General features: G+C 45.5%; 3 protein-coding genes and 1 long non-coding RNA gene across 9 annotated transcripts; 1 reads left to right on the top strand and 3 right to left on the bottom strand.

The window, feature by feature from the left end:
• Window positions 1-13886: 13886 nt before the first annotated feature.
• Window positions 13887-27510, bottom strand: RLIM (ring finger protein, LIM domain interacting). 5 transcript variants are annotated; one of them, XM_014256501.2, is made up of 4 exons: window positions 27411-27510; window positions 17790-17978; window positions 16891-16974; window positions 13887-16060 (listed from the first exon to the last, which is right to left on the bottom strand). In XM_014256501.2, exons 2-4 carry the CDS (start codon window positions 17956-17958, stop codon window positions 14526-14528), a joined length of 1788 nt encoding a protein of 595 aa, XP_014111976.1. In that variant the 5' UTR covers window positions 17959-17978; window positions 27411-27510; the 3' UTR covers window positions 13887-14525. The 5 variants fall into 5 exon arrangements, with proteins under 5 accessions (XP_014111976.1, XP_014111975.1, XP_014111974.1 ...); XM_014256500.2 differs by having other exon boundaries at window positions 27353-27503; XM_014256499.2 differs by lacking the exon at window positions 27411-27510 and adding an exon at window positions 26774-26916.
• A 20763-nt stretch (window positions 27511-48273) lies between these two features.
• On the bottom strand, window positions 48274-200573 carry NEXMIF (neurite extension and migration factor). 2 transcript variants are annotated; one of them, XM_088062667.1, is made up of 4 exons: window positions 200241-200573; window positions 95672-95806; window positions 56654-56778; window positions 48274-53323 (listed from the first exon to the last, which is right to left on the bottom strand). In XM_088062667.1, exons 3-4 carry the CDS (start codon window positions 56727-56729, stop codon window positions 49026-49028), a joined length of 4374 nt encoding a protein of 1457 aa, XP_087918793.1. In that variant the 5' UTR covers window positions 56730-56778; window positions 95672-95806; window positions 200241-200573; the 3' UTR covers window positions 48274-49025. The 2 variants fall into 2 exon arrangements, with proteins under 2 accessions (XP_087918793.1, XP_087918794.1); XM_088062668.1 differs by lacking the exon at window positions 200241-200573 and adding an exon at window positions 199442-199560.
• Window positions 150776-152609, top strand: LOC148183105 (uncharacterized). Its single transcript, XR_015773835.1, has 2 exons — window positions 150776-150910; window positions 152365-152609. It is a non-coding gene; the product is annotated as an uncharacterized LOC148183105 (long non-coding RNA).
• Window positions 200574-216197: 15624 nt separating the features above from the next.
• Window positions 216198-251748, bottom strand: ABCB7 (ATP binding cassette subfamily B member 7). Its single transcript, XM_005527396.3, has 16 exons — window positions 251567-251748; window positions 245772-245849; window positions 244157-244243; window positions 239319-239438; window positions 231929-232061; window positions 230819-231087; window positions 229552-229640; window positions 228946-229033; window positions 228157-228331; window positions 226599-226756; window positions 225898-226061; window positions 225607-225736; window positions 224935-225106; window positions 221281-221384; window positions 219641-219748; window positions 216198-217178 (listed from the first exon to the last, which is right to left on the bottom strand). Exons 1-16 carry the CDS (start codon window positions 251738-251740, stop codon window positions 216960-216962), a joined length of 2268 nt encoding a protein of 755 aa, XP_005527453.2. The 5' UTR covers window positions 251741-251748; the 3' UTR covers window positions 216198-216959.
• Window positions 251749-251995: the final 247 nt, after the last annotated feature.

Raw genomic sequence — 251995 nt, 5'->3', positions numbered from 1 at the left:
CCTGAAAGTTTTGGGGCATTAATTCACATTGGAGCTTGATGAAGTTCATGAAATCATATTTTGGACCTTAATACCCGCCAAAGGAGAGATTAGGAGAGATTTAAATTCCAAGAGTAGTTTCTTCAGAGCAAGCAGAGCACAAGCAGAGCTGTCTCCAAGCCCCATCTGGGCTGAGGGAGCAGCTGCACAGCAGAGCCCACTGATGGCTGCACCCAGACTTTGTGGGGCAAAGCCTCCCTGGCTCCTAAGGGGATTTATGGTTCAAATCCCAAATTTCTACAGAATTCCACTTGCCTTAACTGCTCCATATGCCTGCAAAGGTCTTTGCCCTGGGAGGAGCCTGCAAGGGGTGCATAGCCCTGCAGTGGCATCAGAGCAGCTGTGTCAGCCCAGGAGGGGTGCTGGTACCCACATCTGCCCCCCCTAAATTTTGATCTTTCCCCATGGTTTTTATTATTGACACTCCAGGAGATCCTATCCCATACCAGCCTTCCAAAACCACACTCAGTGTCTTTGTCCGGTCGAAATCCTGCCCTTGGTGGACACAAGGACAAATTCTGCAGCGGGGAAGGCAGGTTTGGAAAACAGCCATGAAAGGTCTCCTCATCAACAAACACAGATGGGAATGGGAAGGGCAAAGGTTGGAGCAGTGTCAACATACAGGGAGTATTTGAGGCTTGTTTGTCAGATTGCTGCCGCTGCTGCTGTGGGTCTAGTTTGGTTTTTTTTTTGAATACCAGGCAGTTTGCAAGAATTCCTGCATGTGAGAGGTGGGATTTTGTGATTGGAGCTCCCATGAAACAGGGAGGGGTTGCGCTGTTCCCCAAAAGGTCCCTTCAGCCTGTGGTGGTCTGGTGGTGACGCCAAATGTGTCCCCAAGTGCTGCAAAAAGCTTCATCCCAAAGGCCCTCCTGTTCCATCAGGGTCATTTTGTCCTAGCCCAGCACATCCACATCCCCTCTGGGGCTGCCTTTTACTCACTTTTCTAATTAAGAACCCAACCTTCTCCCTGCCCTGCGAGTGCCAGGCTGTGATTCCTGCCCCTCTCCCTTGCTCTGGGAAGGGAAGGGGGAGCCCAGCACTCCAGACTCGGCCAGTTTTGGGAGCCAGCAAGGGAAGAGGAGCAGGCTGAGCCCCTTGGGTGGGAAAGGGGTGAAAGGGAGAGGGGAGAGCCCCACTTCACCCCGTGGTCGGGGTGTCTGCAGAGCTGCAGAGCCTTATGTAAGTGTGCAGTGAGTACAGGACATGTCCCAGCAGCGCCTGCTCGGGGCTGGGCTGGGGCTGCCTCTTAAATCTTTACCTTAAGGGTGTTCAAAACCAACTTGTTTTCTTTTTTTCTTTGTTTCTTTTTTTTTTTTTGCTCTTCTACTGCAGGGTGAGGCCTCAGGTTTAACTCCTCTCACTCTGGCTGAGGGGATGGAAGGGGACAGCTGAGCTGGAAGGGCTCCAGGGATGGTTGTGTTTGTGATGGAAAGGGTAGCAGGGCTTTGGGAGCTGCCTGGGAAGTGCCATGATTCATGGCTTAGAGCTTTTTTCAGTTTTGAAACAATATGCAGGAGCTGCTCCACTGTAGCTTGCCCTGCCCTGAGGTCCTGCAGCCAGGCAAACACAAGTTTCAAAGTCACAGAGCTTAAATTTATCAAATTCTGGCCTCTCTCCGGCTGGGGTTGAGGTTTCCTAACATTTCTCTGCTGTGGGAGCTGTGGGAAGGCCAGCTCCTAATTGCCAGCCAAGCACAGAGCTTTTGCAGGTCTGCTGTGGTACCCTGGGGTTTGGGAACCCCCAATTTCAGGAGGTTTTGGCTCTGCCTCCCACTGTGGTGGTGCTTTGGGGCTGCCACTCGAGGAGTTTCATCACCCCCTGGGCTGAGCTGCCTGGAGGAGCTGGCAGGGAGGTGGCCAGCAGCTGGGCAAGGGCATTCCTGCCTTTCCCTGGCAGTGCCATGGGAATGTTCTGCGTGGCAGCAGAGGCTCCCTTTGGTACGTGGGTGCCAAGAGCAATTTGCTCTGGGCAGCCTGATTTGGTGCTGAGGGTCTCAGCTGCTCTGCATTTGAACCCTGGCAGACACTTGCATCTATAAGTGGCCATTTAATCCTCACCTGGATCAAGGTGAACAGGGATCAAATCCTCTGAATGCAGGGGGAGAGATCCAGCTGAGACTTTTGCTGTCTCCCCGTTCTTCACTGCAAACCTGGCTTTTGTGTGCTCCTGCACCCCACACTTTTGTGTGGGGTCACCTTGATTATTTTAGCTTCAATTATTTCCATGCTGGCAGAGTTTGCTTCTCCTTTTCCAGCTGGGAGCAGAAAATTGGGATGACTTTGAAAGCCAAGGCAAGCAGAGCAGCCCCTCCCCTCCACCTTTGTGCCACCGAACGTGGACTTGAGCAGCTCTTTTGGTGCTTACCCTCGTACCCTCTGGGGACAATGATTGACAAGTGCTCCTTAAATCCTCCTCCAAGGTGCTCTGAGTAACTCCAGACATGGAACTGGCACAGAGAGGGGCTCCTTGGGCAAGTAACAAACCCAAATAAAGCTGTTTCCTTTCTTTTTGAGAGCCCTTGGCAGGAAAGCAAAAGCAGAGGTGGATGGAGCTCTGAGAGGCCTTGGGTCTGCGGGGGTGACCCCGTGTGATTGCTTTGGGTTCTTTATCTGCCTGGCACGGCCACTGTGTGGACTTGAGCCCTGCTGACAGGGAGGTTATCACTGGCCTTTGGTGGAACCACAGCCCCTGTCGGGGGGGGCTTTGTAGTTTTATTTCTGTAAATATTTTGCTGTGCCCTCAGCGCTCCCCTCAAGGCCAGACCCCGCGGTTGTCCCCGCGTCCCCTCTTCCCATAAACCTCTGTGGTGAAACCCTGCAGGTGCAGGGCTGGGATCCACCTTCCCAGCCGAGAGGAAAGGCACAAAATCCCTCCTGTTTTCTGCAAAACATGGCTTTGGAGGGGGCTCTGTACCTCCAAGCTTCCTCCTCTTTTTGTACCCTTCTCCCCAAGACTCACCCTGCACCCTCCTGTGCCTGGCCCAGCAAGCACAGCCCCTCCTGCAGCATTAGAGACAAGACCTGGGAGCTGTTTTACCAAGAAATTCAGCTCTTTTTTAGTCCCTTTTGTAGATTTTTAACCGTGGTGTGTCAGATGAGTTGTTTACTGGAGTTTCTGCACTGAGGTGATGCTCCCCTTCTGGTGGGCCATGGCCAAATTGCCTAAACCCTGTTGGGATTTGGCTCCCGAGCGCGCTCAACCCAATCCTTTCGGGAAAGAACACGACTTCTCCAGGCCTGAACTTTCCCAGCATATCCTGTTTCATCCATTTCAACCCGTTAGAGCCAGAGGCAGGATTTTTCTGGGGAGGCTGAGGGCAATTAGGAAATTACCCTGCTCCCCCCTCCCCTGCCCTGAAATCCAGCAGGATGAAGCCAAATATTTGCTTTTGGATGGGTGGATTTTGGAGCTGGCTCCACATAAGAGCACCGGGGTGGAGGTTTGAATTTTGGCCGTTTTGGGTAATTGTTTTTTGAAGCAGGACCTCCAAGCTTGCTGCCATCACCCCACTCAGCAGATTCCAAAGTCACAGCTGGCATTTGCTCCCTTCTTGATGGAAAACATTCTGCCCGTGGCTTTTTTGGGGTGGGATGAACCCTCTCCATGTCTGTACCCACTAGAAAGACTCAATAAAAGGCTGCAGCACCGTTGGTAGCTTTGCAATCCTATTTTTTTCTGCTGTGCTCCAGGCTCTGAAATTTTTTTTTGTGCTGTTTGTGGCTCTGAGATTGGTCCTGGGAGGTGCCCAGGCCTGCTGGGCACCCTGGGCAGAGCAGCAGAGCCAGTGGTCCAAAAGCAGCTGCTCAATTCAATGCTGAAATCAGATCCTGAAGCTTAAAATTATTCCTTTTTCCTTTTTTTTTTTTTTTTTTTCTTTTTAAATCTGCTCCTTGTAAGTGATTTATAACTCCTCAAAATTTATTTTGTATCTGGAAGTAAAGTGAATGTGTCTCTTAAAAGTATGCCTATCCTTTCAAAATGTGAATTTCTGATTGTTGGAATAAAAAAAAAATAAAAAAAATAAAAAGAAAGAAACCCACCCCATATTAGCACATTTTTTGTAATTAATGTTTTATGAATGTTGTTTAAAAGATTTACGTAGAATAAACCAGTTTAAAAAGAAAAGGGATTTGCTCCTGTGTTTTGCCAGGTCTCTCCTCATGGCTGCTCATGGTTCTCAGCAGCTTTCCCAGATGCTGCCAACTCTCCAGAGGGGCTGGAGAGGCAAGGGTTTATAATGGGAATTATTTTTATTAAGTGTTTGCTGCACCTTGAGGAAAGGCTGAGTCCTGGAACCTAACAGGGGAGATATTCCCATGAGCTGGTGATGGGTCACAGCTGCTCCTTGTCCCGCCGAGGCATTTAGGAATAAAAATGATTTTAAAATCCACCCCTGAGAGCATCTGGGTACCCAGAGGGTGCTCAGGATGAGCCTGGAGCCTCCTGGATGTTTCCCATTCCCCTGGGGGCAGCTTTGGGTGTAGATTTTATCACCCAACATCTCCAGGAGCTGCAGCATCTTCACTCCACGGGGGCTTTCACAAAGCCACGGCACCAGGGCTATTTTTAATCATCATTAATGTGATTAATGACACAACGACACATGTGATTAATGACACAATGGCACAACGAGACCTTCCAGGTACCTCCTGGTCACGGGAGAATTGATCATTTTTATCAACAGGAGAAATTATGGGAAGGTTGGGAAAGATCAGGGGTGATAATTCATGAGTGAGGTTACAGAGGCTGTGAGACACTGAAAACACAGCTTTCATCAGGGTTTTCTATTAATGATTTGTTTATATGAGGTGCTTTAATTGCCATTAGATGAAAGCTGGCACGTGCATTAATTTTACATAACTCAGGTTTGTTTTTAGTTTTCTTTTTTTTTAATGTGCACCTCAACCCTTTTTCAAGTTGGGAATATTTACTGCAAATAGTGTTTAAAAAAAAAACCCATCAGGAGATAAGAGATGGTAAACAGAGATGGAAAGGGAATGAGGGCACAGCAGCGAGCTCCTGCAGAGGACTGTGCTGAGCATGCAGGGACAGAGCAAGGAGAGGGAATTCTGCATCCCATTCCTGGGAGAGGGGAGCACTTCACTTACAGGCACCAGAAAAAGCAGCAATTTTAGCTTGATATCAACATAATCTTCTTGGGATGGCTGGAAAATTAGGGGGGAGTTGGGAGGGTGCTGGGGTAAAAGTGGGATGTGCATCCATAGGGACACCCTGCCCTGCTGCTCCATCAGCTCATTACAGCTCATCACCACAAATTCTGTATAAATAAATATATATACATACACATGGATGCATATGTATAGATGTAAATTAATTGAAAAATCAAAATTTAAAAATTATCTATAAATAATATTATATTATTTGATTTATTGTTTAATTATTTAATCTATATATAAAATATTTTTATTATTTAATATTTATTTTATTATGTATATATTTTATATATATGTGTGTATATATAGATATAAACACACACATATATGTGTGTATGTGTGTGTGTAAATATATATAATATGTGTGTGTGTGTAAATATATATATATATATATATATGTATATCTCCAAAGGTGTGTTTGTGCATGGGCCCACTGCAATTCCCCTCTCAGCCTGGCTGAGCACAGCTCAGGGAGCAGCAGCCACCTCCTCCTGCTCTGCCAGGCTGCTGCATCTGGCCCACATTTAAGGAAAAAAATGGGAGAAAAAGAATTTTGCATCAGACAAAACTCTGAGTTCTTCCACAAAAAGGCTGCGAATGAGAAAAACCCAAAGCACAGCAAAATAAAAGGATGTTTTCGTGACCACAACACAGTGGTTCAGTATTTAGATATCTGAACATTAACATTGAAATATCATGGATTAAACAAAATTAATTAGATAGCTGCTATTTGTGCTCTGAAACACATGTGTGTTTTAGATATTGAATGTATATAATGACAAGTATGTTTTATATATCAAATATCAGCCACATGTCAATGTTTGGTATGCATTTAATAGCTTTAAATGACATACGGTTTAGACCAATATGTGCAAACAGCATTTATCTATTTATTGATTTTTTAAAGTTTACACATAGATTCAGACACAAATATATTTCTCTATGGATGTGTGGTGTGTACACTGCCCTGCCCACCACTGCTCCTCTCCCCTCGGGCTCTGGGCTGGGTTTGTTTTCTTTCATTGTCTTCTTCTCCATCTGTTTTCTTTTTGCAGGATTTAAGTGTTATAATCCTTCAAGGGAGGAGAAAAAATAATTACTAAACTCAAAAACAAACCCCCAAAAAAACCATTTCAAGCTCCTTTGAAGGACGTGAAGGATGCACTGAGGAGCGGCAGGAGATTTTTGAATGGTTGAAATGCAAATCTTTCTTAGAGCTGTTGTTTCTCTGTCGTTATTCAATGCAACAATTTGGGGAAGATCCCTTCCCCAGGATGTTCCAGCCGCATCCAGGGTGGATGGGCTGGGGGGTCCGGGGTACCCAACCCCAAAATCATCGCCCCGGGGGAAGGAGGATGCTCCGCTGGGCTCGGGATGCTCCGCTTCCCTTCGCCTTGGCATTTGGGGTTTTAAAAACGCTTCGTGCTGGGGCAAAGCGAGGAAAAGCAGACACGGGGTGAGATGTAAAGGGAACGCGGCACAGGGAATGGGAAAAAGGAGGGGGAATTGAGAGCGAGGAAGCATCAGCACCCGGGAGCAGAAATCCGTGGGGATGCGGGATCGCTCTGCTGTGCCGGCCGGGGCTCGGGGCTGCGCTGCCTCTGTGCTCGGTGTTTTGGCACTAAACGGGTCCCTCGCAATCACTTGCAGCCCGCCCTGGAAACACGAGGAGATTTTGGGGCAGGGTGGTGCAGGAAGCCCCTCCCGGACCCCCCTGTCCCCCCCTCGGCCCTGGCAGGCTCCAGCTATTGTTCTGGCACGATCATCTTCCTCCCAGCATCGGCATTTGGTGCTTATAAATCTGTTCTCGTCTCATCTGGAGCATCTGTCAGTAGGTGGCCAGCAGCTCCTGGCTGCTCCTGCTCGGCCCCCGAGCCTCTCCTGGCCCTGCTCTGCATCCTCACAACCACCGGCATCTCCGTGGCTTGGCTCTCCCTCGCTCTCTTCCACCTGTGTTGATGTTTAATCCCACTCAGATGAGCAAGTTTCTAAAGGGTTTTTTCCACTCTTTCGTTTTCCTTCTGTTAAATCCCCCTCCTTTTTCCTTCCCATCCTGTGTCCTTCATGCCTTTCCATCTTTTCCACCCTCACCTTTCCCTCCTGGCCATGTCACACTTTTGGGGAAGATGGACAAGCAGCACTGCAGGATGCAGAGAGAGAGGCTCTCAGGGCACTTCCCAGCCTCTTCCATCCCATAAACGTTTCAATTTATTTAGCTGCATCTTCATAAATTAACACACAACCATCCCAAAGGTGCCAGCAGCAAAGGCTGAGTCATTTCCAAGTTTATTTAGGATTCATTTAGTTTAGATTAGCAGTACCCAGAGAGATTAACCTATTTCTTCCACTGCATCTTTTCCAGCCCTTCACCTGCATGCTGAGCAGTGAATGATGCTCAGGGCAGGTTCCACCTCCATTCCATAAATCCCTTATGGGCTCCTGAAATGAAGTTATTTCAAGTTTTTACCCCTAGAAATACCCACTGGAACCTCCAAACCCACTGGCCAGTCTGGCCCTGCAGACACAAGGCAAACTCTGTGTCTGGAGAGGTTCCAGGGCCATTTCACTGCTGTGAAAAGAAAGATTAAAGAAAGTACTAAAGCCAAGAAACCAAGCCAGGCACTTTGTCCTTCATGGCGTTTTTGTTAGGAAACAACAAGCAAAGCTGATACTCCAGAGCTAAAATCCACTGACCTCAAACTTTCAGCCTGGAGAAATCACATTCTGCAAATGCATGCTGAGAAATCAAACCGGTTTAAAATCCCTGCTGGGCACCAGGAGCTGGGCTGGCTCCTCTCCTGGCTGTGCACACCAGCACAAGGGTACCTCCTCACAACCCTTTTCCCTGAAATCCCAGATCCCTGCTGGTGTGGGGTGCCAGAGTTCAAGGAACCTTCCATAAATGTGGGATGAAGTAATCATTGTTGAGGGGACCTGATGCCTGGATTTTCACATGCTCGGCTTAGCAGGGGATTTATTCAGGGGAACAGTTGGAGCATGTGGCAGCAGCATCTCATTAGTGTCGCAGACAATGCCCAGCTAGTCTAAGACTAAAAAGTAGGGTTCATTTTCCCTATATACATTTACTGGAAGGGTTTAGGAAGCCACAACACAGCTGAGTTTAGATTTATGATGTTAAAAGCTCCAGGTTCAATCACACTTTAAAAAGCTGGGAAGGGCAAGGAGCAGCAGCTAGCCTGTGCTGTTCTCCCTCTTTCTCTTTCCAAACACTCCATCCCACTGAGGAGGGGTCAGAAAAGGGGAGAAGCCCCCAAAAGGATGGTTATTCCTGCTCCCCCATCACTCTGGGATGCACAAGGTCACCAAACACAACCTTTCTCCTCCCACCCAGCAGCAGGAGCAGCAAAGCAGCCAAACACATTCCCCCGAGAAGCTCTGGTTGTGCCATGGAAATAGATCCTGAAGGGAGGAGTGAGACGATGTAAAAGGTTACAGAGTTTAAGCACCAAGAGGGAGGATCAAGGTTATATAAAGTTTTACAGGTCAGGACAAAGACCTCAAATATATTAAAGAAAATAAACAGAGGGATGAAGTCAGCCACACACGAGTGCCAAGGTTGGCTTGGGCTCTTTAAGCAATTCAGGGGTTGATCAAGAGTTTTTGAGGAACAAATCCAGGGTTACCCAAACTGAAGGAGATCCTACAGGGAGGCGAGGGGCTGGAAACAGCCACCAGGCAAAGAGCTCCTGATACACAAAGTGTGGGAGTCACTTCATGAATAAAATCACTGAAATCAAAGCTAACACCTGCGTTAATCACACAGTTTCAGACTCCAAGAGCAAGAAGCACGTGGGAATGAGAAAAAAATACCTTTATCCAAGAGCTCTCCCTATGGAGTGTGAAGCTGGAGCATATGGATGCTAACTATGAAGCAGGGAGCACAGTGCCTGTGGAATAGCAGGCCGCATAACTTTCTCAGTCTCGCCTGAGAAAGTGGCCTGGGAAATCTTAAGGAGGAATTAAAACAATCCTCAGAGATAGAAGACAGCCTTGCAGGTGCTGTTTGTCTGTTCCTTGTTTTCTTGCAAGAGAAGGTCAAGACCAATGATGGTGATGTGTTAGTTTACTAACCAATAAGAGTTTTACTTTTCTGTACTTTCATGTATCAGTCTATAAAAAAGATCTGAGGCAATAAACCAGAGAGAAATTCTCCTGTTCAACTCCCAGAAGAGTCTGTGTTGTTCTTCTTGCCATTCCCAATAGAGCGACGGGAGCAGAATCCCAGCTCCGTGCGCCCCACAGCTTCTCCTTGCTGGAGAAGAGCATCACTGGCAGTGCTGAGGAGCATCAGCCCAGCTGTGACACTGAACCCATCCCCTGGTACCCAAAACTCCGTTTTTCAGGGACCCAACACCTTCCTGCCCCTTCTTCTGCACCAATGTCACCGCGCTGCTCTCGGCGAGTGGCTCCCACCTCCTACCCGAGCTACGGGACTGAGGTGAGGGAAGCACGGGTAATAAATAGAGCTTCCCACACCCTAAAAAACTTCCTTCCCACTCCAGGAAGCGTTTGCATGTACCTCAGCTGCTAATTTTAGGATGGAGTTTGAAGCCACTGTGAGATTCTCCCGGAATCCTGGTTGGATTTGCAGGGAGACTCAGCCCTGATGGATACCTGGAGTCACTGCTTTTCCTTGGAAGACAACTTGGAGATGCTGCTTTTGTATCCTACGTTATCCACTGCCAGATTTACAAAGTCTGGGATTTATTTCTTCAGTTTTATGTCCTAAGTTAATTCTGTAGCATTCCAACTCTTTCCTTTCTGCCTCAAGGGGAAAGGTGAATGGAGGAAATAAATTCCTGCCACTGCGTACTCCAGTGCATTCCCAACGTAAGAATAAACCCAAGGAGTGATGATCCAGCACAAAATGAACGCTTCATGCATTTTATTGAGTGTATTTAAATCTGCATTATAACATCTTACATAGGGAACAAACTCCTCCTAAGTGTTAGCTGGTAAATCTGGTCAAACTGTCCAAAAACCTCTGAGTACCAGTTTGTATTAAACAAAAAAAACCACAAATGTAAAGCACTGTACCAAAGAAAAAGGGAAAAAATAAAGAAAAGTGTCACAGTGGAATTCAGGGCTTCCCAACCAACAGCCTTCCCAGCAGAGTGAAATTCAGAAAGGGTCTCAAATATTGTAGCTAAAGGGAATAAAACCAGATAGAAATCAAATAAATTTGATGGTATGTTTCCCCATAAGAAAAAGGAGACACAGTCCGTCTGAGAGGTTGGGAAGCCCTGGTGTAACAGATGCAAACCTCTTTTTTCTACCACACCACCACTTCTTTGTACTTTGGGTACGTTACCATTAATTGTGTCTCTTCAGCCTCCTGCTTCCCCCCCTCCAGTTGAGGGTAAACAAAAAGCCTACTGTACATAAGGGCAGGAAATATTTCTGAAGTTGTTATAAATTCCCTCCATGTGGCTCCAAGCCAACCTTCATCCAAAGCTCCTCCTTCTGGGAAAAGGCAGAGGAGCAGGAAGACATTTCCGACAGCGCCGGGCTCCTCCTCGCCTGCTCACTCAAGAGCCTTTCCCAAACCAGGACATCGCTTTTGTGGGCACAAAAATCCCAAATTAAGGGTGAGATGGAGCGATGGAGATTTGTTTAGAACCCCCCTCATCCTTACCTGCACCTCTTGTGACCCTCACCTTGTCCATTTTTAGGAGGAAACCGCTGGATTGTGGTTATCCCACTGGGAAAAGGGCCTTTGGAGTCCCACATTTGCATAACCCAGACAAGTGACAGGAAACTGGGATGCCACTCATTATGTGCCATTGTGCCAGCTCTGGTGGGAAATCCTTGGTCTGCAAGTGCACACAATGGACAATTAGAGCTCCTTCAGACCCCTGGGTGTCTGTCCTGCAGCTGCTGTGCTTCCTACAAAAGGCCTTTAAAACTCCCTGATTTCTATGCATGAAGTACCTAAATAATCAAATGGCTTTTAAAACAACTCGACTGCCTTCAAGTTCTCTGCAAAAAATTTGACTTGTTAGAAGAAATAAAAAATATGCACGTGAAAGGGAAATTGAACCAGCACCAGGAATTCAGGTTTTCCACAGAGAGCCCCAAATAAAATAAAAAATAACACAAAAAAAAAAAAAATCAATGTGAGCACCCACACGTCTGTGTTGGTTCACAATGTGAATTAAAATATGAACTTACAGCAACCCATAACTGATGTAATTATTAAAAACTGTGTTTGTCACAAGGCTTTGGCCTGGTGATCATTGCTGTGGGCAGGGTCTGTCCTGCCAGAAAGGAAGGAAGCTCACACACCAGGTACTCCCAGCAGGAGTTTGGACATTTGGGAAAAAAACCCCGTGGGAACCAGTGAGTGGGGTAATGATAAAGAGGATCCTTCCAAACCAAAATAGAAGCTGCTGATGCTGAGGAATCCCGCTGGTGCTGAAGGCAGATCCCACACGGTGGCACTGTGACCCAGGCTCCAAAACCATCCTTCCTACAAATCAGCAACGTGACAAAACTCGCCCTTTTAACCCTTCATACCCCTCCAGCACGACTGAAGATGCTGTGCCTCCCTCCAGAAATACAAAAAAAAAAAAGGAAGGAAAAGCTAAATACACATGTTCCCTATCAAAATAATTCATGAAATGTAAATTAGTCTAATTATGAAAGTGTTTCACTTCAGTTTTGCAAGCAACTGAAATGTTAATATTGGCTTTTCCTAACTCCTATCTAAATTTAGATAAATAGAAATTTAATTACCCTAATTAACTGAGCTACATAAAGAAGTTTTTGCTGCAGACAATGAGCCCCCAGCCCCTTTAGCACACTCAGCGCTGCGAAAGGCAGAGAAACGACAGAGAAAATTCAACATCTCCCAAATGGAGATTAAATTATTTGCTCTTGGTACTGATTGGGAAACCTCCAAGATTTTATTAATTGCTCTTGTTACAGAAAGATAAAATGTTAAGACATGCTATTAGCTAATAAAACTGTAAGGGCAGTTCTACCAAGGTGGAAATTCCATGGAAAAGGTGGGGTGAGAGGTACCACAGCCATGCTTTGTGTGGGTTTGGGATAACTGGGATAACTGGGCTCCCTTCCTGGTGGTCACCAGCTCCGATTTGAGCATCTCTGACCTTCAACATCTAACACAGTACCCATGTAAAGAGGGATTTATTTTTCTTTTCCTTCTAATTCTGCGCTCTGTAAGTCTGGAAACCGTGACTGAGAGCGAGTATTTGCTCTGTGAAATTCAGAAGTGTTATTTTGCTGTGAAATTTTGGCACGGAGAACCCAGCACCCAGAATCAACAGCCAACTTTTAATTTTCCAGTGATGGGTGCCCAAGGAAGAACCAAACCCGTGAGCTGATTGCTTGTTCTGTTCCCAAAGAACCCTCGTGTTCTCTCTGCCGTGATGGTGTGTCCCACCAGGAGGAAAGCGAGCTCAACAACCAGTCAGGGTTTCCCACTGAAACAGCACAAAATGCACATGGAGGGGAAAAAAAAAAAGGAATTTTGGGATGATGTGGAATACTGAACTAGCTGAGATGTTAAAATGGTTTAGAGCAGCGATTATAGTTTATGCACCCACCACTATAAAACACCAAGAATGTGTTTTAATTAGGAAAAAAGAGATAGGCCACCTTTGGTTTTGTCATCTGAGGAAAAAGCAACATTTCCCATCCAGCCACCAAGAGCAGCTCATATCCCTTCAGAACTACTGCCCTGGAGTGGAAATAAATAAAAACCACTTTCCCATTGCACATGTAAGCCAGGAAAAACCCAAAACCTTAGAGAATAAAAAGAAGAAGGGGGTCACTGAGAGTGAAGGGTGCCCCCCCACATACACACACTGATGAGAGTTTAGGTACATTCTCCAATTCTCAACTGCAACACATCACATACCTAATTTAAAAAAAAAAAAAAATAATTTTCATTCTGTCCAGTAGAAATAAAAAGAGCTTGTCGGGTTTTTACTGTTATTCTCAAGAATCTGCTACACATTTAAGTGCACTCATTTTTAAATGTAACCCAATACCAAGGATGTGCTTTCCAGTTATTCCCTGTGGCACTTGCATCACAGGCTCCCAACACCAGATCACTCAACACATCCAGGGGTTACCAATACAGCTGAAGCTCATGAAGAACTAAAAAAACCAACCTGTACATACTTGTTTGCTGAAGTTACATTGCCTCAAAAATTGAGAGCAAAAGCTGATAAAAAAAATTGGGCACAAACCTCAGTGAACAAGCCAGTACACATGGGTTTGTATTATTCCATATTTGCAACCATACCAAGAAATAACCAGCCATTAGAACAGTTTCTAATTTTTATCTTTTTTTTTTTTTGGTGGCATTACTGAGCCAAAAACACCGCAATTATAACATTTAATTTCTGTTTTTTAAAATGCAATTAAATGTCTAATCCAACTGTTTTTATGTTACAGTAGCTGTTCACATAAATAGTACAGATATGCACTGCTCTTGACAGGTACACAGTCACAAAAGCAGCTCTCTCGTGTTCACTTTGCTCTCTGTGTGGTGGGGTCTGTATGAAAAGCATTCTTGATTTCTAAGCATGGTACAATTTTAATTCTTAATGCGTTAGAGTACAACAGTGCGTTGGAAAAGTACTGAGCTTCTACAAAAAAGCTTTACAATTTTAAAACAGATTTGTTGGGTTTTTTTTCCTTTATTTAAACAAGCATAGGCAATTCTTATATTTCCACAACAAGATAAATATCCCAATTACGCTAACAGCTCATCCTACAGCGTGCCATAGTGATGGGGAAAGGGCTAACATTAGTGTTATTTACACAGATATGTCCAATATTAACCCAGGAGGAAAATTAAAAGTATGTTCACATGTGCAATTAAATTAATATTATTTTTTCAGAGAGTTGGATTTCTTGCAAAAATTCCTCTATGACTCATGGACACTGAGCTGGGATAACTTCTCAAAGAACTCCTCAGAAGCACAATCTTGAGGACAAACTGTTTATTGGACTGGGATAGCAAGGGCTGGACAGAAGAACTTAATACTCTTCACAAAGAAAAAAATATTTTGAATTGGGGAGATGTCTTTGGACAAGTGAAATTGAACACCCAAACCGACTAGAACTCGAAAAACCTAATTAAAGAAATTTTCCAATTCCCAATGCTTGAATCCAGAGAAAATGCTTCAATGAGGGAAGATTCACTCCGAGTCATTACTATACATTGAGGTACCACTCAAAAAGTGGCCATAAAGGAAGTGACTTCTTTGCCCATCACTATCACACCAGCTGCCTGGCCATCGACTCAGCTCTCCTTTAGACAACGCTCTCCCTGTTCCCAGAAGCTAAGACTGCTCTGCGGCAGATGGGGCAGGTGGAGTTCTCCGACAGCCAGCGGTCGATGCAGTGCACGTGGTACTCGTGCGAGCACGGCAGCTTGCGGAGCTTGTTGCCCTCCGTGTACTCTGTGATGCACACGCTGCAGGTTTTCAGAGCGTCGCTCTCACCAAAATTCCTCATGGCTAGGTTGTCAATTTGTTCTTTGGTGAGTCCTCTTGGTTGGTCATCGTCATCTTCGTTGAGTAGGAAAAATTGTGCAAGGCTAAGGAATGGTAGAGAACCGCTTTCTTCAAAAGTGACCGACCCCCTCATATTGCGGCCTTCCCTCCTGGCACCAGATGTCGAGCTAGCCTCGTGCCCACCCTCGTACACCTCCCCTGAGCTGACATCTGCATTCTCGCTGCCCGAGGTGCCCCCGCCTCCGCTCTGCGCCTCAGAAGTCTCCACGTTCTGATTGGGAGCCGGCGCACTGGGATCTGCATCGCTATCACTGTACATGAAGTAGCTGAGCTCCCCGAAGCCTGTCATGATCTGCCTCAGCATGGTCTGGATGGCCACTGACGTGGTCTCGCTCAGGCCCGTGTTTAAGATCCGACGGATGGGAATCCTAATGGTGCTGACGTAAGTTCTCACTCCGGCTCGCTCCGAGCGGGAGAACGTGCGCCGGAATCCTCCGCGCTCGCTCTCGTAGGTGACTGTGTTGTTGGGGGTCTGGGAGCGGGAGCGGGTCCTGTTGGCTATGCTGTCCCTCTGCCGGTACTCGCCCGGGCGAACTCTTCTCACCTGCAGGTCAAGCACTATGGTGGGAGGCCTCTGCCCAGGAGCCGTGGACTCGCTGGAGCCGGTGGTTTCTGAAGAACCCGCTGCTTGAGGAGCAGACCTCGTTTCAGGGGGGGAAAACAGAACTGCGTTTTCACTTGGCACCTCAGTCCCCACTGTGTGCTGCCTTAAGGTCACGTGCTGCCTGGTTCTAGAGCTGCCCTCAGCCTCGCTCGCTGAGGAGTGCTCGAGCGTTTGAGATGATGTGTTATGGTGAGACCTGCGAGGGGCCTCACTCACTGCATTAATAGGTGACCTACTTCTATCAGTCCTAGCCCGCGTCCGCCGCTGTTCTGGACTCCTACTCCTGGCTCTCCTCTGCCCTCTAGGAGGGGAAGCCTCCTCAGCTGTCAGCTCCTCCGCGCTGCTCCTTTCTGATCCAGGCTGCCTTACAGACGGTGATTCAGACCTTGGAATTTCAGAGTCACTTTGGCTGTTTTCCAAATCCTCCCCATTGGAAGGCTCTACAGATGGCTCATTCTCAGTTTCTGGATTCGTGTTCCCATTATTACGGTTGACATTTATTTCCAAACTGAATCTGAAGTCGCCACTATTTGGGTTAGTCCGGCTCACTGCTCTCCAGGACTGGTTTCCGCGCTGCCCACTTCGTGTTGTATTTCCAGTCTGTCGGACTGAATTAAGCCAGTCTATTATAGAATCTCCATTTGAAACATCTTCTGCGGACTCTGCACCTGTGAAAAAGACAGGGAACTACCAAAATTAGAGTACTGAGCTAATTTTGGAGCCATCTTTTCCAAGAACATAATTGCTTAGCTTAACAAGTGACAATTTAGAAGTGCCGAATCCTACCAAGTGCTACTGTGGTTTCATAGGCAGAGTGACAAGCCTGTAACTACCAGAGCCCTTCTAAGGGAGCAGGAGTGGACATTGCTCTAATATGGACAGATAGGCTGCAGCCATCACAGAGCAAACAAGTCAGCAAAAGAACATGTATTTTCTATCTTAAGTAAATGGAAAGTCACATGTCAGGTGTCATAACACATCAATATTCTGTGTTTTCCTTTCCAAACAATTAAGTGATCTATCGACTGTGAAACAGAGAATTAAGTTTGTCCTGAGCCTCAACCTGCAGAGCTTTATAGCTAATCTGTCTCACTGAAGAAATGAACCCCAGTGGTCATCCCTGAGGATCCCCCACCAATCTCTACAGAAGGGTGACAACACAAGCAGTGCAGCATCTTTGGAAGGGAAGAATGGTGAATTAAAAAGAGGGATTGCCAAAAAGCATCCCAGAAGGGAGCAGACAGAAAGGCAATCTTTAAAGAAATAAAAAAATTAATAAACCTTAACAAAACTTTATTTTGATAGAAGTAAGAGATGTGTTACGAATGAAATCTGTCCCAAACTGACCTCTGCAGCAGATACCAGACATAAGGTTCACTGAGTTTTGAAACAAAGCTCACCTTGCACCTGCCTAGGCTTAACTTTTTCCACTCCTGCACTCAAGTTTAGGTCCGTACGGGGTGCTAAAGTTAAGAGTTTTCACAAACACTGTATATACCTCTATTCTCATCACTGTTTTGCTGTGGCGGACCTTCTTTAACTTGGTGTAGCCTTCTCAGCAACTCTTCTTCAGTAATTTCACCTTAGAAAATAAGCAAAATTTTCCAAAAATATTTCCAAATCATATACGTATGGCAAGCATTATCAAAAGCTTCTAAAGAAGGTACAAGCCACTGCTTATGTTCTGTCTAATTAAATCCTGCCATAATGGCACTGCCAAGCACGTTGCTAAGGGGAAGTTCAGACACTTTAGCACTGTTGTCCCAATTAAGTTTTCTTGAAGCTGAAATATCCAACAGTTCCGTCCTATTCAAGAGAGATGTGCTCTCTGGTTCTGTAACCTCTACAACTGAGCAGCAATTTTTGTCATCCTACACCCACTAGGGTGCCCAGAGTGAAATAGTTGAGGTTAACACTTCCACAAGCAGGAAAAGAAGGTTTAAGTTACTTGAGTCGTGGTTTGAATTAGATTTTAACCTATAAAAAGGAAATCTAGCAAGTTGATTGAGAGCTGACATCAAAATGCCCATGCAAAATCTCATACCAGACTACTTACCCTGGTTACAAACTTCTAACCTCACCAGCACAAAATCTGCACACAGATGCTTAAAGGAGACTTTTTGTCCATTTAAGGGCTCATAACTGGAACTGGATCAAATCTGGGTGCTCCTGCCAAGTTGTGCGAACACCAGATCTGGTGAATCCACACCATCCTATGTCTCCACAAGTCAAGGGACAATGTGAATTTAAACACGTGCAAATTAGCGAGAAGCTACTTCCTACCACGGAGCACGGCTGCAGCACACAGACGGGTGAAAGGGCTTCAGGAGAAGACAAAATGACACAAATTGCCTACAAGCAACTCTAGCAGGATGGACACAGGCAAGCATTACCTACCTGGTGTTCCTAGCAAATTGTTGTCTCTCATAAGCCTGTAGTCCTCTTCACTCAGGTTGTTCACAAACTGATAGAAAGCTTCCTCTCGATCTAACCGATCCAGCTGGCTCTGACGTTGGGCTTCTGATTGATCAATACTTCCTTTATCACTAGAATCTGAGCTTTCCATCTTGATGAGTAGAAGAGTACCTAAAAAAGGAGAGAACAAAGCCTTCATCGAGAGCAGTGAAATACAGCCTGGAATTTAGGCATGTTTGCAATAGAGAGTGAAGTACAGGTTAAAGCAGTTTGTTAATGAAGCTTTAGTTAAGATCAGGTTCATCACCACAGGGATCAAAAACAAAGCAGAAACCTCCTCAAGAAGTACAAACAAAACTGATGCCCATCATTACCAAATACTCAACAAAGCAGCAAGCTGAACACAGAATATCATCTGTCATAAGCCTTAGCCCATCTTTCCATTCACATAGTAGGTGACCATGATTATGTGCTTTTTGCATAAAATATTCCAAATATCACAACTGCCTGTCCAAGCCGCCTTACAGAAGTGTAGTACAAGGCATAAGCCATCCTTGATCATGCTCTCTGAGCACAGGATTACATGTTCCTTGCTTTTTCCTGCCTGCTACAGAAACACCCTCTTCACCATACAAGTGAATTTTAACACAACAAAGTGGTTATGAAGAACTCAGAGTGTTTGTTTTTGTGTCTGTGCACAAAACCAGGTTCTCATTCCCTCAAAAAACAAAAAGAGTTTGTAAAATCACCTTTACAGTTTTACATCAAGAGAGGAATTTGCTTTCAAGTTTCAGCTTTTACTGAACATCAACTGACGCTGATGAGCAAATTTCCAAGACAAAACTCCAGCATACACCAGGTATCACTGCTTTAAAGAGCTGTCTTCTAGGCTGCATATTTTTAAATATAACTTTCTCATATTGTTTTTCATTTGGATAAAATACCTGACAATGTCTCTCTTTCAAGGAAAATAATCGATGAATGCCGTGTCTGTATCTGATAAATATTATAAGGAACACATGCAAATGCAGGAGACATTCTGGCACTGGCTGTGCCATGCAAATACATCAAATGAAGATAAAATAACCAGTTTCCTTGATCACTCTGCCTCAATATTCACAGCACCAAGAATTTTCCTGTACAACTGGTAGAATCTAGTTACTCGGAGAGGTGATTAACAAGCTAATCCTCTGCATGCTAAAAAGCTCTGCAATAACATTCCCCATCAGAAAACATTCCTTTCATTTAAACCATACTTCATGTGACATGGAAATACTGGAAGAATAAAGCTTTTCTGCTTCTCACTGGAAAATTTCCAACACTTAGACATCTGTCTAGTGCAAAAAGCATCTTTTTTTGGTTTGTCAGCACAGCTGTCAAGTCAAGACTGCCCACAGTTTACATTAGTGCTTCTCCAGAAGAGCAGCACTGCATGATCTCCATGGGCACTTTATTTCAGCTGCTATGGTGAAAATTAAAGTGCACCTCCGACCTCGGTGTGTAGCACCAGAAAAATTCCACAGGACAGGACATCCCATTATTGCAGACTTGCAAATTATGAAACTGCTGTTCTGACCCTCTTTGTCTCCAGTTCTGATAGAACTTGATTTTAAGTTAGTGCTATTAACTTATTGCCACTCTGGGCTACTGGTGCCATTTGGTTCTGTGAAGTTCTGCCCTTTTACCAAAGCAATTACACTCTTTTTTTCAGCAATCAGGGAACAGCAGCAATTACCAGGGTTACTCCTGAGTCAGATGGGAGCCTCTCAGCTTTCTCTGCATTTCTAAACCCCTGGTGCAATCTGAAGACTGCAGACTGGCATGTGAGTGTTGTGTTCTGGTGCTGATAAATGACCCCATTCACAGGACAGTTGAGCAATAGTTTCTGCAGGTGTGTTCAGCTCTGACTGAGCTCACTCAGGAAATCTCTGTGCCCTTCAGAGGCCAGGCACATATTTCTAATGAGAACACAGCTTCAATAAACTTTTTTTACAAGCTTTTTGTAGAAGAATTATTACTTCAAGTAGCATTACTTAAAGACATGTCAGAGAAAATACTTTTAAAAGCAGCTCTCTCTCATTCTGGTATGATCTGAATTAAAGTCTCAAGTAGAATGAGAAAGTTGTATCCAAAATAAAACCCTGAAAGATGCATCAATTCATTGGGAATACACATCAAACTCTAACCAGCATTCCCTTTTTTGGGATAACTATGACACAAAGTCAACAACAAGACTAAGAAAATAAAGACAAGTAATAAGATGCTAAGGGCCAGGAGCAGCACCAAGTTTTGTAAAATATTTTACTCCAAATGACTGCCATGGGATTTACTGACTTGGAAACACGTGAAATGTCTTCAGAAAGATGGCAATATTAACACCTTTGTAAGCATTACACTAATTCTTCAAGAGCTTTTAAAAAAGAAAGATGCACTATGCATACAAAACATAAGATTTGTTTAGTAATTATTTACTACTTTCCTTTTAACTGAAAATTCCAGTGCTTGCAGGCACCTTGGCTATCTAATGCCTACATGATTCAAAGACATTTGCCTATTCCATTTCAGAAAATGAAGGAGTACCATTCTTAGTAAGGAAAAAAGGGAGAGTCAAAACAAGTCAAATGGGGTTTGAAAAATTTAAATACCTCTTCTTTACAAACTGGCTGATGTACAGCTCAATAGGTGGTTCTTTAGGAAATGCTTGGAATAAGTCAGTACTACTTATTTCCAGGTTTGCTCCTTTTTTCTCCTCCATCACATCTTATCTTCCCATGAAATCAGCTAATGGTCAAGGCTGAATAGAGTTTACTGCTAAGAAAAAAGCCTCAGAGGCGGGATCTTGAATGAAGAATTTAATTTACATGAATACTATTTCTGCTAGTGACAAATTGCTGTATTTTCCTATTGCAAGCTACTAACAAGTTACACCAATCCCCCATATCCCAATTTCATGATCCCAGAAAAGCTGTGAACCTCTATGATGGAAATAAAGATGGCACAGAAACAGCAATAACACATTCTCCCTACCTGACTGCTGATAGCAAATGGGATGGTACTCTTCAAACCACAGCTCTGGTATTAAAACCAGTAAATAAAAGCAGGACTTCTACCCCAAGGCTGCTGCTGTTTTCTATCTCCTCCCTGTGCACTCAGCTTATTGTGCACATTGTCCAACATAAGCCTCACCTCCCAGCCTGCTGCAGAGCTCTCCATGGCCAGACTGAACTTACTGGAATGTTTAGAGCGCTCCTGCCTCAGCACAGCTCCACAGAGCCCATCTAGCTGGACAGCAGGATTTCCCTGGTGGGAGTTACTCTCTCTGCACAGAGAGGCAGAAATAACTTGAAAATCTGCCCCTCAGGATGCTGCTGTCAGCTCACACCCTGCAGACAATTAAGACTGGCTGAAGGAAGCCAGTAATACAGGGAAGCCCGATGAGGGAAAACCAACAGGTGTACTATTAGCTTACAACAAAATAACCAACATTTGGCTATCTAATAAGCAGGTACAGTTCAACTATGCTTTTCTATCTTCCACTGTAAGACTTCGTTCTTATCCAAGCTAAAAGATCCAGAATTTCCTCCTTTAGTGTCCTTCCTTGTCAGCACTGAGTTGACACAGGGTGGGGAAGATCACAACTACAAGCAGGAAGTTCAGATCTGCTGGTTATTGCCAACTTCAGCTGAGATACCCAGATAGGAAAATCTCTTTATGGGGAAGTGAGGGGGTGACCGCCTAAAGCCTGAAGCCTGCACAAAGCAAGAGAATCAGAGATAGGATAAACAGTTTTTCTCCTTTAAAAAAAAAAATTTCAGCAGCTGAATATCTAGACAGTAACTACAGTGAATTCTTAATTGGTGTTCCCATCCTGCCACAAATCAGAAAAGTATCTTCCCTGCAGTTACGCTTCAACAAGCTCAGAGATCTCCAAGCACAAATGACTGCCTGTCTCCCCACTGCTGCTCCAGACTGCAGTAAGCCCTCAAAAGCTATTGTTTGTTACATTCTTTTATTCAAGAGGAAGTAATACTGTGTTATTTTGGACTGGGACAATTTAAGAGTACTGCATGTTCCCTCAATAACACAAAGTTATCATTCTTACAGCATAAGAAATACTTTGTTTTCTTTCATGCCAGGTTGTGCATAAACTAAATCCAGTCAGGAATGAGCTTCTGCCTCAAATCTAGTGGAACAGCAAGCAGGGATAACATGTGAGTGTCACCCATTTACCTTCAACAGTAACACAGCCTATCTCCATACTGCATAGCACTCGTGGACTACAGGATTCTTCCCAGAAAAAGTACTAATGGACCATAATGCACAGTAATGAATCTCTTCCTCCTTCAAGAATGTGCAGTATCTCCTGACATTAGTTATCTGTATTGAATACCAAGACACTACCTACCTTAGCCTGCATTCCTGGTGCTTTTAGGTTTAAAGAAATCCCATAAAACATTAGAACTCTCATTAAACCATCTAGGCAGAACTTAAAAATTCTGACTAACCCTGAAATCACTCATTGGCAGGGTTAAATAAAAAAGCACTACCTTAAAACTAAAATCTTCGTTAAGATTTATGGGGCAAGCCTCAAATTTTAACAGGACAAGGCATGGAATTTAATTAAACTGAAGAAACAACTCAGCTGCTCATGAGTCAGGTGTGCAAGAAGTTCCTCTAGAACTCCCCCATGTCGGTGTTACCGGTATTTCAACCTCACCTGAGAATCTCTCGTGCCCTGTATGGCAGGAATGTTTCCTGAGTTACCTCACGTCCCAGCAACACAGTTAATACCTCTGGATAAACAAAAAGGAGGATGGCAGTGTGGGTGTTCCAGAGGTGTCCTCAGCAGAAGGCAAACTTCTCATTTATGATTCATACCTTCATCTTAATTAGCTACTTCAACCTGTAGAGCACCTTGCTTACCTGCAGTCTGCAGAACTGATCAAACTCTTGGACTACAAGAGTGACTCAGGATGGAAGTCAGAAACACTGATTTGTTTGCTTTGGGTCGTTAGAGGCTTTTTTCCCTGCCCAGCTTGCAGTGAACATGCCTCAAAGACACTTCAGCTCCAGAGAAGCACAGCACAGCTGCGTGTCCAAGCGCTTTCCACGAACTGTGACTTCAGCAGCTCTGACGTGCCATGGCAGCACGGCCCCAGCCAGCCCTTGCTCCAATTCCATGTCTCAAATGACACAGGAACAGCAGCTAGAACAGGCAGTCCTCTTACCCCAGCTCCTTCAAGCACAAACAGAACCCACTCCACACACAGCACTCGTCCAACCCACCCCACCTCTTTTTCCTAGAAGAATTCAAAGTTAAAAAACAGTTTCCATGCCAGTCAGTATCCAATTTCTCAATACTCAAAACTAGCTGGAAGTAAGACATAACAGAAACTACATTTTCATCTTAAATATTTCATCACTCAAGTCTACAAGCTCAAAAGCAGAAGCAAAAACTGTCAGTGAATCCCATCATTAAAGGAAAAAGACACCCTAAGACAGTGAAATGAAAGTCATCTATTTGCATTATACATGGAGCTTCATTATGTCAAGTTTGTTTGGCTTTCTCTTTTTGTGCAGGTGCACAAGCTTCCTTTTGTCATCACACCAAAGGCTTTGATACCACAGGTCCAATACACTCATCTCCATCTTAGAAACAGTAAAAAGGAACAAACTTTTCTGGTTTTCAAAGTGGCATCATGAATTTTCGTATTTTTTTTCCCCCACAGCTATTCTGGCTTTTTATTTCCACTGGGATGAACAGCAAATTCAGGTTCTTATCAGATTTTTAATAAAACTACCACAAGTTTTAAAATCAAGAACTCCCTATGTCCTCTTTAATTCAAAAATTTTCATGAAACATGCATCACTCTTGGAAAGCTGGAAGAGTTTTGTGTTCTAGGGAAGTGTTCTGTGAAAAGTGCAGTAAAATTTAAATGCCACTTTAACAAGTAGTGTTAAACATCAATTCAGCTTTTTCACTACCACAGTGTGTTTCAAAGCAAAGGCCCTCAAACAAGATCTCATTCTGAACACACATTTCAAACAATAGAAAGCAAATGAATACTTTTGCAGAACAGTGGCAGAAAGTTCCACAGAATAAAAAAGCCCCAACAAACCAGAGAGGAAAAACACTTCAGCTGAACCAACTGTTGAGATAAAGAAGAGAAACACTAACAACTCCTGATAAGTCAGAAAGAAGTGAGGAAATCAGGGCAGAGCTTAGCAATTCCAGAACACTTGAGAGCATGTGGAACCAAGCTGGAGCTCTGAAAATAAAATGTGGTAACAACTGCCAAAATGCTGGGCTTTGCCTTTTATCATCTGCACTTACTAAAACAACACTTTTCACATACAAGTAGAAAATAAAATTACGATAACGCTGCCTTTTGCCATCAAATTCAGATAGCACAGAAGAGAAAGCTTGGTGTATATGAGGTGCAGCAAGTTTGCAGCACTGCAGGCTCATGAAATGATGCTCTTTCTGCCCAGAAATGAGCTTCCTGCTGGGTCAGCAGCAGAAGGCCCACTCTGAACTCCAAAGAAGAAGTAAAGCTGCACACAAATAACCAGTGTTCACACTGAGGGACAGCACCAGAACAGGACTGACATCCAAGGACAAGTAGAGGTTTGATTTCTGAAGAAACACAAGTTATGGTTAGTGAAAACCCTAAGCCAATCAACCCTCACTGACTTTCAACTAAAAAAGAAAAACACATCTTTAAATTCACTGCTGAATCTTGCAGTCTCCACACAACTGCTGCTAATGCAAGCACTGCTAATAGTAAAAAGGCAACAACCAGAGAATCACTGAGACCACAACCCACAGAGGAATTCCAATACGTGCGTTCCTGCTCTTGTTGGCATCTAGTGCCCAACAAACACAGAAGTGAGAAATAAAATGAAGGCAAATTTATTTGAATTTAAGTAGGCATCTGTACCATGAGAATTCCATTTCTGACGCCATCCCAAGGGAGGGAAGCTCCAGCACTTTAACAGGACTACGTGCACATACACCTTGCACATCGAAAGCCAGAGTGCTCTGAGCACAAGATGATTTTAAATTACTGAACTAAGATAAAATGTGTGCTGGCTTTTCCTACGTCCCATAATCATCAGGTGGTTTTACGAGACCATCCAACCCTGCAAACCTCCCTGAGTCAAAAGCTGAGCCACAACACTGCACAGCAGCCAAAAGTTCCTAACAAGTACCTCGTTAATACAAACCTGAGTAGTCTGAAGGAGACTCAGGCTTGTGCTTATGATCTTACCTGCAGCCAGAGCCTGTGCAAAGGCAAAACCAGTCCCTGGGATGCTCCTGGCTATCCCTACTCAGCACACAAAGCTCCTGACTAAGTTATGACACTGCTACGCTCTTTAGAAGTTTTGGTTTTGAGAAGCACAAGACTCTCATAAAAATATCTTGAAGATGGAAATGTTCACATTTGGTTTTATCCCTTCAGGAATAATTTTTGCAAGCTCAGCAGCTGATAAATTTTCACCACGACTGAGATTAAACCACAAAACCTTGGATAAACACCCAACAATCATGTCTGGATTCAAGTGTTTTAACACATGGAAACTGAAGTTCTCTATAAAAAAAACCACTTAGGACACTCCAGTAGTGTGTTAAGCTACATTAAGCTGGATTTAAATGCAATCTTTATACTCATCAAGTATATGGAGTCATAACATTATGCTATATTATGCTATGATTGTTTAAAAAAAAGTGCAACATCTCTACTGCAACTGGAATCTTTCTACTAAGATCAAGGGATTTATTTTGATAAATTCCTTCTTCCACAGGGAAGAAGAATAAAGGAACAAGCAACAATACTGATCTAGAGGAGTTTTGAAAACATTTCCATCACACTCCCCATTCCACTAAAAAAACCCAAATACACATACTGGAGATGAGACACTTGCAACACTCTTGTCCAGGAATTCAGTAATATATGGAATTCAAAAGAAATATGATAGTTGACAACCACTACAGGCTTGAAAAATACTGGTGTGTGGTTATTTCAGTGACAAACATTTACCCAGTGAGAGCTGCTGATGAAGGGAACACTGCAGCTGCTGTGCCTCAGTGGTCTAACATAACAAGAAACCCTTAATTTTATAATGTGTGGTGTGTTTTCCCTTCCCAGGACATAATTCCAAGCTGTCATTATTTTAACTCCAAAATGGTAAACCTGTAGAGGGAACAGAGTCAGTTTAAGTGCTAGGTGACCACTACAACAAAACTAAATATCTGACCCTCAATTAAGATAATTAACTGCCCAAGAAGCAGCCAACTGTTTACTTGTTTTAGAAAGATATGACAAGTCACTGCAATTAAAATTCAGGGACAAATTAGTGCCAGAACTTCTCCTGAACATTTGACAACTATTTTCAAGTCAAAATTGCCCAAGACTGCCAATGTGGACAGGAAAATAAATGTGATGTGTGATGATACTATTGGGTATTATCAAGTTTGTATTCTTGTTTAGGAGCTTCTCTGTATGAAAGCTCCACCTTCCTGAGAAACAGCAAAATAATACTACTATTATTTTTAAAATTCAGGGGGTTTTTTTTGCTTTGAAACCTTTTGTCAGGCTTCTACACCACACTAAAATCGAGACACATAACAAAATTAAAAAACAAACCTCAATCATCACTATATTATATATATATATACACACACATACATATATGTAGATATATACACAAGCTGATATTGCTCCTCAATCAAAGCAGATCATTCAAGATAAACACATACATCCAGCCGAACTTGAAAAAGGTTTTGAAACAGAGAGACAGAAACCTTAAAAGCCAACAAACAGCATTAAAAGGGGCAGGGAAAAACCTGTACAGGAAGCTCAGGTGACAGAGCAAAGATGACGTGATTAACTGGGGAGAAACTCAGCACAGGAATAGCAAACACCACAGGTCTGAACAGGTCACAAGCTGATCCAGAGCCTTACACAGCGGGATAGGAAGAATTGTTCTCGCCTGTCTTCCACAACAAGGCTTCTTGCCTCGACTCACGGGAAGTACGGCCTGAAAATACGGCCCTGAAAAGCTGCGATTCCTTCAGCAGGCACTGAACTGTGGACGAGGCCCAGGACAGCAGCTCTAACCACCCCCCTCCCTCCACCCCTCCCAAAAGGAGCTTGTTCCAATTCCTCCCCCAGCCCAGCCGGACATCCCGAGGGTGCCGGGCCCGCCTGCCCTCCTCGGGGGCAGCGCAAACCCAGCTTCAGCCCCCAGTGGAGGATCAGGGTGGCGGCGGGAGGCCCCGCCAGGAGAATCCCCGGGGTGACGGAGCGCGGCCCATCCGGGCACACCCGCGCTCGGACCGCCATCACCGGCCCCCGCTCCCTCACGGCACCGCGGATGGAGCTTCCCGCCCTCCGCAAAGCCGCCCCGCTGCCCCCGAGCGGGGACTGAGGGGCCCCGCTGCCGCCCTCCGCTCCGGGCGGAGGCCGCCGCCGCCTCCCCCGGGCCTGGGCCTCTCCCTTCCCCGGGCCATTTTGAGAGCCCGCCCCCGCCCCGGTGCTCACCGCCCGCCGCCGCCGCCCGCCGCCGCCCCCCCGGCTGTGGGTGCACCGCTGCCCGCACCGCTCGGGGCTGGGTGCCGGCTGTCCGCGCTCCTTCCGTGCCCGCTCCGCCGCCGCGCCGCCTCCTGCCCGCTCAGGCCGCCATTTTCTGCTCCATTGTTACCAAGGAACGGGGGGCCGGAAGCGGCCGCCGGCAGCCGGAAGTAGCGGCGCGCGCGGCCCCGCGCAGGCGCGGCCCGGGAGGGCAGCCCCGCCCAGCGCGCGCGGCCCCGGCCCTCAGGGGCCGCCGCCATTTTGGTGCGGGGCAAGGGCTGAGGGTGCGGCAGGGTGGGGTCGTGGGTGTTATCGCTGCTCCTCGGCTCACGGGCCCAGGGAATGTGGAGGCGACCGGGCGTCAGCGGTGCCTTCTCCTGGTGCAGCGCGGGAGGAGGGTCCGTGTCCCCGCGGTCCGTTAAGTGTGGGGCCGTTTCATGTCACCACAGGTGTGCGCACGCTGGGCAGAGGTGGCTCCGTGCAAGGCCGATGGTGGCCGACAGTGCGAAAATAATAAATATTGGCAGTACTGGCGACTGGCGGTGAGGACATTCCTCCACGTCTAACCGTGGCAGGGTTTCCCCTCTCACCTGGCGTTTTGTACTACATACAGCTGGCATGCCCTATGAAAACGAAGATATTCCTGTTTTCCGATGTCAGCCTTAATTAATTGAATGCCAGACTTCCCATCTTAGGTAGGGTTAAGCACATGTGAAGTTTTCCCCCTCACCACTGAAATTATCAAAGGCAGCTGAGTTTTGAGAGATCACATTTTAATGCCCAAAGTCATATCTTGAGATGGTCTTGCAAGGAAGTCATCTTTGTAATATTTGATACATAGAGAAAAAAACATATTCCTGAGGATTTACACCATTTCAGGAAGCCCACGAGACACCTTTGTTTCTCCTTTTGGTGGTTCATTATAAAAATAGCACTGTCAAGTTGAGGGGGATGTTGCATTTAAAGGTTGTGGTAACTGTTGAGTTTCTACTCAACAATACAAGCACAACTTCTAATGTAAATGAAGTGTTTTTATATATTCACACTTTAAATTTCCTGTCAGACTTGAGAACTCAAAGGCAGCCACAATGTCTGGGCAAGAGAAAAAAGAAAGGACAGGTACATGTACATATTTTTCATCAGCTTTACTTGCCACAGGCTGTGACCAGGAAAGGAAGATGCCACAATCCTCAGTAATGGAGAGCAGGAAGGAGTCCCACTTTCATCTGGAGCAGGTGTGTTTTCCCAATTATATTTTTGTTCAAATAACCAGTACATGAAGTGATTGAGTTTCTTACAGCGGCAGGACAGGTGATACTTGATACACCTCATAGCAGGAGTGATGGAGAGGTGATACCTAATATAGAATAAAACTTGCTTGCAGAATGTTCACCTTTTATGTTTTTAAAAGTAAATTTGGGTTGAGAGAGTGACTTTAAATCAGACCAGTCCTTTGCATCATTGCTGAAATTACAGTTAGATTTACTGCAGGGTCAAACCATGACTTAACAGCTCTGCTTTGACTGTTAAAATGTGAATAAAATTGAAAAAAAAAAACAAACCCAAAACTAAGAAGAGTAAATTCAATGTCACAAAGCAATTTTGTGGTTTTAATGCACCAAAATATTTGTCATTGGGAAAAGCTGTCTTGCTCTTGACCCACAACAAATGAATTTTTTTTTTTACTTGGGCAGTGCTCCAACCCCTACAAATTGCAGTGGCTGGAGAAACTGTATCCCCCAAAGAGAGACCCTGTGGCTGAGTGTGTGAGCACACCTTTATATTTGACAGGCACCTCTGAAGCTGGCAAAAAATCCATTGCATTGTTAAATGTGGATAATTCAGGGAGCAGGTGATGGGCACACAATTGATCCAGTTTATCATGAAAAGCCTTGTGCCCACGATTGATAAGGCAGCCACCAGTGTGAGTATTGGCAATTAGCACAGCAGCAGGACATTCCTCAGTGTCACCTCAAAGGAAATCGGAGGTGAGGGGACTGCCAGAGGCTGATCATGCATGAAAGTGAATCCTTCCTTTCCTCCCCACCTTTTCTGTATACCAGGTAAGATCAGAGCAGGATAAAAGTGGCTTTGTTTAGACACCAGTAACCTAAGCAGCAAAATATTAGGGATTATGGAGCAAATGGGAGGTGGAGCATATTCTGTTTAGATGGAGGGATAAGACAATGGTTTATGCTCCTGGAACAGCCTCCTGATGTCTGACAGGTCATTTTGTTTGTCTCTTTCCCCTTCAACAAAATGCATTTACTTGATTAACCTTACCAAAAGTCTTGAAAACCATCAAATGGCAAAGCAACAGAGGAATAAAACATTCTTCTTCATGTCTGTGGGTGAGCTCTGACTCTTGAGGCAGACATTTGCCAGTTTGCTGGGAGATGAATACCCGTGAGCAGCAGAGATGGCAGCTGGATCCTGCTGCTTCACACCTTCCTGAGCGCTAAAAACCCGGGGCTGAGCTCCAGGACACACAGCCGAGGAAAAGCCTCTCCCTCGGTGTGATTTGGTGGATTTATTTGCAAATGCCCTCACAGAGTCGATCAGGTACAGAAAAAGCTCTGATTTTTCAAAATCACTTAATGGATTTCAGTATCCACTTGACATTAATAACAATTAATGACCTGTGCACACACATCTCCTTAACAGCTTTGATAAAATTAGGATCGGTGTAGCAGCATTTTTCAAAAAGCTTGGAGGGGAAAATATATCTGCATAGAGAACTTTGCAGTATAGGGAAAAATCCAAAATCTACAGCAAAAGCATGGTGTAATTCCTATTTAAGTGTTTTCAATTTGCTACTGTATGTATAGCAAAAGAGAATTGCAACACTTTTCCATGGTTAGTTCAATGTAGTTTCCTTCAATGAGGGTAAATAAATTTGCTTTAAATTCCCCAGGGTTTTAAAAAGAACTTGTTAGGTATGCAGTGATAGATGAAAAAAATAAAATTTGTTTTTTCTTTTTCTAAAAATATATTAAAATAACTTATTCATGATATAGCTAAGTAATAATCCAAATGCAGTGAGGTGAGGAAATCTGAATCTCTTGGGAGCTTCTAAACCTGAGCAAAAAAATTTAAAATAAAAGACCCACCAAACTCAGACCCTTGTACACTCAAAGTAGAGACAGAGCCAGGAGCTGAGTGGGCAGCTGAAGCCAGCTGGGTGGTGTAAATGCAGGAATTCTGATTTTTTCCAGCTACCTGGCCTTAAAGCTGGGCTGCTGTTTACTTTTTAAATTGACTTTGTCTTCCTGTAGCTTCTGACAGAAAGTTACATACAAAGTCTGTGATAAATGCAGAATGTGTGAACTTCTGCTGAATACGCTTAATCCCAAAGGATTTCTCTGGTGTTTACTGTCAGTACCTAGTTAGGTGCTATAAATCCAGTTGCACCTGAGAAATTCAGGCTGCAGAAGATGAAGTAGTTGAGGCAAAGTGTGGCCATTTATACAGTTTCAGCATGGAGATGCTTGTTCATGTCCCCAGAGTGCTTTGTCACTGCACCTGAGCCCTGCTCAGGCCAGAACTAACCAAAGTGGGAAAAAGTGAGGTTTTATTTTTCCTCCTAGTTGACAAAATTGTCCTAGGCCCTCCAAGAATCATGTGCAATTGAATGATGATTTTGTCCTTTCTTTATAGAAAACTCACCTCCGCAGGTATTAATTCAAGAAAACTTGTCTCCTGATGAAGGAACTTCATCTCTATTCTGAAAAAGCCAACTCTGCCAGGTTTTAAGCACAGAAGTGGGTGAATTTTATTAAAACCCTGAGGCAAGAAAGCTCATCTAAAATAGTCAAATGGAAATTAAAAGCTCCATAGGTAGGACAGAATAAAATCCTAGACTGGAAAAGTTACCTCATCTTGATGAACTCATTACCATGCTTACCAGATTAATTTTATTTTGGTTAGCATTAACTTTATTTAATTTTAAAGGAATTTGTTTCTAGGATTATAACATTACTCAAAAAGCATCTTGTAGTACTGTGAGAAAAACACTGTTTGAGTCTTTTCTCATGCCAAAAGTTAAAAAATCAAATTTATATCAAGTCTTAATCTCAGCCTTTCTCCCAAAAGCAGCCATGCCCAAACGATTTGCTCTGCATTCACACTGGTGCAGCTGAGTAATGCGTGTCCTGGCACAGCCTGATCCATTCCCTCCTCTGTCACCTAAACCAAGCAGAAAACCCAATCAAAGCCCCTGAAATGTGGAAATTTCCTTCCAGTGCCGGCACTCGGCGTTCAGAGGGGTCTGTCTGTCCGTGCTGGCGGCAGACACTCACTCAGGATCGGGTACATGAGCAGCACTTTCCTCCTGTAGATGTCTGGGGGGAACTTGGCGTAGTACACCTTGGCTCGCTGGGTCTCCTCGTCGCTCTGGATCAGGATTTTCCCGATGCGGATGGATCTGCAGCAATCCCGCAGGCCCTGCTCCATCGCCTCCCCTGCAAGGGGCAGCACAAACACAGCAGCAGATGCTGACACTGACAAAGGGCTCGGGACAAGGGGCTGCAGGGAAAGGGACAGTCCCAAAGGGACAGTCCCCAAAGGGACAGTCCCACCCCTGTGCTGGTGAACAGCTCAAAGCATTCAAACACTTGAAGCTCTTTCCCTTTTTCCCCATTTAAAGCAAACCGAATCTCCTCGGTGTTGCCGAGCCCCTGGGTTTGATGTTCCCACCTCTCCCAGGAGAGAGCTGGAAAGGGCAGAAGGCATGGGTGGGGTTTGGGGACATCCCAGTGACAGAGGGTGGGGCAGAGTGTGGGGCTGCTGGCTGTGACAGCTCCTCAGATCCAAAGGTTTGCCCAGCACTGGGCAATACCAGGGACTCTGCCCCCACGAGCGTGGCTGGGGTGGGGCCCTGGCTCTGGGCACAGGTGGGAAACAGGGGAGGGCACCTGGCCCCTCACAGGGAGCGGCTGCCAGGGAAGAGGCCACAGGAGATCTGTTCCAGACATTTGTCTCCTTAAAGGTTAATGGGAGATATTCCTGGACATCTTGTTATCAAGGATACCTGAGAAAAAAGAACAACTTAAAATAAATACTAAACTGATAAATAATTTCAAGGAGATACTGTTACATTATGAAAAGTAGGCTTTGCCATGTTAATTTCCTTAATGTCATAGTTTACAGTAGTAGAGCTGTTAGAAGAAGCCTTCAGCCAGTAAGAGACCAGATCTTGTCTTTCACTGTACTTTGATTGAGAAAGAGGAACAATGTGTCAATATGACAAATATTAATTGGACTGAAAACTGATAGGTCTCCAAGTGTAAGCAGCACACTGAACATGGCAGAGCTTCTTTGCTGCGGGATCTTGACCCCACACCACTTAATGTGTGATTGCTGACCTGAGAGAAAATGCCAAATCATTACTGGTGATCTGCAGCTGCACAGAAGTTGGGGCAGGTCGCCAATACCAAACCTAATCTGGATCACTTAATGAGCTGAATTTAAATAAACAACATGTTTTTCGTGCCACCAGATGTAAAGTCGTTAGCCTAAGAATAGAGCAGCAGCTGGACTAAGGGGTGGGTGACAAAGTCATGGAAAGCAGTGACTCAGAAGAGGAATAATCAGCTGAAGATGAGTTCTTAATGAGATGCTCTGCCAAGAGGAGCTAATGCTTCTAAGGAGTCACAAAGCGAGGCACCAAGAAAGACAAGAGAGCTTTTGTTACCTCTGTGTGGGCTCCAGGAAGTATTCCTTGGGGGCTGGAAAACACATCTCGGTGAGAAAGCACCCAAGGAACACAGTTTACTAAGAAATAAAAGGTGAAGGGATATTTTAAATGCAGTCTCTGGAAGGCATATGACAGATTTAATCCTGAAGGGTGGTGAGGCCCTGGCACAGCCTGAGAAGCTGTGTCTGCTCCATCACTGGAATTGTTCAGGTCCAGATTGGATGGGGCTTGAAGCAACCTGGAATGGTGGAAGGTGTCCCTGCCCTGTGGAATGGGATGATCTTTAAGGTCCCTTCCAACCCAAACCATTCTGTGATTCCATGATTTATTTGGCAGAGGGGTGTTTGATAGCTGGACATCAATACAGGTCACTGTGTATTTTTAGGACTGGGCAAAGCTGTCCACTGTAACAATCCACACACAGTTTGCCGACTGGGGCAGAGTGCCTGCTGCTGAAGAATCACTGGAAATACTTAATGAGATAATTTTTTTTCCAGAGGAAACACTCTGGTTTGAACAAGCCTTAATTCAGGGGAATCCAGCAGCCTTCATTAGGCAGGAATTGGGAGCAGGTTATGAGAACAGCTCCTGCTAGATTTGTTCTGGATAAATACAGAAACCCTGTGGCTGCAGGCAGGGGCGAAGGGAGGGGTGAACCAGGCAGCACAACCTGCGCACAGCTTTGGCTCCCAGGGAGGTGAAAAGGCTATTTTTACCTAACCTATCCCATATTCAACACTTTTTTTTTTGCATTATTAACATTATCAGTGTGAATTCTGGCTGCCCTCAGCAGCACCAACCGCAGGGCAATCAGCGTTTGCAAACAGCCACCAAAACATCCCTCAGACAATTCATTGCCAAGGCTTTTGCTTTAACTCTGGCCTGTAAGAGCACCATCAGCCACTGGGAAACTTAAACCCATTACAGAGTGAGAATACAATCAAGCAGTATCAGCTTTTATTGCAGTCCCTTGGCATTTGGAAAGTGTCGGGTGCCCACTGGGTCTTGTTGTTTACGGGAAGCAAAGACTCTGGGCAGGTTTTATTGCTTCATTCATTTGTGTGGAGAAACCAGAATGGAGTTAAAAGCCTTAAGTGAAAAATTGGGAAGCAGAATGGGGCTGGAGGAAGAGAGAGATTTCCAAGATTTTTTTCTTATTCAGTGTTGATGGTCACCTTCTAACTTACATCTAGAACAGAATTCTGATGGTCACTTACCAATCCTTATCTTGGGCCATGACTTCTGACATCTGTTGTGCAGTCTGAGAGTGTGCCAGTGACTGGGTACTGGTGCCTGGTTAATCCCAGGGATAGCAGGGGGACCAGGAGTGCCTTCTGCCTCTTCTGTTTGGCAGCTGTTTCAACGGCAAATGCTAATTCCTCTCTCAATGTTTTGCTCTTTCTGGGAATTTAAAAATAACTTGCCTAATGAAGCAGTGCTGAGCAGCTCATATGTCCAGACAGATAGGAGTGAAATGCTTCAGTTCAGAAAGCAAAGTCGTCCGTGGTGGCAGTGCCTTTGAACAAGTTCCCCAAGGCCCTTTTTCAAATAATCCCAGGACTGGCTGAAATTAATGCTGGAAGAAATTCAGAGAAAGGGGGGAGAATCATGTCAAAGAGCCTGGGACTTGGGAAGACATTTCTGGGTGAGCTGTAATCAGGCCCATCCTATGACATCCCTTTAGCAGTGCCATTTAATTACTCCTTTACAGACAGGGTTTGATGTATGTGTGCTGTAGCAGGGACAGCCAGAACATGAAAGAAAAACGTGGCATTTACTGAAGGCTTTTCAAAGATCAGTGGAGCTCCTTGTCCCTTGTTAGAGCAACGAGAAGCTGAGCAGAGTGACAAAACTGCCTGTCCAAGGGCAGCCACCAAAGCATGAGCAGAGACAATTACAGGCTATGGCAATTTTCAGCTTCTCTCTCAAAAACACCTTATTTTGTTACACATCTTTGATTTTTCTGTCTCTTGGACCTGGAGATCACCATCCTCATTTAGGTTTACCCTGCAGTGAGCTCATCTGCTTCAATGGGACAGGACACATGAGAACCATGAAGTGTGAACATCCAACAGGAGCTGGAGGAATGGTTACCAAATAGCTGGCCATGATATGCTGGGAGGCAAAATTGCTGTGGAAAAGCAGGCATGGGGGCCAGGGAGATACCTGGCTTCTTCCTTTGGGCCAAGACTGGAGTCAGAAAGTCTCTCCCTGCCCACTTGGAGCAGCCTTAAGCTCTTGCATTGATTTGCTACATTATTGTTTTCTTGTTCTAAAATTAAATTATTTGCAGTGCCATAATACTTATCAGAGTATAAATGCCAGTCTTTCTAATAATTAAGTGATAAAGCCCCATTTTTTCCCCAGCTAGATGAATGATTGTTACATTCTTCAAATCCACTCTTCTTTAATTGCTTCTGATGCCTTTGGTAGTGTTGAGTGACAGGGTCTGCTCTCCATCCTTGGAGGGTGCTGGGGGAACTCAGTAATGTCCTCGTCTCCACAAGAGGAGATAATTGATCCTAAAAAACCTGGTGGTTTTATTTGGGGCAGAAGGAATGAGGAAAGTATCCATCAGAAGAGTTTTCCACGCAGAGATTCACGGTACAACCCTATGTTAACCCTACAAAGACCATAAGATCTGTATCATATTCATCATGTCCATATGTTTTCATTGAATTGTTCTTAGAGTGCAATTCATCATTCCCTTGAGTCCCGCATCAAATATGCCATGCTGCAAAAGGATGAAATGAAGCCAAACCACAGGGATCATGTGTTACTTTGCTCTGTGCTCATGCCAGGGAAATAAAAGACTTCCATCACTGGGATTTAACTGCTAAAACCCAGGAGCTTCTGTCCCTCTGTACAGAATAATGAATTTCAGCATCATCCTTCATCTTTCATCCTTCAACCAAGAACATGGCCTGTGTGATGTCCAGGGCAGTCCAGGAAATGGCACATTTCCTTTTTTGTGCTGGAATCATGACCTGATTCATAACTGTAGCCTTAAAATTAAACTGGTGATTGCTCCCAGCTTGGCCACCCAGCCACTGTTCTCCTTACCCAGCATGAGTCCCCACCTCAGCATGTTCCCTGTAGGATTGCAGACTTCACTCACTTGGCAATAATTGAGAGATCTGCTCCTTGCTGTTCTCAAATCCCAACCTTAATGTCAAACAACCTTGGCCAGAGCTGTGCAGTGGCTGTCTCACTCACACCAGGAGCTCCATGGAGCTCTTGGATTCAGTGACTTTTCAGCTCTTGGTTTCCATCACCTTGGTGTCATAACCCCAGCAGAGACTGGAAGCATCGCAGAGGGGTCCTGCCAGGCACCCACCTTGGAACAGAGCCAGGGCAGAGCAGGTGCCTCTGGATCCAAGCCCAGGATCCAGACCATGTCCTCAAGGGACTTGGGGTGATGCTAAATCCCTCTGGGCACAGGGACAGCTCCAGGCACTGCTGGACAGGTTCCCCTCACTGAACACCACACCAGGGGCTCATTTCAGCAAGAAAGATCCTAAATAGTCTCCACAGCCAATGCCAGCACTTTGCAGCGTTATCAGATGGGAGATGAAGGAGGGATACATTCCTTAAAAATAATCCTCCTGGTGGTAAATAATGTGATTAAGCAGGCTGCCTAATTCTGCCCCTCAGTATTAAACTGCCCTGTTTATCCGCTGTCCCTGCCCTGGCCTGTGTCCCCTCCTCTGCAGCAGGGGCTGGTGTCACATAGCCCTGTTTTAGCAGCTGCCTGCTGTCAAAATGTGCCCTTATCTCTCAGACTGCAGTTTGTGCTCAGTCTCTTTATTTCTCTTCATGTAATCATCAGACATTTCTGCGTTTTGTCGTGATAAATACCAGACTGTTGAATCTCTGGGGCTGCCAAGAATTGCATCTCAACATAGCACAAATAGAGCTGCTATTTTTTTCTTTCATTCCTTCCTTTAGTTTAACATTTACTCCTGCTATTGTTGTCCTTAGAAGGATAAAGAGGGCTGCATCTCACTAGCCAGTTGCTCCAAATACATTAGATTAAAGATTAAATAACAGGATAACCGAAGGCTATGAAGACTATATTAATATATTATATTGAGATAGTCAAGCAAAGATGTGATAATGTGCTATTCATTATACAGGTACACCAGTGCTCACTACAGGATAAAATTAGATTGACTCATCTGCAGGTCATGTACCTTCTACAGCTCAGAACTGGCAGAGCTTTGCTTCTCTCTGTGCTGAGACAGGAGCACGTCAGTCCCAGCCCTGCCTGGGTGTCTGTGCTCACACCACACTGCACAAGCCATGAAGGATCCTGGTCACCACAGCCTCGGCATCACAGCTCAGGACATTATTCCCATTCCCACTCTTTAAATGCCATAGGTTTCTCTTCCCCCTGCCTGAAGGGAAGATGTGCGAAGAGATTCTGGTGCTGGGTATCTCCCTGAAGTGGTGATGCTGAGAGGCAAACTCAGCTCACACAAACAGTCACTGCCAGGCTGAACTTGCAGTGTGGCTCTGTGTTTCCTATTTTCCTGGATATCCCAGCTTCCAGCCACCCTTCTTGAGGCACGACTGCCACACACCTGAGCTGTAAAATGCCTCTTGCTTCTGAGAGTATTAAGTACTTTTCTCTCAGCGAGTGGATTTGCTGTCTGGAACTGCCTTTATCGCCACTCACCCCTATTATTACTTCCATTAAAAGGTTGGAAGCCTAATACTGCATAATCATATAGTCTGAGATCTCAAAATGAAATCTGAGGGTAAAGAAAAAAGAGGTGCAGGTATAGACATAAAGTAGAAGCGTCTCTTGTGCTTCTTGTGGAAAACAAAGAGATGCAAGATGTAAAATTCCACAGAAACTCACCTGTGTTTGTTAAAGAGATCTTTAAGAGCCTGCACTGTCATTTTGGATGCTTGGGTTATCTCCCTGGGTGACTCGTGCAGGAAGTGCTCTCAGATGGGTGCCCTGTAGGTGTATCAGCTGGCTGGTCTCTGGATAACAATCACTTCCCCTTCTGCATTTTAAGATGGCTCAATATATAAATATAAAAAAAATCCAAACAGTTAGAGGAGTTGTGATACCTTAAAGATAAAAACATTTATCCATTTTAGCACTGTCAAGAAAGTGAACTCCATCCTACCCAAAACCAGCACACTGGGATAGGGAAGGCTCTTCAGTGGCAGCAAATGCTACTGGAGAAACAGAAACCCAGACACTTGTTTTGCATTCAACTTGCTGGAGCTTGATATTTTTGGTATCCTCTTTTTTAATTTTTTTTTTTTTCCCTCAATTAGATTAAATTTGTCACAGAGTTCAAAAGTTATGGAAATGGTCCAAAAACCAGGCTGGTGATGCAATTGCAGAAACTCTCTTTTCTTAGCAAATCAACTTAAATCTCCTAATGACTGGAGAAATGATGCCACAGCCCATTAGTTGGTGGCCACTTACATTCCGAGGTCGCTGTCACTGATGAGAGGGAGAGGATGGCTGAATCCTTCCTTTCTCATAATTAAAGCTCATGAGCTGGAGACTCATTTCTAAGGTGCTCCTTTCTATTGATCTGTGATGCCACTTTAGAGATTCTAACTAATAATATTAGATTTTCATCAACTCAGATTTGCCTGTGGATGTTCCTTTCAGCTGAAAGAACCGAGTTAACTGCCTCTTGCCTTTTTCCTATTTATATTTTAACTGCATTGTGTGAGAATAATGTAACACCTTCATTCAGACAGAATTAGTCACTGACTTTATGTCGAAATTTTCAGCTTGTAGTAATCTCACCCACATTCAGCCAAGCAGGTAAGCACATACTGAAGTCTACAATTAAAATCCTTAATTAAATCCTTAAATTAAGCACATACTTAAATGCTTTGCTAAAGAGGGATATAATCTCCAACATGCTCAAGATAAAGTGTATGTTTAAGTGCTTTATCGAACCAGTGCTTTTGCTGCAGCACAAAGTACATTTGCCAAGCAAAAGCTACTCCTATAGGTGTAATTCCATAAAAACTGGGGGATGAAGGAGCCTGTGGGCATTTATCAACATAAACCACATGGCACCTGTCCTGACAGATCCCACCTGGAATGTTGGGAGGTGTGAGAAACCTCAGGGATGGGATGTTGCCAGTGGATCAGCTGAGCTGGAGCCGGACTGTTCTGGAGAAAGGATAGGCCCAGCTTGGATGGCTGCTGGGGTCTGCATGGCTGAGATTTTGGACAGTTTTGGGCTCTGTGCTGACTTTGGGGAAATTAAATATATTTCTAAGTTTGAAATATATTTAAGAGAAGCACTTATGAATACCCCAAAGAAATTCCCATTTTGTCCCCTACTGTCCTCCTTGCAGGAAGAGACACAAATACACCCACAATTTAAGTCATTACCTGACACCTTCTAGAGGCTCCAGCCTGCCAATGCTGCAGGCGATGTTTAAAACTATCCTGTAGAATTATCTGCAAAATTCTGTTGCTGCTTTGGGATGTGGTGAAGGCCACTAACCAACACCAGAGACACTGAGAAAAGGCTGGTATCACCCAGGGCAGGTTTGTCCCTAGCCAAACTCTCCCCAGAGACAGCAGCTCCCGCTGGCAGGATAAAGAAGTGATACTAAATTACATCTCAATTCAAATCTGACTCTGCCTTCGCTCACAAGGAGAAGCCACTGGGCCGTGCACAGACATGGATGATGGTTCATCCAGAAGTTACAAGTGTTTTAATTATATGTGCTTTTCTATAATATAAATACAGTAGATAAACAAAACCCCATTTAACGGGTCCTTTCTGTAGCATTACTCTGGTGGGTGAAGGCACTGCTTGTTTAATTAAATGTGTTTTTGGTACCACTCACACCGAACACGGACCAGCCAGCTTGGGCTTGTGTCAGCACTTGGGAAGATTGAACAGGGTCCCTAAAATGAGTTTTTGAGCAACATAACCCTGATTATGGAGAAAATGTGCAATAACAGCTCAGGGAGACAGCAACCTTCCAATTTCTTCCAAACCCCATCTAACCTGGCCCTGAACACTTCCAGGGATGGGGCATCCACAGCTTTTCTGGGAAAACCTGTGCCAAGGCCTCACCACCCTCAGTATAAAAAAATTCTTCCCTCTATTTAGTCTGAATCTACTTTCTGTCAGTTAAAGCCATTGCCTCAAATCCTGTGGCAAAAGGACCTGCTAAAAAGTCTCTCCTCAGGACTTGCACCAAGAAGCTGGAACTATTTCCAGCCCCTGGGTCACAGGATTGACCCCACCTAGGACAGACCTGATGGTTTTGGTGGCTGTGGGCTTGGCCCAGCCCTCTGTGGGAGCTTCTAGTGCCAGACTGAGCTCAGCCCTTCTCAAAGCTAAGCTGCTGATGGGTTTCCCTGGACCATGGCCCCACTCCAGCCCTGCCCTGCTCTGGCTTCCGGCACCGGGATCCACACAACCACTGGAAGCACTGAAATCCCTCCTGTGCCCCATTTTACTCATTCAAAACCCCTCTGTGAACACAGGCAGCTTGTAAAGCTACCAGCTCTGCTTTTGGGGATTATTTCCCAGTGTCCTGCCATGGGATCCAGTTGCTGAACACAGTGTTCATGTCCTGCTTTCTGCTGGCAGAGCTGGGAATGATCCAGCCCGAATTAATGCCCTCCTCCTTCATTGCTCCTATCAAGTGCTAAATAAAAGGAACTGCAGTTTTAAAACAACTTTTATTCCTTTTCCACAAGAAAATGAAGACAGTGGCATTTCACTGCATTCAGCTGCTCCTTCCCAGGAAAAGGCCAGGCTGGGAATGTGCTGGGACACCATTGGGACACTGCTCAGGGACACCCGGGGGCTGGGAAGAGGCTCCACTCCCTTTGGGCAAGCCCAACCCCAGCTCTGCACCCACCGAAGGCAAAGTCTGAACTCTGAGTTGAAGTTTCCATTTCTCAATTAAAAGCAGCCCCACTTTACAGCAGCAGTGATCCAAACCTTTTTTCCCACTTTTCCCCATCCACAGCCACACCTCCATGCCTGATGTGCTTCACGCTAACGAGCATCAGCCCAATTAGGCAGGGCCTGGAGTGCCCTGGGAGGGCACAGATCCTCATCTGTAGCAGCGATTTGGTTAAAGAAACGATTCCTAATATTCAATAAATGGCAGTTTTAATTTCTTCTTCATACATGATCTTAAAATGAGATTTTAAATTTTTTTATTTATTCCATAAACAATATAACAAAACTCAGCAAGTTAACAATATGACGTTTTCACCATACAGAGTCAGTCACAAATATTTAAAACCTTTGCAACAAGAACAACAAAACCCAAAATATTACAAGAATAATTTACAAGAGGATCTATAAAACAGCAAAGCGCTCACAAATTTTCCAGTTTCCTTTACACAATATCACTACACTCTTTCACAACATTTCTTTTTATTACAAAATTCCCAACAAAAGTTTAATTTTTTTCTTTGTATTTTGGTTTTTAAAACCAGAAACTCTTAAGTATACATCCTTTTATTAACACCCGAAGGTGCAAAAAAAGGGAAACCTCACACATACAAACACTTCACAGCACTTTTCTAAGAAAAATATACACTTACAAAATATTTTACAAATTGGCACACTTAAAAATATACAAGATTTTGTAGGCGTCTTAGAGTGATCCTTAAGAATTATACTTCAATTGACTCTACAGAATATTTATAAAGCTTATTCTAAAAGAAAAAAGGCAAATCATTTCCAAACATGTTAAAATTGCAGTGTAAAATGTGGAACAGAAATGGATATGTTACATTCATAAAAAGGGCCATTTAATAGTTCTTAAATGCTCAAGGGGGGGAATAAAAGTTTTCTTTAGCACCATAAAACAGGAGCAACTTCCTAACGAGGTGCCTCTAGTTCTATGGAAGGGAACTCAAGGAGCAGTACATTCACATCTCTGGAGGCAGCAGTCGAAGCGCCCGGCCGGCGCCGGGGCAGCGGAACAGAGCAGCTCCTTGGATTTCTACCCTGCTTCCCACCGGGAGTAAGAGACAAAAGGAGTTTCACCGGTACCTTGGTTTTGTGTGTGTGTGGTTTAGTCTAGGTTAAAGTCTTCCCTTTGTGCTTTAGAAATGGACGTCTGTCTGTCTGTCTGTCTGTCTAGCTAGCGAAGGGTAGTGAAAAGACCAATTTTATTTCTCGTTTCCTTTTGCACCAAGTGTTTAAAGGCTCAGTAAACGTGTCTGGCAACCCAAGCGTCCTGCGAGATGGAGGGAATCCTCCTGCTTCAGATCCCAATTCCCTTAGATGGCTGTTACTCCACTGTCATTAGTGTCACTTGTTTACCTGAGAAACAGATTTGAAAAGCCTTGCTTCTACCACAGACATTGTACTTGGTTTATTTTATACATTTTTCTTTTTTTTTTTTCTTTTTTTTTTTCTTTTTTTTGCATTATTTCACACGCTGAAGTGATAAAGAGGCACATTCTCCAACAGATGTCAGCGGTTTGAACCATGCAACCTCCACTGGACCCCCTGGGAGCCGCACAGGCAAAGTCCAACACACCGAGTCGAGAAAGTAAAGACTGAGGGCCTGATCCTGCACCAACCCAAGTCCATGCACCTGATCCTCTTCCCACTTACACTGACTTCAAGGGAGTTTTTCTTGGGACTGGCTGGGAAAGCACTTGGGGCACAGGAGCCCCTGGGGAGCGAGCTCTCACCTAAGTGCTTCGCTAGATCGGGAGCTTAGGGAAAGAACATGGTCCAGCAGCTAAAGGATGACTACGCTTAAAACATCTTTATTTTGGTTCCTGGTTTGTTTGAAATGCTGAAAAAATTGACAGCGATCCTGATTTTTTAGAAGAGCAAACAGTGCAGCAATGGTTTCTCCAAGCAATCACCAGCCAGCCTTGGCTTCTCCTCTCTGAGCCAACCCAGCCTCAGCAAGACAGCACAGCGTGGCAAGGACACCCCTGTGGCTGCCTCTGGCCTCCTCCTCCTCCTCCTCCCAAAATGCCTGGCTACCTCTGGTCCACAAGTCATTGTTCTCAAGATGTTTTTCAAAAACATCCACCCTCCTACGCTCAAAAAAAAGAAAAAAAAAAAAAAGAAAAAAGAAGAAAAGCAAGATGTAAACCTGTTAAGATTTATTTTGTAATAAAACCCCTAAAGGTTTTTATTAGATCCCCATCACTGATATTTTTTTATTTACAAAACTCTAAATGCAATCTATGGCCGTGGGCTGGGTTGCTGAAGGATTCCTTCCTGCAAGACATCTCTCCTATTCCTGTGCCATGGGAGACCTGTGCTCCTGTGGCAGAGCAGTGAGTACCACCTTGCCCTGTGTAATTCTCCTCTCAGATGGATTTTACGACCTTTGGAAGTGGCCAGTCCCTGCTTTCTAATGCCAGTGCCAATTCTAAGTCACCCAGACCATGGTGACAGTGTGGCTCAGCAGCACTGCTGGTACCGTCCTCCCATCCTGCACCGGAGTGGGAGTGAAAAGAGATGAAGCGGAAAAGACATTTCAAGGGATGCTGCAGAATAAACATCTTTTATGTGGCTTGGCTTCATCACTCCCAAGAGCCAAACAAGCTCCCGGAGCCCAAGGAGAAGATGCAAGAAGAGGATGGAAGTTGTGTTGGGACTGGGCAAGAGGATGGGCCAAGGTGGGGGCCAGCACAAGCAGGGGCAGGGATGGGTGGGACTCACATCCCACAGCTGTGAACAGTGCCACGAAAAACAAAAATGCAAATGGAGAACAAGAGCTTTTATGGTGAGGGATGAGGCAAAGGTGGGAAGTGAAAACCTTGAGGTAGTGATAGGCAGGTGGAGATGAATCCTAGGAAAGTAAAGTGCCTGCTCTTCAAGGAGTTAATCAATAGGATCCCCTGGGAAACTGCCTCCAGGGACAAGGGAGCAGATCAGAGCTGGCAGATCTTTCAGGATGCTTTTCATAGAGAGCAAGAGCTCTCAATCCCCAGGTGTAAGAAATCAGGCAAGGAAGGCAAGAGATTGGCATGGCTGAGTTGGGACCTGCTGGTCAGGCTGACGGGCAAGAGGAGATGCACAGGCAGCAGGAGCATGGACAGTATCCTGGGAAGATACTGGGATGCTGTCAGGTCATTCAGGGATGGGGTGAGGAAGGCCAAGGTGCAGATGGAGCTGAACATGGCAAGAGACATAAAGAATAACATGGGCCTCTACAAGTGTGGCAGCGTGAAAAGGAAGGGTCAAAGCAGGTGTGACACAATTGCCAGTCTGGTCATAACAAATCAGAAGGTTGAGGCAATCTCTCTTTCCATCTCCCTTGAGTGGTGGAACCACAGGACAGGGATTAGAGGAGCAAAGTCCCTCCCAATGTAAGAGAAAATCAAGTTTGTGACCACCTGAGGAACCTGAACATACCTAAGACTATGGAACCTGATGAGATGCATCCCAGAGCCCAGAGGGAATTGGCTGATGGAGTTGCCAAGTCACTCTCCACAGTATCTGAAAATCCTGGCAGTCAGGTGAAGTCTTGGATGACTGGGAAAACTAAAACATTGAACCACTGCCCTGTCAGCCTCCCTTCTGTGCCTGGACCAGACCCTCACAGAAACGCTGCTGGGGCTCACGGAGGACAGGGAGGTGACTCAGGCCAGCCAGCACAGCTGCACCAAGGGCACGTTCTGCCTGGCCATCCCTGTGGCCTTCTAGGAGGGAGTGACTGCATCCATGGACAAGGGAAGGGCTCCAGGTGCCACTTGTCTGGACTTCTGTAAAGCCTTTGACACAGTCCCCCACAACGCCTTTCTAAACTGAAGAGAGACGGACTTGAAGGACAGACTGTTCAGCAGATGAGGAATTGGTTTGACAGTCAGAGGGTAGTGGTCAACAGACTGTCCAGGAGGACATCAGTGGTGGGTGCTGTCCCTCAAGGGTCAGTACTGGGACCAGGACTGTGGAGTATCTTCACCACTGATGAGGACACTGGAATCGAGTGTCAGCAGGTTTGCAGATGTCACCAAACTCAGAGGTGAGGTTAACACACCTGAGGGACAGAGTGACATCCACAGGGACACGGACAAGCTCGAGAAGTGGGCCCAGGGGAACCTCCTAAGGTTCAACAAGGCCAAATGTGATGTGCTGCACCTGGGATGGGGCCATCCCTGGGATCCACAGGCTGGGGAATGATGGGATTTAGAGCAGCCCTGCGGAGAAGGACTTGAGAAAGAAAATTTTTTATGAGGGTGGTGAAACACTGGCACAGGTTGTCCAGAGAGATGGTGGCTGTCCCATCCCTGGAAACATTCAAGGTCAGGTTGGACAGGGCTCTGAGCAACCTGGTCTAGTAGAAGATGTCCCTGCTTTTTGCAGGAGAATTGGACTAGATGGCCTTCAAAGCTCCCTTCCCACCCAAATACTCTATAAAGATCAAAAGGGAGGAGGGCAAATGGTTGGCTCAAGGCAATTTCTGAATTTTGGGGTCAAGCAGCAGAGCGATGACCTTTTCAGACACAGGGAAAGGCCAGTGCCGCACCATGAGGGGCCCAGGCTCTTTAACATCTCCCCAGCTCTGGATTTTTGGAGGACATGGGATGACCACCAAAGCTTTCAGCAACTGGAATGGTAGAAGGACTGAAGGAGAGCAACAAGGCAGCTGGAATTTGTGATCAACACCGTTCTGAAACACCCAGCTGGGTATTCATGGATAAAACAGTCGATATGTTTTATGCCTGATCTTCATGCCCTATTGCACATTCCTCAAATGCAATAAAGTATTGCTAACCCATCCAGTAGTTTTATTACGAGTCCCATATTCATAATGTTAAGCATAAGGAGCACAGTGCAGGCCAGGTGAAGTGTGCTTTCAAATGATGGTTCTGGGTCAGAAAGAAGGTCTGTGCCACATCCCAGCCCTGGGCCTGACCTGTCTGTGTAAGAGCAGCAGCCAGAACATCCAAAGACGGGAGCTGCCAGCCCCTCTCCTGCAGCACGTGGGGGGAATGTTGAAAAACTGGGATATGCCAACACCACAGCAGTGGTTGGAGCTTGTAGTATCTGATGAGCCTATGAAGAGAAAAGAGAGCTGCTGGGGAAGTGGAGAGAGTGTGGTGGCTACAGGGCAGCCCAGAGCCCAGGGATGGAGCCCTACCACAGCTCTTGCCTCCAGAGTAAATCCTGAGCATCTTCTGGATCTCTCTCCTGGAGCCAGAGCTGGGGTGGGACGCTGCATGCCATGGGGCACCAGGGACCACTCTCATCCAGAGCAACTCACTCGGGGCAATGCCAGCTTTTATTCCATGAAAAAATGAACTTACAGCATGTTTTTTATAATTACTTTTTTTTTTTTTTTTTCAGAGTTTGTCCTTTCATCTGTTAAATAAAACACAACGCAACTACCGAGCTGTTCTCTCTGGGATCGCAGAGCTGAGCTAAGCTGCACCCCAAGATCTGTAAGAGCTGAAAACACGATTCTAAACTAACACTCTGCATCTCCACTTTGATTTTAAGTGATCGCTCTGCTTTTCTGCTGAATTAACTTAAACCAATTCTGCTGCTTTGCCTGGAGCGTGGGTGGAAAAAAACTGACTTGGGAGGAAACCTGAGCCCAGTCCTGCCCTCTGTGTGACACCACGTCTACGCCTGTGGCCGTATCAGCAATGTGATCTGTCCACTGCTAGAAAGGCTCCTCTTCCTCACCGCCTGCTATTGCATAAGGTGTCTGAGCCTCGCATCCCTCTGCTCCCAATCGCTCCCAGGGCTCTTGCATATCAAGGTTTTTCATGAGAAATCAGCAGCAAAACGCACAGGCTCTCAGTTGCACAAGGAAAATAGATCTTTGTTGGGTTCGTTATTCTCGTGGAGGGCGAGGGTGTGGTGAGGAGGGTTACAAATAAGGCCTTTTGAGAACACATTTAGCATTCAATACTTAACGCTGTCTTAAAGTCCAGTCATGATCCGGCCCTGATCGGTGAGATCACAAATAGCTCCGTTGGTTGTATTCGTTTCATGAACGGAATCAAACAAAAGGTTCGGAGTTGTATTTTAAATGAATGACTCTGCTTTTGAAAGTTCAAACTATATTGGCATCGCAAGGTTAGACACGGAGGAAACACCAAAGCTATGATGGGAGAGCGCTTCTGACAGGCTCTGCATCGAAAATGTTTAAGAAACTATTCAAAGGAAAAGTAAATAGCACTCAATGTATGAAATGTATTAGTTCTGTTTTTATACCTATTTCAGAATTTATCCCAGGTTCTTATAAAATATATAAAACTGAGATACAAAGAATTAGCAATGTAACTTTGCATTTCAAATGATCTTCAGCTACAGGTTTTGCTTTAAGAAAACAGACACTTGAAAAGCAGCTGTTCTGTAGTCTCTAGATGCAGACACTTGAGTTCCTGGCAAACTTACCGTCAGTGGTTTTCTGAACTCCTCCACCATTGCAACTCTCTCCTATAATGAAACTCAACATTTCACTGTTAAGTTTTTCTGCTCGTGGTTTCAAAGAGAGGACGTTACCATTTCCCAGCATCGGTTTCAAAGTTCCTTTTTTTCTTTTTTTTTTTTTCCCCCTTTTTTTTTCCTTTTTCTCTTTTTTTTTTCCTTTTTTTTTTTTTTTTTTCCCTTTATGAGCTTTAAACCACAGGGTGAATCCATGAAATGAGGTAAGTAAATTTGGCACACTTTTAGTCATGTCCATAAAACTTTTGGTAAGTTGTATCAGTGAACAATATTGTTTTTCATCGTGAGTTACAGGTGCTTTCGAAGGGGGGTGGTTAGTACTTAACAACTGGAATGTTTCTAGTAAAACCAAAAGGCATAGCTGCAGAAAACACTCACAACCCAATGTTGATAGAGAAGTAAAAATATATACAATACAGTCACTTGTTCATAGTTTGGCACAATTTTTTGTTGTTGTGGGTAATAGTGCATAAACTACTGTACAACAGTATGACTTTTAAAACAGTCTTTCACAGAGAATACCAGATTAGGTTTGCTTTCAAATAATAAAATTCCCACAATTTCAAACTCTTCATTTCAGCACTTACATTTCAACAGACCACAAGGCAGATTTCGAAAAGGAACCGATGGGGGAAAAAAAAGAAAAAACAACCGAAAAAAAAATAAAAATAAAAAAGGGTAAGAAAAGAACCAAACATCAACCGTCTTTCTAGAAAAGGGAGTCTCTTCTTCAAATACAGGAAAACCCAAAAATGCTGTTTCTGCTTTAAGAAGAATGGAGTCTGATTCCCTGCAGGAAAAAATCAAACATTTGATGCCATCTTAGTTAGCTCGTCTGGAGTCACCACGACGGAGCGAACGCGCTAAAGGCGGGCGGGTAGAGAAGATGCAGCTTTAGATGATGCAGGTTAGGAGACACAACAGCAGAGGGGGCCAGAAAGCACTCAAAAATTGCCACGTGAAGCTCAATTAGGAACGAGTTCTCATTTGCAAAGTAAAGAGCCTTTAAGTTTTGAGATCTTGGCTTTTGGATGCAGAACCTCTTTTTTTTTTTTTTGTGGTTTATTTTTTACAAAATGTTCCAAAAAAAAAAAAAAGTCTTTCCTCGTCAAAATCATTAAAAAGAGTGTGTAATCATGTTTTTTTTCTTTTTTTTTGTATTTTTTTTAGTTTTTGTTTTTGTTTTCCCCCCCAATAAATAAGTAATTAAAAACTGAAGAAGCCAAACAGCAGAAAAGAGTAGCCTTGTTAGTTTTTTTAACCCCAGCCAAGCCAGAAAATTGGTCATTCTTTTAGGTAGCTTGCAAGTCAGAAGTACTTTCATGCATTTAAAAGTAATAATTAAAAAAACCAAACAAACAAAAAAAAAGAAACCAACCCCAAAACCAAAACCAACCAAAACTGTAAAAGGGGAATGTCTTTTTTTTTTTTCTTTTTTTTTTTCATGCAAACTTTTGCTTTCAGGAAGGAAAAACTGAGGAACAGCGGGCCTAGCAGGTGGGAGGGAGGTTAGGGGCATTCCAGCCAGTTTGGTGCAGCATTACCTCAGTTTCTCAAAAGCAGCTGTCACGGGTGGGTCCTTGTGGGGCTGTTCGCGGTCCGTCCGCTTGATTTTACAGTTCTCATCCCTCAGTGATTTCGAACTGGATTTATGACGGTAGAGTTTTTTATGGGTAGGTCCATTATTGCCTAAAGTGCTCAGGTTACTATAGTTTTTATCAAAAAAGGGAGCGTGAATGTCCGTGGTGAACCCGGTGGAGCAGTTGGGGCGACTGGGGTCGCAGGTCACGCCTTTGCTGTTTTTGCTTGAGCCCTTGTTGTTTGACTTGTGGTTCTTTGCCGCCCCCGGCGAGCCACCGTTTGCCTTCTTCTTTGACTCTTGGGACGTCCCTGCCAAAATTTTAAGAGTTTTCAGTTTCAGGCTGTTGGACTCCGGTGACCGGAATATGTCTGGAACGCTGTTGTGACCGACGGGCCCCCACAAGGGCTCAATGGAGGCCATCATAAACCTCTGGACGTCGGCCATTCCCGACGCGATGTTGGACAGGATGTTGGAAGGTTCCTCAAACTCCCTCTGGTCGTCATCCAGGAGGCTGGTGGCATTGCCCAGGCTGGCCTCCGACCAGCCCGTGCCCCCCTCTTTTCCCAGTGCCCACTCTCCAGAGAGCCCATTGTGCTTGCCCAGCTTCACCCCTGCCGGGCTGCAGTGCTGAGTGCCCTCGGCCACGCCCTTGGTGGCCGTGGCCACGGTGCCCAGCTGAGTGACCGCCCTGCCACCAACGGCCAGAGCCTTCTCGCCGTTGACTCCTGCTGCATTTTTCCCTTTCCTGGTGGATTTGGGTGCCTGCCTGGAGTTTTTCCCTTGCGGCTTATCGGTTCCTTTGTTGGTTTTGGGTGATTTTTTCCGGGTGGCTTTCTGGGAAGAGCTTTGGTTTGTACCCACATTCTTGCTGGATGAACTTTTCCTCTTCGATTTTGACACTTTGCTATTGGTGCTAATTTGACCAGATGGCTCATTAAATGTTGACAAGCATGGACTCTTTTCGAGAAGGCTGACAGAATCTTCATCGTTGAACATATGGAACTGGAACTGGTGATTATTTAAAGCAAAGCCATTATCTGCCTGATCCTCGGTCTGCAGGACCCCACAGTTCCACTTGACCTTCTCGGAGCTGTTGAGGGAGGCCTGGGGGCTCTCCTGAAAGCCCTTCAGGGTGCCCAGAGGCTTGGCATCGGAGCCAGCTATCTGCGGGGACAGGTTGGGAGTGTCTGGAGGGGACATCTCAGAAAGCGACGACTGTCGGAACCTATCAGGCGTGAAGTTGGAAATGTCTAAAAGGTCCGTGGACTCCTTCAAAGGGGTGATTTCATCTATGCTCTGCTGGATCACTAGCTTGGGACTGCAGTGGGCCAAGAAATCATCATTAATATCATCCTCGCCGTCCTTTTCACAAGACTTTAAACTTAAAGAACTGTAATTGCTAGAACTAACTGACAATGAACCCACTGAATCAAAACTAATGAGCCTGCCATCATCCGTACTGAGTGTACCTCGTTGGAAATGAAAGCGCCCCTCTCCATTATTGAAATGACATGACTGATAAGAATCATCAGACTGCACTTGTTGGCTATCCGGCATGTAATTTTTTTGGTATAGCAATTTGCCGCTATTCAGATTGACTTGAGTGTATCCAGAGGCGGGGAGGCCGTCCGTGCCCGGGGCAAACTCGCTCGGCATTCCAGCTGCCTCTGGCATGTCCCCGGGGAAGTCCTGGCGCTCACTGCCCTTGCTGGCCGGCCACATGCTGCCGAAGCCGCCCTGCTCCATCTCCAAGTGGCCGGGCGACTGCTGCAGCTCCGACTCGGAGGGCGGGGAGAGCACGCAGCTCTGTGCCGGCTGCAGGGACGGGAAGGGCTTTTCTGGTGGGACGATGCTGGGGAGTGGGTGCTGCTGCTGCTGCTGCTGCTGCTGCTGCTGCTGCTGCTGCTCAGAGGGGTGCTGGGCGAAGTACGGGATACCGGTGTTGCTCGACAGATCCGAAGCATCTAACAACGTCTGCAGATACCCTCCGGGGATCAGGGGTACATTGGTGGTGATATTAGCAGATGGCAGAGGCTTGTCTGAAGAGGAGGTGGATGGTAGGAAAGAATTTTTAGCAACCTTATCCTCGTGGCACTCTGGGAGATGGGAGCTGTCTGAAGCACAGGGGCTGTTTTCGTCCTTCAGACGCGCTGCAGAGTCCTGGTTTTCCAGTGCTGGGGAGTCCTCTGCCGTACTGGTGGCAGCCTTGATCTTCTTGCACTTCAACCTGGCTTCACTTTTGAATTTGATTCTGCGGAGCACTTTCCGCTCCGTCCCCTTGTGCTCCCGCTCCTGCGGTTTGCATTTCACGGCGATGCCCGCGATGTCGTGGACGTGTAATCCGTTGGCACAGCTGGGGGTGGCGATGGCTAACGCCGGCAGCCCTTTCAGGCCCACATCCTCCTTACTGCTGCAAGGCTGCTTGTGATCAGAGGAGCAAGAGCCCAGCTTGTTCACTGATTGCTCGATGGCTTTAATTCTTTGAATCCGGTGCCTGTTTGCTAGCTTGCATTTTCGCTTCCGTGGGTGAGGGAGGAACGAAGCATCTGAGCCGTTAAGATAGAAATTCTGCTTGTGGTAGAGAGACGATCTGAGCAAATCGAGCCGGCTCTGCTGCCTCTCCTGCCAGAAGCCCTTCAGTGGGGCCAGCTTCTTGTATTTGCTGAGCAGCTCCTCGTTCAGAGTAACAGTTGTCTCGTTGGCATCCACTTTGCTGAGCTTCACCAGCATATGCTTCTCCCCTTTAAACCTGTTAATGATGATGTACTTGATGATCACGGGGGGCTCCTTGCGAGAGACTTTTCGCCGTTTCTTGGGGCACCACTCGTCGTCATCCTCCTCCTTGGGCCCATCTGGGAGCCACTCCTTCTTGTCCAGAATCTTCTCGTTCTCAATGGAGTCCACATCATACAGGTAGTCGTCGCTGTATCGCACTTTCCTCTTTGCCCGCAGCCCGTAGTTCTGCTGGATGAAGGAGCCGGAGTGGTCCCGGGCCAGGTACCGGCTGCAGTCCTTGATGTCCCGCAGCACATCGTAGGAGGACTCCGTGCAAGTGCTGTCATCGCTGAACTCCCCGGAGTCCTCTGTGGAATTCACCGAGTCCAAGAAGTGGCTCCTCTTGGAGCCCACGTACTGCACCATCTCTGTGCTGTTGCAAGATTTATTTAAGGCAGCTTTCTCCTCCTCCTCACCGTCCTCTTCCTCACCATCCTCCTCCTCCTCCCCCCAGATGATGCCTTCCTCGGATTTGAATTGAGAAGGGTCGGTACCGCTGGGCCCCCTTTTCAGGGTGCTCCTGCTGTCCCTTTTGGTGCAGTTGCTGAACACGCTGGGGAAGAAGTTGAACTGGGCGTCCTCTTGTAGGGTGGTGGTCTTCTCCCGCACATTGTCCTGGAAGGATTCGTATCTAATCTTTAGGGAGCAGACATCACTTCCCAAGGTGGAATCGTCATCATCGAACATGTAATTGTCCACGTCTTCCTCAGAAAACAGATTTACAGAAAGCTCATTTTTGGAGCAGAGGTCAAGCAGCTCAATTTTACTTTCACTAATGAAAGATTCAAAATAGCCCCATTCCTGGTTGGGATTTGTTAGCAAAGGTTCCTCACCATTGCATTTGTCTAATAGTAATCCCTCGTAATAATTTTTCTGAGTGGGGTCCTCTGAATCACTGTCAGATTTTTCTGCATCTCTTTTGTCCGCTGCCCTCGATTTATGCATAGGGAAGCTTAAAAGCTGGTCTGAAAGCAGTTGATCCCCATATCTCATGGTTTCTCCTGTGCTCATGCAGTGAATCCCTATATCAGAGACCGAACAGGTGTCATAATCCCTATTTATATCCCCCACTTTCAAGCTTATTCCCGGCTCCGCATCAATGCCGTCCTTGGATTCAATAAAGCAGCCCAGACAGGTCCGGCTCGGCTGCATCAGGCAGTCTCCCGTCAGCGCCGACATCCCCCCGGGCTCCATCATGGTGAAAGGAGCCTTCTCACAGTCGCCCGGCAGCGACCAGGAGCTCATGCCCTTGGTCACGCAGGACGTGAGGGAGATGGCGTGGGCGGAGGAGTCGTCCGAGGCGTGCTCGGGGACATCCGTGAGGCGCAGCGGCGACTGGGGGCTCAGCAGGCAGGGCTTCTTGGCCGTCAGGGCACGGTGGCACGCGGGGCCCTCCTTGGGAGCCGCGCTCAGCACCGGGAACGGTGCCGCGGCCTCGGCGGCGCTGCAGGGCCTCTCATCGCCGTCCAGGGCGTGCGACTCTGCGGGGACGGAGGAAAGGAAGAGAAAGAGAGAGGGGTTACCACCCTTGTAGGTCTCAGGCTCGCCACCCTGCCTCCCCTTCTCCCTTGGTGGTGACTTTTCCCAAGTGCTCCTTTGGGAAGCCCTTCCCAGCAATCCTTCCCTCCTGGATCCAGTTAACGTGGTGATGTGCGTGGAAGGCAGAGGAAAACACGCTGCTCCCTGCATCCAGCTGGAAGAGGTACAAGAGCACGTTTAAAACACGCAGCCCATCCGCTCTTCCCTCCTCATATCCATACGGTTACCTGGAAACCGCCTCTCAAACCTCACAACGTTTAGAAAAAAAACAAAACAAGCTTAATAAAAATGTTCTCATTAACACTGAAAAAAATTAACAGGAAAATAAGATTCTTAAAGGAACAAAGCAGCCCCCCTGCAGGGTCTGAGCTTGCACACACCTGAGCTGCTTTACTGCTCCAGAGTCAGGAAGTGACGGCTGATTTTAAAAACCCAGCGGTCTTTTTGTCACTGTCCACACCAAGGGAAGGCAGAAGATAACACAGAGTTTAAAGCAATTATTGTTAGAATTATTGTGGGGTTTGCCATTCTTCCCTAATCGCTAAAAATGCCTTTTTAGTCATGTAAGGATTTTTTAACCTAAGGATTTTTATTTTTTTTTTTTAGTTTTACCTCGTTGCGCTTCTTTTATGGCAGAATAAAGTTATGAATGTACTTTTATCTGACTCCTGGCTCAACGGACGGTATGACCCTTGAAATTTAAATACGATGTCTTTTCATCCATGAACACGCTCTGATATCTCTGTATTAAAAAAAAATATATTCCAATGAGTGCATTCATCCCAGCCAGAGAGCTCTGCCGACTCGGAGCCTGGTGCTTTTGTCATGGCTCAGGTCTTTCCTTTTTGGTGGCTCCACTGAAGGCAGAGGGGCGAGAGCTGAAGCTTTCCAAGGAGGGACAAGGGCTTTAAAACACAACTGGAGCACCAGGATGTGGCATTAAATGGGGCATGCAAAGGGATTTATTTGGCTGCTGTGACCCTCACAAACGCTCTTATTCCAAACTGAGAGGAAAGTGAGTCTCCTGCATCCTTGGGGAGGGGAGATTTGTGCTGGCACAGCTACCAGCAGCACGATGGAAAACCCCCCAGGTGGGAAGGATGGAAAGGAACTGGATTCCATGGAAGGACTGGAATGCCTGCCTGTGCCAAGCAGGAGGTCAAAACCCCCCCTAATTTCATCCCAACCACTCCCATAAGTTTTGTGCTACAGGGGCCTTGGGTGTGGAGCCATCAGTGAAGTCTGAACAAAGCACAAACTGCAGCTGGAGCCTCGCAGCGCTCCCAGGACTTTAAACCTTTTCCCAAAGACTCTCTAGCTCCAGCCAGAAGTGCAATGCAATGCCTGTCATCATCTTCAACATGAACAACTTGGAAAAGGCCAGACTGGCTTGCTTGAAAAGGGTTAAAAATAGGAAATAAATAAAAAAGCTGATTTTTGAGTCCCTCCCACCAGTCTTCAGATCAGAAATGCAGAGGTGGTATCTTTTTCCTTAAGCACCAAAACAAATTAACCAGTGCAGTTCCACTTCAGAAGTAAAATAAAATAAAAATGAGCTTGGAGCTGACAGGAAGCATGGAAAATTTGAGGATAAAAGAAGAATGTCTGTGAATACTGTAAGACTCAAAGAAGGGGGAGGCAGAAAGCTGAAATTCAATCTCAAAAGCTGCATTCAATAGGCAAAGCTGCTATTATATAAAATATACTGTCTCTGGGCGTTTCTTTAGGTTTATACTTGTGTGAGTGAACTTAACTCTTGTGAAATACAAATGCCAAAACCTGATTTTCTGGGGCTCTGTATCAGCCTAAAATCAGGCCTATGTTTAACTGATGCTCCAAGGGAATACACTTCACACAGAAAATGCTGGAGAAGCAAAACCACTTTTCCCAGTTTCACTCAGCATCCACCCAACAACACATGGGCAAGGGGAGGTGGCAGCTCCAGAGCTTCATGCTGGCTCCTGGCCTTGGATTCAGCAGCAACTCCCACACACCAGTGTTCAAACTGAAAGTTTAAACTGACATGGGGAAGGAATTCTTGGCTCTGAGGGTGGGGAGGCCCTGGTCCATGTTGCCCAGAGAAGCTGTGGATCCCTGGCAGTGTCCAAGGTTGAATGGAGCTTGGAGCAACCTGGGATAGGGGAAAGTGTCCGTGCCCGTGGCAGGGGGTGGCACTGGATGGGCTTTAAGGTCTCTTCTAACCTAAAGCACTCTACAGTGTTATGTCTAATTAAAGCACTTTTTAAGCCCTCTTTAATTGAATTCCATAGAAGTGGTATGAGGTTCTAAAAATCCCCTCCTTACTGATCAGGGCAGCACAGATTTATCTGTCTGTCTATCTATCTATCTATCTATCTATCTATCTATCTATCTATCTATCTATCTACCTACCTACCTACCTCAGGATTTATGGGCCAATACAAAATGTAAAAAGCCATGAAATTAAACATGAAACACATTGAAGAATGAAAGCATCAGGCTCTTCCTCCCCTCTGAATTTACTGTGGCCAGAGATTACAGTCCAAATGACCTCAGAAAATGCTCAGAGGCTTATTTATTTCACTCAGGGTTTCAGACAGCTGAGCACTGTTACTCCTAATTAGCTATTCTGAAAGCAAATATAGGATCGATGAAATAGATACAGACAAAGTTGGGCATTTTGGGAAGCAGCTGCAAGGGGCTGATCCTTCCCTGCCCATGTTGGTGGCTCCCAGGAACATGACCTGTGTGCAGAAAAGGGATTACAGGGTAGGGAATCCCATGTGCTGGGTGATGGGACACAGGCAAGAACGAGCTCACAAATCCAACCTTCCCTTCCCACTAATCCTGGTTTCTTCCTCCTACCTAATCTCTAATTTTCCCCCGGTTTGTAGGGACTAAGTATCCTTCAGCCAAATTTTGCTAATATTGGCTAATGGGATCATAATTCTGAGAGAGGGAGAGATTCCAATAGATAGAGGGGCTGCAAAGTCCTGGATGACTTTTTTTTCCCCCAAGAACCAAACAAAAATCTCTAATTCAAGCTGCATGTGCACATAAACATTTCCAGCCATGCCCATGCACAGGTAAAAAAGCAGTTGTTGTTAAGGCCTAAAGAGGTGTAGATTTATGGCTGGAATGATTCCTGTGCAGAAAACACCCATTTACTCCCCTGCTCCACATTGCAGAGATACCCACAAACTGCTGATATTAAATGCACAAAAGGAATTAGGAAAATAAGTTGGCTTCCAAGTTGTCGCTGCTCCCTCATGTACCATAATTAAGTTCCTTACCATTTTCTTTCACCCCATTAATCAGGATAGTTTCTTGGTCTTCTGAGGCACAATCCTGCTCTTGTTGGTCATCCATCAATTTAACCTCTTTCTGTTCACTCCATGCCCCACTGCATCTGGCCAACCTGCACATTTCCAGAAACACAACCACAGTCAGTGCAATCCCCAGGATCAGCTCAAGGAACCGTGAATAAAAAATAACAACAATAAAACACCCCCACACAGCCTCATGCGCTGCCTGCATCCTCCTTAAGAGGACAAATCCAATTTATTTAGGCTCTCAGCCTGTCACTTTTCCACTCCAAAAGCTATGTCCCCATGTTATTTTCAGCAAGGTGAAAATGTTGTGTATCAGCATTTCCTTCCCCAAAGTCCTGCTTTGGGAGGTGGGGAGGTGCTCAGCACCTCTGCAGGACCCTCCACATCACCCAAAATTGCTGTGCAAAGGCACTTTATTCATGTCCAGCCAGGAAAGATGTGGTGGAGAGATGAAGGAATGGATTCATCCCAGTTCATCAACAGAAACTCTACGATGGAGCTGGAAAAAAATACAGATACTGGAGTGACAGCTGCTCGGCCTCGCTGTCAGCCACTGCCCTCCCAAGCACTGGCAGGTACGAAAAACTTCCCCAAAAAACAGTTTTTTGTGGAAAAATATCTCCAGTCTCACTGTTTACCACGAGAGCCCCATCCTTGGAAGCCTCATTCCCCAGACCCCTGAGACTGTTCCCACTGGGTGAAGCTCCACCTCCAGTGGGTGATGAGCAGCCCAGGCTCGGTGGGGCTTCACCAGCGCAAAGAACCTGAGATGAGGACCCAGCTCAGATCTCCTTTCCTCCACTGAGGTCCCCCCACCCTCCAAAGCCACCACCTGCCCACGGAGAGGGAGCAGGAGCAACAGAGCCATGTGGCTGAGACCCAGGCATGGGCGGCACTGGAGAATCCTCATCAGTGCTCCTGACTGCCAGAATTTCATTTCTTTGACTGCAAATTCAAGTCAAAATCTATTTTATGCCCTTCTGGCAACTCAAACTCAGGTTTTTTTCTCTCTCACAGAACGGGTACTAGATAGCAGCATTGGTTTAGGTGTTTTTCTGGGTCTGGGTTGTTTTTTTTTTTTGTTTGGCTTTTTACTCTTCACATCAACATTTGTCAGTGTCTGCTGTTCCCACAGCACTCACTGCCCTGGGGTTCAGCAGCCAAACTTCATTCATATTCAGATTTGCAGTGGAGTCCTCTTAATTAACGTGAAATCTTTACAACCGCCTCAGTAAGTGAAACCTTCACCCAACTTAAAGATGTTGTGACACCGAGAGGAAGATAAGAATAACAAGCATCAGTAACTCCATTCCTTTGCATATTTAGAGGAATATTTAACTAACCCCGAGAGTTTTCCTTTGATGCAAATCCCCATCTCAGAGCTCTCCAACGCCAGCCGGTTTGCTGTGGTAAGACCCCTCTCCTGCCAGCACCCTCCCCACAGCCTGAGCTCCCTCCGTGGCCTTTCATCGCTGACATGTTGGAGCAGGAGAGACTCCAAAAGCCAGAGCAGAGATCAGAGTTATTTTTCCATGAAGGAGATTAATGTCTGAGTATGGAAGGTGCTCTGCAGCAGCCACTGACAGGCTACAGCTTCGCGCCTCCTTGATGGCATCTCCTGCCTGTTAAATGTGCCTTAATTAATAGAAGTGTTAATAAATTAAGTTTTTTAGAATATCTATTCATGGAAATATTAATAAAATATCATCAGCCTCGGGAGAACCAGAGGGGTCTCAGGAGAGCAGAGAACCACCACTGGCTCCACACAAGGGCCAGTGTGGCTGCTGGGGAGGGGGCTGAGGTGTCACAGAATGGTTTGGGTGGGAAGGGACATTAAGGCCCATCCAGGGCCACCTTCCACTAGCCCAGGTTCCTCCAAACCCTGTCCATGAGGGAGGAGTCCATCTTCCCTCGATTCTCATGGATACTCGAGGGCCAACATCATGGAGAGAGCAGGGAACACACAGGGGGGTGAGCCATGAGCACACAGGCAGCCAAGCAAACAAGCACAAAGGGAGAGTTTACAGACCTTTAATCTCACAGTATTGTGGATTTTTGGGATGTGTGTGCACAAGGGGGAGGGAAGCACACCAGGGATGTTCCCAGTGCATGAGATCCAAATTCTGGAGAAGACAATGAAATGCAACAATAAAGGGGATGTGCTTGGAGACAACTCTTTTCCTCAACTGCAGCGACCCAGAGAGCAGAGCTGAGCTCCAGAAACCAGCTGGAAAGAACTGAGAAGGGTCCAGGTGGCGGATCTTCTCACAGCGTCAGACAGAGATGAAGTACAAATGGGACAGACAATCCAAGTTTGCTGAGACCTGCTGGAGAAGGGGACCTCTGGGACCGGTGTGACCAAGAAAGGTGAGACCCCAGAAGTGATGGGGACAAACAGCAGCAACTGGGAAAGAAAAGCTGAGCAAGGGGCCGGATGTGAGGCAGAAGAGGAAGGAGCAGAAAGCTGGGGGTAACAAAGAGGAGAAGAACAGCTGAGTCCCAGGCAAGAAAAATGAAACCAGGAGAGGTCTGGGGGATAAAGACAGTGCACAGAGAATACACTGGGTACCAGGAGGGCACAGAACACAAGAGTCACCTGCAGACCGAGGTATAAAAGGGAGAGAATAAAGATTTCAGATGGTGTCAGGCCATTGGAGAGAGGCACGGCTGGGCTCATGGTATTATGAAGAGCTGGAAGGAAGAAAATCGGGCACAAGCTTGAAGTTTATGAACTTGACTGGAGCCAGAGTGGATGGAGGAAGAGGATGGCAGGCAGAAGGCGACGGGCAAAGCCATGGATGGGGTCAGATGAACTCCAGGCCTCTGGAGGAGGAGGATGGAGCACAGCGGGGCTGGCTGGGCTTCAAGGACAGGCACAGCACGTTCAGTCACAGGGAGGAATTCAGAAGCATTTTTTGCTGATTGCACCATGGACTTCAGGGCAGCAGCCTGCTAAGATCACAGCTGGCAGCACAGAAAGTCACTGGCTAGCAAAGGGATGGAGGGGAAGAAGCAATAGGAAGCAAGCAGTGGAGCTGAACAATAATCCAGCTAGTTTTAAGCACAAGATGGACAAATTAATGGACAGAAGGACAGGATGCAGAGCTGTGGTAGCAATACACAGGGCTCAGTGACCTGGAGAAGCCCCTTTCAGCCCTATGGCTCAGGTCAGGTGAAAGACTGCAAGTGCCTCTACTAACCCTCAGCATCACAGCTGAGGAAATTCCCCATTCCTCCCAGTTCCTGTCAATTTTCCTATTTCCAGTGCTAACAGGGCCATACAGAACCTGTTAGTGACCAGCCCACGTGCACACAGCTGGGGGGACACAAACACAGCACCACAATGGACCCTCTGCCACAAACCTCCTGCTGCCTTTGAGCAGGTCCTTCAGCCCAGGGGACCAAGAAAACCAAAAGACACTTTTGTTCTCTTTTAAAAACCTTCCGAGACACTCAAGAGGTTTTTTGGGTGTTGGTGTTGCTGGAGTGGAGGAAAAGGTGGTTGGAAAATGTCCCAGCTGAGGCCCCACCAGCTCCCTCTGCTCCCAACACAGAGCAGGATCCTGGTGGAATGTCCCTTCACCAGTTCCTTGGGATAAAACCAGATTATTTCTTGTTCTAGAAACTCACAGAATCCCAGAATGATCAGGGTTGGAAGGAAACATTGAACAGAGAAGGAAACACCCAAATTACAAAGCTAAAAATCCTGGACACATTCCCTCACTCACCTCCAGTCACAAAAATTATGGACCTGCTGTTCACTTAAGCCCACACTAACTTTAGGATTTCTGCACGTTCCTGTTAACACTAATCTTACAAAGAAAAAAGGGGAAATGCCATCGTTTTATACAACCAGAAAAGAAAAAAAAAACCAACAAAAAAAACATCTGCTCAATGGCTGCACTCTACAAAGAGAGCAACAAGTTGCTTTGTTGCTTTGCCAGGCAGAAAATGCCCATTTTCCCCCAGACTGCTGCAGGTTTCCTGAATGGAGGTTTACATCAGAGGTGCCACGGGGAGAAGACAGCCCCCTTCAGCCTCTCCAGCTCCACAGACCCCCAGATGCCAAGCCAAGGAGGAACTGAGCCAAAGGACCTGCTGGAGAGGTTTCCTCCCCCTGAGGACTCCCTGCAGACTCTTGGGGAGCAGCAGGGATTTGGCTCAAGGCGTTTCCCAGCAGAGTCAGGGATGGTCACAGTGATGGCCTGGATGCACTGACAGGGGATAAAGCAAACGAGTTGGTCACAACTGCCACAGAATCCAGGGCTTGGCTATCTCAACCTATGTATCTGTACCTCTATATAATCTATAAATATAAATATTTATCCACTGCTGGTTGAACATCACCTCATTCCTATTTCCTGGGTACCACCATTACACCACAGAGCTCAATACTCCCAGCCCAGGCAAAGGAGGGAGAAAAAAAAATCTGCCAGGTAAAAATAAGAAACATCCCACGAGTGACTGAAAGCCCAGTGGGAATTCTATGAGGTGGACAAGATTCTGAGCTGGTGATGGCTGCTCTGGAATTAAAGTTGCAAGAGTGTTTCATCTTCAAGCTGAACAAACAAAAGGTCACTCGCACCCAGACAAAAACCAACATGCCAGCTCCTATTTACACACAGCTTCCACATCCTGAGTGTTGGAACTCATGAGGGTAGATGGAGAGGGAGTATCCAAAGTGAAGGAGAATCTTTTTACAGATAAGTGGGGGAAGAAAGCAAAGAAGAAGGAGAAGCTGTGGCTTTTTTTCCTGCAGAATTGTGAATAAGTGCAGGTGTTCTATATATGCAGTTGTATCTTTCAAAAAAGGAGCTTTAGAGAAATTAATTACATGTCAGAGCCTCTGACAGGTCTTTTAAGAATTGTGATACTTTTGAATGAAAACATTATATACTTAAAAAGAAATACCATGTAAATGTCTCCGAGATATTTACAGTCAGTGGAGTAATAGTAGGAGAGGATTCAGCTCTCCCCGAGGATGGGGGATGCTGAACACACCATGCTCCTCCTAACCACGTCTCCTGCCCGTGCAGGACCTCAGCAACTGCTGCAGAAGCTCAGAGCAGAGCTCAGGGCCAGGAATTGGCTGGGAACAGAACCCAGGCTCTCCCCAAAATGCTGAGCCACCTCTCTCCCCCCTCCAGGCTCCATCCCTGAGCTCCTCTCAGCAACAAGGACATCACACACCCCTCCTCCTGTGCTGACAAGGGCAGCTGGAGCTCTGTAGAAGACAAGAGCCAGGTGGTTTTCTGCTTGGTTGGTTTTGTCTTGGGTCCTTTTCCCCTATTTATTTTTTTCTCTTCAGTCCCACAGCAGGACACAGGACAGAACTTCCCATGGAGAAACTGTGGTGAGGCAGCACCAGAAGCCACAGCAACCCCAGGCTGGTCCTTCACTGACCTGAAGGATGCTGTTTTCCTACCAGATTCTGAAGTTCCCTGATCCTTTTTATTTCAGGGATGCAATTTGATCCTTGTTTTTTCACTATAAATTCATAACCGGGGGACGAAATGCTCAAAATTTTCACTTGCCAGCAAATGAGGGTGGATTTTAATACTAACAGCACCTCTCTGAGTAAAGCTCTGTTCTCATGAATTTACATTTCTACCTAGGCCAAGGGTGTCTGATTTTTGCCCAAGATGTGGAAAAATAGCTGAGGTTTCCAGATCTGCCAGGGTCAGAAAGGTGAAGTTCCTAAGGAAAGGTACAGTGTGAACCAACCTCCCACTCTGCCCACCATGAAGTGCTGCTCCAGTCCACAAAAGGGATGTTGGACTTGAGGGTTCTGGTTTCAAAGCTATTTTCCCAGGAAAACGTCACGAGGAAATTGCATGTCCCAGCAGTTCCCTGGGCTTTTCCTATTAATGATGGTGAGTACTGTGGAGAAAAGCCCAAGTGAAGGAGAAATAGGAAACAAAGAAGGGTTTTCTTTGGGTCAATCCCAGCAGAGAGACATCAAAAACCCTACATGAAGGTAAGGCCTGACAGAGCCAACATTAGCTGAGAATAGCTTCAGATATAAATACAGATAAAACCCTCCAATTAGGAATAAATCTGGGGGGAGAAATAAAGTTGATTTAAAAAAAATATATAAAAAATGGAGCTTGCAGAGAAAATGGAGAACACAAAAACCATAAAAAGAGGAAACAATTTCAGAACTGGTGTGTTCCCAGAAGGTGTAAAGGATGGATGAGTTGTTAATATTCATAGCAAGCCTCCACTTTTCCTCAGCTGAAAGCAGATGCAACAATTACTGCAAAGCCCAAGCCCCAACTCCAGCAGACCCCAGATATGATATTAGGAACAGGCTATTTAAAGCCAGCTCTCAAATAAATGACAGTTTCTGACCTTACTCTGGGAGGACATAAGGTGTGAGTGTTTCAAGACCTGTCACAAACAACTTTAAGGCAAAAGGAAGGAAGTGAACAAAATTACAGCCTTCCTGACAAAGCACACGTTAAATACCAAAGGAGCTTTCTCTGTAAATGTATTCTCAGACATCAAGAGCAGCAGCGTATCACAAAGGGAAAAAGGTGGCAATTAAAATCCTGGAGGAGCTGAAACGCATGAGGGAACGTCTGAAATGTGGAGGGTTTCAGCATAATACTGTCCCGGGTTAGGGAAGGCAGAGCTGCCAAACCCCAGAGAGGAGAGCTCCAAAAATGCAAAGCAAGAAAGGGAAGATACAGGGAAGAATCACTGGAGAGAAGGGGAAGCTCGTGGGGAAATGGAGAACAGAGAGACTGGGAAAATAGAAGGGAGAAGGATGGTCCAGGACCACAAACAAAGGTTGTTGGCCTCAGATGAGCACAGCTCCACTCCATGTCCCCACAGACAGTGATCAAGAACCTGAGAAAACCTTGATGATTCAAGGAAAGAAGAATTAAATATCCCTTTATACCAAATGTGGGATGAATTTGCACATGGGGCCGGGGTAAATATTCCCCTGGGAATAAGGAGGGTGAGGAAATGCAGGAACCCAGGTGGACCTCATGAGGGTTTCAATGAGTGCTCCCGATTTTGAGGACAAGAAGCATAAATAAAGAGAATTCCTGCCTACCAAGAGCAAGGGAGGATGATTAAGAAGAGTCGCTGGAGTTTTTTTGGTCATCCTCTCATATTTTATAGAAGTGGAAGGAAATGAAGCAATAATTAGTGTCAGCAGCTGCACAGTTTTGAAAAGCACTGGCAAGTGAGGGGGAGATTTTCATCTCCTGAAAATGAGTAAGAACACAAACTTTGGTTTAGCTGTGATGGCCGGAAGTAAAAACATTTCTAATTAATAGAATCACAGAATGGTTATGATTGGAAAGGACCTTAAAGCCCATCCCACCCCTTGCCACAGGCAGGGACACCTTCCACCATCCCAGTTTTCTCCCAGCCCTGTCCAACCTGGTCTTGGACAATTCCAGGGATCCAGGAGCAGCCACAGCTTCTCTGGGCACCTGTGCCAGGGCCTGCCCACCCTCTCAGGGGGAGTTTTTCCTCTTCACTCCTAATCTGAATCTCCCCTCTGGCAGTTTAACCTTCCCTTGTCCTGTCTGCCTGCCTGGAAAGCCTCTCCCCATCTTTTTTCAAAGCTCCCTTTAAGTAGCAAAGATGCCCAAAGACAGCCCGTGATGTTGCTTTTTTGCCTTTCCTCCCTAAAAGCAACTGTATTCCAAACATGTTGTTCTCGCTCCCATCTCTGGATATAAAGTTAAGATAAATCAGAAACGCTAAGGGCCTGGATTTCTGAGGAAATTAGAGTGGAATGATTAAAAACTCCAACTCCCATAAATCTGCAAAGGTTGAAAATTCAGCAGGATCGTGGGGTATTAACCTCACCAAACCACGAGGACTCTCCATAGCTAATTATACATCAGCCTGCTCTAAAATAACAAAAGCCAATAAAGAATAGTTTGGGATGGAGATTTCTTGATGGGCAGAATTGCTTCATTTAAATGGACTTATTACCCAGATTCTCTTTCTGCTGCCGTATTTATGGATCCACTGACAAACCAGTGTCTGAAAAGCTTAACAAACTCTTCCTGTGAACCTCATCAGGAAATGGGAGAGGCCAAGGTCAAGTGCATTAAGATTACAGAAGCTGATGAAGAAAGGGGATGTTTCAGAGTCCCTCACACACTGGGTATTATGAAATAACTCAGCTGAAGAACAGTGTGTAAAATTTTCTTTAGAGATACGGATCAATGCGGAGCCAAAACAGCACAAGGAGTTGGATTGCACTGAAGAAAAGTCTCAGTCCTAAATTTTGCCATTGCCTCTTTCCCTATGAAAAATATTATCTTCTTTTCCCTGTTAAAAAAAGAACACCGGGTTTAAAAAAAGAAGGAGGAAAAGAGGAAATTTTTTTGCTGTATGAATTTGTAATATATTAAAGTTTGGACTAAGGAGGGTAATTAGGCTGGTGCCGGAGGAGGATGTGAAAGCTCATCAGGATATTTGCAGTAACCCTAGTGGGGTAAACATTTCTCTTTTCTAATATCTTCAAATTAGAAATTTTATAGGAGAAAAAGAAATTTTAACAGATCTCGTTCGTCTCTTATTAGCAATTAGCCGACATGGACTGGATAAAAAGCGTTAATTTCTAAAGTACACATAATTTTCATAAAAGCACAGATAGGAAACCAAACAATGGAGTGCTTGGCTTAGGCACAGGAAGGAATTAAGCTGGAGCAAGGGGAGGAAGGGCTCATTCCTCCCATGTTTTACACAAAGAGCTGGTTCAGGGAGCTGCAGTTCCCTTACTATGGGACATGGAATCCCAGAATCCCAAAATTGTTTGGGTTGGAAGGGACTTCAGAGCTCATCTTGCTCCCATGAGCAGGGCCATGCCATGTGCTAAATCCCAGGCCATCAGCTTCAAGAAACTAAAGATTGCCAGACAAGAGGCAACAATGAGAATTCCCCCCAGGAAAGGGTGATGTTCCACAGGGATGTGGAAGACAAAATCCCCTTAGACATTATATCCAAGTTTCTAGCCAGATCCTTCAAATATTCCTGAACAACTCCCAAGCTTCACAAGGATTTTTTCCTTTCTATGTACATAGAAATGACTGCATTGATAGCAGATGGGCCCTTCCATACGATTTCCTTTTTAAACTTCCAACTTCATGCAATTCCTGCATATTCCTTGTGCTTGCAAAGGAATGCCTATGCTTTCAGCTCCGGAGCACAAAGCTGGGGTTACTTCTGCTCATTTTGTTTTGCTTTTAAAAACCTTTAATTACAAAAGCAGGTAGCAACTCTTAAACCCATCATCATCATCATCACCATCATTTTTCATCAGAGCACCTCGGTGCAGTGGCTCTGCCTGGCAAGGCGAGCCTAAAAGTGAGCTACACTCAGGGAAAACATGCAGCACCTACTGACTTGGGTTTATTTTCCTGAGTAGTTTCCTACAGCTGACACAGCTGGACCACAGATTTTACAGGTAAAACAGCTTCCCAGTCTCATCCCATGATGTGCATCCAAAGGAGCGAGTGCTTCTGACTGTAAAGGGAATCAGGGGAGGTAGGAAAAGGAAATGATCAAAACACTTATCGCACCGAGAAAAGAACTTATTAGGCCCGATAAGGAGTTGGAATTGATGACAATTATAAGATACCATCCATTTTTAGCTAATAATTCAGAAAATGGATGAATTATTTGAGGAATAATATGTGATCATTTATTTAAAGACTTATACTAATGTATACGCTGGAGGAAGCGGAGCTGAGGTTGTAGGAACACTTTAACACTTACATTCCTGGCTGGTTCTTCCTTTCCACTCAAATTCAGATTTTTAATAGCACTGGATTTAGTTTTAAGGTTACAGGGCCCCTACAGAAAACCATCAAGCCATTTTCCAAGGCTGTTCTATACACAACCTACTTTTCCTCCACTTTCCTATTCACGCTTAAGAAATCCACCAACATTTTGCCTTTGAGAATTGCTTCATATATTCCAAATTCCCAAACAACCCCATCCCCACTCCACAGGCCCTAGCAGATCACACAATTAGATGGAAACAACAATTAAATCTCAAGCCACGTCTCTTAATTTTCCTTGGAAAGATTTTGGGAGGCGATTTCTGAAGGCAAAATCCCGCATTAAGAGAGATTGCATCTCCTAAGATATCAGTCCAAATCTCCATCCGTATCCAGGTAACAATCTGGAATGCTGATATTTAAGAGGAAAAATATCTGGACAGCTGCCCCAGCTCCCTGGGAAGCAATGTTTAGTTAAAGTCTTGGATATCACTGAAAGAAGATGTGGAGATGTCACACTGAGGCTGAAGCATTTTTTCAAGTGCTGAATTATTCACCCGTGAATCTCAGATGTGAAATCCAAATGCTCCGGTACTGCCCCGGCTTTAGACAATGGCTAATTCCTTTCTGTGCCACTGCAGGGTCTCTTCATCAGCTTTCTTTCATCTATAATCACAGCCAGGTCATGGATTATTAGTCATATTCAGTGCAGAATTCAAACCCTGCTACACCAATCAGTCAGGCCGGGACTCCCCCGGCGTTAACACCGCGGCCGCGCCGGAGGATCCGGCTGCTCCTGGCACGGCCTCACAGGGCACAGAGAGGGACAAATGCAGCAGCCATTTGCCCAAGCCAAGAGGGATGAAGCCCTGAGCTGGGAGAGGACACAGAACAACCTGGGGCTGCCCGGGATCTGCCCCAACATCCCACCTGCAGCATCAGGCACGGCACAGGGGAGCACAAATCAAGGTTTGGGTCAGAAAGGATCGTAAAGATCAGCTCATTCCATGGGCAGAGGGACACCTCCCACTGTCCCAGGCTGCTCCAAGCCCCAGTGTCCAACCTGGCCTTGGGCACTTCCAGGGATCCAGGGGCAGCCCCAGCTGCTCTGGGCACCCTGTGCCAGGGCCTGTCCACCCTCCCAGGGAACAATTCCTGCCCAATATCCCATCCATCCCTGCCCTCTGGCAGTGGGAGCCATTCCCTGTGTCCTAAGACTTGTTCCCAGCCCCTCTCCAGCTCTCCTGGAGCTCCTTTCAGGAAGGGAAGGGACTCTAGGTCTCCCTGGAGCCTTCCCTCCTCCAGCTGAACACTCCCAGCTCTCCCAAGCTGGCTCCAGAGCAGAAGTCAATACATTTCCCCACCATATGAATGTATTAGGAAGAAAAAAAATCATAAAGACAGGCATTTATCAGCCTTTGCTGGAGGTGTTACTTTGCATATCCAGCCATGAGGATGCAATTGTTTCATTAGGACTTCGCTGGTGTTTGTAACATTTAATGAGTCTTGGAGAACAGAGGAAGAAAATACTACAGGCGCTGCCGCAGCCAAGATAAATAGGTAAACATCCCCTGCCTGACATCAGTTAATGCATCACAGCTCTGCTCACTTAGGGCAGCCATGAAATCAATTCTTCAGTGAAAATAAAAAACTCATATCCAAATCTGCGCTCACAACGGGAGCGAGGCAAGGGAAACTTGGGCTTGGCTGGATGCTCCAGGCCCCTCTTTGTCTCCTCCTCATGCCAAGCCCTGCTGAGGGCTTTGCTTTCCACAAAATAAGGGTTTTGTCGTTTTTCCTCAAAATAAACGATCTGGCTTTTTAAAAAACTTTCTCAGGAGTCAGCAGCGATGTGTTCCCAGCCTTTCAAGGACACTTCATTGTCAGTTCCAAAGTACCCCGGATAAATTGAGAGCAATGATGGAACTGCTAAGAAAAAGTAAAACCAAACAAAAAACCCAACTCCCCTTCAGCAAGGCTAAAAAACATTTTGTATCACTTCAAATCCCATCTTATTTCTGGCTGTACTGCTGAGCCTCCCACTCAGAAGAGTAAGATCTCAACAAAGTCAAAACCCAGCCGAAAACAGATTAATAAACGCCAGCTGAAGGATGAATTAATGGTGTTTTACCAATTCCCCTGGAAAACCAAGACCAGAGAACGCTCGGGATGCACTTTGAGGCTTTCCCCTTGGGTGAGCTTTGCTCATGTCCCCTCTGTCACCCACAGGTGTCACCCTGACCCTCAAACACATGCCAAGATTTAAGGGATGACCACCCTTGTGGGGAGGTCCTGGCTAAAAGTTTTCCCCTCAGTGTCCGAGGGAGAGATGGATGTGATGGACGAGCTCTCCAACCTAAAATCCCCTCCCTCCTAACAGAACATTGGCTGATATTCCTCCCAGACCCCTGCAAACAGCAAGAAAAGAGGAAATACAAAGGAAAACGGAGCCCATGGGCTCTGGCTTGGCAGTAGAAACACCATCAGGGAGGAAAAATGTCACGGATGTGGCTGCACAGGGCCATCTGTACCCTGTGGCGCTCCAGCAGCTGCTGCCAACGCTGTTGGCCCGAGCCGGCCAAAATCCAGCAAATCCCACCCTCAAAGTCAACGCCAGCGGATGACCAGGGTGCAAAATTATCATCTAAAAGAGGAGAAAGTCTCTCCTCTTCTAAACCTCACCTCTAAACCTCCTAAATCCAGCCCTGCTGCTGGGATAAAAGGAGGTGGGAAGGACGTGACCTTCGTGTCCCATGGCAGCAGAAGGAGACGCAGCCACCTCCAAGGGATTTAACAAAATCCCTGCAACACCTCCTTCCCTTTTAGCCTCAACAGTCTTCTTCTCCACTCTGCAGTCAGAAGGGGTGCAAGGCAGGAGCTTGGGGATCCTGCACGTCACAGAGGCACCTCGAATCCTGCTCAGACTTTACAAACCATTCAGGGCTTTTTTGGGCAGCAGCCGTCGATTCCACAGCAGCTTCCATCTATTTTGGGCTCAAACTGATTGGCAATTTTGAAGAACGCGCTGCAAATTGCTCTGCTAATCACAGCAACTCCAGCCATGGAACTGTATTAAAATAACATCAGCGCTGAGACACAAAACTGAGATCAGCCAGGGAATGCTGAGCTGAGGTTGCCTGCTCTGGAGCCATCATTTTGCCTGCCTGGAATGCTGCAGCATCCCCAGTTTTCCCCTGCTCCGCAGCGATTCCAGATTCCAGATGGCTGCTCGCATCAATTCAACAATAACAACACTTAGGGTTTCAGTATTTTCAATAAAGCAAGTGGTTTGTGGTGGCCATGGCCTTTCCCAGGCTGCAGGTGCCTTCCCAATGCCACCCACATTGGCACACACGGATCACGCTGCAGCTCTGCATCTCTGACATGCTGAGTGTCCACCACACCTGGGAAAGGCCATTCATCCAGCTGAAAAATAAGGTGGAAATATCGACAGACATAAAAGAAGATTTAAAATTCTTCTTATTCCAAGTCGTCTCTAAATCCTTTTAGTGGAGACAGGGCTTTGTGACAAGTGGGGAAAGGGTCTGCCCCGAGCACGTGGGTGCCACTGTCTGACCTCAAACCCTGCTCAGCTCTGCCTTCTCCCAGCTCTAAACCAACAGAGCCTTAGGGAGCATCCTCTGTGTCCTAACAGCCTGCAAGGAGAGGCTATGCCTCCAACCTCTGAGACTGAAGATAGATGGATCCCTCCCTTCTGCACCACAGGTGAGATCCCAGCACCTCCCACCAGGGTCTGGAGAACTTGGGGCATCAACTCCAAGACAAGGAATCTCCCATCATGGAGAGACACAATGAGACCGTGACACCATGTTGTCTTATTTTCCAACTCATCACTTCAGATTTCTGATGAGATAAAATGAAAATTTTCAGTCGGATAAACCAAAAATCATCCTTCAAACTCAGAGAAGGGACATGCACCCCAGGCCGGTCCTGGTCACTGCCGTGGGTCAACCAAGGCGTGGTTGTTTGGATTCAGTGTGTGGTGCAGAGGGCAGGGTCCTGCCTGGGAAGGGGCTGTGCTGCATCCACGTGGGACAGACACCAGCAAACATGGGGGAAACAGCTCCTCAGGAGATGTGGATTAAAAACCTTCCGGCAGAAAAGCGAGTCTCCCGTGTGCAGAAGGCTGTTCCCACCACTGACTGTCCCAAAAATCCAATAAAAGGGGAAGGGGAACAATTCCCTCTCTGCTGGCTGGCAAACACAAAGGTGGAGATGGAAGGATAAATCACCCAGCTCCCCCTTCCACCGTTTCCCTTCCACTGGTGAAATATCCTGCACAATGGATGGAATCAAAGTCCAACGCCAAGTTCAAGAACACATTTAATGCAAATCTATTCATTTCAAGGAGTGTATGCACAATGGAGAGCTTTCCCCTTCAAAAATTATTCCAAACTGCATGCTTGTTTTTCATTCTTCTGCATCTTAACATTTAAGAAATACAGCGTATTTGTAACGAAGACACACGTATAAACCACAGCCTGCTCTAAAAAGTAGATTTCACAAAGACTTGCCATGGTACAGGGACAAGGACCACTTGCTGATAAATTACTTTCACAACAAGAGTGGAAAAGTCATATTTGTACACATCCTAAGTGGTGCTATTGTTGAGCAATTTGATGGAAGTCCAGCAAAACACGTTGTGCAGGTTTTTATTTAACCTCATTTAAATCAAATTAAGCAACAGGGATGGTGTCTAGGGACAAAGCAGAGTCCTGTACATAAATGAACCAAATGTTCCACTGAGTGCCACATCCAGTCTTTCCTTAAACTGGAATGGCTGGAATGGGGACTCCACCACCTCCCTGAGCAGTCCCTTCCAATTTCTAATTACCCTGACCGTGAATAATTTTTTTCTTAATGTCCAGCCTGAACCAGATGAGCTTGGAGCTTGGAACCACGTAAGCTTTACAGTTCCTCCCAACCCAAATCACTCTGTGATTCCATGACTGGCTGACGGGAAGATTTGGTACCACTGCAAGAGTGACACACGTGCATAAAAAAGGGGAAATAATAACAAAATCCCTCTGACCATAAAGCCAGTGTGGGAAAAAGGCTGAAAGTGAAGACATCCAAACCACACAAGAGGCTTTTAAAATAAAAGTCAGGGTGAAAAGTGCATGGGGTAACTGCTGTCCAGGGAGAAGAGCCTGGGGTTTGCTCTTCCTGGGCCCCAGGGATCTGTGCCAGGGAAATGCCACGTCCACCCCAAAATGAGGAAGTTCATTTGGAAGATTTAGACTCCTGGAAATCAGTGCAGAGCTCCAGATTACAGAGATAACAGGCTGCCTAAAACTGACCTGGGATTTCATTAGAGCTGATAACGGTGGGAAAAAAACCTTCCCAAATGTGCATTACAAATTCAGTCTGTAGAAACACTTTCAAAGGTATCTCAGTTAAAGCAAATGATGTGCAGGAGTTTGATTTGCAGAAAATCAGGGATTCTGCCTCTGGAGCGGCAGGAGCAGCAGCTGGTGGGCATGGAGGCTGCAGGGAAAGTGGGGCTGAGCCTTTGCCAGGAGGAACAGGAAGGAACCAAAATCTTTGTCCTGGTCCTGGACCTCTGGTGAACTTTACCTGCAGAATCCCAAAGTAGAATTATCAAATCTCATCTTTGCTGAAAAAAGTACAGCTGGAAGATGGGAGTTTGTGAACTCCAGCAGGGGGGGTGACCATGGTGGGATGAAGAGTGGTGGGCAGAGGGGAGAGATGTGGTCACATGCAAGAAGACACCGCCACTGCAGCCCTTCTGCTGATGCAATGGAGATATTTTCCTGACTGAGGAATGGGAAAGTGGTCTGGAGATACTGACACAGACTTGTAGAATCATGGAATGGTTTGGGTTGGAAGGGACCTTTAAGATTATCCCATCCCACCCTGTGCCATGGGCAGGGACACCTTCCACCATCCCAGGCTGCTCCAAGCCCCAGTATCCAACCTGGCCTTGGGCACTGCCAGGGATCCAGGGACAGCCCCAACTTCTCTGGGCACCCTGTGCCAGCCCTCCCCACCCTCCCAGGGAACAATTCCTTCCCCATATCCCATCCAGCCCTGCCCTCTGGAAGTGGGAAGCCATTCCCTGCATCCTGTCCCTGCAGTCCCATGTCCCCAATCCCTCTCCAGCTCTCCCAGAGCCCATTTAGGCCCTGGAAGGGGCTTTAAGGTCTCCCTGAGCCTTTCCTCACAGGATAGGAGTTACATCACTTCCATCACCTTTCTGGCCTCCTCTGGACTCGCTCCAGGAGCTCCACGGCCTTCCTGTGCCAGGGACCCCAGAACTGGAGGCAGCTCTGCAGGTGGGGTCTCACATGAGCCACCTCTGTGAAATATCCACCTTTTGTCTTAGCAAGAGAGACCAGAGCAACGACCCACTGAATAAACTCCAGAGCAGTGCATAAATTAAGTCCTAAACCAGTCCTCTAGCTGTGCCCATGGCTCCTGTTTAAGGAAAAGGCATTAGCACAGCATCTTAAAGTCGCTTAGAGGACTCCTGGATGTTACCCTGGTGAGGTGACGCCGCGAATGATACTGCAGGCAGAGTCTGTTTTCCCAGCCTGGATCTTAAAAACGGGGATTGGCACGTCCAAGTATATTTAAAGCGCAGGGGACAGGCTGCTCTCCCAGCAGGACGGGGCCTGCAGCAATCCAAAGCGATGGCTTTTGGCTCGCCACGCTGGAGAGGTTAATGGAGAAGGTGCCGGGTGGCGGCTCCCGGCCTGTTTGCTAAACCCACATGATATCCCTGCTAAAAAGCTCTGAGCAGGAGCTGAGAAATGGGCTGTGCTGAGCTCAGGGCTGCACAGCTCACGCTGCACCCCAAGAAATGTGAGTGGTTTCAAAAAGAGCCAATTTAGGCCGGGCACGGCGAGGTAGAAGCTGTCGCTGCCTGAGTGAGAACGGGAGCTGTCAGCTTGGCCAGGCCCTGGCACCACTTCCAAGGGCTCGGGCTCTGCTCTGAAAGGTTTATCTGCAAGTTTGTTGATATTTTAAAACATTTTGGGGTTGGAGAGAGTCCAGAGAAGGGAAGAGAGCTGGGAAAGGGGCTCAGCCTGGAGCAAAGAAGGCTCAGGGGGAATTTCTGGCTCTGCACAACTCCCTGACAGGAGGGGACAGCCAAGGGATCGGGATTTCTCCCAGGGAACAGGGACAGGACAGGAGGAGAGGGAACGGCCTCAGGCTGGGCCAGGGGAGCCTCAGGGTGGATACTGAGGAAATTCCTTCACTCAAAGGGCTGTCCCCATTCCTGGAGGGATGTAAAAACCATGTGGATCAGGCACCTGGGGACAGGGGTGAGTGGTGGCAGTGCTGGGGGAGTGGCTGGGCCTGATGGTCTCAGAGGGATTTTCCAGCCTGAATGAGCCTGTGATTCCATGGTGTAGGAAAACCAGAGCTCTTCCAGAGGCAAGCAGCAACCTGAGAGCTACAGCTTGCCTCACCCCTGCTTTAAAACAATTTATGGGATGGATTTAAGGCTTCTGCTTTGGGTTCATCCTCACCTGAGAAACACAAAGGTCTTGCCAGAGGAGTGACTTACGCCAGCAAGAATTAAGTGCTGTAGAAAAGAAGCAATTAAACAACTCACAGTGATTCAGTCCATAAAACATTTTCACTGCTATTTGTCTGGGAATAACTTGCTAGAAATGACAGACCCCACTTATGTGTAATGGGTTTTGGAAGAGGTGGGAATCCCCTGGGACAAGACACCCAGGCATCCTGCAGTGCTCTGATTCTGTACCCAACCCCAGCCAGAGCCCACTCCTCCCTGCTGATCTTCCCAAACTCAATGATTCTGTGATTCTGTGAAAAAACCCAGACCCAAGGAAGCAAGGGAGCAATTGAAAAGCACAGCTCAAGGTGGAGACTTCCAAGGCTCACATCAACCGAAGACATCTCAAAAATACGAGAATATTAAACAATTCCTGGCCTTTTTTCTTTAATAGAGAGGCCTGTACCAAGGAGATAAACCTGTCACAAACTGCTCTGGTACCTGAAGTGGCCCAGAGAAGAGGGGTCAGGCTGGGGGTGCAGAGGATGCTCCCCAGCTCCTGGGCTCACTCTACATCCCTGAGCAAGGAGCTGCCACTCTAAGACCTGGACAAAATCAGGGTGGGGAGGAACTGGGCAAAAACATCTCCCAGTGGTGATTTTGGCCCCCCAGCCACCTTTCAGCTCCACACTGTTGCTCCAGGTGCAGCTGGGCTCCCTCAGGAATCCTCCCCACTCCATCAGCCCACGGACAGGCAGGAAATTTCCATGTGCAAGCCCTGCAAGGTTTATCCAGTCCGGTTCCGTGCCTCAGTCTGCCAGATGACAAACGTCCTTGGCTCCCATTTACTTCAAGATGTGCAGAGAGCCTTTCAGAAATTAAACCTCTTTATTCTGAGGAAAATGACGCATGTTTTGCTTCACAATCTTGTTCCCTATTATCCCCCGTGCCCAGCACTGAATGCAGGTGTCACAGATGGTGCAACTCCATCCCACTAAAGGGTTTTTGCCCTCCTTTCTTGAAGCCAGGAATATTTTCTCTCAATAGCAAGCAGATCTCTGGGTTGAATTGGCTCAGTCGTGGTCAGGTCACTGCTGCAACTCCTCTGTCTACCAGCACAGATTTCTCTTACTGTTGCTTCTCCTGGCATGGATCTGCCAATATTTCATTAGCAGATCCCTGATATCTGTTCTCTGGATAGCTGGGGAGGAAAATGACAGCGTTCCTCTCACTCTTTGGGCCTGATTGTGGGAGGGAGGTGAAACAGGAATTTTATGCTCAGATTTAAAAGGATGCCATCAGTTTGGAACTCAAAGCACTTCCATGGTTTTTTCACCTCGGTTAACAACCCAGCAGCGCTGCAGAGGGGAAGGATTTTGAATTATCTAAATTTAGTGCTTCCAGCTCACCCTGTGTGATCAGCTCTGACTGTTTGGTGTCTTTCCCAATGCGTGAGCCCCTGGAGTGGAGACCTGACAGTCTCACCTGAAACAAAGCCTGTGTGTGGCCCACCAAACTGCACAGAAATGCTTGAAAATATGAACCAAGTGTGACTTAGAAGCTCAAAAACCCGTCACACACATAAAAGAAATCAGGATTTACTTTTAAAATCGCATGGTTTAAGCCAGTCTCACAATTTCTGAGCATTTCAGGATTCACCATGTTCCTTATCTTTTACCCTTTATCCAGTCTGTCCATCTTTTCCCCTGAGTCCACCCTTACACATTCACAGTTGCTGCTCTGATTTACCTGCATGATGTCACCATTGCATTAAATTGTGTTGATTTGCTTGGAAATGCAAAGCTACAAGACAGTGCATTGTTCCCCTCTTTTACAGAGGTTCAAAACAAGCAAAACACCAGTTCTGAATGGCAAATTAAATTGGACTTAAAATAGCGTGCAAAGAGCAATTCCCCATCAAAGGTCCTTTTAACAGGCACGAGCACCTTCTCATGTGGCAAAGTAAAGAAAAACCAAAGATGTACAAGAGATTTTTCTTTAAAATCTTTCAACACGTAGATGCATATCCATAAAAATATTCCCCAGCAAGTTACAATCTACTTTTTAAAACCACAGCCCTAAAATGGCTCAATGGATGAAAACCATTTTAGGTTTTCTGTTATTTTTGGGTTTTTTGGTGTTTTTTGTTTTATTTTTTTTTAATTGCATCTGGGCTGACAGCTTGAACACTGAGCTGCAGCCTGTGAGACAGAAATACCAACTCACTCACACCAGCAGTGCTGCTCCCAGTTGCTGGAATGATCTTAATCAAAGAGTATTGTGACAAAAAAAAGGAGATTCTGGTCTGCCTGCCTTTGGCATATCCTAAATATCAGGGTCCACATTCCACACCATGCAGCTGGAAAAGAGAAATTCCCTCTATGGTGACCCACAAAATCACAGAATGGTTTGGACTGGAAGGGACCTTAAAGATCATTTTGTTCCACCCCCTGCCATGGCCAGGGACATCTTCCACTGTCCCAGGTTGCTCCAACCCTGTCCAGTCTGGCCTTGGACACTTCCAGGGATCCAGGGGCAGTCACAGCTTCTGTGGCCTCATTACCACTACCCACACAGGGATGGATTTCTCCCAAATATCCCATCCAGCCCTGCCCTCTGGCACTGGGAGCCACTCCCTGTGTCCTGTCCCTCCATCCCTGGTTCCCAGTCCCTCTGCAGCTCTCCTGGAGCCCCTTTAGGCCCTGGAAAGGGCTGTAAGGCTTCCCTGGAGCCTTCTCCTCTCCAGGCTGGACACTCCCAGCTCTGCCAGCCTGGCTCCAGAGCAGAGGGTCTGTTTGTGGCAGGCTCAGTGCTCCCACAAGCCCAGGCTGTCCCTCTGTGCCCCAAAAGCAGCAGGAAGCCAAGGGGAGAAACGCTGCCTCTTGTCCTTCCCCTCCTGCCACCCCTGCCCCAGAACTGCTGTGGGAAGAAAGGGCTGCCCTGGGCAAAGGAGATGTCAAATATCCATTAACAAAAATATGTCAAATATCCATTAACAAAAATATGTCAAATATCCATTAACCCCCTCGTGTTTTCCACAGGCAGGTGCTGGGTGACCAGGTGGGATTCCTGTGCCGTGTTACACCAAGCACCAGCAACTCCACCAGGAGCACAGGCAAGAGCATGACCCCACCTAAACAGCATTTCAGGAACCAAACTACAACCTTTTGATGCTGCTGATGTTGTTAATTACACAATCTCACCTGTTAATCCAGGTTTAAAAGAACAGCCACCTGTGACCGTCTCAGCTTGCCAGATCCCTGCCATCACCTGCCCTGTGGTCACCCAGGGTTCAAGGATCCAAGGATCCAGCCCTGCAGTGCTCAGAGAGCCCCACAGGAGCCATTTCACCCCTGCTGGGGAAATGTCACGCTCTCATTTGTGGCAGAGCACAACAGGTGCTACAACACAGGCAGGGAAACGTGAGGAGGAGGAGGAGAGTAACACCAACAGGAACAAAAGCCTGGAAAGGCAAGGGAGATGCTCTGTTCAAATCCTGTGTCAGTTCTAAGGGAAGCAAACAAGGTGAGGAAACAAACATCATGCTCCCTCCTCCCACCGACCGCGAGATGCAGAAATAGGTCGTGCGAGTTCAGCTAATGAAAACACCATGTGAAATGCTATTCCTGCCACACACAGCCCCACGTGGCTGGGGAGCTGCTGGATACATGCAGGCTGTGTCTGCAGGAATGTTGGGAAGAGGTTTTCCCTCTGCCAGGTAGGCTGTGGAGGAAGAGTCGGGATGTCGTGTCTCCTGTGGGTGACAGCGCCGTCGCAGAAAATGTTTCAAAACCTTACAAGCCCCTGGGAATCTGTGCCACTGGGAAAAAGCAGGGGGAACAGGGTTCTGAAGGCAGCCCAAGAGTCTGGGATCTGGGGTTGAACCCATGGAGAAACCAGAGGAGAGCCACAGGATCACCAAGGATGGAAAATGACCTCCAAGATCACCAAGTCCAGCCCTCACCTGGACACCACCATGACAAATAAAGAATGCCGTGAAGTGCCACAAACTCTCGGTTTTTGGATGCTTTTAGGGATGGGGACTCCTCCACTGCCCTGGGCAGTGTTCCAATGATGAACCACTCTTCCAGTGAAGAAATTTTCCCCAATATCCAGCCTGAGCCTCCCCTGGCACAACTTGAGGACGTTCCCTCTCCTCCTGTCCCCGTTCCCCAGAGCAAAGCCCGACCACCCCGGCTGGCCCCTCCTGTCAGGGAGTTGTGCAGAGCCAGAAGGTCCCTCCTGAGCCTCCTTTTCTCCAGGCTGAGCCCCTTCCCCAGCTCTGTTCCCTTCCCTCCAGCCCCTCCATGTCCTGAGGAGAGGAGCCGTGGCAGAGGCACTTTGTCCTGAAAACCTGGAACACCGATGCTAATAATAACAATAACATCCTCCAAAAGCCTGACCGTATTTATCCCGGGAAAAACAAAGAGTGAGCATCTGCCACCAGCCCTTGCTTGCCAAGATGCAGTTTCCAAAGTATTCTGTGGAGTCCAGATTGGCAATTCTGGGCAAGCCTGGCCAGAGCAGCTCGAGGATGTGAGCCCCACGCGTGTCACCAGCCTGGGCACGGTCCCCATGTCCCCAACACCTCCTCTGCCAAAGGTGGAGCTTCCCCTCGGGGTCTCCAAACCCCTCAGTGATGAGTCCATGGATGCTGTGGCTGGGATCACAAGTCCCAACTTCAACTGCTTGGGCCTGTTTTTCTAAAATTGTTTTTTCACCAGGAAGAGCCTGTCTTGGCTCCACAAAGACATTCCCAGAGTCCTGCTGGAGAATCCGTGATGAAAAGCAGAGGAAATCACAGAAATTCAGCTCATGGTATCTCTATGCAGTTTAGATCGTAACAACAGCTCTGTGGCTCCTGGGCAGTGTCTGTCACCTGTTCCATGGGCTGGTGACAGAGATGGCTGGGACTGCAATAAATCCACCTTGGATTTCCTCCTTACCAAGTCACAAACTCTCCATCACTTCCCAATTTTCTACTGCTGACACTGACACACTGTACAGACCAAAGGTGTCGTTCCTTCTGGGTGTTATTCCTAAAATAATCACCACTGGCTGCAGCACTACTGGAAACAAAACAACATTTGCATTTCACTCCACAGAAGTGGCTTTGCTAGGCAGGAACATTCCTACCCTTGCACCCTGCCTGTGTTTTGGGGAAGCAGAGCACAAACAGAAATAGGAATAAATGTTCACATGGAAACACAAGTAGATTTAGGTGCAGCTTCAGGCTTAAGAGAAGCACAACACAGATATGAGCAAAATAAACATTTCTTCTTTATTAGCTTCAATTAAAGAGCTATTTTGTTTGAACTTTCCTCTTCTGTGTTTAAGCTGTACCAAATTTGCATCATTGTCTGAAGCCATAAAATCAGGGAATCATGGAATCACTTAGGAAGGAAAAGCCCTCGAAGATCTGAGTCCAACTGTTCCCACAGCACAGCCACAGCCACCACTACCCCCCATGTCCTCAAGTGCCACATCCACACAGCTTTTAAATCCCTGAAGGGACAATGATTCCACCACTGCCCTGGACAGCCTTTTCCACTTAGAAATTTTCCTTAATATCCAATCTAAACTTCCTCTGGCACAACCTGAGGCTGTTCCCTCTCCTCCTGTCCCTGTTCCCTGGGAGCAGATCCCAAATCCCCCCAGCTATCCCCTCCTGGCAGGGAGTTGTGCAGAGCCAGAAATTCCCCCTGAGCCTCCTTTTCTCCAGGCTGAGCCCCTTTCCAGCTCTCTCAGCTGTATGAGTGGCAAAGAAATCACTGGAAAAGTAAGCAAACTTGGAAGTGGGACTGGTGGATATTCACTGTCCCCACCCATCAGCAGCGAAAAAAGAACTGAATTTAAAGTTAATTTTATTTAAATGGTGTGATGGCCCATGCTGAGCAGAGATGGGAAGAGCTGAGAAAATTCCCCCTCAAAATTCCCTCTTTCCACCAGCTGCTGGACAAAGGACAAGGCTCACTGGAGCAATCCCTGTGGATAAAGATGCTGATGTTAAGCCAGGAGGCAGCACTGCCCTGCACTCCCTGACCCCCACAGGGATCACTCCTCACCATCCCAAGGCTCAGCAACACATCTGGGGGAGGTTCTGCCAACAGGGAAACACCAGGAATGGTGGTGATAATGACAATGATGAGGAGGGAAAAGAATAGGGATGATGAGGATAATGGCAATAATAACAGTCATAATAATAATTACCCCATTAATTTCCTTTTGGTGTCATTAATTTTATGTGACTTCTAAATACATAATATAAATAAATTTGTAATGGATATATATTATAAATATATATTTTTATAAAATATAAAAATAAATGTATAATATATTTTAAATAATTTTGAATTTAGAAGCCCCATGCATAATAGAAATAAATTTGTAATGGATATATATATTATATATATATAAAAAAAACATAAAGATAAATGTATAATATATTTTAAATAATTTTAAGTTTAGAAACCCCATGCATAATAGAAATAAATTTGTAATGGATATATATATTATATATATAAAAAAACCATAAAAATAAATGTATAATATATTTTAAATAATTTTAAGTTTAGAAACCCCATGCATAATATAAATAAATTTTAATGGATATATATATATTATATAAATATATATTTATAAAATATAAAAATCTATGTGTAATATAATATTTTAAATAATTTTAAATTTACAAGTCCCATGCACATAACTAACTAACTAAATTTGAAATGGTGCCTCAAAACCTTTTTGGCCAAGAAGGGATGGATGTACCCAGGGGTGAGGTGCTGCAGATGGGTCCAGCGTGTACCAAGAGAGGGATCCAGCAGGGCTGGGTCCAGCAGGCTCTGGCACATCCAGAGCCTCTGCCTCTTGCAGAACTGGAGCCAGGATCCAAACCCATCCCTGTCCTGCTGCCAGCCCCCAGAAACTCTGCTGAGAGTGGAATCACTGAGCTCTCACTGCTAAAGAGCCCCTTTGAACGTGCTGGAGTGTCTTACGTAAGATGGCAATAAACTGGCACCAAAAAAGAAAGCAAGTAATTACACTACTGCCTTGTAAGCTTTGATTCTGTGCTGTTTGGGAACAATCTGAGGATTTTTTTGTTAGGCTTATGAGGATAATGCCGAGAACAGCAAAGGTTTGGAGGTGGGGTGTCCAGCTTTCAAGCTCCCATGTAAAATGCAGGCTTCCTTAGAATTTCACAGCCTGACAGGCACGACCAGAGAGAAGCAGGAGACATTTCTGCCCTCTCCTAGCACCTTATGTATTATTCCTTCAAAAATAAAAAATAAAAAAGGAGAAGAAAAGAAAAACTTTCAGAGAAATGTGGTGCCTTTATTCCCTTGTGTTGTTTAAACCGTTTTTCATGGCACTACACAATGAGCTTTCTTCGGGAAGTAGAACAGTAGCTTTTCCTCAGACCACAGTAAAGCACTTACAGCTTCAGTGCCTTGAGAAGGTGGTGGATAAAATAAAAAAAAAAGAGGGAGAAGAAGCTAAAAGGAAAAGAGAATGAATGGGGAACTTGAATCAGGAAGAAAGAGAGCGAAGGGGGGGAAAAAAGAAGGAACAGGCATCAAATGCAGGGATAATTGCAAAGCACCACCACACTCCTGGCCAGGGAAAAAAAGGAATTGTAGATGAATGGTGAGTATGACAAAGAATCCCTTCAACAAGTTGTCTTTTATCACAACTTTGCTGCTCTACGGCTGCACTGCTACCAGGAGAAATTGCATCATGTCAACAGCAAGTTTATAGAGATAAACTGACTGGAGCAGGGGAAAGATGCTGCAGTCACTTGTGCTTCCCTGCCAGGCTGCAACGACTTCCCTGAGAACAGCACACACAGGGCATGAGAACCAAAACACAGCCCTGGAAGGAGCAGCTCCAAAATATCCCTGGAGGGAACCTCCTAAAAATCATCCCAACCAAACCCCCAGCTCGGTGAGCAGAGCTTTCACTAGATTTCGGGTTACTCAAAGCCATAAACTTTTGTTGAGGTTTAGACTGGATTTTAGGAGAAATTGCTTTGCCTAAAGGGTTGTCCAGGCCTGGCACAGCTGCCCAGGGCAGTGGGGGAGTCCCCATCCCTGAAGGGATTTAACAGTGGATGTGGCACTTGGGGACAGGGATCAGTGGTGGCCGTGGCTGTGCTGAGGGAGCGGCTGGACTCAGTCTGAGAGGGCTTTTCCACCCTGAACAATTCCATGATTCTATTCTGTGATTCCCAGCCTCTGTCTGATCCTTCCCCAGAAGCACTGGAGGGTTTCTCCTGCTTCCTTCCCTCCGTGCCCTCCTCGCCAGCCTCTCCCCTCCGCCGCAGCCCTGAGAACGGCTGCTGGCTCAAATGCAAATAGTGCACATGCAGGCACAGGAGCTTTTTTTAAATTCTGAAAGCTGAGACTTCTAAGTTTATCTCAGAAGGACACTGGAAAGATGAATAGAGAGAAATTATGCAGAGAAAGAGAAAATATTCAAAGAGTGGAATTATGTATGCATAATTGCCTGGCTCCCTGGGGTGCACGGGCGAGTACACCAAGTCACTTTGTGAAATCATTCCCCACAACTCCTGTATCCTAATTATAGTGCAGTAAGTGGGGAGAAGCTAATTTTTAAACAGTCCTGATGGGGTAACTGGAAGAACCATGAGGATGCTGTTTAACCCCTTGCCTACTGAGAGGCTTCAAGCAAAGAAGCCAGCACAGGAGGAATAAATGAAATATAATTCGTAATAAATGAAATGCTATGGTTCTCGATGCATGGTTCTCTGGTGGATTTAAAGGTGGCCAGCAGGAGAACCAAGCAAGCACAAGCCTTCAGGTTAGAGGAAGAAAAAAAAAAAAAAAAGGCCAGACCTGAAGGAATAACCCAAAATTTAAAAAAACACCAGTAAACATGACCTCTGCCCAGACTTCAAAGGAGACTGGAGGCAGCATTACGGTATCTCTGTGTCCCTCTGCCCTGCACAGCAAATTCCCAGCCAAAAGCTTTTTAAGTCCCAAGTATGCCTGTGCAGGAACCTCTTTATCCATGCAGAAAATGCAACCACAGCTGCACATTCCCTAGTGCAGCAGAAAGAGCTCTATTTAATGCTCCCTGGAATCATGGCTGGCATGGGAAGGGCCTGGTTCCAGCAGGGATCTGCTGATCCAATACTTTATGAACCCCTCACAGGTCACAGACATCGATGAGACAGCAAGAAAGGACAAAACTGGGTGGTTTTCCTGCATAATCTGTGCAATGCTCAAACCTGATTTCTTTACAGGAAAATGAAAGGCAGTAGCAGGACATCCCTGCCCTCAAGGTGTGCCAGGGGAGGTTTAGGTTGGGAAACAGGGAAAATTTCTTCCCCCAAAGGTTTGTCCAGCCCTGGCAGAGCTGCCCAGGGCAGTGGTGGAGTCCCCATCCCTGCAGGGATTTAAAGCCATGTGGATGTGGCACTTGGGGACAGGGGTCAGAGGTGGCCTTGGCAGTGCTGGAGCAATGGCTGGATTCAAAGATCTTAAAGGGCTTTTCCAACCAAAATAATTTCACCAAACCATGCCCTTACACTGCCCTGCGAGTTCAGCTAATGCAGAAATCTGCCATCAAAGGTCTTTTATTCTCACCATGCTCACATTTAAGCCAACCAAAACCACTCCTGGAAGTCTTTAAACTCAGATATTTTGACTAAATTCCCTTTAAATTTCTCAGCCTGGTAATGTTTGTTCTCGTTCATTCCAAACCACTTCAAATGTTCCAATTAGCATTGTTTTTCCCCCTATCAGAACAGATGCAGGCACACAGTATTAAAAAAACCCCACAACAACCAACTGAAAAAAAAAACCAAAAAAAGATAAAATACACCATTTACCCATCCTAGATAGACAAAGAATGATTTTGTCCCTCAGCCATGCTTTGCACAATGCCACTAAAAGCATGAAAACACCACTTAGGACTCCCAGGGATGCAGCACGTGCGCAGGGCTGAGGCTGCTGCAGTCCTCTGTGTGCAGAACACCTGGATGCCAACATCTGCTGCCAAGAGAGAGAAGGGGAAAAGAGAAAGCTTTCACTCCAGGTTGCATTATTTTGAACCCCCAGGGTGTTTGGGCTTTTGTATTTCTACCATGGCCTTTTGAGGGGAGGGACCCCTGGAGGTGGATCCCCTTCAGGGAAGCCCTTAGCCTGGGAAAGGCTTGCAGGGCCCCTCTCTGAGAAAAGCCACCAAAATTTCATAGGTATCCACAGGATTTAAGACCAGAAGACCATTTAGGAGAACCTCCTAGAAAAATAAGCAATTAAATCTTCCCCAGTCACCTCTTTGTTGAGGCCAATTCTTTGTTCAGGGGAGAATTTCCAGAAAGTTGTGCTCGATTTTCAACCCTGATCTCAGATCTCAGCACGTGAAGAACTCTCAGTGCAGTCTTAAAAATGATGAACTCTGCCAAGCCCACATTAATACCTAACCCTCATGCTCAGAAAATTATATATTCTACTCAAATTGAATAGTTTTTTTCTTTTTTTTTTTTTTGGCCAAAGTAATAGACACAATTTTGCTACTTAATCCTCTCCTATTGTCTCAAGCTCACTCAAATTACATCCATTTGAACTGTGATCTGAGCTCCCCTGTGCTTAAGGAACTAATTAGACCAAGGACAGTCAAACTTCCCAACTTCCTGAATACTAAATTCCTCGTCTGGCCAAGAGCCACAGGATGGGAGGAGTGGGAAGGAGGGAAGAGCAGAAGCAGGTCCCAGGTGGGTGATGGCTCCAGGGACATCCCAGTGCCTCCCCATCAGCTCCAAGGCAGGGGAACAACCACCAGGAGCTGACAAAAAAATCCCAGACAGTTCATGTTTTCTCTATTTCCTTGGAAAGAAATGTTCTGTTCCATCTGGAAAAAAAAAGAGAAAAACCTGAGAGAGAGCCTCAAAACATTGTTCTTTGAGACACTTGTCCCAGAAGAGGAGATTCTGGTGAATAATCTCATTTTCGGGTGGGATTCCACCTCTCTCCTTTGAAAACCTCAAGGAGGAGCACTCAGTTTGCCCGTGGTCAGAGGTCCCTCAGGTGAGGGGTACCTTGTGTCACTCCCTGTCCTGTCCTGTCCTGTCCTGTCCTGTCCTCCCCAGCAAGAGCAGGGTGACACAACCAAGCAAACCCCAGCAGATCTGGGATGGCATCTGGTTGTGGCACACAAGGTCAGCGCTGTAAAACACGGACACAACGCTGTCCAAGCAAATTTCCTTCTCTTTTTCTTGGGAGAAGAGAGGCAATCAGGCTCTGGGGGTATCAACATTTCAAAACAGACGTAAAGGAAGAGTTTGAGGGTGAGAAGAAGGGCTGGGATCACAACATGATGGCAGCAGCACCTCACCTTCAGCTCCACTCTGGCCCCAGAGCAGGAGTAAACCGAGGATTTGCTGAGAGAAGGTTTATTGCTGAGCCTGGCTTGAGCCTGACATCAGCAGCATGGCCACCTCCTGCCTGACAGGACAACACCAACAACAACACCTAAGCAGAAACTGAAATTGCTGTTTGCACTTGAAGGTGGCCCTGTCTCAACTAAATGTGCAAATAGATTTGCACCACTGCTGTTGGGCTCTCTGGGTGAGCTTCAGGGCTGTCAGTAAGACTCACAGAATTGCTTGGTTTGGCAGGAACCTTGAAGAACATTTTATTCCATCCCTCTGCCATGGGCAGGGACACCTTCCACTATTCCAGGCTGCTCCAAGCCCCATCCAGCCTGGCCTTGGACACTTCCAGGGATCCAGGGGCAGCCACAGCTTCTCTGGGCCAGGGCCTCACCACCATTAACCACACTAATTTCATGTAATCATTATTATATGTGAAATGCCCAAAGAAGGAGCCTGTACAGATGTCATGACACAGAAAAATTTACTGGATGCAACAGCCCCATGTTTGCCATCAGCAGAAAAGGGTGGAGGAGTCACAGCAGACAGAGAAGTCACAGGGTGAGGGCACTGTGAGGCTTCACAAGGCCAGATGTGTCTGCTCTCCTTTCTTACCATCCCCTCCTGCACACAAGATGTCAGAGAAGACTTTAGGGAGGACCTGCAGACACAGAAAATATTCCTGCAGGAGCTTGTTCAAACTGCTTTCAGTGTAACACAAGGGGAAACTTGCAAGTGTTGGGAAGGCCCAGCCGGGATATTGCCCAGGACATGCAAGGGCTGTTCCAGAGACTGCAGGACCGAGAGCCCCTGGGGAAAGACAGGAAGGAGGAATCCCAGGAGAAAACTGAATTCAGGCAGATTTCCACAAGGATTTGCAAAGTGGCTAAGAGGGTGCCAGAGGACTGAGGCTTAGCTGGGTCCTGTCACCTCCTGGAAGAGATGATCACGTTGGGCCAGGCCCTCCATGCTGGGGATGCTCTCATCCCACAAGGAAGATCCAAGGAAGTCCCACCTCGAGGCAGGCTCTCACCAAAGACCAGGCCCAGAGGAACAGAGAGCTCGTGCCACTTTTCCACCCTCAGAGCTTCAACTGGGTGCAGATGATCTTATGACAAGATGGATGGATCCCGATATAGCAGCACTCGAGATAAACGTTGCTGCTGAAGGGCTCTTGTGAGAGGATTGGGAGAGGAGTTTGGAGGGAAGGATGGTGAATGAGGAACAATGGAACATCAGCAGCTGCTGGGAGCTCTGTGCCACCTTTTGTACAGAGACACCTTTTTGGGGTGACACTTCAAACTACCTGCAAAACCATTTCTTACTTCCAAGCCTTCTTTTCACAGTCCTTACTGAAACTTTTTGGCTCCAGCACAGCTGCATTAAGTGGGGTCTGATACAGAGAGTTCCTGTGTCACTGGCTCAGAGTGCTCCTGCAGCCCCAGACAGAGGCATCTGCACCTCTGAGCACATCTCATCTCCAGGGAGGTGAGCATGGGCTCACCTCCTCCCTGCAATCTCCAGGTGCTTTGGAGGGATGTGCTCCAAAATCCCGGGCATCATCAGCATCCTGCTCTGGACGTGCTGAACCCCAGGGTGTTACACCAGTTAAACACCTCCAAAATACCACAACTCCACATCTCCCAGCTGCCTCTGGTCAGATCACAACCACATCAGCAGGAAAACAGTGATCCTGGTGCCTCGAAGCTGCTGGAGCAGAGCCCAGCACGGCAGCACGAGCACCAGAGCTCTCGTCTCAGAGGGGCTGGCGGCACATGGCACGGAAAGAATCCTAATCCCTGCAAAGCCAGGAGGAGCTGAGGCACACCAGGACATCCTTTGAGCAGGATCCACCACCTAGGACACAGATCCACAGAGAGACAACAGCTTCTTCAGGGACCTGATTCCTATAACCACACCAGCTTTAATTTTCACACTGACTTCTAAAAAACATGAAAAAACCACACAAACACACACATAAAAGTGGGAATCTTGCCCCACCCCTTGACCAGGTAAAAATCACATGAAAGCTCCAGCTCTGGCTGGCGCAGTGGCCAGGATCAGGAAGGGGAGGGAATGTTTATGAAATGGTTTTAACCAATTCAATTTTAAGGCAATTTGTGCGCAGCGGCAGAGGCAGCCCTGACTGCAGCAAACAGGGAGCAGGCTGGATCAATGGCAGGGTGGAGGTGGGGGCAGGAAAGCAGGAGCAGCAGACTGTGGCATTGAGGCTAATGGCTTTGGAGAGATTTATTCCATGAGAGGCACAGCTCAGAGCCACGCGGGGTCTGTGCCAGGAGTACGGCACCACCTCGCAGGGACAGTCCCCAACTCCAGGGAGGATCAATACCAAACACTCCAGGAAAAGCAGGAAACTTCTCCTCTTACAACAATAAATAAATAACAATTAATGCATCCAATCAGACTCTGCAAAACCCAAAAATTCTGCTGGAAAAAAAACCCCAAGCCAGCAAGGTAAAAGCTCCAGCGCTGTCCCAGCATTGCTCCTGGGACAGCCATTCCTCACAGCCACACCCTGGCCCTGCCACCTCTCCCCCAGAACAAAACCCTGCTGCCAGAAATAGTGATGGGCTCTTCATTTTCTGTACCAACAAGGGAAAAATTTCCACCCCCTTCCCCAGCTTGGTCCTGCAGCAGCAAAGCTTCACCTGGAGACGCCAATTCCCCTCTCCCTGGTGGCCTTCACCCACGCTTTGGATGAATATTCAAGGAGTGGACAGCGAGAGCTGGTTTGGGGATAGAACAAAGGGAAGTGGCTTTTTGGAGCCTGGCTTTGACAAACGAGGGGAGGAATCGCCTCTGATGGCTCCACGTGCCCTGCGAGGTGGGATCAGCAGCTCTGGATCTCTGCACCGGCAAAATTGCTGGGAATTGCTCCTGATGGTGTTTGCAGCCCAAGGATAATGCGCTGCTCTTTCCACATCCCACTATCTCCATGCCCAAGCACATATGGTCTGGCTAAATAAGAAGCCTTGGAAAGGCTGTCAACAAGACTAGAGGAAGGTGGGCATCTGTGCAGAAACATATGCATGTCCCAGCACACGGAGAGGATGCCCAGAATCCCACCAAAATCAGCCTGGGTCCAGCAGAACTGGACCAGGGACACTGTGGCTGCCACTTCCCTTTGTGCTGTGGGACTGCAAACCCATCATTCTGCTTCCAAGGAGCCTCCTGCCAGGATATCTGAGATGTTCCCTACTCTGGTCCAGCTTTTCAGGGCATTGCTGCTCCAGCCCTCGTTTACAGACCCACTTATGTGTTTGCTTCAAAGTCTTGTGTGTTTGCTTTATGTTCATCTGTAAAAATCTCCCCCACGGTACTAAAGGCAGTGGAATAATCTACTATTTCAACCCGCGTTCCTCAGAGAATTCTGCAGTTAAAAAAAAAAAAAAAGAAAAGAAAAAAGAAAAAGGGGAAAAAAACCTGGTTGAATTTGATTAAACCTTTGGAATCTCTCCAATATTTCCAGTTATTCCATCTGTAGAAACACTCTACTGGCACTTGGCACATTCAGAGCTTTAACTGCCTTCTAAATCAGCAGCAGTTCTGCCTAACAATTTGGCATTTGCACAGTGCCTTGTAAATCACCCACCTTACATCTCTGGGGACGAGGACCAAACCCTCCAAAAAGCCCATTACTGCCTCAGAGAAATTCTTCAGGAAGAAAATACCTTCTTATGGGCTCATCTGTTGACAAAAAGAGGGGGGCACTGCCATTCAGTGGGCACCATACTGACACCAAGACTCCTGGTGTTACTATGGCAGTAAAATGAAACCCAACACAGCCAGCTGGTTGCTACACCGCTATTAGAGCTTCTTTTCTGTTCCTGACCTTTCTAGAACTCTCCAAAAGGCATTAATCTGTACCAAATCCAGCCAGGGTCTAAGGTCGATGCAAGGTGAAGGTGTTGGGGTCCGGCGGGCACCACGGAGGGAATGATTACGGTTCCGTCGGCCGGGATTTGTTGGCTTGTTTGGGTTTTGTTTTTTAATTTTTTTGGAAGTCAGGAACCAGGCTCTGAGTGGCTGCAGCTCCAAATCAAGCCACAAAGCAGCAGGAAAGCACTCAGTAATATCAGCAGCGATTTGTGCATTTCTTGCAAACAAAGAGCGGAGAAGGTCGGCGTTGTTACCTCCCTGCTTCCACCTCTTTTGTCTTCCCAAATGGTTGGAGGCTGAAAACCTCCCCTTCCCAAACTGCTCCTGGCTCCAGGCTCTTCTGAAAACCCCATCCCCTTATCTTTATCCACACCTGACCCTCTTTTATGCCTCCCCATCGATAAAGTGTATAAAAATCATCAATTTGAGCCCTACGCTCATGCCTGTGCCTCAGATGTTGTTTCCTGTGGGTCCTTCCCAGCACGGATTTGGGCTCTGAAGTGTACAGGGGGAGATAACAAAACAAGGAGGAGGACAAGGCAAACAAAAAAAAAGAAGCACATGGAGTTAACTCTTCTCCCCCTGCCCTTTTCTGACTGATTTTCACACGTGCTGTGACCCTGCAGCCCCAGAAACCCAGGGCCACCTGAGGACTTTGAGATGGTCACTGGGCCACGCAGGGTGACCACTTGGAATCTGCCAGCAGGACAGAGTTCAGGGCTTTGGGATTAAAAAGGGCTGACCACCACAGCCAGGGCTGGGAGGGAATTTCTGACTTGTTTTGAAGGTGGAAATCCAACAGAGTTGGGCTCTGGGCCTGTCCCACTGTGAGAGGCAGCGACTCCAACTGGTTTACTCATTAATATTCTTTAGGAATTAGTGGCTTAATTGATGCTTCCCATGCTAACATTTTAAAAAATTGCATTTTGTCCATCCCTTTGTATCCTTTGCTCTGACCCTGCTTGGTGCCTTTCAACTCCAAGGAGGAATAATTTCCCTCCTTGGCTGCACTAAGAGCACCCCCAGTGTGCTTCACCCATTTTTAATCAGTTCATCAAGCAGAGCAAGGTCTCATCCTCCACCCACCAGGTATCAGCAGGATCCTGTGCCACATCCATAAGCCTGGGGTTGGGGTTCTTCAGTAAAAAGTTTAACCCCTCCTCTGCAAGGAGCTGCTGGGGACTGGGTGTCAGTGGGACACACAAGGATGCTGTTCCCTCAGCTTGTCTCCAGCTGCTGCCCTGGATGAGGTGCAGGAACTCCAGCACTGCCCCGGCACGAGGAGCTGGAGCAGGAGAAAGGATCCTCACTGGGAGCTCTGGAGAAGGAGAGCTGAGCTCAGCTGAATGCTCCCCACCAGGGCTGGGAGAGCACCGGATTTGTGGCCACTCAGCTCTTGCAGGCACTCTGCACATGATGAAAATGTCTGTTCCCTCCCAGCCAAAACCCCTAAAAATAATAACTAAGCAGAGCTGTGCCTGCAGCCAGCGATGCATACGAGATGACGGCCTCCTCAACACGAGAGCAAAAGGGCAAATGAATCACATTACACTCCATGAATAAAAACAGAGTCTTAATGCACAGAGACTTAATGATTCCCTTCTGGATGCACGAGACATCGTTTGCAGAGGTGCTGAGCATTCCCAAGTCCCACTCAGCTCCTGGGGACAGCCAGGATTCTGAACTCTCCCTAGACCCATCTGAGGAAATCTCCCCACCTGGCAGGGAGGCTTTCCCTGAGGTCTGTGAAATTAAAAGCTCTCAGCAGCTGGCCTGGGCTAAAGACTTCGTATCTCACCCTGCTGCACCTGAATCTGTCCCTGGGAAGGTGGGATTAGGGGTTGCAGCTCTGTTTGAACTGTGATTTTATGTCATGCAAAGTGAAGAGGAACAAGCCCTGCCCTCGATGGTGTCCCTGGAGCAGAGTCCTGCACTGCCCAGGATGTTCCCACTGGCATCAGGAGGCCACCAAGGTGTTTTCCCAGCCCCGCTCAGCACATTCCCTGTGCTCAAGTGGAAGGGGACGGTGGCATGAGGCACCTGAAATGGAGAAAACAGCATTTCCAAATGACCTCCTTAGCCAGGTGCTCAGGGGGCTGCTATGGAAAAGCAGAGATGGCAGAATAAAACCAAATCCCACTCTTGGGAAGCGGCTCCTGCACAGCACAGCACCCAGGGAGAGAGGGAATCACCTCCACTCAGACCCTGCTGGGTGCTGAACACGCCATCACCCCTTCCTGGGTTTTCTGGGCTTCCTATGGCATTTAAACCCAATCCTGTTCCCATCTTGTTTGGCAAACCTTGCTGTTCTAAACATCCCCCTGCAAAGGTGGGATTTCCTACAGAAGCTCCAGTGTCACATCCCTGCCACATCCAACACGCAGGCAGCGCTGGCAGCGTGAGCTGCACCCCAGCCTGGCACCAGCCTTCCTGGGAGGGACTGAAAATCCTCCATACCTTCACTGTTTTCCTACATCTGCTTGGAAAACACAGCCCAGGACAACCTCCTCCAAACAACACCAGTCCTCTGGCAAACAAAAGGAAGTCAAAGGCAAACTATTTATTGCCAAACCCTCTTCCTTCGTTGTAAAATACTGCTTAATTTTATCCCTCAGGCATCTATTATCTCATAGCCCGTATTATTTTTCCAGCTATTACTGCTTAATTTTCCCCATCCAAAAAGTCCGTACAGACACCAGCCAATTTCCGTCTTGGCATAATTGTTTAGGAGAAACAAGCAGCTGTTTCACTGGGGTCCTAAAGAATTGATGGGGAATCAATGCTTTTCCCTTTCTCCGTCCACAAGAAACCTCGGAGGAAAGTCACATGTCCTCTGCCACCAGCACTGTCACCCTGCCAGGGGACACTCCCTGATCAGGGGGGATCCACCAGACCCCCTCATTTACAACCTCACACTGTGGTGGAAATAAAGGTGAGCATAAATACTCCTTTTTTTTTTTTTTTTTTAACTTTAAATAAAGTTGCTGATTTTAATCAAAGCCTAAAACCAAAAGTAAAGGTAAAACCTGTGGCTAGTGGAATGTGCCTGGACTGCTTCTGTTTCTCCTTCCTGACAGAATTTATTTTACCTCTTGTTGATTTGGTGGTTTTTGTTGGTTTTTTTTTTACCAGCAAAGCTTCTGTGGGGCTCTGAGTATTTCACAAAATGCCAACACTGGCCATGCAGGTAAACACAGGACATTCTCCAGGCACAAAGTCCATAACCTTTGTTTTATGGAGACTTTGGAAAAGCGATCACCAGCATCAGCTGGCACTGGAGGGACCAGCACACACCTGACAGGGGTGGAGGTTTGCAGGAGAGCCCCCAGGAATCCATCTCTGCTTCCCAGACTAGCATGGGGCAGATAAAGGATGGCAAACAAGCTTCGAAACTCCCACCAAACAAAAATGATTGAGGCGATTAAGAAATATGAAAAGTTGCAACATATTGTAAAGGCACACAAGGAATGAGCAAGTTACTGGCAAAATCTGTGAATGTCCAGGTGTGTCTGAGTGGGTGGATGGACAGACAGGCAGGAGCCCAGCTGGCCTGTGGCACTTTCCATGCAGGGGTGTGTCACAGAAACATAGAATATCCTGAGCTGGAAGGGACTAACAAGATCACTGACTCCAACTCCTGGCTCTGCCAGGACACAATCCCGTTCTGTCCCTTGGAGCAGTATCCCAACCCTCCTGGAGCTCTGGCAGCCCATTCCCTGGGGAGCCTGGGCAGTGCCAGCACCCTCTGGGGGAGGAAGCTTTTCCTGATATCCCCCCATAACCTGCCCTGGCCCAGCTCCAGCCCTTCCCTGGGTGCTGTCCCTGGGATAGGGATGTATTTCAGCCTAATTACAATTTGGGTTGAACATTTGCTGAACCACTGCTGACACCCTTTTCCCTTCAGCTGTTTATGGTAGCCTTGGGATTCTGGGTGCTTGTGGAGCTGTCTTTTTGTGTCATGAAGCACCTGCACACCCAAGGGTTTGAGTGGGCAGGAAGGGATTTGTGATAATGGAGGGAATGGGAAAACATTTCTTAGGGACCATGGAAGAGCCTCGATGGGCTCAGCACGTGGCTACAGGACAGAGCATCCCCCACATCCTCCTTCATTTTAACACTTTATTGCTGCTCCTGAAGAAAAGGCATTTTCCTTTCCTGTCCTGGCTTTAGATGTTGAATTAAAAAAGAAGCTCCCAAGGCAATGGGAAGCGTTGGAGCTTTGCTCCAGCCTTGTCCAAGTGGGTGTTCCCAGAGCAAACAGGAACTGCAAGGATGGCAATGAGTCAGGGAGGCAGAAAGGCGTGAAAAAAGGATGAATGGGAAGGCAATAAACCCGCAGTATTTCACTGTGGGACTCGGCTCCTGGATCACCTCCATCCATCAGCATGAGCAGAGCCAGGCAGGGCTGTGCTCACATCAGTGCCACTGGCACAGGAGGGGCTGTGGCCACTCACCAAGCCATGGGCTGAGGCCACTCAACTTCCACCACCTCAAATCCCCCTCCAGAACAAGAGGAAAAACACTCCAGCTTTCACCAGCATCTCACATGAAGCATGGGAGAAAAGTGATGGGGCAAATCCCACAGGCAGGAAAAGAAGCAATCCAGGAAAGGCACTGATGGTGGATGCAGTATTGAAACTGTCCTGCTCAGGGACTCTGGCCAGGAAAGATGAAAAGGGCTCACACATCTTGGGTCTTGGGTCTGATCCAGCAAGAGGGACCTGAGAAATATGTTTAAAAAGGAAAGTTGTTCCCTGCAAAAATCTGGGAAACAATTCAAAGAATCAAATCAGAAAAAGGTCACCCCCAAAACTCCCAGTTGTCCCTTCATCCCCCATTTCTCCTGGAAGCACAAAGCATGGCAGCTTCTTTTTGGGACCAAGATGCAAAACCTCCCCTCTCTCTTTATCTACAAAGAAATCACAAAAACATCACCAGGAAGCAGAGGATGGGAACTACCTCAGTGTTTTATCTTCTGGAGCTGCAGCCCATTTGAGAAAAAGTCACTTCTTTTTCAGAAGGATCACGACAGGTTCCTGCACCTCCTGCCATCGCTGCTCATCTCTTGCTTCAGAGATCCAGCCACAATTCCACAGCAAAAACAACCATGCACAAGCTTTGCCTGCACATCAGGCTATGGCATTTCACAGAGAGCTGGCACCTCCCAAAACACAGAGCTCTGCAGCCTCCTCAGTGACCCACAGCTTGGACACAAGTTGGGGCAACCCACCCCTGTGGGTGTGAATAAACCCCAGCACTCTCTCCCCAAAAAGAAGCAAATTCCCCATTAGAGCTGCAGCAAACTCAGGCAATCAGCAAAAGAAAGCTTTTTAAAGAGATATAACCCAGGATTTCTGTGTTGAAACACACGCCACAGATGGTGGAGCAGACGAGGATTAATTCATGAATCATATTTCTTAAACGATACAATCTCTCTTTTCACTTCCATACTTTCCCTTTTTGACTCAGAAGCAGGGATTTAAGATGCCCTTCCCAGATATGAATTTTGCATGAACAAACATTGCAGGGCTAAAAAAAAAAAAACCAACAAAAAACCCACCAAGAAACCCACAACAGCAATAAAGCAGAAAAGCCAGATGTTTAAAGAGAAGTTCTTGAATGCAAGCGAAGGCGTATCCTGTCCATCTACACGAGAACACGTGTGGAAATACAACGTATGCAAGCACAGAGCTGGGAATGGGGTGGGAAAACGAACTCCCCACCATTTGGAGCTCAATAATGCTTCAGCCAGGGTTCTGAATTTCACAAAAGCTGGTTTTCTATCTCCTCCTATCTCATTCACCACGCTCACAGCAAAAGGAAAGCCTGAAGGCAAACATTTCCAGGGAGAGGCCTCCTCGCTCTGCCAGTCTGTGCCTCCTCCAGCCCCCATCAACGCTTCCCTTCGGAAAATCCCGGCACAGGCACCGCCAGGTCGCTCTCCAGGAAAAGCTCCCGGAGCTGAGGGACTGCAGAGAGCAGGAGCAAGGCAAAACATCCTGCCCCACACACACAGCTCACCACCCCAGCTGAGAGGGGTTTGAAGTGGGGAAGAGAGAAGGAAATGACACGAGAGCTCTTCAGCAGCGGGAGACTCCGATATCCCGGCTCCCTCCCAGCTGGGAAGCTCCTTCACACCAGCCAAAGCCATGCCAACCTGGGCAGAGCCTCTGCTTCCACCCAGGCAGGAGCAGACACGGATCCAGGGCCAGCAGGACCAGCAGCAACACCCCAAACAGCCCCTCCTGGGCAACTTTCTCACCTTTCTTTGATCAGCAAAGCAGCATTTCAGTCATTTATTCCGCTCTGCACACAGAGCTGCTGCGTGTGTGTGCTCAACAGCTTCTTTACACAGTCTTGCACTTCCTATTGTAGCTTTACACACAGAATAAGAGTGGGAAAAAAAAATAAAAATCACTTACCCTTCAATTATTTCAACCTTTCCCTGCTCTGTGCGTGACGTGGGCTTCTCTTTTGGTTACTATTTCCAGATTTGGTCTTTGGGTAGGTGAATGGAAGAGGAGAATGACAGGAGTTGTATTCGATGATGATGGAGACTGTAAAATAAAGAGAAGCATTTTCAGTGCAGAGCAGTCCTCCCCTATAGGTACAGATCAGATTGTATTAAATTAAATTAGTGACACCTACATAAATGCTTCCTACTGTTTTTATGCACACATACAAATATCACAACTGTCAGGGAGAATGCTGCTGTCAGTGATACGGCAGGGGGGAAAAAAGAGCAATTTCTAAAATGGAAGGGAAAAAAGGAAATCTAGGCTAACAAGCAGGGTTTGAGCAGCAGCAGAGGGGCTGCCGCTGGTCTGCAGGAGGGCCAGGAGGCAGCTGGAACTGCCATGGGAGCACTGGGAAGGGCTGGAGCAGAGGATGGCATGGAAGGAGCACAGGTAGAGAAACTGCAACAACAACCCTGACAAAACGCTCCTCTGCTTCCCAAAATACCACATCAGCTTGTGAGGAAGAGAGGGAGAGAGGAAGAGAGGGAGAAGCACACAGGAAACACAATTCCCCCATCCCCTGGAATGATGGAAGGACTCCTAGCACGGGAAGGAATTAATAACGTGGTCATCATAGCAGCAAGTACCCCCCTAAAAACCAGATTAATCTCCCACCATCTGCTTTAATAGCAGAATTTCTGCTAAGTGGTTTTCCCCTCCACAGCCCCACATATCCATGTAAACAGACAAACAAACCATTTGGCTTCCCGCAGTCCCGGGGAACGCAGCTGCTCCGAGCAGGGCTCGCTGCCTTTGACACAGTGCCAGGGTTGAATTCCTGCCATCCCATTTACTCCCACACCTCTCCCCCCACACCAACTCCGTGCCCTTGCTCCTCTGCAGGCTCCTTAAAGCTTGGGGTACCCCCCAAACCACTGCCCATGGAACGTGGCAGCCTGGGGTCCCTAAAATACCGTTTGATTGCAGCTGAGGCAAACAAGGAAGGTGTGGAATGAGAGGAATGGACTTCCATGCTGTTATTTTCCTCATGGCAACTCTCCCATCCTCTGTATGCAACTGGCACCTCCAGCACCACGATTCCCAGCCCAAACACCCAAAACACCCCAAAAAAAGCGCGTTTGCAGAATCACTTCGAAGACGCCGCGGCAGGCAGTGGAAAAAACCAACCCCCCGAGTCAAGAAGATTGTCTGCTTGGTTGGAAAAACACAAAGGTCACCGCAAGGAGTATATAAAAATACATGCTAACATTGAAGAGGTATAAACATAACACTAAATAACGCTTTCTATACCCAGCTCAGCATTTAACTCTTGCCCAGAGGCCTTTGATAAATCCCAGGTGCCTGAACAAAGCAAGGAAGCTTTTTCATTGCTATTTAGCAAAACAGGGAAAGTAAAGCACAAGAGAATAAAACTGTTCAAGACATCAAGGACCGAGTCAGAAAAAACCAGCCAGGTCTCCACATCCAGCTCTTCCATCGCCAAATGCCCTGCCAGGCTTGCTGGATGGAAATAGAAATACTATTGTTAGCCCCAAGCCATGCAGACTCATTAACATTTATTTTAGTGCTATAAAATATATTTTTAAATACTTGAAGAAATAATCTGGAGGAAGTGCTAAAAGCTTGGAGCATATTTTCAATATGTCCCAGCTTTTCCAGGGAGATTTGAGACCTCCTGGAAAGACGGCGAATGTCTCGGAGGCTCTGGGAGCGTGAGGGCACCTCCAGTCACCCAGCACATGCAATTCCCTGCCCTTGCTTCTGCTCCCAGACTGCTCAGTAACAGGGAAATCTAAAAACACCTTTGATTTTAATTACTCATGGACAGCAGGATCCCCAAAGTATCATTTCCCACATGTTTTTAATGTGTGCGGATGTTTATATGCGAGTAACATTTGGAAACAGAGGAACCTGTGGGGTCACCTCTTTGCCAGCAGAAACCCTTCAGCAGGGACAAATCCTGCTGAGCACCTTCCACAGAGCCCCAGGTCCCGACACCTCATCCCAAAAGTTCATGGAGACAAAATTTGTCTGAATTATCAGGAGCATCTCCCCATCCTTGTGAGGAGCAGCAGCCCCATGGATCCTCCAGCTCCTGGGAGAGGGGTTTGGGGTTAGCTGAGAGGAGCAGTGGTTATTCCAGAGGTACCCACAAACACATCCAGAGAAAACTCTGGTGTGGAAGGAAAGTTTCAACGAAGAACAGGATCCAGAGGTGCATGGGGACACACTGAGCACGGTGCCCTGTTTCTGCCACACCCAAATGGATCGAGCACATGGAGGATCCACTTTATCTTAAATAAACACTTCATAACACAACTCCTGCTCTCCATCCGACCCAGCCAGCCTTGGATAAAATAAAAGGGGAGGAGCGAGGGATGGAGAAGAAACAGATCTCTCCCTTTTCCTTGTCCAAATGTTATTGGAAATTTCGTGTTTCACAGGCTCCCCATGATTTTGGTCTTTAATCAGTGTTTTGGAGGGGGAAACAAAGGACCGAGACCATTTTGTGCAGTTCCAGAGCGGGTTCAATAGATGTCCAGTGTGATTTGCCATGCCAAGCTCAAAGACAACACCTTCCCCAGCATCAAGAGGCCGGCCTGGCACAGGGCACTGGCCATGGGATGGCACAACAGAGTTGGAGGAGCCAGTGCTCCGAGATTTCAAGGCACTGGCTTTCCCCCATGCTCTGGAGCTCAGCAGATGGCAGCGGTTCGGGTGCCCGTCCCTCAACAAAATCTGCAAGAGCTGCACCAAGTTCAAAGTCAAAAGGAACATTTGCTCTACGAGAAAACACAATGCAAATGACCCCTAACAAATTGGAGCTGCTGGAAGAGCCAGCTCAGAGCACAGCAGCATTTCTCAGCCCCGTTGTTACCGCAGGCTCCGCGCTGAACGCACGAGTGGCAATGCAGGCACAGCCACACTTTGTGCTTCAGTACAAATTACAGAGCAAGCACCACAGACCTGGAGAGGCAGCTCTGCTCTTCCCTGCATTGCTTCCCTCACATTCTGATGCCCGTTAAATTCCTTCCCATTTAGTTGCTTTATTTCGGCTCCTCGCTGCATAAAATCGCTCCGCGAGCGCCAAAGACGAATAAATAATGGCAAAACTTTCCCTGCAAAAACTCAGAGATCTGTTATGTAAAGCAGGGAGGGGATCAGCAGATAGAGACAACTCGGAGGCAACCTGAGGGTTGGGATTCTGTGTCAGCTCGACACACAGGGGAAATAACCCTTTAATCCAGTGCAGTGTATTTCATTTACTGTAGTGTTATCCAGTTCGAAGATGTTATGAAAGGAATCCCTGGAGAGACTTAAGACTTCAAAACCAGCCTGAGTTTGAACTTAATTCCACTGTTGCAAAAGGCTGGAGCTGTGGAAGATGACCTTTTCCATACCTTGGATGCCAGGAGCCATCCTGCCTCATAATGTCACGCCAAATTAGAATATTCTCTTTTTGTTTTACTCGGGATTTTGTTTTGTCTTTTCTTTTTAATTAAAAGCATCTGTCACTGTTAATGAAACGGGGGGAAAGAGAAGAAAAAATATCAGTAACACAAAAAAATTAAAGCTGGTGGTGTCCAGAGAGATGGAGAGAGTCAAAAAGCTGGATAATTAACAGGGGAACTTTCACCTCCCTGTGGGTTCATCACCAGACCCAGGTCAGGACCAAAGGATCACCAGTGCCATCTCCTTGATGCTCATCACCTGAACAAAACAAAGGGATGCTCCCCACACACATCCCCCAAATCCCACTGGCAGCAGGGCCTTGGGTGGTCTCTTCTCCAACAGGAAATGAGAGGGAAAAATACTTTTGAAGTGCAAATCCCGAAGTTGTTCAGGTCCTGCCAAGGTTATGCTGAATGAAAGTTCAGAAATACTTGAAAAAACCAACCCATAAATCCATGTTAGTGCATCAGAAGCTGCTGGAACCCCAGGGATGAAGGTGTGTGGTCTCATCTTTCACCAGCTGCAGGAGCTTCACTACCCAGGGGTAATTTTTAAGGAACCCTGCAGGAATTCGTTGAACAAGTCATGGAAATCCCAATTAAAGCTGTTCACTACTGTTAACTGCCTCCATGGACTTTCCTATTTGGAGGTGAACCATAAAAGGCCAGTTTTCACTCGCTGCATCTTCCAAGTCAGACTGTGAGTGCAATTAAATGTAAATTTGTATTTTCCAAAAATAGGGTTCCCCCACTAAATACTAAATTAATTACAAAATGTATTCCTAATGTGAAATTATTTAGCCTGTTAAAGCGGTACAAACAGCTTTATTGGATCATTAATGGTTAGAAATGTTCAGTCAGCACAGTTGGAAAAAATGTAAACTAAATATGTCAAGGATACGTTGCTTTCTCCTCTCACTATTTTTTTAATGTCTTATTTCACGGTAGATAAGTGAAAAATCTTTTTACCTGACTTAGTAAGAGGCTCATTTACTCATGCAAATTTAAAATCAAGTGTCATAATACAATGAAATTATAAAAACATATCAAAAAGGAGTTAGTGAGTCACTAAATTTAGCTTCTAATGGAGTTCAAGCTGTCTTATACAGTTGTATGTTAATAGGAAGAGCTCTGGTGGTCTGTAAACATCAGAGCAGAGCTCAGCAACCATCCCACGTGCCCGGGGTTTCTGGAGAAGCCCTCTGGGTTTCCAGCCCTCCACACCTGAGGAAATCTTAGGCAAACTCAGATTTTGATCCCAGCCAAAGTGAGGAATACACCCAGCATTAAATAAATTAAAATCCATCGCTATGAGCCCTGGGCAAGCCCCAGGTTCTGCGGCGCCGCGTCCCAAGCTCCGGTACCAGACCTGGGCTGATTTGCAGGCGTGATCCTCAACATGCACAGGGATTTTCCTAATCCACACAACATATTGGGGATGGCATGGGGAAGCACTGACTTTGTGGGCTGGAAGATAGTGAGCAGCACCAGGGCTTGGCTGGGAATCTGGGGAGATCCAAGTAACAAATTAAAGCGGCAAATTAACAACGGCAGGAGCAGGATCCTGGCTGGGGTTTTATTCACTCACTGACAGCCCAAGGACAGCACTAACATGATGTCTTTGTGCTCTGGAACAATTCATTCCAGGAGTAAGAAAAGATGGTGTAAGAGAAGAAAAAGGGAGGGTCGAGGGTAAGAGATGACCAGTCCACCCAAGAGAGCTCCAATATCCATCAAAACCAAAGCACCGACTGGGCAGGGTGGGAAAAAGAGGCCTCTGCGGAGAAATTGGCTAAAGATACAGGGAGGCAACTTCTTAAAGGTGGAAATGTCCCTGTAACACCTCCCAGTGCCTAAAGGAACTCCAGCAGAGCTGGAGAGGGACTTGGGACATGGGCCTGCAGGGACAGGACACAGGGAATGACTTCCCACTGCCAGAGGAGAGGGATGGATGGGATATTGGGCAGGAATTGTTCCCTGGGAGGGTGGGGAGGGCTGGCACAGGGTGCCCAGAGAAGCCGTGGATGCTCCTGGATCCCTGGAAGTGCCCAAGGCCAGGCTGGACAGGGTTTGGAGCAGGCTGGGATGGTGGGAGGTGCCCCTGCCATGGCAGGGATGGAACTGGATGGGCTTTAGGGTCCCTTTCAAGCCAAACCATTCTGGGATTCTCAGACACCCCAGTGATGGGGCAGGCTTGGGTTTGGGTCCCAGCCCAGCAGGACGAGGTGGCTGCAGCAGAGGGGATGGAGGGAGGGCCTCATGCAGCCCCCTTCAGCTGCTGAAGGGCAAAACTGGGGCCCAGCACACCACAGAAGGAAGAAACAAATATTCCCAGTGCTTCCTGACCCGGCAGAAAATCGTGAAAATACGGAGAAGAGGCGAGGGAACTAATGGAAAAACATCTCCGTGCATTAAGGGCCGTGTTAAAGATTTACAACATCATCTCCAGACAAGTCCACTGATATTCCTGAACCCTCATCGATCCACAGGTCAAACCAGGAACGAAAAATATCAATTTCAGAAAATATCACTGGCTGAGATACAATAAACCTACCCTGTCCCTATGCACAGGTAAATAGAGAGACCTTTCCACGTGAGAGCGAAATCTGCCACAGAGCTTGGCTGTAACTACAAAATCCCTGACCTGTCCCCATCTGCAACTCTCCCAGGCTGATACAAGGAATTAGGGAGATGTCCTACATAACTGCTTTAATTAATTTGTGAAATTTTGCACCCTTCTTGGAGGCGGGCAACGTGGCCCTCTGTGCTCCCTTGGATTGCCACCGCTCTCAATTTTATTTTTATCCCGAGTTCGATATGAATCAGGCTTTGCAAAAGACAAAACAACCCACTGTAATCATCCAGCATGCCAATTAAACTAAAATATACCCTGGAAATTAAAATTAAATGCCATATCTATGAAAAGCAGCAGACAGCTTCCTCAGAAACAACAAAAAAAGCCCATATTATAGGAACACGACCGTGGCAGCCCAAAATCGGCGCCAAAGCACTTATATAACTTACTACCATCCTTCACATCTGCATACTGGAGCTCTTCATCAAACTGGGTATGTTTTTGCACGTTTATCATCAAGATTTATTGAAGTTGATTCCATAAATTTCATTGAGTTGTTCACTGCTGCTATTTGTTTCCAAGGCAACAAATGCACTTTGCCCAAGCTGCACAGTACATCACGACTGTTCAGAATTTGGGGGTCCCTGCCCCTGGTGCTGCACAGCACCAGCACCTCCCAACGTCAGCCTGGCAGTGCTGACAATTAACAAATTTGTGGGGGGAGGGATTTCTGGAAAAAAATAAATCCCTATCAGGGGAGAAAAATGTCAAATGAAGCAGGCAGGGAGCAGGCTGCTGGCGAGAAGGTGGGATTTGTGCAAAGCCCCCGCTCCCATCTCATTTACACCTCGGATGGCTGGAGGTTGAGAAATCCATTTGCAGGTTCAGGAGGAGTTGGAAGGTTCTTTCTGCACAAAATAATGACAGAAAGTCGCCTCCTTGTCATCGTGGTGGAAAAGGGGACAACAGAAGTAGTGAGGGGAATGGAGAGGAGGAGGATTTACAAACACTGCACAAGCGTCTCCCCATCGGCAGCACCCGGGAGCCAGAGCCTGTGGCACTGAAAACTTGCAGGCAACCTTGGAAAAGTTCAGCTTGGGATAAGAAATACCAAGCACCAGCTGAAAAGAAGCATTACTGCCCAGTTTCATTGCTGTCCTGGCCCCATCAGTGTTGGAAAAGCTCAGGGCACCTCCTCCCCCTGCACCACAGCCCTGTGGCACGAGGCACGCTGCTAATCCACACAGGATCACCAGAACAGCTGCAAATAAGTGCCAGTGACAGAGGCAACCCTGGCTCAGGAAGGCAAAATTCAAATGCAGCAGACCAAGGCAAACCAGGTTCTGCTCCTGCAGACTCCTCCGGGAAAAGCCTCTCAAAAAAAGCTGTTCCATCAGCATTTCTAAAAACAGAACCAATCTCGGACACAGCGATGATGTTTCAACAGGACACAGCATTTTTCCAAAGATAATGAAGATATTTTTGTTTATCTGTCACAAGCAAATACCCACGACTGAAAGAAGGGGTGGCTGCCAAACTCAGCACACCAGCGCTGGCCGGTACAGACTGAACTGGAAACTTCATGGTGTGAGTCAGGGAAACCTGAAAACCATTCAGCTTCCAAACCCAGTCACACCAGAGTGCCGTGTAGCTGCAGAGGAGACAGCCCCAATTATCCAGAGCACAGGAAGCTGCAATCCCTTCCCTTTCCCCCCCTTTTTTTTTTTAAACAAAATTGCTCTTTGTTGGGTAGCACATTCCCTTGGATTCCCAGAGCGATCAAGAAAGACAGCATCCCTGATGACAAAAGCCACTCGTTTTTCTGCTTTCAGCCTCACAAACGTTAAAGGATTGTTTGCTCTCTAAGTGCAAGTCCACATTTAAGAGGAATCAAGAATTTCTCTGGCAGGCTGGATCAATGATGCAGCAAGCCAAGCATGCGACCTCCCGCAGGGAGCCTGGGTCCTGCGCTCCTGGAAACAATAAAATAACCTTACACTGCTCCTGATCGACTGCACAATGTGGGAAAAGGGGGGGAAAAACTTACTCCTGACCCTTGACGCAAGGAGCCACCCCGTGCGGCCGGACGAACCGACGGCTTTCGTTAACACCGCTATGATCAGGAATTTCATCCCCTTCTCCCCTTTGTCAGACGGACACCCACGGTGCCAACCTTGCTTCCAGAGCCGTGGCAGTGGCTGCAGCCCATGAATCACCCTCTTCTTCCAGGAATGATGCTGGAAACAGACGGGCCTTGCAGTCGGGCGACGGCTGAAGAACATCCCACGCTGCCGAAAACATCGAATGTAAGGATATTCTCCAGCCAGCAGCACAAAAGCAGGGAAGGGTATAAATAGCCTTTGAGGAGGGTGTATAAATAGCTGTAGGTAACATTTGTATGCTATAAAAACCCTTCATTTTTGGCCCAGCTTGGCAAGAGCGAGTTTCCCTTCGCAGCACTTTGGAGACCGGCATCCCCTTGCCTTGCAGTCAGCACAGCAGGGAGAGGGCAGAGTGCTCTGAATCCACAACTGCACTCCTGGAAGAATGGTGGGAGTGAATTTCCCTTGCTGTTTAAAAAAGATCCTATCATGGCCTATCCTAATATGAGACCAAAAATTGGATATATTGGATCCTTCTGTGGGTGACAGGCGTGGGGCAGCGTGGAGCTGGAGGGGGGTAGTGATTTTCACGTGTCTTCCTTCAACATAAAACCCAAGTGATTACATGGCCACACACACACCTCACGCTCTTCCCTCTCCAAAACAAATCTGACCTGACCCCTGAAGTGGGAATGGGGCGCTGCCAGCTCCAGGCTGGGTGAGCACACCCCGGAGCGTGTGAGCAGTGACAGCAGCATCTGCACACCACGCCACCCCTCTGCCTCCCTCCCACCAGGGACCTTCTTACCAACCAGCAGAGGATAAAAATGCTCTTAAAAAGGCCTTATTTTCCTCCCAGGCTATTTGCTGGCGGTGCACACAGCCAAAGGAGTGAGAATTTCACATGTTGACCGGCTCAGCTCGGCTGTCCCCTCTTGTGTGCCGCAGCGTCAGCACCCCCAAAGATGCTCCAGCCCAACTCCATCGCTCTCACCACTCCCCTTTGCTTCTCCCCCTGACGAAGCAGTGTCCTGGCACATCCACACAGCCACGCTCCCACCCTCACATCCCTCTCTAAATCCCCGCTGGAGAAGCCAGGGAAGGAGCAGCCCCCTCCCGCGCCGCCTCCCCGGGAAGCGGGGCTGGAGAACAAGGCTCGGCGATGAGCGCTGGCACCGCTCGCCTGCCACCCGGTGAGCGGCTCCCCGTGGCGTGCAGGTGGCTCCTTTGATTCCTGATTACTTGTCAGCTTTTCTTTGGGCTGGCACCGTGCCTGGGTCAAACTTTGCAGCGAGCGGGTCACCCCACGGAACAGCCGCTCCAGAGATGCTCGCGGAGCTCCTGCGGGAAGGAGACGTGGAGCCCGCGCAGGGAGGCTCAGCTGTATCCCAGGTCACCCCATGGAGGATGGGACATGTGGTCCCAAATGCCTCTCCAAAACCTGGCACAGCACGAGAGCTGCCGAGCGGAGCTGTTGGAAAAATCCCTGTTGAGTTTGTCCCCCAATTCATCGAGGCCGAAATGTTGTGTCAGGATTTGCCGGTTTTAGCAGAAATCACACCAGGAAATCACAACCGGGAATGGTTGCAAAGCCCAGTGAGCAAAATTACCAGAGCAAAAGCATCCAAGGGTGTGGAGCACCACGAAAAGGCACAAATGTCAGGACAAGCCTCTACAAAGTGAAAAAACCAACCTGTCAAATCCGCAGCTCCATGGGCTGGTAACGGCAACTCTCCCAGTCCCATGCTCTTCAATAAACCTGGGAAGCACAGGACCCCACTGGAGAACCCCAGCATCCTCCAGATCAGGCAGGCAGCTGGGTAGTTTGGCCTTTTTTAACTTTGCCCAAACCCTGCTTTAACTCATTTTGGGCACAGGGTGTTTCCCAAGCTGGATTTGACCCTGCAGCTGAAGCTCTCCGTGTGTTTGAGTGCCTATACCAGCAGGGACCTGTGTATTTGTGGGAGAATGAAGGAGCTAATTCAGGGCTTTGGTGAGATGAAAGGGAAAACCTTAATTAAAATAAGTTTTAAAGCCCATCAAGATTTATATTTTTTTTTATCTTACTGAGATTAGCAGCCATCCTAAAATTCCACTCGGACTCTCAAAGCGCTGCTTCCCTTCTGCCGTTGTGGGCTTTGCATACAAAGCCCTTAAGACTTCACACCCTACACCAACCTCAGAAAACAGAAAAGCACATCTGACAGTAACTAAAATTGCACAGATTTCTCCAAGAATTCAAGTCATGCCCTTATTTTTTAACAAACTTCCTCCTGCCTAACCCAGCTCACGACGAGCGCTGCTGGGAGCACACCACTATTCAAAGAGGGTCCGAGCAGCTTTCCTTCTCCATAGAATCATGGAATGGTTTGGGTGGGAAGGGACCTTCAAGATCATCCAGTGCCACCCTCTGCCATGTCAGAGACACCTTCCACCGTCCCAGGCTGCTCCCAGCCCCAGTGTCCAGTCTGGCCTTGGGCACTTCCAGGGATCCAGGGGCAGCCACAGCTGCTCTGGGCACCCTGTGCCAGGGCCTGCCCACCCTCCCAGGGAAGAAAAGGCTGGTTCACACAAGGATTTGGATGATGAGGACACTCCTTTATCATCCAGTTCCCCTGTGGATTCTCCAGAGCCAGCAGACACCGAGAGGAACAACTTGACTGTGCAACTCCAACCACAAGTTCTCACCTCAGCTTAGGGAACTTTGTCCCACAGCAAAAGCAGAGGTGGGGCAAGGACACATTTCCACAAAAGGCTGGTTTTTAAAGAAAAATTCCAAACCAGAGCCATGGAACCTCTGCATGTTCACAACGCTCACAACTGATCCTGGCAGTGATGGAGCAATGAGTGATCAACAGCACATGAGAAATGCAATTAAACATCGCAGCTCCCCAATCCCTGACTCTGCTTCCACCAGTTCGTGATTCCCAGGCACCCCCAGCACCTCCAGGTGAGAGTTTTTTCAGGAACATCTGCAGAGTTACACCAAAAATCTCACACAAATAATGTTTTACAATGAGGAGCAAGCAGAGAGAGTCTCCCTGCCATAATTCCAACTAACAAAACTGTATCAAAGATAACAAAAAATCCTTTGTGCTCACAGATTTCTCCAGTGACACCAGCCCTGATCTTCCAGTCAGCCAACTGCCCTCCAGCCCCAGAGTACAGGATGGGATTTGGATGCTTGCTGTGATATACAGCAGGGCAGGGGAAGAGGAAAAACAGCATTTCCAGGCAAACCATCTGACAGATTTGTTCTCAACTCCACGGCAGCCCGAGCCAGGGCATCACCTGTACTGCATCCCAGGTACCATCGGTTTGATACCGAGTTTGCTTTAAGAAAAAGAAGAACCAAATTGATTTCTTGGGAGGATAAACTCGCAGCTAAAGGGAAAAACTACAATTACACTTTTCAGCCATGAAAAGTAAATCAGATGGTGCTGAAATCCCAGCAGAAAACACAGATTAATTAAAGTCTGCACTTTCTAAATCTGTTATTCAACTAAACACAGCTGTTAAAAAAATGATGCCTTTGCTGTAATTTCCATGTACATTCATACCACTGAAATACTGCAAAAAACATTATTAAGCATGTTCAGTGGCTGCTGGAGGTGAACAGGGAAAGATAGCACACATATATCTTTTATCATGACAAGGACTGCTTTCTTTAAAAGAAAAAATTTCACTTGGGAGCTCAAACGGTGCCTCCACGGACGGGATGGAATTTATTCCAGCGGGAGGAGAGCAGGGTCGGGACCCTGGGGCAAAGCAGCAGCACCTCAGCAGGGTGGGAGCTCAGGGTGCTCCCTCCTCCTGCATCACCAGCCCATGCCCACGGCACGTGGCATCCGTCAGCCAGACCCCGGCTCTCCTTCTGGTGCAAACCCACTTGTACTTCCAAGAGCTTTTGGCCATCTGTCCGTCACAGGCAGCGCTTCCCAACTGCGCTGATTTCATTAACCCTAATATATTTTAAGATCTTGCACTGATTAAAAAACCAAACCAACCCCAAGCCACCAGCAGTTATTCTGCAGGGCCTCATCTAAAAACCCATCGAGGGCTGGGGACAACGCAACACGCCTCCAACAAAAGCTTCCCTTCTTCTGCCCCTCCTTTCCCACCAAGGCTCAGAACGGAGAGCTCTTCGGAGAAGTTGGGAAATTGCACCTCAAAGGCACTCTGGAATTCAGCCCAGCCAGGAGAAACTTCCTTCCCAGCCCCACCACAGCTGTGCCTCTCCCATGGAGGAGAAAGCAACACTTGAACCTCGCCTCCTCGGCGAGGGGGAGAGGGCATGGGAGAGCCCTCGCTGCCTCCCAACGCCTCTGAAATCATTCCAGCTCGAAATATAATTAGGATGATCTAATACAGTCATATATTAATGCTGGCAAGAGCTCCTTGCATTAATACCAGCCCGGAAAGCCTCCCGTAATCCGGAGCCGCCAGCGCTCCGGGCCTGGCGGGGTGACAGCAGAGCCACCAACGCACACCCACAGGTATTGACACCAGGGGGGACTCATCTGTCACCCTGGAGAGGGGAAAATCCAGCAGCTGGATTGCCAGTGCTGAACCACAGGACCTGTGTGAGACACCAGCCACCCTTGTGCTCATCCAGAAACACACCTGGAGCTGCTGTCACAGCAGTGAGGACACCCAGCCACCGCTGTCCCCAAGTGCAGGGAGTCCTTATTTGCATTTAACCTCCAAAAATAAATAAATTACCGTATTTTTATTCCCCCACCCTCTTTTTGGTTTTTTTTTTTTGTTTGGGTTTTTTTTGTTTTGTTTCATCTTTTTTTTTTCTTTTTTTTTTGAGGAACGCAAAATTGGATGGGGAAAAAAACTAATTCAAATGTAAGGAGGCTGCAAAGAAAATAATTTTTAAGTCCAGGGAGACCCCCTGAGTGTCCCCCCAGTCAGCTGTGTGGGACAAGGCATGTGTTGAATAAACTGGGCTAAGTGACTCCTTCACGACTCTACAGAAAAAAAAACACTTTTCAGAAGGTTTTGCTGGCTTTTTGTTGCTGGTTTTTGCATAAAACACCTCACTGCATCTACTAATTATTACTCCTTTACTCAATCTACCCAACCCCATCAGCTGAGCACCTTCTGAGAGTTCCCAAAATATGATCAACTTGGAGAAAAAAACAATTAAAACCAAGGAAGTATTGGTAAAAAAGAGGAGCTGCATTTTCCAGTGATGAGCAAGATGCACTGGTAGCAAAGTACTTCCTATAATCTTCCATTACAGGGTGAAGGTTTTAATAAAGTGCAATAAAAAAAGCTCACATTTTGATCTTTTCCCAGAGCTAGACATGGTTTAATTAGCTTGATCTCATTATGTAAACTGGAGAGGAAAAAAGAACACCATTAAAGCAATATCCCACTGGCAAATGAGACAACCTTGACATCAACTATGATATTTTCCTGGAGAACTCTTCCCCTGCCTTTGATGCAGCTTCCACACCTCTTCCTCATCACCAGATCTTCATCATCCCACCTTTTCCAGCTGCCCTGCTCAATCCAGTGGCATTTCTTGGTTTCTGCTTTCCCCCAAGCAGCCTGGAAAATGCTATTAGGGGGGGAAAAAATTAAAAAATCCAGCTAGATGCTGTCTTGGTTGTATTTAGCCTGAGATCATTCAGCGTGCTCTTTAGAAAAGATCAACTGGAACTAAACGTTGCCATAATATACTCCATCTGTTAAAGTACATACTTTTGTAATAACACATTCAGAATTCAATAAGAAAAGCCAGAATTACAAACAAGGTGTCCATAATGAGCCTCAATATAATTATTAAAGCAGATAAAGTAAACTAGGGTTTCAATACAAGGAAGTTATTTGGACCTTAATGATAATGAAAAGTAAAAAAGCATCTGTAATTTCCGCTGAAATGTATTTCAGAAAGTCAACTAAGTGCACGTCACTTTGTTAAGACTATTCTTATTATTGTGTTTGCACTGACAGCAAAATGCTTCTTAGTTCCAGCTCCTGGGATATATAAAAATATGATTAGAGCACTATAACAATACAACAATGGATTAATTTGCCCAAGCATTACATTTGGATCTGAAAGACTTTGATAATTTATTTTACCAACTGAAAGGTGGTTATTTTGGGATCCTGGCTCAGAACTAAGTAGTTCAGTGCAGCATTTTGAAATTTTTTTTTTTTTTTTTTTATATTCCAGCACTGGCAACACTGTGAGGTTCCAGTGATTTTCTCCTGTAACCCTGAGCTTTTATGCCAAGCTTTATCCTGGGATTTAGCTTGGGCTGCCTGCTCCAAAGGGCACCACACACCCCTCAGCCAGCAAAATAACCAGGCAGTGCTGATTTATTTGGTAAAACTCCTACCCAAGGAGCAGAAAATGATGGTTTTTGGGGATATTGAATAATCTTACCCACGACAGGCAAGGAGAGCCTAGAGAACTAATCCATGTTGAACAGTGAAGGTAACAAAGATGGACCAAAAGCTGTTGGGAAGTCTGGCCTGGAGGGCAGATGATATAAAGGAAAATAATTAACTCATCTGCTGAGTGTCAAGTAGAGCCATCCTCTACAATGGCAAGATTAGCATGGAATAATCACAGATTATCAGCAAATTCAGGGGCTCCCTCTCAAATTAGAAAGGGATTAGAAAGAAGTTGCCATTTTGGCCCAAAATGGGGACCAGAACCATGATTTTTCAACAAAGTAAAGTCCCCAGGACTCAGTTATGGGGCTGTTCCAGAAGAATTGGGTGTGCAGAAGCAGGAACAGCCCAAGGATCAGGAATAAAAACAAACCAGAAATACCCAACACCATTTGACAGCACAGACAGGACCCCAGGCTCTTAAGCAAGGAATCACAGGATCATTTCAGTTGGAAAATCCCTCTCAGATTATCCAGCCCACCCACGCTCCCAGCACTGCCAAGGCCACCACTCACCCCTGTCCCCAAGTGCCACATCCACATGGCTTTTAAACCCTTCCAGGGTTGGGGACTCCACCTCTGCCCTGGGCAGCTCTGCCAGGGCTGGACAAACCTTCCCATGAAGAGATTTTTCCTGGTATCCAACCTAAACCTCCCCTGGCACAACCTGAGGCTGTTTCCTCTCATCCTGTCCCTTCCTGGCAGGGAGTTGTGCAGAGACAGAAGGTCCCCCCTGAGCCTCTTTTTCTCCAGCTGAGTTCCCCCCCTAGCTCTGGATTATTGTTTCAGGAATATCCCCAACTCTTCAGCAATGAGACTTATCATGTAGCAAATTGCCCAAATCATGCATGACACCTTTTTTTATCCTAAAGGAGATTTTTAGGGAGATTGAAACTTCCCTGCTCTTCATCCTCCTCCCTAACTCTAGTTATTTTGCAGTTAATGTTTGTGCTTGTTTTCTGGTTTTACAAACTTAGATTTGGTCAAGTATAACCTGCCCCTTTTTCCACTTAAGGAACAAAACACACCAAATTTTCTTTTTTTTTTTTTTTTTTTTTCCAGCAGAGAGGAAAACCAATAATGGGGTCAGGGCTCAGTGATGTGGCTCTTTAAAAGTGCCAGTAAAGTCTTCTGGAAGGTCTCATTCTCCAAGTTTTAATTAAACTCATAAAGCTTATAAATGTCCTCTGTCAGATTTTCTTCCCTGGAGAGTTGTGGGCAGAAGCTCCTGGGTGAGGATTACAAACAGGACGTGCAATTGGCCTCTCCAAACAGGCACCAGGCAAGAAGGATGGCTCTGAAAAACCTGGAATTCTGTGAGGAGCCTGAAATACTGTCTGGAATTCATATGTAGTATTTTGTAAAGCGTTTGTCCCCTCCCCAGCCTACAGCAAGACTGATTCACAAGCCGGCTAGTGGGACAGCATGGATCTGGGAAAAGAAGAGGAGGATAAAGGGCAAATGGAGGCCTGTCTGTCTCCACACAGAGTCATCTTAAAAGCTTTCCTGCCCTGCTTTCTGTACAGAACCACGTGAGCTTCCCATTCATTACTATCAGTGCCTTGCCAGATTTGGATGATTGCCCAACTCTGCTGTAGCCAGAAATCCAAAACATGCCAGGGGTGATTCATCTGATGCCTTGACAGCTCTGGAGCTGGGCTGGGGGGAGACCCAAAAACCCAAATGCCAGCAGTGGAGGGGTCTGGAATCCTGCTGGAGCCACAAAGAGCAAAACTCTATTCCACAAGGAGGCAGGCTGAGAAAGCTGGGGCTGGTCAGCCTGGAGAAGGCCCCAGGGAAATCTTACAGACCCTTCCAGTATCTAAAGGGGCTGCAGGAGAGCTGGGGAAGGACTCTGCACCAGGAACTGGAGTGACAGGACAAAGAGTAATGGGTTCAAACTGAAAAAGAGGAAATTTAGGTTAAATATTAGATAGAAACTCTTCCCTTTGAGGGTGGGGAAGTCCTGGCACAGCTTGCCCAGGAAGCTGATGCTGCCCTTGGATCTCTGGAAGTTTTCAAGGACGGGGTTTGGAGCAGCCTGGGATAGTGGAAGGGATGGAACAGGACAAGCTTTAAGGTCCCCTCTGACCCAAACCATTCCATGATTCTATCTTGGCAAAGCCCTTCCCCCTTGACGCCGTTTAAGTCTTGTTTATACAGTGCTCGCTCATCCAAAGAGTTCACAACTGGAGAACAAGGGAGGCTTTGTACCTCCTTGCTCTGCTATGTTAAAAATTGATTTAGCATAATGGTTTCAAAGAGATTTAAATCCAATTTTGTAAATCAAAGCAGGAACTGTACTGACTCATTCCACAGCAGCAGAAAGGAACCTGCTGAATTCTGAAAACGACAGTCGCAGCCCTGAGCCTCTGTTAACACACACACACACACAAAAGTGATGAACCAAACAAACCCACAGCTTAATAAGCTGCTTTTTATTGAGTGCATCTGCTCTCCACATCTCTAAGAAGGGATTTTAGAATACCAGAATGGTTTGGGTTGGAAGGGACCAGAAAGATCTTATAGCTCCAACCCCCCCTGCCATGGGCAGGGACACCTTGCATTAAGACCAGGTAGTTCAATGCCAAATCATCATCATCATCATCATCACCATCATCATTTCCAGATCTTCTCCAGATGTGGCATTTGGGTTGGTCACAGCTGTCCTGCTCATTGTGGGGTACTCATGGCTAAACCAACATGAGATCCTTTCTCCTTCCAAGCATTTGTCATCACTCAGGAGTCAGCTTTGCATTATTCAGTTCTATAAATGGCTTTCAGCTCTAAACCTGATTTACAAGGAAAAAAACAAGCCGTAAACAAACACAAATGGGCAAAATAAGATAAACTGAGATAAAACAAACACGCTCTGCACATGTTCTAAGAACTCCAACATACAAACTACCTCCTTCAAGGAAAACACATTCCCTTTAATATCCTGGATATGCAGAAACAGCTGTAAAGCAAAAAATCCACATGTTCAGAATCATGTGTAGTGAGTATCTTTGATGGTGACGGCATCTCTGGAAGCAAACACAGCCAGAGTTGACAGAGCCTGATTCCAGGCAGGACAAAGATGTTCTGCTGGCTGCAGACAGCCCAGCACTCATTAGATCTCTGAAAAGAATTCTGCCTCATTTCTTACAAGCAGTACAGAAATCCTATCACTAATTCACATACAAACCAGCAATCTGAGCTTTAAAGAGCACCTGAAGCTCTGCACAGGAATTGTGGATATCCCAGCTCAAGAATTTACATAGACAAGGTGGGATTTGGTGGGGTCATTTAATTCTGTTTTCTTTTAGAGAGAAGATATTGACATTTCCCCTGGCTTTTTTTTCAATTAAACACTTAACCTTGTTTATGCTACTGATTTCTCACCTAAATCAAGGTCTCTGTGCTACTACACAGAAATATTTTGTGTTTATCCTCAGTTCCCCAGCTCCAACAAATCTATTCTACAAAATTCCATGGAAAGATAAGGGCTTGTCCCAGGGACACATTTAGGGGGATTTGGAGCCACAGAAAGCAGGAGGTGTGGAGGAAACCCTCATGTCACAGATATTATCCCAGCGAATGTTTTAGAGCTGGGAGCAATGAGGAGGAGGCAATGACAAATTTCCCATTGAGAGGAGTGAGACTAAAGGAATTGGTCCAGAGAATGACACTCCTGGGGCTGGTGGGGAGGAATCAGATCCATGCCCTGCCGGGCCAAGCCCAGATTCCAGACAACAACTCTGAGATGTTGGAGACAAAGTGGGTGAAGCTCTTCACTCATCCCCTTTTCTTCTGCTGTCACTCCAAGCCCCCCACCACAACAGGCACTGCCAGCTCTGCATCCTCCTAATCCAGCTGGGAAAATCCCCCTTCCCCTGGGATGGGGAGCACATCCCAGCACCAGAGCAGGTCTGCTGGCTCAGGCACCCCCAGCCCCCAGGGACAGCCATCCCAAGCACAGCAGCTTTGCCAAATCTGCCCCAGGTGCCACCAGAGTCATCCTCAGGTGCATGGGAGCAGTCCTGGTGTGGCTCAGACAGGGATTAGGCAAGAGGAAAAGGAAGGAAGAAATTGTTCCTTCTTCTCCCACTGACATGTGAACCAAATACAAACATCCATTAATTAGCAACACCCTCCAAATCCTTGGCAGCTGCAGTTCTGATGGGCATTTTCATCTAATCCAGGCAATTCTTTGCATGGAAAACAACCACCTTAGCCCCACCTTGGAGGATTATGGATTTCCATGGATTTCTGTGGGTGCTGAGTTAACTCCCAATGCTTCGAGCACAGCGAGACAGGAACTGCCTCAGCTCCAGCCAGGGCTTCCAACTCCAGAACTCCCTAAGAGGGAGAGATCACACCAGTACAGCCAGAAAAAAAAATAAAAAATCATTTTTTCCCCTTTGAAAAACTGTGAGGAATATTTTGGAAACGCATCCATCTCTCCTCTGCTCTGCCATCATCATCACCATCATCAAGAACCTTCAGCGCACAGCAGCAGCTCTCACCTCGCAGAGGGTTTTGTCCCTTTTTGTTGCTTTTATCTCACGTGAAGTGAGAGGAAAAATGGTGGGCTCTTATTTCAAGGAGAAAATTATCCTTGCCAACTTCCATGCCCGTGGGAAGGCTCCGTGCTGGGAGCTGCCACAGACCCAGGAGAGCTGGAGATCCTGGCCCACTGCTCCTCATGGATGAGGACCCAGGAAAAGGAACTGTACTGAGAGCCGGCCTGCAGCAAGGAATTAATGCAAATGAGGAAAATGAATATTTAAATAAAACATTTATTAAGGACAGATTAACTCTGTCAATCACTCCTCACTTTTGTTTTGCTGCGTGCGCGTTCGGAGCGGCTGCACAAAAACCAGTTTCGCTTTTTCCAGGGTATATTTAGCTCTGTATTTAGAAGTGCAGCATCCTCCAAGATTTTATTTTTTTTTTTCCTTATTAAAAATGAAGTGCATTTCCTTGTGCAAAGGAGTACAAATTGCTACTTAAACTTTCTTCTATTGTCTATTTGCCTGCAATTTCCACCTCATTTACAGCCTTTTTGTGTCTGCCCTTTTGTTTAGTTTTTACCTTTGACGTTCTCTTAATTTCTCTTCAGAGATACCTGACACCTTTACATTAAACTCACAATACCCGTAATTCGGGAGTTTTTGGAGACAGGCTGCTCAGCAGCAGCAGCTCCCAGCCAGGCTGAGAACCCTGGTGTCTTCCAGGAGGTTTGGAAAACCATTTCCAAAAGGAATTTTCATTTCTCATCTCCAAAGTTTGTATGGAGAGGAAGGAGCAGTGTGGTGGGTGGATCCCAGGTGGGCCCTCAGCCACTCCATCCCTGCCCTCCCCAGCTGGATGTGGCAGAGAAAACAGAATAAAGGATTTGTGGGTTGAGGTAAGGACAGGGAGAGATCACTCAGCAATTCCTGTCATGGCCAAAACTTGAGGAAGTACAGTTTTTTTACTATCAGTCGAATCAGAAATAAGAATTGAATCTGAAAAGCACCTTCCCCCCACCCCTCCTTGTTCTCAGACCAGACCTCACTCCTGATTTCTGCCTCTCCTCCCTGCTAGCAGCACTGGGACTGGGAATGGGGGCTGTGGCCATTCCCAGGGATCCTGCAGCTGGAACAGGGGCCCAGCAAAGGAGGATGAGCACGAACCACAGCTGCCCAAGCTCCAAGGCTGTGCAAAGACATCCCCTCATCTCCACAACTCCCTCCTCCTCCTCCTCCTCCTCCTCCTCCTCCTCCCAGTTGTTTCTTACAATGACCTCAGTGCCACTACACACATCCAGAGCTGCCAGGTGCCCAGATCCTCACTGGTATTTGGGAGCTCAACCATCCAAGGGTCTCCATCTCCTTCAGAACTGTCACAGATTGAAACATTTAACCCATCACCCCGGCTGGCTGGGGTTAATCCTACTCCAGGAACAATCCCACCAGCACAGACCCCCACTCATCTCCCCTCTGTCTCAGTCCCCACCAGGGATGTAAATCCCACTGTCTCCTGCAGCCCCAAACCTCCCATCCAGCACAGCAGGGCTGGGACAGGACCCATCCGAGCTGGACCCTGCTCAGGAGCAGCTTTTGCTTCTCAGCCATCCCTTCCTGGCTTCTCCAGGTTTACACAGCACCCATCTGCAGCTCCCCACCCTCCTCACAGGCCCCCCGAACTGAACTCAGCCAAAGCATTTTTGCTTCATCTTGGTCCTTTTCAATCTTGATTTCCTTTCAGCGAGTGTTCCAGCGCAGCACTGCTGATAACAATGGGGTTATAATATATTGCTGTTAGAAGAAATAATGAGAATCTCCTCCACCTCAGCATCTCCTGGAGCCCGCCAGGGCTGGAGTGGCTCTTCAGCGCACACCAGGGACAGGGCACACTCAAAATGGTTGTTTTGAAAAGCACTGAGCCCATCACCCCAGCCCTCAGCAGATCAGTCATGCCCCTTCTGCTAATGCTTCCATTTTGTTTGTGGAATAAAGTGAAACTGGTTTGCCCCCTAAATGTTTGCTCCCTGTCTCTCCAAGTGCTCCTGTGCTCTTGTTTCCTCCCCTCCTGATCTCAAACCATGCCAGCTGTTTGGTTTTGCTCCCCAGGCAGCACAATCTGCCTATTTCACTTTAATAAAGGAGAGGGGAAAGCAAAAAAAAAACCCAAAACTCAAACCTAAGGACAGCCAGGAACTGGCATCTCCATCAAACACACCGGAATGACAGCAACATAAAAGTAAAGCAAATAAAAAGACTCTTGGTCATGAAAATGTGAATTTCACAGAATTTTCACTGTGTCTTGAGGCCGAAGGGCTTCCTAAAATTACTGAATGGTTTGGGTTGGGAGAGACCTTAAAGACAATCTTGATCCACCCCTGCCATGGGCAGGGACACCTTCCACCATCCCAGGCTGCTCCAAGCCCTGTCCAACCTGGCCTTGGACACTTCCAGGGATCCAGGGGCAGCCACAGCTGCTCTGGGCACCCTGTGCCAGCCCTTCCCACCCTCCCAGCAAGGAATTCCTTCCCAATATCCCATCCAGCCCTGCTCTCTGGCACTGGGAGCCATTCCCTGTGTCCTGTCCCTCCATCCCTTACCCAAAGCCCCTCTCCAGTTTTTCCTGCCCGAACATACAGGAGCGAGGATGAAGCCCTGTGAGCTGCCAGCACCACATTTTTTCCTCCTGTGTTCCCACCACCCACCAGCAGCACCGTGGAGCGCCGGGTCGGAAATTCGGGGCGCGCTGAGATTTGATTTTCATCTACTTTGTTAAATTTCTGCTAATTGCTTTTAACGTACTTCCTCCACCCGTGTCTTTATAGCTTAATTCCTCCTGGGCATTCGCTCCTGAGTTTCACTAAGTGCAGCAGGAAAATGAGATCTAACCATGCACTGATGATGTAATCACTCGTGGCCTTTGGAGAAAACAGAGCTGAGGTGGTTTTTTTGGTAAGGCTCGGGGATTTTTGTGACTAATGGCCACCATCGGGTTTGGTAAATCGATGAAATCTGAGCAGAAAGAGCTGCAGTCCTATAAATACCCTGATGTCATTAAGTGCAGGGTTTTATCATTGATTAGCACGTTGGAAAAGTGCAGCAGAAAGACCCTGAAGTGAAAAAGTTGGCTCAGAGGTTGCCCCTGGATCCCTGGAAGTGTCCAAGGCCGGACTGGATTGGGCTTGGAGCACCCTGGGGTAGTGGAAGGTGTCCCTCATTCCCTGGTGGAACGAGATGAGCTTTAACTGCCTCCCAACCCAAACCTTTCCATGAAGTTTCAATAAAAATTCACCTGTAACCTTCCTGGTTTAGACTGAGAGAAGTTGTCACCACAATCTAAGAAACTTCAGCACAGCTCCAGTCATCAGCAAGCTGCAGCCAGCAGGAATGAATGCATTAATGCTCCTTTACTCCCCAACAACAAGGATGTAAGATCCATAACTCCCAAACAATATTATGCACAGCACATACTCTTCATCATTACGCATTAATAGATTTGGGAGTGAAAGTTGGAGGGGTGGTGTTACATGTCAAAATTAATTATAATGCCAATAAGCTGAAATTCAACAGGGAAGATCAGGTTGACTAAATTATTGTGTTGAGTTATCAGCACTGAAAAAAATCAACTGCAAGAGGCTGTAGCCTTTGGCTGCAAATCCAAATGTAGATTGAAAAATAATGAGAAGTAAAAAAAAAAAAACAACTTTCCCAGCCCAACCCATTGCAGAAGATTTGAAGTGACTGAGAGCAGCTCCAAGTTAGGCTGAATTTATCCAGGATATAATTTAGCATTGCAGCTGTTGGGAGAGTTCAAGTGGATCTTAACTTTTCATCACAGCCTTGCTAAAATTAGGGACCAGTGGCCACAAATGGTGTCAGCTCAGGTGAATCAGGCTGTTTGCTTCCTTTGCACTGGAAAGGAAAGCCCAGCTGCATTTCTGTAAGATTTTCCCAATTTCTTTCCAGATGAGGCACCACCAGCATCCTTAAGGACAAACACCACAATTAATGCAATATTGTTAAAATAAAAATAAACCAAAAAAAAAACCCCAAACCCTCCCCAAACCCACAGCATTTAAGCATTTGCTGCTTTCCTAAGAGCTGGGGACTAAAAAAAATCTCATTTTGTACAAGGATGACAACAAGCAAGTACCACATGGACATTTAATTCCTACAGAGCCAATTAAATGGGAACAATAAAATACAGTCTGAGTTAACGCTGGACAAAAGGATTAAGGAATAAGGGAGGACTTATTTATAAACATCCACACGAAAACCTGGTTAAGAAGTAGGAGAATTAATAAAAGATAAAAAGGAATTATTCCAATATGGCTAAGAAGGGGAATTCCTTTATTAAATTTGTCTTCAAAAGTAAATTAAGGAAAGATGCCTGTGCTCTCAGTGATGGTGAGTCTACAAAAATAGCTTCCACCGAAGGAGGGAAAAAGGGAGTATCTGGAAAATGCAGACATGTGCCAAATCACTCAATCTGTGCAATTAACCAAGGAAATCAAGTGTTGTTATTTGTAAAGAATTATTTTTTAAAAGGGAAATCTAACGAATTCCTTCAAAACATAAGGCTAATACCTAATTCTGGAAATTATTTACATGGATGGATGCAATTAAGTTCTACTCCTAGCAAAAGAATGGGGAGAACATTAAAAAAAAAGATATATATAAAAGTATCTGTTGCAGAGAACAGCTCAGCAAGCTGCAAGTAGAGTCTTGCAGAGAGCACCTCACACAGTCAGTTAGCACAAACTATTTATTTAAAGAAAAAAAGAATGGAAATGCCACATGGATTACAGGAGCATTTTCCAGAGTCAATCCTAAAATTAAAAGCAAAAATCTTGCAAGAAAATCTGAGCAGCCTCAATTCTCTCAAGTTTAGAAGGGATTAGGATTTAGCACCTGCAAGGCCAAGTGGAAACAAAGCAGTCGGAGAAAGCAGCCAAGGAATCACATGGATCTGTGTTAGATTTAATTTTAACAGCTCTGTTAACGATGTGGGAGAGGAAAGAATACAGTTTATTGAGTTCCACCTACTATGTAGTGAAATGTATTGCAGGATTAGACAGGAAAAATAAATACAAACAAAGGAAGCCTTGCTTTGATTGCCTGGGACATCACAAATTTGGGAAGGTGCCTCACTTCACTCAGGACCACCTCGTGAACAGCACTCAAGAGATTTTCCCTGCCTTCTTGAGGAGGCCCTTCCAAAAATCCCAGATCTGAAAGGAGATGTTGAAATCACACAAAGATCTTTCCTTCTGGATAAAAAAACCAGAACTGAAACAGAGGTGGTGTCACCACTTTGCTGGTAGCCACCCCAACAGGGACCTGGAAAGGCAGAGGCCAAGCAGCTGGAGATGAAATTGCAGAAGGATGTGGCAGCTAAAAGCACAGTTTGGTTCCAGAGGCAGAACACACACGTCTCACATAGCAGGATGTTCCAGCCTCCTCTCTCCACAGATGTAATTAATCCATAAATGGAATAATGTATTCACTTCTGGACACCTCATTACCAGAGAAGACATTGACAAATCGAACTGAGCACAAAGAAAACAACAAAAATGTTTAAAGATTTGAAGGGAAAAATTTCTCTGGGAAGATCAAAAGATTTGAATAAGTCCAGCTCTAAGCAAGAGCACAGCTTAGTTGGACAAGATGTGTATCAATATGTGCTTGAAAGGTGTAAACATCAAGCAGAAAAACCAGCATAGAGGGCTTTTAGCAGGAAAAATGGAATCAAATTAATAAAAGCAGAAAAAAGATGAGAATCTTGTTGCCCTATTAGGATGCACAATTAGCCTCAAGGGATTGTGGTAAATGTTTGCAAGGGAACCAGACTGGAGAAATCCTTAATAAATGTCCAGCAGCCAGGAGAGGGTTAGAACTTCCATGGTGATCTCTGACATTTGTTCCCCTTCTTAAATACTGATATAATCTAGACTTTTACATAAGTACCTAAAGATCTGGATTAATTTAATAAATCAAAGTAACAGCATATATGCACGGCTCCCCCAGCCCAGATCACAACCAAAGGACTCAATCCCTTGTTCTCCCAAAACTGCAGCAGGTCTCTAATGGCAACAAAAACTGCAAAAACAGGGGGGGAAAAATGTGTTAGACCTGCTTTAAATAACCCAAACAGCTCTTCTACCTCCCCTACCAAGGCCACCAACCTCTCCCAAGCAAACACCGTCTCCAAGTCCATCAGACTTGGCCCAAGGAGATCCTGCCAGGTCAGATTAAGCCTTTGTATGAGGACGTGTTCAATAGCAACACATTCCTGCTCCTGTGCTCACCTCAGTGTCCCAACTAACCAAAATCAACCTTCTATTGAAAGGAGATAATTAAAAAACTCCATTAGGCCAGATGCAAGCCTACAGCACTGTTTAATGACTCCTGTCATCAGAGTGACACTCGGTAGCTGTGCCCCATCCAGCAAGTTGCTAGCTGAAGGACTAAACCATGGAATTTTATTTAAAAACAGCTTTTCCAAGCAGAAAGTAGGGAAAAATCAAACCAGCCAATTTGATAGGAAGGGATAGGATTTCCCACACCAAAAAACCTGGTGTTGTCCTCCCCTCTCTGCTCCAGCAGCAAGTCTCAAAAAAAAAAAACACCTCAGGATTGCTATTACCTTTTTTTTTCTTCTTCTTAATTTTAACACAAGTTTACACTGTAAAAGAAGTAAAAATCTGCAAGCCAGGTCATGTAGAGGCTCTCTCCTGGTACCCACATGGGGCTGTGTTTATGGGTTATCGATGTGGCCAAGGTCTCTCCTTTTCTCCAAACATTCTGAAGGAGAACAAGAGGAACCTCTGCAGAGGTTGGCAGCCTGTGCTGTCCAGGCACTGCTTCATTACCATCACAAAGGGAGGTTTGAACATCCTTCAGCAAACTCGATGGTTCCCATCTAGCTTCCCACTGAAAACCTGGCATTGAGCTCCTGATATCCTGTTTATTCAGGCAGAAGGACAGCAGCAAATATATTTTAGGGCCTTTTGAAGTTTTTATTGGAATTGTCTGTATCCATGGGATTCCTCCCAGTCCCACAGCACTGCCACGGTCCCGTGCTCCCTGTGGTAGCTCCCAATAAAGTAATGAACTTCTTGATCAATTCTTCCCTCCCCAAAACACCACAAGGAGGGCTGGCAGGCTTTTACCGAGTGAAAATGTCAATGTTTGTTACTTGCTGAGGCAGGATTTACAGGCACCCCGAGCCAAGCAGCTTGTTTCACACCTTCCCATGGCGGGGGAACAGCGTTCTCCTCTGGAAGGCGCGTCCCAGACGCTGCAATAATGCAGACACAGATCTGCCAATCACCAGGAATTCCACTCTGGAAGAGCTCTTCCAGAGGGAAATGTTTAGATCCCAACACAGAATGGCCAACTGGACACCCCACCCTGCTGCCTGCTGCACCATCCCTGCCCCACAGCTCAGCCTGCAAGGAATATCACTGGAAACTCAGGATGCACAGGAGAGGGAACAGCACAAGTGGGAAGAAAGTCCTGGAAAGGAAGAGGGTTTTGGTAGCTGTGTGATGATACTGTGGGCTGTTTTCATGCAAATAAAAACATGGGGATTCTAATAAGGCATCACCCAACCTAAAGACAGGGTCAGCAAGAGCCAAGGGCTGTGGTTTGTCAGGAAAACCCAGGAAGCCTTCAGAGGGCACCTTCCTGAATCCTGAATTCTATGGCTGAATTCAGTGAGGTGTGATTAGATCGGTATTACCTTTGCTTGGGAGGTAACACCACGTGAGATGATCACACTTCAGAGTGCTCATGCTGATCCTCAGGGGTTCTGTGGGTTAGAGGAGTCTGCTTAAACTGCATCAACCTGCACACAGCACAGGTAAGTGATGCCATTTGCACAGCAGTGCCCTGACTTTCCCCCCAGCCCTAATGTCTGAGAGGGTTCTTTCAGCTTACAACTAGAATTAGAATTCTTCTAATTCAGAAGAAACTTCAGCCAACACCTTCAGACCTCTGGAAGGGTCTGCACCAGACAGGATTTCAGCAGGAAAGCAAACACAGCCATCCTGCTCTCTTTTCTGCAAGGATTCTGCCCCACCACACTTTCTGTTACCATGTGCATGTCAAACCAGTCTCTCTACAAAGGCTCTAATTCCTCCTGTGCTGCAGGCAGAATGAAGCTCGAGGGTGATGAGAACCCCTGACATTTGCCAATGTCCAGCTCACATGTCCACTCTGGGGCTATCCCACCATTAATCCTTCAGTCCCACAGGTGCCACCTCCTTACTCCACAACATTTCCACAGCCATGTCCAGCTGTATTTCAGGAGGTCCCACAGCCTCTCTGGACGCTCCCCTGCCTCAAGCTTCACCTCCAAGCAGGATGTGCTGTCACACAGGTGATGTGACTGAGCTGGAAAAGGCTCCACCACGTGTGATGCAGCTGCTTCTTTCCAGCACAATTTTAGGATCCCACAAGACCTGTGTGAGGAAGGGGTTTCTGGGTACCCAGAGAGCAGGAAGGCAGCCCTGGATGCTCCTTTCCCTGGATGCTGCTCCAGGAGGTACCTGCTCTCACACCCCACCAGCAAGCCCTTGTCTCCCCAAGGCTGTTTCTCACCCAAGACAGGCTTGTGCCTCCATGTGAACACAGCCAACACCCTGAGAAGCACAACAAGTCTGCCCCAGCTGCTAACAAGACTCTCTCTGCTTCTAAAAAAATAAAATTTTTTCTGGGCACTCTGCACAGAACAACCAGGTTTCTCTGTATAAATTGTAGGTGCTAGGAAACAAGGTGTTGAAATGACTTCGATTACACTGGAAGAATATCCTCCTGTGTCCTTAGGGAAAAGAGAGAAAACACATTTTAAAAAAAAATAAAAAATTTACTGGCTCCTGTATAAACCTACTCTTACACTGGGGCAATGTTTAAAAAGTAGAAACAAAAGACCTTTTGTCCAAGTTCACGGAGGAGGAAGGTGAGTCCAGTGAGCAGCTCCACTCTCCTACTCAGCAGATCACCAGCAAAGCCACAAAAGAGAATCCCAGAATGGTTTGGGGTGAAAGGGACCTTAAAGCTCATCCTGTTCTCCCCCTGCCATGGGCAGGGACACCTTCCATCATCCCAGGCTGCTCCCAGCCCCATCCAACCTGGCCTTGGACACTTCCAGGGATCCAGGGGCAGCCACAGATGCTCAGGGCACCCTCTCACCTACTCATAGGGAAGAATTCCTTCCCTGTCTCTCCAGTGCAGCCCCAAGCTGAAGCTGGGCTGTGCCAGGATGCTCTGCAGCCAGAATGATCCGGGATGCAGCAGCAGGAACGGGAAGCTCCGGGCTGCGGCTGCGCAGCTGCTCACACCCAGCACAACTCAAGCTGCCATGGGAAGAGGTCATTCATTTGATTTGGGGATTTTTTAATTATTTTTCTTTTCCCCCCTCAAAGTATCTGAACATTTTGTTTTTCGAGTCCTTAATAAAATTTCTGCCCTAAATTTTTTCATGGAGCTTCACAGCTCCGTTTACAACAGCGCTTGTCACCCCATCGGGAAAAGACAGCAGGCATGGATTAATTTTTGAGGAAAGCTGCTTTCATGCCAATGCACTTGGCAATAGAGAATACAAGAAGAGCTATCCCAAAAATGCAGTATTTATGAGAGGAGTGGTTTCTAAAATTGTTTTCGCTATGGATACCAAGAAGCACCACCTGATTCCTGACTCCCCTTCCCGCACATGTTTTCCTGGGATTATTTTTAAGGTGACATCTATTTCACAGAACTACAACTTCAAAGCAAAACAGTTCTAGATGGACATCCAGCATGACCCTGTTCCAAAAGTCACCGTGGAGGGTTTGCAAATGGCAGCTGCACTTTTATACCCACAGAAAAAATAAAATGTTGCCCGCAGAAACAGAAAGATTCTCTCGGTGCGGTTGTGATTCCAAGATTTAATTATCTCAGCCCAGAACTGTAGGTATCAATGCTTCAGAGATAAAGAACAAACAAGGCAATTATTCCCAGAAGTCCTCCTTTTACCCCTCTAACAATCACCAGGGTTAAAAACATGCCAAGGTCAGAGAATGTGTAATAAAGGAATTTATTTCCAATTGGCATGCACAGAAACCTTGCACTATAATGGTGGAAGAGCAGTGGTGTGAAGCTCAGCAGCACCGAGATTAATGCATGGCTAAAGATCAGAAGGACTAGCACGGAGCCGTGTCTGAAATGACAAGGAATAAAATTACCAAGCATCTTTCCAACTCCTTCCCCCTCCAGACTCCCCTGGGATAGCTCCAGGATCTGCAGGGATGCTCTGGGGGTGAACTTTTGGGATTTGCCCTCTTCAGCGTGAATGGAGAGTAGAGGAGGGGGGGAAAAAGCCCCTTCTGGTGGCAGCCTCAAAAGGGCCTAAAAGCCACATAGAACAGGAGGTGAGGTTTAGATTGGATATTAGATGAAATTTTTCACTGGAAGGGCTGTCCAGCCCTGGCACAGGGAAGCAGAGGAGTCCCCATCCCTGGGGGGATTTAACAGACCTGTGGATGTGGCACTTGGGGACGTGGGGCAGCGGTGGCCGGGGCAGTGCTGTGGGACCAGCTGGACTTGGTGATCCCAAAGGCCGTTTCCAACCAAAATGATTCCATGATTCTGTGTTGAAGCACATTATACATTACTTTAAACCCTCAACCCCCAAATCAGATGAGCACAACCCGCTTCATTTTGTGGCTGGGCACGGATTCAGTCATGTAGCAAAGAGAGCAGAACAGCTCAATCCGGATTTAGACACGGATATCCGAATTTCCAGTCCTTCCAGCCAGCACTCATGCCCTGAAAGATGACACTGGACCTGATATTATACACACCACCCAAACACTTTTGCTCCCCTTTGCTAGAGACACAGTCTGCTGGGCTGAGTCCTTCCAGCTGGTTTTTGTAAATGATAGGAAAAAGTGAGGGTGGGATCATTTTGATTTGGCTGTGTGCATTACAACTTGCTCACTGGCACATGCATAGCATTATGGCATGTTCTCAACTTTTTTAAAATTGAAAAGTCTGAATTTCTTGCAAAAAATTCCACCCATTGACTGCTCTGTGCTTGGCAGGGATGGGAAAAGGAATAAATAGAGGATGAAGCATTTAGGTTAAGGGAAAAAAATACTATCTTTGTTCCAAAGCATAATTTTACTAGAAAAATATTGCAAATTAAAAACACCCAAAATTAAATGGCAGCTCTGTGAGCCTTGAACTTTGCCAGCCTTTCCCAGCACCTGCAGCCAGCTCCTAACCCTGGCTCCCAGCAGGATGGGGCTGCAGCAATCCCAGAGATTCACCAGGCACAGCTCAGACACTAAAAACCCCACCAACAGCCTCCTCCAAGGGCTTTTCATACGCAATGGGCAAATTCAGACAAAAAAAACCACGAGTTTTTAGTAATGAAGAAGGGAAAGAATACTGCAGCCTGTCCTAGAGCACAGGAGAGACGTGGAGAGCTGAGCCAAGCCTGCTGGGGTTTGTGCACACTACAACTGCACAAAGCAGCAGTAGTAGCAAACCCCAAGTAAAGGCAAGCTGGTTTTGGGTGGGAATCCACCCTCGCTGGCAGCAGCAGGGAGTTCTCACCTCTCCCAGCGCAGCTGCAGCGCTGCCAGGCACAGCCCCAGCACAGCCAGGACAAAAACAAGCAGGCACAGACACAGAACTTGGGGGGAATGGCTTTAAACTGAAGGGAAGTAGGTTTGAATTAGGTATTGGGGGAAAAACTGTTCCCTGTGAGGGTGGGCAGGCCCTGGCACAGGTTCACAGAGCAGCTGGGGCTGCTCCTGGATCCCTGGCAGTGTCCAAGGCCAGGCTGGATGGGGCTGGGAGCAGCCTGGGACAGTGGAAGGTGTCCCTGTGTCCCTGCCCATGGCAGGGGGTTGATCTGGGTGACCTTTAAGGTCCCTTCCAACCCAAACCATTGAACCATCTGTCGAGGAGGATGAGGAGAGCTGAGAAAAAGACATCAGCAAAGGATGTGCTGTACTGAGCCAGCGACCAAAATCAACCCATTCCTGGAGCCAGCCCCAAATCAAAGCACTCCTGCCTCACAGCTGGGGCACAGAAGGGTGGGGTAAAACCCCAGTGTGTGACTGCCAAGTGACTCTTTGTCACATTAGTGCCACCAGCATCACAGACCCTCGGGCAGGAGCCTCTGGCCCCACTGTGACCCCTTTTCCACGGGGGCAATGCAGGGATGCCACCAGCCCTCCCTGCAAGGTGGGCAGGTGACGGTGGTGGGAATGCAGCAAGGGCTGGCTGCAGAGCTGCAGGATGAAGAGCAGCACTCCACCGTCCCTGCTTCTTCCTTTCCCAGGCACAGAAACTCACTCCTGACTGAGTCCCTCTTATTACAGTGACAGTTCTCCACCTCTCCCTGGGGATCAGCCGCATGGAGCTCTCTCTCTCTGGTTTTTGCTGCAGCTGCTGTTAAACTGTGCTCACAGATCGATCCATGCCTGAAAAAACTTCAGGAAGCTGGAGCTCCTGGCTGAGCCCTGCCAGGGCAAGGGCCAGCCACATCCTGCCCAAGGAAAGCTCCTTTGACAGCCTCTGCCTACCCACGGGACAGACCATGCAACCTGCAGACCAGGGAGAGATCATGGGGAGGGAAAACAGCTGAAAAAAACCCAAATCCTCCACATTTTCTACCAGAACTGCTGTTGGTGCAGGGATCATTTTGGGTGTGATGCCCTGGCCACGCACAACCACTCGGGGCACTGCTCATGAATCAGTGTTTTCTGCTTAATTTTGCCTTTACAAACAGACAAGTGTAAGACACCGTGGTTTTGGGTGCTGATTTTCAGACCTTAGGTTGTAAAGGACATTTTAAGGTGCACCAGTCCATAGGCATCACCACTGACCTCCTTCAGGCCGCTTTGCAAACGCTGCCAAGTGGAGAACACTCTCACATCCTCAAAGGTGCCCCATCTGAGACATCTCAGAGGGGCATCCAGAGGGGCAAGGGGAAACCACGACAGTCCAGGGAAAAAAAAATGAGGGAACCAAGTCTGGCATTGCTCCTCAACAATTTTCTCAAGGAAAAGTCAAAGGATGCACAGCCATTAGCAGCACCAGCTCACAGCAAACTCTTGCCAGCATAAAGATTATGTTCAGGCTGCTCAGAGGTACTGCAGACAGGCAGATTTTTCATCTATTACCACAGAAAGGCAGTCCCTGATAACAATAACACAGTTTCAAAAGGCCCTCATCACCCTGGCTCCAGATGTACGGCAGCTTCTCCAGCTGCTGCGCAAACAGCAGCATTTTCACCCCGTTCCACAGCCCTGGAAGGAGACAGACACAAATCCAGCCTGCCTGAAACCTCCTTTCTTCAGCAAAATACCACCGGATCCGGCGCTGACCCGCTGCTTCCAGCAGCGCCTGAATATCCGCGTTTATTTGTGTTTTCCGGAGGGATTCCGAGCCCGCAGCCCCCCGCAGCACTCACACAAAGGAGGGAGGACCACCACGGCTTCTCCAAAGAGAACAGAGTTCCTGAGGTCTGAGCCAGCGTGGCACAAAGGTCACGTCATTACTGCAGTGGGGGAGAGCAGCTACGGGCTGAAATATTCGGGGAATAAACGCATTTTGCTAATTCATTTTCGTTCCGAACGAAAATGTAAATTGGGTGCAAAAATAAAACAAACAGAAGAGGCCTAATTATTTATACAGGCATTTTAATCAAACAATGAATAGCACACAGCAACCTTCTACATCAATTAATAAAGCTGGCTTCTGCAAAACAAAAGAGTTACACCATGTGCCCTAATTATAAAATCCAGCCTGGAGATGCTGCTTTTTTTATTTAATTTTTTTTTTATTTTATTTTATTTTTTATTTAATTTTTTTTCCCCCCCCCTTCCCTCTATACACCTGGTTTAATATATCCCCACCGCATTCCTGAGCTGAGGACACTCGTTAGCCCCACTCTCTAGTTACAAATTCATTACTGTGCTGCGTTTTTCCTCCTGGCTCTGACAGTAGGAGTGGTCACACTGCAGCACTCCAGGCAAACCAGCAGCTAATTGAAGGCAGGGGATGGGGTGGGGGGGCTGAGAGGAGGGTCTGCCTCATTTTCCCTGTGCAGGAGGCAGCTGCTTCCACTTCAGCCGAGCAACATTTCAGGAGATGAGGATAAAACAGGAGCGATGAGATGCTCGCGCTGGGTTGCAGGGAGCCACCTCGGCGTTAACAAAATGCACTTTTTACGTGTTCCCCCACGCCTTACCTTGGGCTCCACTTGATCAAACACCCTTCACTGCCCGTAACATGTGTGAAAAAACTGGCTAATGATGAGCTGTCCCCCTTCTTGACAAATCAGGGCTTGTGCCTTTTGAGATCTGATCTGTCAAAAGCAGCTCTGGTGCCTCACAGCTCTCTGCACATCCCGGGGATTTTGGGGCTCATCCCCACAAGATCTGGGCAGGAATCGCAGCACCTCCAGCAGACAAACCCCAAGCATCAAATGCCTTCTGTGCCCAGTTTTGCTGGGTTTGGGGAGCAGGGGGTGCTGCTGGTTTATTTTTAAGTAGCGACAACAAAAGGCAACGTATACATTGTTAGATCTATTTAGACTTACGGCATTAACCACGAGTTTTATAAATCAATCACCCCAAAGCTTCTCCAGGGCTCAGCAACACGTGGTTTGTCCAGGGCATGTGGAAAATGGGGCCACTGAGGCAGAAGAGACCTGGCACTGGGGTCATTCTGCACTTTAAAAAACACAGATGAAGCTCCCCTCACTCCCATCCTCATCTAAACAAACACCTGGAAACTCAGAAAGTGCCTCGATTCTCAAATTTCTCCCTGCAGCTCACAGGTGGGGAAGACACACGGAGCAAGGACTTCCCATGAGGGATGAGAAGGAAAAATCCTGGGAAAACAGGGCAAGGAGGAGACCTGAGCAGAGATGGGCTGGAGGCTGGGCTGGGTTTCCCAGCGTGTCCAGCCAGGTGTCACCAGCTCTGTGCCTGCCCCAGGCAGGGAAGAAGCTTTACCCAGCCCAATCCACACTCCCAGCAGCCCTATCAACCTCCAGGGAGCCAGATCCATCTCCTGGAAGCTCATCCAGAGTCTGTGCTCCTCCCTGAGCCAATGGAACCTGCTGGCACTGCCAGGGCTGGGCAGGCTCCGGCAGCAGCTGTACAAATGGGTTACGAGTACAGAGTGTTTTGGGGACTGTTTCTAAAAAGGACAAGCTCATGTTTTGTGTTCGGTGTTGGAGAATATCTAAAAATGGTGATGAAGTCAGACCAGCATTTATCCACATAAATGGGAAAATATGTCTGTGAAATAAATCTAAATAAGAGCGACAGATTTGCTTTTGTCTCTTTTAGCAGCACGGGGAAAGAGGCTGATAAATTAATTTAAAAGAAAAACCATGCTCAGTTAATAAATTTGGTCTAAATATTAATCTAGGGGAAGTGTTACGTGCTTTAGGAATTTGGGGAAGAGGACTTTAAAACCCAGAGTGTGTGTTTACAGATTATGTTCCATTTCGCAACAGGTAGGACAGGCTGGTAAACAGCAACAAAAATTATGATTATCCTTGGCTGGCACCTCACAGAAACCATCCAGATTTCCTTTGATTAAGTCCTTCATCCAGAAGTCAGGCACTGCAGTGCCAATACTGCATGTGGCACTTTCCACAAGGCAGGAAAATACAAATATAGAAACGCAATTGCAATTGAAATCAGTAAGGGAAAAAAAAAATAAATTTTGAAACACACCAAATGTAATCAGATACTATTGAAGTTCAATTATTCTTTGTTACATTTAAAAAAAATTTGTTAATATGTATTTGATTCTCCTGGAGAATATCACTCAATTAGAAAGCTCTCCAAATTTCAGAACCGATGCTTCTGTGGAGTAAGTGAAAACGTTCAAAAATGTACTTGTCAGTTCCTGTTGCATAATAGGCCTCGTGGCAAAGGAAAGCAAGTTGCACATTCAGTGCCTGCAATTCCAAATTACCAGCATGAGTCACGGCTGGGCTTGGGCTGCACGGAGGAGCCCTGTGCCCTAACTCTGAGTTCCAGAGTTAAACAATAGAGATTTCAACAGCCCTGGCACTGACAGCAGCAGCAGAGACACCGAATACTTGAGAGAGGATGGAAAACATCGTCTCCTCCCTGTTACATCTTGACATTGCAATTCCAAGAAATAACGGGAAAGCAGAAGCAGATGCTGAGTTGTTGGCTCCACACTCCAAAATCTGGGGGTGCCAGGGGCACCTCTGGGACCCCCAAAGGATGGTCCAAAGAGCTCAGAGACCAGCAGGGAAGAGATGGAGAACCTCTGCCACGAGGAAAGACTGAGGGAGCTGGTTCAGCCTGAAGAAAAGTTGGATCTGAGGAGACCCCAGAGCTTCTTCCAGGGCCTGAAGGGCCTAAAGGGGCTCCAGGAGAGCTGGAGAGGGACTGGGGACAAGGGATGGAGGGACAGGACACAGGGAATGGCTCCCAGTGCCAGAGGGCAGTGATGGATGGGATATTGGGCAGGAATTGTGCCTGGCAGGGTGGGGAAGCACTGGCAGAGGTTTCTCACAGAAGCTGTGGCTGCCCCTGGATCCCTGGAATGTCCAAGGTTGGATACTGGGGCCTGGAGCAGTGTGGGAGGGTGGGAGGTGTCCATGCCCATGGCAGGGGGTGGCACTGGATGAGCTTTAAGGTCTCTTCCTACCCAAACCATTCTGTGATTATCTGATGAAAAGCCAAGACAGCAGTGATGAGTTTTGGGTCCATTTCACCGCTACAGGATTTCAGGGATTTGCAGCCACCAAGGCACAAACTTCAGTATCAGCAGCACAAACAACATTTCCTTATTTCTTCCCATCCCCTCAAAGTCCTCTTCAGAAGCAGAGGACACTGAAGAGCGTCTCTGTTAGCCAGGGAAATATTAACACATAATCACTGTTAGATTGTACAACCTGCCACCAACCTTTTCTCCTCCTCTAGACCCTGGAACCAGCTCTCCAATAACAACATTTATGAGAGTCCTTTAACAACTCCTGTAATGATTCACTTAAAAAAGAAAATAAATCATTTTTTATTGCAGTTCCCTGCCTCTTTAGGAAGATACAGCATCCTGACAAATAAAATGTACCTACTGAACAACAAGACCTTAGCTGTGACATTGTGAGCAGTGAAATAACACTTGGAGAATAGATGTATTCCAGAACCAAATATCCCCAGGGAGCTTGGATGTTAAAAGCAACAGCACTTGTAATTCTGGATATACACATCTGAAACGTCCTTCTAGGCTACACCACAAATTTCACAGGTGAGAAACACAGGGGGGGAAAAAAAAAAAAGCCCCCAAAACCTAAGTGCAAACAAGAAATGTGCTTCAGAAAGGAGAGATGCTGCAAACAGGGCTGCTTTCTCAGCAAGCAGCAGGACTTCCCCTCTTTGTGATTTACAGATACTTAAAAACAAGTAGGTTAATGAAGCAACAATACACTGACTGCAGAGTGCTGATTAATACAAACTTCCCAGCACTGTGATCCATGAGCCAATTCAGCACCAGGGCAATGTCCAAGCTGTTTGGCTGGGCTTATTAAGAAAAGGGAAAAAGAAAAAGAAATAATAATAATAAAAAATAAAAAATAAATAAATAAATAAAAAGCTTTGATAAAGCAACAATGGCATTTATTTGGTGTTAACTAAATAAAATAATTCCTAAGAAATAACTGCCTGCATCTCCACTGTATGGGGACTAAAACCCCATAGTTTACAGTATTCTGCTTTCCACTCTGCATGTTGAGCTTGGCTTGCTCCAGTATTTTCACTATTAGCTTTTTAATAGTTTCATTTAGAAGAAGTTTGGCCCACCCAAGCTGATCTGCAGTGAAACCATCAGGGCTCTAAATGTGCCTCTGGAGCTCTCTGAGTCTCTGCCTCAGTTTTCTCTTGTCCAAGGTAAAGGAAACACCCCTGGGCTGGGGATTTAACCACAAACACGCCTGGGAAGCCTCTTCAGCATTTAGGAAGATGAAATTTCTCTGTGAGGAAGCACAGGAGCATTCCCTCCTCACCCAGAGGACCAGGAGCCCACACGCCACCAGCAGATGACAACGAGCTCCCTCCAGCACCTTCCCACGTGTCCTCACCAGAACCACGTGGAGATGGCTGCAAAGAAAATGAGATGCAGAAGCATCTTTGAGTTCTTCAAGGGTTGTTTTTAGGGCACAGTGATGATTTTGGGAGACTCTGGAGCATCACACAGCCAGGAGAAGCGCAGGGACACCTCACCTCAGCTGCTGGCACAAGCTCAGAAGGGCCAAACTTACACTTTAACTTAACACAAACAATCCAAAAATCCCTTCCCAGAGCTGCAGAACACCTGAAGCTGTGCCTTCCCAGCCTAAATGTGCTGCTGGAGGAGAGAAACCACCCAGCTCCTGTCATCGCTCCAGCAACTCAGACATCCCAAGCACTGTGGTCCTTCCAGTGGAACACAAGACACTGCAGCAACATTTCCCATTTTTATTTTCATTTTTTTTCCCCCCTCCACAACCAAAAGGCACAAACTTGCAGGGTGGTTTTTTTGAACCAGCTTTTCCATCTGGGGTGAGGGCGTAGCCAAGCTCAGAAGTGATCTGCGCTGCACGATGGCTGTTCAGCAGTCAATGATACACTACTGGAGGTCTCAACCCAGTTCTCAGTGAACAAATGGCTGTGTAAAAATAGCCATTACCTAAGAAGACCATTTTCATTCCAGGACAAAAGAATGTCGGGCTGGAAATTGCAGAATTAATCCCTTGAGTCTGCAACCCACCACAACGTCTCGGCTTTAATTTGCAATAGGAAAAAAAAAATGAAAAAAATCACGTTGTGGTGACCAAGAACAAAGGCCACAAAATAAGAATTAATTTTAATACGAAATACCAATGAAACAAAGGGCAAATTGCACCCTCCCCCCTAAAAGAAGGTTCCAGGGGGACCTGAGAGCTCCTTCCAGGGCCTAAAGGAGCTCCAGGAGAGCTGGAGAGGGGAGTTTGGACAAGGGATGGAGGGACAGGATAAGGGGGAATGGCTTCCCACTACCAGAGGGCAGGGATAGATGGGATTTGGGGATGGAATTCTTCCCTGTGAGGGTGGTGAGGCCCTGGCCCAGGGTGCTCAGAAAAGCCCCATCCCTGAAAGTGTCCAAGGCCAGGTTGGATGGGGCTTGGAACAGCAAAGGCACACTGGTTGGAAACAACAGGCCACCTAAAATAACAGTCCAGGTGTTCCCTTCCTGCCAGCCTGCTTCACATCCTCGCTCTTCACACTAAAACCCGCCAAATTTATGCCAACAAAAACCTGTCTGCTCAAATCCTGGTGATGGGCTGCGCTGGGACAGAGATGAAAAGCTACAAACCAACCTTCGGGAGAGCACCACAGGATGGAAGGGCCATTCAGACAAGCAGAGAATTTATCTGTTGTGACTAATATTGTTAAAAGGAGAAGCAGATTAGCACCAGGTTAGAACCAAACACAGCAGCTGGTTCCCAGTGACTAACCAGGGCAAGCAGGGATAACGAAGCGTCTGCCAGAGGAGTTCTCCAAATACACCCAAAAGAGTGCAGGTGTAGAAGGCCACGCTAACAGAGATCAGAATGACAGCCAGCTTTCTCCTGATGGTGCTGAGCCTCAGGAAGATGCTCCTGAGTGATGCCAGCAGCAAACACTGCCCCCCCCAGCATTCCCAAGAGCTCCAGCCATGTCCACTCTCCTTTCTCACCAACTGCCCCTCCCTCCAGTGCCACCAAAACCAAGCTGTTGCACACGAAGGATTAAAAGGACAAAAAAAACACCCAAAAACACTCATTAGAATAATCATAATAATAAAAACTCAGTGAACCCATTTTTCAGGGTTCACGGAGAACCTTTTAGGCACAGCCCAAATGTCAGGGTCACCCAGAGAACGCCGGTCTGCAGGTGGCAGCTGCATCCTGCCATCACTGGAGTGTATTAAAACCATCTGAGCACGCTCCTGTGCTCCCTGTGTACCACTGAGTGCTCAGGGAAGAGCTGGCAAAGGTTATCCCTAAAAGTTTACCTCTGAATCAGTGCTGATAGGAAAGAAAAAGCAAGCAGATGTTGGATGAGTAACTCAAACGGGATTTCAGAGCAGTCAAAAAAAGAAAAGTGTCGCTGGGGGATTTCTCTGGATTTCATGTTTAGCATGGTGCACATTAAAGGCAGTCACTGGTGCAGGTATGTCTCAACACAATATTGGGTTAGCACATGGGTAGACTGGGACTGACAGTTCCCAACATCTCTGGGGTGCCCAACCACATCCCAGGGTAACAACACAGCTCTGGGCAGGGAGATCTGCCCTCAGCACAGCTTTTGGGAAGTCCTCAGGACAGTACATCAATGCAAATGCTTCTAAACCTAATACTTCTACCCTGGTCTCTCAGAGATTGCTTTGGTTCTCACTGTCCAGCTTTGGAACAGAGAACACTTGCAGCTTCCAGTGCCCAAAGAGTGGCTGCTAAAAGAATTGAGGGAACAGACAACACAAAAAGAGCAGCTGATATGCATTTTGACTTGAAAACACTGGTAAGTTTTGTGCCTAGCCCGGTTGCAGTCGAGTGTCTGCTGCAGGAAGGGGGCAGGAGGAAGCCCTGAAGGCAGAGCCCGTGAGGATGAGGCAGAACCCCAGCTGGAGGGGACCAATGCCACCTCAGACAGGGGGACACAGACTCTTCCTGACAAAACACCCTCCTCTTTCACTGCTGAAGACCCTCAGCTCCATGGCAGAGCTCACATTTCCTCCATTTATAAATCTGCCTCTTGCAAAGCCCCATTTCCGACGCCGGAATTCCGATTTGCCATCACAATCTTTAAACCTACAACTAAAAACTGTCGTTTTCAACACTGCCCAAGCGGCAAATGGGGAAGAAAATCAAAACCCCAACCACGAAGGTATTTAAAAAAATTTAAATGAAATATTTAGAAAGTGCACAAAGCCGTTGTGGCTGCTGCACAGCGATGAGAAAAGCGCTCAGTAAATCACCCGCCTGACCGCTGGGCAAGGGCCAGCATTCCCTGAGAACCTGGCTGGCAGCAGCACTTCCGCAGGTTCTCCACCACAGGCTGCTTGAATTTGCTTTTTAACTACCCAGAGATATGACATCAGCCTTTGCTGGCAAAACAGCCTCCAAAAAGAACCAAAAAACCCAATAAAAACAAGCCCAGGTAACGTTGCAGCTGTGTGAGTACGTGGAAAGGTGCAGTTCAGCAGAGCCTGGGTTTGGACAGGGGACCCCTCTACAAAGAATGCTAAGTAAAAAAGACCCAGGTCTATTTAGAAATGAGAAAGCACAGATAAAGCAGTTGAATTTTAGTAAGATTGCCATCATATCCCACTTTTTTTTCTCTCCTTCCACCCCATTTCTCTCCACCTATTTCATTCAGGGACTGTCACTCAGTCCCACACAAGGGAGGGATCTCCACTGTGTCTTACAAAGTCTTGGAGGGGAGGAGAAGCTCAGCACTTGCCTACATGACTTGAGGTATTTTTCTGACACACCAAAACCAGAGCCCTGCACAAAACCAGCTGGTAAATACCCACAAGGAGCAAAAAAACCACTGGCTAATAGAAAAGAGGCGGCCACACTGCTCACACACAACATAAATCTGATTAACATGGTGTATAAAACCAATCTAACAGCGAAGGGGAGAGCAAGCCCTGTCTCCACATGATTTTGGGGGTGTTTTTAGCACCCACACACCATTTTTCAATTTCCAGAGTGCACTCTGGAAAGAAACTGAGGCAGCAGGCTCAGGGATCCAGATTTTTTTAATTTCCATCTGTGTTTAGCCTGCTTCTCCTCTCCTCTGTGACTCACCAGAAAAATGGAAGTAGAGGAAACTGCTCAGAGATTAAGCTGAAAAGCAAACACAGAGAAAAAAGGGATGACTTCACACTACGGAGTCCGAGTGGTCTGGTGATGCTGCACACCAGCTGCTCCAAAAATTCACCAAAATTCCCTTCTTCAGTGGGGAAAATCACAGGGGACAGGGTGGGCTGCAAGCACTGCTTACAGAGTCTCTGTGGGAGTCTCTTCATGCCAGCCCAGGATTTTTATATATGGAGCCTCCAGGCACAAAATATCCTGAGGACAAGTGGTCTCACAATTGGTTAAAAAAGGCAGAGAGGGTCAATCTCTGAAACACTGGGCTTGTGGCTACCTCTGTACTCAATTTCACTACTGTTTCTCTTCTCTCCACAGTCAAATCCTGCTATTTACTCCCACCTACATACCATCAGGCAGATGGGAGACACTCAGCATAATTCTTCACTCTGATCCCTCCCCGTGTCCCTCCAAAACCTGATTTGGTTTTTCTATGCAGCAAGACAAAAATCATATTAAACTGCAGGGGAAAAAAAAAAAAAAAACAACCCAAAAAAACCAAACCCACAACCCAACCAGCTATTCTACACACAGGATTTGCATCTGATCCCAAATTTCCTTCCCAGCCAGTGCGTATGTTTTGCAGATTTCCACCGTAGCAGGACTTTCATCCCCTCCCTGTGCACAGCCACTGCTTGTCTTGCAGTGTGAGATTGAAGTAGACAAGTGTGAAAGAATCATATAGGGCTCAACATCATTAGGCTCACCCTGAAAGCACAAGAGTTGACAGGTCTGAGGAAGCAACTTCCAATTTTCCCCTGGGGCTCAGATTTGGGAGCTGGGAGGTTGGGGAGAGAAAGGAAGATCTTGGAAAAAAATAAAGAAGGAGGCTGGGTGTTTGTCTTCTCTCTGCAATCTTGGGGGAGCCGTGAGGCTACCAAGACGTCAGAAATTATGAGGAATTAAATTGCTATGAAAAGCCTCGAGTTAAACCTAAACCCAAACTGCGAAAACACAATGAAAGTTCAGCCTGTTAGAAATAATGTGCTGGGCAAAACATTAACACATTTACACTTGAAAGTTGTGAAAGAGTCAGAATCACCCTGCTTAAAATGTATCAGTCAGACGAGATCTGATTTCAGGACAGAGCATCCTGCACATACATAAAAGAAAGTACTTGAATAGGCGTCATAACACAAACATCCATTTATTTTCTGCCAAATAAGATCAGTGTTCTTTCTCCACAAAATAACGTTCCCTGCAAAATGCTGGAGCTCAGCTTGCTCCTTTTTTTTTTTTTTTACAGAAAAAAAGCTCACCAAACTGAATAGCCCCAAATATTTCAGTTATTAAAACAGGCTCAGTTGCACACTTCGGGGCATTTGTCCTTAATTCAGACTGTGGGGTTCACACAAATTAAAATATAAAATACCCTCACCTTAAAGGCTGGCAAGTTCAGTTCTGCCTGAAAAATCAACCAGGCTTTGCACAACTGAATCAATGGCAAAGTTAAGATCCTGCCCACTGAAAAAATCCAGTGGTTTAAGACTTGGGGCTATTATGCAATAGTTACCTCATCATCATCATCATCCCAGGTAATCCTCAGTGGCTTGTGGATGGATAAATGGCATCTCTGAATGGGAGCTGCAGCTTGAAACCGTATTTGTGGGGGCTTGGTTTGGGGTGGTTTTAAACTTGTTTTGGATTTATGTGTGGAAATAAGGTGTGAACCACTGAAGACCATGTCATCAGTGCTGATGGCCAGCAAGATCAGGATCAAATCTGATGGCCAGAAACCAGGCAGGCAGGTACATTTTGTACTTCTCGAGGCCTTTGAGTCTGCCTTGTTCAGAAAACAACACAACAGCTCCGTGCAAACAGTACAGAGAGAAAAGGGCACCGACACGAAGTGGAGGGAGATAAACAAACCAACAGGATTTATCAGCATGAGCACCCCAAAAGCAACCAATGTGCATCCCAGCAGCTCAGAAACGAGGTGAGAGACAAAGAGCAAACTCAGGGAGTTGTGTAAAAAGTACCCCCTCATTTTGGGGGAGCTGCTTCATGATTTTTTAAATAAATACACCTGGCACACAGGTTGCAATGGGAGTATATACTCATTAATTTCCAAAGCAGTGTCAGCTTTCCAGATACCTGCTTGTCCCACAACAATGGCTGTAACTGAATACAAACCCTTCGGGTCACTGTTCTGCCTGGGGTATTAAACAGCACCGAGGAATAAAAGGCAGAATGAATATTTCAAGTGGCTGCAGGCACCAGAAGTAATGGATGAGGATGAGAACTGAGCAGCCCCTGAGCTGAGCTGTTCCATGGCACAAGTGGGCTGGCTTTCAAAAGCCATGACCAGCCAAAATTTCCAGAAGCAAGCCACAATTCATGGCATTCCCATTTATACCCTACCCAGGTGAGATGCTTCACCTGCTTTGTTTCCAGGCATTCAGCACTTCTGAAATCACTCTTCCCCATCACATGTGGTTGAACAAACACTGACTCTCCTAAAAAATTTGGATTATCTTCCCCTGACTCAATTGCAACAAGGGGGAAGTTCTTTCAGCTGCAATCCCAAATTGTTGGGAGGGGCTGACTGAGGTCTCCTCTTTGTAATTTACTGATCTCTGATATCCCCCAAAACTGATTTAACAAGTCCTGCCTGTTAAAGTGAAAACCAGGCAGGCAGAAGCTCTTCCTGCTATTCAGGTGCTTGCTAGAAAACTCAGCTGCAAAATATTTCTGTGCAGCACCGAAAGCCTCTCCCGAAACCTTTCATGTGTCTCTCTACACATCAAGCTCCCTTTCTTCTTCCTTTTATCTTCATATTTAGATAATTCTCACTAAAAGCAAGGTGGTCGTTCTTGTGAAATTACCATAACGTCTCTTGATGGACTTTTAAGATCTCTGCTGCTTGTTACACAGCGCTGCGATGTGTTTTGCCAAGAAGCGAGACATTGTTTATTCTTGTATTAGGGAGACAAAGTGTTTCCCACTTAAAGGGCTTCATCTCTCCTAAAAACACCGTGCAGCAGAAAGAGTGGCAGAGCTGGAGGGAGGAGGCTCCTGATGGCACCGGAATTTCAATTCCATTGATTAGCCAGCATCGCTGGAGTAAGGAGATTTAATGCCGAGCCCGGTGTAAATTGGATTCCAATTGCTGTCCCTGTGTAAAAGGGGGTCTCACATAAAGGATTAAACGCAGGCCAAGGGTGCACAATGAACCCACTGGCTCATTCACAATCAGCTTTGTGTACTCATTAGAAAAGGGAGCTAATCACCCCAGTTTGTGCTGGTTTCAGAGCTGCCAGCACAAAAGGCTGTGACCTCCCACTGTGAGTCAAAGACAAAATATCCCACTTTCTCCCATGTACCAAAACCTCTCATTTTGTGCCTCCAAAATTCAACCTTCTGATGGACCCACAATAAAAATTAGCTATGGTCAGCAAGACTCAGCTACCCCTAAAATCCCAATTATGTTGCTTAATATAGGGGGTGAATTAGGAAAACTAAACATGTGTCCAGTGAGGAGTCTTCCAGTGACCTAGTTCTGTCCCAGTGTGTGGCTTGCTTGTAAATGTGATCGGAGCATGTGCAATGCAACAAAGCCCAGAGATTTCCTAAGCAGTCTCCCAGGTAATCAAAAATCACATTTTAAGCAGCACATGGAGGAGTATCCCCACACCTGTTGGCACAGCGCAGGAGTTAAACCAGAAGTCCTAAGAAGCAGGAAAATGGAAGCTCTGCTGCGAGAGCAGTTGTGGAACAAAGTGCTGGGCAAGGGGGTGTCTCCTTCCCCCACAGCCCCTTGAGTCCTACCAGCAGCTGCTTGAAAAGAAAAAGTTCTCCAAGGCTGGGCAGCAGCCCTTGCACACCCCCGTGGCAAATTCACAGTCCAGAGGTTGGGGTGATGGGCACCAATGGGTCCTTGAGCCCTCTTCACATCTCCCTGGTGAAAGAACATCTCAGCCCCTCCGAAACAGGGTGAAGAAGCAACACCTCGCCCCTGGGGCGAGTGCCACACTGAAGCCTTTTTCAGGGTGACAGCCCTCACACTCCACCTTGAGACCCCACCTTGCTGATGCTCCTGTCCACCGTTCTCCACAGACCCTCAGCACTTTTGGCCACCACAGCTCCCCCAGCAGAGCTGCAACCGCTGCCCCTCCCGTTCAGCATCTTGAAATAGCTCGGTGCCACTGCTGGGAAATGTGGCATCAGCACTGCGGCCGCGTATTTTTAGCACAGCAAACGTTTTGTCCTTTTGGAGATGAGTTAATTGCCCTGCTTCCTCTTCCTCCTGTTCCGTCTCCCGGCTGCTTGGCCAGGCTGTCCGGTCTCCCACACGGCCGAGGACGTGTCCATGGAAAGCAGTGACAGCAACCAGCTCGTGGAAATGCCATGGGCACTTCCAAAACACCTCCCTGGCTGTGAGAGGAGCTGGTCCGTGTGTCCTCTCACTGCAGGCCACGACACAGATAGCAATAAACGCCACAGGAACGCTGCTGACCGCTTCTGATGCTGGAGTAAACCAAGAGGCAATAACCCAACACCTATTCTCACAGAATCCACCCCAAACTGTGCCAGAGAGACCCTGACAAGCAATAAACCCCACCCACTTCACGAGGATCTCAGGGAAGAGCACACCATAATAACACTTAGGGGTCAAGAAAGGTTCAGATTGACCTTGCATGATATTAAATTATCCTGGGCCTAGAATGTAGCCCTTGGCTTCCAATTTCTCTTTTGCTACAGAAAGCCCCAGGCCACAGGAAAACTCCCAGCATCCATGGGATGTTCAGATTAGGAAAACAAAGTCCAAAATCCCAAGCAGTGTGAGGAGGTAGGACCCAATATCACGATAGGCCTTTACTGTGCACAGCTGCCTTCCCAAAGAACCAGAGGAAGCAATTCCCGGTTCTGCTAAGGAAATGAACCTGCCAGAGCCACGACGGAACAGCACTTCTGCAAGGAACACGGGTCTGCCACACAAGAAACCACACCAAAAGTGACTGATTAATCCACTGAGCCCTTTTCACACCCCTCCCCACCAAGGGTAAAACCACAGGCAGGCACAACCATCACCACCGCCCTCCCAACAGGCTCCCAGCCCGGGGCTGTGGGACACATCACCGGCGTCCCACGGAGAGCAAAGCAGGTCAAGAAAACTGAAGAAATGCAGAGAAAAAGGTCAGGATGGTTATTTTCATATTATCTATAGCACAACTATTTTATTTTTCTTTAATAGAGGATGTTTAGTAGTTTGGAGGAAATCAGTCGACCTTTAAGCAGGAACAATTCTGAAGGAAGACAATCCAAAAATATGCTGAAGGACCACTCTTGTCGGTGGGGAACAATTTCTCTGTCCACAGGGACCTCTGTCAGGCAAATAAAATCTTCTGTCAGCAGCTGCACACAGAACCTCCAGCGCTGGAGGATAAAATCTGATTGTGTGCACATCTGAGGAGATGGTATCTATTCACTGCCTACTGGCACACAATGTGCTGGGTAAAAACAGTTTAAACTGAAATCTCATTCTCCTCTTCAGAAAAAGAAGGAAAGAAAAGCTGTAGGCCTGTGGCAGCAACCCCGGCCCAGATGTCTCTCTCTGCTGATTTTTACCTAAGTATCAAGTCTATTAAATTATAACCTATTGGCAATAAGAAGGCAGAGTACTCTGGATGATTTACAGTGTCACCAAATTGAACTGTTTTTTAGGACATACGGAAAAAAGCCAAATCCGAATGACACACAGAAGTCACAGAGCATTAAAATTACCCCCTGATATTTTAGACTGAACAATCCCCCAACAGTAAGTGAAAAAAAACCACTGATTTTTGTTATTGGAGTTGCATTATATGCACCAGTCTCAAGTCACTGTGTCATAATAATATTAGCAATAATATTCACTGGTTTATTGTCCTGGGAAATCAGTGCTTAGCAGCTTGACATTTCACTAGCACGACGCCCTTACGACAGACTGAAGCACTTGAAAAATTCCACCTCACATTTCTGCCACTCAACCAGCACCCTGCAACCAGCACGTGCTTCTCCATCAATATATTCACAAGATTCTCCCACCAAGATGATAATACTCAATCTGCACTTATTTTCCAGATGATCAACTGGACTTCTGCACGCCTTACAACCTGGCCTTTGGCATTCTCAGCAAGAGCAGCATTAGGTCCAATGATCATTATCTCCATGACTTCAATTTTCCTCTCAGCCTCTCGCAATCTCAAACCAAAGCTTTCCAACTCCTTATCCACTGCAGCATGAATAGCATCTCGCTTTTCTATAATGTCTGCCAAGCACTTAGCAAGCCCAGCACTGCTTGATAAGCCGAATCCATGCCTCCTGACACTATGGAGCTCAGAGCAGTCAAGCCTGACCCTCCCAGCTAGAAGGAAGTTTGAAAGTGAAATATCAGGGCCTTGGAGTGGCTGCTCTGCCTCGTTTTTCCCTACAAGCTGCCCACATTTGTGATCCACCAACCATCAACCCTAAAGGTCCACGTAGGTTTATCGCAGCTTAGCCGGAGGAATATGCTTTCCATTCCTAAAATATTGGATTGTAGCCCAATTCCAGAGGTAAAAATGGCAGGGCAAACAAAGGAAGCAACTGTGTAACTCGGATTTCACAGTGACAAGAGGCGAGAGAAGGGCCCCAGGCACAGGTCCCTTCCCCAGAGCGCTGACACAGCCATGCTTTCTTCTCCTGAGGACTCCAGACATGTCAATTCCAGATAAGTTCTTTCCCACCTCGTGGAGAGTTAGGAAAAAAAGCTACCTGGGTATAAAAACCACATGGCACCTCCCTGACAGAAATATCCTCACTGATTGCCCTTCTGTGGGTTAGTGGAGATGCCCACATCAGGGTTTGGGAGCAGCAGAATTCCCACTCACCTCTCCATGGATTACCCTCACTCCCAGTGACAAGGCTGATCTCTTCTTACTGATTTAAACTCACCCTGCTTTTTTCAGGGATTTATGAAGAATCAGTTGTGGGCTACAAAAAGAAATTATATAAAATAAAGATTTTTTTTTTGGTTGGGGCAAAGGGGAAGAGTAGAAGAGGGACTAGAAGAGACATTAGCTCCCTTAAAAAAATCAAAATACAGACAAATACAATTTGATTCTTCCATCACCTGAAGAATACAAACAGCACCAAACGGCACACACTCTAGAAAACTATTACCTGAAGGACTCCAACAGAATATCTGATGTACAACACCTCCTCTGCTCTGAACTGCAGCCTCTTCCATGAGGGAACAAAATGGAATCATCAGAGTTGGAAAATCCCTCCAGGATCATCCAGTCCAAGCACTCCCCCACCACCAAACCATGTCCCCAAGTGCCACATGCAGCGTTTGGAACCCTTCCAGACGCAGCAATTCCACCACTGCCTGCTCCAGGGGGAAGCAGAAGGGGCGTGGAGGACCAGGAATGGTGTTCATGCCTGGATTTAGAAGTGAGAACTTGGAGAGCTGGGAAAAAAAGGACTGGAGAAGGAAGGGAGGGCTCTGAGAGCCACTTGTGGAGATGGGAACAGCAAACACAATGAGTGGAGGGAATGAGGATGAAGCAGCTCAGACTGAGAGAAGATGCTGCTGCCCCCAGCAAGCCTCTGTCAGAAGAGAGCGGAATCCAGCAGCTTGATTTTGTATTTGTTATTTCTTTCTTTAAGAGCTACATAAACATTCTGATTAATAATAATGGACCTGTTACTGCTTCCACTATCCCCAAAGGGAGCAAAATCAGGTTTGGCATTTGCAATTATGACTGCTTAAACCAGGAGTTATCAAGTGTCAAGTTAGAGAATAAAGGGCTTGATCCTGGGCAGTGCCGAGCGCTCCCAGCATCGCTCAGCGAAACCATCACAGCATCTATTAATTTTTGTTTAATATACCTAAACTCATTCCGTGTCTGAAGGATGTGCTCAAGCCACATGGCTGGGTCACAGCAGAGAGAGGCACTGGGGACATGGAGAAAATCTCTCCCCTGGGAGAGCTCAGCTGAGCCTGAGGCGCAGGAGGCGGCAGGTGGGCCAGCACAGATCACATCCCACGTCCTCCACGGGATCTGCTCCCTGCTCAGGTGGGCATGTGGCAGAGAAGGAAATCAGGGTCAGACAGAACCCATTAGGCTCCAAGAGTCCATTCCTGAATTGTACCCTAAAGGACTCCAATGCATTTGTTGCTGGAGCTAGTGGATGTCTCATCCTATTTACATAATATATGACCTAATTTTGTGTTCACTGAGTATTTAATTACAGCCGATTGAATACAAAAATGACTCAAAATACTCCCAGCACTAATAATTAATGTTTTAATTGTGTTTTCTTCTTGGGGTTGTTTTGTTTTTTTTTTTTTTTTCCTTGCATGCAGCATTTAAATAATATGAGCACATATCAAAAAAACCCCAACAATTAAATAAAGAAAATGCATTGCTCCTTCTGGAACCAGTCTGGAAGGGACCAGTGCTTGTTTAACAGGGTGGCCCCTCCTTTTTCTCCACTGACACAGAGATTCTGTATTTCACACTCCTGCTACCAGAATTAATAATTCCAGCCCATTTTGTGAACTAGAACCTCTGTCAGTTCACTCACCCAGCTCCATCCCTCCGGGACAGGGCCTTGTCAAGGCATGGAGCATCATCTGCTGCCTCTGGCAGAGCTGAAACACAACTGTGTTGAAAGGAATCCGAGCACAGCTGCTCAGCCCTCGCTCTCCCAGCACAAGACAAAGTGTCTCTGTGAGGAACACCAACTACTCATCGGGATTTTCAAGATATTTAATAAGGATCTCCTTAATAAGTGTGTATTTCCATCCCAGGCAGGGCTGGAAATCCTGGTCCCATCGCCAAATGTTTGCAGTAAATCCAATCCTGACCATTTCTCAGGGCAGAGTGGGAACTGTTTTGTGATATTGTATTTCAGCTCATCAAAAGAGCTTTGGAATGACCATTTAATTACGCCAGTTTGAAACATTTCACACTTCACACAGCGACAGATTTAAAAAATAAATAAAAATTGAAACACAGCAGAAGGACTAATAACTGTAGAATTGTTCACATACCTGAGATTGAAAGGGTTTTCATGCTCTAAACACTTCAGGAATTATGTGTACTGAACCTATAAGGAGCAAACCCATCAAAGAATCACTACCACAGTGTACTGGAGCAGTATCAATCCTCCTGCAGCGTATCCAGGAGTACTCTCTGTGTTTTCTTCCCTGGGAATGACTCAGATAAAGATAGCAAGTGGCAAATTAAATCATACCAGTGCTATCTGAGAGCTGCAATCCTTTATAATTAGGGGGCTTTGTTTAGGAAAAAAAATAAAAAATCACATTTATAGAAAGCTTATCTCGGGGATAAGGGACCATTGTTTTTAGACTGTTTTTTTTCATAATGCCAGCCTTTAAAAAAAGAAAAAAATAAACAAACCAGAAAACCAAACAAAAAACAAACTCTAAAAGATCTTCTAAGCAGAGGGTCACTATAAATAAAAGAAAACATTAGCCTGCAAACCACTGTTTCTGCAGAGCCAAGAAATGCTCAGACATACACAATATGTTAATCCCACACTAAGTTAGACCATTAGTTTTCACCTAGAACCAATTTAATTATTCTTTCCAAAATTTGTTTATAGAATAATAATCTCCTCCTCCTCCTGATTCTTTTGCTGAAATTATAATTCCATTATTACATGACCATAATATGCACCAAGAAAGCAGAGTGCTGTAGAAAGGATTTTTAGCTTTTGAGATCAATACAAATTATTATGCTCAGCATTTCTCTCTCCAGATATTTACACCACGCTCATCACCTTGGTATCCCAGTTCAATACAAGAAAAGCAAAAACTTGTTCACAACGCAGCATATTTAATCTCCAAGTGCTTGACAAGCACCAGCCAATATCCACAACTCCCTGGTGGCTGCCCTGATGGAGCAACCCGGGTTTAGAGGCTGAACAGAGAAAGGCTCGGTGCCCAGGACAGGGTTTGGGCAGGAATTGGGCTCACCTGGTCCAAGAAGCCCCAGGTGTAGCAGCCTCATAAATCTGCAGGCACCTGAGCTCATGGCCACATTCCCCAAGGTCCTGAGTCCAAACCTCTCCTTCACCTCCCTCCAGCTCTGTGCCCAACACCTCTCAGGATATAAAGAATTGTCCTCTCTGTCCTTTGCTGCCTGGGCAAGTCTGGAAGTTGCTCCAGATTCTCCAAGCTTTAAAAGATCACCTTGTCCAGAGCCAAACCCTTCTATGCAGTCTGTATTTAACCCAAATTTAGGGCTCCACTCAGGGACCCAAGCACTTAAAAATAAGATGCTGCAAAAGCCAAGTCTTCTATTAAATTTAATCCCAAGCAACCTCTGACATCAGAGCCACGGTGACTAATCCAGCAATGATCAGTGAAGGGCTTTGCTCTACAATCAGTTCAACCATGAAGAAAAAAGACTGGGAATAATCTCAGGATTTGGGTCTTGTGGAAACATCACCCACCCAGCCCCTGGGAGGGATGGAGGAGCGATGGCTGCGTAATCACCCCGTGTTTTTTCGTTCAAATATAAGAAATCCAGGAAAACCAGTGCTGGAGAAGGCCACTCACAGGTGAATCTGTCGTGGACAGTAAGTCCACGGCAGCAGTGACATTTGGATCTGCTTTTGCTGTCATTTCCTGAGGTACAAGACAGGTCCACCTCACCTAGAGCCTGGGATACTTCAATGTAGAATAAAGATCAATATTGCCTATAAGTGCCCTTTAATGCATCACTCTTATTGTTTCTGATGCCCCAGATTAGGTTTGGTTTTGTTTTCAAATGGAAATTAGGCCTTCATCAACCCTGAATGCTTGATCTTGATCTACCAGTTACACATATCTATTCATCCTTGCTGGGCTTCGGTGAGGATTGCTCAGATACTTCTTGGAAATGAACAGCCCTTGGTAATCACTGGTCTTGATTAATAAATACAGCCCCAACCAATATCTAATCTGACTTCTAACCACAGGGATCCTAAATAAGCTTATGTTTTATAAGAGTCCAGAACATGGGGGTGGTGAGAGTGAATCTGGAGAAATTGCTCTAAGGACTTGCTTAATTATTTTTTTTTATTTACTACCTAGTGACATTCAGTTCTTAACCAACCATTTTCTAGGAAGGTTTTATTAATTTTAATAGCAAACACACAACACAAGTCCAGATACTCATCTGCTTTAGTCCCTATTTAATTCCTGCTGAACACAACTTGGGACTGGAGCTTGGACACAGTTTTTTCTCACTAGAACAGCCATGAAACTTCCCAACCTCTGTGATTACAAGGTCCACAAACATTTCCAGGAAAGGAATAAATGGGGCATTACCTGAATCATTATATCCACAAGTTAATCAAGGAAGGACAAATGAGAAGAGAGTGGTTAAAAAGTAAGGAGGAAGTTCTAATCTCCAATTAGAATTCTATCCCCCTGCTTCCTCCTGTCCAGACCAAGGCTCTCCATGCAGGAGGAGAAGTTGAGGGAAAGAAGAAGAAAAAATAAAGCTTCCTTTGTCTTCAACAGATTTCATAGTCTCTGTTTAGTATCTCAATGAAATATTTACTTTTCTTGTACCCTATGCTTTAATTATTCATTGCTGAAATCAGTTTAAAGAGCTGCCATGCTCTTAAACGAAGTTCTAAAAACGATACCTTGGAGCTCCCCATTTATTGTAGTTTAGTGACTTTCATCTCAAGTCTGCTCTGACAAACTCACTGCAGACACCACACGAGGAGTTTCTGTAAGGGCTGCCTACAAACCACAGGCTGAGGCAGCAGCAGAGGCAGAAGTTGGCTCATTCTGCCTCTGAAATGCCACCACTGTGACATGGGTTAAACACCCCTGGGGGACCTGCACGGGTTTGTGTCACCGTGGGTCCACCACACAAGTGGCAGAAATAATCAACATCCAACTTTAAAGGTGGAAAATAAGGAAAAAAGAGGACAGAGAATACTGAGTTGGCTTCATGGCAGCTGGTGACACAGCTGGGAGCAGGACCCACGGGCAGGTTCCTCCACCCACAGCCAGCTTCTCCCCAGGTCCATGTGTGAGACATGTGCAGCACATGAAACACCCAGACAGGGCTGCAGAGGGTGTGCAGAAAAACCCTGACGTCCCCACACTCAGAGAACAGCAAAATGCAGCTGAGAAACAGCAAAATGCAGCTGAGAAACAGCAAAACGCAGCCACAGCAAACTCAAGTATAAAGTTCACCTGGTGCCTTCTCACAGCAAGACGTGTCTGTGGACAACCCAAAACCCTGCTGGCACCAGCAGGGCATAACAATAAAATTCCTGCCTAAAACTTCTCAGTTTGTCTTCACAAGATAAACCAGAGCTGTCATCACTTCACCTTCGCTAACCCAGGGCAGCTTTCAGAGGTGAAGTCCCTCCAAATGGTGCAGCTTTTGACAAATTACCGTGGTCAGACCAGCCTGAAGGTCCCTATCAGCTGCCAACGTGTCTGGAAATGTGTTCCCTGGTCTCTCCTGAAGTGCAGCTCGTGGCAGTGATGACGGTGAGTGCCAGCTGCTGGCGCAAGCACCGAACACAGAGACGACTTCAGCTCGCAGTCCAACTCAATATCACTCTAAAGGGAGAGGGGAATAGAAACAAGCAGACTGTGCTGGTCAGTGTGACAGTCATTTGTCACCAGCTGAACTGTTGTCAGGGCTGGGGCACTTCATTTTTTTCACTTCTTCAGCATCAGGGCGGCGGAGATGATTGAGAGCATCATCCGTGGTGTCCGCGCAGATGTGGAGCAAGATGCTCACTGGAGTGTTTCGGGAAGGGAGCAACACAAGTTGGCAGCACAGCTTTGAGGGGGTTTCTTGTCAGAATCCAACAGAAGAGTTTGGGTAGGAAGGGGTTTTAAGGTTCCTTGGGCAGGGGCACCTCCCACTATCCCACTGCTCCAAACTCCAACCAACCTTGGGCACTTCCAGGGATGCAGGAGCAGCCACAGCTTCCCTGGGAAGCCACTGCCAGGGCCTCTCCTCCCTCACAGGGAACAATTCCTCCCCAATATCCCATCTATCCCTGCCCTCTGGCAGTGGGAAGCCATTTCCCTTTTCTTTTATCACTACACGTCATTGTAAAAAGCCCCTTTCCAAAATACGCTGCTGTTATTTCGTGAACAGTAGATACAATGTAAAATCAGACCCTGAGAGTAATTACGAGGTTCAGGATAATGCTACTATTATTTCTGGTGCTCAGTTTCTCTATCTGGTGTCTAATGCAGCTCAGAAGCTCATTATTAATATAAAAAAAAATAATGTGTCTCTATCTAATTCACAAACTGTGAATACTAAATACTTTCAGATTGTGTTTTGTTTGTTGTTGTTGTTGCTTTTTGAAGAACTCAAAATTTTCAAAACATCTAGAGGGCTCCTAAGGAATAGCATAAAACAAATACTTTGCATTTTCAAAATTAAAATTCTGGAAGAGGCTCTAAACCTAACACCAAACACTTATGCAACTTGAATTTTAACCATCTTCACATCCTTAATCTTCATCATGTTTAGTACATTACATTTCTTTGACAACTAATCAATCAAAGGCATCATACCTTCTGTAAAGCTGCCAATTTAGTGTCATTTTGCCCTCTCTCAACAACGATTTATTTTCTACAGAAACTTCCTTGTTTATTTTATATATGTATAATTTATATATATAAAAATATAGCAGAACGAAGAGGGGGAAATAAGAAAAGCAAAGCAGCCAAGACAATATTGCACCACTCAGGACCCACGGCTTTCCACGGATCCGCAGCCTCGCATCAACAAATCATCGAGGACATCCCCACCACTCGGTGTCCAACAAGGAAAAGCAGAGAATTGGCTCTAAAAGGACTAAGAAGCTCTGGAAAGAGGCCACGGAGGACCCAGCAGCAGTAATGAGCTCTTCTGAATGAAGAGAGGAGCAGTTTTCACAGCTCTGGCAGAGGGGATGGTTGTGAAACGCAGTCTGGTGGTTGTGTTCTCCGCCAGGAGAGCGCTGCCGAAAATAAAACCCGAGCGCATCGCTATTTGTCCACGGCCTGACATAAATGTCACAAAAGATAAAGGGAGAGTGGAAAGAGATCAGCATTAAATACTAACAGAGGCAACAGCACAGAACTACTCGAGGAAATGGCAGCTCCAAAATCACAGCAAATCTGCCCCCAACAGGGAAGCGAACATCAAGGGATGCCCACCAAGAGCGGATGTCTCCAGGGGAATTCTGCCCAGGGATCCTTCTGTCAGGTAGGTTCTGCTCTCCCTAAAAGCACGGGGGTTTTCAAAAAGAGATTGATTTCCTAAACAGGAACACCACCACAGCCTAATTCCATTATTTTCAAGGGAGCTGAATTTGAAAGGTCTGTTCAGGTGTGATGGCACCTTAGGGGGGGGAAAGGCGGTGAGGAATCAATTCTACAAACCACGGTGACTGAGGCCACTTAAAAAAAACAACAGAAACAATCAAATCCTTCATGACAATTCAAAGAACCAGCCCCTGAAGCATCTGAAAGCCACCAGAGCAGACTGTCCTTGCAGCAGCACATCTTGCCCCGTTCCTGTATGCCCCCAGATCCTGGGAATCCACAGGTGCTTCCTTCAAGCCTTCAGGCTACTCCTGGGAGCACATTTTTCCCAAAATAACCTCAGGGTGAGGAATGCAGACCCAGGGCTTGCTCTGGCTAAGTGGGCTGGGGTACTGGGCCATCATCCCTACAGAGAGCCCTGGAAAGGGCAGGGGGCTGGAGAAGAAAAGGCTGGAATAATGCCTTGGAAGCCAGGGATGCCAAAACTGTGTGGTAGCTGATATAAAGACATATCCAGCCTACAAGCCTCCCCCTCAGCATTAAAGCAATCCCATCCCACACCATGGCAGCACTGCTCTCAACCAGCTTTAGGAAGAATCCAAGGATTTCAAATGTGAGGCTGAATGACAAACTGGGAGAGGAGGGGAAGGGGAGCTCCCACCTGCGGGAAAGGCTCACAGGTGCTCTTAAACTCATTAGCAGAAACCTGCACAGGAAGATAATAAAATTGGGAATTCAAATACCCAACTGGGGAGGGCAGCTGGGCACACAGCAGCCTCCCAGCTCGTGGGATAGAGGTTTTAATAGTGGCTATTCATAAATTTTACCAAAACCTCCCGGTCACCTTGGCAGTCCCTGCCAAGCTGGTGAGCCGGGCTGTGAGATCTGGGTGGGCTGCACAGTGACCTTTCCACGCCACATTAGTGCCACATTTGCTGAACTAACAGTTCCTCCTGCTGCTTTTGAATAAATATCAAATGACTTTTGAGCTACCACTCAAGTCTGAAAAGCTCCTTGCAACCCACCCTAGAGCCAGCTCCAAATCAGTGTGCTGGGCACAGAAAATCTGCAGCACTGCGAGCCCACAAGATAAAAACTTCTGCCTAAATTTTACTGCACTGGCACCTAGGAAATAAAATCAGGTGGTCCAAGGCCCTAAAAGGCCGAGAGATACCTCCCATCTTATTTCCATAAGTTGTACCCAACACCTCGTGTTCAGAAATTCTTGTACTTCCATTTCCTCTCTCTGAGACTTCAGTAACGCAATTATTCCCTTACACCGTGCAAACTGAGACATGAAACTTTGCCCAAAAACTATAAAAGATGCATTTCTACACAGTAAGATGTATCAGAGTCCAGATTTCATTATTTTCCTTGGTTCTGATTGTGTTTCAGGGGTTCTTGTGAACATCACAAACAGCAACTCCTCTGCTCCAAAACCCAACCCAAGGAGACAACCATGGCTGGGCAGCTCTGCCTTGTCCTGCCTGTCCCACCTCAGGAAGGCTGGCCAAGCCTAGAAAGAACTGGTTTTATCTGTCTGTGAAAGGATCAGTGAGGAATATCCCAGAGCTGGACACATCAGTGAGGGGAAGAGGAACTATCAGATATCAAGCACCCAATAAAGAAATGCAGATATATTTATCAGCTCATACTCACCACCCTCTAACCCTTGCAGCTGAGGGAGCACTTGAATTTGGCATCTATTAAAAGGTGAAAGACAACACTGCTCCCACTGCTGAGGTCCTGGGCCACTGTGCTGGCAGGTGACATGTCCCCACAGCTGTTCCTCCTTTCTCTGATTCTAATGAATCCTGTTTTCTCCTCTCCTGTGCACCTCCAGGCAAAAATGGCCCTTTAGCTACTGTACATCTTATTTGTCCTTGCTTTTGCAATAAGCACTCACATCAATGAGTGTTTAAAACACTGCAAAATTCAAAAGAAACTCCCCTAGGTGGTCTATGCATACAAATAAGTATATATTTTGCTTTTTTCATAAAAAGACACCCTGCAGGTTTCAAGCTCCTCTCACTGCAAGAGATATTCTCAGGCAACAATGCTGATTTGGTGTAAGCTGATCCGTATCACTGAATCCTGCCTTTGTTTTTGGCAGTCCCCTTTCAAGGTGACTAAATTAAAGTGGAAGTACAATTCCAAGCAGCACAACAAGGGGCAAGGCTGTTTTGCAAAATCTAAAAGGCTAAATAAGATGAAGCAGACCTTCGAGCTAAAGAATTAGCTCATTAAGAAAAAAAAAAAAAAAAAAAAAAGGAAAGGCACCGAGAATGTCACTGGTCATCACGGACTCAGAATCCTGGAATGATTTGGCATGGAAAGGACATTGAAGAGCATCTCATTCCAACCCCCTGCCATGGGCAGGGACATCTTCCACCATCCCAGGTTGCTCCAAGCCCCGTCCAGCCTGGCCTTGGACACTTCCAGGGATCCAGGGGCAGCCACAGCTGCTCTGGGCCTCACCACCCTCACAGGGAGGAATTTCTTCCCAATATCCCACCTATCCCTGCCCTCTGGCAGAGGGAAGCCATTCCCCTTGTCTTGGCACTCCATGCCCTTTTCCAGAGTTCCTCTCCAGCTCTCCTGGAGCCCCTTTAGGCCCTGGAAGAGGCTCTGAGCTCTCCTCAGGGCTCTCTCCCCTCCAGGTTGAACAACCCCATATCAGAACTGGAAAAATTACACCAGCAGGTGAAACCAACACCACAGCTCCTGACTCAGAACCCCTCACATTGAATGGTCAGAAGTATGGGCAGAGTTTCAGGAGCTGCTTCCTCAGTGAACCTGATTTGCATGGACACAACTGGTTCGGCTCAGTCCAAACAATTCACCCCAAAACACGTGGCTTGTCACTAACCCAGCCACTCCAAAACCATCATGCACAGCAGATATAAAGAGACAAATGGAGAAGATATCCAAGTTCGTTCTAAGTGTGTGAGCCTGAAATTACTAAGAAAAAATATTTGCTGTCTGCACCTGTGTGAAATTGAGATCAGGGCTGTAAGTGCTCTCAGCACCGTGCATGCTGTGGCACCAATACACTAATCACCCAAGGGTTCAGCAGCCTCGTTAAAATGCATCAGCAAAGAGCACATTTCCTCATCTAACAGACTCCAAAAATGAGCTGATGCACCGTTCTTCTGCAGCAAAACCAGGGCTTGTCAATATGGGCAGCTGTGTGCACCCCAAACTGGGATGTGGGGAGCCCATGCCCCACCTGAGCACTGGCCACAGGTGTGTGGGGGGGTGCCTGCAGCTCCAGGGGTGCTAAAGCACATTCTCAGCTTTTGCATGGAATAAATCACTTCAGACAGAGCCACTCCTGACATTCATCAAGGCTGGCCCTGACACTCCAGCTCACCACACACGAGCCTGGCTAAAAACCACATTTAAAGCCAGCCACTCAAAGGTGGCAATTCACAGGAATCCCAGCAGGAGACCAGGAAGGCAAAATTTCCAGGTGTAACATCTGCTGTTCCTGCCAAGACCAATTCCTCTTGTGGGAGTTCCTCCACCCCTCCGCAGCCTTCCATGGGCCACTGAGCCACCCTCCTCACCTGTGGAGCTGCAGGGTGAAACCAGGAGCACACCCTGCTGTAATTCAGGGAGCTGAGCCCTGAATTCAGAGCAGGGATTCTGCAGGCTCTGCTCACAAAGCCCAGCAGAGCCCCCGAGCCACGGCAGGACCGCGGGGAGAGCACGGGCAGGTGCTGCTGCCAAGCTCACCAAACACACTCAAGGCCAGACTGCTGCACACTGAAATAGCTGCTGCATGAAAGGCACAGCCAGCTCTGCATATTCAAGATCAGAGCAGAGATAGATGATGAGATTCTCTGTGCTGCGCACAAAAGCCAAAAATCACCAGTGCATTTACAGTTCAATATTCGCCTAATCCCATCTTCATTTCTGGTGCATAAATGAAGCTCATTACAAATTATTTTCTTCAGAAAGCTACCAGCAACCCAAAATAATTTATGAATGTGCTGTTTGCATTTATACATCCTTGACACCCACAGCAAACATCAAAACAAGGAATTCAGTCAGTCACATTGGTTGTAATACACGATTCCTCTTTTCTCCGTGGGTTCTGTCACAGCTACACCCAGCAAGCTCCTTCAGCAATATCTTTTATGTTATTAGGTGTACATACACACATGTCCACTTTGTGGGGGCTCGTTCTCAGCCCACCTTGCTTTCCTGCATGAGCAAAAGCATTTTGTGACAATGCACAGACTCCTACTGAATAACCATTGGTACAAAATAAATAGTACAATGTTCTCACCCTGCTCTCTGTGTTGCTCCCCTCCTCACTCTCACACCACCACCAGCTGCAGTAAATGATGAGGTCCTGATGTGCAGGGACACAGCAGGGATGGCAGTGAGTGCTGTCAGTGCAGGAATCACACAGCACCACAGCCTGTCCCACCTGGAGAGACCTGGAGCACCTGCCAGCCCAGGCAGGGCTGGTACAGGACAAAACCCACACCTGGAACATCTGCCAGCTCAGGAAGGGCTGGTACAGGACAAAACCCACACCTGGAACATCTGCCAGCCCAGGAAGGTCTGGTACAGAGTGCCACAGTGACCTGGAACATCTGCCAGCCCAGGCAGGGCTGGTACAGGACAAAACCCACACCTGGAACATCTGCCAGCCCAGGCAGGGCTGGTACAGGATGCTGCCATCCCACCTGCCCGCTGGGTGACTCCCTCCAGGCACCCAGCAGGAAAAGCTGATATAGAAGGACTTGCTTTGCTTTCAGTATTTCCTTTCTTGAGCACTTCAACAGGATACAGATCTCAACAAACAAATTCAGGGGCAAAATTCCCCTTTTTTAAAATATTATTATGATTGTAAGAACACACACACACACATTTCCCCCCCATGAATACATCAGCACACAGATCAAGGACAGGATGAGCACTGCCAGACGTGCAAGAGCTGCACACCTGGCCCAGGGACACAGGTGGCACGTGGCCAGGTGGCTGTGCCAGGGCTGGTGCCCACCAGGCAGGGTGGATCTGTTCAGCCCCAAGAAGCCTTTCCAGCCACAGGAGATGCTGGGGAGGAGGGAGGGATGCCAGAGAAGCGCCCACACCTCCCTCCCCTCAGGAGAGACCCTGGTCCGAGAGGAGGGGGCTCAGGTCAAGAGGGAGAGGGGAGAGATTCGGCCCCTCCTGGATGGAGCTTGGAGCATCCTGGTCCAGTGAAAGGTGTTCCATGGCAGGGGGTGGGATGAGATGAGCTTTAAAGTCCCCTCCAGCCCAAACCAGCCTGGATTCCATGGAGATTTACCAGCAAAACGACCCCCACGGCTCCCAAGGAGCAGAACCCAGATCTCCCATGTCCCCAGCACATCCCACACGTTTGGATCTGCAGGATCCCATCTGACCACCCCAGAGAAAGCCACCACCACAGCCTGAGAGCTCCACAGCTCCTTTTCTTCCTCAGGGCTTTGTGTTTGCAAGAACCAGACACAAAGAAGGACTCTTATTATCAGCTCTGCGCTGAACACACACACACAGAGCCCTCCTGATTGCACTCACCAGGTAAAATCAAGCATCAGGAATTTTCCTCCAACGCTGTGTTAACCTCACTCCATCAGCCAATAGCTCTTTTTCCTTCTAAGTCCTTGAGCACCAGTTATTTTATACCAAATTCAATGTTTGGTCTGTGTAGTATGGCAATTCGGGGAGGGGAAAAAAAAAACATAAAAAGAAGGAAAAAAAAATAGAATACTACATTTAACACATTTGGAAATACAATTAATCAAATATAACCTCACAAATAAGCAGTCCCCTCTGGCCCCAAAATTAAAGAAAAAAAATGAAAAAAATAAAAATTAAAAAAAGAATAAAAACTAGAGTGCAAATTTAGGAACTGAGAATGAAGCTTGGAAATTTGCCACTGATGGAGAAGAACGGCAATGGCTTATGAAATAACCCCACCGTTTCTGTGTGTAATCATTATTTTCAGTTTGGCCTCCCTAAATTAAATCGGTTTTAATCTTTCCTGCTAAACTGGCACAACGCTGACTCCAGCTTTTGGGTGTCCATTTGTTCTACCACATGACATCACGAGATGCCTGCCAATAACAGAGAAATGCCTAAAAGCCTTGAAATTCTTGGCTTTGGGACTCCAGGTTTTCTGAGAACTGTTAATTTACTTTGGCTTAAATCCTAGATTTTGGCTCCACTTGAGGAAAGTATTTCTCACACAGTAATTAAACTTGTAGTGGACAACACTGAAGCAATAGGGGACGAGCTGCAAAGACAGGATGTTGTCTAGGCACGTTTTTCTGAGCTTTCTCTTCTTGCAGCCACGAGAAGAAAGCACTGAAGGCCCAGTAATGCAGTTTAAGTTCTAATTAGAGGAATCAAGGAAGAAGAAATGGCATTTGTTAGACAAAACTTTATATATAATTACAAAATTGGAGAAAGCCAAGCTGTCAATTGGAAAACAAACTCAAGACCATGTGAAACTCAGAACAGGAAACAGCAGCAGTGAAATAACCTTTCCCAAAGGAACATTTCCTGGGGTCTGAGCAGCATCCTTGGGCTGGTGCACACCAGGAAGAGCTTCACCTCTCCCACCTGCCTGGGGATTCTCCTTGAAAACAAAGTAAAACCAGGGGACAGCACAAAGACAGTGCCCTGACCCTCAAAACCATCTGGGACCTTAGCTCCTCCTTAATGGGAATTTGGCTGGATTTCCCTGCCCTGCTCGTGGAGCAGGAGAACAGAAATGGCACAAGACTGCAAGTTCAAATACATTACAAAATAGTCTGCAAAAATAGCTGGGCCTTGTAAGAAATATCCTTCTCCATGGAAACCACCAGACGCTCCCAATTCTGGCAGACTAGAGAAAACGGGTTTGTATTATTAAAGGAAATGTCTGTGTACTCGGGCTTTTATAATTCTAACCTTCAGCAAGAGAGGAGCAATTGCTGGTGTCCAGCACAGGTCAGCTGAACTTCCCACAGCCTTCCCTCTCCTCATGCAGGGATATGAAATTCCCAAGGGACAGAAGGATGGGCGGGGGGATTTTTTGCTTTGCAGGTCTCTGCAGTGCTTTTAATTACAGATACAGAATGGAAAGAAGCAAGGAACAAAAAAGACCCCCTAGGGTTTTAAAACACCTGTCCACACAAATCAGACACCTCCACGTTATTTTTGTGTGGAATGAGGCAAAGCAGTGCTCCTGTAAATGCAATGTATATATTTCAGCATCTGTGTATTCCAAACCTCTCACCCTCTAGCAAGTGCAAGATAAGCCATTACTATTCTCTCCCTCACCCAAAACAGTTTCCACTTTGGATGCCAGGTGGGGAACTATAGATTAATTAACTCCCAACTGGCACTGATGGGATAATTACAGTCTCCTGTCTCTGGATTTCACTATTTCCAGCTGAACTCCCACACCAAAAAGCAAATCCTAACCATGAACCTCCTCTTCTCCGCTGATTCCCAATAGGGCACTGACCCCTTACCTGTGGAGGCTGGGATTCACAATTCAGAAGAACTTAATAGAATATTTTTAAAGAAATAAAAGTGCTGCAGCCTCAAAACATGAAAGGGCTGGGCTACAAAGGAGCACTCATATAGAGAGCAATTATATTTTTGATATCTAATGGTTCTGCCTCAGGAAGCAAGAGCTGGCTAGCATCAAACTGTATAAAAGAAAGGATTATGGGCTCATGAAAAAAGAATGCCATTTTGATTTAAAACCCAGCAAAGCATAGTGCAGATTTGTTATTTTAACTCACAGTGCTTAATTCCTATAACAAGCCTGAATGCCATTAAGGACGAAAAATACACGAAATACTTGTGGTACAAGACATTAAAAGTAACCTCAGTTCTCATCAATGGCTCTGAACATGCCATTCTCTGCTTCCTGGAGCTGCTCTGCACCTGCACAATGCATCTGGGCTACACAGGGCTGCAGCAGCAAAAATTAAAAACATTCAAACTCATTTCCAAGAATCAGCTTCTCCCCAGCATTTCCCAGGTTATGGTGACTCCCAGCCAAAGGAGCCCAAAAGCTCCTCCTGACTCCCCAGCCACCTGGTTTCTGTGATTTCATTCAGGGCCACAGGTACCACAGCAGAGTTTTTAAAAAGAAATTCTCAGCCTTTAATCCCCAGCACCAGCAATCATCATCACGGGTGAAATACAGAATTTGCACAAAAAGAAAAAGATTTAGTTCTTCCTCAATTCAAGAAATTAAAGGATAATCCCCAATTATTCAGGATACTTTTGTAGTCTGCTATCTCAATTTGCCTTTTACTTTTATAGTGGGGTTTTGGGTGGTTTTGTTGTGGATTTCTTTTGAAGTCACTTGTGTCCAGAGGATTTAGAAATTATGCAAAACCAGTTGCTGCTCCCTGTTTTAATGAAATGGGTGTGTTCAGTGGGCCTCGTTTCATAAAGCAGCATGCATGAAGCATGAGCAAATAAACAGAAATACGTTCTTGCTGCATTAGTTCATTAAAAAAGAGAAAAAAGGGGTTCCAACAAGCAGACACAGACGTGATTTCTGCAGCACCTGCACCACCATCACGACAAAACGTGACACTGGGCAAACACGTGAGGGAAGATGGAAAAGGGGCCAAGGCACAACACAGGAGTGGAGAAATATATCTCCGCTAAAATGTGCTTTGGGATCCCTGGAAGTGTTCAGGGACAGGTTGGACAGGGCTTGGAGCACGTTGGGATAGTGGAAAATGTCCTGGCTGGAACAAAATGGGCTTCAAGGTTCTTTCCAAGCCAAACTGGAATGCAATTTTTTTTTCCCTGCTCAAACCATCACCCCAAAGCATGTTTGAAACTTCCTGTTTTTGTTCAGTAATCTCTAGATAAAGACACTGGAAGAGAAATGATTAGACTGTAATGGTTAACAATGCACCTCTTGACAAGATTGATAATCCATTCATACAAGTTCCTCTGCTTGTCAAAAAACCCAATCCCACAGCGTGTGCCTGTTATTATTGCTCAGGAGGGAGAAGGATCACCTCCTGTCACACCCCATCCATCCCAACCCACACTCCCCTCCAAAATCCCATCTTCATCTGTCCACCCACAGGCTTTCCCAAAGTCCCATGAAAGCTGTGCAGGCACACTCATGGAGAAGATTTCTGTGGAAAAACTGGGGAATGGTGTCAGTGATGAACAAAAATTCTGGTGAGAGCTGTAACAGGACATGCTGCTCACTTTCTGCTGTGAGATGACAGCTGTATTTCCTCTGCTGACATCTCTTCCCATGGCCAGCACTTTCTTATAAACCCTCCTGAAAACCCAGTCCCTGAAACTTTACACCAAATTATCCAAAGGGGTGAACCAAGGGAATGCCAAACTGTTACGTTAAAAAATGAAATTAAGTAATCTGAGATTTGAGTGACCCAAAAGCCACCTAAAATAACTCCACTCCCTTCTTTTCTCCCATTTTCCTTATCCCATGTGTCAGATGCCAAGCCCAGAGGCTGTTCCAGGTTACAGGATGCATTTGTGTATTTTGGGGGTGCAGGTGACCCTGTTTTTTGACTAATTCCAGCTGCATCAGTAAAACAAAACGAGTTTCTAATTAACATCTGTGTGCCTCAACCCGGCTCCTTTAAGAATACTCTATAAAAACCAGTCAAACCAAAATTATTTTCCAATATTACCCTTTAAGTAAAAGTCCTGGGTTTATTTTTCCTGAATCAATAAAAAAAAAATTTATAAGGGTTTTTATGACTCTTTTGATATTTATAAGAGCCATTTAGAAAGGAATAAAAAAACCCTACTGAGTATTCAGGAAAATAAAATTTTATACAAAAAAGAGCTGTCAGAAGCCTTGGCTAGTTAAAAAAACTTGCTAATTTCTATAAATCACAGTAAGCTTAAATTTTGGGTGAAGCCACAGCAGGTACATAAGGGCAAAACTGTTGTTCTCTTCTTAAAGTCTTTCAAACAATCTGATCCAGACAGAAGAAAGAAAATTCACTGTTTTCAAGTGATGAAGTATGCCTCTGAACGGCTACAAATTAATATAAAAATATTTAAATATGAAATTTGAAGACAAAAGGCTGATGGAGGACAATCACTGCACCAGCCAAATTCAGACTTTTAGCCTCTGAAGGCTTCATGCACTCACACCCCATCCTTCCAGGGGTCTCTACAGCTTCAAAAGCAGTGGAAAAAATATTAAGGAAGTAGAAAGATGCACAGAAATAGATGGATCTAGCTCTGCTTGCTGCCAGCCACAGCTCCATCAGGATGAGCTCCAAGGAAGCTGGGGCAGGACCCACTCCCCTCCCACAGGAGATGCATTTCAGCTGGGACAACACATGCTAGATGGACCCAGCAGCAGATAAATGCCCTTCTTGGTTTGTACAGCTCATTTGAAGGAAGTATCTTGGATTTTTTTTTATACTGTTTAAAGCTTTGGGGTTTTTTGGTACAACGGTGTCACAGCTCAGAATCACTCCTGCCACACAATGAGGGGATGTAAAAAGAGGACTCTTGCCCTTCCCCACACAACTCCACCCAGTTTGCTTTTCTGGGGAAGAGGGAAACACCTCAGGAGCACCTTTCAATCCTCACCACAAAGCCTCTAGCTCGCCTTCCACTGACCTGTATTTGCAAACCTGCATGCAAAACACCTTTTCCCTCATTTTAATTTGATTTAATCGAGAATCAGGTGCCTGCTGCAGTCCCGTGGGGCACGTTTAGATGCTCCTGCTGACGTTCCAGAGGTTCCCTGCCATTCCTGCTGCATGAGCCAAGCTGGCTCTGCCCAGCCAGGCAGGGACAGCCACCAGCTCTGCCCAACACAGCCAGAAAAGGGATGGATGGAGGGATGGAGGGATGGATGGAGGGAGGGATGGATGGATGGATGGATACACAACCACCTCCTTGCCCAGGTGGCAGCTCCCAGTGGCAAAGGCTTCCCCAAAGTAATTCCAGCTGTTCCAGGTGCCTGGAGCAGAGCTGTGGCCCAGGGTGGTGGCCATGGGCTGCTGGGGTTCAGCTGAGCTGCAGGAACTGGTTAATTCATGACCAGACCCCTTGCAGGAATCATTTCATACACAGGTTTCAGGTTTCCAACATGGAGAATTAAAGCCACAGTGGCAAAAACAAAGCTTCAGTGGGAACGACACAATTTGTACCAAGGAGGGCAAAACAGGGCTGGAGGGAGCATGGTGAGAATTTGTTCTTGTAGGGAGAAAGGAGAGGCAACCCTACAGGCCTGGGCTCCTTTCCATCATTTCATGCTCTGGTTTACACCTCTTGACACCCAGAACAAGGCAAAGTTCACTAAAAGAACACAATACAAGGAGCTCCAGCCATTCCACATCCAGTTTTAACAGATCTGAAACCCTCTGAAGTCAAAGCAAGTAATTCCCTAAACTATATGTGCCTTTTCTGTCCTTCCTCTTCATCATTTTCTTTCTTACAAGTATTTAAGTCAAGAATATTCCCAGTCATCCTGTCCACTCCTCAGGAGGGTGGGGAGGTGTTCAGTGCCAAAGGTATAATCAAGTGCTTGGATAAACTTACAGGTTTAAAGCCAGACATCAGTAATAGAAGCAATCACAGCCATCAAACTGCTAAGAAGAGCAGTAATGGGATTATCTGTCAACACAAACAAAAGGATAAACACAAGCAAACCCATCAGTCCCTGAAACCTAATTCTCATGATAATCTGAAGCTATGGCAGGAAGATTAAAAAACCCTAAGATCAAATAAAAAAGTTATTGATTGTAAAATTCTTGCCTTAAACAGAGTAGGTGTTTGTGGTTTAGGATAACCACGTGTATGGCACCAGCTGGTTAAAGACAAAAACTGCAGCATCCCAAAGGAGCAGCAAACAAGGGATACAAAGTCAGGGAATTTCCCCTTCCAGGACAGGGCCTGGAGCAAGCAGGGATAGTGGAAGGTGTCCCTGCTCATGGCAGGGCGCTGGAAGGAGCCCCCCATTCCCTGTCTCCCTGCACCACTGAAGGGAGGAGCTGGGAAGAAGGGAGAGGTGGCAGGCAGGCATTTTGAAGGTCTTATTTCACTTCTCATTATCCTGCTTTGGCTTTGTTAGTAATACAATCAAAGAATATCTCTAATTCAAGCCTCTTTTGCCTGTGTTGGCATTTGGTGAGTGATCCCTCCTGGACCTTAGCTCAGCTCATGAACCCTTCATTACATTTTCTCTCCCCTGTCCAGCTGCAGAGGGGAGTGAGAGAGAGGCTTTGGTGGATCAACCCACTACATCTTCCTTCACCACATTCAAGCAGCAGGGAAAAAAACCCCAACTCACCACTAAATCACAAAACAGCTGAAGGCAAACCCCATTCTCACTTGGCCAGCTGTCCTGGTGTGAGCACAGCCAGAGCTGAAACACCCTCTGCCAGAGCTCTGCAGCGGGCAGGGCAGCAGCTCAGCCCTGACACCGACCCCTGAGCTGTCCCTGCTGCCTGGTGCCCTCCTCACAGCTGCATTTTACAGCACAGCATCACCTCTTCAACAGGGAAACTGCTGGGGTTGTGTCTGGCAGGAGAAGTGTCCCTGGGCATCGGCTGCCAGGCGAGCAGGGGCAGGCGCACACACACGAACACGCGTGTACAAACACCAACACACACAAGATCCCCTTTGCAAACCACAAACAACACCCAGACCCTGGCAGGAGCCCTGTTTTCCCTCTTCCCACTCTTCCAAACCCTGCCAGCTGCCCTCTTACCTTTGCTGTGTTCAGCACAGCTGCCAGGGCTCCATCCAGATGAAAGGTTTGCAGCAGACACAGAGCATCCACCCCGCTTCCCTGGCAATCCAATTACTGGATTCACCTGAGCCCACGGAGCAGGGAAGGAAAAGAAGGGCCCAGGAGCAGGAAGAGGCTCTGGCAGCTTGTAGTTGATTTGATGACACCCAAATTCTGATCCAGTTACAACCCAGCTCTGGAGGACTGGCAGAGCTCCCCACCTGGATGAGTGTTCGCTCCTTAGGGCTGCAGCCTCAGATTGCTGCACTCAATGAAGGGATCCTCGTTTATTTAATAGGGTGGAATCAGGTCCCTGTTGCACAAAAAGCCACGCTGATGGCTACAAAACTGGCAGCACAGCCACGGGGAAGGCTCAGAGAGATACCTGCCTGTGTCTGGTATAAAAAGGAGTTATTTCCCTGACCCTGCTCTCTCCCCACATCAGCATTTTAGAGACACACACGTTTTTAGGAATCTGTTCCCTCCCTTTTTTTTTACACAAGTCCACGCTGCTCTCTGTGTGACAGGCACAGCTCCAAGCACCCAAGGAAGGGGATATGAGACACCAGAAGGCTCCAAATGCATTTTTCATCTTCTTACGCAACCGTGCCCCTCCACACATGGCTGAGGAGATTTTCTGCAAACAGTTCAGCCATCCACCTAATGCTTACTTAATGGGAGTGTTTTCAGAAAAACACTACAAGAATTTTCAAATAGAAACAATTAGCATTCACAGTAATTTGCATCTACTTTCCCCCATTTCTAAAGCAGCAGGCTCTGCTTTAATATTAACCCCTGCTTGCTCCTCAAAGCCCAGTGCAGGGGAGTGAGCCACACAACTCCCATTAGAGACCACAGGAACAATTCAGTTCAGTGGGGAAAAGATTACATGGCAGTGCTTGAAACTTTGGGGGACGAGCTTTTGTTTTTCAGCATCCTGCGTGTCAGCAGAATGAGCAGCTTCCATCACACCACAGCTGTTTTCACCAGGGTTCCATTTCCTAATCCATCCTCCTTTTTTTTTTTTTTCACATGCAGCACTCACCAAATCACTCCCCCATCACCTAAGCTGCCCCAAATTCATGATGGGCTGACACCAGAGCAGCCAAGCTCCTCCAGAGGCTCAAAAAACCCCTGAGCCTGTGGTGGAGAGCAGGAGGGAAAGGTTTCATCAGGCAGAAATTTTGATGAAGGCTCATTTTTGAAAGCCTGCTATCTCGTGAACATTTACATCCTGGAAATCTCAAATTACCCTGGGAAGTCTGGGTTTTCCACAGCATGGAACAGCAGGTTCCACCCTCAGACCCTGCAAGGGTGAGGTGAGTACCTGGCCCAGACATACCTGCAGCCACCTTGTGTTTTGGGGCCCAGGTGGGTCTGTCCCTGGGCCAGGCACCATTCCCTGTGCCCAGGGGATGCAGAGGAAGGTGAGAGGATGGGGATGAGAGGAGGCCCAGGATAATTCCCACGAAACAAGGCTGTGTTTGCAAAGGTGCCCGAGAGAGTTACGGCTCAATCAACATGAGACGAGCAAACTCTATGAGGCAAAGAAGAAAAGGAGCAGCTTCTTATGAAAACACAGCAGCTTTTTTGCTGTCTAGCACAGAGCTCCAAAAAAGAGCAGGCTTTTTCTTCCCCCCCCACCTCTTCTAAAACCCTGAAGAATTCCATGTAAAATAAGTCCAAGTTTAAAGACTCCACATCTGACAGCATCTAAGCAGAGCCCACTTGAGCAGTGCAGTGCTGTCCCCTGTGTACACACGCTGTTATTCACCCTTTAAGAGATCACATACTCCTTTTCCTGCAGGACCTCTGCCTCCTTCAGCTCGCTGGTTTGATGGGAAGCAGCAAGTGATGCAGAACAAACGGGAAAAGTCTTGTCAATCTCTGTCTGATCCAGGAACAAGTTCTGTTGGCAGGGCAGATGTGGATTTACACCCGTGGTACTGAAATACCTGAGCTCTGTAAACAAGATGGCTCGTGTGCAAGGAGGAGACAGATCCAAGGAGCATCTGGACCCTTCAGAGGATGCTCTGGATTATTCCTGGTGAGCTGGGTGTGACACTGCTCACCATTTACAGAGTGCTACCCAAACAGAAGGGACACACAGAGTCAACAAAAGTCTCTCTTCTCTCTGGTGACCCATGACAGCACCCAAAGAAATGGCTGGAGTTGTGCCAGGGCAGGTTTAGGCTGGAGACTGGGAAAGGTTCTTCCCCCAGAGGGTGCTGGGCACTGCCCAGGCTCCCCAGGGAATGGTCCTGAGGCTGCCAGAGCTCCAGGAGGGTTTGGACAGGCTGGGATTGTTGGGGTGTCTGTGCAGGGCCAGGGCTTGGACTGGATGATCCTGGTGAATCCCTTCCAACCCAGGATGTTCTGTGATTCTATGACATACTTAGTTGTTTAAACCATTACAATATAAACTGTAGAACCAAGGGATTTCCAAGAGATCCTCTTTGCAAAACATCTTCTTTTAATGTAGGTGTTGAAGGGCTTTTTTTGGGTAAGAAGGCTTTTGTTTGGTTTTTAGGGATAAAGAAGTTGAAATACCATTAGATCACTAAATTACCAAAACGTGTCTGGCATCAGTAAGACAAGAAACAGCCTGAACAACGGAGGTCCCACATCAGCAACTCCTGAACAAGGTAAATGCAGCAGATCTGAGCTGGTGATAAATGAATCCCAGAGCACGGGCTGCTGACCACACACCCCCCACACCTTCTGCTCCTCAGGATCACCTCAGAGCCTGCAGGTACACTCCAAAAACCTCAAATGAGGCAACTGTGCATAAGGAAAAGGGTGTTTTATCATCATGCAGGCAGCTGATCACAGGAACAGAGAGACACAGCCCCTCACCACTCCTGGGGCAGGAGCCTGCAGAGCACCAACATGTCGCGCATATTTTGACGTGACTATCTCCTCCACACAAAAATAAATACAGCTAAAGGCAAACCTCAGGAAAAGGTAAAACTAAATATCACATCAGGCTTTGCAAACACCTTTCTTTGCCTACTCATTAAGTCATATCCTGTAGTAACTACAATGTCAGGGAGATGAGGGTGCTGAGTGTGTTTGCATTTCCCAGACACAAAGCTGAGAATGAAAAGCCACTCCGAAAGCCACACCACGCTCTCCTGATTTTCCTGGGAGCTCAATTAAAGATCTGCTCAACCTGCCTCCATACAAAATTCAGCAGCCTGCAGGACTTTGAAATGCTTTATACCCTGGTGTGGAACAGCCACAGGATCATTAATACTCGACTTCAATGTAAATGTTTAAAAACTATGCAGGAGTTGAAAATGAGATCTGTCTCTGCCAGTTTGGTTTGTACACTGGGAAAAGTCACATCTTAAGAACTCCAAACTGCCAGCAGCAGGTACATCCAGCACACTGGAGAACAGCACTGCAGAGGGTGATGCTCAGGCAATGAAACAGCAGAAAGCCTTGGCTGGACCGAGAAGATCCAGGCTTGGGGTGGCCCCCAGAATGAAATCCAGAGCACAAGGCTGTTTGTAAAAAGCAGGAAATTACCATTCCCACAAAAACTTCCTTTGGAAACTAACTTCCACCCTTGAAATTCAGCTGCTTATACTTGGCGTTTTTTCTGGCTGGTGCAGCGCTGATGGCTCCGCTCACACCAGGAGCTGACACATTCCCGAGCACAGAAAACACAAAGGAAGCAGAGATCTTGTCCATCACCTGGAGATAAAACAGTCATCCCAAGCTTGCCTCCCCAGGCTCTGGCTCACTGCAGCAGCTAAGCACATGCTTGGAAGTGCTGGCTAAATAAATCACAAAATTCATCCATCCAGAACTGTTCTCCTGGAACTTTGGGAACAGAAAGATCCCGAGCAGCTAAAACACTTCCAAAACCAGTTTTCAAGTAACAATTTATCCTCATGATATTCCCTTAACTTATGCCTGAATTATTTACCTCTTTTTTGCAGATGAGGATCTGTAAGGAAAGGCTAAGGAATACTTTTCTGGGCACCCAGTCATCTGCCGAGAGGTGTTGAGACTGCTCATACACCTCCAAAATTTTAAGGAAAGGGAGGGGAAAAAAGATAATATAATCTGACATAGATTAAATGTCACCACGTATCTGTGGGAATGTCTAAAGAGCAGGACCTCACAGTGCCAGGTGTACATGTGCAAAAAGGAGACTGAAGTCCTTGTCAGTGTAGCTCGGAGTCTGTGATGTATTAGGAGAGGAAAAGTTGTTTAGCAAACAGGAGCAGCACCTCCAGTGAGGCCTGAAATAAGATCCCTCCCTAGGATCTTATGGACAGGCATAGCTGGAAGGTAAATAACTAGGAAAAATGATGATGAGAATGAGGGACAAGGCAGAGGAAAGGATGAAAGTAAGGACCAGGAGAAGAGCAAGAGGGATGCCAGCTTCTCCCTCCCCACATCGCTCCTGGCTGCCCCAGAACAACCCAATGCCCACTTCTGCCTGCATCTTGGGATGCTCCTTTTTTCCCTTATAAATCCCTGAGTTCCCACAGCAGCCAGGGGGCCCCCAGCAGCTCCCTCAGAGTGGGACAAGGACACTGCCAGAGCCCGCTGGGGAAGCGTCCGCCCCCGGAGCGAATCTTCCACGGATCCGTGGGCTGCGTGCCTGGGATGGATTAACCCTGCAAACAGCCAATTCAAAACCCATTTCCTCCTTCCTCTCACAAGTGCAGGCCTAGAAATGTTTGGGGTTTATTTGGGATGCCTGTGTGTGTGTGTTTGGATGGGTTTGCCTGCCTCATTTCGAGATGTGAGCCAGGAGAGCCAAAGCAGGGAAATCTGCGCTTTTTCTCCAAGGACTGATGGGGAGGAAACAACGGCGCAGTTTGTAAAGGTCAAAGCCTGTGCAATCATACATTTTGCATGGGTGAAAGTCACTTCTGTGACAGGGGGAACAAAGGAATGACAGGAAGGTGGAACAGCAGTGGCAACACTTCAGCATCCCAGGTAAAAAAGGCAAATTGCTACTCTCCGATTTGCGTGTTTTTGGGAAGGTGGTTTCAAAAGCAACTTTTAGATTTTCATGGATTAATCCCTCATTTTCTTTTCTTACACAATTTGTTTAGAAAAATCTCTTGAAAGCATATTCTAGATGTCAAATAATGTATAAGCCACAATGGAAAATAAAGACTTAGGCAAAAATACATACTGCAAACATCACCTTTTTCATATGGTTGAAGTCATTTACTCCAGTAACACTGTCATGCTGAGAAAATGATCTTTTGTCTATAGCTGCTACATAGCTATTAAGCATTTTAGCACATAAGTATGATATTTTTCTTCTTTAGTGTGTAGCTCTGCCTGGATAGGTGTGGGGGAAAATAAAATCAGTGTTTAAGCTTGGATAGGAAGTTCAAAAAACAAACACAGCAGTCAACAAGTAGATGGTGCTTACAGTGCAGAGAGAGAATTAAAACAGCATTTAAGTAGAAGCACAAATGGCTGCCCCATGGCAAAGCCAGTGATGCCACATCTACAGCTTGTACCATGGGCCACTCACTAAATAAAAAGTGCTTCTCGCAAAACATGAAACAAGAATTTGCCTCAGCAAGCCCTTGCTTAGGGATGATGATCATGATGACGAAGTAAGAGGCATCAAAGCATGGATGTCTTCATTTACATATCACCCTTAGCAAGCCCAACAACTCCGTGCCCGGGTTTTCTCTTAAAAGAGAATTCAGAAAATCTTGGAGCATCTGAACAAAAAGAAAGTTCAAGTGGATTGCCCACAGCCATGCTCAGCAGCCAGAGCAGGGGTGGGAGCAGGGAAGGGAGGAGGAGCAAGAGGCCACATCCTTCCCTTTGCCATTCTAAGGTGCAGAGACATCTCCAACACGACAGATTTTTAAGAAGCTATCACACATTCATAACACTAATTGATTTTCATAGAGAAGAGAGCAGATGAGGTCTCTTTGGGAACTGCCTGCTACATTTCTGCTTGAAAGGAGATCGCTGCTGGTGTGCCTCAGCTCCTTCATAAAAAATTTAATTAACAATATCTCCAAGAACGAAGGCACAGTGAGGTCCCCAGCTATCATGTGACTGCCAGCGCTCCGATGCACCACGGCAAATTAAACCTGAGCAAACAACACCTGGCACACGTGACGGCCTGGCCAGGATCCCCAGGAGCAGAAGAGATGTGCTGGGAAGCAGGGAAGGACACAAAGGGACTGAGAGATGCCTGCACCCAGCCTTGTGCTCCTCGCTGCCGCTCTGGCTGCTCACACATTTCTCCATCCACGATGCGCTGGCAATGCCGCAGAGCAAAATGTTGAACAGAGCGAGGCTCCTGCTGCTGATCCTCGTGGATACAGAGGGACAGCCCTGTGTCCCAGCACTGTCCCCCCTCTGAAAGCCACCACGTGCCAGGTTGGGTGTCCCATCTGGCACAGCCACGGAGGGGAGAAGACAAAACTGGATTTCTCCTCCCTCCATCCCCCCCCGCTGCCCTCGCTGCCTCTCCCTGCAGGAGTGCCCATCCTCGCAGGATTTGTTCCTTCCACAGACTGAGAAAGATCTGAAAATAGCCACGTCCAACGCTATAAACAGATTACCAAACTGTCCCTGCACACGGACTCCAGGCTCACACGCAGCACAGGGAGGCAGAGATCTGGAAATTCCCCCAACTGCACAGCAATCAGTGCTGATTTACTGGGGTGGCCAGCAGGGCTTGGGAAGTGACCCTCTCCCTGTGCTGGGCACTGCTGAGGAACCTCCAGTCCTGAGGGCAGTTCTGGGCCCCTCAGGACATGAAGGACATGGAGGGGCTGGAGCTTGTCCAGAGAAGGGAATGGAGCTGGGAAGGGGCTCAGCCTGGAGAAAAGGAGGCTCAGGGGGAATTTCTGGCTCTGCACAAGTCCCTGCCAGGAGGGGCAGCCAGAGGGGTCGTGCTCTGCTCCCAGGGAACAGGGACAGGAGGAGAGGGAACAGCTGCAGGTTGCACCAGAAGTGTAGATTGGATATTAGAAACACGTTTTTTCACAGAAAGGGTTGCAAAGCATTGGAACTGCCAGGGAAGTGGAGGGGTCACCACCCCTGGAAGAACTGGGGAAAAGTGTGGATGTGGCACTTGAGGACAGGGTTTAGTGGTGAACCTGGTGGTGGCTGCTGGGTTGACACAGTTGGATTTGATGATCTGAGGGGTCTTTTCCAACCTTAAACGCTTCCACGAGGGGCAGCAGGAAGTGCTGTGCCCTGATTCCCTGTTTTGTTATCCTTTAAAAACTTGAACCATTGCAGACTCGATGCCGATACACTTGATTTATTATCTATAATGTCAAAATTGAAAAGGTTAATCACCACTATTAGTCAGTGAAAATGAGGCAGGATTATCACTTGAATGACAACGCTGACAGTGGGAGGGAGGAAGGGCAGGCACACGTGGGACCTGCCCAAACCACGGCTCCTCTGCCCTGGCATCACCCCCAGGAGGAGCAGAGGCTAAAGGGTCTCCACCAAACAAAGATCACACCAAAACCACAAAAATGTGAAGAATCAGGAAGCAGCTGGTGTCACCTCTTACAGCAATTTTTAGTTCTCTAAGTGAGCTTTATTTTTTCCCACCTGACAAAACCCTGGTGACGCTGTGCAAACCTGGCAGAGGTGGCTGTGCCCAGGGAGGGGGTTTTGAAGGATAAAAGAGCAGACACCCCTCACACCCCTGGTGCCATCCCACAGGCCCCATCCCCATCCCATAACCTCACCTGGGGATTCCCATTCCAACCCCAGCACGGGGCTGAGCTGGAACAGCCACTTGGAGTCAGCTCACGGGGATCTGCTCTCCAAGCTGGGGTAAATTTATCCTCAAGAATGAGCTGCAGACTCCAGCAATGCTCCAGCTCCTTTGAAAGGAAGGCTGGGGGAGGGAAGGGAACATTACAAACACTGAATACCCACCTCACCCATCTCCAGTTGGCAGCATTATCTATTTCTTCAGCAGTTCCAAAAAAAAAAAAAAAAAAAAAAAAAAAAAAAAAAAAAGGAAAAAAAACAACCACCAAGCCAGCACCACTAACGGGATGCAAGAAAAACTATTTTTATATAGGCTGCGTTCTCTAAAAGCCCTGTCAAGCCAGAGATGTGGGAAAGAGGAGCTCCAGAGCACCCTGCTGCTCTACTCCTGTTGGGAAAACACCAGGAAAAATTCCCTCTGGGAAAAGGCAACCCTGTCCTGTTTCCAGAGGAAAAGAAAGGACCAGCAGGAGGATGCACCTGACCCTGTAAGGGTAAGATGGGAAAAGACCACAGGTTCCAAGAGTTCTGGGATCTGATCATTTATCTTGGGGCTCCAAACAGGAGCACAGGTTTGCAGGGATAAAACTGAGAAAAGGAGACACAAAGTTGTCGGATATTTGGAAATCAGACCAAGATGGTTTCGGCAGGGAGGTCAAAAGACCAAATTAAACCATGGTATTTAATTGCTGTGATAGCTGTGCATCAGCCAGACTCATGGACACTCACTGCAGTATTTCCACACAATCAGAAACTTGCTTATCCTTATTTTGAAGGTCTGTTCTGAGCTGAAACCCAGCATCAAAAAAGCAAAGCGCTGGATCTGCTCTGGGATCTGCTTTCCAAAACAAACCAAGTGATAGTATGAAGGTTTTCATGCTTACATAAAAACCAAAAATGACATTATTCCTTGAAGTTGTTCATTGCTGATGTCTCTGTAGGGTGGGACGCTAAGAAGTGATTTATTAAAAAAAAAAACAACATAAGTGTTCATAAACATACCTATTTACTATTTTAAAAAAAACCTGTTTATTGTGAGATTATAGGCCAGTTTATGTTCATAAAAACAGGCTTTACTTTCACCATTTTCATGTAAAAAACACTGCCTTGGTGATTTTTTTAAACAGATTTAAACTTGAAAAGACCAAGTATTTACATTAATCATTAAAATCTGAGTTCTGTGTAACAAGCAACCGTAGCAACTATTTTCCTGTCTTTTTATTTATTAAATATAGCAGTCCAGTGGTAAGGAAGACATGCAAATATAGAATGAAATATTTATGCTTGGTGAATATCTGAGAATAAAAAAAAAGTTAAAGTTTGTGAGATGCAGGGGAGGTAAAGGTAATTAAAAAAGTGCTCAAACCCAGACAGGCAGTGCCATTAATGAGGTAAAAAAATCCTCACATGGATGGAGAAAGGCCAGTCTGGCCTGCAATTCATCATTTGAGAGGTTTGTCTTTCAAATCTGGGCAAAAGCTTAGCAAAGATAAACGGATGTCATTCCTAAAAAGCCACATATCCAATAACTACAGGTGATACCAAGTATTTTGCCTTTCTCTGGGGACAAAAAAAACCCAGCAACAACAGACAGCAAAACAAACGACAAAACCCAAACCACAACAACAACAACAACAAAAAAATCCAAACAAAAACCCAACCACGCAGAGAAAACAGGGGGGGAAAAAGATTAAAAAAAAAAGCCGCAACATAAAAAAAATCCAACGACAACACCGGGTGGGGATGAACCATATGTTTGCAGGCGGTGCTGGGGGATGGAAATCCAGCCAGGAAGGAGTTAAGAGATGCTCTAAAAGTATCTCACCCTGCTATGCTGCGAATTTGCCGGGATCTCGGGGAACGGGGTGATTCTGACACGCCATATGTTCTGCCAACGCCGCAGCAACAACGCCAGCGGGGCTGCACTGAAATCCACCTTGGCTGCCGGGCTTCCCGGCCGGGATGGGGAATCCAGCACACCCCACCTGCCTTCCTGAGCCCCGCCAGGGCTGTCCCCAGCCTCTGCCACCCAGCCCAGTGCCCGCTGCCAGCCCTGCAGCATCCTCAGCATCGCCTTCCCCGGACACGGCTCCGCTGTCGCAGAAAACTTTGGGAGGGCTGGGAAAAGGACAGGCACGGCCCTGCTGTCCTTGCCAAAATCCACAGAGCTCCCAGAGGATGAAGTGCTGGAGGTACCACTGGGAATGTTTGGTTCTGGGTTGTTCCCCCCATCCCCAGTGGTACCCAGGGTGTTGTCAGCAGCACCAGAGCAGATGCCAAGGAAGGCACAACCACAGAGCCACAGGATGTGCTGAGCTGGAAGGGACCCACAAAAATCATCGAGGCCAACTCCTGGCCCTGCACTGCACCATCCCCAAAAGAGTCAAGGCAGATGCGCTTTTATTACACTCATAAATCAGTGTAAATCCAGAATTCTGCTGTTGCAGATCTCCATTTGGTGCAGATGCAACTCTGAGCCATCCCTTGGACCTCCTCTGCTCAGCTCGCCTTGGCCAGCACAGAACTCTCCACTCTGAGCAACATCACTGGCAAGACACTTATTTTACACTTATTTTACAGCCACAAAGGAAGTTTCTAGGTGTGTGGATCTTCCTTTTTGTCCACAGTGGTTTTCTGCAAGGGAAAACCGACTCCTGCACTAATTTCGGTATTGCACTAATAAATGCAGACAAAAATATCCTAGAGAGAAAAAAAAAGAGGACAAACCCCCAAACCAGAATCAGTAAATAACACATCATGACACCACAGTGCACATCTAAGCTACGGTGAACTAATCCCTTCAAGAATTTCCACATCAAGAATTCGTTGTTGATGAAAAACACATAAAGAATATAATGGTTTAATTTTATTGTTTATACTGTGTGACAGTATCTGGTCAAGATAATAAAATAAAAGGCCAATCAGATTTTTAAATCTATTAAAACTTACAGGACTTGGAAATTAATTTCAAATCTTGCTGAATTTACCCCAAGGAATTTTCAAACAATATTTTTTTCCAACACGAAACCTTTGTACCCTACTACAGCTTCGTGAAAAATCTATACATAACAGGGGAAAAAGTCTTTGAATGTACTTGTATCAGTATCTTCACAAAAATAACCAGGGAAAAATACAAAAACTCTGATGATCTTTTCTCAGGATTGCTTATTTTAAATGCAACTTGCAGCACTGGGAGGTAAAAAAGCCTTCTTACAAACAACAAATTTTGAAGGCGATGACATCCCTTTGCAAACAGTAGCTGCTGCCAACAACTAGCCACACCTTTTTTTTCTCCCCCATCTCCCATACCTACACTTTTAAGGAACACTCCTTTTAATTACAGCGAGAGCACACGAAATGGGAGCCCACAGGATTGCAGCCCAAAAGCCACGTTCCCATTTTTGCTGGCTTGAAAGTTGATTTTTATATTGCCTCAAAAAAAAAAACAAAACCAAAGAAATAAAACCCCCCCCAAAAAAAACACCTACCACAAAACCAAAACCCAACCTCGCCACAGGAACCAAAATCAAACCCAAACCAACCAAACCAAAGAATCCCCAAATCCTTCCAGCAGCTCTCCCCCAGCACTCAGAACGTAATGGAAAGAAGACAGGAACACAATAAACTCCAATTTCAAATTCAACCTCTGCCTGCACTTCTCAGCCCGAGCAACCCATGCTGAAAGCATTAGCAGGGAATCAATTACCAGCATTTAAAACAATTTGTATAACCTCAGATACAAAAATTCTGCAATGCATTTCTCACAGAGGTGCACCCAAGTATGGCAAATGTAAAAGCAAACATCCAGTTGAATGTCAAAACGTTCATTCCAGGGTGCTCAAAATGCTTTTTATGCTAAATTATCACATGCAAATACAGGCAAGATGACATTTTTTAAGGTGAAAGAGCAGAGGGAAAACTGAAAGAGGTTGGTTACTTGCAATTGGGCTTTTCTTGCCAAATTTGATGCATTTGATTTTTAGAACTAACACAGCCTCCGAGATGAATGTCTAAAGCTCACATCTCAATATGCTGCATATTCAGTACAAAAATTAATTAAGAGATTACCCACTGAAGGTCACACACACATCGACAAGGACTGGAAACAATTTTGTGGCAGGGAAAAAAAAAAATAAAATAAAAAATAAAGCTTAAACCTGAAAGAAAATAAATTGTGGCGCTGAAGAGCCGCGTCCATTTCAGACACCACCACCTCAACCAAAAAATCATCACCGTCCAACTCCTTGGGCGTGCTCACACACCTGGCAGCGGAAAGTTGGGAAGTTTGAGCACTCCAGGTTTTGGATAAGGTTTGGAAAAGCGCCATGGGAAGAGGAGGACGATGAGGAGGAGGCTGAGAATATCCCAAGGTTTGGTGGAGGCAGAGCTGGTGGCCGCGGGTGGCGGGAGGCCGTGGCAGCAGCTGCTGCACGCGCTCAGCACGGCTCCCCACTCCAAGTGTTTATCAGATCCGAGCGGCACTGCGGCATCCAGGAGCGGGGATGTGCTGTTTTGTTCACATTTTAATGTGCCATCTTGCAGTAGATGCTTGCACAGCAGAGTAAATACAATCTCTATATATACCCTGCGTGGGCGGCAGGGGTTATTTCTGACTGTCTTCATTACACTTCATTGCCAATTTGAATGTAAAAAAAAAAAATAAAATAATAATAATAATAAAATCAAACCCCTCAACAATTCTCCAAAGTGATTTCAGTCTGATTTTTATAATTATTTCCAGAACCTTTTCATTATGCAATTTTGAATCCTTATTGAAAGCTTGCTCTCTCTCTCTCTCTCTCTCTCTGGCAAAGTTATCCTTGATGCAAGTCAAGCAAACCAGACAAGCTAAAGCTTCTCCCTCTTCCTGCTTTATTAATAAACACAGACATGAATGACATTCACAGTGTTTAGCCCGGAGAACAGTTTAATAATAATGCTGCATCTCGCTTTATGGGGAGGGAGCTAAAAAGGAAACTCAAAAGGCTAATAGGTACAAATATTGTGCTTCACTTGCAATAAAAAATAGTGCTGAACTGTAAAAATGTAACTGATAGCAGCAATCTCAAAGATGTGGGTTCTGGTAACCCTCAAGCTAAAGCCGATTAGGTTTTGTTACATGGGTCCTTTGTGTGTTTTTGTGCTGCTGTACCAGTTAAATTGACCTCTACAGGCGTGTGTGTTGCTTTTATCCTTTAATGGCTTCCCATTCCAAACCTAACTTAGGCTAGCAAAACCAAATAAATAAAAAATCCTCCCTCTTCCACCTGTGAGAGTGAGATCTCTGTACGTGAACACCCTGCACTAAAATCCTGGGAATGCCCAGCAATTAACACGATGGCAGCAGGATGTGAGAGCTGTCAGGTGGGATGCTGGGACTCCAAAATGGGATTATTTTATTCCAGAATTATTAATTCCAGAATGGAATTACAGGCAGAAATGCCCAGCCCCAGCCTGCAGCAGGTCAGGAAAGAGCATTTCAGAGGGAACACACAACCTGCAGAGCAACACCAAGGGAAAAAAAAGATTCCCAGACTTTCCTTATTTTTGATAATTGCCTGTAAAAGTCTGTAATCAGCTCCACAAATAAAAACCAGCAACTCCAAATGTAAGTCCAACCGCTTCCATTTCCAGCACAGTTGGTCTGTATTTCCTCTCTGGGGCAATAATGCAAGCAGCTGGCCCAGCCTCTTGCTCTGTCTGATGATTTTTCAAAAAGTAGAGACCTCAGGAGTTTATTTAAGACAAATCTTTTGCATTTGATGATGTGAAGGAGCCCAACCAGCATGTCCAGGCAGAACAAGCCCCCTCAGCTGGAACAGGGAGCAGCTGCCACCAAAGAAGGTCTCCAAAAGAATAAAAAAACAACAGGGAGGAGAAAGACAGATGGGAAAATTGGTTCAAAATTTCCTCATGTTGAAACAACTTTATCTGCCCTCTCAGAACAGCCCAACCTCAGGGAAACGTCAGTGAGTCGCTAAAGGGAAGTTTTAGCCACGATCTAAATATGTGTATTTTTCTGGAGCTTCAAGGAGGCAGAATTAGTCAATTTGGCTACAGGCCATGAAACATAATTAGTTATGTGAAGTATGTTTAAATATGTAACTACAACTGCTAATAGGAGTGCCCAGCCCCATAAATACGCAGGGATATGATGGGAGAGCAGCTGGGCACAGGCAAAACGCCGGAGACGTTCCCAGAGGAATTGCCACCTCTTCAGGAAGAGAACTCAGAAATTACAAATCTAAATAAATGACACGAAGGGCTGATATCAGGAAGGAAGGAGGGGGAAATGGTCTATCTTTAGAGCACGTGGAACACTGGGAAAGAAAGAATAGTTTGGGACTTTTAAGAAGAAAACGGCAGGAATCTGCTCGTGGAGCTACAGCGCAATTCCTGCCCTCAGGAAATTCAAGGGCCAGCGGAAAACAAACTTCCACTGGAGATACAACAGCAACCACCTGGAACCCCTGGAAAGCTCCCAGACACAACAGCCACCAGCCCAAAACCCCCAGAAAACCTCCCAGACACCGCTGAGCGGTAACAAACCTGCAAGATATTAAAATAAAAGAATGGTGTATTTAAGCGATGTGGTAACTGCAATTTGTCATTTAGCACTGTGAATCTATGGATTTTAATGACAGGGTCTCATTTACATTTAACAATCAGTGTACTAGAACATTTCTTGGGAACTGGGGGTATTTTCTTGTCTCAGTAGGAATATATAGAAATTTCTTCTTGATTAACAACAGACTAAAGGAGTTTTGCCCTGAAATCTCAGTTCCCTTGATTTCTCTCTGGAGCTGGATGAATATCAACATACCAAACTGCAATCCTGACAAGCAAGCTCTCTAAAATTCAGCTGTTTGTAATAATTATGTATTTAACAATTCTTCCACAAGAATAACATTATAAAGCACCTCTCATTTTATTGTTCATCTATATCACACATCTGCTTTAAAAAACACTAGCAGCCTATCTTGTTCTTAATGATACATTTTGGATGTGACTTTCAAAAGCATTTACAGCAACTTAGGAGCATAAATCCCACTGATACTCAACAGTATTTATGCCCTTAATGCCTGTAGCCATTACTGAAAACCTCATTCTTTTCCAGAGCTTTGGAGATATTCCAGAGGTCGTACATGTAGTAAGAAATGGCAAGTGTCACAAGGTATTTTGTATTTTACAGAAATGCTATGCAGCTTTAGGACAGGCATCAAGAATACTGAATACATGTACTTAAAACAATAATGGGGAGTTTAAGAAGCAGGGAAAGGCTCCAGTTGAATTTAGCCAGTGAGTTTGGGGTTAAGGTTGCTCTCTGTGGCATCCAAGCCAGTAAAAGCAGGATTCTGATTATTTTTTATTCCACTGGAAGATGGAGCTGCACTGTATGTAACTACACTGACCACCACAAACCATAAATGTCTTCTCCCACTCTATAACAACTAAGACTTCAGGTCTCCATTACAGCTAAATTAAACTGCTGAACAGTTCAATTAGGCCATTTAAAAATGCATGTTTTTGGGCAAGTCCTAATTAGCTTTCAGCAAGTGGAGGAAGCCCCAGCCTTGATTAACAACCTCATTTACTCTGAGACACTCCTGCAGAGCCCGGTGATACTGCCTGCACCCACCACTGGAGATCAGAAGTTGGTGTGTAACTGCAGAAAATATTAAGTTGCAAGCACACGTGGGATTTTACACTGACCAGACAATCAGAGAATCACAATGGCCCGGGCTGGAAGGGACATTAAAGCTCATCTCCATCCATACAAATAGGCAGGGAAACTTTCCACTATCCCAGGGAGCTCAGAGCTCCATCACACCTGATCTTGGGCACTTCCAGGGATGGGACAGACCAGTTTGCAGTGGCTCTTGTAGCTCTCACTGCTTCAGGTCTTCCTAGAACATAAAAAGTACAATAAATAAAATCACTTCAACACAACGCATGGATGAACATCCACCAGCTCTGTTACGTACAGGGAACCCTGCACTGAAGGATTCAATGGGAGGACAGGAGGTTTTTTGCTCTGCAGCCTGATTGTCATCACTGACATCCTTGGGAGTCCACACCACCTTTACACAACTGGATCAGAATTTCCTACTCTCAGTTTAACCTTCTGTGAAAAAAACAGGATTAAAAACACTTGCTAATGAACATCACCAGTAAGCAACAGGGCCAGAGCATTTCTTTTGCAGCAGAATTAAATTTGATGGATACCAAGAGCATTTAGCACTTGTACACAATCACACAGCCATGATGTGTCTGTGGTAAACTTCCACATATGGCAAAAAGAATTTTTATGAAAAAAAGTGCACAGGAGTCTGTTCACCACAGACTCGGGAGCTGTATTGTTATTCTGTCATCAGCTGAGAAGAATAAAATAGAAACTTCCCAGTGAACACAAAGAAAAAATTAGACTCTGAACATCTGCTTACAAATCTTAGGATCAAGCCTTTTACAAAGCCTTATCTTTTAATTGCCTTCTGCCCCCTTCCACGCCATCACTTTTGGCTTGCTAATTTAATTTCTTGGACATTTCTGCACTTGTATGACAACACCACTCGATTAAACCAACAACAAACTCCGGGTAGTGGTGAGATGAACAACCGTAATGAATTTTATATTTTAAATATATATGATTTTATATTTTAAATATATACAGACCAACATTACAGGCTACACTATTCTGTAGAAGGGTCCTGCAAGCAGTAAATCAGTCCTGCAAGAGCTGTTGCTGCTTGGCTCCTCCTGCCTGGTGGCTGCCAGCCGCCCGGTCACTTCCAGCCCCTCGCCAGGCTCCCTGTGACCATCTGCAGCCTGAGATGCGGCCTCCCTGCCAGGAGCACAAAGGAGACGAGGCAGGGGAAGCCAGGGAGACAAATCAAACAGCCAGGCAGTGCTTGAGCTTTCCTGCCAGTTCCATTTCAGGCCAGCGTGATCATCCAGCCCCGCACAGACTCCAGGCTCCTCCAGTACCGGCACAGCTGCTGGAGCCAGAGTGCTGCTCCTGGGCTTTGGCATTTCATCATCATCATCACTGCTGCTCCTGGGCTTTGGCATTTCATCATCATCATCATCATCATCATCATCACTGCTGCTCCTGGGCTTTGGCATTTCATCATCATCATCATCATCATCATCATCATCACTGCTGCTCCTGGGCTTTGCCATTCTATCCTGACTGCTGCTCCTGGGCTTTGCCATTGCACCATCATCATCATCATCTCTGCTGCTCCTGGGCTTTGCCATTCCATCCTCACTCTGCTCCTGGGCTTTGCCATTCCACCATCACCACTGCTGCTCCTGGGCTTTAGCATTTCATCATCATCATCATCATCATCATCACTGCTGCTCCTGGGCTTTGCCATTCCATCATCACTGCTGCTCCTGGGCTTTTCCATCACCACCTTTGCCATTCCATCACCACCACTGCTGCTCCCCAGCTCTGCTGCCTGGGCACCACCTGCCCTGCCAGATGGTGACACCTGTTCCACACTACTCCAAGAGACACCACAGCCAAAGAGTGTCCCAGACCAGAGCTGTGTTTTTTTGGAGACCGCGGTGTGGTGCTCCCTGCAGCTCCAGCTTTCCCTCAGGCACAGCTGTCATCCCAAATTTTTTTGCTGGACTACTTTTCTGCCTAGGAGGGCTGGAAAGAAGAGCAGCAGGCCAGCTGCAGAGGATGAGTGATATTCCTCCTGCCCCAAGACAAGTATTAGCCAAGCAGCCAAGGAGTGCCAGGGCTGGGCTCTCCCCCAGGTCAAGCACACACCCCTGGCAAGTGACTCCTAACCCTGACTGGGATTGCTGATCTGCTATTAAACAAGCTGTGCATCATTTCCATACGACCTTGATTCAGTCTCTTCCAGTCCTGTTCCTGGACACACCTCAGATTCATGATGAAACTCTCTCAAGAGAACACACTCAGAGTTGTCAAATCAAGACTTGGAACAGACTCGCTGCAAATACACTGTTCAACTCGCTTAATCCTTAATTAGGTTTCATTTTTTAATGCAAGGCTTCAACAATTAACTCAGGAGAAACTGTAACAGCAGAAGCCAGGCCACCAAGGACTTCTCCCACACACATTTCTCTGCTGGCGTGGCTGCACCATCGTTACACAGCTCCAGCAAACCAGCACGGGTGTGGATGCACCAGTTGGACAGCACTTGTACAAATCCAGCCTGTAAAATCCAGACACCTCTCCAAAGCACACTACCCCCCTTGCCTGCCATGAACCTCACACACAAAGGGAGCTATCCACCTACCTGACACCTGCTTTGAGCCAGGAAATAATCCTGTCTCCCTAATGTCTGATCTACAAATGAGGTCTTTATTGTTTTCATTATACACACTGTTTACACACGGTTTCATAAAAGTCACCACTAACAACTCATCTCCATAATTAATTGGAGTAGGTGGAAACCAGAGTAAGGATTAAAGAGAGGTTTTATCAGCTTAACTCAGAGGTGTCTTCCTCAAGTCACACACCTTTCCATGAGCTGCTGCTGCTGCCCTGGCTGCAAACCTGCTGGGGGACAGGGAGCATTTGGCATTTTGGCACTTCCACTTTGCTCTCTGTATTTGTCTGCATGCAGACCAGCCAGCCACTGGTGGGAATTAGCAAAGGTCCGAGTTTAAACTCAAAATCTGAGCTTTAAATGGTGGCTTTAAAAACTCTCTGACAATGTTTTGACTTAGTAAGAGCCAAACAGAATTTCTCAGATAAGATGTACAAGCACTGGGAACAACAGATTAAAAGAAATAAATCATTATTTAGGACTAAATCCTCCACATCATCTAATCACAGTATTTAATACCTTGACTGTGCTTTTCCTGCTCTGACAGGAGCAACTCCAACCCAAGTCAGAGAGTTCCATCACCAGCACAGACAGTGAGTCTGCCATGGGGGGCACTAACAATGAAGACGGAAATATTCATTTTATTCCTTTCAAACTAAAACCCTTAAGCAAATTCAACTTAATATTAAGCAATGCAGTTGGGTTATCCTCTGCCTGCCTTTTTTTTTTTACCCCCAGAACTCCAAGATGTTCAACCAGGTACAACACAGAAGCAACCCCTGCAGCTTTATAAACATTGAAGGCAATTTCCAGATGTGCTGCTCTGGTTTCACCAGGCTCACACCACACCAGCAGCCACCTCCAGAACAGCTCCCACTGAGACCTTCCCTGAATTCTGTTGCTCCTGAAGATGGGCAGGAGTTCATATTCACTCCTCCTGAAGCATCTGCCTGAAAAGGGTGGATTTTAATGGTGTTATTTACAACTAACAATGCTATAAGCCATAAAAGCCCGAGTTTATAGGTTTCTTTCCTGCTGTAACATTTATCTGACAATAATTTTGCAGACCACAGGTTTACAGAGCAGGGACACCTGGTCTCCAGTTTATTCTGAGGTCCAATTACGTGGCAGGCAGAGGTACTGCTGCTCATCCTCCTCACTCCTCCATCTCAGCCATCTGAAAATTCCAATCTCCTCCCCCTACTTTACCTTTATCTCTTATTTTATTCATGTTACTAAAACTACAGTCATCTTGTATGTATTTATCTGAAATTCCTTTCCATTGAGAGTCCATGAAATCATCTTTATAATACTTATAACTTGTTTAAGCTGAAACAAGTCACTCTCAGACTGCAAAGGAAAAGTGAAAAACTTAAACTGAACTACCTCAGTTCCCATTCAGTTCCAAAGAGAAACCTCTTTCTGTCCTTGCAAAACAGAAACTAATACTGGATAGTCCTGGATGTTTAAGGCCACTGTGCTCTCTAGGTAAATTAAAAAATAATGAAATCCAGGGTTTTGAAAGAACAGCAAGAACTGTAAAGAAGGTTCTGTTAACCTTGAATAAATATCCTGAAGAGAGGTATTGGAAACACACAGAAATAGTGGATGAGTGAAAAATTGCAAGATATCTCGTACTTAGCAGACTTTAAATAGTTTCTCTTTCCTGAACATATTTCAGGAAAAACAAAGCTACCTTTGTTAAAAGGAACCTATTGCATCACTGTCACAGCCAGCCTGGGCAGGGCAGCAAACCACGACCCCTGCAGCTTTTTATTTTTACTCCTGGTAACCAAACCCTGCCCAAACCCAAGCAGCTCAGAAGGAAATGGCACAAAACACCAAACCCAGAACCTGTGAGTGCCACACAGCTCGCTCCTGCTGCTTCCCCAGGCACACAGAGCTCATACAGAGGCACTCTCACATCATCAGGGCTGATGGACAGTTCTGTATTTACTCAGAGATAACACCTGCCTCTCACAGGATTACTTTAGCACCTACTATAATGTGTTTAAATGAGATGTAGGTCTACAGGCACCTGAATTTGCTTTTTGATATATTTACTAAAATGCTGGCAGGTTTGATGCATGCTTTGCAGAGGCCTATTTTTTAAAATAGAGGAATTACACCTTGTTCTTACTTAAAAGTTTCTAAAATATTAGGCTAGACAGAGATCCAATTTCAAGCTTTAAACTGCTTGATAGACCTTGACAACAGGGCTGGCTTTTATGCATCATCTTGTAATGCAATAAATTTCGCTTGAAACATCTTCACCTGTGCACCAAGACATGTCAGTGTGATACAGAAAACCTGACATGAAAATAAAAATAAATTAATAAATTAGTTGCTCAGAGAGCAACTGTCTTATGGCCAGAAAAACACACTTCCCGTGAGAAACTCAAAAGAGATAATCTTATTATGATTTATTGAAAGGTAATTTAAGCAAGGAATAATTATGAAGTACAACTAATCAGTAAGATTGGAGACAAAGGTATGGGAGCTGACAGCCACAGTCCTCCAATTTCAGCCTGGAAATGCAGTTAATGAAAAGCTGAGATTTTAACCTGGAGTTAATGTTCTACCTCGAACGATGGCACAGAAGTTTTGAAGGTGCAACCCGAGCACACAATAATAGAAAACAAAGAGAAAAACCCAGCATTTCTTAATTTTTAATGCCTGTGTTTCTGCACACTTGCTTTTTTGAAACCACATGGAGATCTGCTTGTCAGAGAAAGCTCCTCCTCATTCCAGCTAATGTTATTTGCCAACCTTCCTTTTCATTGTTTAATAATAATAATAATAATAATAATAATAATAATAATTCCCCCTTTTGCTTATGGCCTCTCTGCCGATGGCATCCATAAAAATCCTCTGAACTCTCCCCCTCCTCCCTTTCCAACCCTCCCCTCACAGACATTTTTTTGTTCAAATATAAACACATGAATCAACCCACTGGTTTGGCCACTTCATGGGGGATGAAGGGGATGGGGGAACATCAGCAGCATCCAGCACAGATTTAGGAATATCCATTTTCAATCCACAGCTGCACCAGCAGCGCCTTCCTTGTCCTGTCTCCCATGGACAGGTGCTCCCACCTGGGAGCAGGATCTGAGGAGCTGCCAGTGCCAATCCCACACATTGTCCATGGATGTTTCCAGCCTGGCAGCACAGGCTGTGCTCCTGGGAAAGGAAACCAGTGTTTTCCATAAAACACAGTCTCTCCTCTGCAAGATACAGCTCTCTGCATGTATCTGCTAACAACATCTCAGTATTTCTCCACCCCCTCCCCACGTTTCTCCTTTTTGTCAAGCTCTCCAGCATTTGTTCTGGGATCTAATTAAGGTCCCTTATCACCATGGCAAGAGGGGGGCAAGGTCTAACAAAGCAGCATTAATGAACCGATTGTTTTTGCTGGGCACATACAGAGTTCTAATCCCCAAGACTGGAACATATCTACACTTGGAAAAAAAAAAAAAAAATTAAATCTAAAGGAGTCTCTGTTGTTTACATTTTTGTAAGACTTGAACCAGAAGCCCTGTATTACTGGCATAATCCAACAGCACCTCAGAACTTATTTTTAACGGGAGTTTGATTAGGACATGCAGCTTCATTTTGTCTCCTCTTCTGAGCATATGCAGAAGTCTCGCTCCTACCATCTGACTTTCCTTCAAAGAGATGAGCTTCCCGTAAACTTCATTAGTTAGATGCCATTTTATAGGTAATTCAGAACCTCTTCCCACCTTTCTGGGTTATTAAATCTATTAACATCCCAGGATATTGTTATGTAAGTACTGCTCATCTCCATTATGCAGCAGAATTAGACGAGAGCGATTAGAACCAAGTTTGCCTTGTTCCATCTCATTCCCTGTGTGAACTCAGGTACCAGAAGCCAAGAAAATCTCCAGGGGATGCAGCTTTGATACTGAAGGGAAAGACAACCAAAGGAGAATCAGAGAAGTCCACAAGGGGAAAGAAATATGGGCTTCAGGTGAGAGTTGTAAAGGAGAAGGTGCCGTGTTTCCTTGCCCTATAAGAGCAAATTCTTCACTCCTCTCAGCATGCATGTCCTTCTTCCCTCCCTTCATCTTCAATCCAACTTCCAGAAACATCCAAGGATTTTAATACAACTTACAGTCAACCCCCCCCTTGGAAGGATCCCCTCCAAGAAATGTCTCATTTAAATGTTACAGAAAGTCTTCCTCTTAACTCTACCCCTCCTTGCCACTGGCTCTCCCCTTGCCTTTTGAAAAAACTGCTAAAAGAGTTTAATTTTTGGACAAGAAATCAGTCCTGGTCAGAAGTAATCTGCAAAAAGAGCTCTCCACCTCTCACTAGAATAGAAGTCTTGAAAATAGAATCCTGAACCTTTCAATTAAGCATGAGAACTCCTCTATGTCATCTAAAGGGGAAGATGTTTTACAGCCCAAACTTTGAAGGTTGCCTCCTATTCCCATTCTGCAAAAAAAAACCACTGAAAATCTGACTCTCCAATACAGGATAAAATGTAACATTTTACAAAGCAGGATGCAGAATGGAAGAGCCATGGGATTCCACACACAAGCAACAGGAAAAATGCAAGGAGGAAACTCCAGCAGAGGAGGAACTAAAACTTCTTTTTACTAAAATAAATCAAAAACTATTGTTTAAAGCAGTACTGAGAGACTTCTTCAACACACTTTTCAAACTTTAACTTATTTTCAGGACACTCCTGGGAAGGAAACACATCCATATTAATAATCCCACTAAACAAGTGGGGTGAACAGGACAGAAAAGTGATGGCACTGTTACAGGGCTAAGAGAGAAGTCAACATTGGCTCACTGATCCCTCCTGTGTATTTTAAATACAAACCTTTTCTGCTGTTCTGCTGTCATCACAGCATATTTTGGAAAATAAAAGCCAGTTCCAGAGAGGGGGACAGCAACTTCAGCTTCACATCCCATTTACCTGTAAGATCCCTGCCTGCCCAGCTTGCTCACCTGCCCTTCTGGGCGAGAAAGTGTCTTCTGGAGGGAGTCCTTCTGCTCAGCAGAGCATCACACAGAGCAAACAGAGCTCATCCTGCCGTGTTTGCTCTCCCAGCCTCTCTGCAGCACAGGATCACGTGCAACAGGTGGGATGTTTTTTACTAAATGCACTTTTGCAGGCAGCGTGGGACAGCAAGACTTCAAAGGACAGCTGGTAAGAACACCAACACTTGTTGCTGTGTGTTTATGCAGATGGCAAAGAAACACATCCAAAGCAGAGTTTGTTTTGTCCTTTGCTCCCATGTTCGTGGTCCCACTGGCCTCAGCAAGCACTTGTTACACCACACAGGTTTTGAGCAGGGTTAAGACAAAATTTGGCCTGCCAGAAACAGGCTGCATGTTCAGGCCTTCTGGCTTTCACCTGCACAAGGAACACACTCCCCAAAAAGACAAAAACACTCAACTCCATTCAGAATTAAGCAGAATTAATTACAAATTAATTCAGAATTAACTTGTATCCTGACAAAATGAAGGAAAACTTGGCTGGGTTGCAATGAGCTAGAGCACCCCATCTTTCTCACCTCCAGTCCTGCCTAAAATGCTGAGGATTTTGCAAAATCATTTATGTTGGAGAAGACCTCCAAGATCACCAAGCCCAGCCATTAACCCAGCACTGCCAAGTCCATCACTAAGCCACATCCCCAAGTGCAAAATTTTGGAGGTTGACTCCAATAATGTTTCCCGCATGAGAGCACTCAACCTAATTTTATTTCAGGCACAACTGTAATAAAACTACTTCTTAGTACAACACGTAATTAGTGGCTAACTTTTCAAAATAAAAATGGCCATGAAATTCAGAATCAGGTTATTCTTCTACAAACCGGCTTTTTTTTTTTGCTCAAGCTCTCCCCAAACATAAAACCACTTACATTGACAAATACCACAGAATTACAACCCTGACCTATTGGATAAATAAAGTCGATGCGATTTAAAACGATTCAAGGGGCTGGGAGTTTGACTCGATCCTTGTGGGTCCCTTCCAACCCAGGATATTCTATAGTTCTGTAAAATTCCAGGAATCCTGTGCTTACAGAGACTCCCTACCCAGCACGTACATTCAGAAATGAAATACATTATCTAGAGGTAGTAAACAGATTTGTAATGGGTGTCACTTATCCCTGTCAACGGCGCTGACGAATAACACTGTTAACACGGATCAGATCGCCCACCAACTACAATCACAGCCCTCCCCTGTCCAAGAGCCACGGAACTTCTCCAATTAGCTGCTCAGAACTAATTGTCAGATGCAATTTGCAGTCAGCAGTTTCTTCTCCCTCCTTTTGCAGGCATTGCCCACAGCAGCAGCCTCGCTCAGCCTCCCTCCCTCCCTCCTCCCTTCCCCATCGTGTCCCAGACTTAATCTCTCCTCACAGCTTTTGAGCACAGCTCTTCCAGGCAGCTGACATTTAAATAAGCTCTGTATTGACTTTCCTCTGCTGTACCTCGAGTCCTCCTTGTTTTCCTTATGTTCATATTCCAACTCTGCTGCTCTGCAGCTCCTTGCAAAGGTAATGGAAGTGAAGCTGGACTGATAATCAATAAACACCTTCACCCTGCAATCCCTCAGAGGCCGAGTCCAGAACGAGATTTCCCACTCTTCCCATGCATATTCACTATTTTGGATAAACTTTTAAAAGGCAGGGAAAGGCTCCTTCTCAAATCTGCAGCATGTTTCAGACGACGCTAAGCCTGTGAACTTTCCTTTAACTCGCATTAAACCGATACAACTTTTAATTAAAAAAGTAATTTTGAAAAATTGCTTGTGCGGTGCGGAAGGTGATGTTCAGACAGCATCACTGATCCCTGGAGTTCTGCAGCCTTGAGTTTAATAAACTGAATTTTCAAAAGTAAACACAGCTTGCATCAGCACAAACCTTCTATTTTAGCCTCGTATTTCCCATCCTTTCCTTGCTCAGCCAGAGGAGGATGCCACAAGCTGAACACTGCATGGCTGTCACTGGAGAGGGAGAAAATTCCCAGCTCCTGGAGCTGCCAGGTGAGGAAGCCTTGCCTCTGATGGACCAAGGGAAAAGGGTGAAACATCTTCTCCCCCAGCCAGGACCAGCAGAGCTGAGGAATGAACTCACAGCCCACCTGCTTCTCGGTGAAGAAAATCCCAGGCATAAGGACTGCTCTAAAATGTGCACCTGAGCCTCAGCAATTTTACCCTCACAGAGCAGCTCCTGCCTCCTCCAGCTGTAATTTAGGATTTATTTTGCCTAATTTGTTATTTCCTGCAGTAGGTAACCCAGCAAGAGGGAGGGGCAAAGGGCAGAACAAAAGCAAAACAAAAACCAATCCAAAATGTCTTGCCCTGGGCAGAAACAAGTCAAAAACACTCTCAGGTTTCGTTCTGTTTGTTTTTGTAACTGCTCACCTGGTTTTTTTGGTTTTTTTTTTTCAAGTTCTTTTAGAAGAATCATTTGAATTATCTTTACTCCACAACTTCAAAAAGATGCTTCATGACACTGGGTGTCATTTCTCCCTTTTCTCTTTCCCCGTTATGAATTTATCCCAATTATCCCACTGCCCAGCCCATAGGCTCAAACAAGGGCTGGGAAGCCAAGATCCTTGGGTTCATTTCCCAACTGCATTTCTTGCAGGTCATTAATTACCCTGTGAGCTGGTTTGCTCCTCTGTAGAGCAGGGAGAGGTGGGTTCTGCAGCTTTATCCCTGTTTATGAAACAAATACTCTGAGAATCCAGGCACACTGTGCTGATCCGAAACACCAGGCATTCTGTTATGATACATAAATAAATATAAATACAGCATCTATCATTTTCACTCTGCTTATTTGCATTTCTACTATTTTAAAACTTCTAATGCTGTTAGAAATGCCAAAAGGAGATGATTTCATGTTCTCATGCCTATTCCACCAGGAAATGGTAGCCCTGAATGCAATTTTTTCCTTCTGCTAAAACTGTAACTTCTAACTGTATTTTCTCAGTCAAGGCTTCATAAGAAAGCAACTTTAAAGGTGTTGTTTGCAGCTGCAGTGAAATAAACACTTAAACATTCAGTACTACCCATGCTGAGCGAGGTATTTCATCTTCACATCCTTTAACTCCGAGCACCACCGGTGATTATCGCGTAAAACTTAATTCTGGAGGGTGTTTTTATTAAATATGCATTTGGATCTGGTCTCAGTTCCACAAAATATTTAATCACGTGCCTAAACATTACATACCCCACCAAGTTTGGATTTTAGGCTGTCTGGTAACACACACAACAAACTCCAGAAGATAAAACATGTTCATTCTTTATCTGAAGAGCTCCACTCCACAGATCAGCCTTTCAGAGATGTGCCAGCTCCAGCTCTAACTAGCTCTTCACACTTTTTTTAAGACTAATAGGCTTCACATATTCATCTCTAAAGGGTATAAATTCCCTTCCTCTCTTTCCCTTTCAAATATGTCAGGCAACATTACAAAAAAAAATAACATCTGTGCCACAGTTATGCAAGAAGCAGCATGATAACCATTAAACTGCACTTTTATAGAGAGTGGGCTGAATTAAAAAATAAAACAACAAAAAGGAAACGGGGAAAAAAAAGTTTAAAAGTTCACCTTTAAAACCTTGGGATCAGGGAAGGTTTCAGCACCACCACTATCCCTTGCTTATTCTAGATTCCCTGTTTTGCTGTCCTTCTTCACTGATGCCTCATGGCTGTTAATGGCAGCCTGAATACACATGCCATGAACTGCAAAAATGGATTGAATCTGGCTGGAAAGGGCTTAAACGTTCAGTAAGAAGATGAAGAATCCCAAAATTGGTTTTAGGATGTGTGTACATTTTGTCAGAGTATACCAACAGCACTATATATTCTTTTCTTGCAGCACTTAGCAAGCCTTCTCTTTTCATAAATATAGGTCAACAGAGCTAAACTCTGTTTTTGCCTCAACTCCCACTTTAAATGCATAAAAAATTAGATTTTTAGGGAGCAGAATGAAAGGAATGGTGTATTTCATGCTATTATATACCCAGCCAAGGATCCCAAAGGGTTTGCTTGGGCTTTAAAAACAAAACAAAAACCCTTGGCATTTGTCAGACTAAAACCATTTTTCTTTGGTCTTTGCACAACCATCCTTTCCAGATTTGAATAAATAACATCAAACAAAATATTTTCACTTCCATTTACCATGCAATGCACAGAAGTTGTTCAAGGACAGACAGAGCAGAGTGTGAAGCAGCTGGGGACTCTGAGGAGGACCCATCAGACCTGGAAATGCTCATTCCAACCCCTCCTCTGCCCTCTTGTTATCTTTACTTAAGCAGCCTTACATTGCCCCAAAAAGAAATTATTCAAATAGCCACAGATAACAAGTTTAGCAGCCACCACCACAGGGTATGGCTGTACCCATAAATGCAGGGAGGAGGATGAAGGTATTAACAAAATAACAAAAATGCTGATTAAACTCTGAGCTGCACATCAAGTTTTCAACCTGACCCTGGCAAACGAAGGAGTTATTTAACACAGCCCATTCAGCAAATACCCAGGCCTAACTGAATAATGTATATTATATAATATAGGATAATACCCTTAAATATAATTGTGTATTATATAGATACAATATATTTGATATATATTATGTAAATATCGTAATACTCTTAAATTGCCTTTTGTTTTAACATCACCAATGCAGGGTCAGAACTCATAAATTATATTGTCAGCTGCAGATTTCAGGTATTTTACGTTTACTGCATGTTGCAATGGGGAACATAACCCTTCTGCTTCCCCATGAGGTTTAAGGCACAAGACACTGATTAAGCATTTGATACAATATTTGGACTCCACCACGCACAAACTCACTGATCACAATGCAGATGAAGACTTTCCCATACCACACCAGGCCAGAAAGCTCCAAAATACAATTTAAGCAGCATTTTCCTCTTTTCCCCACCACTTTCCCTGAATGTCCCACCAGCAATCCCTTCCTAGGAGCCACCTTCCTCCGTTCCTGCTCTTGGCTCTTTGCTGGCATTGAGGTTTTGCCACTCATTTCACCCAAGAACCCCTCCAGACCACCTGCACAGGTTGGAAAGTTAATCCAAGATGCTCCCAAGCTCCCCCTGAAGTGACCTTTAGGAAGTCCTGAACTCATCCTAGTGAGGAATCCAGCACACAGATTGTGAATAGAGAGGTGAACAACACAAACAAGGGTGGAAAGGAGGATAATAGGGGAAAAAAAACAAAACCAGAGAGAACTGAGATACCAGGCTTTGCTTAACACATGAACTGGAACCTGTAATTCCGTACTCCAGCAGTCAGAATCAGCAATTCCACACAAAAGTAATTCCACACAACCACATGGCGGCCAGCATCGGTCACTAACGAGCTCCAGCTCTGCAGCACAGCCAATGCCCATCCTTCCTGCAAAGCCAGGACTGCTTCCAAAGGGTGAAATCAGCACTAGACCCTGTTGATGATTAAGCACCAGGTTTTAAACACCTTTTGCAGAAGAATAGAGAACTGTAAGCAGCACGTGGTTCTCAGCTCAGCACTGTACAGGGACATAAACTATAGCCTGAAGGTAAATCCTGAAACACAACTTTATGCTGCCTAAAAGAGCCATAAGTTGTGATGCTGAGCGATCAAGCCAATCAAAAATTCACTCTTTCAAACCAGAAACTCCTTGGAAACACACTGGCCTGCCCAGCCTCCCATCCACCTCCCAAAAGGCTGCTGATGAGGCACTGCTCAAACTCAGCAAGCAGCAGGCAAGGAAAGAGCACAAATTAACCAAAGAAACGCTCACAATAAACAAAACTCCTTTTCCTGCAGCACAAACTCCACCAAACTAACCAGATAAATAAGACAATTAAGTAAGTGAAGGGTTAGGACAAATTATTTGTTCTGTGGGAAGTTTTGGCTGAGGGGTTCCTCTGAATTTGTCGTGCCTGGCTGGGCTAACACCACAGGCACTGTGGGCTAGGAGTGGTGCTGAACTCCACTGTTATCCATCAAGCCATGCTGCTTGTGTCCCAGGCAGCTGAACTCCTGCACGAGCCGGCAGTGAACACTCCATGGACTTCACAATGAATCTCCGTCGAGTCACTGCATGGACAGGTGATTTTGATATAGGAGATTTTCTTAGAGGCAGGCATAAACAAACCCAATGGAAATTATTGTGTGCTGCTCCCTACAGAGCCAGTGGTGCCAGGGAGATTGGGGTTTGCTTGTTTGCTTTAACGCTGAGCTGAGAAATTGCGGTCAGCAGCGCTTTCCCTTCGGATCTTCCCAAAAAATTCTACCATTCAATTCTGCTCTTGACAGGCACAGCTGTCAGTGAAGTTAACCTGTCCATGTAATGTTGGCAGAAACATTAAACAAAAAAACCCACATCACAAATTTTTGTAGCTAAAATCAGCCCGCTCCCCAACAGTTTTCTTCATGCAAATGAGAGCAGTGACCACCCTGAAAAAGGCAATTTTCATTTTCCCCCTTGAGGCTCAGAGAGAGCCAAGATTACTAATTGCTCCATTCCCTGGAGCAATATGAAATAAGACCCAGCTTCCATCTGTATAACCACTGAAGTACCAGCATGACCCTTAAATTCATATTCAGAGTATTAAAAAATGACCTTGCAAGCTTACCAGAAAAAAAAAAAAATAAATAAAAAAAATGCTGCTTGCTGGCCAAACAGACACCAGGTTCCCTCTGTACTGGTTAAATTCCCAGCCACCCTCCTCGTTCTCATGAAGCAGTTAAGTATTTCTCTGAAGTTATTCAACAACTGTGAAGGTCAAGTATTGTCCTGACTGGCCAGTCACAAACAAACCCACCTTTCATATCCATCTGTGCTTCAGCCACTGAGTAAAACCCCAACCAGAAGAGGGGGAAAAGGACAGAAAATTACTAGCAAAGGGACCTGAAAATTGGGGCCAATGCAGTGGATGGGAAAGAACTATTTTTATTTTTTTTTTCTATGTGTAAAACTCATAGTTTCAGCTAAAATACGAAAAATTTTAAAAAAAAAGAGCTTCAGTGGCACTTCTGAAGAATAAAAAAAAAAAAGGGCTTTGGAAGCTTTAGATTTGAAGCTTCACAAGCTTCTTATGAAAAATGCAAGCTTTGAAAAACTTCTGAAGAATTAATATTCTTACTTTGGGCTCTTCTACTGCCAACAGACTACGGATGCTGTAACTAATAAAAAATAATTAATGCCAATAAACAGGCCCTTCATAAAGCTTCAGCTTCTCTCCTCCATCAAAGACTCTGCTCATTCATTGGGACATTGTACAGGAAACAAAATTCACCCACAGAACTCATCTTTTCTATGTTTGGTTCCTCTGTGCTGTAACTCACAATTAAAATCCTCCCAAGTGCGAGGAAAGGAATCTGATTTTTTCAATAAGGACACAGCTCCTAAAGCAGAGACCTCACCTGGAATGGAACTGGGAAAGCTGGGAATTTGAGGGCCCAGGTCTCATTCTGGGAATGAAACAACCAAGAAGCTCTCAGGAGTGCTGTGAGCATGTCCTGGCACTCCTGAGAGTCTGGCCATGTCCTGCAAGATCCACAAGAGCTCATTTTCCTGATAAACTCCATCTGAGTGTCCAAATACCTCAAAAATGCAATGGTCTCACAGCATCAGCCACCTTCTCAGAGTTTCAGCACGTCAGGAAAAGGACAGTGACAATGCTGGGTTTTAGTATGTGAGGAGCTCCTTACTCCAGGGGAGAGCAGAGGTAGAAAATGCCTGGGTTTGGTGTTATTTTAGAAATCCTGACACTCCTCTCTCCAAGGGTCTCAGTGTGAAACAGCTCCAGACACAAGCAGGGAAGACCACAAAGCAGGAAGGAACCTTCACACCAAACCCACCACGAGGAGTCCCTTCTGCACAACAGAAACCCCGCAGGAGCAAGAGGATAAATTGATAAACTGATAAATTGGCAAGAAAACCCCTAACTGGTGTCAAGGCCAGGCCCACGACCCCTGCTGTTCCTGCCAGCCCCAGTGACACACCAGAGACTGGCACTGCAACACCAATCAAGGTGACATCCCAAGTCAGACCTCAAGCTCCCTCTTGAGACAGAGGCACTCGTGGTCTGATGCCGAAGGAAAAACAACAGCCACTGGCAGAGACAGAGATCACAGTCCTGATAGTTTCAATTCAGGAAGGTGTTAAACTGATGGGGTAAATTAATTAGCTGGGGTCCAAGCAGAAGCAATGCTGCTGGGCCAGCAGACTGTGGTTCCACCTTCCCAGAAGGGAGCAACACCAATAAATCAGGACAAGGAGACCGATCAGAAACTTCTAGTGACACATCCGCCCAGATTCTGAAGATGCAGCACAAAACAATGATGTACAGGATCACTGAAAGGCAACAATTAGCCAGCAGAATTTTCCACCATGGGAGACTATCGAGACAAGAGCCTGGATAAATTAAGCAAATCAGTTATCTCCTAGTCAAAAGCTTTTTTTAAAGGCAAACAAGACTGCAAATACGAGCTCAGATTGCTGGGCATAAATCAGCTTCTGAATGCTTAAGGGTTAGAAGAAATCTCTGCCCAGGGACAATACCCCCAGCACTCCCCACTCCCAAATCTCTGCAGTTCCTCAGACTGAGCTGGCACAGACCCTGCCTGGGACTGGAGGGCACTGGGCCACAGCCCTGGATTATTCACAGGGCTGACGTAGCAATGCAGACACAGATCCACCTCATCCGTGTCACTCTTTGGAGACTGCATAATCATAGCTCAGCCCATGCCAGAGCAACATGAGGAACACCTTCTGTACAGAAGAAATTCTCAAGATTTAAAGTTTTAACACGAGCTAACAAACGCCAGGGATGAAAGAAATCCTGGGATGAAAGATCTCCATGACACCTGCTTTGAATAAAAAGACATTGCTACAAAAATATCACAGACCTGCTGGTCTAGAGCCTTTGCTTCATGTCATTCCCCAGACGTCAATTTGCAATAGAGGCACACAAAAGCAGCATTACACAGATTACATGCTACTCCCCTGAACCGCAAACAAAATCCACCCAGCGCTACCACCACAGTCCAAAGCACCACGGCACCAAAGCCACTTCCCTTGGCTGTTCTAAGATGAATTTGCTAAGGAGAAGGGCTCATTTGCAGAACTGGTGGCTCCTCCTGCAAACTTCCCTGTGGCTCAGCTTTCCCAAACACTCTCCATTTCTCCTCGTGGCCACAGGCAGGTCAGCAGTGCCACCAACCCTCTGGCACTGGCAGCAGGACAGGTTTTATCCTCAATTCCTGCATCCTTCAGGTAAACCCCCACACCTGGATGCTCAAACCAGTTCATCATCTTCAGCATCTGTAACTTACAGAGCACATGGCAAGTATTTCATCATGTTTGGTTGTAACAGCACCCAGGAGCCCTAAAAATCAAAAAAGCCCCAAAAGGCTGAGATCCCACCACGCCTCTCACACCACATTACAGGTAAGAAATCAGGTGGGTCCCTGTGCTGGAAGAGCACAGGTGACACTGTGGGTGTACAAGACCAGCTCAGAGAGAAGAGGGAAGAGCAAGGTACCAACAAATCATGGTTTGCTCAGTTTTATGCCACATGGCTCATTTACTCACTGCTGGCAGCTTCCACAAAATCAGGCTCGTCAAGCACCTGACTGTATACACAGGTAATGATTATAAAGCCAACTCAAGCGGGGCTAAAAGTACACAAAGATGTAGCATAAAAATAAAAAAAGTGCAATCCTCTCCCAGGTGGAAAACAGGACTTTGAACGTAACAGGTGGATTACATAACAATTATTTTGCTTCCAATTCTCAAAATATTTTTTTTCTAAATACCCTCACAGACCAAAAGCTGTCATTACTGAGAAACAATAGTGATTTTATTCTGGTAAACAGTCAGGCTACCCACCTGTCTCATGGCCAAACACAAACTCAGCAAGGGCAACATCAAGGAGCCCCCACACAAGGACCAGGGCAAGGCCTGGAGCATCCATAGCTCTCCTCCCTGGATTCTGCCCAAGGAAAAGATTATTTCCTAATGCTGCTTTTCGTTTGCAACGGGGCATAAACTTCAAGGGGACGGTTCACTGCCGTGCTGGGGGAAAGCAAAGCAGCACGGTTGGGTTGTTGCTACAATGGAAAAGCCTTAATATCCAAAAAAATGCACCTCTCATCCGTGGTTGGGTCCCACACCCAGGATCCAACCTGAGCCAGACCCCTTTGTTTGGGAACACTTTCTCCCCAAGCCTGGGGCCTTCTTGGTGCTGCAAGAACATTTGAGTCTTTTCATGTGTTTCTTTGCAGAGCCAGGGAAAAGATACACACGTGAGCCATCACAAAACCATCCACGAGGCCTCACCATCTCAAAAGAGAAGGACACCACCAAGGCACTGCCCCACACACGTACTCCCTGTCCCAGCTTGGGAAGTTAAAACCCACTGGCCACAACCTCTCTTCTTTTTTTTTTTTTTCCAATCTCAAAGAGACTCCTCAGCATTCAGAACTCAACGTTGAAGTGGGGCTGCCAGAGCCTCGCCTCCAAAAGGCGACGGCAAACACGAGAAAAAAAGGAAAAACAAACCCACAAAAATCCCCCCTCCCCGCCCCCAAAGCCGAGCGGAGGGCGAGGAGCAGAGAGGGAAAGGGGGACGAGGCACACGGGGAAGGCGGCCGGGTGCTCCCCTTTTCTGCCTCCCTTTTATTCCTGCTGAGTGTAGTAACACTTGAACTGGCTCTCTTTATTTGCAGCCGGATACACGCTTTCAAAGATACTGTACTACTGTGTAGGCCAAGCAGGGACTCTCTTTCTTCCCTTGGTTAGGGCTTTTGGGAAAATAATTATTCACCAGAACTGCCATCGTGAACAGAGCGAGCTAAATCAATGTAGCTTTGTATGGGCCATTGCCACTGCAAAGCAAATACTCCATCAAGACATGGATCAGTGAGAATTTTATCACTAGGAATCCTTATGCACATCTTTGTGTATTTTTAATATCCACCTTATCCCTCCCCATGCTCCTGCACCCCACCCTCCCCACGGATTTGTCTTGTGCCACTGGCAGCTATGGGGCTTGGCCGTGAGATTCACATCACTAAAATCGTCTTAAATACACAGGTTTATTCTCCTAAAAAAAATTATAATAAAGCATTGGTGCAGAGCAGATTTATTCACTGAACAGGTTGATTTATTTAACAGACTTGACATACATCAAAACCTACTATAGGCTTACATAATTGTTATCCATTTAGCAGGTCTGGTTCTTTTGTCAAGTATTTGTTTTTCAAAAGTGATTCACTAAAGACTGCTGCCTTCTGCACAGCTCGCATACCTTAACAAATGCAGTCTTGCATGGGGTATTAGCAGGAGCGACTTTAAATTGCATCCTACCTGCCTGAGCGCTGCCGCTATCTTTTAGCCTCTGTATTATTCCTTTACCAAATCACGCACACGTACAAAAAAAAAATATAAAATAATAATAAAAAAAAAAATGTAAAACAGCAAAGCAAGAGGCAGGAGCGTGTGTAGAGCAGACCGAGCCCCGCTGGCAGCAGCGTGGGCTCGGTGTTACCGCAGTACCACGCCGCTCCAGCGATGCCAGCAGGTACCTCCGGCGCGGCACAGCCGAGTACCAGGATGTTGATGGCTGCACAGAGGTTTCGGGGCCGGCGCGGGGCAGGGGGGACGAGCAAAGCGCCGGGCGGAAACGGGGGGTGGAGGTGGAAAAAAAAACCCTCCGGGAGGATTTAAGGACCAAGGAGCCGTTTTGTTTTCCCGCAAGAGGCTCACTGAGGCCTCGGCTCGCACAGGCGCACCGCTCCCTCCGGCCTCACGCATCCACCCACGGCTGCCGGCCGCGGATCCCCCAAATACGCACCCATCCTGCGCGGGTTCCCCGCGGGAGGCGGAACGCGGCGGAGCATCACCCCGAGCACGGCAGCGATCGCCTCGGCGCTCATCGCCGGTCCCTCACGGCTTGTTTGGCTTCATCTAGCGCACCGTGCATCGCTCGCTCGCCTCGGAGCCGAGGGAGGATTTCGTTCCCCCCCCCCCCCCTCGCCCCAGCATCCTCCTGGCGCACACACCGGGCACATCCCGGGGCTCGGGGATGGCAGCGCCCGGGTGCCGACCGCACGGACCCGGCGCTCCGCCGCCCGCCAGACAGATGGTTAATTACATTCACAGCCGCATTTTGCGCTGGGATAGAGTTTCAGACAATGAGCCAGTTTTATTTGATTAGCCAGTTCTCTAGTTTAATGCGCGCGGTGACAGCTACTCCCAGGGCTGGGGCTCCTTTTTTTTTTTTTTTTTTTTTTTTTTTTTTTTTTTTTTCCCCTTAAATAAAAATAAAAATCCCATCCCCCCCCTCCTTCATTATGTTTTTGTTCTGGCCGAGGCTGAAGTAAGCGCGGCCCCCGCGCCCGCCGGGGGGCCCGGCGGGGCGGCGCCCTCGCCCCGAGCTGCACCTGCCCGGGGGTGGGGGGGCCACGGCGCCAAGTTACCGCCCCCCCCCCGTCACCTCAGACCACCCTCGCACACACACACCCCCCGCAACTTCCCCGCAGGCCTCCGCGCAGGCCGGCGCTGCCATCAGCATCCCCTCCTCCTCCTCCTCCCCCGCTGCCCCCGCGGTGCTGCCGGCGCGGGAGGGAGGGGTGGGGTGGTGTGGGGGGGGTGTGTGTGGCTGAAGCTCCGCCGCGGCGGGACTCACCTCGGCGCGGGGCCCGCGATGGAGCGGGGGTCCCCCCGCCCGCCGGGCGCTGCCGGTGCTGCGGCTCAGCGCTGCTCCATGCGCCCGGGGCCCGGCGCGCGCAGGTGGACGCGCCCGCCCCCGGCCCCCGCCTCCCGCCGCCGGCCCCCGCCCCTTCCCCCGCCGCCGCCCCCGCCGCCGCCGCCCCACGGACGGGCCCCCCGGCCCCGCGCTCCCTGCGCAGGGACGGGCGGAGGGCGGGAGGGAGGATGGGGGGCGGCGGCTCCCGCCTCGCCCCGCCGCCGCCGCCGCTGCCTCCCCCTTCTCCTCCTCCTCCTCGCCGCCGCCCCCCCCCAGCCCTGCGCCCATTCAGGAGGTGCCGGGCAGCGCCGCCGCTGCCATTGTTCGCTGGGAGCGGGACCGGCGGCCGGGCGCTGCCCGCACCGCGCACCCCGCACCCGCAGCCGGCCCGGCGGGAGCGCGCACCGCGCCCGCTCCGGACATAAAGGGCGCGTGGCCGCCGCCGGGCCCGGGCAGGTGCCGAACCCTCCGCCGGGGCAAAGGGAACGTGGGCGCCGGGAAGGGCCGGAGGGAAGGACAGGACAGGCCGGGCCGGCGGGGAGGGGACAATGGGGCTGAGCGGGTGTCACCCCCCGCGCACGGCTCGGCCGGAGCCCGGGAGTGGAACTCGCTCCCAGCGCTGTCCATCCGGCTCGGTTCTCCATGGTGGATATGGGAACCACCTCAGGGCTCGCAGCAGCTTTCCCGAGTTATTTTCGTGATGACGGTATTAATAACAGCGTCTAAAACTACGGTTTACCTTCAGATGCCCATTCCCGGGAGGAGGCTGCCTCATCTCAGGATGGCTGAGGACTTGCCGAGATGCCAGGCACGCAGAGGGAAGGCAGGGACGCACCAGGCGCTGCCTTTTGCCGAGCAGGAGGGCGACAAACAGGCAAGGCAGGAGCCAACATCTCCAGAGTCTGTGAGCTGATAATATCCTCCCCTTCTCGCAGGACCCCCAGCCCTTACTCTCGCAGCCCTGTGTCTCTGTGACACCCTCGCATGTGCACCCTGGCCGGGCTTTCTGCACTGGGGACCGGAGGAAACTTCTGTTATTTCATCTCCTGAACCAACAGAACGGTTCAGCAAATAGAAGGCAAACCAGACACACCTATTTGCCTTTAGGTTTATCTAAGTTCACTGTGATATTTAAAAGAGGTTTCTAGTCTTAAGGTATCACTTGAGTTTACTGCTTTTTCATCTTAACACATACAGTCTAGAAATTGATTAGCTAATGCTGTGGCTAAAATATTAAAGCATCAAGCACTTTAGTCCTTATTCCCACAGCATCAGAGACCCCCATCCATGCAGTAATAAAACAGGAACATATGACAACATATGGAATGTTCTCTGAATTCAGAGCACTTTACACGTGAACCTTCAGCGCTGTGAAATAAGGAGCTAATCTCATTTTTTCTCATTAATAGCAGTACCCAGGACCAGCACATGCCATACATCACATGTGAATAAATTATTCATTCTCACTGTGTCAGGGCACACACTTGAAGGGGTGTAGAAACTGGGACCAGCAGTAAATGATTTAACCAAGGCCACAGAGTGAGGTGGTGTCAGTAGCACTTCCCAGTCCTTTCCCAAGTGATGGTTTTCCTCTCCAGCCTCACCACATCGCTGTGGGAATTGCACACTTCACTTCCTGTACCTTTGCATGTTTGTAATGCTGCATTTTGTTTTACTACCCCGTCATTTTCTTGGCAGAAAGATTTGAGTAATATAAATAAGTAATTAATCAGGGTCAGGTGAGATGGTGACAGCACACCTGGCAGTGCTCACTAAAATAAACACACAGGTGGATGGTGGTCATGAACTGCTTTCAAAATGAGCTGGGGGCAGGTTTTGCCCTCAGCAACATCACATAGGGGCTGTGCCCTTCAAAAGTGCCACCAAAGGCACACAAGCAACTTTGGCAGCTCTTCTGCTGAGGCACCTCCTAGGGCAGGAATAACGTGGCCAGAAGCACCTGGTCAGAGCCAGCCAGCTGCTGCCAATGCCTTTGGGAAGGTGCCACACTGGAGCTGTGTGCTGGAGGTGATGGCAATCACCTGAGTATAATCACCAAGATAAGATTAGAGGTAAAACCTGGCGAGGGCCTTGGTGGAGAGAAAAGACACATTCAATTAACTGAGCCTTGCACCTGGATCCAGTTTAGAAAGACAACCCAAGTATTTATTTAAGTGCTGTATTTTAGAGGGAACACAAACACAAGGCTCAGAGATTATCCTTGGGGCTGTGAAACAATATAATGCCTTTAGTTCCACTTATCCACACTCCTCATTGAAGGTCCTTCAATTACAGAACCACCACAACGGTGATCGATAGGCAGCATAAAGTTCTGCACAGCATCTCAGGCAATCTGAAGAATTAACAGTCTGTGCACTGTGATCTTTTCATGTACTGCCACAAGCAGATGTGGAAGGGGCACTGATTTGATGGCAGCACAGCTGCCCCACCTTGGCAGGGTGTTAATTTTCCAGGCTGTGGAATAGAGGCTCACAGGTGCCAGAACGAGGTGCTAATAAAGCTCCTTTTGGCAGGAAGGGATGGACAGCCCCTGAGCCAGGGGTGATTGTGATGCCAGCCCAGCCCTGCCCCACAGCCCTGCTGTTCTCCAGCCCCCCCATGCAGCTCCACTGCTGCAGCCAGCACCCTGAGCAGTCTCTGCAACCTGTACCACGGAGCAGATCAGACATTTACATCTGTCCCAGCCTTCCAGCTGTCTTCACACAGAATCTGTGTGCCCAGACATGGATATGTGCCAAGAGCCTCTGCCTGCTGCTCTCTCTAGGAAGCAGGAGTCAGTCTAAGAGAAAAGAACCTGGACAAGAGACCAATGCCATGGTGGTTTCCAGGTCTCTAAGTGCTCATTTTCCATAATTTCTTCTTTTCTTCATCATTCCCTCTTTTCCAGATTCATGGGGGCCTCGCTGCAGCACACCCAATACAGGTCAAATCCTTATTTTTCTGTGGCCCAACTAATTTCTGCCACACAGAGCCTCTCTGCTAAACCATACCAGAGGTAGAGGTTCAGCAGAGGATTCTGTTTTGCCCATGGCACAGGTAGAACACAAATGGGATTTTCAGAAGATCTCAAATCCTATATTTTTGGGTCATCCTGGTAAAGCATGGTTCAAGCAGAAAGCTTCCCAGGAGTTATGAACCTTAAAAACTCAGAGAGAAAGGCAGCAGAGTGGCAGGAGACATCGCCCTCTTATCCCACTCTGCCACAAACAGCTGGAGAAGATTTCTTCCCCACTCTCTCAGACTTCCAGGACCAACTTCTGAACAAGAACTAACATAGACCACTGGCAGAATGAGAAGCACTCCAGGAGGCAGGATGGGGGTTTGACTCATGAGGGTGAAGGATTCCCCCTCTCTCCTCCTCTTTCCTTGCCAGGTTCTGGTGTGCAATTCAAGAGCAACAGTGTGCTGTGGGAAATGATGCTGAGCCTGCAAAAACTGAATCCTTCTTACTGAGGCTGAAGCAATTCCTGAAGAATAAACAAAGCTGGAACCATGAACTACACACACGGAATTTCTCCCTTCCTCTCTGGCACACCTGACAAGCCTTAAAGCTTTGTCAGAAAACCATCCCATCCCACCCAGCCCAGCAGTCCAGGCTGAGCCCCTGGCTGCAGACAGATTCCCCCTGAGTTCCTGGCTGTTTGCATCCCCTCCCGGAGCGCTGTCTCAGAGCAGCTGCAGGAGCAGAGCTGGTGTTTAGTCCACACCTTCTCTTTGCCCCAGTGTTCCAGACACGCCCAGTAGATGCTCAAGGCTGTTGCTCACTGGGAAAGACAAATTTCCAACGTGCCTGACAGAGCCGTGGAAGGTGAGGAGGGTCCCAGAGCAGTTCCCAGGCTTCTCCATTCCTTGACAGGCTCCTTGTTCCACCAAACACCCAAAAGATGTCCAACCCTGCCTCACATGGATAAAAACCTCCTTATTCGAGTCAGGCAGTTCCAGCAGGGTCACAGCCTCTGAGGATCCCCTGGCCCCATTAAACTCTGCTCTTAACAGGCTCTGAGCCCCCCAAATCTGTCCCTGCCTATTCCTTCATTTCTCCCCCACCTTCCTCCCAACTTTTCAGCTTTATATTGTAACTCTTCCTTAAATTGTGCATTTCTCTTACCGGTTTCCATGGCCAAACACCTCATTATTGGTGCCTTCTGAGCAGGAGGAAAGAAAAGCTCCCATTTGTGCCTGGGCCAAGGCGAGCGCTCTGTGGACAGAAGGCTCTGTGTGCCCTCATTCCCTTGGCAAGAAGAACAACCTCGGCCACTTCAGGGGAGGTGACTGGATTAGCAGGGGAGAAAGAAAAAAAAAAAAGGGAAGAAGAAAAGCAACCAGCAACAACCAAGAAGTCTCAAGCATGGCCTGGTGTATTTGCAGTGAGCCAGAGCACAGGTTGGAATAAAACCTGGAAAAGGCAAAAGGATCAGGACACGACAGAGTCACAAACTGCTTTGGATTCAGTGTAGGTTTGATCTTTTCACAGGCACCAAATCCGTGACATGGGTAGGGATGTACTGCAGAGGTGCAGGGCAGTTTCTGGGATCCCAGGGTTCAAAGCCAGTTGCTGCTTTGGCCAAGCTGGAGAGCTGGCCAGGATTCTTTGGTAACAGCTGGAAACTCAAATTCTGTTTTGCAATTCCATCCTTCTCTTTGCTCTGTGGCTCTTCTGGGGCAGCTGCACAGGCCAGCAGAGCCAAGCCCTGTTTATTGTGGATGGAGCCGTTACTTGTAGTGTTCTATAAATTATTTCCTTTCTTTAGCAAACATGAAACTCTTCGTGCCCAGAGGCACCTTGTGCTTTTCACTCTTGTTTCAAGAGCAGAGGATGCTGCAGTGGTGAGCATCCCACAGAGCAGAGCTGGTGAAGGAGGTTGATTTTAATGCCAACAGAGCAGCCACAAAACACGGCCACAGAATTCTTGCCATCCCCGGAGCTGCTTGGCCAGTGGTCAAAAATAAATCCAGTCTTACAGAAATCATAAAGGTAAATTCCTCTGTTCTCTGAAAGGAACGTTCAGGAAATGCCTACTGCCTTTGAACCCAAACATTCTGGAACTGTTTTCCTCAAGCACCAACACCTCAGTAAGTTCCCTGAGTTGGTTTGCAGCTCACCTGGGTAAATTCCAGGTGTTGGTCTCACCTCTGCCTTAGCCTGCACAGTCACTGAGGTTCAGCTCTCTTTAAACCCCATCTAATTATGCAATTTAACTGCAGCAAGAACAACAGCTTTGCTGAATATGCAACAGTCTCCTCATTGTATTTCGATGGGGGAGAGAGGAAAGGAAAAGGCAATTTCAGTTTAAAGTTCAGGCATTTCTATGGGGCATGTCCCATGTGAAAAAGACTTTCTGTCTCAGGTGAGTCTGGAGTAAAAACCATTTCCCTGGTGTTTCTTGGCTGCAGCCACAGCTACCTGAACACAATGGCACAAACCCTGGCGTTTTTCCTGCTCGTTTTTCTTAAGGACTGTAGTTCATTAACTCCAGTAACGCAGTTTCATTAATGTGCATTAACCAATGACTTTCCCATTACTGCTGCTGTCTCCAATCAAATACTCATTTATGGAAAACAAGGGCAGAGGGAACAACATGCTTTGGCAGCTGTAAGATCATACGCCCAGAGCTTTATACCCTCTGTCTTATATTTTTACGTTAAAGTATCACGAGCTATTACCATATTTTTCATTATTATTTGTGGCACTAAATACTGCAGCTCCCAGTGCCAGATGGCGAATATTCAGAATAAAAATAATGCAAGGCCAATCTTAGAAAGACTCAATGTGAGTGTAACAGCATGTATTCATCCTCCTTTCCTAATGCACATGGTTAAAATATTAGCAGACTTAAAATCTGGTTTTCCAATTTAGAGGAGTCACATATTACAGAATGATATGCATGCATATATACATATATTTAAATATGTACATATAAAATTTTTAATTTCTTTCCATTTTATTTGCATGTTTCAAGGGTCTTAACATAATACATGGGCACATCATCTTTCACTCTTCAGGAGGTTATTTTAACCAGGAAAGAAAACCAAATAATTTCAAAATGGAACATAAGCAAAACGCTTTTTCTAGAAATTGTTATTGGTACAAAATACTTTTTTTTAATATATAAACAGCTTGAGTCCTAAACTTAACCAGATGGAAACGTGCCTACAAAGCGTTGGATCTAATTCAGAAGAGACTGACAGCCAACAGATGAGCCAATTTAGCCCATCCCATGCCAAAAATGGTCAATCATGTTATCTTATGTGTGACTCGACTCTGGCAGATGCCAACTCTATCCAAACAACTTCAAGCATCTTTTTGGAAGACTGGATTATTTTACACACACTTTTAAAAAATCATAATAATGCTCGATTTTTCTGGAAATCTTCCACTTAGCTTCAGCATTTTCACAAGAGATTTTTGATTAATTTATTTTAAGGATAAATCCTTTTATTTTATAGCCTAACAGAAGAAATGCTTTCCAACCCAACAAAGCCTGATACAAAAATTACTAAACTGCAGTTCAGTGACAGACTCCCATTTGTTTAAATATTCATACAAGGAAAGCTTTACACCTGTGCAAATTTTCCTTAAACCAAATGTTTGCTTCCAACAACACAAAGAAACACGACACCAAGTACAAGTTAAAGGTGCTTCCTGTATCAGTCATTAACTCCCCCAAAATTGAGAGTAAGGTTAAAACTAAAGGAGCTTTGAATATGCTGAGTGATTACAACCCAGGCTTTTTTTAAAATTTGTAATTCATAATCTCTCAGTGAATTTTCTTTTGTTGGTACTCAGAAGATCTATCAATCATTTGCCTCCACCTTCAACAGGACAAGACTTCCACCTGTGTGTCCTCTGAAACCCACACATTCTGGGCAGCATAGTGCTGGTAAACTGATTTTTTTCTTGCCCCTAATTTAAATAATAAAAAGGAAAGAAACCAAACCACTTATTCAGTGATTACTCCATCACTGACAGCACAGGACCATTCAATCCCCTCTCCAATGCATCACATCCCCTGTAGTTAAGCCCTGTCAGCTTGGACTCTGCTTAAACTCAGTCTGAATTTTAGCTTCCCACTAGCACCCTGGGAGGTCTCAGGTGATGAGAGTTCTCTGTTAGACTGAGAGCTGCAGAAACCACTGTAAACACTTAGCAGCTCATCATCTTTCACTGGACACCTTGAAAGGGCACATTTTAAAAGGTGGACATTTTCAAATCCATTGTTTCCAGGGAGAACAGTGCCAGCTTTCCTGCCACGCAGAGGGCAGAGGTTTTGCTCATAGCCAGCACTTTGGGTTGTCTTCTTGGCAATCACACACAAGGTTGCAATTTCATTTTCCATTTGTCCAGGAGGTAATTGCACTGCCTGTGTGAAGTGACCTTCCTGCGCACAGCACACAGAGCCAGGCAATTATCCACGGGACTTGCAGCAGCCTCTCCATTTCCAACCTTTTTATAGAGACCTTTGTGATGGCAGTCCCAAGATTCTGAGATCCACAGACATTCATCTAGGCTGAAGTCTGGACATTTTTAGAGATCTTCCTTCTAGGACAAACAGATATTCTCGGCTGTGTGAGCGTTTCCTTACATTGTTCCTGCTCCTCAGTAATAAGATGGTGTCAAGGTGTGTGTGACCAATGGACTTGGCTGCAGGTGTTCACGTTGGATTTGAGGCAATCCTTATAGAAAAGGTCACACACACTGGAAAGATTCACTTCTGCACTTCCCAAGCATCAAACACTCAGTTTTCAGTGGATTGAAACACCAGGGTTTAAGTAACCATACCCTGCTTGCATCAAACTTGTCCCTAAATTCATCCTAGCTAGTTCACAGATTATAAAAGCATGGAATCATGGAATTGTTTAGGTGGGAGAAGACCTTCAAGATAGAGGATTTATAGGTTATATTGTTCTCATACCTCATACCAAGGCTGGTGGGAAGGTGTGGAGTCCTTGGAAAGAATTACAAACTGCTAGAGAAGCCTTTGGAGAAAACGGAAGAGTTTATCCTCTAGGTGGGTTTGGGGTTTTTTAAATAACAATTATTTCATTTCCTCTGTTTATGGCTATTTATGGGTAACCAAACACTTCAATCAGCCTCAGCCAGGCTGATCCCAGCTTGTCATTGGCTCAGATAACATCTGGCTGAACAGAAACTCAGCACTCGGACAGTGCCAAGGGCTTCCCTTCATACTCATCACCACACTCCCAGCCACTTCCCACCTCTGCTGTACAGTCTGCAGTGCAAAAACCGGGCCTGGGATTCAAGAACTCTGTTGGCAACAGTTGGGTGATTCAGCAAATAGAGTTTTTTCTACAGCCATGTTCTTTCCTGCACTTATTTTAAAGAGCAGCACTGGCTGAATTGAGTTGTGCTGCCATAACCTGGTAAACCAATATTTCCTTCAATTCCTGTGCCACCACTCCCACAGGTCTGACAGCAGGTTCAGTAAGAACTTCAGGCCAAGTGTGTATAAAAACAAGTAGATTGTGCCTACAAAACATATCATAAACTTCATTGCACTGCAAGGAACCCTGTATTCAATCACAGGGCACAACTGACTCATCCAGAGAGTCTTCTAAAGAAGGACACAGCTTTTCTCCTTGGCTGCTCACACTTGTGCCTTGTGTGTGTTCCTCAGGTGACTCTGGTGCACCTGTGAGTTTACAGCTCTCCTGCCACTGCCCATTTCAGTTTAAGTCAGGGCTGAGCTGCTCTGAACCATGAAGTTATTTAGTGAGTGTTCACTCCCCACACAGCCAGCGCTGGGCACCCCAGAGCAGCCAGGGCTTCACCAGCCTCCTCCATCTCTCCTGCAGAGCTCACAGGTTCATTACCCTCTGCACTCAGGGAGGAGTAATCTGTTGAGAAACTTCTTTTTTAATCTGTCTCAAGTATTGGGATGTGGTAATTAGTACAGAAATTCACCTGGATGGTGATGGGGTCCTGGAGGGAGGCTGTCGGCTCCTGCTTTGGAACACAACCACTTCTTTTCCATGAAATATCACTTGAACTTGCTGCAGTCAGTGGGAATAAAAACAAGTGTGTTTAACAGATGTCACCAACCATTCCCAGGCTGTCACAGCTTTCCAACATTTTCCAGTGGATTGTTATTAGCAGATCCCTGCAAGTCAGCAGCAAGCTCTGACTCCGCTCATCCCATTCCGACTGATGACGTGAGCTGTCAGACTGTAAACTCAGAGTTGTCAAAAAACTGTAATTTGCAGATTTAGTAAAAGAGCTTAACATTCCTTTGAGCAAAGTACTTAAGAGATGTATTCTGTGGGATTTATGGGCTGTGAAAGTCTGCGTGGTTTTCAGCTAGAGCAGGATCTCCATAGGACAGCTCGAGAATCAGTAAAGCAGCTTTGGCCTAAATCAGAGACTGCCATTAGATGTGAGCTTATATCCCAGTGAAGGAATTTCCACAGGGACTCTGATATCAAGTTTGAAAACAGCCATTTGGAGGATTTGCTTTCTAGATACCTTCTGGAATCTCATGGACATTTATTTGCTGGAACTTGACTGTTTCCCAGCAGGCTCAATAACAGTTAGAAAGTTTAGGGCCTTCAATTAAATTAAACACATCCCACAAAATAATCAACAAAACCCACTTTTTATTCAGCTTCCAGAGCTGATCATCCACTAAAAAGTCGTTTTTTATGTTTCCCTTTTGTTTTCACAAGTGTTATTTGCATTTGACTTGCTGTCAATGATTCCTGGACCATTTCCATCAGGAAATCATTTCAGTGCTGCAGCCCAGCTTCTGTTGTTCCCTTTTCAGGGGACACACTCAGTGCATTTCTGCATACCAGGGCTCGATGGTGTGGCATTTCCTGGATGAATTAGGAGCTGAGAGCGTTACTCACCTGTGAATCACACAAACATCTCCTGGGGGAAGACACAAAGTGTTGGAAACACTCCACACCAGTACAAGCTGGACACGTGGCTGTAGAGCCAATAAATTCTTCCCAGCTTGATGCCACTGCATCATGGAAATATCCAGCTAAATCTGGCAGAATTAAAGTAATTCATGTACAAACATAGGACAGAAGTTGCACAAAGTCTTAAGAATATTTAAGCAACTTTCAGCCTCTTTTTTGGTACAACATGTTTTGATTTGAGAATTCATTAACTGCTGGAAATTCCAACTACCAATTTTGCTGGGAGCATAGCTCAGGCAACAGTGACATTTAAAAAAACCCACCTAATGGGCTAAATCTTGCTCATGCTGCTCTTCAGGAGGTAACATTTTAGCCATGGAGTTCTGCTTTTGGTGACAGAAGGTTTCTGTGGTCAGCTGGAGATTTCTAACATCAAAAATTCCAGGGACTGATAAGAAAGCAGAAGACTGAATGCAATTGCTCCACATATTGCAGCAGCACAACACCCAAACAACACCTTCAGCAATCAGGTTTGCCCTGTGCAGCAGCACACTAACTAAGCAGGGTTTTCTGGTAAACACTGATTTTTAGCGGATGTGGCATTCGAATGAATCTTTCCATGCTGTGGGAATCATGTGCACAGGCTGCTGTCTGCAGATCTCCCTGAGCATTCTGGAAGCATAGCTACCTCACCCAGACATGCTGCTGAAAATGAGACACCTGGAGAAGCCCAGTAACACCTGAGCCCCAGCAGACAAGAACCACTGGAGCAGGCTCTTGGAGCTGATTGAGGTGAAGCCCAAACTGGAATATTCAGAGGCTGTGCCACAGCTCCGTGTTTGTACAGTTTGTTTCACTGAACAAACCTCTCCCCCTGCAAGGCTGTGGCTACACAGCTCCAAAGGCAGCACAGGAGCCTTCACAGTGTCCCAATCCACTGAGGTCACCTTTGGAGGCAGCACCTCTCCAAGGAACATGTGGGGTAAAGCCCAGCCCTAAGACAGAAGCTGCTAATGATTCCTCCAGTTTATAGACAGGAAAGGTTTTAGGGAGAATTACAGAATTAGAGCCCCAGTAAGGGGAGAGGGAGGAAGAAGAGGCACAAGGTAAGGTCATGTCTAAGGAGGAGAGATCAGCTCTCACACAAAGCCCAAGGGGCCCCTGTAATGTGGGGCCCAGATTAGCACTCACAGTTTGGAGTGAAGGGATTGAATGGAGAAAATCTTCCTTCTCCACTAACCCAAGCTCACCACTCTGCATTTCTCTTCCTCTGACATTTAACTACCATAAAATAAGATATTGTTTTTTACAAAATAAAAAGTCTCTGTACTGTACAACATCAGGTCATTAATTTTTACCCCATAGATTTCAGAAACATTGTATATGTGTGTTACCAGCACAGTCCTTGTGTGGGCTTTGAAGTGAAGCAATTTCCACAAGGCAGAAGGAACAACTCCAGCCTAAAATACTTGTGCCTTGTGCTCTTCCCCCTCCCTTGTATCCTGCCAAGTATCCTACGTTCCTGCAATCACAAGTAGCAGCATCGACACGCGATATCACTCATCACCTTTTACAGATTCTGCAAACACTGTTTTCCCCAGAGAACATTCCCTGGTTTTAATTGTAAATAAGCTGAATCTTTTATCTGTGTTCTTCAAAAGCCAGGAAGATTTTCAATTCACTGAAGAAATAAAGATTTTTACAACTCTGTGAGCAAACACATGAACATCTATTTCCATGTTTTAAAAGCTCATTTCCCATTCTATAATTCCTCCATTGCTGTTCTTGAATGGTTCCCTCCCAATTAGACTGACCTTCACATTCCATTTTCTCTAACAAGTGTAATATGAAAACTTTTCATCTGTTCAACCTCCACTTTTCTAAATATTTGTTGGTATGTGCACAAGGCCAGTAAAATCTTCAGCTGGCACTTGCAGAGCCCTGCACAAGGCACTCAAAGACACCCCAGCACCTGATGTATTCTGCTCCAGGCTCTTTATTCCTCTCCATAATGGAGGGGAAGAACTTGTCTCCTTTACCCTCTCCAGCACAAGGCTGAGAGCTTTACAAGTTTATGTTGGTGTGACTTAAAATGCTTTACTTTTATAAAGGGCATTAGAAACTGGAAATGAATGTGGGGGAGCTGTTATGTGACTCTTTCAGCTTTAGGGATGCTGTTTTAAATTCTGCCCAGACATCAGTAAAGCATTTTGGCTCTTTTAACTGATAAATCCACTGATTTGTACTGTCAGTACAACTGAAACTTCTCATCTGAAGGAGATTCCACACCCCAACCTGCAGACCTGCCTCTGGAGAAGTCCTCTCTCAAGGTTTCTGCTGGTTTTCCAGACTGGGTAAGGCTGTTCTCTGAGTTTAGTCCCAAAATGGGACTAAAGACTTCAGAAGCTGGTCAAAAGTCACCTGGGAGGAATTTAAAAGATAGTTTTCAAGAACTATCCATTTAAGTATTTCCTTATAAAGACATCAAATTTATCCACTAAAGTCCAGATGAATTCTATCTGTTCTATATGCATCTATCTACAATTTGCCTCTTTTACACTTCCATCCATGATGTGGCCATTCCATTAATGTCAATAACATTTATGGAGCACTCCTGCACTGTACCATTACAGGATTTAGAGGCAGAATAAATGAACACTTAGAAACAGCAGCTGAGAGTTCATCCAGTCAGACCTGAAACACCCCAGGCTGCTCTAGGATCTCCCATCCATCGTGCACCATGCCCTGTGCACAACCACACACAGCTCAGTGGCAGCAGGAGAGTGGCTGTTGTGGCTCAGATCAATACAGTGCAGTAATTATTAATAATAAAAAAATATTTCCTGCATTCTGCTTTGATAATGAGCTACAGCTGCAAGTCTAAATCCAGTCAGTGATTACAATGTCATGTCAAGGGCTCAAGCAGATTCTTAAAACTGCTCTACTTTGACTGAGTACACGTTAAGAGTTTACATTTATAAAAACACGGTGTTTTAAAGCAAGAAAACAGTCAGGCTTCTCACAAGCAAGTTCATTCCCATCAGGGGGATGCAGCCAACACGAGCTCCTCACCTGGCTTTGCAGCTCCACACACAGGCAGGGGGTGTGAAAGCTGAGGAGGGGCAGGATCCAGGTGTGATCCATGAAATTACCCCTGATGGATCACCTGGAATTCAGTCACCTTATCCCAAGGCACAGCCTGGGATTGGTTACCTGCTCCACTGGCACCACCAAGCACCACAAACAATTGCTGAATTGAGACTCACATTCCACAGCAATGACTGTTTCCTCTGGGAATTGCTGTAAAGCTGGAAGAGCCTTTGTGACAGGACAGCCATTTCTATTCACAAAGATAAATCCTTTATTTAGTAAGAATTATCGACACACAGATGAAGGACAGGAGTCTTCCAGAGGAAGGGTTACACAATCTCATCTCAACCGAGCTTTCTGTGTTGTTCTGGAACACATCACCTTCCTGTACTATGTTAAGCTTTACATTTCCATTCTGAAAAGAAACTTGAACAAAATCTCAGTGTTGAGAGATGTAGGTAACTAATTCCATGGAAGAGAAGAGCTGAGATAACCCGAGGGATCATGTGCAAGGAGTAAGTTTTGAACATCCACTTGGAAAAAGCACAACCTCCCTGCCAATAACTCGTTTGGTTTCCTAACTTGGAGGTTAAAATAGGCCAAATTTTCTGTGTTGTGATTTGTCATCCTGAGCCTAAAAAGTTTTTACACAGGAATTAGGATTGATTTCTATGAGTTCACAGTTAACAGATCACTACACACTGCGAGCAGCAGCCCCTTTTTAACATCCATTTTCTACAAAAACATTTCCTCTAAAAACAGAAAATTAAGAGGAAAAAAAAAATAGATGTCTTTTTCTACTCTAAACTGCAAGCAAAGATTTTATAATGGAAGTAGACAACTTGAATTTTGAAAAACAACCACCTACAAGTCCAGAATATGATAAGCTGCTGTTTAGACAAGGGATATTTCAGTTTGCAGCAGAGCAGAATTACCAAGATCCACTGAGGCTGGGTGAGAACCCCCAAATCAATCAGTTTTTGTGAGAATTATAAGGCTTTTCTGAGAGGTGCCAGGCAGACTGGCCTAAGTGTCAGCGAGTCTCTCCAAATCCACCACTCTCCCATTCAGTGCTTTAAGCATCTGCTTCAGAGGTGACACTTTGATGTCACAGTATAGGAATAAAAATTCAAAATTTAAATCAAAAAGGAATAAAAAGAGCACGAGTTTGACTTTACAGCAGACAGGAGACTCATCCAGTATTGCTGCTGCTTCTCCATTTCAATTCACCCCAATACAGCCACCACCAAACCAGGAATGTTTATCAAGCAATTCCATGATGTGGGAAAGTTTTCAGTCATCTCCAGAAATTCGCTGCAGTTCTTTAAAACATGTATACTGTATGAGTGGCCTCTTGATTTAGGAACTGCCTTTGTCCAGAGTTCCCTCCTGTCATTCCATTTACAGTTGGACAGAGCTGCAGCACATCCACCAAAAGGATGGCAGAGACAGGTAATGGCCTCAGAGCTGAATCAAACCCTATAGATTTAAACAATTACTGATCATTTCTGGCATTTGCCACCTGAAAATCATCCTCATTCCACACCTGTAATGCCCAAGACTCTCAGTCCTTGCAAAGTCCATCCCTGGTGATAAAATCCATCAGCTTTCATCTGAAATTGTCCCTCACAAACACAACCAAACTTGGCATTAAAGTGGTTTTTGATTCCAGACATTTCACAGACAATTCCCAATTCTGTGACCCTGTCAGGACCTTCTGGGATGTCCAAGCCCTGGCACATGGAGAACTTTTCATTGAGAAAACCCCTTTCCCAGCACATTTCAGACCAGAGTAATTTTTCATCTTTGTGCCAAAAGGAAAACAATCTCAGGATTGAAATATTACTATTTACAACCTTTGCCTGTTACCTGCTGCATGAACAGCAGACAGATTATTTCCAGAAATCAGCTCTTGCAGAGTGGGGGAAGAGCCACAGTTTGGGGTTTGTCACGATGCAAGAAAGGGAGATTCCTCATAAATAAGATTTTCAATAAACCTTTGCTATTTCTGGCAGCTGGGAGATAACTGCACCATTACAGTCCCCTCACTGCTGTCAGCAGCTCAACCAGGAGACAATTAGGGAAAATAAAGGGACGGTTGTAAGCAGGAATTCTGCACTGCCACGACATTAACTGGACTTCACTTTCCATCTGCACTCCAAGGATGAAAATTAAAGTGCTTTTAGAATCATTTTTAACTGGAGATTGACACCAGGTTGTTTTTTCACCCATCATTTTAAGAGAGAGAAAATAAGTAACTAGCAAAGGTTTCACTCCTTTTAAGTTATGTTCCTATTTTTAGTTGTAGGGGAGGGTATAACAAAAAAAAATAAATGCTATTTGCAATTAAATTTCCAGAAGCACCAAATTCAGCCCTTCCCTAGTGCCCACACTGAGAAATCTTGCATCTGATTTACAAACGTAATTATATCAGTGTAATTATACCGGTGTAATTCCCCAGAAATAACAAAGTTATTTTTCAGCATCCAAGAGAAAGATTTTAATTCTTAAATTCAACATGAAGAATGACACCAGGATAGCTCGTGCTAAAGAGATGGTAAATTTCCCTGGAGTGACAAGGCCTAAAAATACAAGCCTGTTGTGGCGGGATGACCCTGGCTGGATGCTTGGTGCCCACCCAACCTCTCCCCTTTCAGCTGGACAGGGAAGAAAACAGAACAAAAAGCTCATGGGATGAGGCAGGGACAGGGAGAGACCACTCAGCAATTACTGTCATGGGCAAAACAGACTCCACTTGGGGAAATTAACTTCATTTACTGCAAATTAGAAGTGTGAGTTGGGTAATGAGAAAATGAAACAAAATCTTAAAACACCTTCCCTCCCATCCCTGCCTTTTTCCCAGGCTCAACTTCAGAATTCCCCTCTCCTTCCAAGCAATGGAGGCTGTGGTCAGTTCATCACGTTGTCCTTGCTGCTCCTTCCTCCTCATTATCTTCCCCTGCCCCAGTGTGTCTTTTCCATGTGTCTTCTTGGCACAGGGTACAGTCCTTCAGGAAAAAGCTGCTCCAGCATGGGTCCCCCATGGGCTCACAGCAAACCTGCTCTACCACAGGATCCTCTCTCCACGGGTCCTGCCAGGAGTGTGGGATTCCCCAACAGCCAGGCTCCTCTGGGAACATCCCCCTGGCTCCATCCATGGCTCCTTCTCAGGCTGCAGGTGGATCCCTGCTCCATCCAGGGCTCCTTCTCAGGCTGCAGGTGGATCCTTGCTCCATCCAGGGCTCCTTCTCAGGCTGCAGGAGCATCTCTGCTTCACTGTGGACCCCCATGGGCTGCAGGGAATCTCAGCTCCAGCACCTGGAGCTCCTCCTGCCCCTCCTTCCGTGTCCTTGTGTCGGCAGGGCTGTTGCTCTCCCACATTGCCACTCCTCTCTCTGGCTCCAGTTGCTCTTACACTTGGAAGGCTTTTCCTCCCTTCCCAAATCCATGATCCCAGCAGTGCATTGCTCTGTTGGGATGTGCTCAGCCTTGGCTCTGCTGGACACAGGGGAAGCTTCTGGCATCTTCTCCCAGACGTGACCCCTGAGCCCCCTCCCAAACCTGACACACCCACAGTGTCCTGCAGAACCCAAAGACTGAGGTTTCCTCCCACTGGAGAAGTTTTGGCTGTTGAAATGAGGAGATTATTACAGCAATGCTTTTCAGCATTACCCAGGTCATTTTCTCATACATTAATGAGATAATAGAAATTTATGAAAGTCTTTATTGAATCTTAATTGCCCCCTAAGACCATGACTGAACTAGAAAGAGCGACTGTATTCTGCTTTGACTACTACAGCAGATGCTGAGGATACAGAATCCTGAACTTGGATTTGTTCATTTTTCACTTAAAAATAATGTTACGTTTTCCTTTAGAATACCAATCCATTTCCTGATAGTGCAGTATGAAAGGTGCTTCTGAAAGGTGAGAGGGGTAATTCCAATATTTAGTTTGCTACTAGAAGCCTAATATTTTGTTGAGGCTGTTCTTACCCTTTACAAGGAAGATTTTAAACCAGAACACCACTGAAGAATTTAAAAGGCATCTTCCTCACAAGCAAATGAGTTCAAATTAGCCCAATTACAATTAAAACATGACGCATTTATCAACCATCAATGATGAGAAATAATGTAAATCAAGGACAAGTCTGTTTACAATTTAATAATCCACATCAGCCGACTACCAGGAGAATTTATCAATGCCTAAAAATTGCCATAAATTACACCCTTGGTTGGGAAGTTTAAAGTTTTTGAAAAAGCTCAGCTCTTGCAGATGCCACTGAATATTAGAGATTCCTAAAGATGCAAAAATAGAACTCCTTTGGTTGAAATTATGTCCCTCTGTGAAACTGTAAAATCCAAAAATTGTAAAACCCAGAAGTTTTTGAATGGTGACTTAAAAACAAGAGCTGCATTTCACTGTATTCTTGTGCATTTTTAACCTGCTATACAAGATCCAGGATCCTATTCAGCATGAACAGTTCCCACAGCCTTTCACACTGTTGATAATTTCTTCTTCTAGCTTCTTCCTTTCCTCCTCTTTGGATGTCTGGTTATTTCTCTCCTCCCAGTTTGGGTGGTTGTGACTGTGGAGCACTTTGCTGCTCTGTGTGTGCCACATCTCATAGTAGAGATTGCTGGGATTTGCCAGGAGCTCTGCGTGCTTGCCACGTTCTGCAACTTTACCCTGCAAAACAAAGGCAGGAAATCAGGAACCCACATTCCCACATCTTTAGGAATAGGCCAGCCTATGGACCATGGTTTCACAGTATGGATTAGAGTAGTTATTGATGAGGAGGAGCTTGAAACAGCAAGGAAAGGTTGACTGCACAGTGCACTCACTTGTGTAGGCACCACCAGCTGAAAACAAGGAGCTGGGCTCTTCTCAGGCTGCCGGTGCCTTTTGTCCATCTGGACAAAATCTAAAGCCCACCAGCATGGAAAGTTTTACTATCTAAACTGGAGGAGTTATCTAAAGTAAACATGGATCTCTATATGAGGGGAAAGGTGTTCAACTACTCCTGCAAAGGTCACGTGAATGTACCAAAATAAACACAGATTTGCCTTTGCTCGGTAACAAACACATGTGAAGAAGCTAAAAGAGCAGAGCAGACAGAGAGGTGTTTGTATTAGACAAGCAAAGCACATCTAAGATCAATTCCTGAAAACAATTAGTGTAACTGTGCTTTTATGGGTGCTCTGTAGCTTGTGTCACTGCAATCACCACCATGAAAACTGTGAGCAGTTCAGTTCTCTGGGCTGTTCTCAGGAGCAGAGAGGATTTATTGACTACCACCATGGAAAGGAAGAGTTGGAGAGGAGAATTGCATGAGAACTCCAACCCTACAGAGAAATACCACCAGTCTTCAAAAAACCAAACTAATTTTTTACTTTGAGAGACACATTCACTGACTTCAAATTAAACTCATTTTAATTCATTCTCCAGCTACTTTTCCTTCTGGGAAAGCATGACATTATACAGACAAGCACATGGATATGATATCAGCTCTAAATTCTGACCTACAATTAAATCTCCCTCCTAGTGACATCTGCTGATGGACAAGCTGGGAAAAAATTTGGGTCTTGGCACTTCTGTTAGTAGTTGTGCCAGTGGAATCTGAACAAACATTCACTTGATCAACAGAACTGCAGAGTTTACTTAAATCCTTTAAGTGATTAATTTGGAGTAGAGACCGGGTTTTGAATTATGGCTTTTTTAGTAACTCTTGACCAATCCTCAGAAATGGAACTTCTCTGCTCAGCTCCACAGCATCAGGATCTGTACCATTACTCCAACGTTTACCCACTCAGGAATGATTCTGATTTTACCTCAGCAAAGGTGCTGGAATTGTGATTCCATGATTATCATTGCTAAGCAAAACGAGCCATAATCACCCTGTCTCATCCCTGATGCTGAGCCTTATTTACCTGGCTGCTAACACATCAATTCTGCTGGGATGGCAGCGCTGCCTCCCTCATCCACAATCCCATCCTTCAGCAAAGGGAGCACCCTGGCTCCTTCACAGTTTGAGGCTGTGCTTTTATTTTTAATTTAACAGTTACACTACAACACAAAACACGCTCTTAGGAAGCTGTGAAAACTTGCATGGAAAACAAAAAGTTGCCAATTGCCTTGTGACACGTTACAAAATGTTTGTGAGATGTTTTAACGTGCACTTGCAGGAAGGATACACCTTAAGAGAGGGTTTTTCAGCAAAAGCTGAAAAAACAAAGCAGATCAAAAACAAATAAAAACTCCATGGAGCACTGCAAGTGATTTATTCCACTACTTCATCCTGAGATTCATATAAAGCTGTGTTTTGTGTAGCAAATGTCACCATTTCATAAGATATGATTCTAATTGTCCATGAAATCATTGAATGTAGAGTAAGAATAATTTATTTGCTTTTAGGTGTGCATTTTAAGTCACTAAAGACACCTATGAGCACAAGCTTATAAATAGCAACTGATAAAAATGAATGCAGAGATAAATTTAACATCTATTATCAGCAGATTAGAGCACTGTACTTTCAGCATTATCAGTTAAAAGAATAATTATGAAGTTACCATAAGGACATTTGTTTATTTTAAATCTCTTAGCAGATACGGATAAGAGAGAAAAAAATGGACTTTGGATGAGTATGAGGAAGCAAATGTTGAAATATGTTGTTTTTTCTTAGAAAAGAAGCCTACAGAAAGGGAACAATCACACTTTTCTACAGGTACAACAGAGAATGGTGCTCAGATTTTTAACATAATTAGATTGAACAATCCTGCAATAGTTCTATCTGCATGGAAACGGAACATGCTGTCCTCTCCACTGGGAGGAAAAAATGGATGCATGTGAAAAACAGACACTGAGCGATGAGAGTGAAGCATAAATTGGGGGAACACGTTAGGAAACTTCAACTGACAGAAGCATGCAAAAAATCAGATTAAAAACATGCAACAGCAAGACATAAAAATAACAACATACAAAACAGTCCCACATGCCAAGCTTGGGCTGGAATTTTCAAACACTGTTCATTTCTAAAGAAAGAAATTTCCAGTGGCTTGGTGGGAGTGTAACAATTCAAACTGAACACACAGAGTCCCTAAACCAAACCCTGACATGATATGAAAGTCACACAGCACCAGGTGAGCCCTCACCTGATCCAGCACGATGATCTCATCTGCATCCACCACCGTGGACAACCTGTGGGCAATGAAAATCGATGTCCGGTGCTTCACCATGTCCCTCATGGCTTTGAGAATGTTCTGCAAGATTGGAATAGACACAAACTCTTACTCCTGAGTGAGATGAGGAGAAATAAAATGCTGCTGGAAATATGTAAATCACTGTAAATAAGTTTTGAAAATCATCTCTGGTACTGCTACAGCTTCCCAATAACAAACAGCCACGAGTATGTACAGGAGAAACAGAACAGTCCCAAACATGAAATATCTGTGCTTTTACTAAAGCCTCAAGCTGAAAAAAAAAGCTTGCATTCACAGAAAAACACAGCTATCCCCAGGGACAAAGGAAGAGAAGTGTCACTTCATTTCAGGAAAAACTTCCCCACGGAGCCATGCTACACAAGCAGCAAACAGCAGTAAAAGCATCTGAAAATAAGAACTCCTTGTGGTTGTAATATTAATGCTTTCCCATGATTGTTAAAGAAAAAAATCCTTCTCAGTATTATGTCAATGTGGAACAAAGGCAGAATAATTCTGGGAATCATCTATCTATTTATCCAGTGTTTCCTTTGTGAGCTCTACAGCACCTTCCAAACCACAGCCCTCTGCAAGGAGCATTGAGTGGGAATTTGTGCCCTCACTACTGTAAGTGAAGTGTCCACTTCATTTCCCTAAAAATTTTTGTCAGAAAACATTTCCATTCCTAGCCATACTCTTGTGGAAAAGCCTCATTTTAATTTTCTGTCTTCAAAGTGCATTTCTACTCTGAAACTTTCTGCTTTGCTTATGACTCTTGCATAGATAGAGCAAAACAAGAGAGGAAAACTCTGAGAATTAAGTGTGATAGGGACATTTCTGGCCCATGAAGCAGCTGTGCAACATTTCAGTGCTATATGGATGCACAGTTCATCCTCTGCATTCTTTGCATCTGGAAAATGGAAGTAATTTAGTGATTACAGGTCAATAAATTCACTCAATAACCAGCATAAGTGAACAGAGCTGTAGCTTAGCTCATTTTTGATGAGTTTAGTTTGGGAAATTACTGCTGGTGCTGAGAGTTTTGTGCTTAAACAAAGATGTTGTTATGAAGGATGATGCAGCTCCTCTCACAGTGTCCCCACATCCATGTCACAGCCCTTCCTGTGGAATGAACACAAATGAACACCAGCACTGCAGGTAACACCTACCTCACCTGCATGTGCTGCACAACAAACAAGGGGGGTTTCTCCTGCATTATGTCCCAACTATTTAGAAGGCTTTTTTGATGGATGCTAGATGGCATCTAAACACCTTCTGAAGTGGACTGGAAAGCTTCACACTTCATGGCCACCTGCACCAGCTTCAAGGGATGAATGTATCAAGGTGAGTGGGACTTCCAGAGTGGAAACAGAAAATATCCCAGAGACAGCTGATATTCCTCACTATCTCCAGGCAGATGGACTGAGCATCTCTGCTTTGCTCTTTAGGTTAACAGCTTAGACATAGCATCTCTTAATAATACTGAGAAAACACTTAAAAAAGAACAGACTTTTGAGAGGAATAGAACATGGAAAAGCATCAGAATCAAACATCATTGCATCACCTAAATTTTAGAATTTTTTATACCAATTTACCTCTTCTGTAATTGAATCTAAAGATGATGTGGCTTCATCATAGAGAAAAATAAGTGGCTCCTTTAACATTGCTCTAGCAATTGCAACTCTTTGCTTTTCTCCTCCTGAATGAGGGGGAAAGAGAAAAAAAAAGAAAAAATATTAAGTTACAATTGTGATAGTCTAAATTCAAAAGCAGACATGATTTTTGAGGGTTGGCTGTTGGCTTTTTTTCCTTTTTTTAATAGACATCATAGTCACTGCTGACAAATGTCTGACATGTTACATAAGATAGCACACAAGTTCCTGCTCCCTGGTAAATTTAGTGATTCAAGATTACTCATCCTTTTGGAAAAGGACAGAGAACTATTTTGTATCTGCTCCAAGGCAAGAGTCTGACACAGGCGAGTAACAATGCTGTAGAGTTACTCACTCTGTACACCTGAGAGTAGGAGCCAATTCACTCAGCCCAAGCTCTGCTCCATCCAGTAACTCTGAACACACAAATCCAGTTTTCTCTCACCACTGCTCTGTTCACACCTGCTGTATTGGATTTCAGGGCTCACACATGGTGTCTTTCAGGTCTCTCCTTGATATTTATCCAACTTTCCACCCCATAATAGCAAATTTCACCCAAGAACAGTTAATATTGTACTGAAAACCACCTTCAGCCTGCCATCTACAGCCTGGTGGTTTCTGATATAACCCAGTTTCAGACTAGTTTCCTTCCTAAACAATTCTTACAGCCAACATCTACTCAAGAATAACTCAGGGCAACTTTTACAGACAGGAAAACAGGTGCATTTGAGAACTTAAAATCTGCTAAACATTTGGTACGCGACGCGAACACGTCACATTTGTGCACTTGTCCTCCTTTGTTTTATTCAAGACTTCAAAACATTCCATTTAATACCGTTATATTCTTGTTAATGTTCCATTCCTATCAGGAGAGAACATGCTTTCATAAACCATTTAAAAGGCTGGTGGTAATGCTGCAGTTCACATTTTAAACTGTCTTTGGCAGAACTCAGGAGAAATTAGAACCGTATGATTTACTCAGTCTGTTTTTCAGTGTGCTCTCCCCTCTCTCCCCTGTACATCTTTGCATCTTCAAAACTCACACCTTGACAATATCCATGTTTGAAAGATGTATTTCAATAAGCAGATCCCTCATATCTGCAGCAGATCCACTTGTCTAATGTTCCCCATTCAGAGTCAGGGCAGCAGCACAGTAACTGTTCCATTCACAAAGTCAGGAACTTGGGGCTGTTGCAGCTCTGACTGTTTATTACACATCTCTTAGACAACACTGATGTGGGTTCTACTTGGAACAACCCAAATAATTTGTTTTTAATTTTTTATTCTTGATGAATGAATCCTTGAGAACAGTAAGAACTGCACAAAATGCTACATCACCATTTAAATTGGCAAATCTGTCATTGCAGCTAAAATCTTGTTTTTCCATTGTGCACATAAACCCCTGGATTTTAAAGAGAACCACTTCAATTCACACAGCTTTTACTCACTCTATTCCTGCCACAGAATAACAGAAAAAATCAGGACTTTGTGTTCTACTTAGACTTGAAGAAGCCTCACACAACCAAAAAAAAACCCCCACAAACTGATTCTGAAATGAATCCAATACATATCCTTATAAGAATTTAGGGAGCTAATCTACTATTGAGAGAACTATAGATTCCAATTAGCAGTAGCTTTTTACAGAGCTACTGAAGGAACTCAGAGCCTTCCATTTGATATCTCCAATCCTTTGAACAATGACACCATTTCTGAGAGCACTGGCCTGAGACTCCTGTACCCTGGCTGCACACATTCCTGAAGCTTGTTTACTACTGGCATTTGTCAATATTCACCTAACTGCTGCAAATAAGAAACTGAAGCTGTTCTTTCAGTGGCAGATGCCTACTTAGAGCTCAGAAGAATTCCACTGTCTTTCTCCTGAGTATTTTACATACTCTTTCCTCTTTAAGTACAAACAAAGCAGGAAAAGAACACAATTCCCTTACCTTTCTCAACACCACCTTTGTGGAAGCACTGGCAGGTGGGTGCTTATAACCATCCCAGTGGCAGCACAAACTGAAGGATGGAGGAAAGGCAGAACCCATTTTCAGAAAGGCTCCATTACAGGAGGTCATGAGGAAACTCCAACATACCCACACACAATGCTACAGACTCAGAAAGGGACACAGAATCATTCAGGTTGGAAAAGCCCCACAAGACCATGAAGCCCAACTGTTCCCCCAGCCACCACTGACCCATGTCCCCAAGTGCCACATCCACATGGCTGTTAAATCCCTCCAGGCATGAGGAATGCACCACTGTCCCAAGAAGCCTGATCAAATCTTTTGCTGAAGAAATTTTTCCTAAAATCCAATCTAAACCTCAACATAAGGTTAAAGCTTTCAGCAACCTGGTCTGGTGAAAGATATCCCTGCTCACAGCAGAAGGGTTGGTCTAGATGATTTTTAGCAGGTTCCCTCCAACTGAAACCATTCTACTCTTCTATAAACACCAAGACATTTCAAACCTATTGTCAGTCAAATCCTCTTTCTAGCAATTATGAGTGTGGGGAGACAGGCAGCACAAGACAGATCTTTCATTGTTAGCACGATTCTCTTCAGTTCTGCCAGTACCTATTTAGCACCTTCTATTCCCTCATCCAGATCTGTGCTTCACATATTTTATCTCCCTTCTAGGTCTCTGCATAATCCCCTTCTGCAGCATGCACACTTTCTCCTGCACTCATGTTCTGGGTACAGGCTGTACCCTCTGATGCCCAGTTTCAAAGGCACCAGGACTCCTGACTGCAGCAGCTCCAGAGAAAGAAATCACCCTCAGAACTGCCTCTGCAACAGGCAGCACCTCTATCTGCACCCACTGCATTCCTCAGCACGATCAGGGCCTGAAGCACGCATAAAGTTCCCAATTCTAGTCCACTACCCAAACAGATCATGAGAAAAATCATTTTTACTTAGCTGCACCTCCAGACTCATATATAATCTCATTTAACACTGTGCCCTGAAAATACATTATTTTGAATATCTTGCAGACTACAGCTGCCTTAAACTGCAGACCTTCATATTATTATTTAGCTTTTACAGGTAGGTATTTTGGGCTCCTCTTTACAAGGACATTGAGGGGCTGGAATGTATCCAGAGACAGGAAGGTCTGAGGAAGGGTCTGGAACTCAAGTCCTGTGAGGAGCAGCTGAGGGAACTGGGGGTGCTCAGGCTGTAGAAAAGGAGGCTCAGGGGGGCCCTTCTGGGTCCCTGACAGAAGGGGGGCAGCCAGGTGGGGATCAGGCTCTGCTCCCAGAGAACAAGAGACAGGATGAGAGGAAATGACCTCAATCTGTTCAAGAGGAGGTTCAGGCCAGATGTTAGGAAAGATTTCTTCACTGAAGGGTCAGGCATCGGAACAGGCTGCCCAGGGCAGTGATGGAGTCACCATCCCTGGAAGTGATCCAAAAAGGAGTGGATGTGGCACTTAGTGATGTGATTTAGTGGGCATGGTGGGATTTAGTCAAAGGTAGGACTTGCTCTTGGACTTGTTCTCCCACCTTAAAGATTCTGTGTTATAAGCTAAAAGCAAACCTGAGGACTAAACTCTGCATGAAATTTTGGCAGAATAAGTGATACAAAGAAGCTGGGAGCCAACCTGAGAGCTTGAGTCCTCGCTCCCCAACCTGGGTGTTGTAGCCATTGGGCATCCTCAGGATGGCATCGTGGATCCCCGCCAGCTTGGCCACCGCGTACACCTCCTCTGCTGTGGCCCCCGTGTTGCCGTAGAGCAGGTTGTAGTAGATGGTGTTATGGAAGAGAACAGCATCCTGCATTTGTGGGAAGCACATTTTAAATAAGAAACCATCAACAACAGCTTCAAAACTGTCCCCAGCCCATGAAAGAATCAATACAGAATGGCTTGTATTTTCCTTTACGCAGCCTGAAGGTAAAAGTGTTTGGGGAAATTTCTTCTCCCAAAAAAAGGGATTAATATATTTTGTGTCCTAAATATGTATGTCATGCATACTTTCACCACTTTGCTAATTCATTTCAGGTGGTAATCAACTATAAAGCTAAATCACTTAAAGCTGGAGGCAGTTTCTCATGGGGAGGCTTAAACACATTTCAGAAATTGGATCTATATGATGATGCATATAAAAACATAATATTTCCTGGGGGGAAAAAAGTCTAGCTCCTTTGAAAGTCATCATGCAACGTCACTGCATTAGGACTGGCCTTCACTGAACCAGTGCCAGATACTGAGAATTACAGTAGACTAGAATTACTGTTCCAATGGACTGTCTGGGGAGAAGGAAACATGGAATACCTGAGGCACAACTCCTATTGCCTTTCTCAGACTTTCCAAACTGACATCTTGGATGTTCTGTCCAGCAACATAAATATTTCCTTTCTGAGGTTCATAGAAACGAAATAATAACCTCACAATGGTGCTTTTCCTAGAAATGAAAAGAACTGAAGTTAACATTACTTCCTGGTTTGTCATTTACAATCTCCGATCGGAACTGATGTAAAAACAAAATAAAAAGCAAACACAAGCAGCACCACATTTAAAAAACTAAATTCTGCATTGATTGGCATATTTAGTCCATTTACCCACCCTGACCCACTACCTCCTACAATGGCCACTTTCTTTCCTGCAGGGACTTCAAAGGACACTCCAGCAAGGACTTTCTGCCCCTCCAGATATTCAAAATGCACATTGTCAAAGGCGATGGAAGCAGTCTGAGGGGTGATCTGCAGGGGTGGAGCCAGTTCTTTGTCCTATGAAAAGAAGAGTTCCACTTTATCTGCTGCCCAGAAATTATCTCCAACACTTCAACAAGCTCAACAGTCCCTTTCCCACCTCAGAAAAAGGCAAACAGACACTCCAGCTCAGATATGTGGAAACTAACCATAATTTGCTGCACAAGTGACATTGGTTTGCTCCTCCTTTTCCCCAAAGGAGGTAAAAATTCCTGCTGTAAACACTCTGCCTCATAACTTCTTTTGCAATATATTCTGCATCATTAATTACCAATAAAAATTCAAGCACGAGGCATGAATACTTAAATAAAAAAATCTCAATACAAACACAGCTTCCATGAAGCAATTTTTGCTTCTTTGCAAGTGTAAAAAAAAAAAAATCAACTGCTATTGCAGTAACTGCACTTAAAGAGAAGCCAGAACAGCAACCTCACACACAGCTCTTTCATGGATCGAAATTAAACCTGGAAGATCAGAACACAGTGAAATGACGGTATTGCCACACACAGCCCTGTTAAATACCCAGACAATTAGGGAAACTAAGCTACTACTTACTTTAATTTTGGTATCTACACTGAGAAGTGTAAACAAGGTATTCATATCTATCAGTGCTTGTCTTGTCTCTCTGTACACTGTTCCCAGGAAGTTCAGGGGCAGAGAAAGCTGGAACAGCAATCCATTCACCATTACCAGATCTCCAACAGAAAGGCTGCCTTAAGACAAAAGGGGTGTGAGAGAATAAGGAGACTTGAAGGGTTTTCCTTTTAGGATGCACCAAAAGAAAAAATCAAGTCAATCCAACTTGATTTCTTCTATCCCATTTCTAAACACAGATGTTTAAAAAACAAACAAAACCCCAGAACCCATTCCCAGATTTTATCCAGGGGTGCCTGAAACGAATGGCAATGTTTATGTTGATTTCACTTTTAAAAATATATAATAGCACTGGCAAATAAGGCAAGCAGCACATACAACATCAGATTATAAAATCCACAGAGAGGCCTAAGGAAGTTAAAAGGGGAGGAAATAATATATGGAAGCATACATCAGGAAAGACAATCTTAAGCACAAATACAGACAAATCCAAATGATAGAATCTGTCATTATCAAGAAAGAGCTTTCATGCTGTATGTGCCACAGAGCTGCCAAAACACACTGAGAACCTCTGGGCAGCTCAGTATCAAACAGGCTGATCAAGGGAAAACTCGGGATGTCACAGCAGCTAAAGGTAAGTGGCAGGTCAGTTCAGCTGAAACAGGCCCAGAAAGATGATTTAAAGCCATATTCCTACCATCCTGCTTCAAGCCATTCTAAATCTTCCTAAGAACAGCCATAAACTGCACCTACTGACTGATCTGCTCAGAGTAACCCTTCCCTGCCCTGGCATCTTTAAAAAGGGCAAAGCAGATGCAAGAAGGAGCACATGGTATAAAGGTCTGCCCTTCAAACACTTCTGAATGCTAACAGTCTTTAAAGCATCATTATTTTTACTCTAAAACCACCTTGCTTTAGCAGAGCCTTACCTAATTCTGTATTTGAAGCTTGTAATGTGTCTTCCTAACCAAGCAGGCTTTACTTTATGTAGTAAATTAGACAAGCATAGAACAGATGGAAGCAATTCTTCTAATAATGTGCCCTTATAATGTAAGGAAAGTGAATTATTGGTAACAAAACCACTGGAGACAAAGCACAGGGGTCTATATACACTGAGTCTTGCCAACATGGGAAGTGAGAAGGGCAAAAAGAAAGGATCTTAGTAGAAGGTCCACAGAAATATTTTTCTCTATAGAAGTGCCTGTCAAAAACCTTCAAGAAAAACTTCCTTTAGTGACATTTTCTTGGGATCTTTCTTTAACAGCTGAACTTTTATGTTTTTGATAAAATCATAATATGTTTTTGATAAAATCATAATATGATTGAAAGAGTCATTGAGAAACAGATATAATGCAATTAATAATACTCCAAGAAGCAGAAATAGACAAAACTTAAGCAAAAAGCTCTCAACCAAAGCATCTCAAAACGAACTATCACATCAACCCTCAGTTAATTAAAACTAGCACCTCTGTTATGGTGTAAAGAAGATTCTTTTTAGGCTTACAGACAGGTGAGTTACCTGCAACAATGCCCTGGCTGGCAAGCACCATGATGGCTGTTAAACCCACACTAAATATAGCGCTCTGGCCAAAGTTGAGGAGAGCTAAAGTAGAGGTAGTCTTCAGGGAGGCTTTTTCATAGGTCTTCAGGAACTCATCATACCGTTGGGCTTCGTATTTTTCATTATTGAAATACTACAATATAAACAAAAATGGTAAATGTGACAGTGACAAACATGTTGAATTGTTTAAGGGGCTGTAAAATCCAGTATGAACAGTGCACTGACACACACACAGAGCTCCTCTCAAACAGTTCTAACAACTGAAGGAAACAATCACAGAATATCCTGAGTTGGAAGGGACCCACAATGATCATCCAGTACAGCTCCTGCCCAGGACACTTCGACAATCCCACCCTGTGCCTGACAGCGTTGTCTGAACACTCCTGAAGCTCTGGCAGCCTTGGGGCTGTGCCCATTTCCTGGGAGCCTGAGGGAAGAATCTTTCCCCAATATTCAACCTAAACCTCCTCTTCAAGACTAAGTTTGCTCTCTGCAGAAATTGATGGTCAAGGTAATTCAGCCATGAAAGAAACTTCTCACTCTTTATTAACAAAGAGATTTTTTTTCCAGCCCCCACCAAAAACCTTCCTGCTTCTCTTGTCAATGCCACGCACTACTCTTCAAATGAATAATGCTTAAAAATATGCTATTGCTCCAAATATGCCCTTTAAAGATGAATCTTATGACTCACTTCCCTAAGGCTGACAGAAGCAAGACAAAGAGCCTGGTAGTAAAGACTGGCCTTACCTTCACAGTCTCATAATTCAGGAGCGAGTCAATGGCAGCGTTACCGGCATCGTTGTCAGCTTTGTTCATTTCAATCCGAAACTTAGTCCTGGGAAAGGAAGGTTTGATCCAGTCACTGATGCCTTAGATTTTAGCTTTTCTATTTTTCAAATCCTGTACTGCATTAGTGTGTAACACTAAACTCCATACAGACTGTCAGGTAACTGTCTTCACATTTTGGTCAGACAAAACAATTCCTCTAGGCCTGAAATGTGAGTACCCTCTACTGCCTCAGGGTGCAAAAGGTATCGACAAAAGTGAGTTGGAAGGGAGCAAACTGGGGGAATATGACTTCATTACCTGAAGCTGTAATTGGAGGATTAACCCCTGATATGTAACTGGACCAAATTTATAATTGTCTGAAAAACTCGTGTCCATCATCCATGTTGGGTGGATCCCCAGAGGCTTTTGACTGCCCAAGGTGAACCTGGAGATTTAATAAATCCCCACTTTATTCTCTTAACTTTGCCTGGCCTCTGTTCTAGGCAGCCACTGCAAGGCATCATCGCAAGTTCAGGCTGAGGCATCAGAGCACCCTGAGGAATGTGAGGGCAGGGCCTGCCTTACCTCCACTGTGTGATTCCTATCGTGAACGCTGCGTAGGCTCCCAGTGTCCCCAGAGTGACCAAAGCAAACTCAGCACCACATTTGTAATACTGGAAGATTTAAAATCAAATGAAAAAAATAAAAAAAGAATCACCATCGTTTTCAAAACTTTGCTCTTGTCTCCATATAAGTTATCCTAATTTTAAGACAAGAAATGATGGTCCCTCCCAAAACAATCCCTGCTCTGGACAGCTTAAGGCTAAATAAAGGCTTAAACTCAAAAGGAAAGCAGCAAGAAGGATTTAGATGAAAAGATTGAAGGCAATAACCAAGAGCTAGGGTATTTAATACTGCAGAGTTATTTTTCACATACAAAACATAAATGCTGCTGATGCTTGTGCTGTTTTCACAAATAAGTATTTGTTTCCATGCTTTTTCAGTGGATTTTGAAAGAGACCTGAAGACTGTAGAAGAAAAAATAAATGGCCTTGCAAAAGAACTTAGGAAGCGTTTTCTGTACTTCAGGGCACATCAGGAGAGAAAAGCCCTAAGGAGGGTTGGCTGACAGCCAGCCTGGTCTGCAGCTTCCACTGGTTAGAAAATCTAACCCAACATAACCAGACATTTCACTGTTCCATTCAAACTTGATTAAATCCTTCCAAAAAGACCAATAAACAGAACCAGATTCTTGTGTTTAATTTAGTCTGAGATACATAATCAAGATTTAGATTTTTTGCAACCAAATAATACCCCAAGATCCTGACTTCAAAGACGGAAAGTGTGATTTTTTTTTTTTTTTATAGATGTTTAAATTTCAGGGTATTAAGCTTAAAACCTGCCAGGAGAAGCCTATTTTCCAAAAGCTAATTTTCACTTTTAAGTTCTGGCTAAGTCCAGATCAGTATTCAGGAAAGAGCCAATAATCACTCCCCTCCTCTATCCTTGAATACACTAAACCAGAACATTTTTATTCTGTTTTCTCACTATTCACCTGGGTATATTTGTGTGCACAGTTTACTTTTCTAATTTCATTTTCCCAACAATTCTGAAGAAAAACATTAAAAATTGTCCACATAAATGCAACTGGCCGAAGAGAGACTTTAAATGTGAAAATAATTTCAAATAAGCTGATTTAAAGTAACTGATATTTGAAAACTACAGTTTGCTCTCTTTTACAGTAGTTGCTTTCACCTTGTAAATTCAATTATCATTATTAATACTCAGTAGACTTTGGTAAGAGCATCATTCCCCAATGAGACAATTCCAACAATGACTAAACCACACTTACCAGAATTCCACTGACCAGAGCCACTTCAAACATTGTGGGTCCTAGGTTAAACACTAAAGCACTGAGAACAAAGCTGATGCCCCTGGTGCCTCTGTCGATGGTTTTTGACAGTGCTCCTGTTTGCCTGCTTAGATGGAAGGCCAGATCCAGGTTGTGAAGGTGCAGGAAAACATTCTTGGCAATCCTCCTGATTGAATTTTGAGCTACTTTTCCAAATACTGCATTTCTCGCTTCATTAAATAACGCTGCCCCAGCTCTTGAGATACCATCTAAAAAGGGATGAAGAAGTTTACAAAATGAAAATAATTATATTTTCAACTTCCCTTCATGCATGAAATTACACTAGACTCATTCTTTATATATTTTCAACAATTTTAGTTCAAAGGTAATTTATACTTAATTGGCCCAAGCTTTATGCAGTTTTTCATTTATAAACCATTGTGCACACTTTTAAATCAGTTTCTTTTGCAGCTGGTTATAAGAAAGGGCAGGATTTATAATCAGGAATAATTTCTATAAGCATTATTTCATTTTTTAATTGGAATACCAGAAGCAAGGTCAGAGAGTACTGGGAACAGACATCAACACAGAGTAACTATGAAATTGTTAAAATATTCTGGGGGCTCTGGCAGAGCTGGGGGTGCTCACCTGGAGAAGGGAAGGCTCCAGGGAGACCCCAGAGCACCTTCCAGGTCCTAAAGGGGCTCCAGGAGAGCTGGAGAGGGACTGGGGATGAGGGATGGAGGGACAGGACACAGGGAATGGCTTCCCACTGCCAAGAGGGCAGGGCTGGATGGGATATTGGGCAGGAATTGTTCCCTGTGAGGGTGGGGAGGGCTGGCACAGTGTGCCCAGAGAAGCTGTGGCTGCCCCTGGATCCCTGGAAGTGTCCAAGTCCAAGCTGGACAGTGCTTGGAGCAGCCTGGGATGGTGGGAGGTGTCCCTGCCCAGGGGACACCTCCTTTATGGACCCTTCCAGCCCAAAGCACTCGGTGATTCTGTGATTCACAACCAGCTGTGATACTCAGCAGTGCAATGGGCAGGAGCTCTGCTGAGCCCATCCCTCCCTGCAGACCCTTAACTCCCATCACAATTTGGAAATGCACTCACAGCCCACGAGGACAGCAGTTGCCAGGGTGGCCACAGTGCTTGGGGCATCGCCGAGGTTGAGCACGTTCCCAGACACCTGGTTGAGGCTGTCCACTGCATATTTAAACATGAAGGGAACCAATATATTCATGGCCTGAAAGCAGGAGCACAACAATTGGATCATTTGCATTGAAACATCTATGGAGCATGACTATTTTTTTCTGAAACTGCTCTACTGTCATATTTAGTCCTTAAGCACTTGGTGCAGGTGAGTTGGCTCTTTATTTCAAGCACAATGTTTTCCACTGTTAAATCCTTGCTGCTGGGACTGCAGGGTTACTTTGTCTATCTCACTTTTAAATATGGATTTCTATCCTCAACAAATTACACTGCAAAGGCCTTTGAAGTGAGGCTGAGCTCTCAGGACAGCAAGGCAAGCACAGGAAAGGAGCAGCAGCCACACACAGTGCTACTAAATTGTGTCATTATTTGGAGCTGTTTGTGATGCTGACAGCATTCAGTGTGAAGAAGCTCTGTTACACAGGAAACCACTCACCTGCACTTTGCTAACACTGGGTCACTGGGCTGAATTAAACCAAAGCTCCAGAAGTCAAAGAAAATAAACCAACCCCTCCTTTGTCTGTTAATACTCCCCTAAAATTTAAATAATGCTTTCCCTTTGCAACATCACCCCAAACATTGACTTGGCATAAGCATTAACCCTGGGGTTTGGCACAGCAACAAAAAAGACTTTCTGTACAGTCTATTAGACACTACAAATTACTGTACAAATATGAGTTTTCAAAAACATTAGTCACATCTGCTACCTATCACCCAGTGTGACACTACTGGTGGCCCCTGTAGATGTGAAACCCCAAACTAATGTATATGTAAACACATCAACTTCAGCAGCTTTTTATTTGAACACCTGTAGCACAAGAAAATATGGAAAATCTCACAGAAAACATAAAATTCCTAAGTCTTGTTAGTGCACCATTGTTACACTGCTCACTTATACCAACAAGAAAGGCAATTTACAGACAAACTTCATAAATGTAATAGAATTTCTTAATTCAAACTGCTCCTAACTGTTAAGATTTGAAAATAAGGACACAACTTTTTTAGCAGTTGAACAACTATGCTATGACCTACAATCTTAGAATCACAGCAGATGTTAAAATACTTTACAGCAAGTTGACTTTGCTTAAATTGGGCTTTTTTTTTAGTATTTGGAAAAAACTTGTGGGTAGATGACAAATTATTTTACGTGAGAAGAAACAAAAAACAGAAGCCAGATTGATACAGATATTTCAGATCTCTCCACCAAATGTTTTGGATACCCACTTAGATCTCAATTGTATTTAGGGACATCTGTCAGAGCTGAAAAGCCCAGGGAAAAAACTGTAAATGAACTGGATAAAACTAGATTTTGAGAGAAAAGAGTGATAAAGTCATTCTTAAGTTCAGTCCAAATTCAAGGAGGAAGACAGACTTCCAGGAGCTCTAATGACTGTCCCAGTATCCAATATTCTCAGTTTTACAAATTATGGCAAATAGTGGAACGTATGAACTTCACCAAGAAGAGTAATTTTATGAGTAATTAATGGACTTTTGAAAATATTTTTGTAAACTACAGATTTAAATTTAAAAAAATGGTTTCTTTTTTTGTTTTGATCTGTGCTGATGTATTTTTTAGACAGTGTTTTAGGCTAAAGATTTAAATGCAAATGAGGAAGGGATTAATTTTCTCCTCTTTCCCCATGTCTCCTATGAAATACATTATAAAAAACACCTCAAAATTCTCAACACAGCATAATTTAGATAATACTTGAGAGGAGATACAAGAGATCTGAGGGCACCTGGCTGAGGTTAGTGCTGGTTTGTTAGTGACTGAAAAGAGAAAACAACTGAAAGATCAGGTCCTACTTCAAACATTCCTCTGGAGCTTGTCCAGTGCAGCCTGAGAGTCCCTCAGCCTCAGGTCCCCTTCTAACAGATGGGAATTGTGGAAATCTCAAATCCCTCTCCCTCCCCCTGTATAACCAAACAACTCCACTTTGCCTTCAGAGATACTGAAACTCGATTTTGGGGTGGCATTTTGTTCTTAATAAAGATGAATCTATTGCTATGTGTGTTCCAGTGACAACCAACATGACAAAGTGCAGGTTTTCCTGGGAGACACCCCTCAAGAGAAAATAAGAATATTGTAATGCAGATGGTCTTCATTTGCTGCAGATTCTTACAAATCTCTCTACAGGGATTTTATTCCTCACCAGACTGTGTTACACTACAGGTAGTTTTGAAATAGAACTACAGATATATTTAAAGTCCATTTAAAGAAAAGAGATGTATTCTTTAAACTGCTGTTCTCCACTCACAATTAATTTAACTGGTAACAGCCTACAATTTTGCAGAAATGTCTTCTTTTACATCAATATAATTCTTCCCAATAGAGTTTTAAATGAAATTTAAAGCCTGGTCTCAGGTTATAGTTGTTCTGACTCCTGGAGGGTAAAGCTTGAATAAGAACAAGGCAGCATGGTATTGCATTTCATTAGCAATCAAGACAGTCTGCTTTCCAGCAATTTAAAAAGAGAAAAGTTAATCTTACAAAGTTTATAGCAAGAGATGAGAGGCCATTATTAGAAACAGGCCTTTCCTACTCAATTTGTTAAGTCAATGAGATCACGTTCATAGTAATGGAAACAAAATTTCATCCTTCTGCATAAATTCACAGTTCTCTTTTTGTATTTGCTGGCACAGAACAAAAAGCTTTAAGCACACCTTGGTAGACCATGAAAATCTACCATGAAAAACAATTGTCTTGCACAATATATCTTTACAGGCTTCCCTCCTCTGCCTAATGCCTGAAAGCTTGATAACAATTCCCATTAAAAAGACTCTTTTAATATGAATTTGTACATTTTCTATTTCTGTGTTTGAATTAATAGCTTATCCTTGCTTGAATTTACTGGAAAGCAAATACAGCATCCCATGAAATCATCCCAACTCAATTGCCCACATTTAACAGCAGGTTACCCTAGAATGAATCATGAGTAAATGAGTTTAAACATTTTTTAATGACTGCACTGTTTTAAACTGACAGTGCAATATCATCTTTATTCCCCCATGGGACTACATCACTTTTAAGGCAAACAGCCTTATCTTTCATTTTGCTCTTCCCAACATTTTTTGTTTAGTAAAGATGATGAATTAATGACAGGCTGAACCCCAACAATATAAAACTGTTCCACAGCAAACTTTTCTTTTGACAATAATTCAGTGATAAACGCTGGCATGAAGATGACTGAATTTATCTCTGGACCAATATAAACATACACACCCAACAGCTCCATTTGTGGAGATACACACAGAAATCTCCATCCCCTGTGGAGGCAAGACTGCTAAAGAAGCTCCAAAATGTGCTCCAGATGAGGGAAGAAGAGCCTGGCTTCATGGCTTCTTCAAATTTAATGATGACCTGAACTACACATTTTCCAGTAGGATAAAAACCCAAACCAATTTTAAATACTTCTCACCTGAAACTCCTCCAAAAGCTAACAATTTCTAAAGGTTTATTGCAATTATTTAACTCCATCTGAGCCCCCAGAAAGAGCTCAAACACCAAGATCACAGGAATATGCTTCACTGATCTGAGATATATCGTTATCTTTTCATGCAGGCAGAATTTGCAATTCAACCCTTGTGTCCTGCCTCCTTAGCCAACCATTCCTGTTCTGAAACTTATGGAATTAGCAGTCAGTAGAAATGCAGAGAGTCTGAAAGAATTCTTTGGCTCATGAATAACACATGCCTGGTCTGTGACCAGAAGGGCAAAACCCACTGCAGGCTGACAGAGGTGACAAGTGATTTTGTCATATTCATGTGTTTAATCCAGCTCCTCAGAAGCCTGAGCACTTTTTTCCTTGTGCCACAGAAGAAAAAGGGAAGAAAAAGAAAAGTAAGTAAGCATTTGCTATACATTCACCAGTAGAGAAGCCAAAAAAAGGGGGAAGGAACATGGAAAAAGAAAATCCAGATATGCAGAACCTGAGCATGTGTCTGAAAACACAGATAATGCCCTGTGTACTCCTCACACCTGCCTTCCTCTTCCATCCTTAAGATTGTGTACCAATCTACACATCTAGATAGGCTATAAATATTTAAAGTAAAAATTTAAAGTGTGTCATAATAATACAACAAATCTTGCAAAGAAGAAAAGACCTCACTAGCCCTGGAGCAGACTCCATCCTGTCATAAAAAGCCATACTAGCAGCTCACTTTGAAGGCTCACAATACCACTGGCAGTTATGTGGAGAAAAAAAGGAACCAAAAATCACAATAATTTGTTCAATGACAGGCAACTGGGCCCCACAAAAGGAGTCAAGACAGATTGTAACTGCAGGCTCTTCAGTAGCTGCACACAAACTGGCTTTTGTTTTGAAAGTGAATTTTACTGAACTGGAAGATTTAAAGAGACAAATTATTTCTCAAGCAGCAGGACAAGGAAAAATGAACTCCAGCTGTTTTGTGGGTAAGTAACCAAATTAAACTGGGGGTGTATTCCTTACATTTTTCCCTCTAGCTGAGAATTTCATAACCTACCTGCCCTCTGTGATTCCTCAGAGTTTTCAGGATAAAACTGAAGCCACTTTACAGCCTCTGTATTTTAACTGGAAACCTAATGTTGTAAATTCAGAGGTATAAAACCTGAAAATCTTTTGTCAAACTCAGAAGGAATTGGCCAAAAAGCTTACAGAAGTGTTTTGGGGGAAGGTGACTTGCAGCAGCCATCGTGACCTTAGAGTTCTCTATGCAAACCCCTCAGAAAGAGGGGCCTTTAGAAAAAATCCACAATAAGGATGTAAATCCTTCAGACACAGAATTCACTTTGTTCCATAGTGAACAAAGAAATCAGGCCAGGACTGCAGTAAGGAGAAAAACATGCTGGTGTTCATGTGCTGACACAATTATATAGCAGAAAAACTTTAACAAACAGCTTGTGTGGTCTGTGGAGTGCATTGTAATTAACCTCACAAGCAAGCAGAACAAAGGGCTCCCAAATGGGATAATGAGGAAACCACACACAATTACACATGGTCCAGGAAAGATACAGGTAAGCTACTTTGTACTGCATTTTCTCCAGGACAAAGTGACCTTTTGTTTGCTCTGGAAGGGCAGCAGATGTTCAGGGCTCAAAGATGTGACAGACTCACTACAGCTGTGGAATAAACTATTGCACATCACTTGTGTCACACTGACACTCACACTTAATATGATGAAGCAATTCAAGAAAATTCTTCCCACAAAGGAAGAGTGAGCACAGCTCTTAAAATGAAGGGTAACTCCTTAATTTGCAGTTATCCAACACAGCTTTGTAATGACAGAACAAAACAACAAAACAGTAGCAAAGGACAGCTAGAAGACATCCATGAAATTTTTCACCCCTGCCAGTTATATATTTTCCACAGAGAGCTTGCTGTGTGTTTTCCCAATTAAATCCTTGTTTGCCCCAAAAAAACATTCTCAAAAAACATTTCTGCTTTATCAAGCATCTCTTAAAACTTGGGCAAAGCTCAACAGGTTTTCTGCTTTTCTTTGGAGAGTCTGCTCTGGACATCAGGGCCTCTGGGCTGCCTTGTACAAATGTAAAGTGGGAAATTTAAGAGAACACTTGAGAGATCCAAACACCCAGTTACTTTCCCAAAGAGCAGTTCAATGATTTTCTGATGGAGGAAACATCTCTCTCTCCCACTAGGAATAACACAGCACTTCCTTACACCAAATACAGAGCTGTTTGCAAGAGTCAAGGCATCCTGGTCATCAATTTTGTTTTCTTAACAGCCCAGAAAGCTGCTTGAAATATTAATAAAACTTCTTAAAGGCAAGGTACAGTGCTGCCACATGCAGGATTAGAGACTGGATTCACATTCTCCATCATATTCATACAACACTACAAATTAGGGAATAGGGAAGTGGGGAGAAGAAGAGAAAAAAATACTTCAAACATTTAAAAACTGCCTTCAGATTATTATTAACATTACTAGTAAGAGTCTTTAAAAAGGAAGTGAGTTAGAATAATTTTTATATCCACCTGGTAGATCTACATCACAAAACCTGAAGGCATCTGCATTTTGAGCAGTTTCCCCCAGAGTTTTAAAAGGCAGTGGAAAGAATTGCTGTGGGTTTGCCCAGGCACACAAAAAGGGGGGAAGCTCACTTGCACAGTCCAGACATATTCTGCATGTCATCACCTGCATTATCAGCAACATCCTGAACTGCAGCACAACCCAAATATCTGCTGGAGACAGTACCCACGAGTACCTGAGAGATAAAAACCTCTTGAGAAAGCACTGTAGACCAGCAATTCCTCTTCAGCTCACAGAAATGAGCACATTTCTCTCCCAAGCACTCCTCTTCTAACACCTACAGCTGAAATTTGTCTCTTCTCTCTTTTCATAACACAGCAATGGTGCTGAGTGCTAATATTAGCTTTATGTTTGGTTAAAATTGCTGTACTTAAAAGCAACCCAGCTGAGCTGGATGTCTCAATGGAATTCACAAAACTTCCTCCCAGTATTTTGCAATCAAATATTTCTTTTTTTTTTATTTAAAGCAAAAGGAAGCTAACATTTGCTCTTCTGAACTATTTCTACAAGGTTTGCACAGAATTTGAATTATATCCCCTTTTAATCTTCAGAACACTTTTGCATGCCAAACTCTTTGAAAGAACAAATAAACACTAATGTTGTTGCAGGTCAGAATATAGAAGATCCTTTCACATAATGAAATAAAAGAAAGAGCAATCCTCCATTTCATAATCAAAGACTACATGAAAAGTTATTTGAATGAAAGCAGGGTTGTTAAATACAAAAAGGTTATACAGCTTCTCTCATATTAAGACACCAGAGGAGTCCCCAAAACAATTAATTCCTCTGTTATCCCATGGAGAAATATCAACAGACTGGAGCTCAAATCCCCTTTCCACAGCACAGCAAGACCTGGGAATAGGCACCATCACACTGATCAAGTTCAGGGTTGAGAACAGGCACAGAGACTTGAAGAAATCCTGTCTGACAGCACCACACAAGAAGAGAAGAACAGCCTTTAACTCCCATTTCCTGTAATTTCTGAGGTAAATAATTAACTGGCAATGGAAAAACCTGAGCTAAATTAATGGGATCAAGGCAAACAAAAATTCTGGTTGTCATCATCACCTCCCTAAACATACACATGGGTATTACCTGCAGATACAGCCTGTTCCAAAATCCAAGCTATTATTCCTCATATATGCTCCTATGAAAAACCCAAACATCTTAAGAGCGTAAAATCCCTTCAATACTAGAAAAGAAAATTATTTCTTGTGCAGATGAAAAGCAACTGTGGGAGTACAACAAGTATCTGTTCTTACCTTGGCACTTGCCAGAAAGCCCAGGGAAATGGCGACCCTGGCCCGCAGGTCTGGCCTGTCTTTGGGCCACACGTAGGACAGCATCGCCCGGATGATCTTCTTGGCATCGATCTCCTTCAGCTGTGGGAAGGGACAAAGGCACTGCCTTACAAAGAGACCTTGGGAAGTAAAATAACTTATAAATAAGAATGCATTTTATACGTTTGGATCTCTTCTGTATTTCATTTGACAGGAAATACATATTTGAGTCTGAGTCAGTGTCTGAAGACTAAGACTGCCTATGAACATTTCAAGATGGAAGTTTTTAGGTTTATATCCCTGACATGCCTTAAAACATCCCGTGTTCTCCATAGTATAAGTCTGGCTGGCTGCAACTCCAACATAGAAAGCCACAATTCCTCATCCTGAAATACTTCACAGAACAAAAAAACTGACCTTTCTTTTTTATCTCCTCAAGGGCTTGTTACTTCTTTTTTGAAAGATGTTTTAAAATAGCTTAGAACCAACAGGAGAGAAATGCAAAAAAATTAACTAATTAACAAAATAACTGAGGCAAGAAGGAAGCCTGAAAGGTCCACAATAAACTGAAATAGTTTGGAGAACATTCCCTGACACTGGATACTCAGGCTTCACAAGGCAGAGGATGTACTTGGCCATGTGCTGGCTTAACTGATGCTATCAATTTTAACTGAATTCTTAAAATAGGTTCCCCTCAAATCTCAAATTTTATTCTAAGTAAGAGCACAATCCATTTAACAAGAAAGCTTGAAAAACATTACTTTTTTTGTTTGGGTTTATTTTAAGTTTTGCTTTGGGATTGTTTTTCTGTTGTTGGGTTTGGTTGATGTATTTTTTTACAAAATTTAGGTTATTTTCCAGATGGACAGATGTCTATCACTGACACTTCTGATTATCACATTGAACTCTCAAGCTAAGTTTTCTGCAGCCTAAACCATGTTTCCTAATTAAGAACAAGAGGATGTGCAGCAACACAGAGCACAGGTATCAACAACTCATTTTTCTGTGTTGGCTACACCGGGCTTAACTTGAAAGACACGAGGGTTATCTAAGACAGAAAGGAGGGCAGCAAGGGCAGCTAATCTCTCCATTTCAGGCAATGTTTTGTAGTGGAGAGGAGGGAGGGGAACAAAAAGTTAGTGCACACCTTTCAAAGATGACACTTATGACAGAAGTCAGTAGGAAGGGGGACTATTACAATAAATCTTACTGTCTGAGGATAAACTGAATTAGAAAAGAAATTCTCTGTTAAGGTCTGGGGTGAATAAGCAAGAAAGGAAAGGTCTTTTAAAAGGTAAAATTGCTGAGGCAACCAGGGAAGCCAATCCTATAAAGGTAAGCTTTTAAAAGCACCAGGAAATTCATCTCAGTTTTTCTAGTCGCAGCTTCAAGCAAAACCAAGGCCTTTTGTCACCAACTGCAAATGTATTGGAACATTACGCAGGATAAGCACATTTCAAACTACTTTTAAAAAATGGATATATGGAAGATTTGTCAGTGGAGAGAGGATGCAAAAGTGCCTCTGTTGTGTCCTACCCACTTAAAAAATGGAGATATCTGCTGCAGCATATACATAAATCTTTCCATTTGAGCCAAGGATATGCATAAAATGCAGTTCAAACACGTGGAAAATATCTTTGATCACCACTTACAGGTTAAAAGGAACTTAAAAAAAATTGGTACCACATTAACACAAAAGATACAAAAGTGCAATCAGAGCAGTTCTAATTATATGTTGCTATTGGCTAGGCAGACTTTGCACAGAAAAGCTATTAAAAGGAACAAAATATATTGGCTGCAAACAAGGAATCTATTTCCTTTTTTCATGGCTCTGAACGGTGACAGAAGTAAATCCATTTAGAAAAAAGTCAGGAGGCAGCCACTCATTTGCCAAAGGCCTTGCAAAGGAACAAGAAGAAATATCAAAGGATGCAAAATGCACACATATTACATCAAAGTTTACCATGAAATAAATGTTACTGTTGTACAGAAACATGAGTTAAAAATTGTTTAAATATGCAAGTGGCAACATTAAGAATTAAAATGAGCAATCTGTTCAATGGACTCAGGCCCTTTTTTGATTCTCTGAGGTACATAAAAAGGTTAAGAGACGAATTTATTTTACCTCCTTTTAAATGGCAGTAATGTTTCACATTTTCTTTCAAGGTCTATTTCTACAGAAATACAAGGAATGGAAGGAAAAATATTATAAATCTAATACAGCAGGGAGCAAAGAAGGCAAGTCTTTTCCTCTTTTTGAATGCAGCATGTTTTTAAAACACACTATGCAATACTAAAGATTATTTGCAGAAGAATGACTATTGACCAACTTCCTGTCCCTTCTACCCATCCCATCCACGTTCTGGACCTTTTAAAATACCTAAAGAGAGGGGAAAAAAGAAAGCCATAAATCCTCTTCACGGGAAGAATCTCCATGGTTATTGAGCACTGCAAGGCATTCACTGGGCTGATCCTGTCACTTGGTGGATAAAGCCTGTGCCAGGATGATGAGCTGTCAGAAGCGGGATGCAACAAAGTGGTAGTTTGACTTGAATTTAAGCTGTCACTGCTGATGAAGAGAGAAACACCCGGTTCTGGCTCCCTGTGTGCTCCCTCAGGGAGCTCTATCATCCCCTTTATTGTACCAGCACAAGATTTTTCCCCCTGCATGAGGTTATTCTCCCAACCATCACCAAAAAAAACCCCAAAGCTGGTAAAGACCAGTTCTGATCTCAGTACTCAGCATACTCAGCACAGCAGCCACTGCTGTAAGTAAAAGTTATTTTGGAATTTAAAAAGTGTAAGTTTCTCTGGTAGTTACATGTGAGATGAAGGTAATGTGCCCTTCACTCTGTGCTCATCCTTAACCTTCAGTTCTGTACCTGCAGAAGCTGCTATAAAAGGGGCAATTTAAAATGTCACTCCCAAAGTCAGAATGAACAGCCTGGTTTGTCAGAAAAAATCTGGAACAGGGAAAGGTGGAATAGAGCTGACAGGTATCTCACCTGCAGTTCTCCTAAAAGTATAATCCTAAGGGGAAAAAATGTGGTAAATGGGGTGCCAGTATTTTTACACACTGAATACAAGCACATGTATACATGAGATACAGGAACTGCACTTGGAGCAACAGAGTATTTCCTTCCCTTCCACAGTTTTGCTGAGAAATTCCTGGCAAACTCAGTATTACCCTGGTTTTTTCCACTCTTCACACATTTCACCTCTTCCACAGCTGGTTCCTGCTGCCTTCTCCTGGACAGCTGGTATTTGTTTAGTTAGACAACAGCCTTAACTGACCATGTCCTTTATTAACCTTTATTGGAGTAAAGAAATTAAGGGATTGATTCATACAGGAATAGCTCAAGTAATAGCTGAAGGGAGAATGCCAGCAAATTAAAAAAATATCATCTGGCATCAAAATTTTTGGATAACATATTGCTATAAGGAACTTCTAACATCCCTTAAGGCTACTTGTGTTGTGCTAAACAGAACTTTCCGTTTCCTTTCTGACTAGAGAAAATCCTGGAATTTAAATACGTGAAACAGAGAAGGAGAATCAGCTTCTCTGATTTAAGTTTTTTTGTCCAGGAAATCTCTGAAAAGAGCTTACACCTGTTGCAAGGACGGTGTTAAAATGAGTCTGAAGTTAATGTTATATGCAGAGCCACTGGTACCACTGACTGAAGATGGCAAATTATTTTGTTTCCCCCTGTGCCTCATGCAGAAAAGATCACAGATGTTTACTGGAACAGGCTGGCTACACCTCAGGTCATGAAATTCCCCCTTACTATAAAACATGCACCTCTCCTGACTTCTGTCTGTAGCAAAAACAGGTCTGGATTCAATGAAGGGACAACTCTCAAATGAAAAGTTGAAAGAAAATCCTAGGTTGAACTCTTCAATTTCTTTACAGTTGAGGCTGTAGGAGAGACATCCTCAGAACAGTCAAACCAGCAAAGCAGCCCTGAAAGACCTGGATTCTGAAACTGAAAATTCAGTTTGTCATCAATGTGGTCTTCACTAATTTTGGGGAAGATTCCACCCAAGTTTAAACAAGTTATAACCATTCACACAGAATGATTCTGCAAATACACAAAGCATCAGAAATAAGTGTGCCCAGGAAATGAGAAGATGCAAGTGCTGTACACTCAAGAGCTTTCCTTTGGCAATTTTAATCACACAGTTGATAATGTCCTGTTTTAACCAAAAGTTTGCCTCATTTTCTGATTGTAATCAGTTGATCTAATAAAAGATCAATCTTTTAGTTGATCTAATAAAAGATGCTTTACCTCACATACCACCATCATTATTTTAATGTGCTTCCTGAATAGAAATACAGTCAAAATATACCAGATGTATTAATTCCAAGTAAAAATACACAGAATTTAATTACTTCTCTCCCCTCTCATTTCAAGTGTGATTTTACCAACTGATGCAATAACCCATGAGCTGATTTCTACTATCCTGTCTGCCAAGTCACAGGAAAATATCAGTCACAAACAAGATCAACAACCCAATGAATGACAAGAAAACATTTGCCATCAAAAGAATCTATTCCAGGCCAATTGCAAGGGACTGTGTAACAGTAAAATGGTATTTTTAATAAAATAAATAAAGCCCTTCAACACCATTATCAAAAACATTTGGTGATTTAAGAGCTAGCAAGTCTACACTGACAATTTAACAGTATCTACTACAATATTTATATATCTACCAAGTGAATTTTGGACAATTTGTTCCTTGAGGTCTTCAGTTTTTAGTTTTTTTGGGGAATCTGATAACATTTTTTATTTAAAGAGCAATAATAATTGAACAAGTTTTACCCCTTCTTTTGGATCTGTGTGAAGCCCTCCACCAGCATGGCCGTGCCAACACATCCTCTTCTCTATCAGCTGCCACCTGGGCAGGATCTGTGTGAAAATGAGAAGTCAGTTTGCAAGAACCTCAGGAAAAAAAAGGAACCTCAGCAGAAAGAAGAACTACTGGCCTGGTTTTCCTCCCTCATCGTCAAACAGTTTAAACTTGCTTTAATAAAAAATCTTACCTCCCTCTAAAAACTTTGCCTTGCTTAAGAAAACAATAATAAAAAAGGGATATAATAATCCTAGCAGCAAAGAACGTATTCCAAGCAGCCAGGAGGGAAAGATAGCAGATCCTTAAATATTGAAAATGAACTGAAGAACACAGAAAAAACCTTGAGGTTTTGGAGGATAACCATACTCAGGCACATTAATAGGTAAAGTGGAACACATTTAAGCAGTAATACTCTCTTCATGTATGTAAGAGTAATTTTACTTAAGGGCAAAATAAATAGATAAATCTGCTTAGATAAATAAATAGATAGATAGATAAATACTTCTCTTTCTTAGCAGAATGGGAATGGACACAAGTTGTCTCATTCCAGAGGCCCTGCTGCAATTCATGTACAGGGACAATTTGGAAAAGAACCTGCTTGTTAAAAACAAATGCTCATTTCTTTTAGCATGTTGCCAAGATTCCCTGGAGAAAACTTCTGAATTTATTTATGCATGTAGATGTATTAAAAAATAACAACTCACTACCACCAGGCATTTTTCCAAGTTCAAAGTGCCCGCCACAAACAATGGACCTGTTAAAGCTTTTCAATAAAGAATCTGCTCTTTGTTTAAAAGGTTTGCTACATGTTGACAATTTCCAGGTTCAAGTTATGTAAAAGCTCATTAGCAATCTTATTTTATGTATGTTGGTTGATAGCAGACCCCAGGGTTTCCCAAATTAAAATGTCACTTCTTACATTTTAAAGAAAAATCTCATAAGAAAACCAATCTAAGTAGATTTCATGCTCTGAAGTCACAATGACCCTCCAAAGATTGTAGCTACTTAAGTCAGTTATGAGTGGTTATTATTTGATAATTAAAAACAAAAAAGAAAAGCAGGACAAATACATTTCTCATCTTCATTCAAATAAGTGTGTTACTCAGAAATGTGTCATAATTCTTCCATGAACAGGAAAAATTGCATCTTCCCTGTGTTTGCACAGGTTTTAAAGCAAGCAGACCTTATAGGAGTAAGAGCCTGACATTCTGGCACTCAATTATGAGAATATTCTACAACTTAAGCAGAATTTTGAAGGAATAAAGCCCTACATATTGAAGGAAAACTCAGAGTTTCCTACCTGGCTCTTCCCTACCTGGGTATTTTCTATGCTTAATAAATTAATCTAAACATCACCATGCAAAACCTATACTTTTAAGAACTCTTTTTTGAAGTTATTGTGTTATCATTAGTTTGCAGAGATTCAAAAAGACTTCTAGGGGCAGAAACATAAGTTGCTATTTAACTTCAAAAATGTAAATAGTGACATTAAAAAAAAAAAAGTAACAGCAATCTAAACTGGAAGATGCTCCAAGGGCTTAAGTTTCTCATGAGCTGCAAGTTGATGGAACAATTTATACCCACCTCTGAATGCTCCAATAATGGCCTTGAATAATTCCCTCCCAGACTATGCCAAGATCTTTGCCTGGAGATTGGTGGAATCTACAGAATAAAAAAAGAGAGGAAAGAAGGAAAAAAAAAAAAAGAGAGAAATGAAAACAGAGTCATGCAGAACATGCACTTCACATTCAGAGAATATTCATCTAGTTTATGTAAACAAGCATCACATGAAAAGAAGGCAGATGGCTTTGTTTTTTAACAACTGACCACAGAAAAAGAAAATTGGTGGGGAGCAGCTGTAAAATAAATTACATTCACACATCAGAAATGCTCAGTGACAATCAACTGAATTTTCCTTCCCCGAATCCCCACTCTCATCACTTTGTTTCTTAAGTACAACAAAAGCCCAGTTTTCCCTTTCACTTTAATTTTCTCCCAGGTTGTCTTCCGAATTCTTTTAAAAATAGTCTTTTGTCCTGTTTTTCATTAAGAAATGCTATTTTTATGCTTATAGGTTCTCAATTCCTCTTAGCTCATGCCATGCTTGTCTCCAGAAAGCAAATCAAATCTACAGCTTTTGCCTGGGAAGCACTGGGACTATGATAAAGTGGACAGGGCTGGCAACAAGTTTTAGGTTATTAGGACACAATATATGCAATATTCACAGATCCTTCAATGCACCTTAACCTGTAACACACAGCTGGCACCAACTGTGCCACACTCTACACATTCCCTTGCAAAGCAAAATTTTTATGTTTTAAGGTACCAAAATAGTTGAAAAGTACTATTTCTTTTCCTCAAAGGGACTGGCTGGCAGTGCTTCCCCATGGCAAAACACAGGGACCTCTCCTGGGCAGCACTGAAGGTGCCACACCAGTTCTGACACTCAATATTCAATCTTGCACTGTTCTGTTACAGTATTAACCATACTCCTCACTCCACATAATTACACCAAGAGCAAAAGAGTCAAAGAGCTGCTCATCAGCCCTTAGCAAAGGACAAATAGGAAAAAAAAAACCCAAAAACCCTTTGATCATAAAAAAGGGCAATTTTAACCTTGACATACAGCAGTACCATCATATATTTTATACCTTGCCTTAAACATCCTTTTCTTCCTAAGACACATACCTCAAGTAATAATTTCATGAGTCATTTCAAAGAAAATTAAAACCATTTCTCCACAAGTCATCACACGGACCTGCTATTCCAAACATTTCTATTATATGACATTATATACAGAGAAAGAATGAACATCATAATTATAGATTTTGCATTTAGTAGAGCTAACTGGCCTGGGTGAACCATCCTGATACTTCCAAGACCTGGGTTAAACAAAGTGCATTTCTAAAGCACTTTCTTGTAAATGCAGTCATAACTCAACAGCTTTGTGCCAGAACAAAGGATTCCATCTAAAGCAAGACACTTTCCACAGGAATGATGACAGTGTAAACAGAGATAAACACAAAATATAATGGGAAAATTATGATGCTTCAGCAGCATTGCAAAGTAGCTAATCACTGTTTTCTAGAGTGTACCCACAGGACATTATAAAAATGTTACTAAAAATCCATCTCTTTTGACCTCAAAATTCTCAGAGTTCACTTCTAACTGAAGCAAACAACATCATAGAAATAACTTCTGCTGAAACACCAGCAGATTTGGTCTCAATTACTGCATTAGATAGACAGCCTGATTTCTTGACCAAAGCTATGAACTGTCACAGGTTTAAGGCAGCAAAAACATTAAAGGTTTTGCACAAGATACAAAGAAAAACTTGTTCTTATTTTCAGTCTTGAGTCTGGAACACTGGAGGTATCAATCCTCTCCCAAGCTTCTGCTAAAAAACAAATGTGAGCAAAGATACAAAGAGTTAAACAAGGTGAATAATTTCCTTCACTGCTAATTCCTCTGACTGTCACAGCACTGACAGCAAAACTGCCCAAATGAGAGGGGCTGAAGCTTTCCCTGCCACTCTCCACACATCCTGCAGGAAGACTTAGGACTCCACTTTCCCTCACCAGGGCTCCCAAGAGCTTTAAAACTACAAAGAAAAACCATATTTGAATCTAATCACAACACATAAAAGAAGCAGGTTATTGCTTTAAAGAACCAGGAGCAAGTCCTACTTATTTCAGAATTTAAGAAATAATGCAGGGAACTTGAATTCTGGCATTTCCTAACTCCTGAATGCCTGACTCTGCACCATTATGTTCTTTTAATGTATTTTTGGATATGATTCTATAAGCTCTAAAGGATGAAACAGATGTCTAGTACTGATTGCACATAAAAATCACGTTGTTAAAGTGTCATGACTGTGGTTAGTAGTTAAAATACTACAAATGCAAACAAACAACAGGGATTAAACACATTTGTACAAGGTCAAGCCCACACTTAGAAGCTTCTCTCTGGAATATTATACGTTGTGCTCCAAACTGCACTCATCTCATGAGGATTTTTTTTTAACTAATTGTAACAGAGAAGATAACTGAAGGTGGGATTCAAGTTCCTCTGCAGCATTTAAGTCCCACAACTAATCCTACTGCGTTTACATGGCAAGAAAAGAAACGATGAATAGAAAAGAGTGGAGGAAAATGAGAGAAAAAGGTGAAAATATTCAGGTATAATGATAAGCTAAACTGTCACCAGTATGAACAATATAAACCTAACTGGAGCTACATTTAACAGTGGCCAATGTGCAATTGCTCTGGATGTGTAAAGAGCAAAGGAAGGAACCTTAAAGCTCATCCAGTGTCACCCCCTCTGCCATGGGCAGGGACATCTTCCACTGTCCCAGGCTGCTCCAAGCCCATCCAACTCGGCCTTGAACACTTCCAGGGATGGAGCATCCTTCCTCACAGCAATTTTTAACGTCCATTTTTATAGGCACAGATATGGGATTGCTGCTCTGCTCAACAGCAATGCCTCCTCTCTAAAGGGATTTTGAAAATTCAGGGAATTTCAAATAGCCCCTTACAAAGCAGGTATTTGCCAGTGAGGATTGCTGACTGCCTGAGACTGTCCAACTGCACCTTCAGAGTCCAGAGAAGAGAATTTAGCAATGCACACAAACACATGAAATGTCTGCAAAAGAAGTATCAGTGTGATTTTACAGACTAGACCAAGCTTCAGGTGAAAATAAATAAATAAAAAACCGAGCTAAAATATAAATAAATGTAACAAAAATACCTGAAACTTCACTTGCAACCCCTTCCAGAGCAAGGGATAATATTAAGTTATGCAGAAGAACAAGCTCTTTATCACTGGCAGCTGGAAGGGCAAGATAATGGAAGGAAAAAGTCTCTGTTTTGTACCGTTACAGTTACAATAACTTACACAGCCCTGCTTTCTACAACTGCCAAAGTTCTTCCCTAAAGAAACTCCTCAGTGTATTTCTTTGCATAAAAAGATTCCTAGCAAAATATAGTTAAGGGCTGTTTGACCTTTCCAGTCAGAAGTTGTTTTCTTTCCCTTTATCTAATTTAACTAATTCTTATATTAATTTCCATATTTACACTGAATAGAATTTGCCATTGCTTTTAATTTTGGATACAGGCAAACTTCTACAAGAAAACCCAAAAAACAAACCCACAAGTTTCTTAGAAAAAACTCAACAGCAATTGTTCAGTTACTCATGAAAGTTTATCAAGCCAACGTGCCAGTTCTCTACTCAGCAGAGATCCTAAATTCCAAAAACAAGTTTTGACATGACGAACCCCTGCCTGCTTCAACCACAGGAGGCTGAACTGAAGGAGCTGTGGTTATGGAAATACAAACTGATCTCAATATCAAAAGAAGTTCCACAATATTTATGAAACCTGTTTTTTCCCCTCCATAAATTTAGCTTTTTTCCTCTCCAGGATACAAATGTTACATGACTTAGTATTCCGAAAAGCAAGACTCTAATCAAAACTACCAAAAAATATAAGTATGAGGGGAAAAAAATATTTGAATCTTAATGCAACATCACCCAAACAATTCTACTGTATTTGACTCTCATGGCAATAAGTGCCATAGAAAATACATATATTGTACTATAATACAATCAGGCTTTCAATTAACTGTAAGCTTAAAAAAAATTACAACTGACATGAAACTATGAAGACAGGAGACCAAGTACCACATGAATGCAAAGAAGAGTAGAGGGATGAGCGGCAAGTCTTTGAAATTAACTTTTTCAAAAAGAATGGTTACAACTTAAGGTCACTTTACCAGAGCTTCTTCCTTCCTTTAATCCCATTTTTCCCCAGGAGTTAAGCTATGGCTGTACTGTTCACCACTTTGAGCTGTAACAGGCATAACTCTTGACTGACCCAGTTCTGCTGCCACAAACCTCTGCTATTTGTGTAATTACATCAATTAAAGCAGGACTGTGGCTGTGGAGTTCACTCCCCATTGGGGTTTTACCCCAGCAGTGAGGAGCTCTGGTATAACTGTGTCCTCTGTAAAGTCCTTGCTGTCAGGACAAAACATCTTCCTCTGTCAGCAAACTTAATTAAACTTTTGAAAAACCAAAATTTTGAAGGGCATTATAAGCAAAAAGTCCAGAACACTTCAGTTTGAGCATCCTGTTAGAGTATTTAATAAAATAAATGCTCGTGCATTTCGTGAATTCTAATTTTCAGCCAAACAGAACTTGATGCAAAAATGAGAATTCATTACCAGACTGTTAAAAAATGCAGTCATTGACCACTTTCTAACACAAAAATGCCTAGAAACTAAAAAGCCAAAGAGATGAACACATATATATATAGCCCAAAGATGTAGTATTAGCTCTCTAGTTCAGCAAATCTAGTGCAAATCCACATTTAGTGACACGTGGCAATTAAAACTGATCAGCAGGGACTGGCATTTCTTGCATGAAAATAAAGTCATTCAAAAGCAAAGCAGGAATATAATTAATACTTCTATTCATCACCATAATAACATTGCTGTTTGTTCCCTAACAGCTGAAATACGTCTCCAGGAACACCAGACAATACTGAGCATTCAGGTATATTTTAATGTATGCAAATATATGGGTAAAATATTTGATCTGCATCGACTTTAGCTCTCAGCCTCTTACACAAGTTTCAAAACTAAAACCTCCAAAATTTACCCTTTCAGTCCTGCTCATCTCATCTAGTAAGTTAAAGCTGACTGGAGTCCTTGACAGAATTCTGCCTGTCAGGAAAAGCTAGTCAAAGTGAGTGAAAAAGAAAAGTTACTCATAAACAGCAGTATTCTGAGGGGATAAAAAAGTTTATTACCAAACAGAATTACAAGCTGAGACTTCATGGAAGTTCATTCCCTCAGTCTCTGGGATACATCTCCTCAAGCCACTTTGAAAAATGCACGTGAATTACTGAAAGCTGGACTTAATTTGAGATAAAGTACTTAATACTTTACCTGTATAAATAATAATTCACTAGGACATATTACAACCTTCCACAGCTGACAGAAAGCATTCCAACCCCAACTCCCTTTCCGCACACAGCGGCAGAACCAGTTGTCAGCAGAAGTTACTCACTATACACGTATTCAGCATCCGTTCAAAGACACTGAGGGTTTTAACGTTTGTCCCCAAAGAGACCCCAGGACACCCCCGGTCCCTCCCCATGAGAGGCCCCTCGGGTCCCGGCCTCCGGGAGCCGCCGGTCCCCCCCGCGTCCCCCGGGGCGGCGGGCGCCGATACCGGTAAGGCAAGGACGAAGGGGGCGGTGTCCGCAGACCCAGCGGAGCAGCGCCGCGGGCCCCGACGCCACCTCAGCCCCTCACCGCCCACCCCTCAGCCCTCCTAGCCCCCGGCGCCCCTCACCGCCCGCCCCGGTGCCCCCACACACCTGTGCACTCCCCGGGGCGGCTCGGGCGCGCCGCCGCCCGCTCCCCACCGTCCCACCGGAGAAGCAAGCGACGGCGGCGGCGGGCGGCGGGCGCAGCAGGGCCAGGGCGAGCAGCAGCCGCCGCTTGTGGGAGGCTGCGCCCGCCAGGCCCCGCGGTGCCCCCAGCACCGCCATCTTGCTAGGGCCGGGGCGCAGGGGATTGTGGGACGGCGGCGGACCCGCGGGAGGGGCGGGGAGGGGCTGAGTGCCCTGAGGGGAAAGGTCGTGCGGTGCCATAGCGGGAAGCGAGCTGGGCTGCCCTCGGAACCTCGGGACCCCGAGACGGGCTGCCCTGGGCTTCCCCCTGGCATTCTGTGAGAGGGGCTGCCCTCCGCCATGGTGCCCCGAGATGGGCAGCTTTGAGCGCCACCATAGCACTCTGACAGGGGC

This window comes from Pseudopodoces humilis, chromosome 15 (assembly GCF_049639895.1).
Source record: "Pseudopodoces humilis isolate 2021_Gansu_Grassland_sample_001 chromosome 15, ASM4963989v1, whole genome shotgun sequence".
Taxonomy (NCBI): Eukaryota; Metazoa; Chordata; class Aves; order Passeriformes; family Paridae; genus Pseudopodoces; species Pseudopodoces humilis.
Note: the sequence above shows the minus strand (reverse complement) of the source record. Positions and strands in the feature narration are given on the sequence as shown.

Bases quoted from the DNA above. Each gene is read 5' to 3' on its own strand.
- RLIM (XM_014256501.2), bottom strand. From the start codon at position 17,958: ATGGAAAGCTCAGATTCTAGTGATAAAGGAAGTATTGATCAATCAGAA. The intron at 16,975-17,789 runs GTAGGTAATGCT...TTATTTTCTAAG, and splicing joins CAATTTGCTAGGAACACCAG to GTGAAATTACTGAAGAAGAG. The intron at 16,061-16,890 runs GTATATACAGTG...TCTTTTTCACAG, and splicing joins AAACAGTGATGAGAATAGAG to GTGCAGAGTCCGCAGAAGAT.
- NEXMIF (XM_088062667.1), bottom strand. From the start codon at position 56,729: ATGGATGACCAACAAGAGCAGGATTGTGCCTCAGAAGACCAAGAAACT. The intron at 53,324-56,653 runs GTAAGGAACTTA...CCGTCCCCGCAG, and splicing joins TAATGGGGTGAAAGAAAATG to AGTCGCACGCCCTGGACGGC.
- ABCB7 (XM_005527396.3), bottom strand. From the start codon at position 251,740: ATGGCGGTGCTGGGGGCACCGCGGGGCCTGGCGGGCGCAGCCTCCCAC. The intron at 245,850-251,566 runs GTGTGTGGGGGC...TTTATTCTGTAG, and splicing joins CCGCCCCGGGGAGTGCACAG to ATTCCACCAATCTCCAGGCA. The intron at 228,332-228,945 runs GTAAGGCCAGTC...TTTATATTGTAG, and splicing joins TGAATTATGAGACTGTGAAG to TATTTCAATAATGAAAAATA.